This window comes from Porites lutea, chromosome 14 (assembly GCF_958299795.1).
Source record: "Porites lutea chromosome 14, jaPorLute2.1, whole genome shotgun sequence".
In the NCBI taxonomy this organism is placed as follows: Eukaryota; Metazoa; Cnidaria; class Anthozoa; order Scleractinia; family Poritidae; genus Porites; species Porites lutea.
The window spans coordinates 3,468,089-3,724,935 of record NC_133214.1 but is presented as its reverse complement, the minus strand read 5'-3'; the positions used below and the strand labels follow the sequence as shown (position 1 = coordinate 3,724,935).

Here is a 256,847-nt window from a genome sequence, read left to right as displayed (position 1 = left end):
ATAAGTTCTATAAAGAGAGCGAAACGAACTTCTATGAGGCGGTGCAGCCAACCACGAATAAAAAATGGACTTTTAGAAAGTCTGACTGTGTAACAATAAATAAATGTGCCTCTGGTGACCGGACGTTTCGCCCACGAGTCGTTTAGCTAACGTCCCGTTCCGTTAAGAAGCAAAACGAGCGCTACGCAACATGTATATGCTTCGTTCGCTCAAGCATGATAGAAAAAGTGCAACACGCATGTATATACCTCGTTTTTTCAGCCACTGATAAGGCGAAAGTAGTTAGGGAACTGACCCAACACGTACGCGAAACGACTTCAGAAGTTAGCGAGCAGGACATTGGCGAATCGACTCTCAGGCGAAAGTTAAAGTTGAGTTGAGGCCTCCTGGTTTACTGGTTTTTACTCAGGGGCACCCAGCGGCTGTTTTCTGTTCGGAGAAGCAAAAATTGCCTAGAAATTTCTATAGCTTGAGGAAGGCTAAAAATTTCTAGATGACCGTTCCATTCATGTACAATTTTCGTAATATATCTAATAAATTCCTTACGATTTTCTATAAAGTTCAATTTTTCGCATTTCAGTACCCAAGTTAGCCTATTTTTCGTAGAAAAAAGAAAACTAAAATGTTCGGATTCAAAAATGCGATGGAGAGAGGAATCTGAAAAATTCTCACTTTCGCAAAACTTAAAATTGCATCTAAAATTTTCGGGAAAATACTACTGAAGCTCTTATAATTTCGAAAAGACTCAAGTTGCCCTAGGACGACCGAACAGATACAAATTTTATAGCGCCGCTTAGAATGCATTTCCAGAGATCTGAAAGTACCCTGGATGGCCTAAAAAGTGTTTTCAATGTATTTAGAAGGAAACCGTCGTTGGGTGCCCCTGTTTACTTGCCCATATACTGGCTCTAAATACCGTTACCGTAACAAAAAGGAAGGCCACAAGCACCACAATTATAATTCGCTAATTTAAGGACTCTCGTACCATTTTCATTACCCTGCGAGCAGAGGCCCTTCGATTCTTAGATAAGTCGGAAAGTCTTTTGTAAGAAGGTCGAAGTGCCTCTGTCGCATGACTCATCTGCGGGCCGACCCTCACTTGAACCACTAGGCAGTCTTAACGCCTTTAATATATCAGAGAGCTATTAATTAAGTACCATTCATGTACACTCGCCTGACACAAGGGGTACTTACCTTATCAACTACAGGTACATGTTTTCAGAAATTAACATAGAGAGGCGCATTTTTCGTGGGGAATGAAATCTACCTTCGAACTGATGGCATCCGGCATGTTCATCGCTGGTAAAACTTGGTAAAACATTAGCAAATCCTCGTTACCAATTAATCATCCAGCTCGGCTCCCCGGTGTGTTGACAAGAAATCTGTGTGCGCATTGGTCAGCTTATTCGTCGCCTGCGAACTCTTGCGAACTCGAACTGGCCTGCAAACATCAACTTGCGTCATGCGCGTAAAAGCTTGTGCCCAGTGACAACCGTTAATGTGATCTGGAATCCAACATGGCGGATGAAATGAGGGACAAAGTGGCTCAACTTTTAAAGGGAATTGACAGGTATGAAAGCTGACGGCTGCTGTTTAACTTATAAAACAACATAAAACTAGTTACTGCAGAGATGAATGTAGGTAGAATGTAGTAAGAAACCTGTTGTGAAGAAAACGTGGTGGTCTTTTGATCACGTGTCGGAAATAAGACAGCTGATATATAGAGATTACGGCAAAATTATTTTGTGAGGTTTTTCTGGTTGTTTCTATCCATGAAGTTATAAATTTGCTTACTTGATTTACGACCAAATTGTTTCTTTTGTTTTAGGTACAATCCTGAAAATCTGACAACACTTGAAAGCTATGTTCATCTTCAGGTAGGAACTAGAAATTTTAGCTTATGCACTTCAATAAGGGCATCTTCCATAAATTATTATTGTCTTTATGAACCCTCGTTCTGAGGTGAAGTTATCTTGTTATGGTTGCTCTCAAGCCATTTTGACCCATGAGACAAATACCATATTGAAACCAAAACCATCGTAAGATAAACATGAGGAATGAATATGTGACATACCTCGTTCTTTAAAGCGATGATGAGATGAAACAAGTGGTATTAATGTGTAATAATTATATTTCGCTCTTAATCCTTGATGAACAATGAAACAAGCACGATAAATGAGTACCATATCTCGTTCTCTAATCTCCATTGAGACGAAACAAGCGCGATAAATGTGTAATAAGAATGCTTGAGGATGTTGTTGAGCAGGATAAAATTTTAAGCAACATATAAGTTTATAACTCTGCATTTCTGGTGACTTGACTGTAAATTTTGGCTGGCATGACTCGGGTTTCAGGCCACTTGACCGTAAACTGAATTCTTCAACTGAGTTGCTCCTCCTCTTTTGTTCTAGGTCTATAATAACGTCTATGACCTGGATGCAAATCTTGCTGTTTTAAAATTGTGAGTACAAGTCTATGTACAATGTACATGTATTTCATTGCAAGTGCCATATAACATGATTTTGGCTAGATTGCAGAATACCTGGCCCACTAAATATCTAACTTAAAAAACTGCTCCTGCAGTCCCAAAACCTGTAACCTTAACTCTCTGACATTTACATAGAAATTGGAACATCTCCCCTGATGCCCATTTGTCCTTAGAGATTGCTTGTAGCTTGCAAGTGGAGGTGAATGCTGTTAGTGAATTTTTTCCTTCTCCAAGATAGCTAATCCAAATGTGTTGTAAGTCCCATGTTCACTCTAAATGCATTCCATGCCCTCGAACAGTTTTGATGTATGAACACCCTACAATTTTAGAGAACCAGTTAATTAGATTACAGTGTTATACAATAAAAAGTCTTTTACATATAGTACAAAAACAAGCAGTCAAAAAACCTCATCTTGCGTTGTATTGACCTGGGGCCAAACCAGTCCCAAACAGGCTATAGGTACCAATTAAAAACTAAACTCCTTCATTATTAGCATCAAAACTTACTAATTACATTTTCATATTAGGTACCAGTTCAATCCTGCATATCACCAAACTACAGTCACCATGCAGATCCTACTGAAAGCTCTTATGACTCTACCAAATGCTGACTTCATTATGTGCAGATGCCTAATTGATGATGCTAATGTATCCTTCCTGGTTGTACCTTTTTAAAATTATTGTTGTAAGAACAGTAGCAGAAGTAGTAGCAACAGCAGGAGCAACAGTGATAGTAGTAGTAGTGGTATCATTTTTATCATTATTATTTATTGTCAATTCAAAACATTAAGAAAAGAAAGAAACTATGTAAATAAGGCAACTTCTTTTTGGGGGATACCCTTGTACCTGAGAGTTGGTATCCTTATAATGTTTGTTGGGGAAAATCCAACACAGGGGTCTAGAATTATACCCACCATTGAATCTTTTTTACCCAGCACATATTATTTTTTGTAGTACATTTCAATTACAATGAAATAATAGACTTTTTTCACGATACCCGCCATCTTTGCATGCACTTAAGGACTGATGGGATAAAAGCAATGTCACGTGGTTTCTCATGGGGCAAACAAGGGATAAAAATTGCCAATGTGTGGTTCCAGAAAATATCCAGACCTCCACCACGGAGGGAATTGGAAATTCCAGGGGGGTGGGGGGGTCAGAGGCCCAGGAAATTCCAGAGGGGAGGGGGGTTGGACAATAAAATCACTTTCCGGGGGTAAATACATTTCATTTTCGACCTGTGTTTGAACATTACTTCTTACCGAACTGTTAGATCATTTTTAGAACATAAATAACTTGAAATTTATCGTTTAAGATTGTTGCTTTTGATCTTAACCAGGTTTCCTTTCTTCCAAAAGCGTTTTGAATGTAATTTCAAAGAAAGTTGACCAACTTCAACGCGGTCGCATGCTCGTATATTCGGCCGCCATTACTCGTTACCAGTCTCTCTTAAGACATTAACGCGTGCAACACATCAAGTTGCGTCAGTCGATCGATGGAGGAACTGTAGAGTGGCAATTTTACTTCACGAAGTACAAACTATACATTGTAACCACTTTAGAATGTAAAGTTCTTATTCTCCTTTTCATTTTCCTGTAATATTGTGGTTGAAGATGTGGCATGTTCATGATTGAATTCTCGCTAGCTGAAATGGTGTTGATTTCAGCAAACATTACGGCCATCGCGCATAACGCACGTCGCATCACTCGATCGGAAAACAGTAAATTGAACTTGGTTTCCCTTCAAGATGCAGGGGGTTTTCATTGTTATGATTTCAGAAGTCAGAGTTTTTATTCTTCTCTTTGTTTTGCCTTCATTTTGGGGTTGAAAGTTTGACTTGTTCACCATGTAGCATTCCCGCACGACTCGTTAATACTACCAACATTACGCCTACCTTTACGCCCATGAAGACAAATAACAAATCGTAACCTTGCCCTGATTAAGGTAAATTCATAAATACAACTGACTTGTAACTTTATCTATTTCATTTAAAGTTAGGGATGAGCAAAAACTGCAGATTAGGTTACTTTGTGGTTTAGTGAGTTTCAATGTTGCGAGATCACTCAAATAAATGGAAACAGAAGCATACAAGCTTCTGATGGAAACCGTTACATACTAACCATAAAACGCCTCATTCTTTTACTTTCATAGTCTTTCTTCATGAAAATGAACTTTTCCAGAGGGGTTGGGGGGTCTTTGTCACACTTGTGGAAATTCCGGAGGGGTGGGGGGGCCATCAGTTCCCTGTAAAAATGGAAAATCCAGGGGGGTGGGGGGGTCCAAAGTAAGATTCCCTCCGTGGTGGGGGTCTGGATATTTTCTGGAACTACACAATGGAAGAAATCGCAGTTGAGTTTGTTTATCCTAGACAACAGGAAATGATAACCTTTTCATCTTAAAGACGATAATGACAAAAATTATATGGGTGGAAGTGATCATTGTTATAATAATAATAATAACCTTTATTTATTACCTTTGGCGATAAGAATTACGGTAATATTACAATAAAAATTCAAAACACTACATATTATGTATACATATCAAATTAAGTTAAGTTTAGCACCTCTAGGAATAAATGATTGTTTGTGCCTAACAGTGCGTGATACAGGTATTCTGAGGTGCGCTGGGTTAGTCTTACAAGATCTTAGATTATGGCCATGATCCACTGGCTTTTCTAAAAAACGTTTACAAGGATGTGCTTCTGATTCTAGGATACATTTAAATTCTTTCCTTGTCAAATTCTGACGCCTAGTTACAAGTGACTCAACAGTATCCCTAGGGAGACCAATGACATTTAGACATCTATTCTGCACTCTCTGTAGATCTTCTTCGAGGTAAATGGGCAGCCCTCCCCAGACAGGCGAGGCATATTCTAAAAGAGGTCTAATCTTAGTAATGCAAGTTGTAAGACCATTGTCCCTGGGGAGATGGGCTGTTCTACAGACCCTAAGCCCTTAGACCCTTTTTTGTATGGTAAACAGTAATGGTGTAAATCTTGCCAAAACTCGATAAGTACATTTTGCATGACTATGAAATCGTCGTCTCGTTTAGATAGAGTAAACAAACATGATCGCAATTGCTCGTCTTGGCAAATTTATCACTTATTTGCCTCCTCTTCCCATTCTATCCCAGAGCGCTTGCAAAGATGGCGAGTATCATTGATAAGGTCTGTTGCACTTCACTGTAAAGGATGGAGCTTCAAATGACTTCTTTTTCTTCTTTGATGAATTCAGCTATTCAGGAAATGGTGTTAAAAACACACATTTTATAACTGTCTGGGAATGTCGGGCAAAGGTGAAGACCCCTAGACTCAGACCCTCATGAATCCACCACTACCACATCAATTTAAAAGCGTGTTACATGCACCTCAGCTGCTATTAACTAAACGAAAAATTGACTCGCTATCCTTGACATTCATCAGCAACAAGATCCAGCTATAGCTAGTGTTATCAAACTCGCAGAACTGTTGGAAACCTGTAACTTTTTGGAGGCTTGGGTAGGCTCTTGTTTGCTGTTTTGCTAAAATAAATGTAGAAAACCTTTCAAATCAAAAATTAAAATTATTTTATGTCTATATTGTTCTTTACATGTATTTTTTGTTCGCTTACTTTTTATTATGATAGTGTAATTTTCTGGCCCCGGTTGGCTTAAAGATGGTTAATGCTATCCAGTGGATAGTGCAATTGGTTTTCCTGATACCTATATGTTTGATGCTGATTTATCTGGTGAATAGCTTGCTATCCAATGGAGCCTGCCTTATTTAATGTGTAGTTTTCCAGCACCTTTCCTACCACATTTTCATTTCAATTATTTTTATTTCAGAAATACCTAGAGGAAGAAAGTTCTCTTGTTGAAGGTGTTGTAGGATTTCATGATGCAATAAGAAAATGTAAGTTTAGCTGACCCTTGACTAACATTCACCCCTACAGTATAATGGCAATGGAACCTTGCTCTTTATCTAGTACCAAATTGTCCTCCTTTCGTCAGAGCCACACGCAACGAGTGATATAAGGAAATTATGCAAATAAATTGTGAAAAGGAGGAGAGATTGGCTTCCACCCTCATTCCTCGCAGCTTTGCCACTCGCCCCTAACATGTGCTCTCGATCTCTGTGACTTGAAAAGAAAAAAAAAGAGACTTCTCAAGTCTTTTACCAAATACTTAAATTTTTTCTCCTTCTTCTTTCAATTTTCTGGACAACGCTTTATTTGTACGCATAGTTTGATTGAGAGTCTTTCATTGCATGTTTACAGCCATGTTTCCTGTATGTGTTTTATTTTGTACAGATGTTAGCTATGTCATAGGAATAACATATCAAACAATAGACAAAAGTCTTATCTCTGAACTTCTTGGAGGGCTCCAAGGTATGTGATTTATAGAGTGATGTTGCTTGACAAGTGGATGGTATTGGAACAGTACAAATAGTTACAGTTTACTCTGTCAAAGACCAGCTCCTATAAGCCCACGTATACAAAACACCCAACTTTTCCCAGTCAAATCACTATAAACCTCCCGTGAATGATCACCTCTCGTAAGTGACCACAACCTCTTTTTGCTCTGACAGTTTTATAATTTTCCATTATTTTTAATCTTTTGTAAACGAACACGTGACACACGGTCTCTTTGTTTCTTTTTGTTTGTTCTTGTGTCTCTTTGGATCTCTTTGTTTTCTTATACGCATATTACAGCAATCAGAGTATACAAAGAACATACAGTGATATGGAACTACACATGTCGCTACTTAGAAATTCCATGCAATAAATTCTGTTCCAAAATGTAGATGTGTCAGGGCCTCTTCTTGGATGAAACCCCTTATGATTTGATTCTTGTAAGCAACCACCTCCTGAAAGCGACCATTAATAATTATTCTTTAGCATTTTGGTACTGAAAGTTTGACTCTAAGATTTTTATTATACAGTTTTTCTTTTCATTGACCATCTGGCCCAGGTTGTTCAAATGTTGGATAGCAATATCCACCGGACAAGTCACTATCCAGCGGATAAGCATTAGGGAAACCAATTGCGCTATACAGTGGATAGAGATTTATCCAGTGGATAGCCTTATCCACCTTTTGAACAACTGGGGCCAGGACAATAGCACAACATACCAGCTTGGACAATGTTCCTTGATTGTCACATAATTATTCTAATGAACAGTAGATGTTGAAGGTTCCTCAACATCCAGGTAGTAAATAATCTTAGTGGTAATAATTTTGGATTATTAAACGTTTCTGGGAAACTACCCACCTACCCCTCCCCACTAACCCTTACTTCTCACTTTGGGCAAAATGTTGTCGTAGGGGAGGGGTAGGTGGACAGTTTCCCAAAAACATTTAATTATCCATAATTTTTTTGAAGGGGATGAACTCGATAACTGGATCAAAACACAGAACTGGACACTCAAAGAGGATGGAAAAGTATTTATTTGTAATCAAGATGCACACATCAAATCCAAAAATATTGCAGAGAAAATCGATTTTGACAGTAAGTGAAGACAGTGCCTAAGTTTTACAAATTTTGCTTTTTGATACATCTTTTATTTTGTTCAGGGGATACTTCCTAACCCTTTAAGTCCCAACAGTGATGAACATCAATTTTCTCTTAACGATATCAATACATTGACAACAGAAAAAGTCATGCGAATTAATTAATTGACCACCAAGGGGAAAGTGCTGTGATCTGTCAACAAATTCTCTCAACTGATTCTTTAAGGAAAAGTATGGCAGACAGTCTGGAGAATTTGTATGTGGATATTGGGACTTAAAGGGTCAATTGTCACTAACATACAGGCTACACTTTGATGATCATCCTCAAATCTGACTTTATCTTAATGTCAGTTTTAACCCAAAATGCTTCAATGCTTATTCATGTGATTTTGATGCATACTTTATTATTGAGCTGCCTGTGGCAAAGCCCAATCAAGTTTTAACAGTGCGCTAGATGTATGACCCACCAGACATTGCGTGTCTCATTTGTATTCAGTGATGAGCACTGGGTGTTTTTTAGGTAATTTGAATCTAATCTAGCGTGGTATTGTTCTCGGGTTCTAATACAGTTTATTTTGTAACATTCCAGGTGTTGCTGGAATAATCGCCTTAGCCAAGTAGAAGACTGCTCCAACGCACTGCCACCTCTGCAGATTTCTTCAGTTTTCAATTTAAGCGTGGTTTCCCTGTGGTTGTTATGAGTTCTGCAATGGCTGTAGCCTGTGAACAAGACCTCTATTGTGAGAGGCGAGCGAAGCAAGCTGTGGGAGAACACACAACCGATCGATGAAGCCCCAGGTGGTGTCTCCTTGGTATCGGGTCGTTTCGCCTGAGGGTCGATTCGCCAGATGGCAGCTCGCCCAGTCTAAGTCGATTCGCCCGATGTGTATTTTGTAGTGTGAGAAAAAGGAATGAGCATGAAAAGACATTGACTGCACATGTGGAATCCAAGGTTAACTAAAATAACATCTCAGAGAAGTAGGTTCACCATGTAGGGTGTTGTATGTCATCGGGCGAATCGACTGATGTCCTGGTGAACGCCTTCGGGCGAAACGACCGCAATTTATCTCCTTCCATGTGCCGCTCGCGTGTTCCTTCTCGTGATAGGCCCCAAATGGAGAGCTTGCACACAGGTTACTGGCTATTGGACTGATTGTATGGAAACACTTGCTTGGAGGAAAAATAATTAATGCTATACCTCTCTGTCAGCTAAACCCCAAAACATGATCTTTAAATATAAAAATTGAAATGTAATCATCTATGGTGCTTTTCAATTATCTGTAATGTTTTTCAAGTTCTAAACTTGATGTAATCTGAAGTGCTTTTACAAAACTCGTGTCATAAATTAAATTCTGCTTGTTAGATACCGAAATATACTGTTTACTTTACATTTATTGAACACAAAATTATAAATCTCAGTTTAAAAACCATTATGCTGGTGCGTAGTTTATGGAGGTGGTTAACACATTTTGTTTGGGCTCATGTATGTCCGCAAACTCCAACATGGATCGCCACCAGAACTGAAATCGGGCAGAAGACGCCTCGATCTGTTTCAGAAAGATTAATGCTGCTAGTAAGGTGGTTAAATGTCATGGCAGATCGACTGGATCCGGCCCTATACAGACGGTCCGTCTTGTAACAGTTGTTCTAACTCACCCAGCATGAGCGACGCAGAGACTTCAAGCATGCGGGGAATGAAAAGCGGTGGGATATTTGCACGCAAAACGGGGACGTTAGTCGCGCAGGGACGTACCATTACAAAACAGGTTGACGCTGATCTCCATACGTTAGCTAGCTCGTTGGGTGGATTATAAAGTGGTGGGCCTGGGTTCGATTTCCAGCAATGAAAACCACAGGCCTGAGGTCAATTTAATGAAACTTTTACAAGTGTATTGTACAAGTGTGCCCATTGTTTTGGAGACTGAAAACAATAGCTACACTTGTAAATTACACTTCAAAAATTTTTATTAAATTGACCCCTGGTCTCACAGCACTTTCACTGATCGAACTCTTGGAATTGTGGGACGTGCAAGAACCCACAATGCTGTTCGAAAACGGACTTGACACTGGGCTGGGTGGACAATTTAAGGGTGGATATCAATTGGGACGGACTGTTTCTTCTTCTGTCATCGTATCGATTTGTTACGGTGAAATCAATAAATCAAATCGTTCTTTATTGAAGGAAAACAATTACGCCACACAAAGACTGAAGGTCATGGGGCGAAACAGTACGCAGCACCATAATATGGATCGTCCTTTAGCTATGAGGCGAAACAAGCGCGCTACTCAATCATACAATTCACGTGCGGCTGTTGGCCGCCTGACCCTTATGTTTAGAATTTTCCACAGTTATGTGGACGTTGGAAATCAGATTCTGGTCCAGAGTGCGCGTGCAGACATTCGACAGGCCAACTTCACAACAGGAACTTCCACTAGACACTAGTACCGTTGTAGTCTGTTAAACCGGAGCTCTCGCGTGCGCGAAGCGCGCACAGCGGGGAACCATGGGTAAGAAAATTTGGTAATGTATGCATCCAATAAATTTTTTCCTCGGACAAAATCGTACGTTCGTACGTCCACCACGTTATGTAAGCCGGGGTGAAAGAAGAAACAGGAACAAAGCCGAGTATGTTTTTTCCGTTAAATTTCAATGTGTTCACCAACGTGGATAACCGAGAAAAAGCTAGAGCGAGAGATCATAAACAAAGGAGAACGAATTTCGCTGGAAGAAAAACATAAAAATTTTATAGCGGCGGTGAGTAAGTGAGGAATGCTAGCGGCCACCAAGGTGAAAATGAGCGGCGGGAAAAAGAAAAAAAAAACAGGGAACAAAACACATGCGACATTTCCTCTATAAAACGTGTAACTAGGAGGTTTCACGTTGTAGTTGTGCAAAACAAGAGCAAATTAATGTATTAAAAAGTGTGCACCTGCAAAGTTGATTTTTCTGCTAATTAGACCTTGTGTTTGTCTGTTTGTTTTTTGCTGTTCTCGTTGCCGTTTCCATTTAGCGCTACACTATTTTATTTTTTGTTTGAGTTAACTACGAGTATATCAACGATTGCTTCGCTTCTAGCTCTATATCTTACGTCTCATATTCTTTCCGCGTGCCGAAACTTTTTCCTCATACGGGACCCAGACAGGAATTAGTTTAGAACAACAAGGCCGCGCTTAAACCAATATGGCAGACGTGCTAAAAATAATTTTCTTGACACAATACCTTATGATTTAACGACGTGCAAAACAAAGGTGATAAGGAAAGGGGGAATTCAGAAAGAGGTTTTGTTCGGCTATTGGGAACCTTAAGCAAGGTCTATGGAAACGTCTTGTACTGTAACCGGAAGTTTAAGGGGATAGCGGTGATAAAAAGTGAATTCGCGTTCTTTCAATTTCTTTTTCGTCTAAATCATTCCAACTCGCAGACTTTGTCAGATGTAGGAGTCGAATTCCTGAGAAACATATCCAAGTTCAGAAAGAGAAAAAAAAATTCCTCGTCAGTTGTTTACGTCTGCTATTAATTAGGCATTTTCACGTCGAAGTCGTGCAGTGACGGCACGTGGTGCACGTGCAAAAGCTGTTGTTGTTTTGCAAAATTAAACCAACAATAGTTCAGTTCTACGCTCAACAATACGTTGGAGACCATGGCGCGCCGTGGTGTTATCAAACTACCGTAAGTATTTAGATGTATATATATTTTTACCAGCTTATTAAGCCAGTGTTAGAAACAGAATGTCTGATACACTCATTTTATCCATTTTGGTCATCCTTGGCAAATTCTAAAGGCGTATTTTTCCAAGAGCCCCAAATTCGGTGTCAGGCACGACACCGAAGTGAAAAATACGGCCAAATTTTATTTACAGAAAATACAGGAAAGGTGATAAGGAAAAGAGGATATGGAAAATCTCACCCATGGTCAGGTAAATAGGGCAGGTAAAACACAAAACTTGGAAAACTTTGCAAATGCATTACACTTTTTATATGAATTATTTTTCGCGGAGCCAGCCATCACACGACTTCAACTTCAGGAGAGTACAGTAAGCAAGTTGGAATGATGGCGATAAAGATTGAAAGAGCCCGAATTCACTTTTTAAGTGACGTTTTTACCCTCGTGGCTAACGTGGGATCTGTCAAACTCCCTACTGAACTTGAAGTATTGACGCCTGTCAGTGAGGTATCGCGAATTCAGTGACGGATCCGGGGGGAGGGTCCGGGGGGCTTCGGATCCTCCCTTCCAGACCTGACGCTTGTTTGAGACTGAAATTCTTACATCGACGGGATCGTATATCACTTTTTAACTGGCTGATTTTTTTAATGAAGGGCACGTTGCATTTTGCCACTAAACAAAATTCCTGGGATATTAAAAATGTGATTGTTTTTGGTTACTCTCCTCTGATCTGTTCGCCTCTGCTCGCAAAGCAGTATTTCCCCCCCCCCCCCCCCCCCCCCCCACGGCGAACGGCGCTCACAGAGGAGGATGTTCCAAGAGTGCATCCTTTATGGGTGCATCCGCATACGGTAAGGGGCCAAAAAATTATAACGTGCAACCGCGGCCGGTGGCAGGGGGGGGGGGGGGGGGGGTCCTTTCTGAACCAAAGTTTTGACCGCCCTCCCCCCACCCCTAATCAAAAATTTCTGGATCCGTCCCTGGAAAAGGTGGTTGATACTTGAAAATACCGCACTCCTCTTTATGTCTTCACGCTGTGTCAGCTCCCAAGAAGATTCGTCGCTGTAAGGCGCCTTCAAAAGGTCGCTGTTGGAGCCAAAGTGATTGAAAAGAACACCCGTAAACTACCTTGACGAGACCTTCAGTGGTGGTGGAGTTGAACCACCTGCAGCAAGCTGTTGATAAGTCACGTGAGCAAAATTCCTTGAAAGAGGGGTCACTGGCATAACCTAATTTCAAAATACCGCGTACTTATTTCTTTGTCATGTCACCAAATACTACCAAATAGAAAATTGAAGCAACACAAAACGTTGTTTAGAGAAAAAGAGCAAAGAAAGTTTGGATAAAACCTGCAGGATTACACAAGGGGCAGTGGGCGACGTTCGTTGCCCGCTGCGCAGAAAACTAAACCGCTGTTCTTGTCATAAACTATTAGTGAGCTCGAAACCTCTTCTTCACTCTCTCTAGCGTCGAAAATGGCTTCTTGATACCTCAAAATTTCGCACACCAAATTTAAGAGCCGGAATACTATACTTCTTAGCTTCTAATTATAAAAGAAAGGGGAGAAAAATTCTAAGAAAAACCGTGAGGAATACTAGCTTCAAAACGGATAAAAAGAGTACGTTTTTCACGATGCTCATCAACTGCGCAGCCGCACTTCCCAGACCACTGTGCGTTTTGTGAATCCCATGTCAGAAGAGTACAGATGATTTCTTTCCAACACCACGTTGGTGAAAACACACAGCCTCACTCGTGGACAAAACTGTTTGGCGGTTAATAGATCTTGGGCACTTGCCCCAGGCTCCTGCGGCCTCGTGAGACACGCACCGCTGCTGCACTTCACCATAAACTGCTTAAGCTATCGGCAGGACTATCGAAAAAGAACAAAGACAAAAATGTACTAGTCATTACTTGCTGTCAGGAAAATCGCCTAAGATCGAAAGTACTTATTCATCAATACCTGTAAATAAATAGTATTTACTAGCATTCACATGAGTACTACATGGCCAAGATGTATTAAAATACGTACAACTCGCGCGAAATGTTCAAGCGTCGAAGGCGGAAAATTCGACAGGCAAGACTATAAGGTTTCCTTTACGATTCTTTTCTGATATTTTTGCCTGGACCTTCTGAAAACAAAACAAAATGTTTTAAACCGTTTGCCAAGCCGGTTGAACGCTCCCTGTTACGAGTCTAAGAAAGCCCATTCATATTTTCGGTGGAGAACGTAACTTTAATCCTACTGGGAAACCGAACAACTGACGAAAGAACTCGTTTGATGCCTATGGGAATACTGGCGTTCCTGTGTACATACTGGCGTCTCTGTGTTAACAAGGGTGCCTCTTTTGCGACAAGGTAAGTTTTATGTACAGTGGAAAGTATCAAGGAAAGATGCCAAAGCTTGTCCACCTCATTTGCGTCCCGAGTGCTTCGAATGGAGGCCGGTATGAAAAACTCACCGAAAAGAAGCGTAAGGTGCCTGAAAAAAGAGCACAAAACACAAAAAGAACACGAGAAAATCCTAAGGAACAAAGCGGACGGTTCCATGAAAGTTTCTCTTAGTCTTTGGTTGCTTAGCCTTCGTAGCGATCGTTTCCGTTTCCTCGTAGCGAAGCGGGAAAAGAGCGGAAAACGCGTGAAGGTACTGATTGTTCAACTGTGCCTTGGGGTGGTACCTTGTTGCGCGGCTCTTGCAATGGCCACTATTTTGTTTGTAATTGTTCAATTGTGCATACGCGCGCTCGACGGTCTCTAAAGAAAAGATAGAGGGTCTGTGAACAGGCCTGTGTTTATGTTATGCTAGAACAGAATGCACCGAAAATCATTTTCTCCTGGCTATGTTATTTTTTAACGAAACCGTCTCGTTCGCGTAATCGCACTACGCTGCCTCGCAAAATTTCGGTTGACATTTATACCATAACTCATCCCCGAGTACTGAAACACTTTAGCCCAAAAGAGGGCGATTGGGGCAATGAGTCCTTGATCACACCCAAATTCCATATTCCTTCAATTTTCTTTTCCCGAGGAATCTCGATAGGACGTTTTAGCAGTTTATAACGTAGGTTCTGAAGAGTTTCACAGGTGCGCTAGATTAGGTCCCTAGCCATTCCCGAAAAACCAATATTGCCCCAGAAGGCACAAACCGCCAAGTCCCGCTCATGTGCCCGGGGTATGTGTATGCAAGGCTGGGGAGAACGGGGAATTTGACAACACTAGTTGGTATTGGGGCAGAAAATTGGTCACCATGTGGACAAGGTGAAGATCTGTAACATTCCAAAAATAAACCGAAAAATTCCACTCGCAAAAGAGCCTTTAGATCTATAATTAGCCTCCCCTCCCCCACCCCGCCGTGGCTTATATCTCATTTTGGGAATTGTTCTGATTCTCAAGCTAAATCAAACTCATTAAAACTAAACAAGAAAAGCCCGGATGTAAGTTGTCTTTTAAGTAATATGAACTGCCGTACGAACTACTGTAGTGACTGCGAAAAAAAAGACCGTAACTACCGAACAAATAGGGTTTCTCCTGATATACTGCGGGCACTATCAGCAGTTATCATGGTTAGTTACTGTGCTGTCTGTGCTTGTACCGACCGAATCCAATTCTCAATGCAAAGATTGGCGTTGCATTTGAAGTATTAAACTGCCTCAACAGGTGTGACTCCGTACAACAGTCCCTATAAAAACGCTTTAGAAAACTAAAAATTCCGGGGTAGAATTTAATTCAAAATCGGTTATGGAACCTCGATGCAGAATGCACATGCAGAGAGGGAAAATCTGGGGGAGATCAAGGGGTAGGAACATTTGACCGATTATTCTGACCATTGATGCTGGGCGTTTGGAACCATTTTGGGCCAGCGAACGGGAATTTGAACAGTTGCGTCTTCAAAAGTTCAAATACTCGCAGGGGTGTGTTGAAGTTTAGAATTAACCAGTGCATTGTGTAGTTATCAGGAACACTGAACTTTCAAGCACTGAAAGAGTTTATAATGATGATTATCTATTATTATATGACTACAATAGTACGCGCGCTCTGATTGGCTGCTAAGCCAAGATTTTCTTGTAATGACCGCGCATTAGTAGTTAGGTGTCCAAGGCATACAACCTATGTTTTTCAACACAAAACTTGACAGTCGACATCCATATTATGGTCAATTGACAGCTGTCATAAAAAGCTATCCACTGACCACTGTCACATGACTGTATCGCGGGTTCAAGTGTTAACTCATTGAGGTGACGTGTTTTTTTTTTTTCCGTTGTTTTTAATTGAATTCATTTTCAGAATAGCGCTTAACAGGCCAGATAATAAATCACTTATTAACCTCGTCCGTTCGAAAATTACAGGGAAATCTCAGACCTCGGCCTTGATGTATTGACCGAGCCATCCCTGTAATGAGCTGTGATTGCTGTTTGGCTAAAAATGTCTTATGCTTTCTTGTGATTGGCTTATTTACCTCCGGGTTAATTAATAAGTCAGTATATAACTCTCAGCATTTGCCAGGGCGGGGGGAATTATGCACCCATATGAAAAGCCGAGAAACATGCACACCCCGTTTGTTCTTCATGCACACAAATATGCCGCAATCACGATACAAGGGCGATCATAATAAAATTGAAGTGACTTAAATTGGACGACGAATCCTGTAAAAGACAGAGTGGGTCCGTTTAAGGAGATTGTCACCATATAAAGCCTTGTTTCATGACCTCGTATTAAATGGTGAACCAGATGTTTTTAAATATCTGGATAAAAGTACAAACTTTCTCTAGCTTTGGTCAAATAATACGCAAATAAATTATTGCAAACAGCTGCAATTCAAGGGGCCGGGGGAGGGGGCTTTATAAAGACGGAGGACACCAACGATTGACAGGGCAGTTTGCATAGACATTATTGACCTTTTTGGCCATTTAAAACCCGGTAAAATCTCAAGAATATCATATCCCTGATAAATATAATCCGATCAGGAGAGTTTTCATCACCTACCTGCCTTTGTGAACTAAACAATATCCATTCAGGAAATAGCAAGATTTATAAACTCTACTGTAAATCCATTGATTCAACCACGCAAGATTTTGGAAGAACAAAAACGTTAGGTGGATACCCTACTACGTTCAACGATGTAATTTGCGCCCTTTCAAAGCATGCGTGTTCTGTTTTTTCCACGCTCCTGTTGAAATTTTGATCCCAGGAAACTAGGACAGAGTTGAACGAGCGGCCGTATCACGTGACTGCAGGGCTTGCCACGAGCTGGCCGGCTAAACTGTCGGATAGAAATTGCTTCCGCACAAAAAGCTATTTTCACAGGTAATTTGGCGCAGCAAAGGCGCTTTGTTAGCGGCCATGTGAGAGAAGAGGACAACGCAAATTCCCTGATGCGGTAACTGAAACGAGGCATACACGGATTGTGCTCTAACTGGGCATTTGGGTACCTCTCTACCTTAAAAAAGAAGCGTTTGACTACGAACGTCTGCAAGGGAGGCTACATCAACTTACATTTCGACGAACAGCAAAGGAAAAAAATCAACGATTTCCAAGCGGTCGTAAGTATCTCTGAAGCAGTCTGTTTTACCTAAAAACAAGGTAAAACCTTTTGTATCCACACGAATCCTTTCCAGTTAGGTCAGCGAAACACCGAGTTTGTTTAACCTTCGAGATACTATCCACAAGCTTCGAACAACGGCAAACCGAACGATCTTTAAGGTTCGTTTACAAGACCGAAAAACAACGAATTCAGTTTCAAGATTTGAAGCAAAACGTTCTTTTTCCTCAATGTTACTTGCGCGATTTTCTTACGCACAATAACTGGTCATTTGGCGAGCTCATCCATAAACATTACACTCAGAAAATTTTACTCTCTAATAGAGCGGTTATTCAAACGAAGTCTAACTTGCAAATAGACGACAGGCTTAGAGGATAATCTGTAGATTATACGAGGGTTATGGTGGCTAGATTATTGTTTTCCTAGACTGCACCAAATACCTTCTCAACATTGTTTATGGTACGCGGTGTTTAGACATTACAGTTGGCCAAATTAAAAGTGGCTTATAAAGCGGATTTGTCACACACTGGCTAATCCCCGTTTACATAAACGGTCCTTTATGTTTTGGAAACAAATACAAATTTCGATTGGTGCATGTAAAGATAAGGCAAGAAACTGAACAGTCAGGATAAAATTCCGAAAGTTCCAAGAATGGACTGGAACGGATTTCAGAACTTTCGGAAAAAGAGGAACACCCCTTGAGCTAAAATTACCGTACTGTTCCGCATCATTCGACTTTGGTCTCGGAATTTTCAGGATTTTCGGTTGGTTGGTTCGCGTTTCAAGAACTTGACAGTTCTCAGACTTTCCGGAAAATTTCCGTAACATTCGTTCGCATGTCGAGATTTCCAGAAATTCTAATCAAACGGATTGCGGTGCGGATTTCGGAAAGGCGGAAGCAACAAGTACCTTCTTATATTTCTTTCACTTAAATTATCCGCCAACGAAATCAGAATATTTCAAGATCCGGAACGTTGAAACTGCATCATCTTTCGCAGTCCTTTACTTAGGATACCCATTCCAAACTTCGTCAACAACGTACTTTGTTGAGTAAAGAATGTTAGAAGACGTGCGAGCCAAGTTTGAATTGTTATGTCTCGAAATAAATAATTTTCTTTATAAGTTATTGTTTTGTATTTCCCCCAAACTCACTGGTAGACATAACAATTATAGTCTTGGCAGTAATCGCTTTAGTCTTTGTATAGTACTTGTGTTTTTCTTTGCAATCATTGTCGCCTATTTTTCCCCAAAGTGTTTGTGATTGAACACATAACAATCAAGCGTCTAGTAGCTTTTTATCTTCTTAATTCTGCCGTTTATAATAAATAGCCTAAACAACTGGAAGTGTTTAAGTCGGCCTTTCCTTTTCATTTTTCTCGCTTGCAATTTCGTTTCCGTTTAACTCGTTTCCACTTATTATAAGTGGTTCAACTTCGCTGTTTATGTTTTTTTTCCGAGTAGTTGTTCGTAGACAAGACGATTCTTCGCTTCACGTCGCGTAGATCGTTGAGTTCACATGACAACGAAGTAAATTTCAAGAGGAAAGTGCACCTGTTAAGTGCCAACATCCCACCCGGGGGGGAAGGGTGGGGCGCGGTGGTAAGATGAGTTTGATAAACTCAGATAAGTCGATGAAACCGTGGTGGAACGAGAGAGAAATTCACAAGGTCGTTCACAAGAGCATGTAAAGAAACGTTAAATTTCTGCGCCTTTTTCGAATAGCAGGCACTAAAATAGAAGGAAAAGTCACCGGTAATAAGCGAGGTGGGAATTACGACAGCATAACCGAAAGCTATTCGCAAGAGCAAGTAAAGCAAAGCATAAAAAAGCCACATTGCTTCATATTGGCCGCATTGCAGGGAACAAAAAAAAGAGAGAAAAATTTCCTGTCGAAAACAAAATGCATCACAAGAAACTGCCCAAAGCGGAGAAACCGCAAGTGACAATATTGACTCAGCTTGTACGGCGTTCAAAAACACATCGATTTACCGACAAATTATATTCCACTCTTTCAGCAAGTAAATCGACTGGCCGAAATAAATATACAAGTAACAGCAAATCACATAATAAATGATTCCTGACCAAACAACGTAGCAGAAGCGCTTTTAGCGAGTTGAGTACTTTAATTTTCACGCCACGAGCAAATCAAACTTATTTGAGGAGGGAAAAAGAAATGTTTGCTTTCGCGGCACGAACTGTAATTGTTTTCACTTGCTTTACGGGAAATAAACTCTTGAGCTACAATTTCAAGTGACTTTCGACTGGCTGAGAGGCAAGAAATTCCTCTGTAAATTTGCATAGGCTTCGTAGATCAGTGTATCATGTTCTGAAAAAATTCTACGAAAGCAAAACGCGTTACGTTTTCGAAACGAATTAACACAAGAGGCTGTATAATAAAGAAAGAAAGTCTTAATCTTTCTCCTTTCTTTTGAAAATCAATAAGTGGAAGAACGAAAGTAATTTGCACCTTCTTTCATAACCAATCATAATATATGCAGCCCTTGGAAACGTGATAGAAAACACAGCATATAATGTAAATTTAGTTAGAGTATAATCGAATCGCAGTGTTGCTAACCTTAGGATGCTCTTAAGAGCAGCACAATCAAAACATTGACGAGTTTGACAAGCAAATCTTGCTCAACATATCAGCGATTTTACGCGTAAGAGACAAGGCCAATGTTTGTTTGCCTGGGCAATTTTTCTTTTTGACGAGTTTGCGAAAACGGATAGAAAAAATCAGTTGATATTATACGCAGGATAATTTCAAGAAGAATCCACTAAGAGGTACGGTATTTTTATAACCCTTAGGGAAACAAATGCGAACGAAATTTAAGCTGCCGTGAGTCATTTCTTATACGTTCACCTGTCTTCGCGTACAGAAAAGACAAAGTAATAATTTGATTTTGCTTGCATTTTAAATAGGCTGCTATCTCGACAATGGCCGAACGCGCTCCGAGTGAAGTTAAAGACACGCTGAAACGAATTGAAGAACACCCCAACGTGGTTGGCGTCATTATAATGGACAGAGATGGACAGCCAGTCCATAGCACATTAGACGCTATGGAGACGGCATACTACATTAGGCAGTGCAGCTCGTTAACGGCGATCGCCAGGGGAACAATACGAGAGACTGATCCAACGGACGATCTTCAGTTCTTCCGGATTCGAACAAAGAAGTTTGAAATCATGCTCGCGCCAGAGCGCGACTATCTACTCATCGTCCTCCAAAACACGACAAAAACGCCAGGGAAATTCGCTTGAGGAAACAAAAAACGCCTTGTTTGGGAAAATGAAACCATTTGCTTTCACGAACCAAATTACTTGACCACAAAATTTAAAAGGTACAAATTTAATTTGAACTTCTGCAATGGTCTTTTGCGCTTGGATCAACGTTTTCCTTTCGCTCAGTGAGAAAGTCTGACTTTTGTTTCGAACCATTCGAGGACTTCTTTGTTGAGCCTTACTTTATTTTTAATTTTATGATGTAGTAAAACGAAAACGATGGCCTTTGTTTCTTCGTGTTGTTGATGGATTATTGCCAACAGGTGCAGACCGTAATTTTATTGTCCTCATCAATATTTAAATGTTTTTTTTTTCTCCTTGTTGATCAAAAACCACAAGGCTGAAAATTGGGTTTGAGTTTTGTAACACACATAAACCTCCTTCAAAACACTCAAAATCTGTGGTTTTTTCAAAACCACAGAATCCAGCGGATACGACATATGTATTTAATTTATTCCTAGAACCTAGGGACGACTTGTTATAATTCCACAGAAACTGTACTTCCATGTTTCGCATTTAACTACTAACGACACAAAAATTTGTACAAAAACGTTGAATAAAATGAAATGTAGTATTGGAATGAATTGTAGAATTAGGCCTTAGAATTCAGCTTCAGGGAGAACGATAGAGTTTTAACCTTTCCTCTAGGGTGAATTATGTTGTCATATAATCTACGGAACTCTAACTTTTGAGTCTGTGGATGAAATCCTTTGGTGCAACGATTCAAGTGAAAGCTACTTCGTAGTACATTCACATGGTTCTATTTATTTTGTTACTATTTAATAACCTGAAATTTTGAATTTCTCTTCAACGTGTTGATTGGGGGTACTCTTTGAGCAAAAGGTTAAATAAAAAAATCCCATCGCAAATTGTCTTGCTTTTTTTCGCTTTGCCGCTGTTCAGAAGGCTGTTGTCTTGCCGGAACTTCTGAGGAACCTAAATGTGGAGTAAACAAAATCAAAGTTAGTTGTAAGGACAGAAAAGAAAGATTTCATTCTAGCTGTAAATTTGTGTGATAAAACTGTCTGCGTTGTTTTTTTTCAGCTTCAAATGTTTTCATATCCCTCCAACGACAGAAAACAAAGACGCGTGACTTAAAGTAGTAACGAATTCGTTCTGTGAGCTAGAATAATCCGATGTCAACGATAAATGTTGCTTACCAGGCTCGAAGGACCATGTTTAGTCCTTCTTTATTTGTAAGTGCAATAAAGTTGTAAAGGATTCCACTGACAGGAAAAAAATACCACACCTATTGTCGGACAAGTTGTATAATTCGCGATCTTTAATCGCTCCTTTAACAACAACTTAACATAAAGGACCACGCAAATTGCAAATGATAATCCAATTCCTTCGTGGCGAGCGCCCAGTGGACTGCCAGGAATAGGTTTAAAACTCACCATACTATTAAATCGCTACATACGCGGGATTTCAGCGTTCGGATCCGTTAACAAGCTCCAGTCGGTACCTATGCAAAAGCCGATTCTTCTTCTGTGTTCGAGTACCTTCTTTTCCTCCAGATCCGCCCACCGAACCTGAACAACACAAACAAGTAATCACAAGTGAATATCAAAGGAGCTGAATATGTCACGGCTGTCTGGTTCATTTTGTTACTAACGCAAATTACGAGAACTTATTCGAAGCATCTTCGGACATTTTCCGCAATGTTCGGAAGTCTTCGGAAAATCGTCGGAAATGTTCGGAAATTCAGGTAACGACAAGACGAAACCCTCACGCATTTGACTTAGAAAACGTTGGCAGGTATGATAATATTATAATGTTACTTTTTACATGATCAAGTTGAGTTGCAAGGGGACCTACAAATTTTTGGTTCGATCACTCTACCGCTTGTAATAAATTATGCGTTGTTGGGGTGAGCTAAAAAGCTTAACAGCTCAAAGTGTTGGTGAGGTCACTGCGTACTAGTCATGCGTGCAATTTTCAGGATATGTGGAAATGAAAGTCAAGCATACAACCAGTCCAAAAGCTGGCTACGCCCCTGTCAACTACAAAATCGCAGTTTCGAGTTGAACAAATACGTCTTTCAAGCATTATATCAAACGTTACAAACAACAAACATAAACTTTGAAAACCTGTTCCGCTAACACGTTTTCGAAAACCACAATTTCCAAACCGCTTCAATCTTTTTTTCGTGCCTCTTTTAATACTTGCTGTGTTCTTTCTACCTTTTTTTCATGTTTTTATCTATCATTTTTATGTTTTGCTCAGTTTGTTGCCGGTTACCACTGTTTGAATTCTGATAAAGTTGGAGATACAGTTCCTATAAACTCCGCATCGTAAAACTGGTACGAGCCCTCCCTCCAGGCCTCGCGAACATTAATATTGAGAGTTTTCTTAGGTGTCAGTCGCGTTCAACTTTGCCTGGCTAACACTGTGCAGATAAATAAATTACTTAATTAACATCTTCAAAAATGTTCTGTACGGAAGTGCTGATTAGGTATCACAATCAGAACTTACCCTCTTCTTGCCAATGCGCATGTCCTCTTCGCGTTCGTCATAAGGGTCATCATCGTCACTAGGGAGGAAGGGAGGCGACTCTTCTCTTCTTCTCTTCATTGGCCGAATGCCATCAAGTTTATCTAGCAAATGAACGATAAAGAGTTGTAAACAAACACCTCACGGTAATGCGGGGATGCCACCAACACGTCAACAAAACGTCAGTCCTATTTTTGGCGTCAAGAGAAGCTGGACAAATTCTCACCACTTTCGGTTAACCTACCTTCAACTTTGTCAGTGTGCTAAAAATCCTTTGATACTAACGTGCTGCTTAAAAACAAGTTCAGTTAGTGTTTTGGTGCAATACTACATGAAGGGTTACTTACTCAGTTTGTCTTCCGCTGGCTCTATGTCTTCCCATTTGCTGCGTGAAGGCACCTGTATCTTAGGCTGAAATGATGGATCAATTTAGGTTTCCGGGAAACTGCCCACCTACCCCTCCCCTAAGCCAACATTTACCCTTACTTCTCACTTAGGGCAAATGTTGGCTTTGGGGAGGGGAAGGTGGTCAGAAACCTAAACTGGTCTGAAATAATTAACAGACCCAGTGAAAAGGAACTATACGAGACCACTAAAAACAAAATCCAGCTAGTGAGGTTTAGGGGAGGATTTTGTTGGGAGTTGTTACAGGAATTGTGTTACAGTTTTCTCTGCATGGGAACTGTTTCCGGGATAGGTTCCTGGAATTAAGTTATTATTTGTTCGGGTATGGCATTGGGGATTACTCGGGAAACTGCGCCAGGGCTTTTAGTGAAATTGGACTGCGGCTTATTCGGGAAATCATTTTGGGAATTGGGGAGAAAGTGTCAGAGTCGGGTTCAGGTGGTCAACCTTTTTAACATGCGTTCTTTATTGGAGAGAAGGAGAGGGGGGAGGGGGGAGGGGGGAGGGGGGTATCTTTCACGTATTTTACGTTTATTTTACGTTTTCTTCTGGTTTAGACACAGGTTTTTATTTCTTATCATAATAATCAACCTTTTACAGCAACTTTCACTGAAATTCAAGGCTTTTGAGCTTTTTTTTTTCTGACGTGATGAACTAAAACAGCCAGGTTAGTTACCCCTTTATAATGGAGTGTGTATTTATATTTCCTAAGCTGTTTTTTCTTTCTTCTTTTTTTGTAATTATTTCAATTTTTTTTTATTTCTTTTTCAACCACCAAGAATGAATGTATCATGCATTGTATACCACCCTTCTACAGAGTCTAACTTCTTTGCCATTTAGAAGATCGTTATCTTTTCGACTTTTACTTTTGCCATGGGTGGCAAAGTTGTTATCTCTGATGTTCTATTTTCAACATGTTGATATTTTTTGTGGCTTAACGAAAGTCAATATCAGTTTTTCATTTTACAGTTTGACTTATTTACTAACAGATATTTACCATCCTACCTTAACCTTGCATGCCTTTATCCTGTGGTATTTTAACGCTGCAATGTAATATTTTTCTTTTAGTTTTACGTTATTTTTCCCTACCTCCCCTTGGTCCTCCTGTGCTGCCTGCTCCTGTGCCTGCGTTCCTGCCCCATCTCCATCAGCGGTTTCATCTGCTGTCTCCATCTCAACCTTAACCAAAAGTGATTGTTCAATGTTATACAGCGCGCGTTCTCATTGGCTACTACTTCGAGGTTACACATCGTCTAACAACAACACTGTTTCCCGCCAAAAGTATTTGAGCGCCTTTAAAAAGGTGTAATCAAAAGGTGGCAAATACCACCTTTATACGTGAATTAACTGAAATTTTTTTTGGTGTTACAAAACAAATCACGCAATGAAGTAATAATGAACGATTATTCCTATTACTGTGCACTTTGCAGTGAACACTTGTTACAGTTTAAACACTTGAAACTTTGGTGCAGGCGTTTTAAGAACGAAAACTATAAAATCAGTTGTCTTTCACAATAGACCGTTGTTTTTATGGGCGGAATTAACTAGTTTCTGCGTCCTGCGCGAAAAAGGCGATGTGACACGGTTTATTATCAGGGAAATTCAAGTTCCATTTCAATTCCAGGCCATTCGCTGTCGACAAATCAATTTCCGAACGAATTGATTGTCTGTATCGTGCGATATGTTTTCATTACAATTACAAACGTCAGGCATTTATGGTGAGCACGAACCTCGGTAATAACAGCATCTTGCAGCAATGATCGTACATCGAGTCTTAGATGATGAACTGGAGTCTCCTCCCAAGCCGATACCATCTGAAATATAACAACTGTTTCCTTAAAAATGATATTATTTTTTGAAGCGTAGCACTGCAGGTATCAACTTGTAAAACACTACTTCTACAAGTTACTTCGGCGCATCAAATGGGGGCACAAAATTTTGCTAAGGATGCCTCTGCTCATCCCTTGAAAGGGATCTTGAACCTTCTCACGACCAGACATTTCTGCCCCTCATAACTTAGCAGTTTTAAAAACATGCTTCTCTAACTCGTACGTAACTCTACCCTGAATACTAGAGTATTTTTACCCACTTTTCGATGTTTCAACATCAGATGAAACACTCTCCTTCTCGTGTTTGATATACCACTTCTCAGTGTTGGGATATCAGATAAAACACTTCTTCTCGTGTTCGATATATTACATGAAACACTCCTTCTCGTGTTTGATATATCACTCGTCAGTGTTTGAATATCAGATGAAACACTTCTTCTCATGTTTGACAAAGATCAAGAACTGACCTTGTTGATTTCCTCAAAGGTTCGATTGTGACTGTTCCGCTTAGCACAATCATGCGCGTCGGCCATTAACTCAGCAACATACACCTGTGCAACAAAACACACAGATTACGGCCTTAATCATAACAACTACGACAAAATTCTTAAATCTGATTGGCTATCAACTGTCCTGATTTCAACACTAATAGGACAGTACGCGTCATGCCTAAGTAATTGGACAGTACTTCCAGCGCCATTTTAATAGCCTACATTAAGTAAACGTCGGGCTTGTGACGGCAACTTTATACCTTTGCGACCCGGAGTAGATCTTGCATTGGGCTTGGGTTTACAGAATGATAAGGGAAGAATGTTGTAGAAAAAAAGTCGACAGTTACACAGCACATTCTCACAAGAACGTACACCCGACTCGTTGAAAGATGACTTCTCTACTCCAGTTGGGACATGATGATATTTTGCCAGACAAAAAATATAATTATTTGAAGCGCCCTAAATATTTATCTCTTGCCGGATAATAGGTGAACATACGGTGTCCTTCCCTTTGTTTGGTCTCACAATTGTCAAAGAACATCTCTGTCTGATTAGTTGAAGAATACTTTTAAAATAATACCTTTCAGAATTCTTACCTCGAAACCCTTTTGTTTTGCATGACTCCAATATTTCTCAAAATGCTCAACCTAAAGACGCAAAAGATCACCCGCAAGACGAATTAAAAAAGTGTTGCATCTGGAACAACAAGAGAACAACAACGAGAACCTAGTCATTCAACCCTTTAATCCCCAAGATCCACATTCAAATTCTCCAGACCGATCTCCAAACATCTTCCTCAAGAATTAGTTGAGAGCATTTCACAAAGTTTAAAGCATTTTCCGTTTAGTGATCAGTTTTATTAAGTCTCAAAACCTTTATCTTTGATTATGTATCTTTGTTAGGAGAAAATCGATGTTGTTCAATCTTGGTACATGTATAACTGCACAATCCTATTCATATATTTGTTATGAAAATACCAACATCCTAACTATTCATACCAGTGACGTTTCACTGTGATCAATTCACCCAATAGCCTCATTTGACACTAAACCATAACATCCCAAACTTGATCACGGAGTCACAATAAAAATTTCTAACTTTTGAGTCTGTGGATGAAATCCTATGGTGTGACCATTCAAATGAAAGCTACTGAGCAGTACTTTCATGTGGTACTGTTAATTGTGCTGAATAAGGAGGTACTACCTGGCGAATTTGAGAAACTATGGTAACCAAACCTTACCTTATCATGAATCGCATCCACGATAACAACAGGGAAGAAGCCATCTTCAAGAGTTTTAGTGAAAGATTTGAACAAACTACTTCTGTAAGCCTCCTCCATTTCTTCTTCATAAACATATTCAGTCACCTAACAAAACAAGATGTAAAATTTCAAATGTTTTTTCCGTTATTTTAGGAAATTTTGATTATTTCCAGCTTGTAGTTCAGTCATGATTGTAATTCTGTGGTCATCATTTGTCTCCCAGGAGATACATCACATGCACTGCCATAAAGATGCAATGAACATCCCAAAATTTAATCATTAAACAGGGGTTTAAATAACATATACTTACAAATTTTATTTCCATTACAACAGAGTAGTAAAAAAGAGGTTTCTACACCTACAATTTATAACTAACAGTTAGTTTTCTTCTAACTGTATCACGCTACAGTTTTTGTCCAGTTTCACATGGCTTATTTGCGCTTACAAGACATGAATCATTGTATTTCTAGTAAAAAATAACCTCAGTCAAACCTCCACTAACAGCCACCCCTCTACAACGGCAACTTTCTTCTGTCCCGAAAGCGGCCGTAGTGGAGAGGTTCAACTGTACAAGGTTTAAACCTTTAAACCTTAAGATTAAAATCTGAATTATCATTTGTTGCCCCTGTTTATCTCCTACAGAAGTAGTGTGGAGAAGTTGATAAAAAATATCAAGCAAATTCATCTTGTGTGATTATGTCCATAATTCTCATGACCACTCTGTTTTACAAAGCATTGATATTACAAGGAGAAATTCCATGCTGATCACTCTTAGGGCTTAAAGGGTTAAGGTTCACACCTTTTTCTTGATTTTCTTCCCAGTGTCTGGGTCTTTTTCAGTTTTCTCAACCTCCATTAAAAAGTAATCATCCAGGGCTAATATTCTGGGTGCATGAGCTCCATAAGACACCTCCTTGTCCTGCAGTGAAAGAAAAATAATATTTAAGACTGATGATGAAGGGGGTGATGATGGTAATGGAGATTGTGGAAAATAACGATAAATGTAAGTATAGTACTAAAACAGTGGATAGTGTTTTTGTGCGCTCTGATTGGCTACTCAAACTCGAGATATCCAGTGCTATTCACTGATTCACCTCCAGCTCCTCTGAGCAAGCCACACCAAACTCGCCTAAATTACAAGCAAAATGGCTTCCTGGTTTGCTGCCGTAACAAACAAAGAAATTTCACAAACAATAGTGACAATAATGCAGTAGCTACAATCAAACCTTAATGGAACAGACAATTATAAAACTCACCTTTATCAGCCTAGCTACATGGGTTTTGCCACTCCCTGGTGGCCCTCTGAGAATAATCACAATCTGCAACAAAGAAATTTAACAATAAAGGTCGGAAATCACTGGCTGACAAGCTGCAGCAACATATTGAGGCGACATGTCACGGCAACAAATCAATGCATGTGTACTGGAGAATTTTTGTGAAAATCTTTGTCTCGGCAACTGGATCATACAAAATCAAGTGCATCTTGTTGTAGTGGCAAAATTTTGTTGCTGAGACACATAAAGCAATTTGTTGCTGTGACATAAAGAGTTGCATCAAGTTATTCCCAACTAGTACACAGGGAGAGATTTGTCACAGCGACCTATTACAACCTTAAAACGATTCACACACAAAAAAAATGCAGAATTTCATGAACACAAATTACAGGAATTCATATTCCATAAAGGCTAACAATGAAACAACAACAACAAAAATATAGAAGTACATGTAAACATATGGAACTGCCAGCTGGTACAATAATTCATAAATGAGAAGGTTGGCATATTTACCCGATCAGGTCTGGATTCTCTTCCTGGAGAATCAAGAATACTCTCAACAGGAACAACCTCGGCCTTCTTCTCAAACCTGGGCGGTTCACTCTGGTGTCCAGCTTCTTCAGGGTGGGGTGGGTAGTTAGCAGGGTCATGCATAGGGCGATCTTCAGGATACGGGGGTCTGTCTCTATAGTAGTCATCATGGGGTGGTCTTCTATCTGTAGGAGCTTGCTCATCATACCATCTGTTCAAAAAACGTAAATACTTTACTATAGGAAATTAATGCTCCATGAAATTAAGGTATTGGAATTTAACTTGACCCTTGAATAAGGGAAATTAATGCAAAAGAGAAGGTAACATTTCAAAAATTGTTGGGACGACTAAGATTTCAAGTTGCCAGGTAAGTACAACAAGGAGGCAGGGAATCAAACAGCTACGGGTTTCTTTTGGTTCTATTTTTCTTTTATTTTCCTATTAAAGTAGCCACGGGCCACGTTTATAGTTGCCGGGGAAATTCCGAGAGTTTTTTTGCTAGCAGTGAAAAAAAGCGGTTTAAGCCCAAGCGTGTGATGCCGCATACTGTCCAATCATAGGCATGATACGTGCCGTCCAATTCAATGTCCTATTAGTACTGAAAACAGGACAGTTGATAACCAAACAGATTTGAGAATTTTGTTATAGTTATGATTAATGCTTTTATGTTGGTTACCATTCCAATGTCTCAAGGATTGGATGAAGACATGATTAACAAACCTCTCATCTGGACCCCTCATTTCGTCTCTTGGCCACTCTCTAGGGCGATCAGGAGGGAAGTGCTCTGGATGATCCCTATAGGGTGGGGGTGATCTTCGCCATCGATCATCTGGATGATGACGTTCTCGGAATCTCTCGTCATCAGGTGGTCTCCTCCCTAATATTAAATTTAAAAGTTCAAAGTAACCTTGCAGTGAGGGAATTTTATGTTAGCAACATCAAATGGTCTTCCTTGGTGAAGGTTTATGAATAATCTTACATGAATGTATCAAACATTGCGTTCCTGATTATGTCAGAATTACACATTTGAAGAGAATCACACTTGCATATGGACACAGAAATCTTCTTTGTCTCAATGAACAGTTTATCTTAAAAGGGACTATATCACAATGATATTGCCGTTTTAGATCACTTCTGTGCTAAAGCCATTATTTAGGCATACACAAAATGCTCCTTTAGAGTTACAAAGAAGACTTAATTTAATTGATTACTGTCAATACTGATACATTATAATATTCAGAAACTCACAGTCTTCTCGATCCCAATCCCGTGGTGGTGGTCTACCTCGGTCATCAAAGAAATCAGCATCACGTGGAGGTGGTGGCCGGCCAAATCGATCAAATTCTTCACGTGTTGGAGATCTTCCCCGATAATCACGTCCGGGAGGAGACCATCCCCTCCGGGGATGATCAAATGGGGGCCATGGAGGTGGTGACAAGGGTCTTCCCCTGTGATCTTCATGGAATGGGGGTCTTCCCCTTCTACTTCTTCCCCTTGGAGATAAAGGTCTGCCAGGGGGACCATGCTCTCGTTCCCAAGCCCATGCATCTACTTCCTCCCTCGGATGTGGTGGCCATCTTTCTCTGTCATCCCTTGGGTGTGGTGGCCAACGATCCCGAGCATCTCTTGGTGGAAATGGAAAATCACCATCGTCTGGAGGGAAAGGCGGCCGATCTCTTCCATCTCGTGGAAAAGGAGGTCGATGCCACTCATCCCTTGGGAATGGTGGGCGATCCCACTCATCTCTTGGAAATGGTGGTCGGTCCCTTTCATCTCTCGGAAATGGTGGCCGATCCCTCTCATCTCTTGGAAATGGTGGACGATCCCTTTCATCTCTTGGAAAAGGCGGCCGTTCCCTTTCATCTCTTGGAACGGGTGGCCGATCTCTTTCATCTATTGGAAAGGGTGGCCTCTCTTTAGCTGGTGATCTCTTTATTTCATGTTGTGGAGCTACATTTTTCTCAGATGACTCTTTCTGTTCATGGGCTTCCTTCCCATCTTTAGAAGCTGATTCACCTTCAATTCTTTCTGCGGGGGGCTCTGTTCCTCTCTCATCTCTGAATGGTGGCCCAAGGTCTCTGTCTCTCATGAAAGGAGGTCTTTCATCCCAACCCTCTCGTGAAAAAGAAGACCTCTCTCTTTCATCTCTTAAATAAGGTGGTCTGCCTCGTTCATCCCTTGGAAATGGTGGTCTTCCATCACGCTCATCCCACCAGGGGGGTCTCATTCCTCGTTCATCAGAAGGGAAAGGCTGCCCTCTGCCACGCTCATCAGGAAATGGTGGCCTTCTGTCTCTTTCATGCCCTCCAAGGGCACTCTCCCTTTCATCTCTTGGGTGAGGAGGCCTTGGACGTCCCCACTCATCTCTCTCAAGGGGTGGTCTCCAATCTCGTCTGTCACCTGAACCTTCACTGTCACCCTCTCTTGGCACAGGCATCCTCCCCTCTCTTCCTGGAGGAGGTTCACCTTCACCCCATCTGGAGAACCTGCCTCTAGCCGATAGCCAATCCGCCTCCTGAGAGGAGCCTGCAAGATAGAAATTAATAACTCACTTAGTGAACAGTTCAGAATGAAATGAGTGAGAGTTGCGGGGTGCAAAGAAAATCATTTTTACAGCTTGCCATTAAGGCATGCTGAAGCTAACAATTACTAGACCAGATGTCATTTCAACTAGCCCCAAAAACTTGCTGACTAGCACAATTGGTTTCACAGTTCTTCTGTTATTTAAATTCCTCACAAAAACATCACTTGCCCATCGGGCAAGTTAAAAACAGAATTCTCAGGTTTAAAAAGGGGATATCTATTACTAACGTTTCTGTAAAAGTTAGATCAAAGACTATCATAAAGATTACTAATAGAAAGAGTATTTCGTGTTCAACTTCATTTAAGTGGCAGAAAGGGCAAATTCAAAGATTTTCTGGAGTTTCAGGTACTGTATGTCTGCCCGTTTCAATTTGTAAGCGACGGTTGCCAAGTCTGAATTTACAATACCTGCATCACCAGCATGCTCCTGATGGTAAGCAGGCCTTCCCCATTCATTTTCAGCCTGCCACTGCCATTGTTCACCATGTGTTTTGTCTTGATCTGCTGCATATTGGGTGGTCTGTTCAGGGACTGATTGTTGTTCATCGACTCCTCCTTCTGTATACTGTTCATTTTCAACCTCCATGTAGTCATCTTGAGGAGCCTTTAAGAGACAGGGTGCAAAGAAAGTTTGTTTTACTGCCTGCCATTCGGGCAAGCTGTATCTAGCATGTACTAGCCCACAAGTCATTTCAACTAGCTCTCAAAACCCTTTTTGATTGGCAGGATTTATTCCAATCTTTCTGTAATCTGAATTTCCCCAAAAAACAGCACTTGCCCGTTGCGCAAGTTAAGAACAGAAATCACTAGCCCGATAACAAATCCACTAGCCCCGGGCTATCAGACACGACTTTATTTACACGTTGGGAGAGTAGAGTACTTAACATAATCTCTGGGTTAGTTGCTCCAAGAATAGCCCTTATACACAAGGCTACGCTCTTACTAAGAAAAATTGAAGGGAGTACAGTGCCCTGAACCTGTGAAATTCAGGGTGCCCAGCATATGATTTCTGTGAAAAAAAACATAGATTTTCTAGTTGCCCCAGAGCAAACCTTAAGCGCCATGGGCCAACCAGGTACTGCTAGAGCACAGCCCTTATACATGTGTGTGTTAGACAAGCAAGTTGAGTCTGTAAACAAAAATTTTTGCATTTATACTCTTTCTATCCGGGTATTCTTTTCAACTCTACTGCCTAAAGTTATTCATTATGTAAAACTTTGCAATTTACATTAATAATATTGAACTTGGCAGCTTAAATTTGCCCTTCTAATGTCAATGTGCAAAATGGCTATTGTGTGGTACACATACACTGTATGTGGAAGTGGCAGATACCCATAGGGCATATCATTTGTGACAGTTACATGCATTGTGGCACATACATTAGGAAGGTTGCAAAAATCTGAATTTGAATTTTAGTTTAGCCTAGAGCAGATATTTAATTTTTGGCCAACTTTTCCTTCAGCTTAAAGTTTTGCATTGGCTCAGACTAAAATCGTTAAACTTTATGTTTACCTCATAATTGTTTTCCTGGTAACTACCATCTCCAAGCTGGTATTTGTCATCACCTAAAATAAGGAATACATGTAATCAAATTTGGCTGAGGCAACTTCAAGGACATGTACCAGGTAATGTAGTTTTAACTTTTGATTCTGTTGACAAAATGCTATGGTGTGACCATTCAAACAAAAAATGCTGAGCAGTACTTTCCTGTGGTACTGTTTAGTATGCTGTACAAGGTGGTTCTAACTTTTGAGTCTGTGGATGAAATGAGTGTTCTAGTGTAGCATAAGTGATCTTTCAATAATATTATTACTCTACATGAAATTTGGGATTTTCGATGACATTTGAGTTTAAGAGTGAAAGAGTTATTTCAACAGACCTTCTACAGACTCCTCTTCTGGTTTGGCAGGTACCACGGGGAATTCACCATCTCCTATACCAGGAATCTGGTCTCCTCTCGACGAAAACTGCGACATGACTCCACTGAATGTCTCAGTTGTCTCAGTAAAGGCCTCTAATTCTAAAAACAAAAGGAAACAGCAAAATTAATAATGGTAATTACCGGTATTAACCATAATTACCCATCAATTAACTCTGGGAGTGATAGATTTAAGGACTCAAAATGCTCCTGTAAAGTTATGAAGCATAATATCAAAGAAATTTCATCAGGGAGCACTAACCATAATGATTTGGGTTTTTTTTTATGATTTTTGCAGGCGTAGCATTAAACCTTGAAAAAGATGGGCCAACTTTGTCAAGTTTAAATCTCTACCAATCCTTGCCATAGATTGCAACAAACAATGGGAAAAAGTTCAATGCCTAAATATAATAATAATTTATAATAGTCTTAGTCCTTTAACAGAGGTGAGTAGTGTACCTGGGTATTCTGGTTCCTCTGGAGTTTCTTCAGTTGTGGGATCAGCACTGTGGTCAAATATACAATCACCACTTGTGCATCTGAAAGAGAAAAAGTACTCCTTCAGTACATTGTTGTAAAAGATGTTCAACACTATGCAAAAACTTGACCTAAAGAAGTTTTATAGATGTGAAATGATGCAGCAAAAAGGGAAAAGGAGCACTTTTTTGATAATATGAATTGTAATATTTACTACACTGTAAATAAAAAATTCAATAGTCAAAATGATTAATTTTGTGAAATGGAAATTCTTCCCATTAATGGTTTTCCAAAAAATAAATGTCATTAATGGTTGGTGTAAAAAATAAGAATTGCATAAAACAGTTGCATTTTTTTCTGTCAAAAAATCAGGTGGCCACAAAAAAGTGAAGAGAAAAAGAGGAAACATGCTTGGCATTTAAACAAAAATGGAAGTAAAGGCTTAGTACACATGTACCTTGACAACCTCTCTCTGGTGTGCACTGGTGAAAAGGCAAGATCTGATCTCAATTAGAGTCATAATTTCCACTGAGTACAAAGGGGTGTGTGTAAAAAAGCCCTAAATGACTTATGACATATTGCTAGATTCTCCTTTCAATATGCTTGTATATCACACTGGATCAACAGGGTTCTCAATAGAAGGCGGCACCCGGCGATTGATCGCCTCTTACTTTGGGATTTATAGCCGCTTACTTTGTGTTTAGGTCGCTTTTCTTTGCTTTGTTTTGACACCTCTGGCTTTGCTGAAGAGCCTCCTACTTTATCAGTGATCACCTCCTACTTAAAAATCTATTGAGAAGCCTGGATCAAGATCCACTTACAGCAAGGCTCTACATATCCTTTCATTAACATTGTTCCTACATTATTTTTAGAGCTAACCTTGAGCCTGAACTGCATGGTGGATGTTGAAAATGGCAGTTGTTTCCAAAGCGACACTTCGGAAAGAACTTGCAAGGTGGTTTTTTTGGCTTCTGTGGCATAGTTTTCTCGGTAGAACCTACAACATAATGACGAGATTTCAACGTTGTTCCAGATAAAGTCTATACCACTGTACCCCGCCCCCTACCCCCCCCCCCCCCGCCCACGCCCAAATCAAACATTAAAATGCTACAGTCTATATGTGTGCTGGTCTGATCTATGGCACATGATCTAAGTGTGCATCAAAACTGTGATGCAACAGAATGTCTTGTGTGCTCATTACACCCATGATCATATTGTGTTCTGTCCCATGTCCTTGTTTCGTAGGTGGTTCAGGAAGGGGATTAAAGAAGAAATCTACATGTGCATTTGAACGGACAGTCCCTCCCTTAATAGGAATGGAGGTTACTGTATGGAACAACCTTCTAAATGTGCAATGCAGGGGGGGAGGGGAGGGGAGCCTCCTCCACCTTTGAACTGAGAGTGCCTCCCTTAATAGCAATGAAGGTTAATTCAAACTCTTACCTGTATGGGCCAACCTTCCAAATGTGCGACTCAAGGGGGTGGGGGGGGGGGCATCTCCAGGGTTAACCTTAATGCCATGTAAACATAGCCTGGTCTTCAGGTCATAAGAAGACCATGACTTAAGAAAACATTTCAAACTTTTCAGTGAAACCCCATGTTGTAGCTTGTAGATCCATTATGTTGTAGCTTGTAGATCCATCATTTTCAGTAAGTGAACATCAAATCTTATAACATCATTGAAGACAATGGAACATTGCAATGGATTATTTTGTTTCCTGTTAAGGTATATTGATACTTACTTTTGTCTTGAAACCCAGCATGTGTTCTCTCTGCACTCATGTAAGTTGTAGACGCTGTTTGGCTGTTGTATGTGGAAGAACTAGCTGATGAAGAAGGTGATGCATACGATGTAGAAGATGTTTGCTTAAAACGTTTCTCAAGCTCCTGAAGTTGTTGAAGTTGTTCTTGTTGTTGCTTCAACAACTGAATTTCCTTCAGAGGGTCTAATTTTTGTGGACTGATGGTTACAGATGTAGAGAGGGGAGTTCTGAAAAAGAAAAAGGAAAAAATTAATAATATTCTTGTTTCATTTAAAGAAATGTTGCACACATCCTTGTGGCATGAGGATGTCATTACAATGTACATGATACCATGTATGTAACACGCATGTACATGACCTTCAGTTGAATAACAGTGATTACATGCACTTACATTATGGCTACTAGAGCTGTATGTTTTACATGATTTTTCCCAATAAGCAGAGGTTAACGCTGTGAAAGACAGGTCGACAGCCAACGACTTGATAAAAAATACAAAGGGCAGAAAGAAAAAACAACTTCCTGATGCTGCTTCTTAATCAGTCCTTAGATACTAGTAGAAACAACAATTCAGGAGTGCATTCGGATGTAAAAGATAACAGGTAAACTTCAAAGCAAGGCACAAAATACGTGTAGATACCAGTTTCGGACCAAAAGGAGGTTCCTGAAAAAATTGTGTGGGATCAACTGCTTATACGTATTGTTGAAACAGGTATTATGGAGAAAAGGTGAATAGGAAACACAATGAAAACTGAACCCTTTGGAAACAAAAAGGCAAATAAAATATTATTGAGTTACCTTTCTTCTCTGTCCCATTTTGAGGGTCTTTTCACAGGTGACGATGAAACTAAAAAACACAAAGGCACCAGAACTCTAGCACAGTGCTCGACTTTCAGAAAAAAATCTTGGGGCCAGCTGGCCCCCAAGTTTTCATTTTTGGTAGCCAAAACAAGTGTTCTGGTCGCCAAAAATATATTTAAGAATTAATGGCATTAAATAAACTTAACATCTTTTACTTAGCCTTAACAGAAAAAGAACGCTTTAGACTTCCTTTTGAACTTTCTTTCGAACAGGTTTCGCTTGAGGCTCAATTACCAGCCGGTGTTCGGGAAAATGAGCCCACACTCAAGCGTACATCTCCTCAAACAGGTAGGCAAGCTTAAGGTCCAGGAAATCATAAGAATAATCCGTTAGAGTGTAGAAATCGTTAATGCGTTGAGACAAATCATCAGAGAGTTTGGACAAACCATTACTTTAGAGCGTTTGGGCAAAACATTAGAGCGTTAGAAAAACCCTGAAAAACTATTAGCTATCTGTTAGTTTTGTGAAGGATAACGGATTATCATTAGTGTACGTTTTCCCAAAGAAGAAAGTCACCTATCTTGGAGGCCAGGTTGGCGACCAGGCATGAAAATTTGGTTGCCACTGAGTAAAAGCTGGTCGCATTGGCGACCCCACAGGTCACAACGTCGAGCCCTGTAGCACCATATCAGGTAATCTTACAGTATAAGGCAGCAATACCATATTATTTATGGTATAAAAGACAAGAGCAAGAATTATACTATCTGTCACCATGGATACTGCTTGCAAAACCTGAACAGCTCAAAGGACAAGTCTAGGCGGGAATGATTTCAACTTTCAAACAACTTTTTTTCAATATTGAGATGATTATTTACCTGTTGATGTTGATACAGTACTTTCTTGAGAGGCAGATGTTTTGGCTTGAAGCCATTTTGGAACTTGACCAACGGTTTTTTGATCTTCTGACTGACTTCCACTTGTTGATGGTTTATCTTGAAGCCATTTTGGTAGCAACTTCTGCGGCACCTGACTTGATTCAGCTGCCTTGCTTCTACCTCCTTGATCTTGCATCCACCTTGGCATCTGCTTCCTTTGGACTTCCACTTCTTGTGCAGCCCTCTCAGCTGCTGCCTGCTTGACATCTTGTTCTGTTTTCTCAAGCTTTTCTTGAAGCCATTTTGGCATGTCCTTCTGTTCTGCCTCTTGCTTCTGTGCTCCTTCCGAAGTCTTCTGCTGTATTGATGACCTCTTCTGCATCCAACTTGGCAACTGTTTGGTATCATTAGTAGACACAGAAGACATATTTTGTTGATTCACTGACTTCAAATTACCAGCCTGCATCCACTTTGATTCCTGTTTGGTTGCTGTTGTTGTAGTTTTCGCAGATTGCATCCATTTCGGAACCTGACCACTGTTAGAAGTATCCTGATTTTGCACCGAACTATTCTGCTGATGTTCTGGATGTGGTTGCCACTGTTGCCTCTGGTCATGTGCATAAGACTGGCTTTGTTGTTGTTGGTTGTATTGATATTGAATTACTTGTTGATTCTGCGATCTGTTTTGAAGCCACTGTGGTTGGGCTTGTTGCTGCTGTTGTTGATGAAGCTGGCCTTGATGAGACTGTTGTTGCTGTTGTTGTTGATAAATTTGGTTTTCACTGCTATAGAAATCTTGTTGGCTTTGTCCTTGCACCTGGTAAAGCTGTTGTTGCTGTTGTTGACCTTGATGCTGAAATGAAAGTTGTTGATTCTGCTGGGATGGAACATTTTGTTGCAGCTGTTGTTGCTGCTGAAATTGATGTTGCTGCTGCAACTGTTGTTGCTGCTGTCCTGGAAGCTGGACAGTCGCTGTAGCTGCCAATACCTGCTGCTGCCCACCAGCCTGCGTCTGCAGTAGACTCTGACTCTGTTGCTGCCAATGCTCCATGTGTTTCTGCCACTCTTGATACTGTTTCTGATCGGGGTGATTCTGATGCTGAGCTTGCCACTGTGCATACTGCTGCTGCCACTGTGCGAACTTCTCCTGATACTGCTTCTGTGCTTCCAAAATCTGCTGCTCAGCATTGCCTTGGTCCCCTGCTACAGAGCCGAATACTCCCGATGATGTCGCGGCATTACTGGCGCTTGAGCTAGGAGCTGGTTCAGGAGGGAGTGGAGGAGGAGCAGAAGGATCAGATTGCTGCTCTGGTGGCAGAGGTGGTGCTTGATTTTCCGTGGCGCTTTGTTGCTGAGACTGAACAGTTTGTTCAAGGCTTTGGTTTGTTACCTGCTGAGCACCGGGGACAGCATAATAGCCTTGTCCTGCCACAGCGTATTGCTGTGTCCCGACAACTTGTCCATATCCTTGCACGGGATACTGTCCCACAGCGGAAACAGCTTGCTGATTTTGATAACCAACAGTTCCATACTGCTGGGCGGCGTATGTATGCGGCGCTTGAAATGCCTGTTGTGTCGACGCTTGCGGTTGAACATAATAATATTGCTGTGGTTGGGCGAACTGTCCTTGAAACTGATATTGAGGCTGTTGCTGATGTAGTTGCGCTTGTTGATACGCGTACGGATTCATTTTCCGCGGCGATCGACGCTAGAAATCGAAAGAATTTTTATGACGCTAATATCATTTTCCTTCAAGATGGCGACCATGCGGGAGACAAAAAAATATTTGCGACCTGGCCTTTGACCAAAGTATCCAGGCCTTCGTTTGGAAAAAATATGGCGGACAGTGTGAGGGAGCGACTTGAACGTCGTAATGAAGAAAGGCTTGCGGCTATAGAAAAGCGGAAAGCTGATAAAGAGAGCAATGAGCAACCAACAGAAACAACAGATTATTTCGAAACCACCTTCGCTAAGGAAAAGGGGGCAATAGAGGATCTCCTAAGCAAAAGGGCTAGCTTGATAGAACCCGGTAACAAAATGCAAGCCACAGAGTTTTTTGAATCTCTGACCGACAAGTGTCAGAAACTTCAAAAATTTGTATCAGATTCCGCGATGTTCTTACCCTCTCGCCAGATAAAAGTCTCACAAGATATACTTAAAGCCTTGCAGCAAGAAATTAACGAAAAGCGAGAGGAGTACATGCCAAAGAAGAAGTTTACTTTCAAGGCCAGAAAAAAGGAGGTGGCACCAACAAAAGAGGTGGGGGAATAGTAAGCATTCTGCCTTACGTGGATAATCTTGTTCTGTGTTTCTCACAATCAACAGAACAGGACTATTAGTCAATATGTCTCAAGGATATAGTAAAAAAAGGCCATCAATGAATAATTATGCATACCCCCGGCTCCACCCCCTGGGTTGATAACAGGTGGATTAATTTATACTTGTATTTAGCGGTAAGTTTTAAGGGCGGTAAAATTCTTCCAGGCTGGTATGAAAATCTGTGGAGGCCTGTGGGTTTCACTACTATATTTTTAAAAGGAATTCTCCGCTGATGAAGTAAAGAACATACATGTAGATTTTATGGATGTTTTTAGAGATGCATTTGTATTCTTCAGAGATTTACAATTAAAAAACTGATGCCAGTTTTTTATGTGTCCCTCCTCTTTGTGATGCTAAAATTTCATCATAACATTGTCATTGTCATTCATGATCAGGGGTCCAGATATCCAGGGACTCTTACATCCTTGGTTTCGTACATCCAGGGGATCTTATGTTCAGGGATTCTTATGTCCAAGGATTCTTATGTCCAGGGGTTGTTATGTCCAGGGGTTATTTCATTCAGGGGTTCTAATCTATTTCCAGGGGTTCTAACGTACATAACATTGTCATTGTCATTCAGGGCTTCAGATATCCTTGGGTTCTTACATCCAGGGGTTTTTACATTCAGGCATTCTTATGTCCAGGGGATCTTTTGTCCAATTATTATTATGTCCAGGGGTTATTACGTACAGGGGTTCTAACATACATAACATTGTTATTGTCATTCAGGGGTTCAAATATCCTTGGGTTCTTACATCCTGGGGTTCTTAAATTCAGGGATTCTTATGTTCACAGGTTCTAATGCATTTCCAGGGGTTCTTACATCCAGGGGTTCTAACATCCAAGTGTTCTTAGGTTCAGAGGTTGTTACGTCCAAGGGTTCTTACCTCTGGGAGTTCTTGCATCCGAACGCTCTTACATCCAGGGTTTCTTACATTCAGAGGTTCTTCCATAGTGGCTTGGTAAGAGATTTTATAGACAGAGGTTTACCCAGCTACTGATACATGATCCAAATGTTGTACCTTGTTATTTCCACTTTCTCAATTTTTTTTTTCTGTCCTAAAGGAGGGTATCACCCATCAAGAAAGCAAAAGCAAGACAGATGCCCTCTCTACAACAGAAAAACAATTCTTAGAGGCAAGCCTTGGTTTCAAAGGACTCACAGCTCAAACTCTCACCATGATGCCAGAACAGGTTAAAAGTCAAGATGTCACTCTAAGAGGTCTCCATAATTGCAACATTATAGTTTATGGTGCCCCGTCGGCCTTGCTTATGAACAAACTAACAGACTGCACCGTTCTTTGTGGTCCAGTATCTGGAGCTGTATTCATTGAAGACTGCTCCACATGTAATTTTGTCTTTCCATGTCATCAGTTGCGTGTTCATAGCACTACAGACAGCAACTTTTATCTCCACGTAACAAGTAGAGCTATTGTAGAGGATTGCTCTAATGTAGGATTTGCCCCGTTTAACTGGAAGTATGAAGCTTTGGAAAGTGATTTTCAAATTGCTGGTCTCAGTCCTTTGGAAAATAACTGGTCACTTGTGAATGATTTTAATTGGCTGAAGACTGATGAACCTTCCCCAAACTGGTTTGTTATTCCAGAGGATCAACGTAAAGATAAATGGATTTTATAAGCTTGCTTTGAAGAGATATCTATACTGTCTTTTATAGTGAGAAACACTTTTAAACATGTACTGTTGCCAGTAAGGGGCTATTCACTCGATACCAGAATGACTTTCATTCTGAAACAAGATCATTCCATCTCTATGTATTTGTTTATGTGATGCAGAAACAACATTTTGTTCCTGTACAAGTCATTCCTGAATGAGTTCATTCCGGTTTTCAATCCAAATGAAATACTCATTCTGGTATCATGTAAACTAAAACTTCGCTCCGGATGGAAAATCACAAATCTTGTAGTCTGGGGCATGTGGCACATGTCTATCTGATCTGGAGTGAAAACCACATAAGTGAGAATGTCTCAGGCTGAGCCGTTCATTTTTATCATGTGAATACAGTAGGAACTTTGCTCTGGACCAAAACACATTCCAGAATGAATGTCCCATAATTGTCATTGCGGTATCAAATAAACAGCCCCTGTATGAGGAACCATTTTTGTTCCCTATAGCTGTATATATTGCAAAAGTTGCCAGGTCAGAAAAACAAGCTGGAATTTACAAGTACATTTACAATTACAATTTACATGCTTGCAGGGTACTCCCCATCAATTTTTCTCCTAAGAATAAGAATACATAAATCAAGAGAAAAGGTTATGAGAATTGACAAAATGATCACTCAAGGGAAAATTCTTTGATTTATACAAATTCTCTTGACGAATTCTTTGGAGAATGTATCGGAGATCAGTCTGGAGAATTTGTATGTTAGATATCGGGGCTTATAAAGTGACCACAACACTCTGTTGCCATGGTGACCATTGTGGAGGGATTCCAATGTTCTTTTCTCAAAGAAAGGTTCGTTATTCATGACTGTTCAGCAATTGCACTCGTGTTTTTAAAAAGCATCTTATTTATTAATAACTTAACAGAACAGACAATAAGTACTTTTTAAAAAAAATGCACTTTATTTGACTGTCAATGTATTTAGCACGAAAGTACTAATTGGGGACACTATTTTTACGTCTCCTAATGGAGATGGGACCACCATTTTATGTGGTGATGCGAGCCACGCAAAGGTCTAGCCGTTTGAAGGAGAAAGGAAGTACCTTCATTTCTCAGTTATTTTAAGACCCTGAGTATTGGTATTGGCAGTAACGCACTTTACCGACCGAGCTTAATCTGACCTAAAACCTTCTTTTACATATAAAACCTTTATATGTATGTAAATAATACATACATATAAATGTATTAATAAAATTACAAATACTTAGTATATGTATGGCTAAAATTGTGTCCAAATTGTATGCCTTATAAAGAGCAATTGACATGGATTGTATTTGCAGTCAAGCCAGGTCAAGCGTACCCCCCCAAAATGTCATTAATGAATTTATTATTCCAAAGTCAAATCTGTTGATAGTTATAGATAAATTTTCAGATTCATCTCTGTACTGTTGCATGCGTAATGAGCAGTGAATTCACATGCAAGATAGTCATGAAAGCTCTACAGGCTAAGTTTCCTTGAATTTGATGTAAATGTCTGAAGAAATTTTATCCATTCAAAGATTTTTCAATCTGACCAACTACAGTGAAATTCTCATAAAATATTCACTGCTCATTATGCATATTAATAAGGAGGGCAGATTTGAATTTGACACAAGTTACAGGAACTACTAACGGATTCATTTTTCAAATAATCAATTCCTTAATAGAATCGTGGGGGGTATGCTTAACCTACCTTGACTGTAAACTGTCATTTAAATGCAAAACTTTCCCTCCCTCCACCCCATTTAGGCAAGTAATTTGTTCGAAAAGTTTGCTTTGCTTGCAAAAAGTACTATAGACTGCAAATAAGTATTTCAGTCCAAGAATGTTTTCGTAAGGGCATGAAAAGCAATGACACAAACTTGCTCAGGAAAGCAGAAAAAGTAGTTCCTTCCCCCACGAGAGAAGAAAATGCCCTTTCGTCCCCTCCCATGGTGAAATATTCTTCTCGGAGTGCCAGGTTACCAAGCACCTCAAAAGAATACAAAGCGAAGCGATTTGAAAACAACATGGGAAAGATACGAAGAGCTCGCCAAAAACTCCATCTTCCAGCCGTGAAACCCAACAACGAAAAGGACAAACAAGATGTAATGAAACCAAATGAGGTATGTCAAACATGTCCACTCTAAGTTCTGTTGCCAGTGTCGATAATCACTCGTGAATCTTCCAACTTTTTTAATCGTTTCTCATTTACGCCCACGTGGATAATTTTTACTGTTTTTACTTAATGTCAGATATAATTGTAACAACTGTTTGTTCTGTAATCAAATTTATCTTAAAGTTGTTTATCTTGAGGGGGTAAATTTTCGCACAAACTATTGCCTGGTCCCACGATTCCCGCGTATGCTGTCTCCGTTAGCTTTTTGCGGGCGACAAGCATTCTCGTCCCCAGAGCCACTCGGCTTAATTTGTAACCGACCTCGTTTCCCTATCACGTGACCAAGAAACGACGGGCTCTTCTCTTCTTATCACGCATGCGTCGCATGTATGTAGCCAGCATTCTTTTCCGCCTCCACTAAGAATGGATGGAATGCATAGAACGCAATTTGATCATGCTCGTCTCGACCTTCTGCCCCTCGTAATCTGATAACGTGTGTTTGGACCATCTGTCAAATGAAATGTGCGCAATGCACAGCGATGGAGCAAAAGCGTTTGGACCTTCGAGCGCGAGCGTTGTCGCCTGCACTCCCTAACCTTTGGTCATTACAAGTGCATTTAATATACTACACAATGTTATCTTAGGGTCCCCATTAGAAATTTTCATGATCTGCAGCATCACAATGGTTGGAAAAGTAGAACCAGTTTCAACTCCTCTGATTAACTAGACCATGTGCTGTACATTACCACACATGCCAAGGCCAAAACTATGTTTCCACATACCTGTGATGTGGCGCTGTGGATTGGTCGAAGATCACGTTCCAGACCGTCACACACCCTTACAGATCATATGGAGAGTAGGCTTTTCTACCTTATCCCGGCTCCTTCTTCCCTTTCTAACTACTGCTGGTAATAATTATTGAAAGTATCTTCTCTTTATGCATGGTTCAATTTGACCTGTTACCATGCCCTCCTGGCAAGGACTGTGGAGACCATTTTAAAGTGGTAGGGATACAAAATCTGGCCAATGCAAAGAAACATTCAAGTCGGTGTTTCGCCATTTATCTTGCATTTGCACGCCATCTTACAGTATGTACCACCTCAAAGTCCACACATGTTATACTATCCAATATAGCCAATATGTTAAATAAACCTTTCTAAGGTTGCTACTTTTTGAAGTTGTTGACAGTGCCGAAGCTTCTCTTGCGATTCTCATTGCGAGAAAGAAAGTCTTGTGATGTCAGCTATAGAGACAGTGTCTGTTCTCCGCTTGTGACTGTTCACCACTGCTAGGTCACCCATCCTGGATGGAAGCTACGTCTTCAGACGCCGTGCAGATGAGAATGCACACTTGCCAACAGCACTAGTTCCAGGATTTACAGTAGGCATGCAGATAGTTTGGGCTCCTGAATTACAGTGTAGCTTCTTTTCTGGTTCTGGAAACTTTGACACAGCCAACTGAATTTCATCAAAACATGATATCTTCTCTTTAACGTAACCTCCAAAATACTTAGTGGCATGCCCAGGTAGCGCCCCTGTATCAACATCTTCACTGAATGATGCTTCAAGAAACTTAAAATCTGCCTCATAGTCGTCACCATTAGCAGCTTTAACCAAGAGGGTCTCCATCTGGATGTAGCATCTGAAGCTTTCCTGATAGATAGCACTGACGATAAGATGAATAGCCTCATAATAGACCCTTCTAAAGTGATCATTGGCAGTTTGGGGGTATATCCTCTGTTAGGGACCCCCGCATTGATACCAATCCAACCTCCTTGCTTTCTTGGAAGCGTTGGTCCACCAAGCAGGCCTTCACTCTTGCAGGAAACGTTAGCATAGAAATGGTCGAAGCTCTGATCGCTGGGCATTTTTGAGAGCATCTCCTTTGTTTTCTTTAACAAAAAATAAATCGATTTGAGTTTGCATCCTATGCACTTTTGAAACATTCCTTCAAATACAGACTTTAATTTTGATGGTTATTCCAACAAATTCCTGCATTTTCCGTTGAAAATACATAGTCTTGAGTTCCGCAGTTTCATGCAAACTGCAAAAGAAATAACACATACTTTGCAAAATCAAAGAGAAATACTCTGGCCCAAACGGTTGGACTTGTCCAAGGGGTTGCTGTGGGGGTGGGGGGGGGGGGGGGCGATGGTAACAGGTCATATTGAACCATGCATTAGATAATTTTTGATTAGAAAATTGAAGGCTAGATCTGTCATTTATTTATAGTCTAGTCTTCCTGCTATTTTTCCCACTGCTGGACTGTTTGATGCAAATGTTGATGAAGCAGACACTTCTCAAGCACAGAAGGGGCAGCATAATAAAAAGGATAGACGGAAAGAGCGCCATGAACAGTTCCTCAAAAGTAAGCTTTAGTTTACTTTGTATTTCATTTATTATTTTTAATTCACTGAGTTTCTCATACAGGTTTCGTATAGCCTATTAGGGATTCTTTACGTAGGCCCGGTTCAAACACGGAACTTGTCATGAACCGAACTTAATACATTGAATTAAGTCCATGAATAGTTTGGTGGCTGAATCAATTAGGAACACCTGTTTCACTCAGCTGTGCTTTGCGACTAGCTCGGCCAAGAATTTTTACTTTGGAATGTCTTTGGAACAGCTTTGATTCAGACACTGAACTTTTCATGTAGCCAACCTACTGCGTAAATTATCATAAATGAGCATTTTCCTCCTTCTGAATTTATTTTGGCTGGAATTAAGATCGGCATCTGAATCAATTCAGCTGGTCTAAATAAATTGGGTTGGCCTTAATTCAAATTACATGTAGGTTCAGCTCATGAAAAGTTCAGTGTCTGAACTGGGCCTTAGCCTGTGGAAAAACCTATATTTGCTGAGTTCTTGACGTAATATATCAAACGTGAGATGCAGTGTTTCATCACCAGATGAAACACCGAGAAGAGAGTTGAAAATACGACGCGCAGCGGAGTATTTTTGACGAACTTCGAGGTGTTTCATCTGGTGATGAAACACTGTGTCGAATGTTTGATATTTCTTCTCAAACAAAATCATTTTTGAAGGAGAAATTAAGGATACAAATACTAAGCAGTGTTTCATCCGATTTCCAAACACTCATTAAACATTAATTTCCTTTGTATTTTCTTAATGAATTATTAATGAGTTTGAGAAAGTCTTTTTCTGTTCATGAACCACAGAGTTGCATGCTGGCCGACGTGTAGAAGAAGACAGCAAGAAAGCAAAACAGCGAGCCCAGACCATTGTCGTTGGTGACATGGAGCCATTGCTGTCAGCTTTGCCGACCATAAACATACCTGAGCTTGTCAAAAGCACAAAATCCACTGACAACAGGTAGAACTGAATAAGATGAACTCAGTGCTGATAGTATTTTACAGAGTGTACATTTTACTTCTATGTGTCATGTATTTTACATGTATTTGGGTCATATGTGGCTCATCCAACTTTTATCTTAACCTTTGATAGTCAGCATTTAAAAAATGTCTAAGTTGGTATGCCTCTGAATTTGTGACTGATACATGGCCATCAACTTAAAATTATTTATTTTCTGCAGTGGAGGAAATGAAAAACCAAAAAAGAAGAATAAGATGAGGAACAAAGCTCGGCAGGCTCTACAGTGAGTGTGTAATCCCTTATTAGTTAGTCAGAGGGAGGGTTGATTAGCTTTGGTAGATATGTTGATGCCAACATCACGACTATCTGTGCCAGTGACTGCAGAGACAGAACCGGTACTTTCCTAAACCACCCACAAGACCTTTGGCATCTATGAGACTTGCTCTTTTTTAGCTTCTTTATCAAAACATTGCATTAGGCCCACTTCAAACATCAAACTTTTCATACGTGATTGTTAGGTAAACCAAGCCTGAGAATATTGTTACATGCGCAATATTGCACACTATTTTAACTCAACGACAACAACAACAACTAAATTGTAAGTATTTCCTACTGATTCTCCATTCCTACTCATCCTACTGTTCCTACTGATCCTACTAAGATCCTACCGATCCTCTGTTCCAACTGTTCCTTCTGTCGCTGTGTTCCTACGGATCCTCTTTTCCTGCTGATCCTACTGATCCTGTGTTCCCACTGATCCTACTGTTCCTGTGACCCTACTGATCCTCTTTTCCTGCTGATCCTACTGACCCTGTGTTCCTGCTGTGTACCCTCATTCAAACTATTTCCCTATGACGTCAGTCAGGTCGTCGTACACCAGCAATGAGCCAATTTGGGTGTACCATAAATTGAGTTCCAGTGTCCCAGGTGGGAATTTCAACTGTGGAGTGACTTTGTTTCAAACATCGAACTTTTCATGTGGCGAATCTAATGCATCAATAACTATAATTTATTTTGACTGGTTAAGCATTGTAGCGCATTGTACTATTGGAACATTGTGAAAATGAATTGAGTCCGACTAATAAGGCTCGATGTTTGAATCAGCCTTCAAATTTGTATCATTTGGGTCGACCCAAATAAGTATTTTAAAGTTCGGTACATGAATGGTTGGACATTTGAACTGGGCCTTAGTTACATCAAACCTTAGACACCTTTAGACCTCATTTACAAAGCCATATCTGATTTAACAATTAATGAATGAGGCTGAGTATCTTATGAAGAATTATGGAGATCGAGGATAATTCTACATATGATACAAAAGCGGAATGTGTGGTTCCAAAAATTATCCATACCTCCCTCATGGAAGGGATTTTTCCTTTGACCCCCACATCTCTGGAAATTCCAGTCAAGCTTCATGCATTTACTAAAGTTTTTGGGCATTTGAGAACCCCCCACCCCCCAGGAATTTCCAATCCCTTCTATGGAGGTAGTATGGATATTTTCTGGAACTACAATTCAATAATTGTTTTATTATTCATTCAAAGTAATTCCCAGTTTAAAAACATAGCTAAAACATGCTTACCTCCATCAATGTTAAGTTCATCTCTGATAGTGCACGTTTAGGGTTGTTCAGCTCGGCAAATATTCTCCCAGATAGCAGATGTCGCCCTTAGAGTTGTCTTCTTGCTGTTCTTGCCATGTTTTTCGCTTTTATTTTGCCTAGTTCTTACTCTTGAAACGAGTGAAATGTCTGCCATTTTTGTTTTCACACCTGAAACAACTCAACCTCATCCCCAGGTTTCTCGGTTAACGGTGCATTAACCTGCAAGGAAGCTGCACTTTTGACGTCATCAGTTGATAAATCGCAAAATTATTCCTAATTTGGTCATCAGTAGCTGGCTATGGTGAATTGTGCATGTGCTTTAGCCAATCAGAATCATGGAAATATTTTGAATGAATAATAATGTAAAGTAAGGTATTCAGAAATGTACGCGTAACACGTTTTTTGCGTGTGTTTGTTTTCAGGGCAAGTGAAATTGCACATTTTCAGCAAGTTCTACAGCATCCCGCTTACAAAGCCAATCCTCTTGCAGCTATTTCTGAGCACATTAAAAATGCTGTGCAAAGAGAGCATGAAAGTCAGACATGACATAAAGAAAAATAGACCAACAGAACGAGGAGTTTTAATGTATCATTTAACTATCAGTCCATGTCTCTGTTTTAAACGTGGAGAAAACAGTCATTATTTCGAGGGGAGGGGGGCAGGTGCAAATATTTAGTGGAGTGAATGATGGTTTGCGTAAATAGAGAGCTTCAGCAACAACCACGTCTACGGCAAAAAAAGCAATAGTTCTAATTACACAAAAACAGCTTTGCACGTGCAGCATGATTTTTGGTACATTTCCTTGCTGTTCCAGCACGACCACCACGTGACACTTGCTAATTTGAAGTTTTATGGAGGGCGTGAACAAGCGGTGGCGAAATTTTCTTTCTCTTTCTGAGCTTGGATATCATTCGTAGGAATTCAACTCCGGGAGAGCTCGCCTACAATTGACCAAGTAAGTGATTTGGAATGATCGCGATGAAGACTAAAAGAACGTGAATTCGCTTTTTAAGCGACGTTGCTAAAGTTCCCCAATGGCAGAAATGTAGTCTTAATCCTTGAAGAAAAGACAGGTCGCTCCTTTGGACATAGGTTAATGCAGTTTGGATTGTTAACATTGACGAAATAAAAATGAACAGATAGACATTTTAAATAATCGATGAGAACGAAAAGCGCGAGGAGTATTTGTTCATAACATTTGTTTCGGTCTCCAATCATGCGGACAATTGGGGGACCTTTTCATGGTGTACAGAACGAATGCGCTGTAGCAACAGGGACAAGGGGCTCTGCAGAAGACATCGTCTCGGCCCCAAAGGGCCCCTGCGGAAGAGATCGTCTCGGTCCCAATTGCTTCGTTACCCTGGAAACGATAAGGCACCCCCTTTCTTGGGGACCCTTTTTTTGTTTGCCATGTTTGAAAAATGTTTTCGTGGAACCCGTGCAAAACTTTGCTTAAAAAAATAGTAACTGTTAACAGGAACTAACAACTGTTATGTAAGACTTCCTTGAAGTGCTGCTTGTTTACTGTTTGTGTGACAACCGTGCAAAGGTGTTCCCTCACAAATTGGTTATCAGGCAGTCGACTCTTGTAGAAATCCTTGTAACCTTGATTTCACTGAAGTGTTTCTCCTAATAAAAGCCATTTATCCTTCTTCTAACAGACTCTGAAACTTGTTTATTTTCGCTGTTTACATAACAAGCTAAGCACGGATGGAATTAGAATAAATTATGTCGTTAGTTTACTTTAATGAACTACTCCGCAAGGAAATATTTAGCTGTTGCGAATTTCATCTTGCTCAGCTTTTGCTTCATTTCTATCACGAATAATCGGTTTTATTCGTTTGAAGGATAAGTTCAGGAATTCTACTCCATGGCTGAGTTAACCAATAGCATGGAAACAACCCCAGCAGACCCAAGTAAGTCTTAAATCTTGTTAATGTAGCAAGGAATGCAACAAGTTTCGCCGATTAATCTCTTTATGCACAGAAGCGACAAAATGTACCAGACAAAAGTTAAAGCTTGGGTGACTGAACTTTGAAAATATTAACAAAGAAAACGATACAGAATAAACGTAATGCCCATGATTTGGCTTCATGAGAATTTAATTCTCCCTAGTAGCTTCATGCACAAATTAAAATGTTACTTGTTAAACGGGATTTATATCACGTATGTATGGAAGCCAGTTGAAGATTGCCAATGAATAAACTTATTACTTCTGTGCTGTTGAGCACAGCGGTACCTGTTCCACCCAATTCCTGTGAATAAAAATTCCGTTCAATGCCTTATTTAGTCAAGAACACAAAAATCGAAGTTGACTGTTAGTGTAGCGGAATACAAGGTGGAATCTCATAGAATAATCCCTCGGTTCACTACAAATACACTTTTAAGTCGTGTCGTATAGGAGTCTTTGGAAAGTGGGGGGGGGGGAGGACATAAAAGCAAACAAAATAAACAATGACTAAAAACAGTATTTTACAGCACAACCGTTCGTTTGTACAGTAAAGTGAAGATTCATTAAGATGAATTGGTTTTTTCGAAGTTGCATTTTAACATCGATCAATGTAAAAAAAAAAGCAGTTAACCAGGGCGTGAAATCAACTTTCTTGTAGGAGCCTCTAGGCTACTTAATTGATATTTCAAAGTGGTGGCCAGTTCAACAAAAAACTAAAACTAAAACAAACGAGGAGATAACGGTTTGCTAAAGAGCTGAGACAGCTTGAGACCGTCCAAAAGTACGAGTTTTGAGACTAACTGATTGGAGTTAACAAAGGGGATCCCTACAACGAATATACTTGAAAACCAAGATGGCGTTCACCGACGGATTATCCCAGTGAAGACCCAGTGAAGTATGTGTCATTCGCGGCAACAGACATTGCATTGCAGTTTTCACGTCCTTTTATCTCGCGATTGTGACCCAGATTCTTGTGAAGCCCGGGCTTAATGGCTTAAAGGCAACTAAGCCATCTGGCCACTGCTAGAAGATTCATACACCTTACTGAAACGTGCGAACTTTATATTTTAATGAAACGATTTGCAAACTTGTTGCTCTCTCTTTTGTGACGACTAACGAACTCTGACGCATCATTCTAGCTTCCGACCATATGTTTTACAGTTGCAGATGTAGTAATTTTCAAGCTTTTTGTTTGTTTATTTGTTCGTTTTTTCGCTTAAGCTTTCCATAGGGTCATAAATTGTATGGAACAGATTCGTCTCAAGCTTGATAGCCAAGAAGATGACGTTCTTTTTCTGTCCAATTATTTCCAAAGTAAAGACTTCAGAAAACTATTCAAGGTAACTGCTTCTTACTTATTCCCCGTTTTATTCTTTTATTAACATTCACCTAAGCGAAATGGTCTGGAGTCTGATAAAATAATTCTACTCGAAATAAAACTGAAAAAATGATAAATTTTCGGCGAAGGAGGACTGTGTGTGATGGCACAGACTGAGCCCAAGTCAACTAAGTAATTATAAACAGTGTATTTGAGCTAGTATTTCAAAATAAGACGAAAAAGACGAAAATGTCTTCCATTTGTCCTCTAAAAATTAAAACTTGCCAATTCCATTGAAAGCGCGCCTTGGTGGGACATTCCAGGTAGGCAACAAGCGTAACACTCCATTATAGGCCCCCTGAGGTGCAAGTACTCCGTTGCGCGTTTTACGTCATTTTCTTTGTCTGTATACCGTAAATGACCCTATAGACAGCAACTTCCAAATAGACGCCTTTAATCTAATAAACGCCCCCACCTCCCTCTACGCTGTTAAAATTGTATTAGGCGCCCCCCTCGAATGAACGTCCCCTGTCTAATAGACGCCCCCTATGAAAATTACTCCAAAAACCTTGGAATAACATCCGAATAAGCAAAAAGGAACAAAATAATTCGATTACTTCAGTTTCTTGCTTGATTAACGGGGCTTTGCGTATTTCTTCTTGTTCAATGTCAAGTTCGAAGTATGGATGGACCATTGATGGCATCACAATAACCCTGAGCCAAGATTCTGACATTGATATTAGGATTTGAAAAGACGATATGGATCTCTAGACGGCCTAGACGTATCTATTGATGGCGTAAATATATTCCGCTGTTTTTCAACTCTCTTGATATTTTCGCCGCAAACATATTAGTTTTGTTCAGCTTGTAACAGTCATGAGAATAAACGACTCCTAAAAACGCCTCCGCTTAGACCCCCAAAATTAAATAGACACCCAAGGGGTTTATTAGTTCATTTACGGTATGTTTTATACATTAATCATAACTATAACAAAATTCCCAAATCTGATTGGCTATCAACTGTGCTGATTTCGGCACTAATTGGACAGTGTGATAGGACAGTACACATCATGCCTATGTAATTGGACAGTACGCGCCATCGCTCGAACGCACTTAAATGGCCTCTTTTATTCACTCCTAGCAAGAAAACTCTTGGCATTTCTGGAGTTTGAATTTTCAAAAAAGGCTAAAACATAACACATGTTGTTATAGTTATCATTCATTGGTAATAGAGCTTCGTGTCACCCAATTTTGTCCGTAATCATTCTCCTGATTAAACAAATCGAACTCCCACTACGCGGTCGTCCAATTTTGTTAATCACTCGTTTGATTACAGACCAAATTAAACTCCACTCAGTCCTATTACCATTATATATATATATATCTGTAAAATCAACAGGTTCGTACCGCTATGGCATATTCACTTGATGGTGGCATATCACAAGATGCAGAAAGAGGAACAGCAATAGAACTTACAAGACAGGTCAGTACTTTTGCTCCCACGCGTTTCAATGTTATCTTTTCAGTTTCACACTTTGGTGACGACCACCGATTCGGAACCAGGAAACCAAAACAACGCATTTTTCACCAATTCCTCTTCATTGCGTTGAATTTCGCCCAGTTTCTCTACCAATAGCTAAGCAAAGTGTTACAACAAAAACAGCATATTTTCCAACAACTCGGGCATAATAATTAAATAGATCGTCATCTTTTTCAAGCATGCGCAAAAGCCAAAATTTGGACTTTTTTTTTTTTTTGGCAAATCCATTTTAATCTTTCTCTTTCCCCTGTAACCCCCTGTAACCCCCTGTAACCCCTTGTAACCCTTTGTAACCCCCTGTAACCCCCTGTAACCCCCTGTAACCCCTTGTAACCCCCTGTAACCCCTGGTAACCCCTTGTAACCCCCTGTAAAGATATATTGTTTTATCATGTGCTAGAGGGAAAAAATGCATTTTAGACTACAACAAGAACGCTCTAAGTAGCGTTGAGTCTCGCTTGTTTGTAGATAAGATAAGAAGTGAGGAGGCGAATAGAGCGCGAGCGTTCGTCACTCGGGGGGGGGGGGGCGCTCCGCATATAAAAGGGCTTGGGATGCTCGTCGTCTTGCTTAGGCCGGGGTGTAAATTTCGGATTTTGGTCTCACTTACGGTGTTCTGGGCAAAACGGTATTATATTTAGCCGTGAAGGTCTTCTTTAGGGTTGCATGTGAAAAAATATAAAAATAAGTGTATTGTCTGAGTTTTCAGTAACATAGTCTCTCAGGGGTCAAAAAAGCTTGGGCTACGCCCGGATCGATCTCTTGTAGGGGTTTAATTCAAAATTTCCGACGAGCATCCCCTTGCCTTTCATATGCAGAGTCGTCCTCCCCAGGGGTTCGTCATAATTCCTCAGAGTCACCGACAGCAAGTGAAAAAGTTGAATTATGATTTCAATCTACTGCACAGGGTCCAGAGGAGTTGCGTGTGAATAAATAAATTAATTATTTAAAGTCTCACCTCGAAAAATGTTTATACCTGTCGCTTAGCACGATTAATTAGCCCAATGGGATCTTAATGAATCTACTGTAAAGGATTTCTTTGCTTTTTACCTGATCCAGATCGACTTTGTTGTTCGCCATTTTGAAAATCAATAACCGCAAGCTATATTCTCGTTGGTGCACAGCAGGTCGTCCGAAGGGTGACGGAAGACCGTCGCCAGAAGGGCGACCGAAGCGCAAAGTGGCGAGTAAAAAAAAGGATAAGGGAGGATACTTGTACCACGTGACTTGGTTCGTTGTGAACCGCATCTCTCGGTGACGGAAGTGAATGAGACCGGAAACGCAAAAGCAACAGACCGCTGCTAATTCGAGAATCAAAACATCAGCTGCGGAGGGAGTTTTAAAGATCTTAGAGATCTATGCGAAGGCAACAGAGTTTTAAGTGAAGTGAAGATCTTTCAAGACTGAAGATTTGTTGTGTACATGCCAACAGTCTTCGATCTCTTTAAGCAGGTTTCGCTTGTGTAAAGGCTTCCCACTTCCCAGTCGCAAAACGAACAGCCAAAGACGCAAGTGATCACATTGTTGGAACCACCGAAGAATGGCTCAGTCGTGATGATATTACAGTTGCCTTGTACCTCCGCTCTACTCAGTATTACGTTTTATTGCAACAGTACACACGACGTGTAAATCACTACCCGTAATAATTTAAGATTTTCCAAACAAAACTAATGAGTTGGGCTTAACGTGATACAGCATTGCACAAAAACATTACATTCATGGACTAAAGAAAATCGCTTAGTTATTCAGATCCAGAAGATACTTTGGAGAAAATTGGAACCCTCATTCAGCCGTAATAAAAAGCTTCGCCATCATGCTTCAAAATAGTCTGCTACACAGCCGTTTTTAATGTCGTCACGCAACGCTCTTCCCCGCTAATAGCCACAGTAAATCGATATGTGTGTCATGATCTCTCAGTGTGAAACATGCGGGTAAAATAACATTTACTCAGTGAAAATGTAGAACCTTCCAGAGCATAATCTACCCAGCAGACGAAAAAAACTTTATTGGAACGAGCAGCATTTTGGCATGAGGTAAAAGTCGTGTAGGTTTACCATCTTCTTTTATTGCTCTGATCTTGAACACTTTTACCTTAGTACGTCATTTCCGTCATCATCTGTTGCGGTGGACAGCAAGTGGACAGCAAACGGAAGTGCTGTCTCGAAGCCGTAAATTTCGGTCGCCGAAAATGAATTTGAATTCTTGTTTATGCCGTTTTCCTACAGTATTTCGCAAATACATAAGAATTCTAGATCAGGTTAGTCAAATCAGGCAATTTCATCGAATTTCATTTGAGTTTCAAAGATTCCCAAATCGGCCCAAGATTTGTTTCCTCGACATTTATCATCACCTGTACAATAATATTAATGATGTACGAAATATCAAGTTGTTCGTTACAATTAAGTATCCAGCATCATGAAAAAAGGAAAAGAATCAGGCTGTTGAACACGAGAGGTAAATTAACGACGATTTGCTTGTTGTTTTTTACCTCATCATCGAAGTTCTGCTCATGAACATTCTTCCTTGTTTCAACATCTGAGTATTCACTTCTTTCAAAGTTATCAAGGCTTTCAAACGACAGAATTCGTAGAACGAACCATTCCGAAAACGCTCGACATCTTTTAGTATGGGTCTAACACGAATGGTGTGTGGATTTGTAAGCGACATCACCGTATAATCCATTAATCTTTCCAAATTTTTCGTCTCAAAACAACATTCGGACAATTGCGCGTTGTTTTTCGAAGCGTTCACTGAGATTGAGAGCATCGTGTCGATTTTCATCCCCAGATTCTGCGCTACCATGACCCGGAACAAGTCTTTACAAAACTATTCTTTCTGTCACGTTTAGCTGTATTTACTTTTTCGCACGTGATCGTGAAGATCAGAACCAAATTACCATAAGATCAGAGAGAGTTTACAGTTTTACTTTTTGTTATGTCTGTTTTGCACTTACGATTTTATCGGCTTACTATGTCATAAGCATGAAACGTAACCTGTTTTAACGCAAAAGACAAAGTCTGATTTCTTGCATGGAAGAAAAGCACTTAAACGTGATAAACATTGCGCGTTATTCGAGTCATCCCCCAAAATAAACCACATGCTCATCACGAGACTCATTTCCATACAATGAAAGTCGTCACGATTCTTATCCCCAGTTTCCACGGTCTTCGCTAGGAACGCGGGACCTACAAACTAGGTCCCACCGAAAAAAAAAACCGAACTGCATTTTAAGATTCTCGCTTTGCTAAAGCAAGCGAGACTAAAAATGCCATTTTAACATAATTGAAAACATTTCCAATTTTTTAAAGGGGTTTACCCATGATTTTGAGCAAGAATTGGCATTTTCTTGAAGGTTTGTTTTTCTTTTCAAAAGCCTAAGATATATTGCTTGATTACCTTGTAGAAGGTGAACAAGGGTTTTTAGACTGTAAAAATGTCCTTTTCACATACTTAAAAAAATTTTCATTTTTCACATAGTCAAAAAATTGCATTTTTGCAAAGGGGTTAACCCATGATTTTAGTCAAAAATTGGCATTTCTGTCAATCTATGTTTTTCTTTTCAAAACGCCAAAATAGATTGTTTGATTATGTGTTAGATAGAAAAGATCTCGTTTTAGACTATAAAAATGTTCTTTTCACATGGTCGAAAATTTTGCATTTTTGCAAAGGGGTTAACCTATGATTTTGATCAAAAATTAGCATTTTTCACAAACTATGGTTTTCTTTTCAAATTGACAACATAGATGGTTTGATTAAGTTTTTTTTTGGCAAATCCATTTCAATCTTTCTGTTTCCCCTCTAACCCCCTGTAACCCCTTGTAACCCTTTTTAACGCCCTGTAACCCCTTGTAACCCACTGTAACCCCTTGTAATCCCCCGTAACCCCCTGTAACCCCTCGTAACCCCTTGTAACCTGTAAAGATATATTGTTTTATTATGTGCTAGAGGGAAAAAATGCATTTTAGACTACAAAAATGCCATTTTAACATAATCGAAAAAATTTCCAATTTTTTATAGGGGGTTTACCCATGATTTTGAGCAAGAATTGGCATTTTCTTGAAGGTTTGTTTTTCTTTTCAAAAGCCTAAGATATATTGCTTGATTACCTTGTAGAAGGTGAACAAGGGTTTTTAGACTGTAAAAATGTCCTTTTCACATACTTAAAAAAATTTTCATTTTTCACATAGTCAAAAAATTGCATTTTTGCAAAGGGGTTAACCCATGATTTTAGTCAAAAATTGGCATTTCTGTCAATCTATGTTTTTCTTTTCAAAACGCCAAAATAGATTGTTTGATTATGTATTAGATAGAAAAGATCTCGTTTTAGACTATAAAAATGTTCTTTTCACATGGTCGAAAATTTTGCATTTTTGCAAAGGGGTTAACCTATGATTTTGATCAAAAATTAGCATTTTTCACAAACTATGGTTTTCTTTTCAAATTGACAACATAGATGGTTTGATTAAGTTTTTTTTTGGCAAATCCATTTCAATCTTTCTGTTTCCCCTCTAACCCCCTGTAACCCCTTGTAACCCTTTTTAACGCCCTGTAACCCCTTGTAACCCACTGTAACCCCTTGTAATCCCCCGTAACCCCCTGTAACCCCTCGTAACCCCTTGTAACCTGTAAAGATATATTGTTTTATTATGTGCTAGAGGGAAAAAATGCATTTTAGACTACAAAAATGCCATTTTAACATAATCGAAAAAATTTCCAATTTTTTATAGGGGGTTTACCCATGATTTTGAGCAAGAATTGGCATTTTCTTGAAGGTTTGTTTTTCTTTTCAAAAGCCTAAGATATATTGCTTGATTACCTTGTAGAAGGTGAACAAGGGTTTTTAGACTGTAAAAATGTCCTTTTCACATACTTAAAAAAAATTTTCATTTTTCACATAGTCAAAAAATTGCATTTTTGCAAAGGGGTTAACCCATGATTTTAGTCAAAAATTGGCATTTCTGTCAATCTATGTTTTTCTTTTCAAAACGCCAAAATAGATTGTTTGATTATGTATTAGATAGAAAAGATCGCTTTTTAGACTATAAAAATGTTCTTTTCACATGGTCGAAAAATTTGCATTTTTGCAAAGGGGTTAACCTATGATTTTGGTCAAAAATTAGCATTTTTGACAAACTATGTTTTTTCTTTTCAAATTGACAAAGTAGTTGGTTTGATTAAGTTGTTTTTTGCCAAATTCATTTCCATATTTCTCGTTCCCCACAAACTCCCTCTAACCCGTTTTAACCCTTTGTAATCTCCTGTAACCCTTTGTAACGCCTTATAGCCCCTTGTATCCCCCTGGATCCCCTTTTAACTCCCCGTAACCGCTTGGTCGAAAAATTTGCATTTTTGCAAAGGGGTTGACTTATGATTTTACTCAAAAATTGCCTTTTTTGACAAACCATGTTTTTCTTTTCGAAACTTTAAAATAGATTGTTTGATTTTGTATAAGAGAGAAAGGATCGCCGTTTAGACTTTAAAATGGTTTTTTTACATACGCGAAAAGTTTGCATTTTTGCAAAGGGGTTAACCTATTATGTTAGTTAGAAATTGCCGTTTTTGACAAACGATGTTTTTCTTTTCAAAACGACAAAGGAGATGGTTTGATTATCTTGTTTTTTGTTGTTTATCCATTTCGATCTTTTTCTTTCTCTTTTAACCCGCTGTAACCCCCTGTCATTCTTTGTATTCCTCTGTAACCCTCTGTAACTCCCTTTAACCCCTTGTAATCCCATATATCCCCCTGTTATCCCTTGTAACCCCCTGTAACCCCTTGTAATCCCTTGAGACCCATCGTAACTGCCTGTAACCCCTTCTAACCCCCTGTAAAGGTATATTGTTTTATTATGTGCTAGAAGGAAGAAAGGCTTTTAAGACTATCAAAATGCCATTTTATCATAATGGAAAAATTTTCCAATTTTTTAAAGGGGTTAACCCATGATTGGAATCTTTCTCTTTCGCTTGTAACCCCTTGTAACCCCTTGTGATCTTTCTTAACTCGTTGTAACCCCGTTTATTCCTCTGTAACTCCTTGTAATTCTTGGCAACCGTGAGATTCAAGGAACCAGATTACTTGAATATATCGTATTTTTATGTCGTCACTCGTTTTTCGGCATTTATCAGGGTTTTGATTTTTTCTGAAAAACGAATAAAAAAACATTTAAAAGGAAGATGCTTGTTTTTAGGGTGTTTCTTCAACAGGAGAAATCACTTTCTTATTTAAGGTGAAAATCTATACGAGAAATCTTTAGTTTCTTACTTATAATGGCGGACCCGGTTTTAAAGTTGGTCGAAGAAGCCTATCTATTTAGAATTCTTTACGTTACGTTACGTTACGTTACGTTCACGTTATTAGGGACTTTAGGGACGCGACGGCGACAAGAACGTCGCTTAAAAAGTGAATTTGCGTTCTTTCAGTCTTTATAGCGATTATTCCTACCCACTTACTTTGTAAATTGTAGGCGAACCCTCCTGAAGCTGAATTTCAAGGGACCATATCCAAGCTCAGAAAGAAAAATAAAATTTCGTCGTTGGTTGTTTACGTCCTCCATAAAACGCGAAATTAGGCATTTTCACGTCGTAGTCGTGCAAAAACGGGAAAGAAATGTACAAAAAAGTGTGATGCACGTGCGAAGTTGTTGTTTTGCTAATTAAACCTATTGTTTTTTTGACGTCCTCGTTGTCGTCCGCGTCGTTGGATCTTAAAGTCCCTATTATGTACGCTATATTTTATAGGTTCTAAAGAGCTTTCGTCCTTATACCCCTGTCAGCAAAGAAGCACAAGAGTTGAAGCACATTATAAAGAAACCACATTTTCAGGTGAAACCCTTGATCATTCATTGTTATTGGTTTCTTAACGTATGTTTTGCCCACAACAAAAGGTTTCTATAACATAGTGGCCTATATCAGAGTTGATCTGTAAACGTGTGGTCGAATCGACCACATGAGTCTGAGCGAGTGAAATTATTGATCATTTACTATCTCTGTTTTGTTGATGTCTGTTTCGCCCCCATACGGGAGTTGTCCATACATTGTCGCCCATATAGAAATTGATATGTAAACGTGTGGGCGACTCGACCACAAGAGTATGAGCGAGTGAAATTATTGATCATTCACTATCATCAGTTTCTTAATGTCTGTTTCGCCCACCAACAAAAGTTGTCCATACATTGTTTCCTGTATAGATATGTAAACGTGTCGGCGAATTGACCATTATAAGAGTAAGAGCGAGTGAAATTCTCTGCGTTTCACTGTTTTGTCTGATGTTTCTTTGTTTTGTTTTCTGTAGGGCCTATTACAAGCTCACGATTTCATCGCTAAGGGTCAATTCCCATCAAACATCACAGATGAAAAAGGGTCAAGAATGTTCATGATGAATTCAAGTGAGAAGCTAGAGGCTGGGGATGATGAGCATACAATTTCAGTGGAAAACGTTAAAACAGAAGAAACTGAAAACAGGAGCAGGAAGGATGATTGTAACGGAAATGACGATACTAGTGTCAACGAAGAATATTATGAAAATGATGACGGTGGTGAGGGTAAGGATGATGACGATGACGTTGATGATGATGATGATGATGATGATTACGACGTCGAAAACGAAAATTACGATGATGAGGGCAGCGGGAAGCAAACAGAAGTAGGAGAGGAAAATGTCTCCGACGAAATGAAAGACGCATCAGATGATAATGCGCTGGATGCTGATTCTTTCTCCAAAGATACTAATCTTGACAACAAACATAACTCGGTTTTAACAGTGCGGGTACAAGGCACTGACTCAGCAAATCCGGAGAATTTCAATTCTGATCCACTGCGGTGGGATATGTCCACTCCTTATACGGAGACCGCGGAAAAATTAGACACATTTTCGGCACACGTGGTAAATCTTAATGATGTTAGCGAAGTTCGTGGTGCGACGACAGAAGATGAAGAAAATGTTATACCAGCTGATATCAAAGAAGAGGAATGTACTGAAGCCAAAGATGAAAACTTGCTAAATGGCGTCAAAAGTAGGGAAAACGAAGTTGAATTCCAGGAAAATGGCGAAGAAAAAGCCGTAAAAGATGGGCACAAAAGTGAAGTTGTTACCAGACAAAAGCTTGGGTTACCTGTGCTTTCACGGTTTGACAGCGCTGCAAAGACCATCAGATTGTTTAGGAATGCTAAAGAAACACTTGTGAGTACAATTTTTGCAATTTGCAATTAGTATAGGTAATAGCATGGTTAGTAGTGATATTTGGCATAAATACCACGAGTGATATTTCAAAATTGTTATACGTAATTTCACGGCCCGTTAGGCGAGTGAAATTTGAGACAATTTTGAAATATCAGGAGTGGTATTTATGCCAAATATCAAGTACAAATCATGCTATTATTTGTTTATACTACTACCCGCAAAAGGTTTGTAATTTTCACATGTAGGTATTTCAAATTAAGCTGAAATACCACTGCACTAAGCCAATCAAATTGCAGAAATTTCTCATGTAGTAGTATAAAAGTTTAAATTATGTCGCTAGATGATAAGATTTTTTTTAGTTAGTAGTATGTTTTTGTCTATTTTATTTAGCAGGCGCACTGAGTGGGTTGCCCGTTGACCATGCTCACTCAATCATTCTGACGGTTCTGCTAATTCTCCCTCACTATTTAAAATAAGTTATAACAGGAGGACATAACACAGACATCTGACGACAAATTTTTAACGTACTTTTCATCTCAGTATTTAATAACCGTGCTTTCCTACCCACCGTACGATAATTAAAATGACGACTCTCGCTTAAACAATTTGGTTAATAGCGCTGGCAATAATCACTCACCAGCTTACCCTATTAACAAATGAATAGCATGCAGAACAGGCATCATTTTTTGGCCTTAGCAAGGAACGCGAGACACACGCGACGGGGGGTAGCCCGTCTCGCGTGTCTCGAGCTCCAAGTCCGCTTCCTGCGCTTCGTGCTCCGCTCGCCCGAAAAGCGCGAAAAAATAGAGCCTGTTCTTCAGGCTATTGACCACCTCCCCCTCCCCTAAGTCAACATAAACACTGTCTTAGTTCTCATTGAGGGCAAAATTGTGACCTAGGAGAGGGGTAGGTGGTCAGTCACCCAGAAACCTCAATTGATCCACATCAATTTTCTCCTAACAACATCAGCAGATCATCAAGAGTGAAGGTTATGAGAATTACTTAATTGATTACCAAAGGGAAAACGTCTTAAGTCAAATTCTCTCAACTATTCTTAAAGGGACTTAAAGGGTTAATGCATGTGTTTGTATGATCATCGCTTTTTTACATTGAAGTCGTCCTTGCCGATAACTCTGTAACCATGGCAACAATACACAAATTCAGTCATTTGTACGTTCTGCAGGGAATTACTGTAAAAGTAGTCAAGGAAACGGAAAACTCTGAGCGCATCATCGTTGCAAGAATTTTAAGCGGAGGGCTAGCTCATACCTTTGGTAGGTAAAAATAAATTTGTTTATATTATTGAATCATGACAGTTTTTGACAGGAGGTATTAAAGGAGATTAACCATTCTTAACACAAGCTTTACTTGGATTTTTAAGGTACACTTCATGTTAATGATGAAATATTGGAAATTAACGGCAGGCGAGTGGAAGGAATGACTGCTAACGAAGTTGCAGACTTGATGGTAAGTAAACGAAAGAATAATTCTTATTTTCACTCTTGGCCTCCCGAAAGTGCCTCAAATCAATATCATGTCGAAGAATTTCATTTCGTAAAAAGTTGAAAAACAAATAATACCAAAGCGAAAGTACAGCCTAAGACGTTTCGTTTGAACGGTTCAATCATTGGATTTCATTCACAAACTCAAAAGTTAGAACAACATTTACGTTTCTTCATGGTTAACTCTGGAAGTGAAAGCTTGAAGTTCAAGGTTTCGATGATGCATCTAATATAAATGCATAAAGATCCTAAATCAATATTCATGGTTTCAGCTTTATATTAAAGGCGTGAGTCGGACCTTTAACCGAAACGAATGTGCGCTTATGTGCAAACTTGATAACGATATCATGAGGAGCTTCTGAGATACTTTTAACTTCTAGGCAAGAAAAACTGGAAGTTACTATAACAAAGCTAAAATGCAATTTTAAGTTTCAAGAAAGTCAAGAAACAACACTAGCCGACATTGTCTTAATATCACTGCTTAAACGTTATTGATTGTGAATGTTATTTATCCTTCACGGACTTATACCTCAAACTATTCATACAATCGATATAAAAAGACGAATATTTTGCCCCTATTTAATTCGTCTTTCCGTAAGCCTGGAAGCAGTGCATCGTAAAATCGAATTTTTTTAATGGCTTTCTGTTAGCGTAGCTTGGAAAATGAGAAAAATCAAACAACGTCACTGAAGCATATTCTTATGAATACCTGAAGTAGATTGTCCCCGATTAGAAAAGAATTACATTGTTCAAGATCCTCTCTGTTCTAATTCCTGTGATTTTATTTTAGAAGGCGAACCGTAGAGCTTGTTAGCCTTAATATACCATGATCGATGTGGGAATTTTCTTAAATGAGTTTTTCGCGTTTGTCAGAACGCACTTTAATCTGATTTTCCTGTGGCATTAAGGCAGAAATGTTCGAGCTATCACAGGCAACTGCAAATTAGCCGCCCCTATTAATTTCATCAGGGGCACCTCGGCCAGGAAACTGGACTCCTTTCGACCCGATTCCGTTTCCGTAATTTTTTCGTAAGTGACGAACGCGGATCCGTTATCAATGATTGCCTCTAGTTCTACTCATCTTTCGTCTTTACTCATGTCTTAGGATGGAATAACAGGGAGTGTTGATATCAAGATTGTTCCCTTGAGAAACGACAGGAAACTTACAAGAGAGACAAAGGTACAGCTAAACAACCCCAGCGGGGTAGTCAACAAAGTTTTATACGGGGAGGCTCCTCTCTGAGGTCCAACTCCTTCCCTTTTATATACCATTTATGACAGAAAAGGTAACCTTTTCATATACCTTCCATTGAAAAATGACACCCCTTTCACATACTGGTATAGAACGTCACATTCCAGACCCGTAGCTAGCGGGGGTAGGGGGGGGAGGGCAAGGGGGCAGGTGTCCCCCTGGACCTGTTGAGCCAGCCAAATCATGTCTGTGGATGGATTTGTTTTCTTTAGACTCAGTTATTTTGATTATAATGACTTTCAATTGTTTGCCATTTTCATATTCGAGGTCGATTTTTGGGAGACATATGTCATGACAAGTGCTGAAAATAACGTTTCCGAGCCTCCAAATTTGACAATTTTCGGGGGGGGGGGGGATACCGCCAGACCCCCCTAAAAGGTCGTGCTTTCGGCACTTGCGATAATAGCCCCCCCGTTACAAAAGACCTAGCTACGGCCCTGCATTCCTTTTGACTTCTGTAAATACATTGCCTTTAAGAATATGAAAAAGTCACAAAACCAGGAAATTTTCTCGAATTTTTCACAACCATAATTTTTTCTTCTAGCCATTTTAGGTCTTTTCAGCAAACTGAATTGACAGATTTCCCTACCCTTTTATATACATTTACGCACTTTCAACATCAATTCCACTAGCCTACCCTGTTCCAGGATCTCAGATACCGTAAAATTCCGACAATAAGACTCGGGGCTTATATTTCTCAAACGCCCCTTTTAAGAGGCTTATTTTTGGAGGGACCTATATTCGGAGGGGCTTATTTATATACGGAGGGAAATTGGCGTTTCAAATTCGATTGGGTTGGCTTGCAGTGGGAAGGAAATTTACCACTTTTGCTTTGTTTTACTTTGTATTCGAGGGCAAATTCCAAGTACAATCCCCCGGGGGGGCTTATATTCGGAGGGGCGATTTAACGGAGGGTTTTTTGCGTTACGATTTTGGGGGCTTATATTTGTAGGGGCTTATACATGGAGGGGCTTATTTTCGGAATTTTACGGTAGCAGGTCCCCCTATGTAAGGGAATCCAAGACTGGATTTCCTTCCAGACATTCTGGATTCCAATCAATGGATTCCGGATTCCAGGTACTGTTTTCCAGTCTTTGTCAGTGGAACTTGGATCCTGGATTCCAATCGTTGGTGGGATTCAGGATTCCTTGAGCTATATTCTGGATTCCAAAGCCGGATTCCACAAGCAAAACTTTCCCGGAATCCGGAATCCCTCACAAGGGGCGATAGTAGGGCATCCCGAAAACACAAAACAGACGAAAATAAGACATGCCCCATCTTTCCCCAATCGCCGTGCATTTTCACATCATAGATCAGTTATCACCATTAGATCGTATTATATTTTAGGTCCGGTTCAGACTCCGTACTTTTCATGAGCCGAACCTACTGCATTGAATTAAGTACATGAAAAGTTCGGCGTCTAAATCAAATAGGAACGCCTATTTCAATTTTGAACGGCTCAGCCGTTCTTTCCACCTAGCCCGGCCGGGAATCTCGCCTTTGAATCGACTTTGGAACGCCTTTGATTCAGACGCCGAACTTTTTTGTACCGAACCTAATGCATAAATTCTTATAACGTATTTTGTAAGCAGTTTGACCGAAAGGAACATTTTTCTCCTTCCTAATTCAGTTCGTCTGGAATTAATATCGGTCTCTGAATCTATTCAGCCAATCTAAATAATTTGGGTCTGCCTTAATTCGAATTTTGTTCGGCTCATGAAAAGTTCGGCGTCTGAACCGGACTTAGAAGCTGGTACAGGCTAAATTTCTACTGATCCATGAAGAAGTGACACAGGTCTCGATAATGTTTGACAGTTAATTCAAAGTTGCAGTTGAGATCTCGCTGCAGTCTCTCGCTTCATTTTCGTCCTTTTATTGTACAATCTTCCTTGTGTGTTATCCAAAGGTGAGCTTAAGAGCCTTCTTTGATTACAACCCTCTGCAAGACCCGCTGATACCTTGTAAGGAAGTGGGGATTGCCTTTTCCACGGGAGACATCCTGCACGTTGTTAACATGGAAGACGCAAAATGGTGGCAGGTGAGTTGAAAAGGGCCCTTAAGATCGGAGGACAGAGACGGCAGCAAAAACGTCGCTCAAAAATTGAATTCGCGTTCCATCAATCTTAATCGTGATTATTCCAACTCTAATGGCTTCGTCAAATGTAGACGAACTTTCCTGGAGTTGAATTCTTTAGAACCATGTCCAAGTTCAGAAAGAGAATTTTGCCGTCCCTTGTATACATCCTCCATAAAACGCCAAATTAGGCATTTTCACGTCGTAGTAGTGCAGTGACGGCAAAGAAATGTACAAAAAAAATTTCTGCACGTGCAAAGTTGTTGTTTTGCTCAAATCTGTTTCTTTTTTGACGTTCTCGTTGCCGTGGCCATCGTCAGATCTTAAGGTCCCTGTTATGCCTCATTCGAAAAGACACATCATATGATGTCTTCCACAGGTTCGAGTGTTTGAACTATATTTGTGTCTCCGTAGACGACTTTGGAAGCAGAAGGGTAGCGAAAAACACGAGATTTGACGACGCAAAACAATGCTTTTACACCAACGTTTTACAGTTTAGGCTTTTTCTCGGTTAATAGCCTACATTAATTTTTTTATGGAAAATGTCGGTGGGACTGGGCTCAAAGCGACGAGAAATTATACGTGGTACTGATTGTGGCTGTTATTCAGATTTACATGTTCTTACGCGGATAGTTGCCTTATCTTGCACATGCTGAAATCTAGAAAGCTTTGCCGGTAAAAAACAGTTCGTACCAGTAAATAAATGCAATACCGTAACTATTATATTTTCCCAACTTAAAATTACTTCTACCATTCTAGGCCAGAAAGGACGGGTGCAGTCACGACAAAGCCGGACTTATTCCAAGCAAGGACTTTCAGGAAAAGTAAGATTGAGCATCCGTCTGATCAGCTACGAATTGCAGTAATTTCGTCATTGCAGTACAAGGCATCGTGATTGGCTGAGACATCTCATGCCACCTTATGAACCAATTATATTAGTCAAGCCATATGGTGAAAAAATTGTGCACTCTGGGGTAAAAGCACCAAATTTGGCATGGTAATAGTACTTGGGCTGCTGAACAATATTAGCTATGGACCCCAGTCAGGGGGGACATTTTGTTCTCAGGGGGGTGGGGTGGTTGCAGTTTCCAATTTAACTGCCGTTATTGAAAAGAAAGCTGCTATATCATTACGGAATGGTGTCCGAGGGAAGTTTAACAAAGTCTATTTAATCCAACTTTCTAGGTGGCGTGGGGGGGGGGGGAAGGTTTCAACACAGCTTAGGGGGAGGGGTAGGAGTATCTCTGTTTGCATGTTTGTATAAGTTTATGTTGTGAGGAAGAAAACAATGACCTTTCCTGATTTCTGGGATAATTTTAAATCATTTAGCAATTAGTTTTTCCTCTGAACTTATTCTTCATCTCCATGGAAGTGGAGATGGTGGTGGTGGTGGTGTCTATGGGGGGAGGGGATGGGTGGGTTTTTCCCGGTGTAGTAAGTGCATGTTTCTTATATTATCAGTTAATCAAACTGCGGAAATAAACTAGATGACTTAAGGCACTTTTTTAGGCTATTTCATCACGAAATCATCGTTACATCATTCATAAGAGAGGAGCAGGAGGGGTGTCTCGGTCCCGTTTCACGTGTAAATTTTGACAAATTTCACGTATCACATGCGTTATGAACCATTTTTCACGATCCACGAATTTAGTCATCAACCGAAACCGGAAACCGCGCATGAAAAACCCCTCGCACCCAGGGTACCCGTTACTCAAAGGGGTAAAGAACCGAAAACCACAGTCATCATGGATCACACTTCGCAGTTCAGTAAACGATGGTATCTTCTTTTCTTATCAGCAAGTCGGCAAGGTGATCTTAAAAGGTGTTAACGAGCACTCGAAACCATCGTCTCATTGACAAATACAACCTATTGGTACGAAACTACTGCTCTATGCGACAAGGAGATAAGTAAAACTCTTCCAGAGCGAGTGCGAATTAATCTTAACAGCAAATTTAAAATCACATTTCTGTCAAGATCAGTAGAAGCTCCTCGGTCTTCTTCTGAGTTCCTTTGGTGTCATTGTATTCCAACTCAACTCTCTCTCCAACGCGTAATTCTTTTGGGACATGTTTAAGGGAAGTCTTCCCGCAGAATCCTTTGTGGTGCATTGCATCGCTTTTCCATGCCCAGTAGCCCATTATCGCATCACGCTTTGGTCACGTTTCGCACCCAGGGTATCATCTTTGCTAGGCAACTCTCTTGGTGTGCTGATATAGTAGAGAAGTTCTCGAGGTTTCTTCCTTTTTGTGCAAATAGCCGGAACTTTTTTGGCATCATTGACTCTTTGACTCCGGTTTCTGTGGTCAGACACTAGGATAACAAATCTCTCAAGTACCGGGGCATATTGTCTTGAACACCCTTCAAAGTTTCCTAAGGGAGGTAAAAAGTTCAGTGGCTTCTCCATAAGGCAGCCTTGTGGCCCAGGCGGTTTTCTCGTCCTAAGAAAGGGGATGTCTGATTGCATTTTGTGATTGCGTAATTAAAGTACATCCTATAACACTTTTCATCACTCGAGAGCCCTTATGATTGCTGTGCCATGTAAAGAACCAGTTGCAGGAGGAAGAACTGGGGTTATGGTGGATTTTATCGGCACCAGGAGACTTACATAAATTTGAAGTGGATTCTCACGATGAATCTTCGCGACGTCGAATCACAAAGTTTAAAAAGCTTGAAAGAGCAGCTCGATTCTGTATGATTTTGCTTGACTGTGTCTCAATACTAGCTCCATCGGTCCAGGATGATCTCAATTATACTTTTTAAACACTGAGAGATGTGAGGCTAGTTCTTTCTGTGGCGTTCTTCTAAACAATTGCATGGTATTCACTTAAGGTAAGAAAAACTTCGAAAATATCTCTACATGGCGTTAAATCCACACATTGCTGTTATCAAATGTGTCACAGATTTGTGTTGTGAACTTTCTGTGAAACATCACAGCAAATATAACACTGCTCCAGTCTCAGCAGATGTCTGCTGTCATATAACTGTTATCAGACGTCTGATTTTGTATGTTATGTTATATAACTGTTATCAGACGTCTGATGTTATATGTTATGTAATATAACTGTCATCAGACGTCTGATAACAGTTATATGATGTTAGACGTCTGCTAACAGTTACAAAAATCAGACGTCTGATAACAGTTATATGACATCAGCCGTCTGATGTCACATAACTGTTATATATACTGTTATATAACTGTTATATGACAGTTATATATCTGTTATATAATAGTTATATGAATATGTTATATAACAGTTATATAAATAGGTTCTATAACAGTTATATATCTGTTATATAACAGTTATACGACTGTTATAAAACAGTTATATAACTGGTATACTGTTATATATAACTGTTATATAACAGTTATATAACAGTTATATGACAGTATATATAACTGTTATAGAACCTATTTATATAACTGTTATATAACAGTTATATGAATATGTTATATAACAGTTATATAAATAGGTTCTATAACAGTTATATATCTGTTATATAACAGTTATACGAATGTTATAAAACAGTTATATAACTGGTATACTGTTATATATAACTGTTATATAACAGTTATATAACAGTTATATAACTGTTATATAACAGTTATATGACAGTATATATAACTGTTATATAACTGTTATATAACAGTTATATGACAGTATATATAACTGTTATATAACATATTTATATAACTGTTATATAACAGTTATATGAATATGTTATATAACAGTTATATGAATATGTTATATAACAGTTATATGACTGTTATATAACTGTTATATAAATGGGTTATATAACAGTTATATATACTGTCATATAACAGTTTTATGACAGTTATATAACTGTTATATAACAGTTATATAAATAGGTTATATAACAGTTATATATCTGTTATAGAACAGTTATACGACTGTTATAAAACAGTTTTATAACTGTTATATAACAGTTATATACTGTTATATAACAGTTATATGACAGTATATAAAACTGTTATATAACAGACATATAACTGTTATATAACATATTTCTCAGTCATATAACAGTTATATATACTGTTATATAACTGTTATATAACAGTCATATAACTGTTATATAACAGATATATAACTGTTATATAACATATTTATATAACTGTTTTTTAACAGTTATATCACAGTTATATATAACAGTATATATAACTGTTATATGACAGTTATATAACTGTTCTATAACAGTTATATATAACTGTATATATCACTGTTATATGACAGTTATATAATTGTTATATAATATATTATATCAACCGTTATATAACACTCATATAACTGTTATATAACAGTTATAATATATTATATAACAGTTATATAAGTGTTATGTAACATATAACAGATATATAACTGTCATATAACTGTTATCAGACGTCTGATTTCATATGTTATGTTATATAACTGTTATCAGACGTTTGATGTTAGATATTCTTTTCTCCTTAACTCGGCACTTTTACTTTTGATAATTGCAAAGATGAAAATAGAGTGTGAGAGAGATCAATATATTATTGAAAACAAGAGAAAACCAAAGGTTACGGAGTGAGGGCGACAACGATGGAAGATGAAAACGCTGTTACTCCAACGCTGTGCTTCGCACAAGTTTCACTTGATAGATGTTCCAAACACGCGTGATCAGATTCTAAGTGACCAGAGAAGATCCAGATGCGAGTGATCAAATTTCTTTCTGTGAATTCCATTCATCCTTATAAGTGGAAGTTCAAATGAATGCCGGCTACATACCTGCGATGCATGCATAATAATAACCTGAAGATGAAAACTGCGGGATACTCTTGTCGCCCGCAATAAAAGTGGTTAATACCTCCCCGTTGCATATCGTTGAAGGTGTCTTTAAGTGTCTCATGTTTTATTTTTGCGGTAGTTTGGCTGAGCAATTAAATTCCCAAAAAGTGCAATTCACTTCAATCAAAGTGTAAAAATGAAACATCTTATCTTTCCAAGGGTGAAAAACGGCATACTGTCTCTCACAAACGAGAGAGCAAAAAGACCAGCCATTCCTGCCCGCCATGCAGAATTTCCTTGAGTAGCCTGACCTTTTGTTTCTTCTGTGTGCAGTCTTGTTTGTTCCATCAGGAGGTGTCTCGAAAATATTAATGAAGTGTTTTGATGTGTCAGGGGATGCATGTATAATATTGTAATGCTTTAACTCAAATTAATTCCGCCCTTCAGAACTCAACTTGCTTCTACGTGGCTTTCCCTTGTGACAAGAATCACTTACACACTCTTTTAAAAAATTTTTAGAAAATCTCTCAGAAAAGTAAGTAACAGGTATTTTAAAGGGTTACCTTGCACTACTTTGAAGAAAATGGGAATGCAAAAGTTTTTTAGGCCGCTTTCTTCCCGTTTTAGAGTCTTTTCCGGACCAAAACAAAAAGGCCATGACCCCTTCCCCCCAAGGGCACAATGTACCTTTCCCCGTGCATATTTGAGTGGGGTCCATAGCTAAAAATAATTATTGCAACTAGTACTATCACTGTGCCGAGTTTGGTGCTTTTACCCCAAAGTGCACAATTCAGCTATTTTTTTACACCATATGGCTGGACTAAAAGACGAGTAAACCTAAAACGGCACTCGGGCGTTTTCGAGTATTGGCTTTCGAGTACTTATAGGTGGTTTTCACGTTACGTCATCGCCGCCATGATGGTGGACGGTAAACAAAAGATCGCTCATTAGCTCGCTTTGTTTGTCCACCAGCATTTGTTCATTTCTCCATTGTTATTTGCGTCTCCCGAGATTGCATGTAAACCACCTATTGTTTGATTAGATTCTCTGCGTCATTTATGACTGGCTACATTGTCGACCAATTACAAGTCAAGGAAAAGAAACCTTGGCATACTAGCTTTTCTTTTCCCGTACCTTACGCCAGGTACGGAAATTGGCTTTGGGTTCTTGTTGGTCGGGAATCGTTTTGTTATGAATTTCGTAACACCAATCGAAAGCCGCTTAATAGGATGACTTAGAATTTGATTCAGAATTTGATTCCTTTTAATAGACGACACCAAGTGTCAAATTAGATTTATGGTAGAACTCATTCAGTTCAACCGTTTTTCTCTTCCATTAACGTTATTATTTGCCTTTTAGACGTCAGCAGTTTAAAACAATTTCGCCTTCAAGTGACATTAACGTTCATCAGGACAAAAATGGTAAATATCGGGGCCATGGTTCCTTAAAAGATGGTTAACTTTAATCCAGGATTAAGCCAACTTTTAATCAAGGTTTTCTTAACTAAGGACACTGCAATTCGAGCAAAAAAAACCACTATTGAGCCTTTACTGTGAAATACAGGGCTGATAACACAAAATGTTACTCTAAGCAATACATAGGACGATAAATTACAAAAACAGAACAAAATTTTAATCCTGGATTAGCACTAATCGGCCTTTCAGGAACCAGACCTAGGGTTCTATCTAGGGTATTTCCGGATTAGAAGCTTCCCCCCCAAAATATTGTTATCATTACTAGTATATAAGTGAATATATCGGTAAAATCATCCAGACGCGACGAGGTCGGTGCACGAGAGTGTTATCCACCAAGGCCTCGGTGGATAACACCCCCGAGATCTGCATAATTCTTTTTATATAAATACTATCAGGTCAGCAAATATACTCCAAAAAGCAGATGTTGTCCGTCGAGTTGTCTTCTTGCTATGTTTAAGCCGATAGTTCGTGGTCAAACAACTAAAATGTTCCCCCAACTATTCGGCCATTTTTCTTTTCACAATCAAAATAAGTCAACCTCATCCCCAAGTCTTCTCAATTAACAGTGTCAAGGGGTAACAGGGGCAAACATGGGTAACAAAGGGTAACCAGGGGTAACAGGGGTAACACGGGGTAACTGGGGTAACAAGGGGTAACACGGGGTAACTGGGGTAACAAGGGTAACAAGGGGTAACAAGGGGTAACAGGGGTAACTACGGTAACAAGGGGTAACAAGGGTAACAGGGGTAACAAAGGGTAACCAGGGGTAACAGGGGTAACACGGGGTAACTGGGGTAACAGGGGTAACAAGGGGTAACAAGGGGTAACAAGGGTAACAAGGGGTAACAGGGGTAACAGGGGTGACATGGGGTAACAAAGGGTAACAGAGGTAACCGAGGGAACAGGGGTAACAAGGGTAATAAGGGGTAACAAGGGGTAACAAGGGGTAACAAGGGGTAACAGGGGTAACAAGGGGTAACAAGGGGTAACAAGGGGTAACAGGGGTAACAGGGGTGACATGGGGTAACAAAGGGTAACAGAGGTAACCGAGGGAACAGGGGTAACAAAGGGTAACAAGGGGTAACAAGGGGTAACAGAGGTAACAGGGGTAACAAGGGTAACAAGAGGTAACAAGGGGTAACAAGGGGTAACAAGGGTAACAAGGGGTAACAAGGGGTAACAAGGGGTAACAAGGAGTAACAAGGTAACAAGGGCTAACAAGGGGTAACAGGGGTAACAAGGGGTAACAGGGGTAACAAGGGGTAACAAGGGGTAACAAGGGGTAACAAGGGGTAACAGGGGTAACAAGGGGTAACAAGGGGTAACAAGGGGTAACAGAGGTAACAAGGGGTAACAGGGGTAACGGGGGTAACAGGGGTAACAAAGGTAACAAGAGGTAACAAGGGGTAACAAGGGGTAACAGGGGTAACAAGGGGTAACAAAGGGTAACAAGGGGTAACAAGGGGTAACAGAGGTAACAAGGGGTAACAGGGGTAACAAGGGGTAACAAGGGGTAACAAGGGGTAACAGAGGTAACAAGGGGTAACAGGGGTAACGGGGGTAACAGGGGTAACAAAGGTAACAAGAGGTAACAAGGGGTAACAAGGGGTAACAGGGGTAACAAGGGGTAACAAAGGGTAACAAGGGGTAACAACGGGGAACATGGGTAACAAGGCGGAACAGGGGAAACAGCAACTTATGCTCTTTTTACTGGTCGCAAATTAAGTCGCAAACAGAAGACAGGGATACAGTCGCAAAGTTAAGCGCAAAAAAAAACACAGAAATTAGTCCGATCTGCATCTAAAGAATGTCAATCCTTCTGCGTCCACTTTGGATCTCGGCCAGCCTTGTAGCCGTGGATGAGCCGTGGTTTGAAATTCGTTCTACACTGGAGAGTTCTAGTGAGCCACACTGCTTGCTAATAATTGCTTTAGTTCCAAAACAGTTACATCTTTACATATTTCTTAAAACATACTCCTGTGAGATGGACGCATTTATATGGGGTGCACCTCTTTCCCCGATTTCGCATTTGTTGTAACTAAGACAGTTTAAAAGATCTTTTATATTTTTTAGGAAAGAGAACACTACCATTTTGGCGAAAAAGAAAGAATGATCTGAACAAGGTCTTGTGCAATTTTGTCGAAGGTTTGTGCCCTTTTAAAAAGCTTTACCCAGCGTTTATTAATTGGGAGCGATAGAAGAAGAGAGTTAGCTAGAAAAAATATCCTGGATTTCAGGGAATTAATTCTGTAGGGCAGCATTTGTAAAGGAGAGCACCCATTGTTGGCAACTAGGGGCGTTAATTTGTTTCTCGAAGGCTTCCTGCCTTAACCTTCTATAGGCCCCTTAACCGCTGAATAAGCCTTAAGCTTATAACTACAACACAGACTCTTAGCTACCATAGTCTTCTTTAAAAACAGTGCGAAGCATTTCTGATTGTTAAGTAAATGCTGCCTTCCTGCCTTAACCTTCTATAGGCCCCTTAACCGCTGAGTAAGCCTTAAGCTTATAACTACAACACAGACTCTTGGCTACCATAGTCTTCTTCAAAAACAGTGCGACGCAATTCTGATTGTTTAAGTAAACGCTTCGCACAAATTGCTCATAACTAACGTAACCACTTATTGACTCTTTTTTTCCTTTTTTTGTTATTTCAATTCCAAAACAGAGGTGAAAATGGACGGATGGCCTGTCTATGAACCTGTAGCTAAATATCTGGAAACTTCAGAGAAAAGAAGGCTTCTTTTGTTGATTGGTATGGTGACAACTATGTATCAGTTATTGACAAGTCGTAGTACACGTACTTATCTACTTCCTTTAATACTTACTCAGTGTCGATACTTACTGACATACTCTACTTAATTGCTGATTCTTGCGTACTTTCCTACCTATAATCACGCGTACATACTTAATTACTTATTTCTTGTTGTCAGGTTCATTTTTAGTTTAATATTCATTTAACAGGGGCGTCTGGTGTAGGAAGAAACGAACTGAAGAAGATGCTTCTCGCTAGCAACCCAGATAAATTTGTTACAACAGTTCCTCGTAAGATACTATCCAAAAATTGCTAACTTTATTTCAGTTCTACGTAGCGTTTGATGATGTTGCAGTTAATTTCACTCCTGAAACTTAGTTACGTCTCACAATTGAAAAAGACGGTTGTGTCCGTTATATTTTAGTTGTCTTTTAAAAGACGACTCGAAGGGGTTTTTTTTGGTCGACAAAAGTATACACTGCTAGGGCTTGTGAATTCTTCCTCCACGAAACCGATACTGTCGACCCTCTTTGAAGACGGACAGCTTTGAGACTGGCACTGTGTGTCCCTCTAAGAGAGATGTCCGTCTTATAGAGAGTCAACTAAAAGGAGTAAAGAAAGGCAGGGACCAACTCTAGGTGTCAGTTTTAGGGAAGTGTCCATCTTATAGAGGTGTCCGTTAAGAGAGAATTGACTGTATGATCAACTCCCTCTAAGACAGAGATCTTTGGGACCGACACTGTGTGTCCGTCTTACGAGAGAGTCAACTAAAAGGAGTAAAGAAAGGCAGGGACCAACTCTAGGTGTCAGTTTTAGGGAAGTGTCCATCTTATAGAGGTGTCCGTTAAGAGAGAATTGACTGTATGATCAACTCCCTCTAAGACAGAGATCTTTGGGACCGACACTGTGTGTCCGTCTTACGAGAGAGTCAACTAAAAGGAGTAAAGAAAGGCAGGGACCAACTCTAGGTGTCAGTTTTAGGGAAGTGTCCATCTTATAGAGGTGTCCGTTAAGAGAGAATTGACTGTATGATCAACTCCCTCTAAGACAGAGATCTTTGGGACCGACACTGTGTGTCCGTCTTACGAGAGAGTCAACTAAAAGGAGTAAAGAAAGGCAGGGGCCAACTCTAGGTGTCCGTTTCAGCGAGGTGTCCATCTTATAGAGGTGTCTGTTAAGAGAGAATTGACCGTATGATCAACTCTCTCTAAGACGGACCCCTTTGGCACCGGCACTGTGTCTCCTTCCAAGAGAGGTGTCCGTCTTATTGAGAGTCAACTGAAAGAAGTAAAGAAAGGCAGGAACCAACTCTAGGTGTCCGTTTTAGCGAGGTGTCCATCTTATATAGAGGTGTCTGTTAATAGATAGTTGACTGTATAATCGACTTCCTTTAAGATGGACACCCGTGGCACCGGCACTATTTGTCGGTCTTATAGAGAGTCAAATAAAGAGAGGAAACAAAGGCAGGTCCAGCTCTTGGTGGCCGTTTTAGCGAGGTGTCCATCTTATAGAGGTGTCTGTTAAGAGAGAATTGATTGTACAATCAACTCTCTCTAAGACGGACACCTTTGGCACCGGCACTGTGTGTCCTTTTAAGACAGGTGTCCGTCTTAAAGAAGTAAAGGAAGGCAGGGACCAACTGTAGGTGTCCGTTTTCGCAAGGTTTCCATCTTATAGAGGTGTTCATTAAGAGATAGTTGACGGTACTCCGTTGTGTTAAATTTTATGCGCTTTCAGATACTTCAAGACATATGAGGAGTTATGAAACGGATGGCAGGGAATATTTCTTTGTATCGCGCCAGACAATGGAGACTTTCATATCAAAGAAAAAATTCATCGAGTTTGGTGAATACAAAGGTTGCTTATATGGCACGTCAAAGGACTCAATAAAACGAGCTCTAAAAACTGGCAAAACTTGCGTTCTTAAAGTTCAGCCCGAGGTAAGTGCATGTGTTAGCGACGTATTCTGGTAAAAAAGGATTAATTTAGGTTTCTGGGAAACTGCCAACCTACCCCTCCCCTAAGCCAACATTAACACTTACTTCCCACTTAGGGCAAAATGTGACGTGGGGTAGGGGTAGGTGGGCAGCCTCTTCAGCAGTACTTTTGCATGTCAATTATTCATCTTTAACATGGTTAGTATTTTACGAAAGATAAGAAAGTGGTCTTCGATATGAATTTTAGGGTTTGAAGTCTAAGGCTTAGTAAGGTAAATTGTCTAAATTTACTTCAAGAAAAAAAGACTCCGCAACGTGTTAGTTCGCCGCATCAGCGAAGAAGCCATTGACTGAGTTTTGTTCGGGCAAAAAGATAGCCTGAGTGAAAATCGAGCCGGGAGAGTAACGAGTAGAGCTGAAGCGATGTTTTATTTTGTGCGTAAAAATCAGTGGTTGAGCTTTTGATACAAGGACGGATAAAGCCGCGGCTTATACAGTATTAAGAAACAAAGTTAGACGCGTCTTGTACATTGCGATTCTTAAATCGGGTCTTGACGTGAATTTGTGGCTCAAGTGTGCTGGCAATAGGGCAAGTTAGTTCATTCGTTCGCGTGGTAGAAATCCTGGCTTCTGATTGGTCCTTAAAAAGACGTGCTTTACAGTGGCGGATCTAGAACTTCAGGTTGGGGGGGGGGGGGGGGGGGGGCAGTCATCCAGACCGTGAGATAAGGGAGGCTCCGGTCTCCAAAAAAAATTTTTCGGTCCTTCGAGCCTCAGTTTGGTCTAAAAATAAGGGGGGACCCCGGGCTCCTCCCTGGATCCGGCACTACTTTCCAACTTACGTTCACGTCTGATGAGGGCGGAAGCTTAACAGGTGTTCCCCTGGTGTAACTGGCGTTAGCATCTCGTTATCTTATCTTGGACGTTTTGTTTGTTCCATGTAGGTGATGCTGTTATTGCGAACAGCAGAATTCAAACCTTACTGCATCTTCATCAAACCTCCGCCACTGAAGGAACTTCGTACATCTAGACTCACGGTACAGCAGGCCGGAAAAGCTGAAAGGCCTTCAAACAGAACAAACATGAGGACATTCAAGGTACTTAGTCGTTGTTTCAAGTTCACGAAAAGAGCTCTCTAAGAATAAAGCTTTAAGCGAGGTACTATGAGAAAAGTGCATTATCTCACACATCCTTACATATCTCTCCCCTCTCTAGTCAAACATAGCCTTTTAAGCAACCACTACGGCCCATGCGACGACAGAGTCAGCTCAGTTAACGTTCATCCTCTATCCCAGTCTTACGCTTCTGACTCCGCGCGTTATGGAAAGAAGATTTCTGGGGTCGAGTGACTGTTTTGAGCTAACTTACGTAATCGCGATTTTTCCAGCCCGTCCAATTGGTGAAGTTGCCTCATAGCCCTTTAGGTCAGAAACAGATTAAGGGTTTGTCTTTTTTTGGGCAAAATCTCATATTTTGGTCTGAAACTCGGTAAAGATTCAGCAAGCTTTACGCACACCTACAACAAAATGTTTAAGCAGCAGCGAGCTATAATGGCCAACAATAAAGATGATGTTTCGTTGAATGTAGCAAGAGCCAACCTACGGAGACAACGTGCCGGGTGCTGTAGGATCCAGTCATCAAAATTTTCGTAAACACACTGAACGATGTCGGAGAAACGCTGTCTGTACAGCTTTCAGAATTAAGGCGATGCTAAGATGATGTATCGTTTTCATATAATACAGGAAGAAGATTTGCAGGAAATGCTCAGAGCGTCAAAAGAGCTGGAAGACAATTATGGGAAGTTCTTTGATTTGGCAGTGGTCAATAAAGACACTGAAGAAGCTTATAACAACATCATTGAAGTAGTTGAGGGGCTTGAACGGGAAGAACAATGGGTACCACGAGACTGGGTTCAGTAGACTTGAGCCGCTATTTAAGCAACGCGAAACCGGGATGAAGTGTAGCCTTAGAAAACGGCCGACATTTCACTACACCCTCTCTGGTTTCCCTGCGAAATGGCGCCTGAGAAAAGAGCGCAGATATTGCTGAATATCAGCCTAGTCCCTAGGCGTTCTCGGCTTGGTCAATCCTGGACTCTACCGTGAGCTGTGACGTCGCTGAGAGATACACGTTCTCTCGCCCGCTCTTTCTCAGACTTCGCGCGGACAACGGGGCAAGAGAGAGCGCCTAAGGACTAGGCTGGCTGAATATATTACATTCTGATGACGCGTCACTACCCAGATCTGGGTGACGCTTTTGATTGGTTGAAGCAACGCGGTACGACTAATTTCTGCGCTCGTCTCGCAGACGTCATTTCGTGGGAAACCAGTGGTAGCGTCTCGAAATATCCGCTGTTTTCTCAGGCCAGATGAAGTGCCGTCGCCATGTAGAAACCCCGAACAGTCTGTTTAGTATACACAAGCAGCCCCGACCTTGAGCTAAGCAGTTGAAACAGTTTTAGTTTTTTTAAATAGTTATTTGTTAACAAGTATGACAGTACGACCATTAACACTAGAGACGGATTATCCGTTGCGTCAGACACATAACACGTCTTAATTTGAAATTGAAACGGTCTTAATTTTTGATGAACAATCCACTTGACTTTATCCATCTGCTGTTCTGTCAATTTTGACGGATTTTGAAGGTGGATTATCCGTCTCTAGAGTGGAAACAGCCAATAGCAATGCGTATGTTCTGAAAAATGCCAGTTTTGAAAAGAATGCTCTAATGCTCTTGCTATTGCTGCGTTTTGCATCCTTCCAAAATAGATTGGGTCAGGGGGAGAAATGTTCAGGAAGAAAAATATCTTTTTATTTTGCTTTTACAAATCACAAATGCAAATATAAAAATATTATGTGCTAAAGGCCATTACATATTGATTACTTTTTAAATACATCTGAAAGATTGTTATGCAAATAATCAAGTTTACCTTTCAGTATGTGGCACTGAAAATATAAAATTAAAAAATAATAATTTTCATCTGCAACAAAGTAAACAGCATGGCAGTTACTAAAAACTAAAAGTAAATTAACGCTTTTTATTTCTGTTAAGAACATCTGACTGTTTCCAAGAACTATGGCCATAGTACTCTCCCATTAATAAAACCTCTTGGGGATTGACGTAGATTAATAGACGGGGGAGAGGTTGATAAAAAATGTTGAAGGTTGTAATGTACAGTTCAGAAAATATCCACTCCCACGCTTTGAGGGGTCTTTGGAAATTCAGAGTCAGATGTAGGTGGGGGATGGTGGGGGAGAGGGGAAGTCGTAAAACCAAAATTTTTGAAGGAAGTCTAAAGCCACGTTGGAAATTGAATATGGGTGGAATTTGGAGTTGGGGGTTCAAGCCAATGAACCCTCTAAGAGGGAGTACTGATATTTTCTAGAACAACAAAATGGAAATTAAAGCAATACATTGGAATTATAAAAGGTGTGTGGATGGTGGGGTAGGGGTGATGGGATGAGTGTTAAATAAGACAAAGCCTTCATGGGGTACATGGTGGGTGGAGAGAATGGATATTTTCCAGAACAAAACAATGATTAATATAGAGTGCACATCTTTATATCAAAACTAATATGTCCTTGTTATATATCATAAAAGTACTGGTGCATGAACTATTCTCCCTTGGGAGGTAACTTTTTAGTGACACTGAAACAGTAACCAACTTGTTTAGTGCAAATTCCACATTAAGACACTATTGCTTTCCAGTACTGTCAAGCCAATTGCAAGTTAGAATACACTCAAAGTGAAGCTCAAAATGCTGAATGATTCACATTCTAATATTAAATTGGATGCCATCTGACTAATGCAGTGGCTTTAATTAACATCAGTAGCAAGACTGTGTGTATGAATGTTATTCAAAACTTCCCCACTTCAACTGCATTCTCTGCACCACCAGTTGTCAGCAAATCACCAGAATAGTACTTGCTTAGCGCGAGGTCTCCAATAAATGGCAGACTGGGCGTGAGCAGCTTGCTTGTTTCTAAGTCCAAGCTTAAGTCACCGCCTATCTCAAAATCAGTTCCATCAAATCCAAGGGCTTTGTCGCCATCAATGGGGTTTTCTTTAGGATTTTGCTCATACTTGTTGACAGCCAGACGATGTCGCAAGATCCTAAGCTCGTTTGCCAGGATCATTTGCTGAAAATGAGAAGATGAGTTTTCTCCCATACCAGTGCTGACATGTACTACTGGCAGCCATCTTAGATAACGTCCAGTCCAGAACTTTAAACCAGGAGCAAGCGTGTTCACCTTAAGGTAAGAATCTGTGCTTGTTCCATTTGCGATTCCTTCATCCAATGACTTTTGATACACGAACAATGGATTTAGATAAGGCTCTGAATTTCTAGCGTCTTCGAGCTGCTCTGAGACAAAATCCCACAGCGATACCATTGAGTTTCCACCAAGTTCTGTCCCACACAACTCATCTCTCTGTTTCTCACAATCAAACAAGAATGTATCAAACATGCATGCATGCACTGTGTCCAACAGAGCATGAAGGTATGTCTCCGAGAATTCAAATGCAGACGGAAACTGTTGTGTCAATTGATACACGCAATCTACGAAGTGAAGAAAAACAGGGGACTCCACAGATTCTTCTCTCTCAGTCTCCTGGCGTGATTCCCTGATGTGGTTACAGCGCTGGAGGAATTGGTGACCCCCAAGCACCCACATTTTCTGAATAAGGGTTTGGAAACCTCTTATTGTTCGGTAAAATGAGTCTAGAATCAACTGAGCAAGGCTTCCAACAACCAGCACAAAATCCCGACCTCCAGTTTCTTGGATAATTACTGGTGAACGGTCAAGAGAAATGGATTCCACCACATCCATGGCAGCAACAAGTGAAAGTCTTAGGCAGTTCAACCACCTACAAAATAACAATAATGAGAGTGTAAGGCCACTTTTACACTGTATCTATACTCTTCAGCTTCATCTACCCCAATGCTAACAACATTCAAGAAAATGATAAAGGAATAAGCCAAGAATAACATAAAACTGGTAATTTTAACATAAGATAACTTAAATAAGTAAAATAATTATGTATATGTAACAAACAAGCTAAAATGTTTTAATCCTGCCCTATCCCCCTCGCACACAGACCCGCAAAGTTCCCTGTTCCTGTCAGGGGACTGCCAGTTTTGTTAAAAATCTCGCTTAGTTCCCTAAAGGGTGGTGAAGTTTTCACCCTAAATAGACAATTGCCAGGTAAGTACAACAAGTAGGTGGGGATAATTAAGGGATTTCTTTTGGTTCTAGCTTTCTTCTATTTTTCTATAAAAGTAGCCAGGGGAAATATTTGGCCCCTGCCACTTAATGACAGCCCTGCATGACCAATTTTTAAAGGAACCAAATGAATTAACCAACTTCAAGAAAAAAACACTGCCATTCCATACTGACTATTCTCTCAACCTCCATAATGTTAATGAAGTACTACTACATACTGCAGTGGCTGTGTTACTACCATAACTACTTGACTCTACACTGATCTTTTTTGCAAAATCCCCATAATTTCAGTTCCTAAGGGTACGATGGAGTGGAAGACTGGAAGACAATATGTTCTCAGGCCCTAAGTAATGGCGGCATGAGGCTAGATGATCCAGCAGTAACTTAATAACAGCAACTTATTCATTACAACATACCTTGATGCATCCAAGCTTGTCAGCCAAGTAGAATCCATGCTCCAAAATTCTTTACTTGTTTCTAACATGCAGAGTTCCTTAACCTTAAGAAAGCTCTGCTGTAGCTCTTTTATTGTTGGACAAGTCTTTGTTAAGTTCACGACCTTCACCTCTTTGTGCTCTGTGTTGCATGGAATCAGGGACAGTGCTCTGAAGAAAGACGTTTCCTCTTTCTCCAAGAATATGCTCTCTGGTCTAAAAAGACAAGTTGGTGAGAAAACCAGGAAGGGCTTAAAATGGCCGCTTATTGAAGGTAGTGGCTTACAAGAATTGAGCCACCAGGGGTCTCTTCTAAGAAGGGGTCCAGTCTGAGTCCAGACTCATCTACTTTATGGAAGATAATTAAGACAGAATCCACCAGGAAATTGAGTAAATTTTCAGTTGACAAAAACCTTGTACCAGAATAATTTAAAGCATATTCCATTTTTTTTTACATTTTTCAAGGGCTAAGGATGCAATGAATGTCAAATTTCCCAAAATTACATCTTACACATGAAATTTTCAGAATTTTACCCATGTTTTCACATTTCTTGTGAAATTTGATATTCATTATTCGGACTCCCACGAGAAATTTTCTTTGGTGTTATTACAGATGACTGATTACATCTTCAGCCCTTGAAAAATGTAAAAAAGAATGCAATATGCTTTAAATTATTCTTGGACAAGGTTTTTGTCCACTGAAAGTAAAAATTACTCAGTTTCCTGGTGGATTTCATCTTAACTGCATGGAATTTCTATGCAAAATAATACAATACATGTAGTTCCACGTGGTCAATAAAGCAGCACAGTACATACAGCAAACATAGCTATAGAGTTCAGACCATACATCAAGTGGTCGCTTGCAAGAGGTTAAAAACAATGGAAAATTATAAAACTTTCATCCCCAAAATGTGGTCCCATAAAGGCCTTGGACCATTACAGGAGCTAATTGTTTACTAAGGGTTCCAACCGTAAGGCCATCGACTAAGAAATGTTTGGTGTTTTGTCTATTAAGTGGTCACTTATGAAAGGTGGGCACTTGAGAGGTGGTAACACATGGAGGTTCAACGGTTACTCTGGTCACTTCGTTCCATGGTCAGATTGTTCCATTTGCTTATATTGTTCCAAAATATAGTCAGAATCAGTCAGAGTCTTAAGGCCATGAGCAAAAACAAGAGCGCTACTCATGTGTAAACTTTGTTCTTTAAGCTATAAGCCAAAAAAGCACACTTCACAGCGAGTTTTACACTAAAACTGTGGAATGATCTGACCATAAAATGCATTTAAATGCAATTAAAAGGAGTTAACAACTAAAAGCGCCTTAAGTGCCTGAGGTCAGCTGTCTTTGGCATGCACATGCCCAGTAGCTGGCAACTTCTATCATGCGATTCATTGGCGCGTTCAGTTTTCCTTTGTGCTGGGTTCTGTCAGCCATTTTCTTCCCCTCCCCCCCTCCCCCTAAGCTTTGTTGGTTTTTTCTCCACTGATGTTTTGAGTGTGACAGGTGCCTGTTCCTTTCCTTGCCTGTGGGGGCTCATAGCTGGGTTGCACTGTTGTGCCAGTCATTGGGCATTATTTCAGTCTAGGGTCTGGCTGCCAATAGTGGAAGCCCCTGGATACTCCAGGCACCCAACCTCCATTTTAGCAATGCAGTTGTTTAATGGAACGATCTAACCGTGGAACGATTAGCGACTGTAAAACGTATTATTTTAACCTACCTCCCAGCCCCACCGCACAGTATAGGTATTCCTGTCTTGGGATGACTCCAGCACCAGATGGGCAGACGTGAATCTACATAATGCAGTGACATCCTGTTAATGTCTGAATCTGATAATGATGAAAGAACAACAAACATCTCAGACAGTGATGGACAAGTTTGGAATTTGCTGTTGACGGTTGCTACTCTCCAAGTGTCATCAACTTGAAGTCTTGACAGCTCGTTTAACCAATCAGGCAGATTTCTAAAAGTTGGTATGGTATCCTGCCTTCCCTTGCCATTTTCATTCTCCGCCATGCTATAAGGGAATGCAAACAGTAGAACAATGGAGCTTGGAGCCTTGTAATGGGCAATAGCATTCACCATTTTCACGTGTTCTTTCTTGGGTGTAAATTTCAAGCCAAACCTGACCACTCGAAAATCCTTGCAACGTATTTCCAGTGAATGGACTTTGGATGCCATTCTGGAACCTGGATGAACCTTTTTGACTTTGGAACCATCAGCAGTAGAGCTTGAGTAGTAAAAGATATCTGTGATACAAGTCTGAGGGATGTGAAGTTCCCTTTGTATGTCCGAGTATATCTCTCCTGCTTGCGACAAGTCGGGGTTGGACTGGAATACTGAATTGAGTTGGGATTCAGCATTTGGGTTCCTTGTCAAGAACGACATGCGGAAGTTAGTTGCATATAACACTCCGGATATTCCCGATTTTCGGTTTGCCATTGTCTGGAAACGCAACACATTGACGGCTCTAGCAACTACTATTTCCCCTGGTAAAAGGGATGGCTGTGGGTACCCATCATCAGATAGTGGAGATAAACTGCTTAAAGCTGCCATTTTCTTTAACACTTCTTTCTGAAAAAAAAGGAAAGATGAGTCAAGTGATAAAGCATGTTTAACGACTGAGAGTCAGAGGACAGCTGTGTTTGGCACATGTTTAATTTGCAATGATATGTTCCAAACTTTACTGCCATATGCATTCTTTGATCTCGCCACACAATCAAGTGCTCAGTTATATTTGAACATTCTGCATCCAGGACCAAGTCAATAAATTCTTCTTTTTGTTCGCTTGTTTGCTAATTGATAAAGCAGAGCACCCGCTTTAGTTTGGTCGACTAAAGGTAAACATCAGCTTCAATTTATTAGAATCTCGATCAATCTGCACATACCTGCAATTATTCATGATCATCACATGCACTTTTTAAATTGCATGTTTTGGTACATACAAAACTGAAATTTATTGTCTTCCATTTTCTGAATTACAACGAGACTGACTGTAGCAGAATTCAGCTGTTTAAACCACACTTTGCAATCTCAATTCAAAATAATAACATAGTTCAAAAAGACGGACTGAAATATTAGCATGCACGATCTAATTTAGAACAGGTGACAAAAAATCAGAACATTTGGACGGCCGTAAAGGGGCCATTACATTTTCAAAGCCTTCTGAAGTCAAAAGGTCGTGAAAGAGGAGTTAACGACTTTTTTCGTCATACACTCACATGCACTTAGCTTTACAGAAGTGTTTAGAGGAATGTGCCTAAACAATTCATTTGACTGATCTCATGCATGCATGCAATGGACACAGTAGTTACTCATGTCGAGCTTGCTGAAGTGTACTCAATACTTAAAAATCCGATCAACGTTATGATTTTGATTGTCAAAAAGTCGTGAGTATACATTACTTCAAAAATATAGTGCCTTCCATTAACCTTTTTAGGAACAGATGGAAGAGCTATATATTGTTATCAATCCAATTTAGGGTGTGGGAAAAGGGGACAACTATGCACAATATCGTTTTCTTCAGCTGAGAGTAAAGCACGGGATATCCATATGTAGAGAACGAAATTCTATTTGAAAGGAATTTGTTTACGTTCTTGTGTTCTTTTTTGCATCCCCAAGGAGATTATTAAGAAAAACAAGAAAATGCCTTCCCATCAAAGAAAGAACTGTAACTCTAGATCAGACGAAAACAATCTTGAGCTCACCTATATTCACCAGATTCGATATTATTCCTTGATAAAGTTGAGCTCATCTGTCCACCCAATTTCTAGAATTCCTCAACACTCCCCGCGCACATCATCGATCTCTTTCGACTGGAAGAGAGGGCGATCCTAGTATGCATTGTTCTATCTTTACAGGAATGTTTTTAGCCTGTTAGATGGATGATCGTGGAGACCTCTTATCATAAACAAGAAATAAAATACCTCTCCATTTGCACTAGCGTGCACGTTGAAGATGAAGATGAAAGCTCGCCCCGAAGGATCTGGAGCCCTGCAATCCTTTGGGGGGTAGTGAGGAATTGTTTACCAAAACAACAGATTGATATATGATGAAAGTTTCTACCAATTGCGCTTTCGCTTGGAAGAATAAAACTTAAAACTTATAGCTTGATTGCTGTAATTCTAAAACTTAATCAAATATACTTTGTTAGGTAATAGAAAGCGCTCTTTATGATCTCTACCCTCCGGGTACCAAACGATTTTGCGTTTTGTTCCTTACCACGTGACCACTCTTTTTCTGTCGTTTGATTGGCATGATTGGAGGCGTCCATCCTTGCATTCGCTTCTCTTGAAAGTTCGAAACTTCTTGCAAAAGTTGAGGCTGTAGTCTTTCAAGGATGGTGGTAGCGACAGAATCCGAACAGGAACAAAACTCTCAAGGTACTAACAGATATCTTTAGGATGAAATGTTCCAAATATTTTAAGCGATATGGAGTGGAACGCGCAGCGTTCAGTGTGAGATCATTTCTCAAGTTTGATTTGCACTTTTGAATTGCATAAATTCACGTCCCATTTAAAAAATCGTCGCTATTTAACGATTTTATTGCGTATAATTGCAGACCTACAAGCACTGAATGTTCTTCTTCAGGCCTAAATTTTAACAGTTTCCCATGTCACGTTCTGGTGTGCAGTTGCTTTTGATTTTTTCCAACCTCGCTTGAAATCTACGAACCGAGATTGTTTTTTCATTCCCGCCTTTTATTTTCTATGCAAACTCATTTATGGCACTGGGATCAGCTATGATGTGGGTCACTTTGTGTTAGAAAATTGCAAATCAGAATGCACGACAAATGCGTTATTTTTACCTTTTCGCGATTTGGCCGTTGTATTGGTAATATATTTGAACATTTCATCATGATTGTATAGCTTTCTCTAGAAATAAGTAAGCTTACAGATTTTCGCGTGCTTCATTAGACGAAGTGGGCGCAATTGGTGAAGGTCAGTTTTGACTGATCGGTGTAGTAGGCTTCTGGCCGACAAAATCTGTTGGAGAGTGTTTTATAAACTAAATATTTTTGACATATTTTCCTAACATGAGATTTCAATAATACTAAACAGAATATTGATGAACTGCTAACTAGTACGATTTCAAGCTCAAATGAACTTGAGCTTCGTATTCTTCTCATTAACTTAAATGAAATAGAATCAGTGTGGGAATTAATTGGCCAATACTTGTTTAACTTTGATAGGAATAAAAACTGTTTCCTGTTTATACTTGCATTTATCTTTTGCTTCCTTTAATTTGCAAGTCAGGCCACACATACAGTATACACAAACCTCACTCCCGGAAATGTGAAGTGTCATTTTATGGTATCTCAAATTTGAGATTAAACCAAACTGTGTTATATTTATGATGGTTCAGTTTAATACCCTTAGCCATCTATATTATTAATATTGGGATCTTCACAAGGGAAGTCCTTTTTAAGCTTTGTCTGTTGTCCTTGAAGAAGGTCGTACAAACCCATTTAACACTTCCTTGTGATATGCATAGGAGGTGGGGCTGCAAACCCTTGGGCTCTAGGGATTTCCTCTGTGTTTGTCGCAGTATTCCTCCCTGACTGGAGAGGCATTGGGGTAACGTTAATTTGTAGAATTTCCATTTTGGACATCTTTTAAACAGTATTTCTTCGGCTTGTTTTGTTAGAATATTGAGCATCAGCCTTTTTCGTACCACCATAGCCCTTGCGCATGATTTACGGGGACATTGGCATAACATAAATCTGTAACTTTTCCATTTTTGACATCTGTTAAGTTTTATACAGTATTTCTCTGGCCTGTTTTGTTAGAATATCAACCCTCATCCGTTTTTTGTACTACTATAGCCACTGCACATGATTAAGTTTTATACATAATACTCAGGCCTGTAGGAGTAGGGGGGCCAAGTAGGCCCGTGCCCCCCCACTTTTTGGGCAAAAATTTTAAAAAAAGAAGACTACCACTTTACCATCAAAAATACTGAGTTAATAACACAAGGCAATTCCCCTTTCGATTTAAAAAAATTTGTTGTCAGGGCTAATTTTTTTTTTGTGTCTCTCACTTTCAAATTTGTTCCTACGGGCCTGATACTGCAACTAAATTTTGTTATTAAAAAATATATGTCATTGTTCTACAGCAGTTGAAACTGTGTTGAAGTCTTTGGATGATCCACGGACTGCTGGGTTGATTCTTGAAGAACAAGCAAATGCTTTAAAGAGTATCCTAGGCGATGCTTCTGTTCTGAAACTTGTCAGGGTAAGACCTCCATATATTTATTTATTTATTTATGAGACTGATTTAGCAACAGAACGGGAACGTCAGTTGAGGACGTCATGTGCAAATTAAACAACTGGCTTGACCAATGGCAGAGCAGCAAATTGGCCACCGGAAGTCATGTTCAGTCCTTTCCGCGTGCTTTCCCATGGTCAACTGACGTTCCCGTCCTGTTGCTAAATCAGCCTACTGCATGCGACAAGAGGAGCCCACTCTTCTAATCTCTAGCTTGCGATTAGGCATACATGGCACTTATGTCGCCAGCTTCATTTGGACTTCCACTATGTGCGTTTGGACCCTCTATCATTCATAATCTGATCACGCATGTTTGTGAAACTCACGCAAAGCACAGCATTTGACCTTCAATCGTTGTCGCCAGCACTCTTTAGAAACCTTTGGTTATTACTAGTTTATGATTTTATTTTTGTCAGGCATTAAAAACTACAGCTATTCTGTTACTGTACACATCGGGGCTTGTAAAAAGCTTGAATTCCAACAGCTCTTACATTTTCCTTGCCCAGGGCCATTGCTTGTTTACCTTAGCTAATGATTTATTGGATGAATTTAGGTTTCTAGAAAACTGCCCACCTAACCCTCCCCTAAGCCAACATTTTGCCCTAATCGAGAAGTAAGAGATAATGTTGGCTTAAGGGAGGGGTAGGTGGGCAGTTTCCCAGAAACCTTAATTGATCTGATTTATTTACCATGGATCTTTGCCCATTGGGCAAGCAAGGTAAAAAGGCTACTTGCCCAAAGAGGAAAACCTACTTGTCCCGTATGACTGACAGTACTTTTTCCAAGCCCTGCACATGTTGATGCATATACAGCTATTTCGAGAAAGGTTGTCGGGAAAAGTGCACGTAACAATACCAAAAGCAATTGTGGGTGGTTTTGAGTTCACTAATTTTCAAAGAAATTTGAAAGAATGGCATGAGAGGCCACGGGCATATGTCTGCTAGTGCTAAAAGAAAGTAACAAAAGTAGCTTCAACAGCTACAGTGTCGGAAACTGTGTAATGATCATATCCTATATAACCTTTCAGGATTGTCGCATGCACATTTTTTTTCTGACAACCTTTCTCAAAATAGCTGTATGCGTGTATACATACTGTTCAGTTTTGTAGGCATAACAGGTACTATCCAATAAACACTGTCCTATTAATGCTGAAAGCCAGGGCTGCTATTTAGCCAAGTCGAATGGAGAATTCATTAACATGAAAAGCTGTTTGTTAACTTATAGTGGACAAGCTGGTATTTAAGGGTTTTTTTAAGCCCTGGAAGTGGTGGGTGAACAAGGGAGGGGAGAGGTGAGGCACATCTTTGTGGTAGGATCTTGTTTAGGTGGATTTGCTTATTTAAGATTTTTGATTATATTTTATTGATTAGGCTCATGACAAGCTGGAAGAAGGTCGCCAACAAGTTGAGACGCAGGATTCAGTGCAGTTGTCAAAAGAGGTGAGATTTCTGGAATGAAGAAACCACTGTATAGCCATGCATGAGGCAAAATTATTTTGTAGAGCCCAAAATATGGCAAATCTTGGTGTTGCAGATTGAATACACACTTGACAATGCCTATACCACATCATGCATTCTTCAGTTTTAAGTCCTGAACAAATAAAAGATTTGATGATGTTTCTTTAATGGCAATTTTCCTTCCCTTGGGATGATCTGTATCAGGGATTACGAACCAACATCACACTGATCATGCTGCATCAAAGGAACACCTCTAAATCCCATTTGGAGAAAGATTCATGGGTATCTTTGATGTCCCTTGATCTTGGAACATTCTAGCCTGCTAGTCTCAATTTATGGCGAGTGAAGCGAGTTGCGAGAGACTGTTCAGTTTGGATCTCAACCCTGCCCCTCGCACTTGCAACTTCCCCAAATGGAGAGCTGGCTTGCAGGCTAGGATCATACATGTACATGTAAATCCAGATCCCGATCATCCCAAAGGAATATGCCCTAGGTCTCTTTGATTTTGATGCATAAAGAGAAAGGGAGGGGCTGTTTAGATTTTGTCCTTTGGGATGTTTCTGCCTCGTTCACCCTTCCTAGTTATCTACAGTGCTTTCAATTAGTACAGGCAGCCAACTAAAAGCATTGGATTCTTTACTCAGCAAGGTTGGCTGCTTTTTTTTCTTGACAGAAGTGATTATACAAAGATTTTCTCGATCTATTTGATACTGTTACAAACTTAAAATTTTGTTGAAAGCCCTGCTGTTACCTTTGAATACCTGTTGGACATAAGCCCTGTCACTCCTGACTGTGACCAAAGACAAAATTCAACAAAATTTCCTTGTGAAATTAGATTTGTATTGCTGAGTAGGTTTCATTTGAATATTTCATCCTTATACTCAAAAGTCAGACCCATCTTTTCAAGACTTCATCATTAACTCTTCAATTGAGAGGGTTTTACAATGTACAGTAGACAGGACATTATCTTCAGACAGTTTGAAAAGTGATCCACAACGTTTTATTCTGAATTACAGGTGACCATTGACCTTGAACCAGAAGTTGCTGGTAATGATAGTGCAGCTGAGCTGTCAGGCCTTCTTCAGGATCCACATTTTTTGGTATTTTTTGTACTTTACACACAATCATATCCTTATTCTATGACTCATGAACATGAAGTCCCTGTCATTGATACATGTAGCTCAACTAGTCATTTCCACATTCTGTAATGTTGTAAATAGAACAACTCCATTCATACTACTAGCCCATCCCCCCTATTCTAAAACATTAAGTAACTCCTTTTAATAGTTTTTGTTGTTGTCAGCAGTCTCTAATAGAGTTTCATGAGCCTGTCTCATTGTCGCATTACATGACTCCCTGTACCACTCCTTCTGGCACAAGCAAAAGTCTGGTCACTTTCTCAATTCATAACCTTGTAAATAATACCACTCCTTGAAACTGTATAGAAGACGAGAAACACTTCTTAATTGATTGTACTGAATATGATAATCTTAGACAGAAACTTTATTTTCATATTTCTGAAAATGATGCAAACTTCATCAATTTAACAGATCATGATAGAACGTGATATTTACTCAGATTATGCAATGACAATACTTCACAAGTTAAAGCCAAATATGCCCATGTAATGTTTCAAAAACAAAAATAGATCCTGAATCAAAAATCAAATTGATTAGTTAATTAAATTATAGTATAATTATTATCGAAATGGTATATGCCATAAAATTTTGTTGTTCCCGTTCATATTTTATATAAATTATTTGTTGTAGTTATGAAAACCTGTATTGTAACAAGACCAATGCCTCCCTTTGGAGAGTAAGGGGGTGTTTACATGACACCGGGGCGACTTTTGCCCCAGAGCGAGTTCACTCCGGTTCCCTCTCATGGCTCTATATTTGTTTACATGATGCTAACACAAAATGTTACGCCAGCACGAGTCACCCCGGTTCTCGTACCGGGGCGAGAATTTCACTTCAGTACAAAATCTTGCAACGGTATCCTGTAAACGCAAAACGACCACCTGTTTCGGTGTGAAATCGGCCTGCCGGTAGACTGGAACCGGTAGCGCATGCATAATGTTTGCGATTTTGAACCACACGTGTATTTTATCAACATGAAATTTACCTTTAAATAACAAGGTGTGAAGTGGCCCAGTCATCATGTAAACGTGATATGAAATAAAAAAGTCATCCCAGTGTGAAACTCGCGCCGGTGCGAGTTTTCTCATGTAAACACCCCCTAAGGCGCAATGAAGATATACTATACTATACTATACTTCTTGAATACTGCCATCTCATTCCCTATTCTAGAACATTAAACAACACTTTTTAATATTTTGTCCTGTTGTCATCAGTCACTGTTAGAGGTTCATGATGCTGTGGCATTCAAGACCTACTCCTCTCCTCCGCCCTCCCCTAGTTTCCCTGAGGATCCTGGACCTCTGAATGGATTCGGCGGACAGCCAATCAGAATGGTTGGCCTCCACAAGCAACCCAACAAACCACTAGTAAGTTGTACAGTTTTAGTTCTGTCACTTTGGTTGATAGCAGAGCTCAATGTGCAGGCTTTGTGTGCACGAGCAGAGCCTCATTGCTAAGAAAATTTGGTAATCTATCCGTTGGAGAAATTTTGGTAATAACATGACCAAATGTCCATCGATCTGTCGGTCCGCACAACAGGGAAGTCAAACTTCTAGCTAGTGTGGGAGCCTGCAACCTGATATTGCACATCCATGTTGTGGCCAAATGACAGCTGTCAAACAGGGTATCCACTGACTAGTATCACATGGCCGTATTGGGGGCTCAGGTTTCGACCCATGCAGGTTACATGTTTTTTTGAAGTTCCCCTCTGACAAGTTACTACATGTAGTTTTCAATTGATTGCAGGCTCAACTTTAAGTTGATTTCTTTGCAATAATTACAAGTTACTGGAACCTCACCTTTAGTCTTAGCTAAATTTATCTAGTATTTTTTGAATAATGCTATAATAATGTTGATCTCTTGTTGTAACAGGGAATGACTTTGGCAGTTGAGAATGGAGAACTAGTTGTTGCGAGGATCATTCATGGTGGAATGATTGACAGACAAGGTACACTTATTTTAATTGAGTTTGTATTTATGTGTAGTATTAGTGTCTTCTATTTAGAATTAAAATGTTTTAAATAATTTTTGTGTCCTTCTTTTCTAGCATGAGCCATTATGAGCTTGCGCTTACTGCTACAGTTGTAAGATGATTTTTTTTTTTTGAAATGGTTGTTTTTATATTGCAATGATGTTTGTTTCAGCAAGCACATAATTTATTGTAAGAGTAGTACAAAAAATCGAGATATGATATAAAACCAAAACTTTGGTTTCCAAAAATTGAAAATGGCTCCATGTATTAAACTACCACTAACTGAAGAGATTTTGTTTGCAAACTCAAAAGTGAGAAAGAAGAAAGTTGCATTCATTTTTTCCACTGACTCTTGGCTTGGTTTCCGCTACTGTCAAGAGTCTGGTGTTTGTAAAGGCTGTCAGTCAATCATAACTTCTTATGAGCAGTTCATTTTTTGCTTTATATAGGTCTTCTTCATGTTGGAGATACGATTAAAGAAGTAAACGGTAGAGACATGAGTGGAAACCCAAAAGAACTTCAAGATTTATTGGTAAGATAAGCAATAGGCACCAGTGAAATACCTATTGATACATGTAGGCTCTGTTTGTTGCTTGTCTCAGGAAATTCACTTTGTTCTTGATTGACACATTTCAACCACTTGCTCAGAAGCGGTCTTTATTAGGCAGTTGATTGATAAGTAATTGCTGAACTAGTTGATAGCAATACCATGATTGTTATTAGTGTTTGGTGCATTTCAGACCTCACTTCTCGTGGGTGGTTTTTGATTTTCAATATTGTGGAAAGACCGAAAAGATTTTGGAAATTTTTGATGCAAGGAAATTTATTGCTGTTAAAATGCACTCTCTTTTTAGCGTAAATCCACTGGCAAAATTTTCCTTAAAGTGGTCCCTACTGTTCTGGAGGCGCCATCTTTAAGCCAGGTAATGTAATACAGAAATCTTTTTGTTGTCATCATTATAATAAGTGTACAGAAACAATTTTAGAAGGAAAGAAGAATGAAATTGAAAAAAACTTCAGTTACACCTTGTCACAATTTAAATGTTTTTCTTTCTCCCCTTGACCATTTTTCCACGAATGACCAATGGCTCCTTTTTTCCAGTAGAGAGAACAATCTTCTCACCCTGCTACAGTTGCCTCCTCCCTTATTTTCACTGAACTTTTCTGCCTCTAAGATGACCCTTGTTTTTCGGAGAGGTTTGTCTGTCTGTAGTTTTCATTGCTGTGTTCCTTCAACCCTATTTAACTGTGGCATAAATGTAGCCTGTGCCACAGACAGAACTAAACTTCTGGCCGCAGTTGTTCAAAAGGAGGATGTAACACAATCCACTGGATAAATCTCTATCCAGTGGATAGTGCAGTTGGTTTCCCTAGTACTTAACCGCTACATAATGATTTATTCAGTGGATAATGCTATCCAACATTTGAACAACCAGGCCTTTAAGGTAAAGTCCGTCTGTGAAGCAGCCTTAAATCCTTGTTCTGATCCCCAGCTGTGTACCAGGATTTGAGTAGGTGCCATTGACAATTTGAAGTGATATTCGAAATGTCTTTCTTGTCATTTTTTGTGTCCACTGGGGACCCAGAATGAGGATATTGGCGCCGCTTTGTCTGGGACGAAGACTTGCATAAATGTGACAATAAAAATGTCAGGTAAAACCTGTTTTGAACCGCAATTGCCACGTTGGGGGTAGAGGCAAGTACTGCCATTGTAAGGAGGTTAAAGCAAGAGTATATGTATATGCTACACTGATTTGCCATTTGACTGATTGGAATATATTTCCTTACAGATATATTTACGAGCTCAATTTGACTATGACCCAGCTAATGATAACATGATCCCCTGTCAAGATGTTGGGCTGCCGTTTAAGAAGGGAGAGGTGTTGCAAATTGTTGAACAAGATGATCCGAACTGGTGGCAGGTGAGAAACAGTCTTGCGCATTCTTGTGGATAAGCAAACTTGCATTTTGATACAAAGATGCAAAGTCAGACTCAGCATTAGACTATGAGGGAGCTTAAGGTCATGTTACACGAGATGATTCGCAAAGACAAGGCGTTGCAACTTTGTTGCGACATTGTAGCCCTTTGTTGTGCTAAAAATCGTCATTGCGAATCATCCCTTGTAATGGTGGCAATGAGAACCACAAAAAAGCAAAAAGGTTTATTTTAGCAAAAAAACAACTTTGCACATCAGGGCTGTCATTTAGAGCCGGGGGCCGGGGATTTCCCCCGGCTACTATGAGTGTGGTCCCCGCCTACTTTTATTGGAAAATAGAAGAAAAATAGAACGAAAAGAAATTCCTTGCTGTTTGATTCCCCGCCTACTTGTTGTATTTACCCCGCAATTTGAAATTTTAGTGACAACCCTGCACATGCATGACACTTTTTTGTACATTTCTTAGCCGTCGTTGCGTGACCACACCGTGACAGTGCCTAATTTCACATTTTGTCAAGGATGGGAACACAGGAGATGGAACAAGCATGATAAAGTTTGAGGCAGCCGAATTCATTTTTAAGTGATGTTTTTGTAGCTGTTGCCGTCATTGCTGCTTAAGCTCCCTACTGATAGTAGAGAGGGTTCAAAGGGTTTATGATCTATCTAGAATAACTTTGTTTACTCGGACACTACTTTCTTAGCACGCTGTCCTCTGTTTTACAAATGAATCAGACTCAACTTGTGACCTTCAATTTCCACAAAAACCTTGTTACATCTTCTACTGGACTAGAGATGGGACCACCATTTCTCCGCGGGCATCCAAGCCACACAGATGCAGTACCTTCATTTCTAAGTTATTTTAAGACCCAGAGTATTGGTCCAGCCCCAGGATCAAACCTGCGACATTCCGTTTTGCTATCCAATGCTACTGTTTAAGTTGCTCTTTGCTAACTTCTGAAGTCATTTCGCGTACGTGTCGGGTCAGTTCCCAAACTGCTTTCGCCTGATGAGTAGCTGAAAGATCGAGGTATATACATGCGTATCGCACTTTTTTGTATCATGGCTGACAGAACTAAGCATACACATGCGCAGGGCGCGTTTCGCTTCTTAACGGAACGACATAAGACGTTAGCGAACGGGACGTTGGCGGAAGGAGTCGTAGGCGAAAGGACCGGTCACCAGTGCTACTGTTTGAGAAAATCCTCCTGTGGTTAGGAAAAGTTACAAAAACTTGAATCGAATGAGTTGTCTTTGTTTCATTTCAGGCCAAGAGGACAGATGGTTCTAATGAAGCAGGGATCATACCAAGTCAAATCTGTGAGGAAAGGTTAGTCAAAGAAGATACACCTGTACAGTGTATCTTTATAAGGTGGCTTGACCCAGGAAGGACTCGTAGGCGAAACGAACGGTCACCAATGATACTGTTTGAGCAAATCCTCCTGTGGTTAGGCATACCGTAAATCCTCTATTAAGCCCCCCCCCCCGGGGGGGGGCTTAATTGTTTTAAGCCCATTGAAGGTGGGGGGAGCTTAAATTTTTCAAAGCTGCAATTGATCAGAGCCAAAATTGTCTTAAATTGTGTGACTAGTTTCCTCATTAACGTTTTCTCTTTGTATTGCATTTTAGGAGAAGGTCATTTGTGAAAAAGGAGCGGCCACGTAGCGGGCTTTGTAAGTAATTTTCAGTTGTTGTTCACATTGGCTCAATTCAATGAGCTTCTGCTAGGTTACGTCTATGTTTGGAATGGTTATCTATATTTACAAGATTTTCTTTCTGTTTTCAGTCTGTGGTGGTAGAAAGAAGCAAAAGATTATGTACAAGTCAGCAAAAAATGCCGGTAAGTGAAGTCATTATTAGCAAGCAATGCAGACTTCACTGAGAGCTTTAGTCCTATTACTTTATACTCACCGATGATAAACTTCCGACTCCAATTTCTTCTTTCCAGCTCGCGCGCTCGTCACAATGTGATTTTTCCTTCTTTTTTTGTTTCTTCACCGAGCGAAGTTTCATCTTTCTTCTTCTATCATCTAATTTATATTTACAGCTGTTCCTTTTTCTCTTTTGATAAGATTTTGACAAACACGAAATGACAGTTTATGAGGAAGTAGCCAGGATGCCGCCTTTTAAACGCAAGACTCTGGTGCTTGTTGGTAAGTCTACACCCCGATAGTGATCAATGTCGTATTTCTCATTACAGTAAAATGTACAAAGTCTAGTAGGCAGGTGTTGAGAGTTGAGAAATTCATTAACTGGGGGGGAAGTCGGCTGGATTTAACATAGCCTGCGCCGATTAGTAGCGTCTGCGAAACAGCGCCAAATTAGGGAGTTTAAGCAGTGACGTTTTCGAGCAATGCACGTCAACCGGAAGTAGAGTTTTGCATTCTTTGGCCGTGATTATGAACAAATTCTTGGACAAATCGTCTCTATAAGAGTAAACACACTTAGCGATACAAATTTGATAGCGTCAAGGCATATTAAAAGAGAAAAAGGCTCACTTCCGGTTGACGTGCATGGCTCAAAAACGTACCTGCTTAAACTCCAGGACCGTGATTGGCGTGTGTACCGTGATTGGCGTGTGAAAAACGCCATTGTGAATTTGCCAATCAGGATAAAAGGAACAACTTTCGAAACGGACTTCCGGTAATTCTTTGAGTTCGTTGGGGGCCAGAACAAGGATCTCGGCGGTGCTTCTCAGACGTTACTAACCGGGGTTAGATTACCTCTGCGACGCAGGCTAAATGTAACCCTTTCAGTGCCAAATGTGGCCAAAGGTAAGTTTCGACCAAATTTCCAAATTTCATTTTCCAAAATTGTGAGAAACAAATAGCACCATGTGAAAGTACAGGTAGAGAGCTTCCATTTGAATGGTCACATCATAGAGTTTCATCCACAGACACCAAAGTTAGAGTTACCTTACAAAACTCCATCAAGCACTCTGGCAGTGAAAGGGTTAACACTAAATATGGATAAGTTTATCACCGAACTAGCGGAGATCTTGGACACAGCCATAACATACATAATGGCAGCGGTGCTTTTAACGACTCTTGTGTAAACCCTGATTCTGGATTAGGAATCTGGATTTTCAGCCTCATCTGAAGGTTTCACTCAGATTGGTATGTGCATGGATAATAGAAAGAAGCCGATCACGTCAGGCAGTTTCCTATCCATTCTCTCTATTATCCATGATGTGTGATTCCGGTTTCAGATTGCGTGTTCCTTGTGTGAACGTTTCCGTCAGTAGCATGGTTATTCAGAGACGGCTTATAAGCAAATGGGCAAAACCCCCCTACTTAGAAAGATTAACAAGACAAGTTAATTTTGCTGTTGCTTGGATAAAATTTCGGGCGGCGCTTTGTGCGCAGTCTAGTTGACCTGAATCCAAAACTGATTGACCGAAAAGAAACGCTACCGATGTCAATATGACGGCTATTTTCGTTTATACCTAACAGGTGCACAGGGAGTTGGTAGAAGAACCTTGAAGAACAGGTTAATCCTGTCTGACCGGTCCAGATTCGGTACCACCATTCCACGTAAGTACCAATTTTGTCAACCTACGAAACGCCTAGGAGTAAACGCTCACGTCTTGTTGGCGTCGATGACCACCTTTTGAGGTGACAGTTTAGCATTATCCATTGTTTTAAAGCGCTCGTAAGCGACGGACTGACCTCCTACCGGTGCTAATTGGACAATCCGATTCCGCAAAACTGCTGATAGGGCAATACGTGTTAACTCGTTAAGATGTTTTATTCTGATATCCAACTTGAGTTTCTGTCCCACGCAACTCAGAGACAACATTGACAACATAGCATTACTCATATTCAAACTTAGTCTCCTTCCAGTCGCTCGGGCCGTGGTCACGCAATGCTCACGCGTGGGGGCGGGGAGCATTGTGTGACTCCGGGATGAGCGGTTTCGATGAAACTGACTCAAACTTGGAGGGAAAGGGAATTCGGACGCGCACGCGTGCCCTATGGGAAAAGAGCCCCCGCTTCAAATCCCATTCCCTTTCAAACGCCTGCCGTAAGTTACCAGCAGATCTTGTCATTTTGTCTGCTATAAGTTCTATTTACCTACCCCTCCCTAACCCAACAATTTGCCTTATAAGTGAGGAGTCAGTGCTAACGTTGGCTTTGGGGAGGGGTAAGTGGCAATTTCCCGGAATAGATCCTTCTACGACTTTATCAACTATTGACTGGGACCGTTAAGCGAAAAACCGTCAACATGGCTGGAAAAAAACGCCTTAAAATCAGTTAAGTTACCAAGTTTGAAAGTATTTTGTTGAAAACTAACGGAGATATAGCGCCTGTAAAATTCGCGACTTTATGAAGCGATATCTTCGCTTTCTTTTCACGTACCACCCTTAAACCTGGCAAATTGCGTTATTTTATGGCCCTCTTTCCAGCAGTATTGATGGAGATATTCGCTTAGTGCTCTGTATCAAAAGTTGAAAAAAAAAAAAATAGACAGAAATGGTCCATTGTATACTGATTTAAGTACGCTTCTGTTTTACGCACGCAGACACAAGCCGCCCACCGCGCGAAGGTGAAGAGGATGGTAAAGGTTACCACTTTGCATCCCGTGAACAGATGGAGGTGGACATTAAAGCCGGTCAATATCTGGAAAACGGTGACTTCGAGGGAAATTTGTATGGAACAAAGGTGGACAGTATCCGCGACATCATGCGCTCAGGAAAGATGTGTATACTAGATGTAAATCCTACAGTAAGTGAATTTCTTGTGGGTTACGACATTAGTGTCTTTCTCTAATTAATACTTTGAAGTCTCGTGTGTTTCAACCCTGCTAGTATAGAAAGAAAGTGATATTTGTGACGTTTTGATAGCAGTTAGTTCTCTTGTTTTCATTTGTTAACCCAAACGCCCCTGAACCGCCAGTAACCGCGTCCTTTCCACCGCATGCGACGTCATCAGTTTTAACGGCCAAGGACAACCTTATCAGCTAACTTGTTTAGGGTGAAGAGATGTTTCAAACCAAACCAGAATGAGCATCATTCAGTCAAGGAGGCCGGAGAAGAAGACAAAAAACAACCATGTAGCGTTGAGCTGAAGATTCCCATGATATTCTTGTTTCACTACCCACCTATCTTTCCTGTCATCTAGTTCTAAGATCCTAAAACCTTTCCCAAAAACGCTTCCCGTGGAAATGAAGCCTAGTAAATGCCCAGCAAAAGAAAAAAACGAGGCAAGAAAAGCGAAAGAACAGAAGAAGAGAGAAAGCGAAAAGAAAAAGTCAAGACTGCTTTCTGCGCATACCCGAATAACTTCGCTACCTAAGATTTTGCATTTGGATCGGAAGGGCGTAAACGGCTTTGTGGTAAAGTTTTAGCTCTTTATACCAAACAGTGACCAGAAAACGGATCGACTAGCGTTTTTCGGAAAAATGGGTTGGGGTGGTCGCCTCTAAAAGTATGCTCTTAGGTGGTCATCTTATCTGTATGATCTATCATACTATGAATGTGCTCACTTACAGATTGGAGTCAATCTGATCTGATCTGATTCGGATCCTTTTGTTTGTCTACAGGCCTTGAAAATCCTTAAGACGCCAGAATTTATGCCGTATGTAATATTTATTGCCTCGCCTCCGCTAGATGACCTGAGGGAGATACACAAACGCGCTACTTCTGATGGCACCATTACCAAGAAACAAACCGTAAGTGCAAGAGATGTGTGAAAATAACGTAAGAAAATGAATTAACCTTAAAGGCTTTTTCTGAACACTCAGCTCCGGCAAAACATTTCACACGTTTCGCGAGGAAGAAATATTCGAACTGCTGCCTAAAAACTTAGAAAGAACAGCAAGAATACAACTTGGCGGAAGACAACTGCTTTTTGAACAATATCTGTTAGACTTAACATCTGTTTTTACCCTCAATTTGCCGAGGAATAGGCAACTTAAAATCGATCGAGGTAAGCATCTTCATTCCTTAAGTAAGAATTATTCTGAAAGAATAGCTAGAAAATTATTGGAGTAGGCTTTCGTCTGATATGAAGAATTATGCAGATCTCTGAAGGTGTCATCCCCCTGGGCCTTCGGTTCTTCGGTTCTTCGGGCCTTCGGTCTCGAAGGATAACACCTTCCTCCATTCGCCACTTCAGAAACGAGTAAGGAAACTGGGCCGAGTTTAACTTTCGCAAAGACTTCTGGGACTTGGGACAGGGCAAAAAATTGGCCAATAGGGTGCTTAAGCAACCACGACGGCGACGGCAACGAGAACGGCAAAGAAGTAATAGGTTTAGATTAGCAAAACAACGACTTTGCACGTCACGACTACGACGTGGAAGTGCCTTATTTCACGTTTCGTCAGAGACGGGAACTCAAGACAACTTTGATAGTCCTTAGGATTCAACTGTAAAAAAAATTTGCCAACATTTGACGAATTAAACGAGACGGAACAACGCGATAAAGTTTGAGGCAGCGCGATTTCACTTTTTAATTGACGTTTTTGTAGCCGTCGCCGTGGTTGTTGCTTAAGCTCCCTAACAGCTCTTTAAGTCCCAATAGTGACTAACGTCAATTTTCTCCTAACGATATCCATACAATGTCAAGAGATTAGGTTATGAGAATTAATAAAATGATCACCTAAGGGAAAATGCCTTGATCTTTTATCAAATTCTTTCAACTCATTCATGAAGGAAATGTATAGAGATCAGTTTGGAGAATTTGTATGTGGATATTGGAGCTTAAAGGGATAGCTGACCGGCGCATCCCCAGTAACGATCCCTGAATCAATTGGGGGAAGCATTTCGGGTTCAGTTCTCTTATTGTTTCTGAGTGGCGAATGTGCATAATTCTTCGGATCGTTCGATCGTACCCAGCCTCATTCAAAAATTACTAAACATTTTAATTGCTTATGTTGCGCTATCTTCTAGGACAAAGATCTTCAAAGGACAGTTGAAGAGTCCGAGAAGCTTTACACTACGTACTCGCATTATTTCGACTGTACAGTCACAAACAATAACATTGATGAAGCCCTCAGAGAACTCAAGCGCCGCATCGAGGCACTCAGCTCTGAGCCGCAGTGGGTACCGGTCAGCTGGGTCTACTAGACTTCATGTTATCTTTGGAGTTTTGTACCAGATGTAAAAGAATTTGGTCGTTATTGACTGAAAACCGACAAAGTTACACTCGTACGTACAAGAATAATGTATTTTTAATTGGACTGATGTTATGAAATATATTACGCTGATGTAAGAGATTCGTCTGTGTTTAACCTAAGATATTGGATAATTTTTGAAATAATAATATCGAAACGATGGTATCAAAGCCGTTAGTCATTATGGGCGACCAGAGAAGTTCGCAAACCTAATCTCCAGGTTGCTATTACGCATGCTTGGTGGCGTGTCTGCTCTTCCACTTAACTCTAATAATTTATAAAGACAAAACAAAGGGATCTTGGCGAACTTTATTTTTGAACACTCCCTAGTCTCTCACGCAGCCGTTTGAGCATTGCGTGACGAGACAAAAACGGCTGCGTGACAGGGAGACTAGACACCCCCATCTTCAGGAGTACCCCCCCCCCCCCCCATACCCGTCTACATTTAGGATAGAACACTGACACTCTTGTTGAATGTATTACTTATCACTTTAAGATTGAAACCATAGACTCTGTTTTACTGTAGCCTGCGGCGGGACTTTATAATATAAAGAAACGTTATGGCAAATAATAGGCTATTGTAGCCTTGGTTAATATAACAATAAGTCACCAACAGTTATGAGCTGGTGCCAACATATATAGGTAACAAAGGTTACTAAGGTCCTGTAAATTTTTGAGGAAAGTGTTAATTGATCGTCTCCGGTCGTTGTCATAGCGACTGCTCATACGTTTGGAACAAGTTTCATATTTGAAACTTGTAACTCCATTTGTTTTGCTCTCTTATTAAAGTATTTAAGCACTTCTCGTAGGTAGCCTGTGTGAAATCGTCTCGTCGTGTTTTATCTTTGGATATTATTTGGCTCAGTTATACTTTGGGAAGAAGAGCACAGAACGCGTCATCTAGAAAGGAATAGGGACTTTACGTTCTGACCAAAACGGCGACGCCAATGAAAACGTCGCTAATAAATAGATTTCGCGTCCTTTGAAACTTATTCGCCTTTATACCAAGTCACCTGTTTGCATGAAAGTAGGGAACCTAGGTTGGAACTGAAGAGAGGCGACCGCTTTTAAGTTCAGGTAAAATTTATCGCCTTGCCGTTCCCGTTCTCAAGCCAACTCAAAATTTGGTCATTCGTGTCGTAGTTGCGAAGGGAAGGCAAAGAAATGTACAAAAAAGCATGATGCACGTGCAGAAATGTTGTGTTGCTCTTAATAACAACTGTTTTTTTAGACGTTCCCGTTCAACGAAATTTCCACATTTCTCACTTCACACTACTACACCACTAACCTTGCAGACACTCTATCAGTCTGGGTACATAATTATGCAAATATACGTAAGGGCTATGAGTAAACTCTTCGATCTCGCATTCCTCTCTGATGACGCTTTCCTCACTAATGTAGCCGAAGTAAAAGCCAATTTATGCTCTCAAGTCCCGGTATGACGCTGGTGTAAGACCTCCTCTTATTTTCCACCCGGGTCCACCCCCTTTATAAAAGATCGTACTTACGCCCCAACGATAATCCACTGTATTACCTCAGTTTGACATTGCTATCAAACTAATTAACGGAGGATGTTTTTACTTGTTATCAGTGCAATACAATACTGTAGTTAAGCGCTGTAGAGTTTTATATTAAAATATAAAGCGGAGTGAGGTTTGGACTGCAACAACGGTGTCGTGTGATTGCGTTTTATGCTTCCCTATATAATATAGGGCTATGGACATTCAAAACGCTTGATTAAAGGTGGACGGAATAAAACTTTAATTTTTTTTGTAGTGCGCTGAGTTCTAAACTGACCTACACTGGCTGATATGATTTTCGCCCCACGAGGTTGTGTATCTGTGATCGATACAAAGACTTCCGGATCACTTGAAGTGACATTCATTTCTTTCCGAATTACCCCAACTTGTTCTCTGTCTATAAACAAGCTCATTTCCGAGTTGTTTGCTTTGAAAGCTGTTAAGTATTACGACCATCGTAAAGAACAAGAACTTAAGAGAAAGTTAATTGTGTTAACGATGTCTTGAGAGTGCAGCAAACTGCAAAATGCCGCGTCCCTGGCGGGGATGAAGCATACATAACCTCCCAGGTAGAAACCGGTCAAAAGACGAGCCAGGCCATTTACGTCAGAATTTACCAGCCCTGTGAACTTGAATCAACACAGTGTAGGGTCAATTCATTTAAAGCCCGGTTTATTAGTTCAAATGCCATTATAGATTTATCACTCCGAACGATTTTCAATAATCGAGTGGGTGATTTGTTGACCAACCTACGACCATGTTTGCATATCAGGACAGTTAATTAACTATATTGTCAATTTGAAGACTTCGAACAGCATTTCCTATCAAAATGCTGCATATTTGAGATGACTCATTATCGCAGGCGTATGCTGATTGTGCGATCTCTCGATGCAAACGAACTCTCAGCTTTATGAAATAGCTCATTTTCTTCCAAGAGTTATCTCGTTTTTCATCGCCTTTTTGGTCTGGGTTTTTTCTCAAGTGGCGGCGCGCCAAAAAAGAAAACAATTGAGATCTTAATGATTTTTCCATCAGAAAGGATGATATAGGTAAACGTCGACTTAACTTGCATTGAAGCTACAGCCTGAGGTACAGAGAGGCATTAACTACAAGCAAAAGAGGAAGAAACGAAAGTGACAAAACGATTAAGGCTTGTTGTAATTGTCCTGTTAGTAAGTTGGCTGCGTGTGGCTCAATTTGTAGGAAAATATCAAACGGGCTCGCTCTTTTGTCTGCTACCAGTGTTCTGATGTTTGCGCCAAAAGGGTTAATCATGGTCCGGAAGGGACACAAGACGCATAGACTTCAAGAACGAAATATCGATGAACGAAATGAGACATCGTCTTCAATGATAAGTGGATCAATTTCCACAGAGCAGCCGACAACAGTGTCAACAGGAATGCACCAAGCGGGACGAAGCACAAAGGACACAAAGAACAACTGGGAACCTTCAAAAGCCAAAGAACATTCATTGGAATTTGGAAAAAAGGTTACAGGTGCTACAAGGATCACTTCCTCTTCGACATTACATCAATCGACTACGGGATTGTCTACCTCGGACCGTGAAGGTATGATTTATATGTGGGAGTGGAAGGCGGCAAGGGGACGGAATTAATTACAGTTCAGGGCCGGGTTGTTCAAAACAGGGTTAAAAGTGAACCCAGGGTTAGTGCAAAATTCAATGCTTAAAAAGCAAAATCAGTTTTATTCTCTTTGTCTACAGTTTGATGACTGGATGGCCTAAAAAGAATAGAGAAGATAATCTGGGAAAATTCTTTTGAACAAAAGAAAAAGAAACCCGGGTTAAAATTTAACCCTGGGTTAGCGCTAATCGGCCTTCAAAGTAACTGGGCCCAGGTGTCTGGCCCGGGAGGGAGGGGGGGGGGGGGGTACTCTCTTACAAGAGGCTAATAGGGATGTGCCGCTGGACGGGGTCGCATTTTCACGACTGGAGTGACTATAATGGGGTCGCATTTTCAATAGATTTACTAGAATGGGGTCGAAAATTTTCGGATTTTGGGGGTAAGTAGGGATTCAAAATGGGGAGATTCTCGGTTAAAAAAATCAGAAAGTTGTTCTTTATCAAATTTAACAATAAGCTCGCATTGACCGCATTACATTCCGCCGCTTGAAACCACGTTGATAAGGTCAGGATGCATAAACAGAAAGGGACTAAGTTGGGATCGCGAAAATTACATTTTCCAAAAAGTGACTAAGATGGGGTCTATAACTGGCCAAAAAATAGACTATAATGGGGAAGGGTCTCTGGGAGGCCAGCGGCACATACCCAGCAAACGTTAACCCAAGTACCCCCCCCCCCCCCCCCCCCCCCCCGAGGTGTCTGGTGGAGTTGTATTTCAGCTTCAAACTTAGCCCTAAATTGCCCTAAAGATTTATACCTTGTCCCTGGTTAGATTCCTGTCCCAGGTTCCTTGAATGATGGTCAACTTAGCTTAAAGCCAGGGACCGGTCATTCCAAGGCCGAGTAGCGCTAACCCGGGTAAATTTTAATCCAGGTTTCGACCTTTTTTTTAGTATTCATTTTAGAGCATCTAATCATCAACTTGTACACAATAAGAATGAAAATGAATGGGCTTTTTACGCTTTCTATTCATATCTAAATTCAAATTTTTGAACTAGCCCCGGTTTATCTCAACCTAGGTTTATTAATAGGCCTTCCAGGAATTAGGCCCAGGTCAATATCTATTTTCAGGTTGGTTTTTAAAAATGATGTGGGGCAATTTCCCCAGTGGTGGGGGGTGGGGGCTGGTGGAAGCGGGGCTACTGAACAAAGTTTAATACGGAGAGTTTCCGCCCCGAGGTCCAACTCCTTTACCTCTTTCGTATACCTCCTGTTGGCAAATGGTACCCCTTTCACATACCAAGTTAAGAACGCTAGTCCTTTTAACTGATGTAAATACACCATCCATTAACTTTTAATTAATTGCTAACCTACCCTGGCTCCAGAGGTCCGTTCTCAAAATACCTAAAATGAAATAAACCGTGAATAGAGCAATGAAGGTCTCGGAATTTTTTTACGCTGTTCATAGATAATTTCCTTGCATTCGATTTAAACATATGCGTTTGTTTCTGACTGAATCTTTCCCTCTTTGCAGGAATACCAGTGGGATTGCTTGCTGGAGGAATTGGCGGCGGATTGTCAGTTTTGATTTTGATCGCTACTCTGTTCTTCTTAGTCCGAATCAAACGGTAAGCGTTTAGTTCTCTCTTCATGCAAGGAGCGCAGAATGCTTGCAATTATTCTGTTGTCTGTAAAGTGGGTAGCTGCTGACTAGTCCCCAGTCTTCTTCGTAAGCTGCACGGCAGCGGGAGCAGGGGGTGATAGGAAAATAGAAAAGAGGAAAGCTCTTCCTCGCTTTCCTCCTTCCCATCTAAACCCGCGCTAATACGGAGAGGTGAGTTACGACTGATGTCGAATCAGGGGTAGTAGCGTGCACGCGCAGCTAGACTGGGACGATTAAACGAGCCAAGGGAAAACTGGGAAAAAATTCATTTGTATTTAACAAAGCCCATTTAATATAACCACAGATAATTCTAGGCTCCACGAGCTCCCAGGAAAAGCCTTCATTGCACGTTATGGCACTGGCTTGGTTTAAACATTCATGTCTTATCAGTTGTGCATTTGATGATGCTAGAAATGTAGCTAGCTGCTGGGAAAACAAAATTCCATATAAATTTGTATATTACAATCAGCCTCCTTTTAAACTTATCAACGTACGAGAAGCAATGTAACGGAGAGTGAGGAAAACCACGTGCAACACTTCATAGTGTTCTCTACTCCTCCAAAGAGTACTGTTTGTTCCTTTTGATATGCTTTAAACTAGTTAAACTTGTCATTATTCCAACCTGGGATCCTGGCGGCACATACTTTACTAAAGAGTACCCCGGTGTCACAGTGATACGGGCATCCCGCGTTTTGGGCATCCCTATTCCCAAAACGCGAGGATGCCCATATCACTGCGACATCGGGCTCCAAACTCGTTCCCAGGGCTTTTGCCGTCGAGATAAAAGCCCTGCAAACGAGGCTGGTTGTCCAAAAAAACAGTACAAGAAAAACAACAACAACTTTTTAGTCAATTCCATGTTGAACCCCTCCTTGGGCTTAAGTTCTCATCGTATTTTCTTTCAGACGCAAAACAGGCGGTTTGATAGTCGCCCAAAGTAACACAGATACTTCCTTTGACAACTTGGGTTTCACCGGAGGGCGCAAAATCTCTGAGTACATGGATCTAACAGACTTGGAACTGGTGAGAGTTAAAGTCAGCAACTCAGTTAAGCGAAAAATATCGGCATTCACCAAAGAGGACCAGAAAACACGGGAGGTGTCGTGTGGACGGTTAGACCTGGTGGAGGTCCCTGCTAACACTGATATCGACAGTGATGTACTGTTAACAACTTGGGTTTGATCGTCTCTGCGCATGCTCAAATAGCAAGAAAAATGTTGTTATTCACTACTTTCACATAGACCATAATGAACCTTGTTCACCCCCCTCCCCCCCCCCCTCAAAAAAAAATTTTTCACAACCATTGTTTTCAATTTCTCCTGAGCATTACAGTCGCCCTAAGAGAAATCCAAGACAATGGTTATGCAAAAATTTTTCTTTCAAGGGGTGGGGGTGGGGGAGTAAACAAGGTGCTTTATGGTCTATGCGAAAATGGTGAATATAGCTGGACTTTTTCACCTAAAACGCGCGCTCTTATTGGCTACTTCGAAGTCACATGACGTTTAACACTGAAACTTTTTCCCGCCAAAAGTTTCTGAGCAGGCGACATTGCAAACTCTGTGACGGCACAGGGTGACAGTGCACTGCAGCCTCGTTCAGGATTGATCTCTTTTCTCTGCCTTCCATTTAGTGGTGAGTGGAAAAGAAACCCTAGCCTGGGAACGAGGCTGAGTGCACTGTCGCCGCCACGTCGTTTTTGTATTGGGTGTACTATGTACTTACGTCTCGTTTTCCATGAATCTCGATCACGGTTCGGCTCGGGAATGAAATTATTGGGAGGGCGGAAGAAGAATCGGAATCGAAAGGGACTTGCATTTGGGAGGTGGTTAATCCAAAATCGGGGACATATACGGCTGTAACGTAAACTCAACAAACTTAACCAGTCAAGGCTATTCCCTGGTTCCCTATTTAGTTTGTGAAGGGCTCACATTTCAACTTTCTATCCTGGATCTTTGTAGAGTTGACTGATCTGACCTACCCAGCCAAAACGAAGCAGAAAACGACATCCCCATTTTCAGGATCCTCACAGAATAGGCACACTTCGATGATGATTCAAAAGGATAAAACATACGAAATACATACGTATACATACGTATATACGTATGTGATTGACGAATCCTCCTTGATTGAGCCCCGTTCTAAAAACAATCTGTCAGCAGCAACTGCCCATTAAAATAACACGTTGAATTCTTGACTTACGTGATATTTATTATTCCTTTCAAATCCACAAGCGTTACAATCATTCTTAGCTCAGTACATACTTGCCTGCAGAACAAGCCCAATTTTTTCGCGTTTTTCAGGCAAGCGCAGGGAAACGCAAGGTGGGCGTAGAGGGCGCGAGACACGTGTGGTTTGGAGAGACGCGTTTTTTGTTCGCGCTCATTCCTCCGCGCATCTTTTGCTCCATGTCCGCCTTGGCTTCGCTCGCCTAAAACCCACAAAATAAACGCCTGCTCTGAAGGCTAAGCATTTTTTCGAAAGAAAAAAAATACGTACTCTGTAGAAGTTGTTTCCCGTATTCTTACTTGAAAAAAAAAGCAAAGCAAAGTACTCTGAGACAACTTAAAGAAACATATCAATTCCCTTGAATATTCCTACTAGAAATCTTCATCTATAGATCTCACTTTCTTCGGCTTGGTAAGTTTCTGCAGCATTTCATCTCCCACACTGGAAGTGAATCTCTGAGCTACACTGTCCAGACCTGATGACATCGCCAGGTCATACGCCGTCTGTCCAGCGTCATTTGCCACACTGGTACGCGCTCCCAGCCCTAACAAGGCATCAACACACTTCAGTCCATCTGCACCAAGGAGCACTGCTTCATGCAAAGCAGTATTTCCTTTAGACATGTTCTTAGCATTCAGTTTAGCGCCTGCGTTTACCAATAATGGAAAACAGTCTGAGTGCTTGTTGACAGTTGCAACAATGATAGCCGGAGTCCCATCGGCTGTCACACACTCAGGATTAGCTCCTTCGTCAAGCAATCTCTGCACTTCGTCTTCTCTTCCTTCCCCTAAAAGAAAAATTAGACAAGAAATAATCACTTAGATCGTTTATTTCGCGTATTTGTACATCTTTTGGCCGAAATTGAATAGCTTACAAGGGCCTGCATTTTGTGGAATGCTTTCATAAGAAATGGTGTTTTCTGGTGGTCCTGGTAAACGACCTTGGGATGTACAAACTAAGCTGGGCATAACCGGCATTTTTAGAATCTTATATGTTGATGACTTCGATCTCAACGACCTATTTGCAGAATTTACGTTCATATAAACATTCCTACGTTGTAAACACAGTAGAACATCCCGTGAGCGACTACCCAAAATACGAAGAGTTGGTGGTCGCTTACGGGGGAGGGGGGGGGGGGGGGTGGTCGTGTACGATAATAGGTTAGCTTGAGTAGCAAGCGTTTCCATGTGGTTTCGGAGCAAAGAACGAGGAACGAGAGTCAAAGACCGCGCAAAAAATGACGCGAGTAAATGAGCGGGGAGGGGGTGGGGAAGAAAGGTAAGATTATTCGAGGACGGCGCTTAATTGAGTAAATACAGTAGACTAAACTAAGTACCTTTCGGTCCAATCTCTTTTAACAGTAACTTATCCTCTTCACTTAGTTTGTCCTTATTACTGTCTTTTCCCTTCCGTTTCTGCTTCTTTCCCTTTGCTGTGGTTTTCAAACCATTTTGAGTCTGTCTCCTGCTCCCTTGCAAGTCATCCCTGCTTCCAGAGAGGTTCAATGCCCTCAGACTGGAAGAGAGGGCTTTAGATTTCTCTTTCCACATTTCCTTTCCATCTCTCCGCGCGAAGGTCACGGTCAATGTGACCTCTTCTCCATTCAAGTCTTCGTGAACTGTAGCGGTTATTATCTTCCCCAGCCTTGGCTCACCTATGGTAGATCTGAAATCTGGATTGTTTTGAGCATGGGCACGAATATGAGAGCAGACATGGTCCATCTGTTGCCTCCAGAACCCCTTACCGGGACTTACAGCAGCTAGTGCTGGCCTCCTGTCTCTTGAAGCCTCGAGCCGACTCCGTTCCTGGGCTTCAAGTTCAAACTGTGATTGGATGCTGGTTGCAGAGGGGTAGAACAATCCGACTGTAGAAGTAGCTGGGGAAAGACGAAACAAAGACAGAGACCTTAGGGAGCTTAAGAAAAGGTGTTTTTGAGCGTTGCCGTCAATTGGAAGTGAGACATTTTTTCTTTTAAATTATCTTGATGCTTACAAATTAATTTGAACTTTGTTGAAGTCTCTTTAGTCTCACAGAAACGATTTGTCTAAAATTTTGGGCAAAGTCAATGTCCAAGAAAGCAAAAAATCCACTTCCAGTTGATGTGACTTTGCTTAAGCAAAATTAAAATCATTCTTCACTGCTTTACAAACTTTGAATATCAAAATTCATTTCTGTACATCAATTGACGAGGCAAAAAGCATCAAACTGGGCTGCCAAAACAAGTATCCGCATTTTATAGGGAACATATTTGACAAAGCATGTCATCACGTGAATTCACAAAAACAGCAAAAATACAAATGGTCATGAAAAAATACAGAAAATAATAAGAACACTATTTATAGTCCCAAATTGTCGTTTTCAATTTCCAGACATTTTGGCTTAGCCATTTTTCAGTGAAATACTGTTGATAGTAGTGTCACCTCACTTTTTAACTTGGGACCTCAGGGTGCAAAGAAATTCAGTTTACAGCTTGCTTGGCGGTCACTCACGGGAGGTGGTCGCTTACGAGAGGTGGTCGCACATGGAGGTTCGACTGTAATATACCTTTATCTGCTGTCTCAGCTGGGGTTGAAGGAATGGAGACAGGCAACCAAGTTGCACTTTCTGATCTTCCTCGCATATCATGAATGCTGCTTCTCTCAACTATAGTTCCAATCACACTTCCAGAACTTTGCCTTGAAATTCTTGGTGGGGGTTCGATGCCACATCCACAGGTATTACAGAACTTTGCAAATGCGCTGTTTGAAGCCTGGCATTGAGAGCATATCAGGGGGCTTTGGTAGGGCTGTGGTTTCGATCCACACCAGTCGCAAAAGCGTGCATCGCTGCTGTTTACCCGAGAGCACTTGGAACATGTCATGATGCTACTAATCGAGTCCTTTGGCCTTGGGGGCGCACTAGTGCCAGTAAATATTTGTTTGGCATTATAAGGAAGCCTTGATTCACAGGTGACACAAACTTTCAAGTCAGGTGGGTTTCCTGTGCCACATACTGAACACATTAACTTATGCGCTAATTTCTTGCTTGCCTGTGGTTGACGCTGGGGTGAGATGGGTGCCTCACAGATGATACAAGTGGGTGTGTTTAATGGCACTAATGAGTGACAGGAGACACACATTCCAAGCTGTCCACCCTCTGGTGGAGGGAGTCGGGATGATGGCAACGGAGGAATAGGAGAGCCACACTCAGAACAAAACTTCGCATAAGGGTCAGATGGTCTGGGTGCTAGACAGTAGACGCATTTTAAAAAATCTGTCTGCTGCTGAATCTTACTAACTTGAACTCTGTTCTCAGGACCACGTCTCTCCCTCAATTCCCCGTCAACTTCAGAAGGTGACCGATCCATTGTCCCTATCATTGCCTGATTTGAAGCAAACCGTGACATTGTAAATCTAGGCTCACTCCTTGGCTTTCGGAAGCTTGAGCCTTTTACTTCTTCCCAGTTGTCAGGCGTTGACGTGAGAAATCGCTTAGAACCCCCCTCAGTTCCCCATGCCTCCGAAGTTTTTAGCTTTGACCCTTTGGTATTCTCAAGGATCTGTCCAAGCAAAGTGCCAGATGACTCCCTTAAATTCCCAGTAGATGAAGACATGCTTTGTTGAAGTTCAGAAACATCATCTGCCAGCTCATCTTTCCCCTCAGGCTCTTCAACCAGAAATGTTTTCGTGACGATGGAGCTTTCTCTTGTGCCATCACTCGATGTTGCCATTGCCTTTACCGTTCGCTTTCCCGGACCCAAAACAAACGGTCGGTTGTACTTGTAAGTGCACTTGATCCCTAGTTGCTTGAAAGGTTCGGGCTTCATTCCATTAATCGTGTAATAGATCAAAGTGTCTGGTGTTTCTGATCGAAGTTCTATTGGTGTATGAGTGTCGATCATGTTTTTTCTGCCGGTTCCTCCGAGCGGAACTCGCAAGGGCATTATACTCGGTACTTTGATCATTCCAGCTGTCATCTTGGAAATCTGTCGCCGGGGACTTTTGACGATTTTCCGTGCCCGTTAAAAAACAGTTGATTAAAACTGGCGTTATCTTTGCGACGTCTTTTTAAGTACTTTCACGGAAATTGAACAAAAGCATTACCAGTTGTAACTAATACGATCGACATTAACCTGTTTGAAATCGTTTGTCTTTTTCGCCGCCATCTTCGAGTCCAAGCTATCCCAGGGTACTTTTCTCTCCAAGGTAAAGTAACAAGGCTTGGTTGCCATAACAATAAATCTGAGTCTATCGGCCATGTTGAAAAGTTGAATGTGCGCTTCCTTAGAAAGAGTTTATAAAGAACTTTCAAAGACTTCGTGAACGGTCAAATGTGAAATGAAAATCTGTTTGATGCAGCTGAGTCTTAAGGGGCTTCTTTTATAGTTTTCAACTGAACTAAAAAGAAGCTGATTTCGGCATAGTCTTCAAGCTTTGTAGCTGTGTGTGGTCATTGAAATATGTCTTCAAGCAACAGCCCTTCGATCGAGAAGCCGTGGTTTCAGGACACAAAAACTGGATGTGAGAAACAAGCGCATTATTTTTTACAGATCCGCAAACTTCAAGACGAACTTATTCATCGTGAGCAACACAATCTTATCAATGCCATGGAACGCCTGAAGCAAATCACATACCCGCGGAAGCGACCAATTATTCGAAACATTGACACCTCAGATCAACTATCACCTCAAAGCTTCCCTGCCAGAAATGCTAATTTGAGAAAAGTTTTGAAACACAAAGCTTTACAGAGTAAGGAAAAGCCCGAATTAAGTGCTGTGTCGGGAAAGCCTTTGATTAGAAAACCAGTGCACAAAAGACAGGAAAATTATCATCGTTTCTTTGTAATGCCGCCTCTTTTGAGTGATAAAGACATTGCCAAGATAGTGCATCATGCAAATTCTACTTTCCCTTCTGAGCCTTCCACATATCTTCTTCAGCCGCATCTGCCGTCCATTCCAAATGTTGGACGAAAGACAAATTTTATGAAGGACAACAGGCTAAAACTTCTGACGCTGGCCGAGCCTGAGTTCTGTGACGCAGAGGGGGGTAGTGTAAGTGGAACAAGTAAATATTTGCATACGGGAAAATCCAGGCAACGAAAGAGAAGTCCGACAAAGTCCAGTTTGCGGTTAGAAGGTAACATGTCCAAGGAGAATTTAAGGAAGAGAAGTGGGAATGTGTTGACTTTTGATGTTGATCCAAATGATCCAAGCCTATTTTCTCACTGTGTGTCAGATGAGAAGAAAGGAGATGAACAGTATGAAACCACACCCTTGCCGCCACCAAACTCGAGACCAAGTTCTACAAAATCAAAGTCCAGTCAAGTGCAGCTTGTGGTATCTACAAAAGATGGCAGCACTCGGGAAGATAATAGTAATATGAAATCTGAGGTAATGAATTCTGGTACAGGATATAACACTGCAAATAAATTTAATGAAGATGATCAGGTTGCAGAGAAGACTGAAAAGACTGATTCAACCTTAAAAGGTGGTTCAAGTGCACATATCAGTGTACAAGGTGATCAGATATCTGTTCAAAAAGATCAAATATCAAACTCACTTCCTGCTAATAGTAGACAAGATGGTTCTGAGAATCTCATTGAAAATCAAGAACAAGTTGAAGTGGCTCAGCCAGTGGTTACAATAACAAGTAAACCACCAGATAATGCAGTTCAGGCAACTTGATACATGTACAGATGAACAAATTCTCTGATCCTTAAAGTGAACTTCAGTCAACTCTCTTTTAACAGTCCTCTCTAAAAAATTGGACACCTAGAGTTGGTTTGTGCCTTTCGTTACTCCTTTTATTTGACTCTATAAGATGGTCACCTCTCTAAGACAGACTCCCAGTGCTGGTACAGAAGGTGTCCATCTCAAAGAGAGTTGATTGCAGGGTCCGAAATTAACTTTTTTACTGCAGGTGCCAAGTGATTTTCAGTTGCCAGGCGGAAAATTCTGGTCACCAGCAAGTGCTCGTAAAATGTTTGCTTAACAGCAAAACACATAAAAAACAAAGTTTTAAAAGACTTTTTCGTTTAAAACATCTTATACTCATGAACGAATGCAAAAGTCAGACTGCCATGTACAAAAAGGCACTATATGATTGTGTATCTCAGAAGTCTTAGTTGAAAAGGACCTTTTGTTAAAAAGATAGCTCTCTTAGCTTGAAGACTGAGGATTATAATGCGACTGCCTTTCCAAGTAATTATGCGCCATGAAGCTAACCGCCATGTTGCTCTTACTTTGGAACAAAATTTTTGAACCAGCCTCCCACCTTTGGTGATGCTTTTTAGATTTTCTTATCTTGAATTACTTTCTTGCCCTGAAGTATTTTCTATGGAGATCAAAAACTTTGACAAAACAAGGGGTAAGTTTCTTCTGGAAATGAAACAATATTTTTCCATTTAAAATGAAATTAATTCCTTGAATGCTGGTTCAAAACATTGACAAGGCACTGAAAGTCAGTCAGCTGCTGGCAACTAGCCTTGAAATGCTGGTCACCAACACTGAATTTTTGGTCATATCAGCAGCCAGCTGGTCCCAATTCTGGACCCTGGACTGTAGTCTCTGACTGAAGTCCTTTTTAAGGATCACTGACGTTAACAAGAATGTACCTTATTTGATAAAAGTAGAATTTAGAACTCAGTTAAAGCTGGGCTTGATTCTTCCCAGCAACTGTTCAGTAAGTAAGGAAACCAACCCCCTGAGCAGCTGGTGATCAAGCTTAGAATTTTAATTTTTCAATAAATATTATTAAAACACAAATAAAGCAAAAATTAAGTAGGGTCATGTATTAATAACTTTTATTTTTCTTCTTTGAAAGGCAGTGTGGTATTCAGGGTTGTTAATAACTTTTCAGCTGATTGCGATGGTAGAGTCAGTGGCTTATATTAGAAGGGGTCTAGAAATCTAGAAATTCAAAAATTTTGTAGTTTACATTATGATATTTATTCTGGGCATCATAGACAGTGCTGTTCATGATCTTTATAAAGGGTGGAGGAGTATGTCTCTCCTTCATAAATAATAAAAATAAACTCTCAGGAGGCATCCATAGACAATAATAATGGAGGCTGTGTACGAGGTGTTAGACTTTAGATAACTGGCTATTATTGAAACTCCTAGCTAGTAAATAGTAAAGAAATCTGTATATACATACATTATTTATTTTGTAACAGTTTTTCTTTGTTTGTACCAGAATTTATCTTTATAAACAGTAATAAGGATAATAAATGACCATCAATAAAAAATAATTTGCTGAAGTGAGCATTGAAAGTTGTTCAATTTTTAAATGGTATTTGTTATTATTTTGTGATCCTCTCCAGTTCTTTTTCTGGTATTTCTCAGCCATGTCTCAGCAGCAATACCACAGAGACATAGCACTTTCTGCAAGACTGGCTGACAACTGTCCACTTCCAAAAACATCTGGCACACTCAACCTTTCATACCATGCCTTTATGTTCTTTGAGGTAGTTCCAAGTACACCAATCACTGTGGGTATTACTGTCACTCTTGTGGCTCTGTGGATTCTTTTAAGGCCATGAGGCCATGAGGCCATGAGGGCGAGAGGAATAATATTGTTTTAGTAAAATCCAACTAGTTAGTTGGTCAAAAATATCGAGAATAAAAACTTTTAGCTAGTTAAAGCTAGACTTTAATCCAGTTTTGCCGCCAAAAAGCCCGCACTTTTTGCTACTAGTAGGCCATAACATATAGCCTAGTAGTAGCTCAACCAATCAGAATGCAGCATTGACGATAGACCACTAGCTGGATTTTACTAATTATTATTATTATCATTATTTTCAAAACTCAAAACTTTTTTTCACTATTTGCCCAGAAACTCCAGGACCCCTAAGAATATTATTACTCAACGTAGTGGGCAAGTGGGTATACCAGGGGATCTGTTGATTTGGAGCCCTTTTAGCACTACGGTAAGAAGGAAGTCAGTCGTGCAAAAATATTCCCCGTGCGTACCCCTGCTAGAGCTCATTTCCGCACCACACCTCCGCTTTCCCCCATAATGCACTTGGATGCTCAGTGGGCAGGTCGCCATCTTGGTTGATTTGGAAGTGGCAGCTCTTCCGCTCGGAATTTTTCTAAAATCAAGTCCGTCTTTGTCGTGATACTGACCCACTTTGCACAAGAATCAAGATTCAGTGTACGAGGGAATAATTTTACTGCACGATGACGGGAAGGCAGCCGGCAGCCGTCATTGACAATGGAACGGGGTAAGTTTAATAGCAGTCGATCGAGACAAGGATGTCAGGATGCAAATTTGCTAAGGATTGACTTCAACTTGTATTTTCGATATATCTGTCTCAATAATAATTCAGCTAGAGTCTCAGATTTGCCCTTAAGTGTTATTGTCTCAGTTCATGCTATGATTAAAGTGTTGCAAACTTTGATTGGTAGATCAAAACGTGAGGTTGTGAGGTTAAGCTAATTTTTGCTACATTGTGGAAAGCACAAGCTTTTCCTTCGTTATTAATGATGTTAATTATTATTTCTTGTAAAAGAAGGTTTTGCTTGAAAATTACTCTTTTCTTTTAACTCAAATACATTTATTGATGTCCATCCTGACAACTTGCCATCACAAACTGAGAACACCATTCGTCAAAGTTGTGTTGTTTCTCATAAAATTCCAGGCTATTACTTGTCATAAAGGCATGAATGGCAAGTGCATGGGTTCTGCATTGCATTGCACACAATGATGTTATGCACCCATAAGGCAAACCCTGCTTCAGCCTTTCATCTGATAAGGCAGGTGGTCAGAAATGACAAATTGCAAATGTACTGCTGTTTTACAGTCTGCATTCTTGAGGATCATTAATGGTGTGTGAGGGCAAATGTAGGATTTGTAATAAGATCATCTTTATGCAGGGCTGTCAACCCCCATGTCTATAAATATTGAGAATTGATAAGGATGGGATAATAGATGACATCATAATGCCAGCACATGACGTCATTTCTGCCAAAAAAAAAAAGCGCAAAAAAGATGTTGTTAGAATGTTGTAGCATTTGACCTGATTGATTTACTTCCCACCAATCATGTTATTCCTTATATTACAATGGCATAGCAGAGTTTATGAGGAAACGCTCAATGTTAACAGTAAAATAGCTCAAACAATGTAAAATATTTGAAATTTCATTGTTAGATAGTTGAGTCTACAAGAAATGGGCAAACTTCGGCAATTATTTAGGTGATTTCAGACTCTAATCTGGAGGCCAGGAGATACGGTTCAAAATCTGGAGTCTCATGGATTATCCAGGAGAGTTGACAGCACTGTTTATGATTCTGACCCTATTGAATGCACTGAGAAGGGACTGTCGGGCAAGGTTCCCAGATTCCATTCTCTAGAGGATGAGATATTTTCTGTAAAGCAATGAAAAGAAAATTCTCTTAGCCTGAGAAATCAGCTGACAGTTGGAACACCACCTCTGCTTTCCCTATGAAATGACATCTGAGGAATGAGTGCTGCAGAAATCCCAAGTGATGAATTGTCACCACAAAGATCCAGAGTTCTCAATAAGAGCCAGCAGCCGGCAAAATTCGCCGGGTATTTCACATTAACTGGCCGCCTACTTTTCTTTAGAAATTTCCGTCAAAAAAGTCAAAATTTAGTGATGTCTGTGCTCTGTTCACACTACTTTAATTTTTGCTCCAGAATGCTGGAAATGTACTCTAAGAGCCCCCGCCCCAGGCACCCCTAGTAACTTTTTCCTTCTTGCTTTTGCCTCCTACTTAAAACCGTATTGAAAACTGTAAAGATCTGGGTAGTGCTTCTGATTAGTTGAAGCAAATTTCCCTCACAATATGACCAATCAGAAGCAATACCTAGATCTGGGTAAGGAAACCTCTTCAGTGCATAATTTTTGTGCTTTTTCCTCAGAAGTCATTTTGTGGGAAAAGGAAAATAAGTGGTGGCACCCTGAAATGTTAGCTGTTTTCTCATGCTTAAATTCCCACAACAGTGATGCTATTTGAACTCTCTATATAAAATCCATAGCATGACAAAAAAAACTCACTGTTGACACTGAGGAGGAGGAAATTAAAAAGTAACCAATTTTTGAATTTCCTTTTCTTTATTGTAGGTATACAAAAATGGGCTTTGCAGGAAACACTGAGCCGCAGTATATTGTGCCAACAGGTTTGAAGTTTATTGAAGTTTGAAGTTTGTTGATGTTCATTGATCTCCATAGAAGTTACAAATGAAATGAAATTAAATTAAACTGGACATGTACACGCAAATATCCCCTGCGCACAAATAACTTGGCTCATCTACAGAATGTAGGTGGGCAGAGGAAAACAGTAAGTAATTTGCTAGGAAGAAATGGTAATGGTTCATTGACAGTGGAAGAACAAACAGCTTAGAAAGTCTTTTGAGGCTTCAAAAGTTTGAACAAAAGTGCAACATTAAATTTGCATCACACACATAATAAATCAAGGCTAGATCTGTATTCTGAAACAATAATCTTGCAGCACTTTGTTAGTAGTAAGTTACACAACAGGACGGCAGAAAAAGGAGGACGGCAAAACGCTTGAGTGTGACAACATGAACGTGACAGGGCCATTAGTTGTGTGTTTTGTTGGGAATTCACTCTACATCGATGTTTTTTGCTCCTCTACAAAAAGTTATTTTTAAAGGAATGTGAAGTTTGGCAGAAGGATTTTTCAAACATAATTATTGTCTCGCTTGTCACCCAAGGTTTGCTGTCATCTTTCCTTTCCTGTCCTGTTGTGTGAGTTCACTAACAATAAAACAAAGGTGCAATCTCCATATCAACATTTATTAGCATTAGTGGGCTGTGGACTGTAAATCTTTTTTTATACATGGCTAGGCTACAGTCCTTTGCCAAAGCCATTTACAATAATATAGACCATAAACCCTTCACATCCTTGAAAAAGGTTTGGTAACCAGGGCTGTCACTGAGGGCCGATAGCCAGGGATTTCCACTGGCTATTATGAACATGACTCCTGGAAGGAGAATAGAAGCTAAAGAACTTCTTAGATGTTCAATTTCCCACCTACGTATTCATTGTCCTCCTAAATTATACCTCAGCATGTCAGGGACCATTCATGGCCAGTAGAACAAAAAATTTGCGCCAGAGGCTGGGAAATTTAGGAGCTAAGTTCTCTGAAAAATCATTCCCTCACTTTAAGACCTATTTTATGCAAATCAGCCGTTGTTATCGTTTGAGACAACAATTTAAAACGTTTGATTCTACTTTATTTACTCTGTCTTCAATGATCTCTTTCCAAAATGCGTGGCCCATAAAAAGAAAAGCTGTGTATACTTTACTGTGTTTAATTTAGTACTTATTCATTTTCCTTGTGAGAATCGGATTGGATCACAACTTCCTTTTTCTAAAATCTACCTTTTTTTTTAGTAAACCTTCAAGCAGTTGCGGGTGGTAGGAAGTTTTGCTTCAGTTCAGGGGGTAAATTTTACCAGTTACCGCCTGATAAGGAGAACACTTCTTATTGAGAATACCCGGAAACCTTAGTGACAGCTCTGGGTAACAATTTTATTAGTCTAGATTGTTTACGTGTGGTCAAGTTTGTTTGTTTTGTTGTTTATAGCTATTGCAATAAAGGAATCAGCTAAAATTGGTGACAAAACACAAAGAAGAGCTGCCAAAGGCATAGATGATTTAGGTAAATATACCCTGTGTAGCAGTTGTCTCCTGACATTGTATCAGGCTTCTCTAGAAGCTTATATTGTATTTATAGTTGTTGCTGTTTCTCAGACAGAATTTGCTTACACCTTTTCATCATTCTTTTTGATTTTTTGTCTAAAAGTTTATTAAAGGGTTTAGTTTATCGTTTGTCTCATGATTGTCAATTTTATATTGATCACGACATTTCCATCGCACACTGCAGGTCTTCATTATTGTTCAAAAACATTTTCATTTAAGTGATTACTAGTAACTCAAAACTTCACTTTCGTTTATGTTGGTAGATTTCTATATTGGTGATGAGGGAATAGACAAACCTGGTTATGCAACAAAGGTAATGTTAACCTGGTTGGTCAGTTCTGGCCAGTTCTGTAAAGGTAATAGGGAGCTTTAGCAATGACGGCGGCGACGGCAACGAGAATGAGAAAAGAGCAATGGGTTTGTCAAGCAAAACAACAACTTTGCACATGCATCACACTTTTTTATGCATTTCTTTGCTGTCACTGCATGACTACCATGTGAAACTGCCTAATTTCGCGCTTTGTGAAGGACGTAAACAAGCGACGACGATTTTTTCTTTCTTTTTCTCAACGTGAGTGCGGTCCCTAAGAAAGCAACTCTGGTGAAATTCCATTACAGTTGACATTTTCAGCGGAACAATGACAATGTTTGAAATAACTCGAATGCCTTTTCAAAGTGACGTTTTCGCTGCTGTCACCTTCTTCGATGCAAAAGCTCCCTAATTATACGGTCAAGCCTCCATGTATGATTACATGTACCTCTCGTTAGCGACCACCTCTGGTAAGCAACCACCTCTCTTAGACACCAAAATTTTCCAGGACAAAGCCCTATGATTAGAACTTCTCATAAATGACTGCCTGTGATAAGCAACCGCAAAAATCTTTCAGCCTGACAGTTAATATCTTTTCCATTGTGTTTAACCTCTTGTAAGCAACCAATTTAGTATGGTATAGTCTTTTTGTTCAATGTATATACTATGGCACTCAGTATACAGAGAACGTTCAGTGATGAAATGTGGAGCTACACATATATTTAACTTACGAGGTGTTTACATGACACCGGGGCGACTTTCGCCCAGGAGCGAGTTCACTCTGGTTCCCTCTCATGGCTCTATATTTGTTTACATGATACTACCAAAAAATGTTATGCTGGCACAATTCACCCTGGCGTGAGTTCACCCTGGTCCTTATTCTGGGGCGAGAATTTCACTCCGGTATGAAATCTCACAACAGTATCATGTAAACGCCAAACGTCCACCCGTTTCGGTGTGAAATCAGTCTGCTGGTAGATGTTTACAATTTTGAATTACACCTGTATTTTATCAACATGAAGTGCACCTCCAAATAACAAGGCATGAAATGACCCAGTCATTATGTAAACGCAATACGAAATAAAAAATTCATCCCAGTATGAACCTCGCGTCGTCGTGAGTTTTCTCATGTAAACCCCCTTAGAAATTGCATACTATAAATTCTTGGCTAAAAAGTAGATGTGTCAGAACCTATTCTCATAAGAGACGCCCTGTGGTTTGATTCTGGTAAGCAACCACATCCCGTATGAGGTCACTAAATCTTTGCATTTTGGGTGGTCTCTTACAGGAGGTTCAACAGCACTTATTAACTTTCTCTGTCTAATATTTATTTTTCAGTGGCCAATAAGGCATGCTATTGTAGAAGACTGGGATTTAATGGTACGCTGGTTTTGCTTCTCTAAACATTGTGTCATGAGTATTTATGTGATATGGCATTTTTGCTTAACTATAGATTTCAGTTGTCATTAAACCTGGGGTCTAAAATCTAATTGGTACAAAAAACCGTCAAGAAATATTTTATTTGTATGAAAGTCACAGCTCAAAGCAACTACAGTTGACTCCCGATAACTCGAACCTCTTGTTAACTCGAAGTAGTTCTTGTTTCTCCTCAGATCATTTCTATATAATTTTACCCTCAATAACTTGAACCGATTTCCCTGGAAGGTTCGAGTTATCGGGAGTTGACTGTGATAGATAGTTTGTAACAAGTTCTGTTGATTGTGCTTAATTCTTATGAGTTTTGGGAAAGCACTACACTTTGCAATTTTTGATCTGCAGGAGCGATTCTGGGAGCAGTGTATTTTCAAATACTTGCGGGCTGAGCCAGAAGACCACTATTTTCTTTTAGTAAGTAAAATACATTACAGTTCTATTTCGTGCTGTTTTTTCGTGCTGTTTTTGTCTTGTTGGGAGGATTGTGTGGTTTACGAATGCAACACATCATACTGATTTATATGTATGCAAAAATAATTATATTTTATTAGTGACCTTTCTTGTCAGCTATGTCCTGATAACTCTTTCACATGAACTTGGCTTCAATGTAAATTCCCTTGTGAACTAAACAAAGATCTAAATTATTATTTTATTATGTTATTACTAATAAATCATTTTTTGTTGTTTGTAGACTGAACCTCCTTTAAACACTCCTGAAAACAGAGAATACACAGCAGGTAACTTGAGTATTCTTTAGTCAGTGCATGTGGATTGAATATTTACCACCAGGGATTGAACATAAGACATCATACATCAGACATAAGAAATCATACATTAGACATCAGACATACATATATCACAAATCAGACATCTGACAACAAACGTCAGTCATCATTCAGACATACAGACATCTGTCATCAGACATCTGACCTCTAGCGTCTGACATCAGACATCAAACATCATCCATATATCACACATCAGACTTATAACATCTGACATAAGACATCAGACGTCCGACTTCTGACTTCAGACATCTGACATGAGACATCTGACATCTGACATCAGACATCACACACCAGACATCAAACATCAGACATCATACATAAGAAATAATCAATCAGACATCAGACATTAGACATCAGATATCATACATATCTCATATAATTATAACTGTCATCAGACATCTGATGTCTAATTTCAGACGTCTGATAACAGTTATATGATGTCAGACGTCTGCTAACAGTTATATGACATCAGACATCTGATGTCAGATGTCTGCTGTCATATAACTGTTATCAGACATCTGATGTTATATTTAGTTATATAACTGTTATCAGACATGTGATGTCTCATATCAGACATCTGATAACACTTATGATGTCAGACGTCTGATAACAGTTATATGATGTCAGTTGTCTAAAGTCAGACATCTGATATAAGACATATGCTGTCATATAACTGTTATCGGACGTCTGATCTCATATTTTGTTATATAACTGTTATCAGACATCTGATGTCTCATATCAGACGTCTGATAACACTTATGATGTAAGTCAACTGACATCATATGACTGTTATCAGCCTTCTGATGACAGTTATATAACATAACATATAAAATCAGACATCAGACGTCTGATAACAGTTATATAACAGAACATATAACATCAGACGTCTGATAACAGTTATATGAGAGCAGACGTCTGACATCAGATGTCTGATAATAACTGTAATATAGCTGTAATATAACTGTTAGTAGACGTCTGACATCATATAACTGTTATCAGACCTCTGATGACAGTTATACAACATAACATGTAAAATCAGACATCAGATGTCTGATAACAGTTATATAACAGAACATATAACATCATCACACGGCAAATATGTAAAACAGTTTTTGAGAATTTTTAATTAATTTTCTCTGTTAGACTGATGTTTTTAACCGTGTATAAATAAAGTTATCATTCATTCATTTATTCAACTTGCCAGACAACATAGTATTAAATTATAGGCAAACTCTTTTTAAGCCCTGTACCTTTTTTAACAGTTCATCAGTTTTGAGAGATCATCTTGTGAAAAGTTAGCAGACAAAGAAGTTTAACTTGGTTTAATAAGTGTACCTTTTTCAAACATGTTTACTTCACAGGTTTGTCTGTGTTGAGAAGGGCAACAGTGATGCTTATCATGTTTCATTTGTTTTCAGAAATTATGTTTGAGTCATTCAATATCCCAGGCTTGTATATTGCTGTGCAGGTGAGATTCATAATATTATTTTGCAGTAAGTTGGTTTTAATCTTTCTATTTCAATCTTTTGTTTTCAGTATTGAAAAGGTGATCACAATAATGATGATGACGATACTATTATTATTATTATTATTATTATTATTATTATTATTATATTTTTTTTTTCGAGGTTGAAAGACCATTTTTAACTACACAAAGAAAGGAAGTTGAGGCTTGAAGTACCATATTGCCATAAATATTTCATACAAATCACTGTATTTTGTCACTCTTAAGCTAGTTCCACACAAATCCTGATATTTTTAAAACTGCACACTTTTTCACATAAATCAGCCTTCCATCCACACAAAACGAGTGAATCCGCTCACTGAAACTGCATCGATTTGAAACGGCTCTCAAGAGCAGTTTACGGCCCTGTTCATAATAATTGGGGTAAAAAATATGCAGAGTCAAAGATCTCGGGATTCGTATGGATATAGCCCCAGCCTCAAGCTGGCATCTCTGTCTAAAGAAATGTGAGAGAGGTCTATTAATAAAAAGGTCCCTTTCTTTTTTCTCTAGGCTGTGCTAGCTTTGGCTGCATCCTGGACATCTCGTCAAGTAGGAGAAAGAACCCTGACTGGAACAGTTATTGATTCAGGGGATGGTGTTACTCACGTCATTCCTGTGGTAAGTGGGTTTAACCCCCGGGGTGCGGGGTTGGGGAGATTCCCATATGAAGGTGACGCAAGTGGGATGCTTGTCGGAAAATTCAAATTAAACCCCTAAGGGAGACCAGTGTGGGTGTGGCTCAAGCTTAAACTGACCCCTAAGGGAGGTTTCTGTGTGGTCAGTGTCAGGACATTTTTTGTAAATTTCTCCATTTACAGTATTAAGCGATACCTAAATGGGCAAATAAAGTGACTTTCCATCCCAAACACCCTAATTGAAACCAAAATCTGCAATTTACACCCCAAAGGGAGACGACGGGTATCCCCATCACTGTTATATGGGAGCTGCCCCCCCCCCCCCCCCCCCCGCTGGGGCCCAACCCTTGGAACACCATTTTAGGATTTGATGTCTGCATTTAGCCTTTGTTGTAACTATTTTAGTTTCTGTCCTTATTATAGGCTGAGGGATATGTCATTGGTAGTTGTATAAAGCACATTCCAATTGCTGGTCGCGACATCACTTTCTTTGTGCAGCAGCTGCTTCGTGAACGTGAAACTGGCATCCCTCCAGAGCAGTCTATGGAAACTGCTAAAACCATCAAGGTAATGTAAGGTCATTATTAACACTTCACCTATTGGAATCAAGAATTAGAATTGAGACAGTGCTGGTCAGTGGCAGTCTTGGGGCAGTATTGTGGCAGTCATGCATTCGGGGTTCTGATAGCAGGGCTCAAAAAAAATGTCCTGTCCAGTAATCCAGGACAAGTAGATTTTCTTACTGGGCAAGTAACATTTAAAGCCCACTTGCCCATTGGACAAGGGTCCAGGTGAGTCATTCTCCAACTAAATTCTTAGCTTAGACAAGCAAGTAGTGGCCCCAGGCAAGCAAAACACGACAGCTACCTGCCCAAAGGATGGCTGGAGTTGAAGATTTTTTCCAGCAATGTGATAAAAATGTGATGGCAAATTTTAAAGCCTGGGCCAGGTTGTTCAAAGCTGAGTTAAGAAAACCCAGGGTTAGTGTGAATTTGAATTCAGAGATATGAAAACTAAAAAAACAAATTCAGGTAAATTCTTTCCGTCTACAATTTGGTGATTGGATGGTCTGTAAAGAGTAGAAAAAAATTATCCAAGAAAATGTTTTTGGATAAAAGAAGAAGAAACCCAGATTAAAGTTAAACCCCAGGTTAGGACTGATCGGCCTTCAAAAAAATGGGGCCTGTTCGATACATGAGAGAGACGTTTTTTTTTTTACCAGTCAGTGACACAGGAATCTCTTGTAGTCATAGGTTCAATCTCCAGTGGGGAATACTTGGATGTTCTCTTCTGAGCCGCCTGTGTCACTGACTGAATAAAACATCCTTCTCATATGGGTTTTTTTTTTGGGGGGGGGGGCGTTTGTGTGGGGCTATATTGCCTGCAGTGTTTATTTGGTTTTAGTGTTGCAATAAAATGTTTTTTTATAGTTCCCACTCTAGCCCTGTACTTCGGATTTGGCCAAGTGTTAAGAATGTGTGGTCCTAATAGGATAATTACATCATTTATTAACAGAGACTTTCTAGACAAGAATTATCAGTTTTATTGTTGGGTATAACCATGCAACTTTTTTCTGCCTTTATTTGTCCAAGTTTGGAAAGTTTTCATTTTTTGGTGTATTATGTACATGTAAGTTCCTGACCGTAAGGTTGAAAGGACAGTTTCAAACTCAAGTTGTTCTCTTCTCAGGAACGCTGGGGCTACATCTGTCCTGACATTGCTAAAGAGTTTGCTAAGTATGAAGCAGAGCCAGGCAAATGGATGAAAAAATATGAGAGTGTAAATGCCATCACCAGAAAGGTAGCTCGGAATCCAAAAAGATAACTTGTATTGTTATTCATTTTCCTGGTCTTGCTTAGATACAGTCTAAGGAAATTACTTAAATTTTAGTCAGCTGTTACTGGCACTGTACAAACGACTTATTGACCAACTCAAGCAAAACTGACGACAATAGAATGACTGAACAACTGACCATTTGACAAACCAATAAATGACCGTTTAACCCTTTAAGCCCCAATATCCACATGCAAATTCCCCAAACTGACCTTCGTACATTTTTTAAAGAATTAGTTGAGAGAATTTGATAAAGGATCAAGGCATTTTCTCTTTGGTGATCATTTTATTAGTTCTCGTAACTTTATCTCTTGACAATTTATGGACATCGTTTGGCGAAAATTGTTGTTGGTCACTATTGGGATTTAAAGGGTTGATTGTGACAAAAGACGGATCGAAATGCATCAATGACATTAGGAGTCTTCATAGCCAATAACGTCAAGGCTTAACTGACACATGACCAATAACATCACGACTTTATTGACCATCAGGCCCCAGTTGTTCAAAAGTTGGATAGCGCTATCCACCAGATAAATCACTCTCCAACGGATAAGTGTTAGGGAAAGCGATATGCTGTCCACTGGATAGAGCCAGGTCAATAACCAGAGTATTACGATCAACTGACGTGATGCAATTCACTTTGACTCTGAAGATGACAACCGCACAGGTCTAGAAACGTCAGTCACCGTCAACAGGACTACGCTCGCCCAAACGATTATATTTTACCCATTTATGAAATTACCTGTAAAATGAAACTGAAACGAAAGATAAGCAGTAAGAATTAAATGATTACATGTAAATGAAACCTTCTTTAAATTTGGTCAGCTTTAGATGGCCATAAACCTCTCCTATTCCAAGGCCCTTCCACTTAGATAAGATGAATGATTTTTGAAACTTCACAGTCAGTTCCAGGTCATTCAGTGATTTTGTTACAAATAGTCATGGTCAGTCCTCTGACTCATTTTGAAAAAAAAAAAGATGAGTCCCGGTTCAAAAAACAGTGAGTCCCTGGGTCTTTTCTAACCACACAGTTAATCTGAAGAGAGACTCCAAAACTCTGTATTGCAGTTTACTGAAATAAAGATATACTCCCTCTATTGTAAAGCAAACAAAGACTAAAAGAAGTAAGCGTTTTTTAACAACAGCCACAAGAACAGCCACAGAAATCACACAAACACGATATTTTTACAAAAACCTCTTCAGATCGATCAATCGATCTTTGGGGATTTTTATGCGTCAGGGACGCGGGGCGCAGAGGTAACAAAATCACTGCGGTCATTTTTTATGAGCACCTAAGTGCCAGTGAATGTTCTGTATTGATGCTCTTCAATTTTTCATTCTACAGCCTTTCTCAGTTGACGTGGGTTATGAGCGATTTTTGGGCCCAGAAATTTTTTTCCACCCTGAGGTAAGGGAATCCTCTGCAGGCTTGTACATACCGTATTTACTCCAATAAGCAACACAGTCCGCAGTTGAGGCGTGAAAAATTTAATAAACGCCGCGGTGCTTATTCGAGTAAATACAGTAGTTGTAAAGTATGTGTACAAACAACGTCCTTCTGTGGACTTTTGAATTTTTAAACTCAGTAGGCTTGTCTCTGATGTTTTACATGTAAACTGAATGCTTTTTATTTTAGTTCTGTAACCCAGATTTTACCACTCCACTGTCAGAAGTTGTGGACGACGTCATCCAAAACTGCCCTATTGATGTGCGTAGGCCTCTTTACAAGGTAAGAAGGATCGCCTTCTCGTGCATATCTAGATGTTTGTTTTTTAGGTGTCTACCGTTTCAGCCACCTTGAGCATTTGACATTTGCTTATTTTGTGTTTACTTGCCTGCCAGAACATAGTGCTCTCTGGAGGCTCCACCATGTTCCGTGACTTTGGTCGCCGTTTGCAGCGTGACATAAAGCGCGCAGTGGACGCTCGCTTGAAACTCAGTGAGCAGCTTAGTGGAGGACGCATCAAGGTAAACAACCTTGTTATCAACTGAAGCTTTTCTTAATTTGCCCTGAAATTACTCCGTTACATCAAAATATACAGTGTCTTGTGCAGTAGCCGGACAAAACAGCCGACCTTTTGCGAGGTCATCAACGGTTTCCCCGCGAAATGCCGTCTAAAGAACAAGCACAGAAATTCCATACTGATTAAGTGTCATTATCCAGATCTGGGTAGATCTGGGTGCGTCTGATTGGTTAAAGTAAATTTCTCTCACGGCACAATCAATTAGAAGCACTACCCAGATCTGGGTAGTTACAGGTCATCAGAATGAAATTTTGGCGGGAAACAGTTGTTGCCGTCGCGAAATGTCGGCTGTTTTCTCAGGCTACCTAAGGTGGTCACGCGACATCAGTGGGGAATGCGTTGTGTGACAACCCCAACAGTCATGCAGACCGTGGATAGGTTGAAGTGCAGTGGTAAACGCTAGAATGTAGAGACCTCTAGAATCTAGGATGAGGACGACTAGGAGTACGAGATTTTCTGAATATTATTTAGTGCGCGCGCGTGAACCAACGTCATTTTGGCGGGAAACTTGTCTTCTACGAGTTTTAGCGAAAATGTCTTAATGGTGGAAACAAGTTATCGGATGTTAGAAGTTTTGTCATTTTGTGATATAGAGAGTTCTTAATCTTCACCAATAAAATAACCGTGCTAACTTCAGGTAAGGAAAATCAAGGTTTCCGGGATGCTTATTTATTAGAATACGCGAAAAAACTGCATGTCAAATCTCAAATCTCTTCAAATGCGTTGTGGGTAAAGTATCTTTGGGAGAGTGATTTGTTTATTTACTTATTTATTTAATTTCAGCCAAAACCAATTGAAACTCAAGTTATTACACATCACATGCAGCGCTATGCTGTTTGGTTTGGAGGAAGTATGTTGGCTTCAACGGTAAGCTTTATATACATGAGCCTTGTAGCAGCTCTAGAAAGAGTGGTTAGTCACGATCTGTTATTTGCTTCAAATGGCAATATTTTAAAGATTTCCTTGAAGTTCTGTTTAAAAAAGGAGCAGGATTGTATTATCAGGTTTAAAAACTCGGGCCGAAGCCGAGAGTTTTTACACCTGATAATACACGACTGCGAGTTTTTTGAACGGCTTCAAAATCTCTGATAAAGATCAACTCATTCTTGCACTAATACTCAGATTTTGGTCTAAAAGATTGGACCTAAAGCTTAGCCATGTTTTTATCAGATTTAAGGACATTCATTAATATTAATTTCTATTTTTTCTTTATGAATTTTTTATGAGTCTTTGAAGCGCACAAAAGCAAGAACAGTGACTCAGTGAAAACGAAGAAAAGTGCGACAATAAATATCAAGGCTACTGATACTTTCCCGTGGTTCTAAATTTTGAGCCATTCAAATGACAGCTTATGCTGTACAAGGTGGTTCTAACTTCTGATTCTGTGGATGAAATCCTATAATGTGACCATTCAAATGAAAGCTACTGAGCAGTACTTTCCTGTGGTACTGTTTATTATGCTGTACAAGGTGGTTCTAACTTTTGAGTCTGTGAATGAAATCCTTAACTCTTGTCGTTTAAGTAAAAGCAACTAGTAGACCCGCAGTAACTTTAGTTGTTTAAATACTACCCAGGACATTGTTTCAAAATTGGCCTTACATTGTTCCGTTCCTATTTTTTAGCCCGAGTTCTACACAGTGTGCCACACCAAAGCAGATTATGACGAACATGGCCCCAGCATTTGCCGTCACAATCCGGTGTTTGGAACTATGTCTTGAGGAGAAAACAGTTCTTTAGGATTTTAGACTTGAAAATTTTCTGCTTTTGATCTGTGACATCAATTCCTTTTTTTCTCTTAATCTAAGCCTTCAGTCTTTCAAACTGCGGTTGGTTGTCCCGGAAGACCAGTTGCTCGCAAAGTTACCGGAAAGGTTTAGAAAGAGAACGGTAATTCATGGTTTGCAGTGCTGTAAATTAAAGTTTATCGTGAGAAATAGGTAAAGTTATTGCACGAAAAAAGGTAGCTTTGTGTTTGAGAATTTTTTGTCGACTATTCCAACCAGAAATTCGTAAGTACCAATGTAGACGTAAAACTGGGTTAAATCATGGCCTATGACGTTTTATATTTTTGTTTTTTAGTTCACACCAACTTCTTTTCCTTTTTATTCAAAAGAAACTCAAATATGCTCCAATTTTGTTTTCGTTCATGGAATTTGTGAAAGAACTAAACATAGGCTTCCTTTTAGCATGGAAAATTTGTGTAAAAATTGACTTCAAACGAAAAACAATTCATTTAGTATGAATACGTCTTTTGAATTTTGTGTAAAAAGATGTCTAAAAACCTACAAGTCTGTTTTTGCAAGGTTACGAATGCTAAATGTTCATGTAATGTGAACGGTCGAGACTCCCTTCCCAGTTAAACATTCGTGTCATATTTGTAGTAACGTAGTTAAGTTCATTTTCGAAAGCAATGTTTTCTTTATGACAATGTACGTTAGCATTATTAAACTTTGCAAATATTGGAGATTTTCTTAGATTATGTAACGAAACCGATATATTTTGACAATAAATTCTTTGTAAAAGAGTGAAAGTGTTGTCATGAAAGTTTGTGTTCTTGGTTACTGAAAAGATTTTGTACCTCATCTGCCATGTCTTCTTTCTCTCCAAGGAAATTCAAGTTTGTTATAAATGTCTATCAGCGATGTACTTGTTTATTTACCAGTCTAGTGTCCAAAAAATCGAGGAAACTCATGAAACGTTTTGCTGAACACATTTTTGTGCGTTCTTTTCCGTCCAAAGCAGAACGCAATTACACTTTAAGACAAAAAGTTTATTCGCCAGTGCAAAACTCAGTTTACAGTAGATCGCAGTGTGGGTTAAATTTTCTGTGATTTCTACAACGTTGGCGTTTCTCCGAACTTACAGAATCTAAAGTTACTACTTTATCAAGATGGCAGCGTGCGTACAACAGAGAAAACTAAAGCTGATTATAAGAGGAGAAGAAGGAGCTGACTTTTTGCGTAGTCTGTCACTCACGTATCTTAACTGTGAAGTATTTGTATCTTCGAATATCGGACATCAGACGTCGGATATTAGATATCAGACATCGGTCATGGGACATTTTACATGGGACGTTGGACCTTGGACGTCGGACATCTGACATCAGACATCAGACATCGTAAATCCGATATTCGACATCAGTGATCGGACGTCGGACATTAGTCATCGGACATCAGACCTCGGATATCGGACACCAGACATCGGACGTCGGATATCAAACACCGGGCATCAGACATCTGTCATCGGACTTCAGACATGGGACATTAAACATCGGACATCAGACATTGGACATCGGAGATCAGACATCAGACACTAGACATCGGACAACGGACATCAGATATCAGACATCGGACAACGGACATCAGATATCAGACATCGGACATTAAACGTCGGACATCGGTCATGGGACATCAGAGAGCGGACATCGGACGTCGTACATCGGAAGGCAAGGTTTTTTGAGGAATTATCTCTTAATCAGCAAGGTTAGAAATGGTCAACTGAACAACTGGGCTTCTGAACTAGGTTTAATAAATCACAGTCATTTTTAAAATCAGATGACGCGTGCGAGTAGTGAATACATTTTGTAAAGTCTTTGCGCCTTGATGTACCTAAAATCGTCATTTTTTCTTTTGTGTTGACTATACATGCCTCTGTTGATATAGATATCTTTCGCCCACGGCGAAAACAATGCAATTCTTGTACATGGACACTAAATACGTCAAACTGTGAGCTAATTGCTTTTGTTTCTAGTTCCAAGTTGACTGCTCAACAAGAACGTGCGTTAGGTCGCTGAAGAAACACACAAGAAAGAAACTACTACATAGGCCTCGTGAAGAAACGATCTGGTGCCAACTGAAATGTCTTCAACATGCGCGCTGTCTCTCAGATTAACCAAAATTTGTTTAGTTGCAAGTAATTAGCTTTTTGCCATTAATAATTTTATCGGATTAACAAAAACAGAGGAAAAGGTCAAAATTGGCAGTGCATTTTCTACTCAGTACAAACAATTTTTTTTTAAATCATTCCAGAGTTGGAATTTCAGCCTTTTTTGGGCGCCATTTAAAGATACTTTAAGTACCTATATCTTTTATCACTTTCTGTGTACACTTATTAGCTTTTGTTAAGTTTCAGTTATTTATGCACATCAAAGTAGAAAACCTTTGTGATGCAAAATTCGCTGACATAAACTTAACCCCGTTTTCCATAAATGCCGCTTAGATGATATTTATCTAGGAAAATCCGCTTGTTTCGTTTAATTCAACGTTGTTTGAGCGGGAGTAGCGGTCAATTTTACTTCTGTTAAAAATAAATTTGTTAGAGGATTCATACAGCTAATTTGAACTCAATAATTGTTGAGGTTTAATGAGTTGGACCTCATTAACAAAGGTAAATTTCTTATCGCTGATTGGTTTACGGTACCATGACGCATTCGTAAGCGTGTGTTATCATTCACAAGTCAAAATTCTGCCGTCTGCACAAAAGTTGTTCTAATCCACACGAATTTGTTTAAACGTTTGCGAATATTCACCTGTTCGAGATGTAGTTTTTTCCCGCAAATCGCGGCGATTGGCAACTAAGCGCTTTGCGGTAGCGTAACGATCCCCACACTCGCTGACCACGGCTGCTTGATATATCGGTATGAGGCGAAATTCACGCTTTCGAGAAGAGCACGAACTACACTGGACAACATATGATTTGTGTACTTAGCTTCACGGAGGGATTTTAACAAGATCTTGGACATGACTGATGGAAAAGTCCACGGAACAGACTGTTTCGAGGTCGATTCGGTAAGTTAAGAAAACTTTCAAAAACTTTATCGAAGTTTACAAAGTTTTCGGGACGGTATCTAACCGGCGCCTGCGATTTGTCCCAATCGAGAATTATTCTGGTTTAAGTTATTTCTCTTTTGTATATTTGCTTTTAACACTTCATAATAACGCTTCTGAGTTCTGTTTAAAATATTTGCAGTTTCTTCAGAAGAATGAATTGTCTAAGCTTTACCATGTCAGGCACAAGGAAACCGGTATGTTTTACACCATGGAAGTTTCTCCGCGGGATAGCAGCTCTAAAGCGCCGATTAGCCCTTATGTACAACAACCCACGACGCGTCTCTCTCCATTCTTGGTTAATTTACGGTTCACGTTTCAGACACGGTCGAAATTCTACTACATTTTGGATTTCCCGGGCAAGGAAACTCTCTCGCAGCGCGCTAAATCATTTGGCGGAACATTCCCGGAACCGCAAGCGCGGTTTTACGCCGCAGAGGCGTTGATAGCTTTGGAGGAATTGCATAATTTTGGTCTTACTTACAATGAACTATCCCTGGACACAGTGTATGTTGAACCTAGTGGACATGTAATGTTGTGGCGAAATTTTTGCGGCAAGCTTTATTGGAGTAAACGAGAATGCGCTTCATGGATTTACCCATGGTGACCCGTGTAATAACAACCACGAACCCAAAAGTGATTTTGATTTTCAAGAGGACTGGAGAACTTTTGGAAGTGTGCTCTATACCATGCTGACTGGGAAAAACTCTCCAAGTTCTGTGACAAATGACCGGTATGTACAACACCTAGAAGTCTAGTTTTATCGAAAACCTCAGGTAAAGCTAATGGCCTTATGGTTTATACTTTTAAGAAGTAATTAGCACCTCATTCCTTGCTCATTAGGTGGTACTTGATAAAACTCTCTGGTGCTTCAGTGACCTAGAAGTCTGTTCTAAGCTTTTCTTGTCTTATCTCTGTGTGCGCTGGTGCCATTGCAGTGTATGGTTTGTTTGGACAGTTTCCGACAAAAACTTGACCATGTAGTTTCGCCACGTAAGAGAAATTGAGTTAATTGCCGTTCAGTGACAGACAAAGGTTGTTAATTAGGATTCCACAATACTCAAGAACCACTTTGCAGAACGAACCCTATCGTTTTAAGTCAAGATTTTAGAAATTAGAAAACTTCACAAATTCCTATTGGTTAAACTTAAGAGCTACAGGCTCAACGTTTTCCCTAAATTCCTAATTAGATAGGATTTTTTGGCCTACGAAAGTTTCTTTTAGTGGTTTGGTCAGTGTATTATGCTATTCATATTGCCCAATCAGGTAATAACCAAGTATTTCCTGCCCTCTTACTTGCTCAAGTCAATGCCTTTGAAATAAAACGCCATGTAACCCTAAAATAGATGAACAATTTTATTTGTTATTATTTTCGACGGTCGAGTTTTATCTCTGATGCTAATTAATGAAGAATAGCTGAGAAACAAAAAACACGGTAATCATTAAAATTGAGTCTTGCATGTCTTTTTTTGTTCGACTGGAAACCCAGTGGCCATAAGAAAGAAAGGAAAAGAATCTATAAAATCGTCAAAAAAAATGGGCGCGCGTACCCGGTGCTTTTGCTCCGAAGATTACACTTTCACGCCTTAGTCTACGAAGACAATAGAATCGGACTTAGGGACTTTTCACACAGACTTTGACATACAGTGCGTACAGGCTAAGCCAGTAAGCATAAAAACGAAGCACGTTTCGATCGAAAAGCTTCCGTGACTCTGCCCTGGTGATGTTTTTTTTTTCCGCCACGAAATCTAGAAAAACAGAGCCCTGCCCTAGTCTCCGTCAGTTATGACTATAAAGTGCTTAACGCTATCAAAATAAATAAAACCTTTTTGTTGATTTATTTAGGCACAATTGTGTAAAATTGACGTAATTAGATCCGTTTACGTGACGTTTCTGTTCAAACACTCGAAAAGTAGCGAAGAATTTTCTATGACGGAGGACTGGAGTTCCGATTGGCTTAGCTAGGTTGAGGTCTGACATATACAGTCGACTCCCGATAACTCGAACCTTCAAGGGAAATCGAAAAAAGTTCGAGTTATCGGGGGTGCGAGTTATCGGAAGCTCGAAGAAAATAGCCGAGAGTAAGGTAAAAAACAGTTTTTACTGCACGGTGAACATTTTAATCACATTTAATTGTAGAAATGTCAAGTGAAAATTAAAAGATACTTCTACATTATAAATCAGAACGTAACGTAACAAAACATAGCCTAAATAGAGCATGCGTTTACTGTTTTGAGAAGTGAAGCTGCTTTACGTTAGCCTGTGACAATCAACATCAGCCTCCATTAGTAAACTATACTCGTACAACACGTTAATAGGAAATCCAAAATTCAATGTTTCGGACGCCAATAGACGGCTTTTTTCCCGACTTTTTAAGGGCTCCAAACATGGTTCGAGTTATCGAGGGTAAAATTATATAGAAAATGACCTGGGGGAAAACGAAAATTGGTTCGAGTTAGCGGGAGTTCGAGTTACCGAGGGTAAAATTACAATGAAAGTAGGACGGAAATCCAGGGGAAATCGATTTTGGTTCGAGTTAGCGCGAGGTTCGAGTTAGCGAGGGTTCGAGTTATCGGGAGTCGACTGTACAGCTATTTCGAAAAAAGTTTCCATCTGCAAAACGCAATAGGTAATACCAGAACGGAAGGAAATTTGTGTGCAATAATCATGAATTCTTAAAAAGCAGTACGTGCTCGTTGTAAAAAGTTTTGAGCAAATAGGCTGCTGAGGAAAATTAACAAGAGCCGGAGCCTTCTACGTATCAAGATCAACTGAAAAAAAAAAATGTGTCGCGTTTTTTTCAGCGTAGAGGAGCTCAAACGGCATCCTCTGAACAAATGGCGCGCCGGCGAAGATCGTTACTGTAAGGTTTGTCATCATGAACAGTTTACGTGCATTTGTTTTCTGCCAAAGTAAAATGCAAATATTTCGTTCCTGTAATAATACCGTAAATGTATTGGGTCACGGTATTGCCTACTGCGCTTTGCTGATGTCAACGTTTTTTGAATTAGCTGCATGTATAAGCTATTTAGGTAGGTCTTGGTTGATAGGGTAAAATGGTTATTTTAAATAGGGTCTTCTTTTCTTATTTGCAGTCCTGTGATAAGTTACCTTAAAGGACAGGACCTAAGCAATTGTATAAAACCTGAGCCATTTGTGCGAGTTACCGTACTTCAAAACCATATAACTAGGTTCACTCCAGAATTATCTGCTTTATGAATATCCATATAAAAACGACTTCCTTAAAGGCGTCGTGCTACGGTTTCTGCATCTTGAAAATTTTAGGCTAAATTTTCAGTACACGTTTGACGTTTATAATCCACGTTAATCTCATCCATTCGTAACCCTTAACCCTCTTTCCTGTTTTTTGTTTTACTAAATCAATATTTTGAAGTTTCTTCACTTCCAGATAACTTATTTTCAAAATAGCAAAAACTGAATGACACGTATATTTTTGTGAAATTCAGATCATACTTAAGTAAAACAAACGTACACTTGTTATCCATGCGACATACAACGATGACAATGAGAACCTTGACTGTCAGTGTGAGCTGCTTTTAGGGATTTTCAGACTTTCACTTTATTTGACTAGCAATTTATTTTGCTCTTTTTTTTCCATTTTCAGTTGCCTCTCTGTTTCCGCCAGTGATTTGATCAGTAGACTGGTGCGAGGCGAAGTCTGTCGTAGTGAGCAGATTCGTTCTCACCCTTTTTTCAAGGGCGTTAACTGGAACGAGGTAAGCTGTACTCAATTTTCGTACTCAGAGTCCTCGGACTCTTTGGTCAGCGGAAAACGCCAAAAATGATCACCCGCCTACCAAAAAGCCCGAGGACTCTGGACACGAGATTGCATGAGTACTCCCGATTTACACCGATACTTCAAACCGATGACACAACCCGAAGTGCTCGTTTTGGTTTCAAAGGGATTTTTTGTCAACGGGTGTACTTTTAGTTGCGGGTTTAAAGGCCAACCTTCAAGCGTAGGCTTTGTTATTGTTTTGAAAAGCTGGCAATTTCAAGCTGATTGATTGCTTCTCAGAAATGGCGGGTTTTCACACATGAAAACTACCTCGATGCGCAATGGATCTAGCACATAAAAGCCTTGAAACCATTTTTAAGTTGTGTTAGTAGGCTTTTTCCCTCCAACTATGCACGTTTTCGGCTTAAGTGTCTTTTACTTTTAACTAGCAATCGTTAGCCACGAACGTTCGGTTTTTGCATTTCTATTGATTTGCATTTATTTTCATTTACATTTACATTTAAATATATTAGGTCGGTAAAAACAGTTAGGTTATCACACCGTTAGGTTATCGTTTTTGCTGTGTTAGTCCATTAATGAAATAGTTCTTGAACACGTTTTGTGAGGCCGGTTGTAAATTATTTTCGAGTTGAATTTGACAGACGACTGACCCATTCGGTTTTCGTCCCTTTTTATTGTGGTTTTACGGTTTTCGTCCTTTTTTTGTGGTATTTTTTGCGGTTTTAAAATGACGCCAATGTACCCTTCGTCAGCTTCGATAAATTCACCGCAGGGAGCCCAGACCCCCTTGAGAACTTTGAGAGTCAATGCATACCGTCACAATAAAAAGTGCTGAGCAAAAATCCATCAAGTTTACACACAACACCCTTAACAATCACTGACCATGCCGCTGTGAGCTACAAAACAAGCCTTAGGGCTTCTACGTGAACGAAGCAGCGGAAGGTTTATTTATTAGTTTGCGGCGTTACTTTTTGGGAGTTTATTCTTGAAGTAGGACAAGAAGGAAAGCGCTGGAACCTGGGAACACATACGTCCATTTTCTCTGATCCCCTTAAGGATGCCTAGAAGGTGGTAGAGTTGTTGTGATTGATCGTGGTAGGTAAACCAAGTATACAAAAATCTCGGGTACTGAACTTTAAGCCTTGGAGCTGACCAGACATCTATCACCAAATGGGCAACGTGGTATGTGACTAAAATTGTTGCTTTCTATCAATATTTTGTCTAAAGCATGCAGCATAAGGGTGGGTAAAGGGTAAAGAGCTCGTTGAATTATCATGAGCGTCTTATGCTTAAAGTAGATGGATTTTGCGTCAGTATTGACTTCTCTTAGTTCTAAACTGCGAAACGGCCATAGCTTGTAACTGCTCAAATTCGGTTGGTTATTCAAGAATTTATTTCTCTATAGTAGCCGAGGATGTCTCTATTGAAAAAGTCATGCATATTTACTTTAAGCCTTTAAAGTTATGACACAAGCTGAACACATATCCGTAAAAATTTTAACAGTTGAAACCGGAAGTAACGCAGCGGTAGACGAATATCTCTTACACTTTTCTCTTTTCCTCTTTTTGGCGTCTTTGTAGCTAGATTGTTCAGAGTTGAAAATCAAACATTCGTCCATACATTTATTCGCCTTTGGGGAAAACTACAATATATATTCGACTCAACAAACATACAATTTTCTAAACTGAAAAATTCCACTGTAGCTGTTAAGGCTTTGCATCTTGAGCTTAGAGAGTGATTGGAAAGGGGGCTAAACTTCCAGGTGTCACTTGTTCTTGCTCAACGTATTCGACAAGTCTCTTCTTTTTAATGCAGTTTAAGATTATTTTGTAAACCGTTCGTCTAATTTGGCGCTCATACATTGGGAGTTCTAGGTTCACTTACTTAACTTGCATTTCAATTTCAATGTCGCTCATATAGCAGACATGTGTGGGGATTAAATTGCTAACTGGAAAAAGGAAAGTTTATAGGAGTAGGCTTTTCAGTTCAAAGTCTGCGGCCATCTTGTTTCTAGTTTGCTGTGTACAGTTCGCAGTTTGCAGTTGCATTTTGCACCAACTAATACATTATTACGATCTGAATCTTCCCGTCACTGCCAGTACGTCTCATTATCCTGTCCCAGCAAGAACTAATTTTGAAGATTAAATTCTTCGTTAAAAAAGCGGTTTCAAATAAAGCAAAATAAAAGGGTAAAACATCTATACATTCAGTAAAACAGCTTAAAAACATCACTAAGCCACCTGGCGCTTAATGCTCCTGTTAACATTATTTCGCGTTCGCAATTGAAAAGAAAAAGCTGTAAAATTTTATCAACAACATCTGGCAATATGCTGCATATATATAGCTGCTGTCCGTTATTTCAGTGTTGTTTCGAGGCGTTTCGATTCTTGTATAGGATATTATGCACGCCGAGTCAAACTTAACTGAAACAATGATTAAAACATATCGTACAAATATAATATAAATTTAAGTAGCCAAGCCTTGTAAAACACAGCTTCTTTCTTTCGCAATGTGTCTGTACGAACGCCTTTTGATATCGATGACAACTTTTCAGGCTTGGAAAGTTATGCGATGAGCGGCAACATTTTTACTAAAAGAGTTCGTTTCGTCTTTTAAAGAAGGAAGTAAAATAAAACTAAAATAGTTTTAACATTTACCAGACAAATTACGCTGATTTGCGAGCCCAAACGTATACTTTTATTTTTGTGTGTTGTTAGTCAATGGGGCCATTACAATTGAAATGCCTTCGACAGGCCGAAAAAAATGCACGCCTGTTCACCGGCTATAATGTGGCTAGTAGACTGTTTTACCGTGAGAACATGGCAGGGTGCATGGATTCTTTTGTCCAAACATCGACCGAGCGTAACATTCGTTCCGTTTTGTTGACGAATATAAAGAATGCAATCAAGTAGTCATTTTAGTGAATGCGAAAAAGTATCATTGTAATGTCGCGTTAAACGTGGAAAGAACAGCAAGAGTGTAAAAGCCAAAACTTTAACGCAACTAAAATTAACCAGTGAAGAGTTTCTTGAATCTGAGCAAATAGTTTTAAAATTAGTAGTAGTCATGGATTGGGAAAATGCGTTCGCACCGAGAAAGTTGGTTCAGCGATCCAGCAATAACGCATTGAAGTCGTGTGACTTATCATCACTGATGCATGACAGCGAGTCTAGTGATTTCATCAAAACGAGGCCCAGTGACGTCAAGACATACGGAGCTGAACAACCTTGTTCCCAGGGTACTATCTCTTCCTTGAGACAAGAGAGAAAACCCTGGGAACGAAGTTGAAAGCTGAATTCACTCTTGGTGCTGAAGACACAGGATCCCCAGGACAAGATTACGGTTGCTTGAGCGTCGGCCTTCTATTGTCTTAGGGAAGCTTTTTGTTTTGAATTACTTAATTCATGTTTTTATACATCTCTATTTCATTTTTAAATTTATTTTAGGTGAAAAAGAAAGAAACCCAGCCTCCTATGGGTAGTGATAGCGAGCCGATAAGAAGTCAAACAAGCGCTTCCCCTTCTTATTCGTCAGGAAGAGCTGATGTGCCCACTGGCCCTTCATCTTACAGACCACAGAGCACGCTGCACCAGAGGGACTCACCACTAGGGGCCAACTTAGACAATGCCCTTGAGTCTTACAGACCACGCACCTTGTCACGCCACAGTGATCCATCAATGAGCACGTATGGAGAAAGTGTTCCTTTTTCACCTCTAAGACCCCATAGCCTTACACACAACAGTGATCCAGGTGATTCCGGGTATGTTAAAAGCGCCCCTAACTTTATGGCCCCTGGTCCTGGTCTTCATCATGCGGCATCGACTCCTGATCTTCGCACATCAGGGCACGAATTTTCAGTGATGAATTATCACCATTCATATCTGGCGAATGACGTCAATTATCGCCATGGATACCCTGATCAGTACGGTGCAAGAGCAAGTGCCTACCCAGCAACACCCCATAGGGAGGTGGAAGGAAGGCACCTACTTACATCACGATCATTGAGTGATCTCAGTAACCTTGGTTACGATGCTGGTTATGGATCCCAGTCTCCAACCGCTATTCAGAGAAGTTTTGCTTATCCGAGTTACGAAGGTGATCCACGCTATCGAGAAATGTTTTATCTGCAGTCTGATTCGACCTCTCCAAGAATTTACAATGGTGAATACAGACTTTATTCTGCAGGAAGTGTTCCAGATTTAACTGCAAGTTCTCCTCCGTTTAGTCCACCTTACTTCAACCCTCGCGATGGTAGAGCCTCACCAACCCCCTCTCAGTATAGCGATTATAGTTCGTTTTCGGCATATACCGCCTCCCCTTCACCCTCCCCTCGCGATGCCTGTTTGTCGCCTCGTTCGCGTCTAAGCGAGAACGGTTTTTCGCCGAATGAGAGCGGTTATGGCACGAGAGGAAACGAGAGTACGCTTGGCTTCACGAGATACGATCAGAAGTCATCGGGAGCATTCGAGTATCTTCGATATAACTCGGAAATTCGGAGTGGTTATCGAAGAGGTGAGTCACCATCTCCCTCGACCCCTCAACGTTTCTTCGGTTACTCTTCACCTCAGAACATTGTTCCACCGAACAAAGCAAAGACTCAGAATAATTCCTTACAAGGATTAGACCCCACGACGAAAACCGACTCTAGCCGATCTTCTACCGTTGGCGGTCGAGAGAGACCGTCGTTGAGTCGAGCTATGTCGCTTTCTAATCTCGGAAAACAAGCGAAACAGTTAATTGCCGAGGAAGTTTCGGAAAAGAGGAGAGATAGTCTACCGCTGTCTGTTGGAAGTCCCAGAGAGAAATATCCACTGGCAAGAGTTCCAATTCCATCGTTTAGGGAATTCAAACAGAAAAATTTAGAGAGATATTCGAAAAATGTTCGCGTAGATGAAAATACCCACACTAAGGAGGTGGGGTTAGGGAAATTTCCAAAGACAGTTAAGCACGAATCCAAGAGCGACACGGACGGGCGAACTAGTCTAAAGGAGAGGCTCTCTTCTCTCTATGAAAGCGCTAAAGACATATCGGCACAGAACACTACAAAAAGGCTTAGTATAGCAAACAAGATGGATTCGTCAGGTGGTGAAGGATACAAGTTTAATTCGTCGGGAAATGGGAGGATTGATAAAAATATTGCAAAGTCAGGGGAATCGATTGAACCAAAACATGATAGCTCAAAGGAGACTAAAATCTCTCGAAAGATTTCGAGGGGACGGCAGGAGAGCCCTTTCTCCAAGAATGAAGTGATCCACCAATTAATGTTGAAGTACGGTTTGTACGAGAAAGGGAGTCGGAAGAAATCTCGCAGTCCCAAGGATGAAAGAAAGGCCATTTCGTATGGCAATATCAGTTTAGATGGCAAAGAAAGAGGAAATGAAGAGAAGGAACCTCAGAGGTTATCTTCGGATGGAATAGGAAAGTTGATGGAAGAGAGAGAAACAAATTGGCAGGGCGCAACAGATCAATCGACCGGTTCTACTCTTGTAGACAGCCCACTTTCTCCTCGCAAAACTACTCAAGGTATCACAGGTGAGGCTAGAAAGACTGCCGCTGAAAGGTTCAGAGAATTGAGAAGGAAAAACGGAATTTGTAAAGGCGTTTTTGAGTCTTCTTTAGATGGAGCTGGCGTTACTAGCAGAGTCAAATCAAAGGAGAGCAACTCAACTGACAGGACGGTAGTGGAGAATTATAGTACTGCCAAGGCCTCTCAAAAAAATGATTTGGAGTCTTCAGTTGCGGATAGAGTTAGAGCTCAATCGCTCGCCTTGAAAATCAAGGCGGCGAAAGATGAAATTTGTGCTAGTAACAGTGAACCAATAAACGCCAAACTAGACTCGTCGAATGTGACAAAGAACTCGTTTAGTTTACGCGGGACTTCGCGAGCCATTTTATGTGCCTCAAAGTTCAAAAGAGCCGCAAACAAAGAATTGAGTACAACGAAAGATTCGCCATTACCCGACAGAAAACAACTGTCAGAAATAATCGGCAAAACGGAGGAAACTACGAAACATAAGAACCAAGAAACTGAAAAGAACCCTGCAAATTCCCCTACGAATTTAATGGATGTCAAACGTAACCGATCATTCGACAGGGCGTCACCGAGAGCTCGACGCCGGCGATTCCAGGAAGACAGAGGTCTTCGGAAAGGGGGAATCCACACGAGCATGCTCAGTGTGGCCAGCAGTGCTTGTTCGGACACCGAAGTGGACGATACTGTTAGTATCTGTAGTGAAATGGATGATGAACGTGGTTCACGAAGCCGGCGATGGGAAAGTTTCCATAGCAACATGAGTGCTGACAGTGGTTCGGCTCACATGTTTGAGTTTGAAACAGATTCTAACATAACTGAGTACGATGAAGTGTTCGATTATCAGGATTCTGAAGGTAATCTTTCAATCATTTGCTCGGCCACACTAGCCTTTGTGTTACAAAGACTGCCAAGAGTTAAAAAGGATTTTATTATTATTAATTATAATAATAATAATAATTATTATTATCTTTATTTTTATCGTTATCATTATCATCTATGTTGTGTTAGATTCACGAAAATTCAATTTGGTACTATCACAATCTAATGTATATTCAGGGGATAAGTAATCGCAAAATGCTGTGGAAACGGATTTGTTCAGTGGAATTCGTTATCCACCGTTTGAACAAGTACGGCCTGGCGAGCTGTGCCGAAATATTGAAAATTCGGCTATCTTTTTTCGTTTCAAATGCGGGGGTTCTTTAGGCTTGCGTTTGTGTATCATTTGTATTGAAAAAAGATCTTATGCCCAGGAGAGACTCCTAATGGTAACCAGTAGTTTCGCTACAAAGATGTTTTACTGCACTCTGCTGTTAAAAGTCAATTCACTGTAAAAATTTGATTTTTGCGCACTTCTCCATTTGAGATATCCAAGAGAAGCAACTTAAACCAAATCCACTTAAACAATGAGAAATTGTCACAGTTTACATAGGCAAGCTCGTAGCGAAACGGTCACAATCTTTAGGGAAACAACCGGCTACCTTCTGAATCATCCAATCGCCTTTTATCATCAGATGACCAACCTAAATTCGAAGTAGATGTGGAGCGCACCGACAGCGGTGTCGGAGGAGATATGGGACAGAGTCCCTTGAGGCGGTCCTGGGAAGAGATTATGATGAAGAGCTCTGAGCACTGGTCCATTGTAGCTGCCTCAGCTCGACACTGGCAAGAACTGGCGCGAAGGAAAAAGGCCAATGAAAACGAACCGAGTACCACACCAAGAAAGAAGAGTTCTACGCATTCTATTACAGAAGATATGGTGAGTGTACGATTTCTTTGATTTTATTCATTCATCCATCTCTGGGTTCGTCCATCAATCAATTCATCCATCCCTTCATTTTGTTTGTTTCCCTTCATTTCGTTCGATCGTTCGATCATTCATCCATTCATTTTGTCCCATTCGTTTGATCGGTCGTTGGATAATTCTTTCATATTCACTCATTCATTGATTCATTGATTCGTTGACTCGTTTACTCGTTCATTTGTTCATTCATTCTTTCATTCATTCATTCATTTGTTCGTTCTTTCATTCATTCATTTGCTGGTTTCTTTTGTTCGTTCGTTCGTTCGTTTGTTCATTTATTATTTACTCAAGCATTTCAAAAAGTGACGAGGACTTGCTTTCTATCTGAACGAATTCCAATATGCGTTGAATCCAAGTCATGTCAGTAAGCTTAGTTTGTTCTGTTATCGCAAGGTTTTGTTCATCTCTATAACCAAAATACATGGAAGAATACGTACTCCCACACATTCCCACAACAGAGTAGCCAACGACCAATAGTGTTGTTTTCATTCGAAAACACATTGTTCTCGCCATCCTCAGGTTGAATGTCCAGATTGTCTAAAGCACTATGTTCCACCCGAGGAAGAAAGCAACGCTAGCGAGCCCCAGATTTGCGCCAAATGTAAAGATCGCAAAGTGGAAAGAAAGGAGGCTATTATCGAGCTTGTACAAACGGAAATCAACTATGGAAATGATCTGCAAATTCTTAAAGAGGTCAGTTTTACTGTACTTTACTTAAACCCTTCTTGACTCCATAGTATTACTCCATAAAATCCTATGGTGTGACCATTCAAATGAAAGCTATTGAACAGTACTTTCCTGTGGTACTGTTTATTATACTATACAAGGTGGTTCTAACATCTGAGTCAGTTGATGAAATGCTATGATGTGACTATTCCAATGAAAGCTACTGAGCAGTATTTTCCTGTTGTACTGTTTATTATGCTGTACAAGGTGGTTCTAATTTTTGTGGATAAAAGACCTGTGGATAAAATCCTATTGTGCGAACGCTACTGAACAGTACTCTCCTTTGGTACAGTTTATTATACTGTACACTGGTTCTAATGTAAGAGTGTAGGGTCGGAATCCATAAGTGTGACCATTCATTTGAAACTTCTTTGGCAGTACTATCACATGGTCCTACTTGTGTTTTCATTTTTGTTATTTTTATTTATTTATTTCTTTATTTAATTCGACATTTTTCTTGAAGTTTCGGTTCGCCAATGAATAATAAAGCAAGATCCTGCCTAGTGATATCAGGTGTAGGAGGGGGGATGGTTGTTTAAGGGTAATAATGTTGCCATGGATGCGCTAGAAACAGCTGATGTAGTCATGTTAAATCTAACCTGCAATCCTCTTTATTGTTGAAAGCAGCTCCTTTAAAAACTGGAAAAACATAGCTACCAAGAACAATCAAATATACTCAATTGATTAATAATTTCCGACTTTCCCTTTCTATTAATCCGCGTGAGTCAGGTCAATGGCTTGTATATTTAGTTCTTTGGAAAATAGCCATCATCCTTTGAATTACAAACAGACTTAGTGCATTTTAAGTGAGCAAATACTACAATAGCTAAGGCAAATCTGTTTACCGGAAATTATCACTACAAGAGTTCATTTTCATCTTTTCGTGCTGTGGAGTCCCTTGCTGCAAAGTACAAAAAGAAAGAAATGCTGCTACTCGCCAATCTCGTAACCAGATCTCTCTCTGTCTCCTTTGGGCGTGGGAGATCTGAGTACGAGATTTACTACGCGCTTCAGGAAATACTGGGCCCGGTTTCCTCTTTTCAGGCTGTGGGTTCCACAGTTTCAGACTCAGAGTTGAGGATGTAGATCAGTTCCTGTTTGATAGCTTCTGCCAATCGATCCATGTGATCGATAGTGTTGTAGATATGAGGTGAGATTCGCATTCTGTTCTCCTTCTTGGTCGAGAGGCAAATCTTGTGATTGTCGTAGATACGATTGTAAAGCCTCACACTCAGATCAGCCTTTTCGGTGGACTTTGCTTTCTTGGAACCACGGGGCTTTTTTGACTTTTTTCTACATTTGATGGAGGCTGATGGGTACGGCGGTTCGTTGAACTTAAGCACCAAAATTGCATGGTACATTTGCGTCTCGAATTGGTCATCCGGCGTCTCGATGGCGAAGATGACGTCTGTGCCGACCCCAAAATATTCCGAAACCTCATGCTGGACAGTAAGCAGTCTCTTTCGCAAGTGTTTTGTGAGATCGTGGATCCGAACGCCGATGTTTTCAAAGCCAATAAGCTCCAACAGGTCTCCAGTGTACAGAAGCCCAATGAGATTAGTGTCGTTCCGTTGTCCAACCATCTCAAATCTGGAGGCGTCGTTCTGTAGGGTTTCCGGTTCCTCTCCTTCGGGACGCGGGGTTAGGTCTGGGGGAGGTTCCATCTCTCCATCGTAGCCGATGTCCTTGGGTGCAAAATTGGGAACGCGCTCCTTTTTCATGTACAGAATACCGCACTCCTTGGGCCCCACATACCACTTGTGGCTCCCTCCGCTGTAACTGTCACAGCCCATGTCTTGGAGGTCGTGCTTCATTGCTCCCCAGGATTGCGCCCCATCAACGTGCACATGGACGTTGGGGTAATCCTTATGGATCCCTGCACAAATCTCTTTGGCTGGTAGCAATGTGCCAGTCAGGTGGGATACCTGTGGATGAAATAAAAGCCATCACCAAAGGATACTCCTTCCATCTAATTTAGGTCCCTCTATGATACTTTGGAAATTGTTGGTAAGACTGTGCGCTAGACATGTCTGACATAGCAACCTGGTTCCCAGGAGCGTAAGAGAGGCTGGGAACAACGTTGTCCGACATAAAGTAGTTCTAGGTTGTTTCGTTCTGACCTCCCTGGGGTTAGAAGATACTGAAAGAAGTGAGTAACAAGTTGAATGTGCATTCTGGTGCTCCCGAAATCTACTTATGATGTCTTAACCCTTTAAACCCTAATTTCCAAAATTTAACTCTCATTTGATGCCCCTATACATCTCCTGTAGGCATAATAGGAAGAGGATATCAATAAACCACTTTCAATTTATGAAAATTTACACTTGGCTCTGACGCTTGAGGGAACAGGGAAAAACAAGATATGAATGCATTCAAAGTATAAAATATTGAAAAGGAAAACTAAACCATTTAAAGGTCAAAAATATCATTTTCAGGTCTGTAGGTTTTTGTCACTGGGTTTAGGGGCTTAAAAGATATTCTAGATTCGCGCCAAAATCGTTCTAAAAATAAACCTCTGGGTGAAAACGCCACGACATGAGTACATGGATTCTGAATTGGTCTTTAAGGTTAGGTTTGTCATGTTTTATCGGCTCAAAAGCACTTTATTAAGCAAAAGTAAACTAAAGAGGATTAGGAGTTTAAGAGGTCATGTTTTCAATCATTCAAACAATAAAGGCTTGCACCCAGCATGCGCTTTGTTTGGCTATCAATGCGAAGTAAGCCCCCCCTTATTGTTTGTACGTGCTGTTTTATAATCATGTCATTATTCTTGCTTTATATAGAGTATTGGACCTCACGAAACGTTAAAAAATTCGTTGTGTGGGTATTGAAACGAATTATAAAATGTGAAACCGCTTCTGAAGAGGTTTCAAATGAATCGTTTTAAATTCACATTGCAATGCATAATAAACAGTACCACAGGAAGGTACTGCTCAGTAGCTTTCATTTAAATGGTCACATCATAGGATTTCATCCACAGACTTAAAAGTTAGAACCACCTTGTACAACACAATAAACAGTACCACAGGAAGTTCGACAGTGTCGATCAGTAGATTTCATTTAAAGAGGACACAGGATATCATTCACAAACTGAAGTTCGAACTTAACTTTAGAAGTTGAAATGTGGTTGGGCGGAGGCTCTCAGAGTTACCCACAAGAACAAGGGCTCTCTCCCAGCGATGTACAGCGCTAAAAATTATAAATAAATTACTGATAAAAATTCACTTACCTCACTGAAGGCAACTATTTTGGTGTTGTCATTAACAGCATCAGTAAACGCTTTGACAATATTGGGAATATTAGCTGTCGCTAGGTCTTCTTTAGGAATTGTGACTCCTTTAGGATTACCGATATTGGGGAAGCGATTCTGCCTGATGTACCAAGCTACATTGTTTAGAGTCGGGTGATTTTCCACCCAATACACGACTTCTTCTCCTTCTTTGAAATCTAAGCCGTTTGTGATCACTGCATTGGGGTCAGAGCCGTTCCTCTGTAAAGCAATCAACTCCGGTGCCACGTTCAGCTGTTTGGCGATCATCTCTCGGGCGACCTGGATGGTGTGCACAAACGGCTGCGTTCTCTTCTGGAGGGAAATATCCCTGTTCCAATCTATCGCTTGTGCGTTCATGAACCGCTGTACTGGGTTGAAGACGATGGACAAATTCGCGGCGTTGATCGGCACGCAATCGGCGTAGTCATCGAAGTCGAAAAGCCCGCGCACGTATACCCACAAGTCATCGCCTGTTTTGCTCGTAAGGGAGTTAACGATCTCGACGAACGTTTTCTGGAAGGCAAGAAAGTTGTCGCGACTAACAAGACCCTGACATCGGAACCAGTGAGCCACTCGGAAGGTAGGGCGGTTTTGGGGTTTCAATTCGTCTACCATTGCGACGTCTCAAAGTTACCTCAGTGAAGCTTCAGCTGCGACTGACGTTCTGCAATTAAGATCTGGGTTATCCATGGGCATAAGTTGGGCGGTACGGAAGGAGTGTTGTTGGATTGATGTCAATCAATGCAGAGTCAACAGACTATTTATTGTGCCTTGGTATAAACTATGACCAGAGTATGTGCAGTTATAACAACGTAACGCTTTGAAAATTGAAGGACAACACAAGTGAAAGGAATTGCGTCCATAAAAACTTGACAGGTTTTTAGTTTCTTACGCTCTCGGGTGTGCTCTTAGAGGACAGCACCGGGTGTGTGATTGAGACGTGTTGTGATTGCCTTGTTTGACTTGTTTGACTTGTGTTATTTGACCTTGTTTCAGCTCTAATCAAATAAAAATGATATAGTGTAGAGTTAATTTACGTATGGCATTTTGCGGTAAGGTTGCTATCATTGATCGTGATTTATTGACACATTCCGCATTTGTTAGCATTTGTTTGCACATTGTTTTGCCTCTGTACGTGACTTGAATTTGCATTTTTGTTGTTATTCGCAATTTAAAAGAAGCTAAGCTATATATCTTGAACTATCCAGTTGAGTCATTTTAAAAGTAATTTCATTCGGATAATTCTAGGGATCAAAACTATCTGGATACGTGTGGAAGTCCTAAGACGTATAATACCGTAAAATTCCGAAAATAAGCTCGTCCATGTATAAGCCCCTTCGAATATAAGCCCCCCAAACCGGTGACGCAAAAAACCCTCCGTTAAATCGTCCCTCCAAATATAAGCCCCCCGGGGGCTTGTACTTGCAAAATTGCCCCCAAATACAAAGTAAAATAACACAATTAAATTTACTTCCAACTATGCGATCACCGTGAGAAAGGGAAGGGAAAAAGGAAAATTTTTAGGTACTTCATATTTTTGGATGGAAGTTTTAGGTCTCTTACCTTACAAAGGAACCACCTTCATTCCCAACCTGTCAAGTTAAGGCGAGACTGTATGTAAATTTTATTGCCGCACGGAAATACAATTTTCTCGATTACTCTTTGTTTTGTTTTGTTTTATGTACAAAATCTTTGCTGTAACGATTCGAAATATCACTCCTTAAACTGAAAGGACGTTTCAGTCACGAATGTTGACATCTTTGAGAAAAGTAGTTCAGTGTTCAGTTTTTCTATAGCCTGCTTCAGGTTTACATAGCCTTGCACGGAGTTTCTTTTATTTTTCACCTAAATTTTAGTGTCCGTTTGTGCTAGAGGGTTCGGTTATTTGCTTTGCTGGCCGCGGGGAAGGGGAATAGGACTGGTATGTACGCGGAGATTTTCGTTTCATGAATTTTACAACTTTTTGATTTTTTAATTTTAACTTTTTTTTAAGACTTTTTTTTTTACCCACGACAATTACCCACATCCACACCTTTACCCACGACCCACGACATTTAGCTACACTCTGTACTGACGTAGGCAGGTAATAAAAAAAAGTGAATTCACGATTGTGTAAAACTGTCGGCAATTGTGCTGAATCATTGCATGGGCAATGCTTTTGGTGCGCCCAAAAAGTCATTAAGAGTAAACGCTATCTTTGTAAAATCGTTTCAGCAATGAGCTTGTGTCACCTTCTGTTTCTGACGGACTTACACGGCGAGTTTTAATTAATCCTTCAAATCATTTGTTTACATTTTTAAGCCCCAGTTTGTTTGAATTTTGAACTGTGATGACATGACTAACAAAGGGGAGCTACTTAGGGACAGAACATTAGAAAAGTTATGGGGGGAGGGGAATTTTCGAGCCGCGGGAATTTTTTTCTCGTTATCAAATTCCTTGTATGAATTTTTTTTTAGGCTATAGCATGAATATTTTTTAGGATTAATTGGCGTGCATGAATTTTTTTTCATTTAATTTCCCCTTGCGCGAATATTTGTTTTGTACTTCGCCCGCCCCCCCCCCCCCCTCCCAAGTTTTCTAATGGTCCGTCCCTTATTGATTTAATGTTTTTTTTCCATACGTATATGCATTTAAAGTTTGTTTTCTGTAATCGTCGACTTTGATCATTGAGGTGTTTTGACGTGCGTTTTTAATTAAAAATAGCATTGGTCAGTGATCTTTTGGATTCAGATGTCTTGTTTTCTAATGCCAATTAGATCTTTTGCTATAGTAATCAGGTATAAAATCAACTCCTCGCAAGTAAAGTTTACTATGTTTCTATAGTTACTTGTCCCAGAATGCAAACAGTCGTGAGTGGGCGAGTAGTCTCGGGGCAACTTTAGGAGAAGCCCTGGAAACGACGCTTGATCTGAGCCAAGTGCACTTCTAACCTTGCGTTCACTGATTAGACACAGATATGCTATTGGTTGGGGTGGTGGGGTAACAATGGTATGTGCTGTGATCGTGAGAAACTAGTTCTAAACCATGGAAGCTTTTTCGTAGGAATTCTACTTACCGATGCAGTCTGGCGGAATTTTAAGTCCGGAAAACCTGGCTGCCATCTTCCTTAATTTGCAGGTAACTAAGCGTACTCGATTATATAAACTCGACGACGAGGGATACGTTTGATCAGTTTCATGGAGGGAAAATGTTATTCGGTTAATATGTAATAAGTTTGAACAACAGACTGGGCTATTTGTCCGTAAATCAGCATAAAAAACCCAAGCTAGATGTTGGGAAAACGATGTTTTTGGTAGGTTTTAACACACACGGAGACTCGCTGAAGAGCCCAGAAGGAATACTGTCCAGAGAGGGAAACGCCCAATTTAGCCCTTGGGATTTGTATATTTCACCAAGGTTTTTTTTACCAATGAAACGCTTGAAATTTACAGGAAGTTGGATTCCTGTGAGATCCGCAAACCGTAATTTCAGTGTTTTCAATGGGAAGTCCTTCAGACCAGGTTTTATGAGCCTGCGAGACTAAGCACCCCACCCAAGCCCTTGTTTTGACTTAAACCGCTGGACGCCCAACCTGGTTGAGGTGATTGTTATCAAGGGTCTTCCTTTTCAATGGGACATAATTTATTGTTTGCTTTGAGGCAGTCCTGCATGGACTTATGACCTTGCAAACGATAAAAGTGTGTGGACAGCTCATGAATTAGACTTCTGTTCAATTACAACCTCTAAATATAGCTTTAATGAAATTCACATGTCCTGCCCAGCGTCCGAAGATTTCCTCTTTGTCCATTAATTCTCTTTTGAAGAACACATTTCTCAGAACAAAGGGGTTGCTTATCTCACCATACTGGTAAAGTAAAATCACCCACGAGAATACGATTTGGGAGATGGGTTAGGGGTGGATTTGAAACCCCTTGCGTACACCTCCGGAAAATTCCTTGCTACACTCTTGGTGTCTGATATTAAATGATGATTGGTGATTTTGCGTAGTATTATTATCCCAATTCTTGGTTGCACTAGGTCACGAGTCTGCATAGCAGTTGTTCCCTTACCTTAATGTAGGCAAATACTCCAGTTCAAACTTTGTGAGCACAGATAGAAGAAGAGCTAAAATGTATGTTTGCATTTGCCTTCAAGGAATTACTTGAGGTAAACTCCAAGTTTTGCGCCAAACTACAGAAAAGTTTAGAAGATTCGGTTGCAAATGGAGATGAGGTACATGCTTCTAATTATTCTAATTCACCACTTTAGAAAGCAAAAGGGACCTAGAGCTTAAATTTCTCACGCAATTGTTCTTAGTATCATCTTCCGTCCCCGGTAACAGTCCTAGAAGTCTTTGCCAAAGTTAATTCGACCCAGTTTTCTTTTGGTTTCTAAAATGGTGCACAAAAATAAAGACCAAGTCACTTTAAAAAGCACATTTTTTCTTTTACGCTTTGTCGCTGTTATCTCAATTGTCACTGTTGCCAATGTTGTCACTGTTGTCACCATTTTCACCGTTGTCGCTGTTGTCACCATTCTCACTGTTGTCACTATTATCACTGTTCTCACCATTGTCACTATTATCACTGTGGTCGCTGTTGTCACTGCTGTCACCATTGTTACCGTTATCGCTGTTGTCACCATTGTCACTGTTGTCACCCTTGTCATTGTTGTCACCATTTTCAATGTTGTCACTGTTATCATTGTTGTCACTGTGGTTTCTCTTGTCGCTGTTGTCACTATGGTCACTGTTGTCACTGCTGTCCCTGTTGTCATGTTGTCACTGTTGTCACCGTTGTCACCGTTGTCACCCTTGTCAGTGTTGTCACTGTTGTCACCCTTGTCACCCTTGTCAGCGTTCTCACTGTTGTCACCGTTGTCACTGTTGGCACCGTTGTCGCTGTTGTCACCGTTGGCACTCTTGTCACTGTTCTCACTGTTGTTACCGTTACCGCCATTGTCATTGTTGTCACTGTTGTCACCATTGTCTCCCTTGTCACTGCTAAAATTGTTGTCACTCATATCACCTTTGTCGCTGTTGTCACCGTTGTCACCGTTCTCACCGTTGTCACTTTTGTCACCCTTGTCACTGTTGTCACTGTTGTCACCGTTGTCACCCTCGTCACCGTTGTCACTGTTGTCACTGTTGTCACCGTTGTCACTGTTGTCACCGTTGTCACTGTTGTCACCGTTGTCACCGTTGTCACCGTTGTCACCATTGTCACTGTTGTCACCGTTGTCACCGTTGTCACTGTTGTCATCGTTGTCACCGTTGTTACCGTTGTCCTTGTTGTCACTGTTGTCAGATTTGTCACCGTTGTCACGGTTGTCACCGTTGTCATCGTTTTTACTGTTGTCACCGTTGTCACCGTTGTCACTGTTGTCAATGTTGTCACTGTTGTCACTGTTGTCATCGTTGTCAATGTTGTCAATGCTGTCACCGTTGTCACTGTTGTCACCGTTATCACTGTTGTCACCATTGTCACCGTTGTCACCGTTGTCAGTGTTGTCACTGTTGTCACCGTTTTCACTTTTGTCACGATTGTCACGGTTGTCACCGTTGTCATCGTTGTCACCGTTGTCACCGTTTTTCACCGGTGTCATTGTTATCACTGTTGCCACCTTTGTCACCCTTGTAACTGTTGTCACTGTTGTCGTCACTGTTGTCACTATTGTCACCGTTTTCAGCTTTGTCACTTTTGTCACCGTTGTCACTGCTGACACCGTTGTCACCATTGTCAACGTTGTCACCTTTCTCTCTTTTGTCACCATTGTCACCGTTGTCACTGTTGTCACTGTTGTCACCAATGTCACCGTTGTCACTTTTATCACTTTTGTCACCGTTGTCACTGTGTCGCCGTTGTCACAGATGTCACCGTTGTCACCGTTGTCACCGTTGTCACTGTTGTCACTGTTGTCACCGTTGTCACTGTTGTCACCGTTTCCACCGTTGTCACGGTTGTCACTGTTGTCACCGTTTTCACCGTTGTCACTTTTGTCACCGTTGTCACCGTTGTCACCGTTGTCATCGTTGTCACGGTATTCACCGTTCTCACTGTTCTCACTGTTGTCACCGTTGTCACTGTTGCCACTGTTGTCACGGTTGTCATTGTTGTCACTAATATCACTCCTGTCCTTCTTGTCACTATTGTCACCTTGGCACCGTTGTCATCGTTGTCACTGTTGTCACCGTTGTCACCATTGTCACCGTTGACACTGTTATCAATGTTCTCACCGTTAACACTGTTGTTAACCTTGTCACTGTTGTCACTGTTGTCAATGTTGTCACCGTTGTTACTTTTGTAACGGTTGTCACTGTTGTCACCGTTGTCACCGTTGTCACTGTTTTCATGGTTGTCACCGTTGTCATCGTTGTGACTGTTGTCCTTGTGGTCACTGTTTTCACCGTTGTCACCGTTGTCACCGTTGTCATCGTTCTCACCGTTGTCACCGTTATCACCGTTGTCACCGTTGTCACCGTTGTCACTGTTATCACTGTTGTCACCGTTGTCACTGTTGTCACCGTTTTCACCGTTGTCACCGTTGTCACTGTTGTCACCATTGTCACCGTTGTCACTGTTTTCATGGTTGTCACCGTTGTCATCGTTCTGACTGTTGTCCTTGTGGTCACTGTTTTCACCGTTGTCACCGTTGTCACCGTTGTCATCGTTCTCACCGTTATCACCGTTGTCACCGTTGTCACTGTTGTCACTGTTGTCACCGTTGTCACTGTTGTCACTGTTCTCACCGTTGTCACTGTTGTCACCGTTTTAACCGTTGTCACCGTTGTCACTGTTGTCACCGTTGTCACTGTTGCCACTGTTGTCACGGTTGTCATTGTTGTCACCGTTGTCACTCTTGTCCTTGTTGTCACTGTTGTCACCTTTGTCACCGTTGTCATGGTTGTCATTGTTGTCACCGTTGTCACCGTTGTTACTGTTGTCACTGTTGTCACCGTTGTCAGTGTTCTCACCCTTGTCACCGTTGTCACTGTTGTCAATGTTGTCACCGTTGTTACTTTTGTCACGGTTGTCACTGTTGTCACGGATGTCACTGTTGTCACCGTTTTCATGGTTGTGTCCGTTGTCATCATTGTCACTGTTGTCCTTGTTGTCACTGTTGTCACCGTTTTAACCGTTGTCACCCTTCTCACTATTGTCACTGTTGTCACCGTTGGCCCCGTTGTTACCGTTGTCACCGTTTTCATGGTTGTCATCGTTGTTATTGTTGTGACTGTTGTCCTTGTGGTCACCGTTTTCACCGTTGTCACCGTTGTCATCGTTGTCACCGTTGTCACCGTTATCACCGTTGTCACCGTTGTCACTGTTGTCACTGTTGTCACGGTTGTCACTGTTGTCACCGTTGTCACTGTTGTCACCGTTGTCACTGTTGCCACGGTTGTCACGGTTGTCATTGTTGTCACTGTTGTCACTTTTGTCACCGTTGTCATGGTTGTCACTGTTGTCACCGTTGTCACCGTTGTTACTGTTGTCACTGTTGTCACCGTTGTCAGTGTTCTTACCCTTGTCACCGTTGTCACTGTTGTCAATGTTGTCACCGTTGTTACTTTTGTCACGCTCAAGCAGATTAAGGCCTGGTTCTTTACAAATTCCTCAGAATTTTTAAGGGGGGTGGTCTAATGTAAAGTTTTTTAAAGATATCCCAGGTCTTATAAATTAAGGCTAATGATAACTACGAAATCTTCAACTTTCATTTTAAAAATTGTTTATAACTGTATCACGTGACCAGCCACGCCCTCTTTTATTGGGAAATCCTTTGGGTCGAAATGCCCACTCTGTAGAAAGCAAACCGTTTTCCTTTTGTAGGTCCAAACAGTGGCTACTGATAGTCTTCTTGTAAAAACGGGTGGAATGAAACGAAGTCATTTAACGTCTTTCTCGTAACGAAAATTTTATCAAGAGGAGGACTGGCACTAGTCAATGAACACCAATTGCACCTACAAATTGTAAAGATTCCTACCATTCCAGGCTGATTTCGTAGACACTTTGTAGGGTCAAAGTTTTGATACAGAGAAACTAGAGTTATACGTTTAGGAAGTGGTGGGCATCGTTAATTGAAATTTATGAACAGAAGAGGGCGTGGTCGATCACGTGTCGAGGTAATTTGGATTTTTTTTTCAAGTTTTTGTTAAGGTTAGTTTAATTTACCACCTGTTTTTCAAGGAGGATGTCTTTAACAATAGTTTTTGGAAAATTTGCATAAAAATCGCAAATCACGTAGAACCAGGCCTTAATCTACTTGAGCGGTTGTCACTGTTGTCACCGTTTTCACTGTTGTCACCGTTTTCACCGTTTTCATGGTTGTCTCCGTTGTCATCGTTGTCACTGTTGTCCTTGTTGTCACTGTTGACACCGTTGTCACTGTTGTCACCGTTGTCACTGTTGTCACCGTTGTCACTGTTGTCACTGTGTCACCGTTGTTAGTGTTGTCACGGTTGTCACTGTTGTCACCGTTGTCACTGTTGTCACCGTTGTCACTGTTGTCACTGTGTCACCGTTGTTAGTGTTGTCACGGTTGTCACTGTTGTCACCGTTGTCACCGTTGTCAACATTGTCACTGTTGTCACCGTTGTCACTGTTGTCACTGTGTCACCGTTGTTAGTGTTGTCACGGTTGTCACTGTTGTCACCGTTGTCACCGTTGTCAACATTGTCACTGTTGTCACCGTTGTCACTGTTGTCACCATTGTCACTGTTGTCACCGTTGTCACCGTTGTCACGGTTTTCACGGTTGTCACCGTTCTCACCATTGTCATTGTTGTCACTGTTGTCACTGTTGTCACCGTTTTCACTTTTGTCACTGTTCTCAGCGTTGTCACCGTTGTCACCGTTGCCACGGTTGTCACCGTTGTCACCATTGTCACCGTTTTCACCGTTGTCACCGTTGTCACTGTTGTCACTGTTATCACCGTTGTCACCGTTGTCACTGTTGTCACTGTTGTCACTGTTGTCGTCACTGTTGTCACTGTTGTCACCGTTGTCACCGTTGTTACTGTTGTCACCGTTATCACCGTTGTCACTGTTGTCACCGTTGTCACCATTGTCACCGTTGTCACCGATGTCACTGTTGTCACCGTTGTCACCGTTGTCATCGTTGTCACCGTTGTCACTGTTGTCACTGTTGTCACCATTATCACCGTTTTTACCGTTGTCACTTTTGTCACTGTTGTCGCCGTTGTCACTGTTGTCACCGTTGTCACTGTTGCCACTGTTGTCACGGTTGTCATTGTTGTCACCGCTGTCACTCTTGTCCTTGTTGTCACTGTTGTCACCTTTGTCACCGTTGTCATGGTTGTCACTGTTGTCACCGTTGTCACCGTTGTTACTGTTGTCACTGTTGTCACCGTTGTCACTGTTGTCAATGTTGTCACCGTTGTTACTTTTGTCACGGTTGTCACTGTTGTCACCGTTGTCACTGTTGTCACCGTTGTCTCCGTTGTCATCGTTGTCACTGTTGTCCTTGTTGTCATTGTTGTCACCGTTGTCACCTTGTCACCGTTGTCACCGTTTTCACCGTTGTCACTATTGTCACTGTTGTCACCGCTGGCCCCGTTGTCACCGTTTTCACCGTTGTCACCGTTTGTCACTGTTGTCACGGTTGTCACTGTTGTCACCGTTGTCGCCGTTGTCACTGTTGTCACCGTTGTCACTGGTGTCACCGGTTTCACTTTTGTCACTGTTGTCACGCCGTTGTCACCGTTGTCACCGTTGTAACTATTGTCATCGTTGTCACTGTTGTCACCGTTGTCACCGTTGTCACCCTTGTCACCCTTTTCACTGTTGTCACCGTTCTCACTATTGTCATCGTTGTCACCGTTGTCACCGTTCTCACTGTTGTCACTGTTGCGACCGTTGTCACCGTTGTCACTGTTGTCACCGTTGTCATCGTTGTCAGTGTTGTCCTTGTTGTCACCGTTGTTACCGTTGTCACCGTTATCGCTGTTGTCGCCGTTGTTGCGTTGTCTCGGTTGTCGGGGTTGTCGCTGTTGTCGCCGTTGTCGCCGTTGTGACCGTTGTCACTGTTGTCACCGTTGTGACCGTTGTCACTGTTTTCACCGTTGTCACCGTTGTCACCGTTGTCACCGTTGTCACTGTTGTCACTTTTGTCACTGTTGTTACCGTTGTCACCGTTGTCACCCTTGTCACTTTTTTCACCGTTGTCACCTTTGTCACTTTTGTCACTGTTGTCACTGTTGTCACCGTTGTCACCGTTTTCACCGTTGTCACTGTTGTCACCGTTGTCACCTTTTTCACTTTTGTCACTGTTGTTACCGTTTTCACTGTTGTCATTGTTATCATTGTTTTCACTTGTGTCACTGTTGACACCATGGTCACTGTTGTCACCGTTGTCACGGTTGTCACGGTTGTCATCGTTGTCACTGTTGTCCTGGTTATGACCATTGTCACTGTTGTCACTGTTGTCACTGTTGTCATCGTTGTCACTGTTGTCACCGTTTTCACCGTTTTTACTTTTATTCACGGTTGTTACTGTTGTCACTGTTGTCACCGTTGTCACCGTTGTCACTGTTGTCACAGTTGTCATCGTTGTTACTGTTGTCACCCTTGTCACTGTTGTCACGGTTGTCACTGTTGTCACCGTTGTCATTGTTGTCACCGGTGTCACCGTTGTCACCATTGACACCGTTGTCACTTTTGTTACTGTTGTCTTCGTTGTCGCTGTTGTCGCTGCTGTCACTGTTGGCACTGTTGTCACCGTTGTCACCATTGTTACCGTTGTCACCGTTGTCATTGTTGTCACCGTTGTCACTGTTGTCATTGTTGTCATTGTTTTCACTGGTGTTACTGTTGTACCATTGTCACCGTTGTCACCGTTGTCACGGTTGTCACCGTTGTCATCGTTGTCACTGTTGTCCTTGTTATCACCATTGTTACCGTTGTCACTGTTGTCACCGTTTTCACCGTTGTCACTGTTGTCCTTGTTGTCACCGTTTTTACCGTTGTCTCCGTTTTCACCATGGACACTATGTTTACTATTGTCACTGTTGTCACTGTTGTCACCGTTGTCACTGTTGTCACTGTCGTTACCGTTGTCACTGTTGTCACCGTTGTCACTGTTGTCACGGTTTTCAGTGTTGTCACCGTTGTCACCGTTTTTACTGTTGTCACGGTTGTTACTATTGTCACTGTTGTCACCGTTGTCACCGTTGTCACCTTTGTCACTGTTGTCACTGTTGTGACCGTTGTCACCGTTGTTACCGTTGTCACTCTTGTCACTGTTGTCACGGTTGTCACTGTTGTCACCGTTATCATTGTTGTCATTGTTGTCACCGTTGTCATCGTTGTCACCGTTGTCACTGTTTTTACCGTTCTTAGCCTTGGTAACTTTTGTCTCTATTTTCACTGTTATTATTGTTGTCCCTGTTGTCACCATTTTCACTGTTGTCACTGTTGTCACCGTTGTCACTGTTGTCGCTGTTTTTATCATTGTCACTGTTGTGACCGTTGCCACCTTTGTGACTCTTGTCACCGTTGTCACCGTTGTGACTGTTTTTACCGTTGTCACTGTGTCACTGTTGTCGCCGTTTTCAGGGTTTTTACTTTTTGTCACTCTTGTCACTCTTGTCGCTGTTGTCAGTGTTGTCACCGTTGTCACTGTTGTCACTTTTGTCACTGTGTTCATTGTTGTCAGCGTTGTCACTGTTGTCACTATTGTCATTGTTGTTACTGTTGTCACTGTTGTCACTTTTCTCGTGGTTGTAACCGTTGTCGCTGTTGTCACTGTTGTCATTGTTGTCGCTGTTGTGACTGTTATCACTGTTGTCACCGTTGTCTTTGTTGTCACTGTTGTCACTGTTGTCACTGTTGTCACTTTTGTCACTGTTGTCACTGTTGGCACCGTTGTCACTTTTGTCGCTGTTGTCGCTTTTGTTACTGTTTTCACTGTTGTCATTTTCGTCGCTCTTGCCGTTGTGGTTACTGTTTTCAATGTTGTGTCTGTTTTTGCTGTTGCTACCGTTGTTGCTGTTTTCACTGTTGTCACTGTTTTCTCTGAAGTGCAAGATTTTTTTAGGATTTGTAAATTGTTAGCATCGTGTCCCGCTGTGTTAGGTCATTTTGAGCGCTGTGGTTGTCCCACAATTGGTGTTAGAGGGAGTTCGAACCAATACACCCATCTTGCAAAGTACTTCTTTAACTCTGCAAACTAGCACTTTGCTTGGGATGGCGTTTCCATGACGCTTTCGTTTAACAGGACAACACCTCTCTTTTTTCTGGTAGTGTTTAGACTTCTAGGGTTGTGACCCGCGCAGGTAAGACAGTGTCGTTCCTGCGTAAGGTTATTTTTGTTTTGTAATTAATTTTTGATTTCTTGTTCTATTTAGGAGTTTTCTGACGTTAACGTTGGAAGCATTTTCCTTGAGAGCGTCGATTTTTTTCAGGCTTATGAAATATATTGTTCAAAACAGGTAAGGTAATTGCTTACTCTGATTACAGGACGTAATTACATCTGGACACGTAATGTGTAATGTAGTTATAATTTTTTATTCTAAAGTTTGACCATATAAGGGAAAGTTACTTGAATATTAGTAGTATTTTTCTGTGGTATTGTTTATTATGCTACCCAAGGTGGTTCTAAGTTTTGGTTCTGTGATGAAATCTATGGTGACCAGTGACCAACTCAAAAGCCTAATTCCACATTTGATGTTTTATGTAATTTAATGTTGTTTTATTTTACTTTTGTGATGTATTGTATTTCTTGTTTTTGTAGTAAACTATTGAAATAGTGCAATAAATAAAAATGTGAAATCTGAATCTGTTGTAACCATTCAAATGAAAGCTACTGAGCAGTACTTTCCTGTGGTACTGTTTATTATGCTGTACAAGGTGGTCCTAACTTTTGAGTCTGTGGATGAAATCCTAGAGTGTGACCATTCAAATGAAAGCTACTTAGCAGTACTTTCCTGTGGTACTGTTTGTTATGCTGTACAAGGTGGTTCTACCTTTTGAGTCTGTGGATGAAATACTTAAGTGTTACCATTGAACAACATTTTCACAAGAAATTTTTCCTGAAGTTTGATTTGGACTAGAATTATGTAAATGGGGCGTCATTTCTTACCTTATTTGATTCATCCATCATCCGACAAAACCTGCGAAAGCAACCCTCTCTCCTTGCTCCTTGGCTCTAGGGACGTTTCTTGCCCGTGAAACGTCCTTAGTGATGAGGATTAAGGAAAGACAGCTGTATTCGCAGACGATAAATTTGTTTGTTTGCTGTTTTTGTTTTCTTTAAGACTGCCGCTTCTGCCTTGTTGGAATCCCTTCAGAAGAAAACGGAACTGCTGAGGATATTTCTGAACGTAAGTACGGTTTGATGTAGCCTGGATGCCAGAGTCTTTTCATTCGTGGTTTGATCAGAAGAAATAACGTTGGCCTCAATAAATGACAGATTGGTATACATTTTGCAGTTGGCATCATTAAATTTGACGTACATGTTTTTTTGGGTTTCAGGTGACTTGTAGGGAAAATCCAAAATGTCGAAAAATGGACTTGAATTCTTTCATTCTTGCACCCGTTCAAAGGATCATGAAGTAAGTGGCGTCAAGACATCAAAGTCCATCCACTGAGGCTGCCGTTTTATTTCATTTATTGATTACGCCTCGCTATGACACACTGAATCTTAAAAACGAGACTTGCAGAAGTCAACCAGTTTACCGGAAACTGTTTCCGCAAGGTCCGCGTAGTTTCTAAAAATAACTTTTTTGAAGTTAATATATCCCGTTTAACATCCCTAGACTCCCTCTCTATCCTACTATGATCTCCTGGTGACGCAGACTTGTGTTTTATCATCGCGAAACGCAAAATTCGAGGTTTACTGAAAGCCAGTGAGCCGAAAATATTGGGAGATATTTTCATTGATTACGGGTAGTTTCTCTGGTTTCAGCCTTTCCGTCCTACAGAGAGCCAGCCGGTTTCCCTCAGTTATTTTCGTCCATTTTGCCAGACAGTTAGACAGTCAGCCAGCTAACATTTAAATCGGTCTGTTAGATAATTTCGCGTTCAGTCAATCAGTCAGTCCATAGTTGTCCTTTCATCTGTCGGTCAGAACCTTGAGTCAACTAATGTCTTCTTTTTGAAGTTTTCATAAAGACCATTTAGCGAATATCCGATGACACTGCTGTAAAGATCGCCTTAAAGTTAGGAAACTTTTTAAGTCTAAAGGTGATACGTTAAAAGCGAAGATATTGCTGCACACTCGTGGGTCGCTAAATTTTACAGAGGTTTGTATGGTGGGGGGCGGGGAGGGGGGGGGGGAGGCAAATTCACAAACGTACTAAACGTCTGTAAATTTCAGCGACTTTGCGGAGCTATGCGTTGTTAGTTTTCAACAAATCACGTTCAAAGTTGCCATTTTTACAAATTTTAAGTCATTTTTTTAGTCATATTGAAGGAGTTTCGCTAGGTGGTCTCAGTCAAAAATTGCAAAAACCGTGGAAGGGTAAATCAGTCTTTTGGCCTGTAAGCCATTCCATCAATCGAGTGCCTTTCCGTTCGATGTTTTGTCTGACTATTCGCCATATTCTTCTGCGTCCTTTTTATCGCTCAGATATCCACTGTTGCTAAGCAGAATATGCAAAGCAACTCCTCGGAGAAACACAGACCGCGAGAAACTCAAAGTGGCTCAAAGAAAGATTGAAGAACAGCTCAATAAAATTAATGCAGTAAGTAATTTACAGTAATTTCAGTTTTCGAAGTTAGTCAATCGTCTTTATGCTTAACTCAAACCGTAGTTGTATTGTTTTAACTGATTCGCACCAAGTGGTGCCTATCTCTAACCCCTTCAGTTATGGATATGGAACTTGGTTACACATTGTCGATGCTGAATATACGTACACCCCAGTTATTCAAAAAGCAGATGGTGACTTTGGCATTGATATTGGTCTTCATGGCTTGACGAACGAAGACCAGCAGTAAACGTCGCGATCATTATCAAAGCGGGTGTCTCCAAACACACGGTTATGTTAACACGATTAGTCAGTTCTGTATTGATATTCATTACACGATGAAAAGGCTATTTCGAAGTTGCCTCAAGCCTCTGCTCTCCTCTCCTCCTCTGTTTTGACAGCTGTCATTTATCAAGTTAAACACAGGCTAAAGGCTCCGACATTAATTAGAAAGTTTGATATTTCACTTTGGTTTCCCTGTGGTGCTTACGGACTGGCGTACGGTCACATGATTACCAAAATTTCTCGGATTCGCCTCTTGCACATCTCCCATAAAGCACCTTTTTTGCCCCCCCTCCCCCCCCCCCCAAAAAAAAAAATTTTGAATAACCCTTGTTTTTCATTTCTCCTGGGTATTGCAACCGTTCCAAGAGAAATTGAAAACAATGCTTATGCAAAATTTGGGGGTGGATGGGGCAGATAACGTGCATTATGGGAGATGTGCAAGTGGCGAATGGACAGATTATCAAATTTTCTTAGGTATGGGGTTCCGCGAAGCGCACGCGTGGAGCTCCGCTATAGCCTCCGAAACTAACGTCAATTTCATTTCGTTTCAGTTGAACACCACCGTTGAGTCGCGCCAAAAGCGATATCGTGCTAGTCAGCAGCTAGGACGATCAGACTCGCTTGATAAACTGCAAATGAAGAAAATGGCGTCGGATATTCTTAATTGGACCATGGAAGAGATGCAGTTACTGATGCACGGAGTCTTTCAGGTCTGTTCAGCCTTTTCTTCATGCATTATTTCCCGTTCTTCTTGTTCAGGGGCACTGCATGATTTGACGACTGTTTTCTGTGAACTATCTGTTCCGAGAAGCAAACAATCCCTAGAATTTTCTATTGCTTGAGGACGGCTAAAAACTCTGAAAGACCGTTCCACTCGGGTACAATTTTCAGAGGTTGTCTAATAAATTCCCTACGATTCTCTGAATATAATTTTTCACATTTTACTCCCATTATTAGCTTAATTTTCTTAGAAAAAGGAAACCTTATATTTTCGCTTTAAAAACTGTGATGGAGAGAGGGATAAGAAAAACTCTCACATTCTTGAAACGATAAATTGCATCTAAAATTTTCGGGAAAATAATATTGAAGCCTTTTTATATCCGAGAAGACTCAAGTTCCCCTAAGGTGACCGAACAGTTACAAATTTAATAGCGCCGCTTAGAATGCATTTCTACAGATCTAAAAGTACTCTGGATAACCAAAAATGATTTTTTAATGTACGTAGGAGGAAACCGTCGTGGGGTGCCCCTGTTTCCCAAAATTCTGCCCAAAAAACGCAGTTACAAGCGCAGAATATGGTGTGTTCGAACCCCCGCTGAACCGCCAACAAGGGTTGGTTTTTATTTTACTGTTCTTACTTTTCAGGTCACTATCCATGAGTTTGGCGCTGCCTGGAACCGACGCAACAGCAAGAAGGCGCTCTCCGTGTGCGCACTTTTCTGTGTCAGAGGTCACTCAGAGGTGTGTATCCTGAATTAAGTAACATAAGCGAATAATACATGGTAATGTAGTTTACTCTGCTATGATTAAAATGCAGCTGTCTGTAACCATGCGAAGGAGGCTATCCGCGTAACAAACGATTTCAACGTTTTATGTCTTGTAAACTTATTATCTTACCAACCATTAAGCGAAGTAATATTTACTTTTGCGCTTTTATTTTAAATCACGATTAAAATAGCAAATTGTAGTAATTTTAACTGGCATATTTCGTTCGCTGTGAAATTTTTGGCTCAATTTTGTCGTTGTCATTTATTCCGAAAACGTTCTTGGCTACTCCTTTCATCCAAGCTATAGTTTAGTTTTCCTTTTACTAGTGTAGTCAACGAGTTCGAGGTTTGTTTCTGTAAGTTACAAACCGAATATTTTTCTCCTCGATTTTGTGACCAATTTACGGTAAAACTTGCCTTGTTCTCTCTGGTCAAAGGCGTGGGCCTTAATACCGAAGGAAGAAAAGAAGTTCGTTTCTTAACAATCAGACCGAGAAAACCATGTTTAAAAAAGTTATTATAATATCTCAGGGTGTTTTAAATATAACATAAAAGAAAAACAGTGGCACTTACCTTGGACAATAGATCTCTTTAGCTTGTACGTTTTGTTTCCCCAATAGAGGTCACGTGATAATACTCTATGGAAACGTTTCTTTCAAATTTCGTTTTATTCACGTGCATATCTACTCATGATTTATGAGAAGACAATGGGTTAAGTTCCCCTTGGACCTCTATTGGGAAAACAAAACATACAAGCTAAAGACGTTTATTTACCAATCGCTTAGCAACTGCTAAATGAAATTTATGTAACTACGGTTTTTAATCCCTCTTTTCCCGTTAATTTTTTTTCCTTTACTTTAGTCATTAAGAATTGATTCTGACGACGAGGGGCAGTGTGACGAGTTGCTGTTTCCTGGGGAAGGAGAAGTGACAGATGCCGCAGTTGTGTTACTCAGAAAAAAGATAAGTGGAAAGTACACTCTTTTTAAGGTAAGTCATCCCGGTCATCCCAGTCATCCCAGTCATCCCGAACATACCGGTCATTCACAGGGCTGAATTCACACATTGTTAAATGTTATCTATAACTTCAAAGGACTCAAATGTTCTTTTAAGGAAGTTTTACAAGGCTTAAACAGTATAAGAGAACTCGTCCCGCCTCGTTCGGTCGTCCCGGCCCTCCCCAGTCGCTCCGGTCGTCCCGGTCGCCCCACTAGTCTCGCTCATCCCGGTCAGCTCGGTCATACCGGTCGTCCCTGTTGTCCAAATCGTCCCGGTCGTCCCGGTAATCCCAGTCATTCCCGTCATCTCGGTAATCCCGGTCATCCCAGTCATCCCGGTCATCCGAGTCCTCCAGGTCAACCCAGTCATCCCAGTCGACTTAGTCATCCCGGTTATCATATTCATCCTTTTCATCCCACTTATCCCAGTCATCCACTTATTATAGTATCTCAGCTAGTTATCTGCACGCTGTTTAAGATAATGATATTTCAAAGCAACAGGCCTAGTTAAGTGAGTTGAGGCAAGCTGTGCTTGTCAAATAATTTATTTATTTGCTTTTCCTTATAATTTTCTTTCTTCTTTTTCATTGTTTTGCATTTCATTATTTTTATGTTCGATTTTTTTTATGAATGGTTGTGCATACTTGGGTGCTGTTGGCTACGCCCCTGTAATCAGCTGAGTTCTTACCTTTGACATTTTATTTGTTTTTCCTCGTAGGATCCGTTGTTTCTGGACATGTGCGTTATCTATAGAGACTCTGGTAAGTAGAAAAATAAACTTCTCTGTAGGGTATTCATTTACAGTGATTTGTGTTGCTAACCAGTCGTTCCGTAGTCTCCTTCGCAGCCGTTATTGGGGTCGTCACGCAACGCTCCTCCCCACTAAAGGCCAGGCTAGTCGTTCCAAAGCAACATATTTCGTTTTTTTTTTTGTTCCAGAGCTGAAAGACGCATTTGAAGTGCTGTCCGTTGGTAAAGAGTCGTACGTTTTCCGAGCCTCAACCAGCCGTGAATACAGAAGATGGCTCAAGTACCTCAGGCTTGAATCCAAGGAGCTTGGAGCTTGGAAAAGAAGGAGAAATGGCCTGCCAAATATCATGATTAAAAACTTGTAGGAAGAAGCTTTCTGTGAGTCTTTACACATCATCGAATCCTTAAAAAATCCTCTTACATGCACTATTGTTAGTTCGCTCTATGTAAATCCGGAATCCGGAATCCGGAATCCACGTTCCACTAACAATGAATCCAGAACCCAGTACCTGGAATCCGGAATCCTAAGGGTACGATCCAGAATCCACGAGTACTTACCATTTACCTGGGAAAACCGGACATTCTGGTCGGAAAATCAAATGTTTCGCGCCATTCCGTTCGGAAAGCTTCAGAAATTATGGGCTGTGTTTTGCGATGATGTAGTTTTTCTACTCTTTTTAGTCTGCTCAGCTGATTTGGATATAGTTTGTAGCGAGTCGTCCTCGCACCACGTCAAATTCTATAGTTTTAATGTTTATGCACAGAAGTTCCTAGAATACGAGTAGTCCCCATTTTTCCTCAGGGATAGTAGAGCGAGCGAAACACGAGCGCGCGTGAAAATCACCCCACGCGAGAAAAGGCGACACGCGGCGAGGAGAGAGAAAAACTCATTATTTTCCCTCTCCCCGCCGCGTGTCGCCTATTCTCGCGTGGGGTGATTTTCACGCGCGCTCGCGTTTCGTTCGCTCTACTATCCCTGAGGAAAAATGGGGACTACTAGTAGTCTAAGAAGTTCCACCCGGGTGGTTTGTGTAAATAGTAAGCACCCCTGGATTCTGGATGCTTGGGATTCCATATTCCAGGTACTGCCTTCTGGATTCATTATTAGTGGAACGTGGATTCCGGATTCCAATCGTAAGCGGGATTCCGTTATCCTTGAGCTGAATTTCGGATTCCAAAGCCCTGGATTTCGTATTCCACAAGCCAGAATTTCCAGGATTCCGGATTCGAACGACCAGACATTTTAGAACTTCCTGATTCGGGAAGAAAACACTCAAGGAAGCTTTGTAGCTAAAACAAAATTTGGATCGAGCGAAAGACGAGCTCTTCTCGAAAGTTTTGTATTAACAAGGTATGCCTTTTGAGCGATGAATATTGTATAAAACATGACGTCTTCAATTCCAAAATTGCAGCAAACTTGGAAACAGTCAATTTGTAAATAGATCAGTGTAATATACAAAGAACGAGGTTAATGTTTTTCCACACGTGTTTGTAATGTACAGTATCTATTGACTACCACTAACTTATTGGAAAAACACCCATTCATCATTGTCACGTGATGTCAACTTCTTTCAGACAGAAAAAAAAATCGTTCTCATGTAAGTGAACCAAATATGTTATACATAAGGAAAAAGTAATATATTAATAAAACTCGCAGAAAATCGTGTCAAAATTAAGTTGTCCAATGCAGCCTTTCTTCTTTTTTCTTGCAAGAGGTTTGCTTGTGTTGTGTGACGTAATTTGTCACGTAAGGAATGGAGATTTTGAGCTACCGAGGACTCACGTTATGAAAAGTGTCAAAATAAGCAAATTGGTAAAAAATAAAGTATCATCTAATTTTTGGATTTCTCGGTTTTGCTAAGATGCTTTTTTTTAATTTGAAGATTGGACAGAACATCCAATTGAGTGCCAAGTGCTCGTTCCGGCTTTAGCATCTAAACAGTCTGGACCGTGTCGTTTAATCGTGTAGCCGCCATTTTGGCTTATGTAGCGAGTAGAACTTTTAAAGGAAAACATAACTTCGCTAAAAACCTCCTCGTCCCCCGCAGACGTACACAACTTTCATTTTCCTGGTCATGCAACCCTGGTAAGCGTTGCGTGGCGAGGCAAGTAACGTTTCCTTCACCCGTGCCCGTGCATTGAAAAAGTAAGTTAAGGTATCATTGAATCTGCTCAGCATTCCTTTTTTTTATTTTAGAAAGTAACAGATACTTCACAAAAATAGGCGTCACCACGCTATGAAAAATGGACGATGATTAAGTTAATGCTTAACAACAGCAATTTTTCGAAAGTTATTCTTAGGTTAAAATGTTTTTTGACAATGTCTCAAATGTTTCACTGACTAACTAACCTGAAAAAAAAATTCATGATATAAAATCAAAAGAGACTGAAACAGATTAAACTCTGCCGAGAATATAAGTTGTAGAGGACTGGCGGGGAAATACTGAGTCCGTTTTCCTATTTTCATTTGGTCGCGTCCGGTTCAGTTCGTGAAAGTTCATTTGCATCTTCGTTTAAGAGTCGAGGATGTTGTTTATCTCCACCAACATGGCAGCAGTCACTCGATCCATGTGCTCGAATGTATTGTAGATATGAGGCGAGAATCGCATCCTATTTCCCTTCTTTGTAGATACGCCGATCTTATGATTTTCATAAAGCAGGTTATATACCTGCTCGCTTAAAGGCGTGGCAGAAGCAGCTTCAGACTTCTTAGTTTTACGTCGCTTTTTCTGTTGTCTTGATCCAGGCTGCGCTTGGTCTTTGAACTTAATCACCAAGATTGCATGGTGCAGATCATCTGCTTTCGGCGTCTCGATTTCGAAGATTTCTTCCCCGTGCTGCCGTTTCAGTTCCCGCCGGAGCCTCTCCAAATTTCCTCGCAAGTGGTCAGTAAGCTTTTTCATCCGAGTTCCAATCTTGTCGTAGCCAATAAGACCCATGAGGTCCGCAGTGTACAGGAGTCCGATGAGGTTGGTGTCGTTGCGTTGGCCAACCATCTCAAATCTGGACGCATCCCACGGAAGGGGGTCATCTGGCAAAGTTGGAGGGGGCTGCATTTCTCCATTGTACCCGATGTCTTTGGGTGCGAAATTTGGGATGCACTCTTTTCTCATGTACAGAATACCGGTCTCCTTGGGCCCTAAAAACCATTTGTGGCTCCCTCCGCTGTAGCTGTCACAGCCCATGTCTTTGAGGTCATGTTTGAAAGCGCCCCAACTCTGGGCTCCGTCAACGTGAACATGGACTCGGGGGTTTTTCTGGTGGATAGCTGAACACAAAGCTTTGGCAGGCAAACGTGTACCGCTCAAGTGAGATACCTAGAAATAAAAAAGTCAAAATCTTGATCGAAGGACTACTTTCTCGATATACGGTAAACCATCGCCTTGCAGACAGCCTAATAGTTTGGTCACCCCGACAGTCACGCGGACACCCGTTTATTACCCCCCCCCCCCCCCCCCCACGATACCGACACCCCACTATGTAGTGTTTTCACTCACGTGGCGGCCAGCCTCTATGCAAATTTATTGGAACAAAAGAAAGTGTTTGCATAAGAAAGGAGTTCAACTCCCAGAGGACTGGTTTGGGACACAAACATGGCCGCCGTTTCATTGTTTTGGGACATTAATATGGCCGCCGTGACTTCATGGACTTCATGTGAAAACGCTCTATTACGGACACCGCAAGCCGACCCGCTATTTCAAGCACACCGATAATACGGACACACCGCTGTTGCAATCACCCCGATAGCACGGAAACCCCACTATTATGATCGGTCATTCCGATAATACGGACACCCCGCTATTACGGTCACCCCGATGTTACAGAAAGCCCTTTATTACGGGTCATTTTGATAGTACGGACACCTTGTTGTTACGGTCACCCCCTATATTACGGCACCCCGTCATTACGTTCACCCTAATAATACAGACACCCCGCTATTACGGTCAGCTGTTAATACTGACATCCCACTATTATGGTCACCCCAATAACACGGATACCATGTGTTCATCCCGATAGTACGGATACCCCGTTGTTATGGTCACCCCGATGATACAGACACGCAGCTGTTAACCTACGGTCTTTTCTCTTATTTAGCCGGCCGTGTGCGCCTAGCAGGGCATGAATTTTGAGTTCTTATGATGGAATACAATTCCTGACTACCTGCTTTTTGAACAGGGTGTATTTTTAGACTGGAAGATCGAGAGCTCTTAATTATAATGCAACTGAGTTTTCAGATGGGCCCTTTGCAGCTAGCCGTTCACAAGGTACAAAACTGCCATTCTGGAGAGCAAAAGTGGCACTGGGACAAGACAAATAAAAGGCATACATAATTTTAAATGGTAATATTCTTTGTCTGTTTTGTTCCAGTGCGACTTTCTGCTCTTCAGCATGGCGGTTTTGTCCCAAGTAAATGGCTAGCTGCAAAGAGCCTAAGGGCCTGTTTCCATGGAGGTGGGGGGTAACATATGGCGGGTCACCCTACCTATCAAGTAAACGTGATCAAATTAAAATGAGAGATTATATGGGCAGGCGGGTTACCCCACTTAAGCGGGTTACCTCACCCACCTGGGGTCCCCCACCTCCATGTAAGCAGGCCCTGGTAGGCTTAGCTTAAATGAAATATCAGCTACAACAAGCATTTAAAAGAATATGAAGGTTGGCGATGAGCGATGTGTGGTACTAACAATTATTTTCAAAAAAGTCTGATTCCTTGATGTCGATTTTAAAATTGTTTAATTCTGTATGCGAAACGAAATGAATCAGGCTCATAAAATATGGTTTCTCTTGTTTTAAACAGGGTAGTAAAATGAACGATTTTTGTCTTAGGGCCTGTTAACATAGAGGTGGGGGACCCCAAGGTAGGTGGGGTAACCCTGGGGCAACCCGCCTGTCCATATAATCTGTCATTCTAATTTGATCAGGTTTACATTATAGGTGGGGTGACCCTCCGCGGGTTATCTCACCTATCTGGGGCCCCCCACCTCCAGGTAAACTAGACCTTAATCCCGGGGGGTACTCCTGGGAATTCTTGGTAGGTGTGCCGCCCGGTTCTCCATATTCTGACTTTATTTGAGACCAAAAAAATGTCATTATTCACACCCGTTTTCAGACCTGACCTCTAAAATCCATACTCGTTTTCAGACCTGGCTTCGAAGAAATAATGTCATCATTACTTGGATTAGAACAGCAACAAAAAAAGATTTCTAAAAATCCATTTCGAATTTGCATATTTTTCTTTCTTTCTCAGTCATTTGGAACTGAATTGATACAATCCGGTTAGTTCCCCCGAAAACCATACCCGATTCCAGACCAAAATAGGGAAAGTCTATAACCGTTTTCAGACCAAAACGCCGCAAAACCCGGCCTTACCTTTTGGGGTGGTACATACCTATATGGCGTATATAGGGGAGTACCCCCCGGGGCCCTTAATCAGGGTCGGAGTTTGAAGGCTTCGGTGACACACCTCTACCTAAACTGACCTCTGGTGCCCCTACCTCCTCCCCCCGGGTCATGGAAAGAAAATTCGTTGGAGCAAAGTTTTTACTGAAGGAAAAACTATTGAAAACCAAACCAACGAAAAAATTTCACTCACCTCACTGAATGCAACAAGCCTGGTGTGTCCATTTACAGCGTCAAGGAACTTTTTCATAATCTTCACTGGATCCTGTTCACCTTGGAGGTCGAGGACTACAATGTTGATATTTGGAAAGCGATCCTTTCTGATCCTCCAAGCAACTTCTCCTTGAGTCGGGTGGTTTTCATTCCACACTACGACTTGATCACCGTGGTTGAAAGTCAAACCATTGTTGATGACTGCGTTTGGGTCAGAACCGTTTCGCTGGAATGCGACCAGTTCGGGCTCCACGTTAAGCTGCGCGGCGATTAGTTCTCTGGCGACCTGGATGGTGCGCACAAACGGTTGAATTCTCTTCTGAATGGAAATATCTCGATTCCAGTCGAACGCAAGGGCATTCATTAACCTCAACACTGGGTCAAAGAGGATGGACAAGTTGGCGGCGTTGATCGGCACGCAATCGGCGTAGTCATCGAAATCGAACAGGCTGCGAACGAACTTCCAAAACTTTTCCTCGTCTTTGGTGTTCGCAATGGTGGTGACGACCTCCTCGAATCTTTTCTGAAACGCTAGGAAGTTTTCGCGACCAACAAGGCCCTGACATCTGTACCAGTGTGCTACTCGGAAGGTGGGGCGGTCTTGGGGAATGATATGGCTCATTTTGATGCCTCGGAGTTATGTCACTGAAACATCAACTGCAACTGAAATCTTTCAACGAAATTTTTTTTTCTTATGGGAAAAGTGACGTGAGGTGGGCGGTGGTTGTTTTAAGATCAGATTCTTTTGTTCAAATGCAGTCAGTCATAGTCGTCTCGGTGAACAACCAATGTATATGCCTCTATTTTAATTTGCGTGTCAGGTCGTTGAACTTTGCATGCAATGAGCGTTTGCTTTATACATGGGCGTGTGGGGGGCGATGTCCCATTATTCAAGTGTCAATTAAATAACTGACCATGTCGCTTTTGTAAAGAACCGAATGGCTGTATTTTGTATACTACTTCTGCAATCAGAGGTTTTTTTATAAGCCGTAATAGAGGGAGGTGGGGTGGGGGCATAATCACAGGCTAATATGTACGGGGCATTACACTTCAGTTGAAGGTGAAGGAAAACGAAAGCTTGAAATGTTACAAAAACTCATAGATTACGATAAAATTTTATGCAGAAATGCTTTTTTTAGCCTTCATGGTGTAGCTTTGAATGCAGTGACTATTTGTTTATCTTTTTCTGTTAGTGGTGAAGCGGTTGAAATCAATTATCATTCTCTTTGCCGTAGACGAAGGCCACAAGACAAATTAGAATTCATGAGACAGTTAAGTACGAAGACAATATGCTTCTTAGTGGCTGTCTTAAATAAGCCGCGCTTCTTATTAAGTTTGACAACCGTTGTTTATGAGTCAGTTTATTTTGAACAGATTTTTTTAAATGTCTTTTTTTTAACCATTTATAGCAATCGCGACTTATTTCAGATGTTCCCTTAACCCTATTCGGCCTATCCCGCATAGCGTGTAAAGCGGCCAAAATGCCTTCTAGGCGTGACAAGCCACTGGGTAAACTGAAAAAAATATATCCAATAATTGTAAAAGAATTCAACCTTACATACTTTCTCTAGACGCAATTTAATATTTAGGAAGTTTTAGGTTGTGTGTCAAAAATTAATTTCAAGTTGTTCTTGCTGGTGGTTCAAAGTCCGAAAAGAAATTCGAACATTTTTAAAACCATAAAAAGACGAGATTACTGTGCTTGGCTTCTGTATTTGATTAGTTTTTCACAAGTGTGTAAACAAAGACCACGCCCACTCGTAATTCTTTTACAGAAAAGAAAAAAAGACATTTCTTGCATGAAATATGGTCCAAGGTAGTTTTTTGGGTCGATCCCGTTTTTTGGTAACTGAGGGTCTTTAGTTATAAGGTCAGCCTGTAAGGTCGTAGTGAGGTTTTAAGGTCTAGGTCAAATCCACTAATGAACACCTTTTTATCAGTTCAAAGAATAATCGGTATGTGACTCAAATTTTGACAACCATCTGACAACCAACTTGTTGGTCCTTTTAAAAGCATACCTTTGAGCGCACGAAACACTGCATTGCACAACTAACAGAAAGATCCTCAACCAACAATTCATGAAGACTAGCTAGTTTAAATCCTTGACTACTTGCAGTTCCCCCGTTAAACAAAATTAAAGTCCTGGGAATATATATCCCACCATTATATTAAAATGCTCTATAATGACTAATCAGAGAAACGAGTGCACGGATAAATTCAACTCAGCTTTTTTAAAATACTTTGTACGGCTCTAGCTTGTGTCAATGTTTTTCAATCTTATTTTAGTTGATTCCACTAGCTCCTTCAAGTTTATTTTAACTTTTATTTTAAATTAATTAGGTTTTGAAGTATTTACAATGGAGATTAAAAGTTTGTCGAAATGTCAAACAGTGGTACCAGACTCTTTAGAAATGTATTGTCTTTTGATGTCTGGAATTAATGCAAAACTATGACGGTTTCAGCTTTCGGCAGATTATTAAACTCTGAATTAACCACGATGAGCAGAATTATTTATGATTTTCGAGCTTGCTCAACTTTGACTTAAATGAGGCGTTTCATTGGCTTTAAGTTTATTAGCTAATATTAAGGGGGTATAAATTGTTTTTAAGGTTGCATGATAAAGCCGAAATGATTGGTCCACGAGCCAGACAATACTTGCACCTTTAATTAAATCCTTCTTTCTTAATCCAGGCCATATTTTGCAAAAGTAGCCTGTCCAAAATTTGAATTGTCGTTTCAAAATCTTTGCGCCGCTTTAAACAGATGCAAAGTCAATCGGCCAATTGGGCAAAAATGTAATTTTCGCAATCCCAACTTAGTCACTTTCTATTTTTATGAATTGACCCATTTTCTAAATTGAATGAAGAACGCTTTAGTTTTCATCTGCAGTACAAACATTCTGGCACGTTTGCTAGCCGTAAATATGAAGAACTGTCTTACCCCCAAAAATCCGAAAAATGTGCGACCCCATTCTAGTAACTTTATTGAAAATGCGACCCCATTGTAGCCAATCCAGTCATGAAAATGCGACCCCTTCCAGCGGCACATCCCCATTAGCCTTTAAGAAAATACCACCCCGGGTAAGCCATACAGGAATGTGCCGCCCCAAAAATTATGATAAACTTCCCGGGTATCCAAAACGAAAAGACGATAAGCCCATACTGTGCTCCCGGGGTGTGTGTGTTGGTGGGGGGGGGGGGGGGGGGCGGGAGGGGGGAAGGCACTCAAGGGAAGTTTGGTTAGAGGTGTGCCACCAATGCCCGCAATCCCCGACCCTGTTTAAGACAAAAACTTCTCATTTCGCTACCCTCTTTAAGACAGGAGACACTACTTTCCGACCCTGATTTACTTTGTTTTGCATACAGAATTAAGTAATTTTCACACTAAAATCATGGAAATAAATATTTAGGAAAAATATTATCGGTATTGCCATCGGCTCCTGGTATTGCAAATGTCAGGGCTCCTGCAAATGTAGACCACTCATGCGATCATCGCAAGTCTTCATACTCTTTGAAAGGCTTCCAGTCTAAAAAGAAATCTTTTTCAGCCATACCCTGTTCAGCGGCAAAGCGTTTCTTATGGTTTCAAGAGCTGCTCCTAATGCAATTTGGAACGACCCGGTTGATTTCCTGAAACCGGGTCGATAACAGGCAAATGTGACCATGTGGCAGCAATTCTACAAGGAGGTAAGATTGTTAAAGTACTACCAAGAGGAAAATGGTTATGTTTTTCCTGTTTCTTCGTTAGAAAACTAGTAATTGGTTTCCACTAAATAATTAGAACAATATAAACATGTCCCGGAGAAGCCCGCGAGATATCAGTACAGCGGACTTACATGAACTTTGATCACGTGATTTTCGCGTTTGGCGTTGTCTGTTCGAACAGTTCGCGGGAGATTGAAAGAAGCCTTTTGAATCCTTGGAAAATGTCTTATTTGTTAGATTTTTTCCCCACTACATCTGAATGTGAGAGTGAAATAAGTTTAGTTAACGAATTGGTGGAATTTGAGCCGTGCAGCAACAGTGTGGAACCTCTAGCAACTGGAGAAGAGACCTCGAGGACCTCGAGCCGCATGCAACGAGAGTTCGTCTTGAAGAGGTCGAATAAGAGCGCTGTTTCCGCACCGATATTCTCAAGAGCTCCAAGTTAATGAATGGTATGGTCATTGAAATGGAATTTATACTTAAATTTCTCAATGTTTAGGATGACTTGCTGTATAAAGGTTAAGGATAATGTTTACGTGCTGTTATTGAGATGGTTTCGCAAATGTTTTATTGTTAGCTTGAAACATACAATGTAAGTTCACAAACGTTCAACAGCGGTCGATTTTGATCGAATTTTGTAATAAGCTATCGCTTTTATCGATTTGCTTGACAATTATTGAAAACAAAATGGACGAAGCTCGTGTCGATCCCCTCGAAAAAATCTGGTGTAGCGTACATGTACTTCCCTGCAAGCGCGACAATTTTGTGAGATTTTGGTTTTGCAGCTTTCCTTCACTTTAATTTAGGGATGGACCATTAGAAAAGTGATGGGGGGGGGGGGAAGATTTTAAGAGATGCAATATATTTTTTTGTACAACGTAAGGTAGAAATTTTTTTTTTCTTGATGGCTGGATTGTTTTTTTTCACTAGGTGAAACTTTCATTATTATGTTCAATAGGTCACATTAATTTTATACTGAATAATAACAAGAATTTAATATGTCAATTAAGTTCATAAATAGACGAGAAAGTAGGTTAGGTTCCTCTGATGCGAACTCATATTAAATGTTAGTCTATAATAAACTGTAAGTGTAAAGGGCAAGTGTTTTAAGCTGTGAACAGCTACTACGCTAATATTTGTTGCAACAGAAGATTAATAGCGTTTATATAAGAAAAGAGTTCATCTCCTACAGCACTGGAAAACAAACATGGCAGACCTGATGTCATGTGAAAGCATCTTTAGGGATGTTGACAAATGATATATTTTATCATCTGAGTTTGGTCATTTCACTAGCCAAAGGGGAGCCCAAGTCAACCACAGGCCATACGCCAAGCATAAGGCACCAATGATGTTACCTGGTAACCATCAGGTATGTTCTACCCACGAGGTTACAGAGAGCTGAAATGCAGTGATTATTAAATTTTAGTGTAACCATATGGTATGTTCTACCCACTAGGTTACAGAAAGCCGAAATGCAGTGATTATTAGATTTTAGTGTAACCATCAGGTATGTTCTACCCACAAGGTTACAGACAGCGGAAATGCAGTGATTATTAGATTTTGGTGTAACCAGCTGAAATGCAGTGATTATTAGATTTTGGTGTAACCATCAGGTAGGTTCTACCCACGAAGTTACAGACAGCGGAAATGCAGTGATTATTAGATTTTAGTGTAACCAGCCGAAACGCAGTGATTATTAGATTTTAGTGTAACCATCAGGTATGTTCTACCCACAAGGTTACAGAAAGCTGAAATGCAGTGATTATTAGATTTTAGTGTAACCATCAGGTCTGTTCTACCCACGAGGTTACGGAGAGCCGAAATGCAGTGATTATTAGATTTTAGAGTAACCATCAGGTTATTTTCACGAGGTTGCAGAGAGCAAATGCAGTGTAGTAGATTTAGTGCAACCATCAGGAAAAGTTTCTCCATAAATAATAGGAGAGTTGTTTGCTAGGGTTAAACAAGTATGGCTTTCATGTGTTTCAGTACAAAGGTGCAAGAAATTATCAGCCTAATTATAGCACACAAACATTGTCATCTAACTCCTCACACGTGGCCGAAATAAGCTGCCAAGTAATGAAGCATATAAAGAACTGGAAAATCGTTCTCAAATTGTCTTGATAAGTAAATTATGTACTTAAATTTGCGAAAGAAATTGTTGTTTGTCTCCGTGTTGCCCATCGAAAAAGTGATGAGTCATCACATTAGGTGTATTAGACAGAGGTAATACTCATGGATTTCACGAAATCTGTGCACTATTTTCGCCGGGCAACAAATTTAAAACTTCAATTCTTATCTTACAAAAGTCCGTTCTTTTACCTTGCATTTGACAACAAATTAAAGGCGAACAAGGCGAATTCGGCACTCTTCTTTCATAAGTAGCAAGCCGCATGAACTGAAGCCGCATGAAGTAAAATCCACTGAAATGCAGTGCATTCTCACTACAAATAAAAACAAAAGTCGTGGGAAAAAAACGGTGAGGGGGAAAAAGATGCTAGATCTTCGCCTCAGTAATGTATTCCAGCTACCAAGCCGGCATATCTTCAGAGGGTGGACTAGAAGTGGGAAAAACCTTGTGTTTTTTTTAGAAGCCTTTTGCGCGCAAACTAATTTATTCTGGCACGAAATGAAGATTAACAATATGTATACTGAAATCTAATACACGACAAGAAAATTTTAGCACCTCAGCGCGACATATGCTCATTTTTACAAGTACGCAAAGAAAGTGGTTTACTAGTTAGACTTTTTAAAAATAAATTTACTCCACAAAAGCACAATGAAATGTTTTAAATCTCGATCTTGTTTATGTACGTGTAGTAAATTCATCATACAGGCCCCATCAAAATAAACGTACGCAAATGAAACAGAATACTTTGGGACAGTTTAGTTTCTACCTAGGGGCCTCTTTGCTTTTATAACAAATTTTATGTTCCACTCTGGTTTAAACATTAGCATATCAACACGCACAGCCACTGAATGAAAACAAAGGTCGTGATCAAGTTCTTTGAAACCAACCAGACGCGTGCGATATACCACTATTTTTGTAAGCAATTATGCTGAAGGTGTTAAGGTGGCTTGACTGGATTTTTTGGGGTTGATACCTCCCAACTTTGAGCATTAACTACGTCGGCATGAGTAAAGATATGGAAAAAATGTTACCATTACTGTATTATATAAAGATGAAAATTTCTTATGATCTGGGTTTTATTGCAATCGGAGTCGCCATGGCAACGTAATGACGCCATTACAAAAAACTTGCAGGGAATATTCCTTGACAATTGATCTCGGGATTGTCGAATTTATAAAAAAATTTATCGAGCGGTTTTTGGAAAAATGCGAAATGTTTAGGCATGGACCAAATTACGTCCAAAAACTGTATCAAAAGCAGCTGAATGCAAGTTAATAAAATTCTTCTTACTCGCGATCGCCCAGAGAATTTCCCCTCTTTTTTTGTATGCAGTTTTCAATGGAATCAAACCACTACGAGATGAAGCCTCGTTCCCAAAGCTTATCATTTTCTTAAAATATTAGCGAATTGTGTAGGTAGCATGCTATTTCACTGTTTTTATTATTCTTAAAACTACATTTCAAAATATTTCGAAAACGCTCTCATAGAATTTGTTCAAACTACGCCATAATGGAGGCAATTATAGCAGGTACATACTCCCTAAAGCGATTTCTTCAAAAAACTCCTGGAACAGAGAAACACAAAGATAAATGAAAAACGTAATGGCGTCATTACGTTGCCATGGCGACTCCGATTGCAATAAAACCCAGATCATAAGAAATTTTCATCTTTATATAATACAGTTGTGGTAACATTTTTTCCATATCTTTACTCATGCCGATGTAGTTAATGCTCAAAGTTGGGAGGTGTCAACCCCAAAAAATCCAGTCGAGCCACCTTAATGTTTTTGTGACAGTCTTCACACTGAAGGTGTAGATGGTTAACTGAGCGGTCACTTTGATTATCAGAAAGACCTGTCAACTTTGATGATTTAATTGACTAGATTAAGGGACAGAAATTTTACTGCTTGCGGCTCCTCGTGACAGCAAAGCAATTCTACAGATGCCATTCCCCATGGAGAGTTTTGTGACAAATATTAAATGCTTGGCTTCATACACATGAAGTGCTGGAATGTATTTGTAAAATGCTACACTAGTGTTTTTCCACTTCACTTCAATTTTTGAGGTGTGTCTTTGAAATGGAACCCATGCCTTTGTTGCGTTTACTTAATAGAGGTGAGAATCCATGAGGAAGGTTCATGGGCATCGAGGTATGTATAGAGCAGCTGCGATCAGACATGAGCGTGGAAAGTGGTGTGTGACGCTGGCCTGAGCAGATGTGAAGGAGACTACAGAGAGACTGAATATGAAAATATCCACCTGATCAACCCAGTTGTTACCTTGGGCTGCCTGTAGTTCATTCTAATAATAATAATGTTATGGTGGCTTGATCAAGCGAAGATGGACAACAGGTGTGTGCAGTTATTTATCTTTATTTTCACTAAAACAGTTTTGTCACTTCATGATCTGTTGTTAACGTGAGAGCATGTGTGACAATATAGCTTGTGGTGCAATTGATTTCTAGCTCTTTGTCTAGCCTTAATTTCAGTGATTAGAAGGGAAGATGTGTTTCTTGAAAATAATACATTTCCTTAATTTGTTTTAACTGTACTTGGTTATCAACATCGTAGATGGATGACAACTGAATAACAGCCATGCTAGTTCTCTTGAAGGAAAACATCTTAAATGACCACTATTTGTTTATTTTTGTTCACACCACAACATAATAAATTATTTGCAAGTGCATGAAAGCTGGACAACGTGGCTTCAGAAAAATGCACCGCACAGTTGATAGCATCTTCACATTTAAAACGCTTATTGACGAGTATGTGAAATCTAAACCACAGCAGCACTGAAATTTACTCTTTTCATGCTTTGTCGACTTTAGAAAAGCCTTTGACTGTATACCCCAACAGAAACTAGTCAACAAACTAAGAAAAGAAGGTGTCAGTGGACGCTTCTTGGACGTTTTAATATCCATGTACTCAAATGATCAATCAGCAGTTAAAAGTGATGACAAATTAACCCAATCATTTACTTGTAAAGGAAAGGTTCCATGTTGTCACCTACTATTTTAAATTCCAATGGGAAGGACAACTCATGTCACTATGGATATGTGTTTCCTAGGTAGGGAACACATATCGCTAGGGATATGTGTTTCCCAGATAGGGAACACATATCAATAGGGATATGTGTTTCCCAGGTGGGGGAATGCATATCACTAGGGATATGTGTTTCCCAGGTAGGGAACACATATCACTAAGGATATGTGTTTCCCAGGTAGAGGAACACATATCGCTACGGATATGTGTTTCCAAGGTGGGGGAACACATATCACTAGGGATATGTGTTTCCCAGGTAGGGGAACACATATCACTAGGGATATTTGTTTCCTAGGAAGGGAACACATATCACTAGGGATATGTGTTTCCCAGGTAGGGAACACATATCACTAGGGATATGTGTTTCCCAGGTGGGGGAACACATATCACTAGGGATATGTGTTTTGCAGGTGGGGAAACACATATTACTAGGGATATGTGTTTCTCAGGTAGGGAACACATATTACTAGGGGTATGTGTTTCCCAGGTGAGGGAACACATATTACTAGGGATATGTGTTTCCCAGGTGGGGGAACACATATCACTAGGGATATGTGTTTCCCTCACTTAGGGGAACACATATCACTAAGGATGTGTGTTTCGCAGGGAGAGGAATGCATATCACCAGAGAAACGGGTTTCACGACTAGGGGAACACAAATCACTAGGGATACGTGTTTGCCAGGTGGGGGAACACATGTCACTAGGGATATGTGTTTCCCAGGTAGGGGAACACATGTCACTAGGGATATGGGTTTCCCAGGTAGGGGAACACATATCACTAGGGATATGTGTTTCCCAGGTAGGGGAACACATATGGCTGGGGATATGTGTTTGCCAGGTGGGGGAACACATGTCACTAGGGATATGTGTTTCCCAGGTAGGGGAACACATGTCACTAGGGATATGGGTTTCCCAGGTAGGGGAACACATATCACTAGGGATATGTGTTTCCCAGGTAGGGGAACACATATGGCTGGGGATATGTGTTTGCCAGGTGGGGGAACTCATGTCACTAGGGATATGGGTTTCCCAGGTAGGGGAACACATATCACTAGGGATATGTGTTTCCCAGGTAGGGGAACACATATGGCTGGGGATATGTGTTTGCCAGGTGGGGGAACACATGTCACTAGGGATATGTGTTTCCCAGGTAGGGGAACACATGTCACTAGGGATATGGGTTTCCCAGGTAGGGGAACACATATCACTAGGGATATGTGTTTCCCAGGTAGGGGAACACATATGGCTGGGGATATGTGTTTGCCAGGTGGGGGAACACATGTCACTAGGGAAATGGGTTTCCCAGGTAGGGAAACACATATCACTAGGGATATGTGTTTCCCAGGTAGGGGAACACATATGGCTGGGGATATGTGTTTGCCAGGTGGGGGAACACATGTCACTAGGGATATGTGTTTCCCAGGTAGGGGAAGCAACGTACGAGTTATCTACTCTTACTCTGTGAGTAAAGCATTGAGTTAACTGCATCTGAAATTGTGACCCGCTTTTCTCCCTTATGACCTCCTTTCAGCTCCTCTATGGATCCTGTGGACCCCAGTGTGGAAAATCCTTGTAAGAACACTACAGAGATGATGGGATAGTGTATGTTGAAGTACTTCATCTTAAAAACATTAGTCTCAGATAGATTCTCTAATATTTAATCCAAAGGCAGACTGGAAGTGCTGTAAAGCATTTAAGAAGGATTAATAGGTCTTACCTCCCCTGGTGCTGTGCCTTGACGTGGCGGGGAGGCTTGCGTGCCCTTGGGACCACTAGAGCTATGATGGCGGGAGCTGATGCTCCTGGCAGGTTGAATTATGCCGGATTGCTCCAAGGGAGAAGGGCCAGACTAAACAGCACCCTGGTCCTCCAGGTTGGGGGTTTAGTGCACGGTTAACAACTCTGCTTTGTAAAACACAACCTTTTAAAACTTCATTAGAAAAAAACATGATGAAAGCACCTACAGCTGTAGTAGAGGCCACTCAGTGGGAAAAGGACAAGTGAGCGAAATGGAGATCTTCTGAAGAATGAGCTACAGATGCAGCAAAAAAGTGCATGTGCCACCCAACACCAGGGAATCCAGGTTCCACAACTGCATCCCTGATGCCTGCCCCATACATTCCAGATATCTGCTGGAAACTTGAGGGAGATACTACTTGTATGAGACTGGATTCCTTACAGTCACTGGTTGCTTGTGTATGACTAGATTCCAATGAAAGCTGAACTTGTGGATATGGTGTAGTGGTGTTTGGCCGATGAACTGTTTCGGCAGAAACCGGTGTCACTTGGGGTGGGTTGACCTTTGGGATGATAAGGATTTACTAGGATCGGAGATCCCAGACCACTTGGATCATGGTAGATCAATTCATTTGATCTATCATGATCGGAGTGATCTCAGACCACTTATCCTCATTCAGATCGTCTCAAAGAGCTCACTCTTAATAATCTGCATGCCACGAGAGATCAGCAAACATAGAACTGGTCAACCTATAAACCAGTAAGTATGGAAACCAGAAACTCATACTAACTGTTATTCCCTATTTGTAGTGTTCAGCTACAAAGGCATCCCTTGTGCTTAGCCTAATTGCTCTGGTTTGGACCTGGTAAACCCAGGATACCCAAATAAGTTGGTACTCAAACTGACTGTTTCTCTACTCCTGTTGTGATTGTGGTCACTGCATGACCATTCACCTGTCTTCATTTGATTATGGCTGTCATTATCACTCTTGCTCACATCCTTGAAGTAACACAGTTTACAGCTGTCAACACACAGCAGATTTATAAGTGGGATTAAGAGACGCTTGATCTATGGCGTGTTTTTTTTTTCCATTTCAGTACACTTTTTGACATGAAACATTGATTTGAATTTAAATGTTTACTTTTGTACTTGTTATCTTATTTCATATACATGTATCATTAATGTATTAGAAGAAGTGTGCTGGTAAGATTTCTTGCTTGTCATGTGGAAGAAAGCAGAGCTGGCATGGAGGCCGAGCCACTGTTGTTTTTTCCCTCCACCATGTACCCTGGATTTGTCAATCAGGTATGTGACTTAATTCAGTTTTTTGGATTAATAACTGTCTAATACGTTTCCTTGAGAATTAACATTATGTAGTTTTAAAGTTGGAAAAAGCTAGTTATCATAACAAGAGTGACTTGTTAAACAAGTATTTGTTGATACATTGTAATGCTGATATTTTGCTCTCTAGACCTCCTAAACACCTGATTTAATAACACACCCACTCAGTCAGTTTTCATACTGACTGTTCCTATTCACTTGTTGTGATCATGAATCCACAACTGCATCTCTGATGCCTGCCCCATACATTCCATATAACCAACTGAAAACTTGTGGAAGATACTACTTGTATGAAGTTGGATTCCTTATGGTGGCTGGATGCTTGAGTATGGCCAGATTCCAATGAAAGCTGAACTTGTGGAAGGTGTAGTGGTGTTATGTGGCCGATGAACTGTTTCGGCAGAAGCCGGTGTCACTTAATCTACATAACACAAGAGATCAGAAATCATAGAACTGGCCAACCTATAAACCAGTAAGTATGGAAACCAGCGAGTCATACTAACTGTTCTTCCCTATATGTAGTGCTTAACTACAAAAGCATCCCTTGTATGAAGTTGGATTCCTTATGGTGGCTGAATGCTTGAATATGGCCGGATTCCAATGAAAGCTGAACTTGTGGAAGGTGTAGTGGTGTTATGTGGCCGATGAACTGTTTCGGGGGAAGCCGGTGTCACTTAATCTACATAACACAAGAGATCAGAAATCATAGAACTGGCCAACCAATAAACCAGTAGGTATGGAAACCAGCAAGTCATACTAACTGTTCTTCCCTATATGTAGTGCTTAACTACAAAAGCATCCCTTGTATGAAGTTGGATTCCTTATGGTGGCTGGATGCTTGAATATGGCCAGATTCCAATGAAAGTTGAACTTGTGGAACATGTAGTGGTGTTATGTGGCCGATGAACTGTTTCAGCAGAAGCCGGTGTCACTTAATCTACATAACACAAGAGATCAGAAATCATAGAACTGGCCAACCAATAAACCAGCAAGTATGGAAACCAGCAAGTCATACTAACTGTTCTTCCCTATATGTAGTGCTTAACTACAAAAGCATCCCTTGTATGAAGTTGGATTCCTTATGGTGGCTGGATGCTTGAATATGGCCAGATTCCAATGAAAGCTGAACTTGTGGAACATGTAGTGGTGTTATGTGGCCGATGAACTGTTTCAGCAGAAGCCGGTGTCACTTAATCTACATAACACAAGAGATCAGAAATCATAGAACTGGCCAACCAATAAACCAGTAAGTATGGAAACCAGCAAGTCATACTAACTGTTCTTCCCTATAAATTATGTAGTGCTTAACTACAAAAGCATCCCTTGTATGAAGTTGGATTCCTTATGGTGGCTGGATGCTTGAATATGGCCAGATTCCAATGAAAGCTGAACTTGTGGAACATGTAGTGGTGTTATGTGGCCGATGAACTGTTTCGGCAGAAGCCGGTGTCACTTAATCTACATAACATAAGAGATCAGAAATCATAGAACTGACCAACCAATAAACCAGTAAGTATGGAAACCAGCAAGTCATACTAACTGTTCTTCCCTATATGTAGTGCTTAACTACAAAAGCATCCCTTGTATGAAGTTGGATTCCTTATGGTGGCTGGATGCTTGAATATGGCCAGATTCCAATGAAAGCTGAACTTGTGGAACATGTAGTGGTGTTATGTGGCCGATGAACTGTTTCGGCAGAAGCCGGTGTCACTTAATCTACATAACATAAGAGATCAGAAATCATAGAACTGGCCAACCAATAAACCAGTAAGTATGGAAACCAGCAAGTCATACTAACTGTTCTTCCCTATATGTAGTGCTTAACTACAAAAGCATCCCTGATGCCTGCCCTTTTTGCTGTGGTATCAACCTGGCTATTAGAAGAACCTGCCACCCAATGCCATGAAATCCAGGATACCCAACATGCCTCCTCAGTCAGTCAGTACTTATGCTGACTTTCCTCTACTCTTGTTGTGATTGTGGTCAGTGCAAGTCCCTTCTGCTATCTGCATTGATTATAGCTATCATTCCTGCTCTTGCAGAAGCTTTTGGAGGACTATACTTTATAGAGCAGTGAACAAACAGCAGATTTATCAGTAGGAACAGCAGACTCCTAATCAAATGCAGTTTGGTGGAGGCACACTTCCATTTGACTATGGAGATAATTAACAATTACATTGTAATGCCATAAATCATTGACATTGAATCTTTGTACTTGTTATCATCTTTTATTTTATATTTTCGAATTTGAAGGAATGTGGGGGCAAGATTGCTTGTCTGCTATGGCGAAAAAAGCAGAGATGACAAAGAGAAGCCATTGCCATTGTTTTCCTGATTTTGAAGATGCTTTGGATTGATGGTAAGTGACTTGGCTCCTATTAAGCAGACACTCACCATTAGTGAACAAATAGCTCTGTATGACTCAGATGTTTCTTGTCTTATTCTAAGGAAATAAACATTACTAGGTGAACACCTCTATTAAGAGGACACTAGAGAAGGTCATGTAGGTGTGTGTAGCTTAACATCCATTTCATTGTTTTACTAGTTGAGAAGGGCATATCATAACTGTTTGGTAACATTTATCTCCTGTATCTTGTCTTGAAACTACTGAACTTCATTGAGGAAAAGAGCAGAGCTAAAAAATAGAGAAACCATTGTTGTTATGTCATCCACCCTGTACAAAGCATGGATTAGTGGCATGACGTGACTTTAGTTTAGTTTTTGACCTGATTATTCTCTCATATAGCTTTCTCTCTGTAGTTTTCACTCCATTATTTTCATGGAAAAAAGGACAAATCATACTAAGGGTGACCAGAAGCACAACTCTTGTGATACATTGTTTCACTGTTTTTTAACCGATTGTTGTTTTTTTTTTCTCCTTCTTTTTAGCGCGGCCTTTGTCAATGCGGGTCATGAACTGCACAATGTGTCTGGTCACCTTTCTGTGACTTGGAGTTACCTGATAACTGAGATGAAGAGAGAGAATCCAGCCAAGTATCTATTTTACGGAATTCTTTTGTGGAAGCTACCTTCTGTAGAGCAGCTGTCAGAAGAGGAGGTTTTCGTTGGTGTACAGAGTATATTTCCTGGTCATAAAGCCTGAAGTCTTCACATAGGAGCACTTAAATTGCGAACAAAGGTTTAATAATGTTGTAGATAGAAAAGAAACTTTTTTTGACTATAAAAATTTTTTTTCGAAGTCCCAAAAATCGCATTTTTCCAAAGGGGTTAACTCATCCTTTAGGTCAAAAAATGCCAAATTTTTCTTTATTTAGATTTGGTCAAAATAAGACTAGAAAACATGCTTAACGACTTGTTTGAGAAAAAAAACTTTTTTTCACTATAATAACAAAAATGTTTGCAAGTCCCATAAATCGCATTTTTCCAAAGGGGTTAACCCATGCTTCCGAACAAAAAAATTCCATGTTTTCCATTTTTTGTTCTTGATCAAAATAAGAGTTAAAATAATATAATAAACAAACTTTTTTGACTAGAAAAACAAATTTTTTCAAAGTTCCAAAAATCGCATTTTTTCAAAGAGGTTAACCCATGCTTTTGCTCAAAAATGCCAATTTTTTCATTATTTTTTTTTTCGGTTAAAATTAGACTAGAAACAAGGTTTAATAATGTTCTAGATAGAAAAGAAACTTTTTTTGACTATAAAAACAACATTTTCAAGTCCCAAAAATGGCATTTTTCCAAAGGGGTTAACCCATGCTTTTGGTCAAAAAATACCAAATTTTTTCTTATTTAGATTTGGTTAAAATAAGAGTAGAGAAAATGCTTAATAACGTTTTGGAGAAAAAAGAAACCGTTTCTTAATGTATAAAAAAAAATTTTCAAAGTCTTGAAACTCACATTTTTCCGAAGGGGTTAACCCATGCTTTAGGTCAAAAATGCCAAATTTTTCTTTATTTAGATTTTGTCAAAACAAGACTAGAAATTATGCTTAATAACTTTGGAGAGAAAAAAGAAACCTTTTTTTACAATAAGAACAAAAATTTTTGACGGTCCCAAAAATTGCATTTTTCCAAAGGGGTTAACCCATGCTTTTGGTAAAAAAACGCCATTTTTTCATTATTTGTTCTCGCTTAAAATAAGTCTAGAACCAAGGTTTAATAATGTTTTAGATAGAAAAGAAACTTTTTTTGACTATATAAAAAAAAATTTTGAAAGTTTTAAAAAAACGCATTTTTCCAAGGGGGTTAACCCATGCTTTTGGTCAAGAAATGGAATGTGTTTTATTATTTGTTTTCGTCCTCAATAAGTGTAGAAATAAGGTTTAATAATGTTTTACAAAGTCCCAAAAAATCACTTTTTTCTAAATGGGTAACCCATGCTTTAAGTCAAAAAATGCCAAATTTTTTCTTTATTTTGATTTGGTCAAAATAATGCTTAATAACTTTGTTGAGAAAAAAGAAACCTTTTTCTAGTATAAAAACAAAATTTTTAAAAGTCTTAAAAAATGACACTTTTCCAAAGGGGTTAACCCATGCTTTAGGTCCAAAAATGCCACATTTTTCTGCTATTTAGATTTGGTCAAAATAAGACGAGAAATAATGCGTAATAACTTTGTAGAGAAAAAAGAAACCTCTTTTGGTATAAAAACAAAAATGTTTTAAACTTCTAAAAATGGCATTTTTCCAAAGGGGTTAACCCATGCTTTTGGTCAAAAAATTCATTTCTTTTTCTTTATTTGTTTTTGGTCAAAATAAGACTAGAAAAAAGGTTTAATAGTATTCTAGATAGAAAAGAAACTTTTCTTGACTATAAAAAATTTTTTCCAAGCCCCCAAAATCGCATTTTTTCAAAAGGGTTAACCCATGCTTTTGATCAAAAAATGCCATTTTTTTCATTATTTGCTTTCGCTTAAAATACGAGTACAAACGAGGTTTAATAATGTTCTAGATAGAAAAGAAAGTTTTTTTCACTATAAAATTTTGTTTTAAACTCTCAAAAATCGTATTTTTTCAAGGGCTCCTGGTTTTGCAATATTCTAGAACGAAAAAACGCCTTTCTAGGCTATAAAAACAGCAAGTTCAAAAAGTCGAAGAATTGGGATTTTTCCAAAGGGGTTGACCCATGGTTTTAGTCCAAAATTGGCCATTTTTCCATCTTTTTTTTATGCAATATAGGCAAATAAACAGTGTTTTACGATATTCTAGAACGAGAAAACACCTCTCTAGGCTATAAAAACAAGAAGTTCAAAAAGTCGAAAAATTGAGATCTTTGCAAAGGGGTTAACCCATGGTTTTGGTCCAAAATTGGCCAAATTGCCATTAGTTGTTTTTAGCCAATATAGGCCAGGAAAATGTGTTTTACTATATTCTAGAACGAAAAAATGCCTTTCTAGGTTATAAAAACAACAAGTTTAAAAAGTCGGAAAATTGAGATTTTTGCAAAGGGTTAACCCATGGTTTTGGTCCAAAATGTGTTTTACGTGTTTTACGGTTTCAAAATGTGTTTTACGAAATTCTAGAACGAAAAAACGCCTTTTTAGGCTATAAAAAATGCGAGTTGAAAAAGTGGAAAAATTGCGATTTTTGCGAAGGGGTTAACCCATGGTTTTGGTCCAAAATTGGCCATTTTTCCACCTTTCTTTTAGGCAATATAGGCCAGGAAACTGTGTTTTACGATATTCTAGAACGAGAAAACACCTCTCTAGGCTATAAAAACAAGAAGTTCAAAAGTCGAAAAATTGCGGTTTTTGCGAAGGGGTCAACCCATGGTTTTGGTCCAAAATTGGCCATTTTTTCATCTTTTGTTTTTAGGCAATGTAAGCCAGGAAAAAGTGTTTTACGATATTCTAGAACGAAAAAATGCCTTTCTAGGTTATAAAAACAACAAGTTTAAAAAGTCGAAAAATCGAGATTTTTGCTAAGGGGCTAACCCATGGTTTTGGTCCAAAATTGGCCATTTTTCCATCTTTTTTTTTTAGGCAATATAGGCAAGTAAACAGTGTTTTACGATATTCTAGAACGAGAAAACACCTCCCTAGGCTATAAAAACAAGAAGTTCAAAAAATCGAAAAATTGAGATCTTTGCAAAGGGGTTAACCCATGGTTTTGGTCCAAAATTGGCCATTTTTCCATCTTTTGTTTTTAGGTAATATAGGCAAGAAAAAAGTGTTTTACGATATTCTAGAACGAAAAAATGCTTTTATAGGTTATAAAAACAACAAGTTTGAAAAGTGGAAAAATTGCGATTTTTTCTTTTTGGGCAATATAGGCCAGGAAAAAGTGTTTTACGATATTCTAGAACGAAAAAATGCTTTTATAGGTTATAAAAACAACAAGTTTAAAAAGTCGAAAAATTGAGATTTTGCAAAGGGGTTAACCCATGGTTTTGGTCCAAAATTGGCCATTTTTCCATCTTTCTTTTTTTAAGCATTATATGCCAGGAAAATGTGTTTTACGATATTCTAGAACGAAAAAACGCCTTTCTAGGCTATAAAAACAGCAAGTTCAGACAGTGGAAAAATTGCGTTTTTTGCAAAGGGGTTAACCCATGGTTTTTGTCCAAAATTGGCCATTTTTCCATGTTTTGTTTTTAGGCAATATAGGCAAGAAAAAAGTGTTTTACGATATTCTAGAACGAAAAAATGCCTTTCTAGGTTATAAAACCAACAAGTTTAAAAAGTGGAAAAATTGAGATTTTTGCAAAGGGGTTAACCCATGGTTTTGGTTCAAAATTGGCCATCTTTCCATCTTTTTTCTTTTAGGCATTATAGGGCAGGAAAATGTTTTTTACGATATTCTAGAACGAGAAAACACCTCTCTAGGCTATAAAAACAAGAAGTTCAAAAAGTGGAAAAATTGAGATCTTTGCAAAGGGGTTAACCCATGGTTTTGGTCCAAAATTGGCCATTTTTCCATCAGTTGTTTTTAGACAATATAGGCCAGGAAAAAGTGTTTTACGATATTCTAGAACGAAAAAACGCCTTTTTAGGCTATAAAAACAGCGAGTTGAAAAAGTGGAAAAATTGCGAATTTTGCAAAGGGTTAACCCATGGTTTTGGTCCAAAATTGGCCAGTTTTCCACCTTTTTTTAGGCAATATAGGCCAGGAAACTGTGTTTTACGATATTCTAGAACGAGAAAACACCTCTCTAGGCTATAAAAACAAGAACTTCAAAAGTCGAAATATTGCGGTTTTTGCGAAGGGGTTAACTCATTGTTTTGGTCCAAAATTTGCCATTTTTCCATCTTTTGTTTTTAGGCAATATAAGCCAGGAAAAAGTGTTTTATGAAATTCTAGAACCAAAAAAATGCCTTTCTAGGTTATAAAAACAACAAGTTTAAAAAGTCGAAAAATTGAGATTTTTGCAAAGGGGTTAACCCACGGTTTTGGTCTAAAATTGGCCATTTTTCCATCTTTCTTTTTTAAGCACCATAGGCCAGGGAAATGTGTTTTACGATATTCTAGAACGAAAAAACGCCTTTCTAGGCTATCAAAACTACAAGTTCAAAAAGTGGAAATATTGCGATTTTTGCAAAGGGGTTAACCCATGGTTTTGGTCCAAAATTGGCCATTTTTCCATCTTTTGTTTTTGGGCAATATAGGCAAAAAAAAGTGTTTTACCATATTCTAGAACGAAAAAATGCATTTCTAGGTTATAAAAACAACAAGTTTAAACAGTCGAAAAATTGAGATTTTTGCAAAGGGGCTAAGCCATGGTTTTGGTCCAAAATTGGCCATTTTTCCATTTTTTTTTTTAGGCATTATAGGGCAGGAAAAAGTGTTTTACAATATTCTAGAACGAAAAATGCCTTTCTAGGTTATATAAACGCAAGTTCAAAAAGTGGAAAAATTGAGATTTTTTCAAAGGGGTTAACCCATGGTTTTGGTTTAAAATTGGCCATTTTTCCATCTTTTGTTTTTGGGCAATATAGGCCAGGAAAAAGTGTTTTACGATATTCTAGAGCGAAAAAATGCCTTTCTAGGTTATAAAAACAACAAGGCTAAAAAGTCGAAAAATTGAGATTTTTGCAAAGGGGTTAACCCATGGTTTCGGTCTAAATTTGGCCATTTTTGCATCTTTCTTTTTTCAAGCATTATAGGCCAGGAAAATGTGTTTTACGATATTCTAGAACGAAAAAATGCCTTTCTAGGCTATAAAAACAGCATGTTTAAAAAGTGGAAAATTGAGATTTTTGCAAAGGGGTTAACCCATGGTTTTGGTCCAAAATGGCCATTTTTGCATCTTTCTTTTTTCAAGCATTATAGGCCAGGAAAATGTGTTTTAGGATATTCTAGAACGAAAAAACACCTCTCTAGGCTATAAAAACAAGAAGTTCAAAAAGTGGAAAAATTGAGATCTTTGCAAAGGGGTTAACCCATGGTTTTGGTTAATTGGCCATTTTTCCATCTTTTTTTTAAGGCAATATAGGCCAGGAAAATGTGTTTTGCGCGTATTTTTTTAATTTTTTGTTTTTGCTTAAAATTAGACCAGAAAGGAGGTTTAGTAATGTTCTAGATAGAAAAGAATCTTTTTTTGAGTGTATATAAAAATGAACTGCACACTGTGTGAGGTCACCTTTCTGTGAATTGGAGTTACGTGGTAATTGAGACGAAGACAGAGAAACTAGGCAAGTGTCTTTTTTACGGATTTCTTTTGTGGAAACTACCTTCTGTAGAGGAGCTATCAGAGGAGGAGGTTTTCTTTTGAGTACAGAGTATATTTCCTGGTCATAGGGCCTGAATTCCTCAGATACGAGCACTTAAATAGCGAATATAGCTGATACTACATGTAGTATGAACAATGAACTCTTGAAGAAATTGGAAATCCATGATGGGTTGAAGTACGTTTATTCATAAAAATAGACAATTAAACTGATTTAGCATGCATGAAAACCATGATATCTCAAGGGACAGATACCTATTAAAATTGTTTTATTTTGACTCAAGATATCTTACTATTCTGTAACCAGTTTTAGAATACTCGGTACAGCCTATATAAGGAGACCATGGAAATGGGGTACAGATAGCCTGGGATTTTTTCTTCCTGGAGCAAGTGAACGTATGGGCAGGTTTTTCACCCAGCTGTTGTTCCGCAACTCTGTTTCATTTAATGCATTAACTTAAAATTATAAAGACTGCTGTAAACCAGAGTGGCAAGCAATAATACTATTTAACAAATCGACCACAATTTTCGATGGTCTACACTCTTACAGATCATAGAAATGACGTCATAAAATGTTCAAAACTCAAGTGGAGCCGCAGGCGAGTGGTTTCTCTGCAAAGTTTTAAACATTTTATGGCGTCATTTCTAAGGTCTATAAGAGTGTAGGCCATGGAAAATTATGGTCGATTTGTTTTTTACAATAACATTTATTTTCTTACGAAAAAACAAACAAAACAACAGGCACTGCGTTGACATGTTACATCATCATTTCCATGGTCTTTACTCTTATATACCATAGCTCTTGACCAATCAGCGCCCGAGGATTCGCTCAGTTATTGTAAAATATGTCAATAAAATAATCTTAAAGTACATGTACGTCTCTCTGATTTCTGTTGTAATAAACTACAAAGTTAACACGCTTTGGTTGATTGATTTTTTGTTTTAGCCGTGAGAAACATTTCCATTGTTTGCACATCATGTGAGGGGCCTAAGAGTTACAATTTTACCAGAAGTTTTGAGAATTCTCTTAATCCCTGCAATGTTTGTGTTAGGCTATGCAAACCTCTAAATTTGGGTCAAGGTATGAAGTTTGCTCACTGCATACATGTAGGGTCTTTCCAACACTGGCACTATATAAAGCTCAAAAATAAAGACAAATAGTATAATATAGGTAGTTATTCAAAAGTGTTTCTTCACAGGGACAACCCATGGTTTTGGTCAAAACTTTGAAGTTTTTTCTTTCTTCGGTTTAGGGCAAGTAAACCCACAAATTCTGAATATCTTAGAAGATTACCAAACATTATATCAAGATCTATTTTGACCAACAAAACAGAAAAAGAAAATTCCAATTTTTTGACCAAAATCATCGGTTGCCCTTTTGTAATACCCGATGTGGCGCCTTGTAAAAAAGATGTTTAGAAAAGGAAAAGGCTTGTTTTATATCTATTATGATTTTTTGTGGTAATTTTGATATATAACAAGCCTTTCCAGGCTATAAAGATATTGTTTTGACAAAGTCGCAAAATTTAACTTTTGCAAAGGGGTTAACCCATGATTTTAGTATCAAATCAGCTGTTTAGGAGGTTCAAAAACCTCAAAATCGGCTATTTTAGATGGTAAACAGCTGTTTTTATCAAATCAGGTGTTAAGGAGTTTCAGAGACCTCAAAATCGGTTATTTTAGATGGTAAACAGCCGTTTTTATCAAATCAGGTGTTTGGGAGGTGTAGAGACCCCCCAAATCGGCTATTTTAGATGGTAAACAGCTGTTTAGGAGTTTCAGAGACCTCAAAATCGGCTATTTTAGATGGTAAACAGCTGTTTATATCAAATAAGCTGTTTAGGAGTTTCAAAGACCTCAAAATCAGCTATTTTAGATGGTAAACAGCTGTTTATATCAAATAAGCTGTTTAGGAGTTTCAGAGACCTCAAATTCGGCTAATTTAGATGGTAAACAGCTGTTATATCAAATCAGCTGTTTAGGAGGTCCAGAGACCTCAAAATCGGTTATTTTAGATGGTAAACAGCTGTTTGTATCAAATCCGGTGTTTAAGAGTTTCAGAGACCTCAAATTCGGCTATTTTAGATGGTAAACAGCCGTTGGTATCAAATCAGGTGTTTAGGAGTTTCAGAGACCTCAAAATCGGCTATTTTAGATGGTAAACAGCCGTTTGTATCAAATCAGGTGTTTAGGAGTTTCAGAGACCTCAAAATCGGCTATTTTAGATGGTAAACAGCCCTTTATATCAAATCAAGAGTTTAGGAAGTAGAGAGTTGGACTACAAAGTAAAGAGCTCGAGAAACAGAAGATAACAGAAGTTTATTGAATAAAGTAAACTTGTTTCTGTTGTCTGTCTTAAAAAAACATTACTTATTACTTATTATTAAATAACACTAATTACACTGGGTCATTCACTCAAGTAAAATTTTTTTATATTTGTTTTCGGTCAAAAAACAAAAAATAATACTTAATGAGTTTGTAGAGAAAAAATGAACCTTTTATTACTATAAAAACAACATTTTGCAGTCTCAAAAACCGCATTTTTCCAAAGGGGTTAACTCGTCCTCTTAGTTAAAACATGCCAAATTTTTCTTTATTTACATTTGCTCTAAATAAGACTAGAAATAATACCTAATAACTTTGTAGAGAAAAAAAATCTGTTTTTTTTTATCATAAATCAAAAATTTTTCAAACTCCTAAAAATCCTATTTTTCCTAAGGGGTTTACCCATGGTTTAGGTAAAAAAAATTCAATTTTTTTCTTTATTTTTTTTGGTCAAAATAAGATTAGAAAGACGATTTAATAATGTTCTTCACAGAAAAAACTTGTTTTGAGCGTAAAAACAAACTTTTTGAAAGTCCCAAAAATCGCAGTTTTCCAAAAGGGTTAACCTATGGTTTTGGTCAAAAAATGCCAAATTTTTCTTTTTTAGTTTGATCATGGTCAAAACTAGACTAGAAATAAGGTTTAATAATTTTCTAGATAGAAAAGAAACTATTTTTGACTATAAAAGAAAATTTTCTAAAGCCCTAAAAATCGAATGTTTCCAAAGGGGTTAACCCATGCTTTCGGTTAAAAAATGCCAATTTTTTCATTATTTTGTTTGGACTAAAATAAGACTAGAAATAAGGTTAAATAATCTTCCAGATACAAAAGAACCTTTTTTGGACTATAGAAGGAAAATTTCTGAAAGTCCTTAAAATCGCATTTTTCCAAAGGGGTTAACCCATGCTTTTGGTCAAAAAATGCCAATTCTTTCCTTATTTGGTTTTGGTCACAACAAGACTAGAATTAAGGTTTAATAATGCTTTAGAAAGAAAACAAACGTTTTTAAGTACAAAAAAAAAAAAATTTCGAAGTCCTAAAAGTCGCATTTTTTTAAAGGGGTTAACCCATGCTATAGGTCAAAAAATGCCAATTCTTTGTTTATTTGGTTTTGATCAAAACAAGACTAGAAAAAAGGTTTAATAATGTTGTAGATAGAAAAGAAACTTTTTTTATGTACGAAAGCAAAATTTTTCAAATTCCCAAAAATCGCAGTTTTCCAAAGAGGTTAACCCATGCTTTTGGTCAAAAAACGCCAAATTTTTGTTTATTTGGATTTGGTCAAAATAAGACTAAAAAAAATGCTTAATAACTTTGTAGAGAAACAAGAGACATTTTTTTCACAATAAAAACAAAAATTTTTGTAAGTCCCAAAAATCATATTTTTCCAAAGGGGTTAACCCATGCTTTTGGTTAAAAAATGCCAATTTTTTCATTATTTTGTTTGGCTTAAAATACTCCGACTAGAAATAAGGTTAAATAATGTTCTAGATACAAAAGAACCTTTTTTTGACTATAAAAGGAAAATTTCAGAAAGTCCTAAAAATCTCCTTTTTGCTTAAGGGGTTAACCCATGCTTTTGGTCAAAAAATGCCCATTCTTTCTTTATTTGGTTTTGGTCAAAACAAGACTAGAAAAAAGGTTTAATAATGTTATAGATAGAAAAGAAACTTTTTTTAAGTACAAAAACAAAATTTTTCAAAGTCCCAAAAATCGCAGTTTTCCAAAGGGGTTAACCCATGCTTTTGGTCAAAAAATGACAATTTTTTCTCTATTTGGATGTGGTCAAAATAAGACTAGAAAAAATGCTTAATAACTTTGTAGAGAAACAAGAGACGTTTTTTTCACAATACAAACAAAAATGTTTTAAAGTCCCCAAAATCGCATTTTTCCAAAGGGGTTAACCCATGCTTTTGGTTAAAAAATGCCAATTTTTTCATTATTTTGTTTGGCTTAAAATAAGACTAGAAATAAGGTTTAACAATGTTCTAGATAGAAAAGAAACTTTTTTTGACTATAAAAGGAAAATTTCTGAAAGTCCTAAAAATTGCATTTTCCCAAAGGGAAAAAAATGGTCAAAAAATGCCAATTCTTTCTTTATTTGGTTTTGGTCAAAACAAGACTAGAAATAAGGTTTAATAATGTTCTAGATAGAAAAGAAACATTTTGAGTATAAAAAGGAAATTTTTCAAAGTCCCAAAAATCGCATTTTTCCAAAGGGGTTAACCCATGCTTTTGCTCAACAAATGGCAAACTGTTCTTCATTTGGATTTGGTCAAAATAAGACTAAAAAAATGCTTAATAACTTTGTAGAGAAACAAGAAACGTTTTTTTGACAATAAAACCAAAATTTTTTAACTGTCCCAAAAATCGCACTTTTCCAAAGGGGGTAACCCATGCTTTTGGTTAAAAAATGCCATTTTTTTCATTATTTTGTTTGGCTTAAAATACTCAGACTAGAAATAAGGTTAAATAATGTTCTGGATACAAAAGAACCTTTTTTTGACTATAAAATGAAAATTTCAGAAAGTCCTAAAAATCGCCTTTTTGCTAAAGGGGTTAACCCATGCTTTTGGTCAAAAAATGCCAATTCTTTCTTTATTTGGTTTTGGTCACAACAAGACTAGAATTAAGGTTTAATAATGTTTTAGAAAGAAAACAAACTTTTTTAAGTACAAAAAAAAAATTTTCAAAGTCCTAAAAGTCGCATTTTTCCAAAGGGGTTAACCCATGCTATAGGTCAAAAAATGCCAATTCTTTGTTTATTTGGGCTTGGTCAAAACAAGACTAGAAAAAAGGTTTAATAATGTTGTAGATAGAAAAGAAACTTTTTTTAAGTACAAAAACAAAATTTTTCAAAGTCCCAAAAATCGCAGTTTTCCAAAGGGGTTAGCCCATGCTTTTGGTCAAAAAATGACAATTTTTTCTCTATTTGGATGTGGTCAAAATAAGACTAGAAAAAATGCTTAATAACTTTGTAGAGAAACAAGAGACGTTTTTTGGACAATAAAAACAAAACTTTTTTAAAGTCCACAAAATCGCATTTTTCCAAAGGGGTTAACCCATGCTTTTGGTCAAAAAATGCCAAATTGTTCTTTATTTGGATTTGGTCAAAATAAGACTAAAAAACATGCTTAATAACTTTGTAGAGAAACAAGAAACGTTTTTTTGACAATAAAAACAAAAATTTTTGAGCGTCCCAAAAATCGCACTTTTCCAAAGGGGGTAACCCATGCTTTTGGTTAAAAAATGCCAATTTTTTCATTATTTTGTTTGGCTTAAAATACTCAGACTAGAAATAAGGTTAAATAATGTTCTAGATACAAAAGAACCTTTTTTTGACTATAAAAGGATAATTTCAGAAAGTCCTAAAAATCCCTTTTTTGCTAAAGGGGTTAACCCATGCTTTTGGTCAAAAAATGCCAATTCTTTCTTTATTTGGTTTTGGTCACAACAAGACTAGAATTAAGGTTTAATAATGTTTTGGGAAGAAAACAAACTTTTTTAAGTACAAAAAAAAATTTCAAAGTATTAAAAATCGCATTTTTCCAAAGGGGTTAACCCATGCTATAGGTCAAAAAATGCCAATTCTTTGTTTATTTGGTTTTGGTCAAAACAAGACTAGAAAAAAGGTTTAATAATGTTGTAGATAGAAAAGAATTTTTTTTTAAGTACAAAAACAAAATTTTTCAAAGTCCCCAAAATCGCAGTTTTCCAAAGGGGTTAACCCATGCTTTTGGTAAAAAAATACCAATTTTTTCATTGTTTTGTTTGGCTTAAAATAAGACTAGAAATAAGGTTACATAATGTTCTAGATAGAAAAAAAACTTTTTTTGACTGTAAAAGGAAAATTTCTGAAAGTCCTAAAAATTGCATTTTCCCAAAGGGGTTAACCCATGCTAGTTCTCTCTTTTTTTGGTTTTGGTCAAAACAAGACTAGAAATAGGGTTTAATAATGTTGTAGATAGAAAAGAAACTTTCTTTGAGAATAAAAACAAAATTTTTGAAAGTCCCAAAAATGGCAGTTTTCAAAGGGGTTAACCCATGCTTTTTTTAAAGTAAAAAAACAAAATTGTTTTAAGTCTCAAAAATCACATTTTTCCCAAGGGGTTAACCCATGCTTTAGGTCATAAAATGCCAAATGTTTCTTTATTTAGATTTGGTGAAATTCCAGTTTTTTCTTAATTTTTTGGCATTCAAAACAATATTAGAAATAATATTTATTGATGTTCTAGATAGAAAAGAATCCTGTTTTTGTGTAAAGAAATTCAATCGCTTCTTTGCAAACAGGTTAACGCATGCTTTTTTTTTGTTGGGTTAACCCCTTTGGAAAAATGTGATAGTTGGGACTTCGAAAAGTTCTGTTTTTTTATAGTCAAAATAGGTTTCTTCTCTCTCTTGAAAGTCATTAACGATTATTTCTAGTCTTAAAAAATATTAATTTGGTGAAGTGTTAATTGGTCTCTGGTATTGTTTTGTGCGGAGTGCTGAAAATACGACAAGAAATAGTGTTTGGTGATTTTCTAGATAGCAAAAAATTTATTAAGTACTCCTCTCCAATGACCTTCCTTCTCCGAGGTCTTTCTCCTTCAATAGTGAAGGTAAAAAAGCCTCTTCTTATGATGGACATGTTACTGAGTAAGCTTTTCCCATTCTTTTTCTTGGCTAAAGACTTGTAAATGTACTTTGCTTCAGTGTTGCCGATGTTTTATCCATGATGTTCTTGTCCATTTTTCCCAATCTTCCTCTTCCACTTTCTTACTCTTGTTCTTTTGCTTTGGTAGATAGCTGAAAGAATTATAAATTAGCAGTTATAGCTCTTTCTCAAACCTAAGAGAGCAACACTAACCAATACAAATCATTTGATTAGCTGTAATGTCAATAATATAAGCATCTGTACCATACAGTCAGCTTATCTGAAAAAAGGAGAATTCTAAAGTAAGAATGACAGTTTAATGGTCCTGGCTGATATCACATGATTCTTCCAAAATGTACAGTGCAGGGGATAATTGTTTTCTTTAAGAGAAAAAATGTTCTACCGTGGCAGGTTTTTGCTCCAAATCTAATGTTATTTGATACATTTCACCACCTTCAGAGTAGAAGCTTCTTGCAGTAACTGTTATTTGGTACAGTTATAGAAGAGTAAATTTGTAAGAAAAGCAAAGTAACTTAACATTCATTGCAAACAGGGTCAGGAAAACAAGTGTAAACATACTTTCTCATAGCTGCAGCAGTAACTGAAGAGCATAAATTGGGGTCTGTGGGCTTAGGGCTATCGGCCTGTTTCCACTGTAAACACTGTTTGGAAATAAATTGAAAGAAAAAATTGATCAAGAAATCGATTAACTATCTCTGCTTAAACCGAAAACAGGATTGTAACCACAAGCTTGGCTTACTGTGTAACTAACGTTTGCTGACGTATATAAAATATCCACCAAGCCATTTAATCATAAAAAAGTTACTTTTGCTTATAAACAAGTTTACAGCATTAACTCAAGGCTTTTCAATAAAACAAGAACACGACTAAAGCCCCAGCAAACAAGAATGTTTCAATGATTTTTTCTGAAAATAAGAATATTCATAATGGGCCAGAAAAACAATTTTCTTAGAAAAAAGAAAAGTGTGCACAAGACTCAATATGAGAGGTTATTCTGATAAAATGATAGAAAACAATCTGTTGGAAGTTAAAAACAATCATGAAAGAACGTTGGCTTTGTTTTCCCTCAACTCTAAAAATATTTAAATGGAATATGGGTTCTTACAGAAAGCCAGCCATTGCTAAGGGAAATCGTGACAGTATACATTAAATAAGACCTTTCTACATGTGTAATATATTAAACAGAAATTCATAACATGATATACTCGTACCAGCCAAACTATAAAACTCGAAGATACAACAGTTCAACCAAAAGCAGCCGTGTCGTCAGTCAGGATTCCAAATCTCCACCTTATAATTTTAATCTCGAATTATGCACATCTTCGCTTTGACCTGTAAAGACTGAATAAAAACAAAGCCTACAAAGCCCAGTGTTGTGGCAAATCTAAAACTATGTAACCACACTAGAGACAATGAAGGAAATAAAAAGAAAGAAAAGGGAAGAAAATACCCTCAACCATCACCTGCAGAGATAAAAAGCAACTAAAAAGTTAGAATAAGTTTTCACTTTGGAAAGAACCTCAGTGAGAGGAATATCTTATGGTTATTATATCTCCAGTATGAGTTTCCAATTTGTGAAGTACCCGATGAATTAGATGGGCATTCCTACGTTTCTTTGTTCACTGATTTATTGTGTTATCGGCTTGAGTGTCAGCGGTTTACACAAAATACGTTTCAACACCTATACACCTCGTCGAATTTCCACAAAAAAACCAGTTCCCAAAGAAGCCAGTATTCCCGTTGTACACGTTAATAATTTTGGATTGGTATCCCTACGTTTCTCTGTTCCCTGATTTATTGTGTAAATTCGGTTCGAGTGTCAGCAGTTTACGCAAAATACGTTTCAATGCCTATACACCACTTCGAATTTCCACAAAAAAATCAGTTCTCAAACAAACCAGGATTCCCATTGTCCACATTAATAATTTTAGATTGGTATCCCTACGTTTCTCTGTTCCCTGATTTATTGTGTAAATTCGGTTCGAGTGTCAGCAGTTTACGCAATATACGTTTCAATGCCTATACACCACTTCGAATTTCCACAAAATAATCAGTTCCCAAACAAACCAGGATTCCCATTGTCCACGTTAATAATTTCAGATTGGTATCCCTACGTTTCTCTGTTCCCTGATTTATTGTGTAAATTCAGTTCGAGTGTCAGCAGTTTACGCAAAATACGTTTCAATGCCTATACACCACTTCGAATTTCCACAAAAAAATCAGTTCCCAAACAAACCAGGATTCCCATTGTCCACATTAATAATTTTAGATTGGTATCCCTACGTTTCTCTGTTCCCTGATTTATTGTGTAAATTCAGTTCGAGTGTCAGCAGTTTACGCAAAATACGTTTCAATGCCTATACACCACTTCGAATTTCCACAAAAAAATCAGTTCCCAAACAAACCAGGATTCCCATTGTCCACGTTAATAATTTCAGATTGGTATCCCTACGTTTCTCTGTTCCCTGATTTATTGTGTAAATTCAGTTCGAGTGTCAGCAGTTTACGCAAAATACGTTTCAATGCCTATACACCACTTCGAATTTCCACAAAAAAATCAGTTCCCAAACAAACCAGGATTCCCATTGTCCACGTTAATAATTTCAGATTGGTATCCCTACGTTTCTCTGTTCCCTGATTTATTGTGTAAATTCAGTTCGAGTGTCAGCAGTTTACGCAAAATACGTTTCAATGCCTATACACCACTTCGAATTTCCACAAAAAAATCAGTTCCCAAACAAACCAGGATTCCCATTGTCCACATTAATAATTTCAGATTGGTATCCCTACGTTTCTCTGTTCCCTGATTTATTGTGTAAATTCAGTTCGAGTGTCAGCAGTTTACGCAAAATACGTTTCAATGCCTATACACCACTTCGAATTTCCACAAAAAAATCAGTTCCCAAACAAACCAGGATTCCCATTGTCCACGTTAATAATTTCAGATTGGTATCCCTACGTTTCTCTGTTCCCTGATTTATTGTGTAAATTCAGTTCGAGTGTCAGCAGTTTACGCAAAATACGTTTCAATGCCTATACACCACTTCGAATTTCCACAAAATAATCAGTTCCCAAACAAACCAGGATTCCCATTGTCCACGTTAATAATTTTAGATTGGTATCCCTTCGTTTCTCTGTTCCCTGATTTATTGTGTAAATTCGGTTCGAGTGTCAGCAGTTTACGCAAAATACGTTTCAATGCCTATACACCCCGTCGAATTTCCACAAAAAATCAGTTCCCAAACAAACCAGGAGTCCCGTTGTCCATGTTAATAATTTTAGATTGGAGTAATGTGGGTCCGCCTTCTCTTTAAAAGAGAAAGCAGAAAAATATGAATCATGATCAATAAAGTTTACTTGCAGTTGGCAATCTCAAAGAGTGCTTCCATCACCTGTAGAGATAGGAAGAAACTAAGAAGTTAGCACAAGTTTCCAATTTAGAAACTTGTCAGTTCAGAAAGAAACTAGGATTCCCAAAAACTCAAAGCACTCACTTGTTGATACTGAGAGTAAAATCCCTGCTAAGAATGCCCACACACAGCAACTTTTGTATAATTTCCACAGTGAGGTGGCGACACAAATCCTAAAACGATAATGAAAAGTTAAATACACGTTGTAGTAGTCTTTTTATTAGATTAGGGTACATACATAAAGTAGCAGTAACGCTAACTGGGGTTTAATGGCGTTTTGTGGCACTCGACGAATTTTTACTCTGGACAGAGATAATTGTCTGCCGATCATTTGCTACACAGTGCTAACCATGTACATGGCAGATAATAGATTATTAGATATGTACGGTTACACATTCTACCCTCTATGTGATCAGCCACACAAATTACCCACGACTTGCTCCATGCAGGGTTCACAGCATAATCAGTACAGCAACAACAGATCCAACTTGGAGATCGTGCGTGGGTGCGAGGCCAAGGTCAAAAAATGTTCTCTTTGCCTCGTGTGGTCCCCAAATTCCTTTAACTTGAGCTAAAGCTCTTAGGGGTTTATGGGTTGAACATACCAGATAGTACTGTTCTTTCTATTCCTGTCAAGCTTTCCCATATGGATATGTTGAAATCTGATTTTTGTACAACTTTCAACTGGACATGTATCATTTCCCATTTGCCAGCATTTTATTCCTACAAGAAGACAAAGATGTATAACATTAATGTTATTCTAGAGAAATAATGTTAATAAACAATGAATTGAGTTTAATGTACAGTTACTGCATCAGTAGCCAATGAGCACCCTGAAGGGGGACACTCTGAGATTTGCATTTGTATTTTGTATAATTTCTGTCCTGTGAAGAAGGTTGCTTTGCCTACAGAATTTTAAAACTCTATTTTTTCCCTTTACGGTCTAAATTATATTGATAAGTGCAATGTGTAGTTCCAGAAAATATCCATACCCCTTCCTCTGCCCAGGAAGGGGAATGGAAATTCTAAGGGGATTGGGGGGTCCAAAAAGAGACCATTTCCGAGGGAGTGGAGGCTTGCTACAGAGGTCTTTTTCAAGGGGTTCTGAGTGAGATTGGTGAGTTATCAATAATTAGTATAATTACATTGATGATTATCGAAAATAGAGCGCTATGATTGGCTAGGAGCTTTGCTTCATCCCGCTATAATCACTGCGCGGTGATTATAACATTGAAGGCTACCAGTTTTCAAAATAGCAGCCAGATTTGTTGATGTTTCGGTGTCGGAAATTGACCAATAATTGTATTTTCTCGAATAATCATCAATGTAATTATACTAAAACAATATTAGTTGCCTCAGGCAACATAAATATCGGCGAATAGTCACGTTGACCTTGTCTCAGTGACTATTTGCCAATATTCATGTCGCCTTGGGCGACTAATTGTTAAATAACGGCTCTGTTGAGAAAGTTATCAGTTATTTCACTGTTACTGGTGTTTCAAAATGAGTATTATAATTTGTTTACATTGATCAACTTTTATCTACGTTTGGCTAAATGCTTTTTTCGATAGTATCTGAATCGATTTAGGTTCTTGGGAAACTGCCCGTGTACCCCTCCCCTGAGCCAACATTTTGGCTTAAGTGAGAAGTGACATGTTCTAACTGAAATGAAGCATTGAACATTCACCAGGTAAGTTTGAATGTAACTGGTTCTTTTGTAAATGGCAATATTCGTGTAGTCAGTAGTGTAGGTATCGCCCCTATATATGGTTAATTATTAGCTAAGAAAGTCCTTCAAATTATTAGACACCTTATTGATGCAGAAAAATTATCTTTTGTGTACAATAATAAAGTGCAACAATATTTTTGACACAAATATACTTTCCAGAGGGTACCCAACAAAAATGAAAAAAGACCAAAAGAAAGCCAAAAACTACCTGAGATAAAAAATTAACTACAACTTATACATAAATACAAAAATTGGTCTATTTCACTGTTTATCATACAGTGAATGGTTTTTTGTTTGCATCATGCATTCTGCTTGGTATCAGGCATCAACAACAAATTTGTTCTCAAGATAACATTATCTAGTAGTTGGATCTTGCAATGTCACCTACCAGTTCTGCTGATTAAGGCAAGCTTTTGGTTCAGGTTTGCATGCTGGTGCAGTGGCCTCTGAGGATTACCGGTACAATGCGTGCTTCATGTTCAATTTGCCACGCACAAACATTTTTCTGGAAAATTAAATGTGTTTCATTATAATCAGAGTATAACTTTTACTTACTATCAAGCCCTAGGATTTCACAGTAAAAATCGTTTCTGGTACCGTGTTGTTACCGTGATCTTAAAATTACGATGGAACCGACATTTCCAGACTAAGAAATCAAAATACACAAATATCGCATTTTCCCACTCGCACTCTTAACTAGTAGAGCAATTCTTAAGACGCAGCTTATATAAGAAATTTTTAAAAAATGCCTCAGGAAACCCCATAATATTCCACAAAAAAAAATAAACAATATTTCTGCATAATTATAATTTACAAAAATATAGAATGTAATTTTGCTAAGAAAGATGTCTATTTTGTGTGATATATGATATCTAAGCAAAAAAGCCCGAAAATCATTCGAAAATATAGAGCGACTAGGAATTTTCTACAAAATTCATTTTCTCACACCGCAACATTATGCTAATGAGGTTAAAGCTAATTAGCATAATGAAACTCAACACCTCGTGGTTTGCTGTTCACCGTCAAAAGACAATTTATTTTTTAGTTTTTCATCGAAATATCGGATTAAAAACAAGCAAACATGAATTTACTGATAAAATTCATCCAAATAAGCAAGGTTTTGAAGGCAAAAAGCTAAGCGGGAAGGAATTTCTCGCGTTTTATTATTAGTACTGTATGTGTGGAAGACATGGCCGGCTCGGCGAGTTGCACGAAGGGCAAAGATTCTCTATACTGTTTTCTTACCTCGATTTTTTCTTCTTATCCTCCAAAATTACTTGTATTTGGTCAAAATTCGTTTATACAAGCTTTCAATCTTCGCAAAACCCGCAACAAAATCCTTGCCGCATTTCTCAGTTCAAAAGATAGTGGCGTGAAGCTGATAACCCACCGGGGGCTGGCACTAGCCAAACATTTGTGCGCCAAATTTGGAGCTAATAGGAAGTAACGCAAAGTTTTGAGAATTTATTTCATAATCATAACTATAACAAAATTGTCAAATCTGATTGGCTTTCAACTGCTCTGATTTCAGCCTTATATTAATTGGACAGTTTAATAGGACAGTACGCGTCATGCCTGAGTAATTGGACAGTACGCGCCATCACGCGCGCGCTTAAATGGCTTTTTTTTTCACTGCTAAATCGTATGATTACAGACCGAATTGGACTCCACTCAGTCCTGTTACCATTACTTATAGGTCCTGAAGATACGGAAGCCCTGAAGGGACATCGATGTTAATGCTTAATGGGAGTTTGGTTTTTGAAAATCGGAGTTTGTTTTTTGAAAATCGGAGTTTGTATTTTGAAAATCTGAGTTTGTATCTTGTAAATCGGAGTTTGTTTTTTTTGAAAATTTGAAATTTCTTTCGAGTCTGCGTTTCTTTGAACAATGCCGAGATATGTATTTTTATGATGTTGTTTATAGAAAAAGAAGGGTTTTTAGATTAGTCACAAAACATAGTCGAAAAATTTGCATTTTTCCACAATCGATAACAATCGATAGGAATCGATAAAAAATCGTTATCGATTTCTATCGGAAAATCATCGATACTAATCGAAGTCACAACTTTTTTTTGTATCGATTTCCATCGATTGATATCGATTAATATCGATTACTATCGATACGTTGGGCATGCTGTCCTCCCCACTTGGGAACAGAAGGCCAAATCGTCTAAGTGCCCAACTACCCCTAGCAGAAATTACACGATCGGATGATGAGGTTTTCCAGGATTTCACAGGTGGAATATTTCAGAGGACACCTGAATTCACATCAACTCAGAGGCAGGTCTTCCGCAACTCAGCGGTGACGTGATTGGTCCCATGCTTGTGAGTTTTCCACCTGAGATCTGAAACTAGAGGGGCTATGTCCCGCTGTTTGCGACTTTTTTAAAAAGCTTAAACGTGTCTTCGCATCACTTGATTTCCAAAAACAAGGGTACTCATTTGTTATTTAAGGCTGCATTTAGGTATTGAAACTGCGAGCAAGCTCTCCTATTTGGGCGAGCGAAGCGAGTCTTGCGAGAACGCGCGAGCAAGCGGCGAAGCCGCGAGGGGCAGAGGCAGAGGCCCCTCGCTCGCACGTTCTCGCGAGGCCCGCCCAAATAGGAGAGCTTGCTCGCAGGCTAAGATGGACATGGATTGAAACTTGGCAAAGTTGAGCCAACATTTCATTGGTATGCCTCTAAAAATCACCAAACAAAATGTTGTAGTTAGTGCCCGCGAGAAAAGCCTCTGGTACCCAGGGTAAGGAATCATTATATGTTTCCGGGAAACTACCCACCTACCCCTCCCCTAACATTTTGCCCTAAGTGAGAAGTAAGTGTTAATGCTGGCTTAGGGGAGGGGTAGGTGGGCAATTTCCCAGAAACGTCTAATGAAAAGGAACATGACAACCTAAAAACTCAAGTACACAAGACTAGCCGAAAAGCTAGTAAAACAACAAAAGGATAGTGTTACAGTTTTTATTTGCATTGTTGCCTTATTTTTATAAAATATATTTTTCCGTTACTTTGTCCTATTTCATATAAAAGGCAATACTAATTCGTTTATATTACAGAATGATGTGTTCACATTAAGCTCAAAATTCACTTCGTTCAAATGAGAACAAAAACAAAAAGAAATCTAATCCAATTCTATTGCTACCTTTGATTTAATTATGTGCTAATTTTCAAACACTCTAAAAGAAAATGAGCTACAAAACGCGCTTCGATGAAAAGAAACTAGATCGACGCCTTTTTGAGAAGTAGAATTTATGGTAGAACTGGTCGGGGAACAACTCGCAAGTACTGTCAAAATACCGCCTTCTGTTAAGCCGAAACCGTCCTAAACGATTATTGTCGGCAAATTCCGTAAAGCTGTAAGAGTTTCCGAATCTTCCGCATCTCATAAACTGATCAGAAGAGGAATTATGCAAGTTGCTAGACAAGGAGATATCAGAAGAGTTTGTTCCCCCCCAGGATCAAACTCCCCAAAAACAAAACATAGCAGCCACAAGATAATGGTTAAAGGTCGACTGAGAAACAAGGACCTGGCCACAAGGCACATTAGGAAGCTTAAGCAAACACGACGACGACAACAACGTCAAAAAACAATTGGTTTTATGTGCAAAACAACAGCTCTGCACGGGCATCACGTTTTTTAGTACATTTCTTTGACATCCACTGCACGACGTAGTCGTGCAGTGGATGTGCTAATGCGACGTTTTATACAGGACGTGAACATACGACGACTAATTTTTTTTTCTTTTTTTGAACCTGGATAAGGTCCTTAAGAATTCAACTCCACAAAAAAATCGCCAACATTTGACAAATTAAGCGAGTTCAAATAGGCGCAATAAAGTTTGACATGACGCAAATTCATTTTTTAAGCCACGTTTTCACTGCCGTCGTCGTCATTGCTTGAGCGCCCTACTTCTTGTAACACCACGTGAAGCAAAATTTGTCGAGCGATTACCTCGTAGCGGGCGACAGGCGATGTTTCAGGCCAGCAAGTTGGAAGTAGTGTCTCGCAATTTCACGTAGAAGGCATAATTAGCTAACACAACAAGACAACAGTAACTACGGTTCGTAAAAATCTAAAAATCGACCCGTCCAATAGCAGACAAGCAAATCAAGAACCAGAAGTTTCGTGCAGTCCTTTACGCGCACTCTTGCCTTCTCATCTGACGTTGCGCTGTCTTAGCTATATCAGCCTAATATTGAAAAGATGGATGACACGTACTGAGGGCAATGTTGTAGAGAGAGAAGAATCTACTGCTGCAATATTGCCTGAAACAATTTCAGGGAAGACGCATTACGCAATTTAACCACTAAACGCAATGTTGCGTTGTGTGTGCGGGTCTTGGCGCCGGATTAAAGACAGTTTTCATTCTTAACTAAATGAAGCCACCCTGATTTCCCCTATAAACGATGCTAATTAAAAAAAGATGATAAAATTACAAATGTAAATGAGAGGACAAAATGACGCCTGGCTTCAGAGACCAACAACTTGGTCATTAAATTCATCCGCGATATTCACGGCTAAAATTATTAAGGAATCACAGATATTCATTGACCCTTAACAAAAAATTCTTCGTGATATTCCATTGCAAGGCAGTGTTAAAATAAGCATGACAGCAAGATCAACCAAAATCTTAAGCAAATGAATGTTTCGCTGTGCTTTTCTGAAGAAAACTTCAGAGCTAATGCCCGCTTTTCGTTTACGGATATACAGCCCGATTCTCCTCGGTAAAGCCTTGCAGTAACACTGAAGTCCGGCTTTTTCTCGGCAAATCTTCGTACTAACACGAGGTCATCTGCATTATTTCGATACATCCTAGTTCACGCTTGTCTTAACACCACCTTAACGCAGACGTTAGGTCAGCATTATTCAGGTACCATATATTAACTGTTATTTTCCACAGGCTGTTCTGTGTCTACAGGAGGGGGTACACTGGACATACTGCTCGGGTTACCAGAGCCCATTGTCAGGTATCCAGCCACTCCTGCGGTCCCTGTTAGGTACCCAGCCACGGCGGGCTTGTCTGATATGAATAGATCATGTCTCTGGTCTCTGTACGAGGCCCACACCGAAGAGGACTCCAGGATTTTATTGACCTGAGAAAATAGAGAAGTGAGGGTTACTTACCGGTTACATACTATTTTTCTTCCTACGTCCTTTGCCCTGTATACGACTAGGCTCAAGCCTGGTTCTCATATGCTGCCGGTGCTCCCTGCAACACCATTCCCATATGAGAACGGAAGTCGCCTGCAACAGAGGCCATGTCAGTCTTTACCTCCAGCACGCCTGCGAAGTTGACTCGAGTTCAACTTCGCAGGCATGCCGGCGGTAAAGACCAGCGATGTTTCTTGTTGCCGGCGGCGTTAAGTCCTCATACGTCGGAGAAGTATTGCAGGCAGTACCGGCGGCTATGTCGCAGGCACTGCGGTGGCATATGAGAACCAGGCTTTACAGTGAAACCTCGTTAATACGGACACTCACAGGGACCATAGAAAGTGTCCGTTAAGCGGGTTGAATTTAGGGAAACTAAGGTGTCTGTATCAAGTGGGTGTCCGTAGCGCGGGATGACCAAAAAGGAATGGCGGCGAGTCCCGCCCTTATTTTGCGTCAAAGCACAAGTTACAGCGCAACTTGGTAAAATATTTCTACAGTATAAAGGTGTTGACCTTTAATTACCTTTTGCTGTTCACCTCCCCTTCGGGCGATAGTTATATATGATTGCGCTTTTGGGTATGAATAGAATAGTGTAGACACCTTACACCCAACATTGAACTTTTTCTAGTCCCTAAACAATAGCGGGGAAAGTTGACAGACAAATAAGTACATTATGGCTGATCTCGTCTGGGACTCTCCTGAATTCCCTGACCGACATAGCACAAACATTGACGCTTATTAGCGCTTATTAGCAGCCTTTACCTCATCTCCGTGTGTCAGGTCTCTCAGCATCGCCTTCAGAGCCTTAACAATCTGTGCTTTAGTTGCCGCTTGGTTTTCCACTGCTTTCAATGATCCACTCAGCAGGTTAAGAAGGTACTGGACTAACTCGAACGAGAGAGCCTACAAAGAGGAGAAAGATCTACGGTTAACTTCCCGAAAACTAATACACTGTAAGGCTGGTTTTGGCTTGGTTTTATATGTTTATCTATAACCAAACTCCCCATAAGATGAAAACCTCACCCTGGTGGACATTCAGTCAGCGGTTGGCTGGTCTCAGCTAAGTTTCATTGGCTTATCTTAAACTCAACTCTCTGTAAGATAGACACCTCGCGGAAGGCTGCTCTCCGCAGCCCCAATATCTACATACAAATTCTCCCGATAGATCTACGTACATTTCCTTAAAGAAGAAGCTGAGAGAATTTGATGAAAGATCAAAGCATTGTTTTCTCTCTATAATGTATGGATATTGTTAGGAGAAAATTGATGTTGGTCACTCTTGGGACTCAGTGGCTTGTTAGTAATGACCTACACGTTTATTCGCTGTCACAGTGATATGGGCACCCCCACGTTTTGGGCAGGGATTTGGGAATGGGGATGCCCAAAACGCGGGGATGCCTGGGAAGACCTTAGATAACAATAATCTCAACCAGGTTGGGTGTCCAGCGGTTTTAGTGAAAACAAGGGTTTAGGTGTGGTGCTCAGTCTCGCGGGCTCATAAAACCTGGTCTCGGTCATTCTTATTTAAGGATTTTCATATCACTGTGACACCACCGAGAAGAAAACTGGGTTGAATTAACTGTCGCAAAGACTTCTGGGACTGTTATTAGGGACGTGGAAAAAAATAGCCAATGGCTGACCGGCGCGTCCTAAGTAAGGATCCTAGAAGCAATTGCGGGACGCATTTCGGCTAAAGTTCCCCACTCGTTTTAAAACGGCGAACGGGCCATGGCGATAGGTTACCAATACTCGCTCGTAAGTCGTTATTTACCTGCACACAAGTGACTATTTACCTGTGCTACAAGCTCTGTATGATTCCTGTCAAACATTTTGTGGAGCGCCTCGCAAGCCGCACCCACCACATCTGGCCTCGCATCCATGCCTTTGATCATGTGACTGATACAGTCACTGACCTGCGCCATGCTTCGAACACAGATCTGGAATGAAGTTGAATGAACAAAACGTTCTTCTTTTTGTTAAAGTTCACAGAAAAGTGTTGCATCATTGACAATCCACTAATTGTGAACTACAGTTAAATTTCTCTTAACGGACACCTATATAAGACGAACACCTGGTGTTGGCCCCTGCCGTTTTTCAGTCATTCTGTTGTTCAGAAATCCTTTTATGCATAAGCGAGTCTACCTTCATCGCGTTGTTTACAAAAAAATTGAGAGGATTTTACTGATACTGCCTAGTCTCCGACGAAGCTAAGTGTTGCGTGACGACAATGACGACTACTAATTTGGAGACAGAGAAATTTTGGGGAAGCTGCCCTCTTCGTGTCAGATCACAAATTCCAGTAGGGTTTGTATAGGTAATAGCATGATTAGTAGTGATATTTAGCATAAATACTACGAGTGATATTTCAAAATTGTTATACGAAATTTGTGACAATTTTGAAATATCACTCGTGGTATTTATGCCTAATTTCACGTACAAATCATGCTATTATTTGTTTATACTACTACCCACAAAAGGTTTGTAATTTTCACATGTAGGTATTTCAAATTAAGCTGAAATACCACTGCTCTAAGCCAATCAAATTGCAGAAATTTCCCATGTAGTAGTATAAATTACTGAATAGACACAAACAGTACCTCATTAGAAGACAGGGTGTAGACAACCTGAACTGCAGATTTGATTACGGCATCATTAGAGGAGCTCATACTCTTTACTAAGTTAGGGATATGACCAAGGCCAGGCACCTGAAAAATAACAAGAAACTGTTTGATACATTCAAATGAAAGCTACTGAGCAGTACTTTCCTGTGGCACTGTTTATTATGCTATGATAAGGAGGTTCTACCTTTAGAGTCTTTGGATGAAAGCCTAGGGTGTGACCATTCAAATGAAAGCTACTGAGCAGTACTTTCGTGTGGTACTGTTTATTATGCTGTACAAGGTGGTTCTAACTTTTGAGTCTGTGGCTGAAATCCTATGGTGTGACCATTCAAATGAAAGCTACTCAGCAGTACTTTCGTGTGGTACTGTTTATTATGCTTTACAAGGTGGTTCTAACTTTTGAGTCTGTGGATGAAATCCTATGGTGTGACCATTCAGATGAAAGCTATTGAGCAGCACTTTCCTGTGGTTCTGTTTACTATGTTGTACAACGTTGTTCTAAATTTGAGTCTGTAAATGAAATCCTTTGGTATGACCATTCAAATGAAAGCTACTGATCATTATCTTCCTGTGGTACTGAGTAAGCAGGGTGCGTTTTAAAACGTACCTGGTCTGCTAGCGAGGGCTGCGCCGTGAACAGGCACAGAGTTGCCTGGGTAACAGTCTCGAGCACTTCTCCCTAGAGTAGAAAAAAGAAACAGGTGTGATTCCAAGAACACAGGACCTTGTCAAAAATACATACTTACAGAAGTATACTGGCAGCCCTTTATTGAAACCCCGAATAAACAAGTAAGACTCCTATATTGATGTGGATACGATCATCGTGAAAATGAAAAAGTAATTCTCTTGTCCTTTATTTTCATTTTATTTTATTTTTAAAATTCCACTTTAATATTGTCCTTGCATTTAAGTAGAATACTATCTATTTAATGTAAAATATATATGCTGATATAACGTCAAATTTCTTTGTATTTGTCTAGTTTGTAGTAAATTATGTAGCCTGGCCTGCCTCGAATAGCCTCGCTAACTGCAGGCCAGTCCCAATGTATCTTTTGTTATATTTCCAAATTTAAATAAAGTTGAAGTTGAAGTTAAAAAAGTACTAAATAGGAAACCATATATTCTTGTGATTTTCACAAGGAAGGACTGAAATTCAGCAGCATATTTATGGGAGATATTGTTGAGAAGTTCAAGTTAATTCTCCACTTACATCTGAGCGCGGTTTTGCAAGCAAATCGACAAACTTCTGAAGTAAAGCTATCAGGAATTCCTTCGGCTTCCGAAGAACCTGTCAAAAAAAGAAACGTTAAGAGTTGTTGAGATCTGCACGTCGAAGGTTTTGAGGGCATGTCGAAGAGGTGGGATGCTCATTGTTTCGTGAAAGGCTGTAAATTACAAAAAAGTAACTGTAAGCCTCAAGACACTCAAGACAGCTGGTCTAGCCAGCCGAAATGTCGTTTGAACAGTACTTAAAAATACACGTTGTTTCAGCTTTGCGGTAGTCTTTGGACTTCTTGTTTCTTTATCAACAGGCGCACGGAAAAATGGAATCTTTTTGTTAAATACCTTGGACAACGTGCCACGCCTCAAACCTTCAAAGGGAGCGCACGTAATGGTTATTTGTAGGTCGAAAGGGAGACTGGGTCGGCGTTGTGTCGAATTACCTTATGGGACTGCTTTGGGAAAGTTCTTTTATTGGTGAATACGAGGTTGCGTAGGAAACTTGGTCAAAATTCGCCCCCCAAAACAGTCCCATAATGCAGATCGACACGACACCGATCCAGTCTAAAACGCGACCTCAAAAGAGCCAATCAGCTGTGCATTCGCCACTTCAGAAACGAGAAGGGAACTGGGCCGATTTAACTTACGCAAAGACATCTGGGATTGTTAATAAAATATTGTCCAATAGCTGACCGGCGCGTCCCCAGTAGCGATCCCAGAAGCAATTGCGGGAAACATTTCGGCTCCAGTTCCCTTTTCGTATTGGGGGCAAATGGAAACGTTCATGACACTTACCCACGCAGGTTGCTGGATAAACAGTCTGAGATAAATTCCACCGATAATTAATTCACCAGCAGCATCGTCAAATAAAACTTGGAAGTCTTCGGGAAGCTGAAACAAACAAACCAAAAAAATTATCTAATACGTCTGGCAGTTTGTTAAGAGACTAGCCTGAGAAAACAGCCCGACATTTGGCGACGCCACTACCGGTTTCCCCCCGAAATGACGTCTGAGAAACGAATGCAGAAATTCCATACTGATGACGCGTCACTACCCATATCCGTGAAGTTTGTCCGAAAGTTTGTCACGAAGTTTGTCCGGAAGTATGTCGGGAGGTTTGTCTGGAAGTTTGTCTGGAAGTTTGTCTACACGTTTGTCCGGATGTCTGTCCAGAAGTCTGTCTGCTCCTACCCAGATCTGGGTAGTGACGGGTCATCAGTATGGAATTTCTGCGTTCGTTTCTCAGACATCATTTGGCGGGAAAACCAGTGGTCGCGTCGCGAAATGTCGGCTATTTTCTCAGGATTTGAAGAGACAAGTTAACAAAAACACAATATAAAGGATGCAGTTCACCTTCCACTGAACATCAGGACTGTCCTTCTGCGCCTGGTAATGACTAAATAAAAGAAGAATACATGTAATTCAATGAACATTGTGTCCTAAATAGTGTCAAGATATAAATGAATAACCTTTTCTTCAAGTTATACATAATCTTTTGACTGACAAACTTGTAGCCCTAAAATTATGAATCGAATTATTGGTTCTGGGTAAGCAGAAAGATTGAAGAACCCGGAGAAAAGCCCTCAGAGCAAGGCTTACTATCCAACACAACTGACAAATGTCGGCACTGATAATGGTACCCCCACCAAAGCCAAAAAGGGTGTGAGGCGAGGGCATGCGTGCTGTCAAGTCACCAACAGACTGCACCATTCCTTGTTGAACAGCCAACTAACACAAGGATAAATTGAATACAGTCTACTCTCTCTTAACAGACACCTAGAGTTGGTCCCTGCCTTTCTTTACTCCTTTTAGTTGACTCTCTATAAGAGGGACATCACTCTTAGAAGGACACATAGTGCTGTCCCAACGGTGTCCGTCTTAACCTTTTAAGCCCTAAGAGTGATCAGTATCAAATTTCTCCTTGTAATATCAATGCTTTGTCGATTTTTGCTTACTACCAACGTGCGCGACTAATATGCGTCATGACTTCAGATCTTGTCGTGTAAATAGGCCACTTCCGAGTTCCAAAAACCCTCACTTTCAAAATGAGGTCAAGTGCACAACCTTTCTTGTGAAAATGAGTTTTGTTTGCATGAGAATGAAAAATCATTTCCATATCAAAGGCTGAGCACTTAACCTCGTTTTGATACAGAGGCCCGAGGGAACTCGTAAATGGCCTATTAGACCCACGACATTCGTGCGACAAATTGTGGATGTCCTAAGTGAAAATTGTGTGCGTGTGGATGGTCGAAAGTCATGACGTATGCTAGTCGCACACGATAGTCGTAAGCAAAAATCATACCGTTTAAATCTGCCTTTAAAGAGAGTTGACATAACACACGAAAAGCACTGAAAGACTTACCTGTCTTTTAGCTTTTTGATTACCGAACAGACTTTCTCTCTGGCTTCTGTATTCCATATCAACTCAGGGTTCTCCTGGTTGGCTGCACAAAGAACAAATTACTTTCTCAGAATCAAAAAAAAAAAAAAAAAAATCGTAGAGAGAACATTAAGGAAAGAAATGCCACAATTTTTTTTCGAATGTTTGCTTTTGATAAGAAGTTAATTAAGAAGCTGTAACAAACTTTTACGTCCGATTACCAGACATAGTGGATTCCTGATAAAACGAAATGCAAGGAAACTGGGAAAACGCGTTCCTTATAACAGGGGTATGTTATAAGAGGGTGCTGTCTCATACATTTAACTGTCACTGGGGTGACGAATACCACTCGTTACAACTGTCGGTCGATATAAAGGGGCTCGACACCCCCAGGAAAACTCCCAAATGAAAGAGACGGGTATTATTATCATCTCGATTACTATATCGTGTATGTTATATTACTTATTCCTTTTTGTTGATATATTACTTCTCAGTGTTTGGATATCAGATGAAACACTCCCTCTCGTGTTTGATATATTACTTCTCGGTGATTGGATATCAGATGAATCACTCCGTCTTTTGTTTGATATATTAATTATAGTGTTTGGATATCAGATGAAACACTCCTTCTCGTGTTTGATATATTGCTTCTCAGCGTTTGCATATCAGATGATTCACTTCTTCTCGTGTTTGATATATAACTTATCGGTGTTTGGAAATCGAATGAAAGACCCCTTCTCGTGTTTGATATATTGCTTCTCAGTGTTTGCATATCAGATGAAACACTCCTTCTCGTGTTTGATATATAACTTATCGGTGTTTGGAAATCAAATGAAACACTCCTTCTCGTGTTTGATATATTACATGAAACACTGCATCTCATGTTTGATATATTACTTCTTAGTGTTTGATAATCAGATATATCGTGTTTGATATATCACACCACGGTATCTGAATATAGAATGAAACAATCCTTGTCGTGTTTGACGTATAACTTGCCAGATTGAAAGATTTTACCATGAAGGGGCCAGTTTCTAATGGATAATTAGACTGGGGAAGTACAATTCCGCCTTCCGGCAGAAAACTTGGCCTTATATAACTCACCTTCAAACATGTGCACACTGGCCTCAGCGTTATCACGCATGGCATCCATAAAGATGGCGGGCAGGAATTTGGCCAACACGATCTTGACTTTAGGTCCTATGAGCTTGTCGGACATCATTTTTGAAAACAGCTCTGCAGATCGTTCGCGGACAGTTGGGTTTGTACCATTGCAATATAAGTCGAGAAGGTAAATAAGACCGCCTGATAAAGAGGAACTCAACTTTAGGTGACAGTAGTTACAATGTAATGAAGTTAAATACAAGAGTTAAGAATGACAATACACAGCATTAGCCTACATTTCTTCGGTCACGTTGTGTCTGTACTAAGTAGCTTACCCTTATGCATTGTCTCCTTAACAAGCTTCGTATTTGAACACAGCGCATGCATTGTATCAACAGTCAACAGACGATCTGAGAAGAGGACACAAGAAACGTCACTAACATATCAGTTGAAGCCCAAAATAATCGATAGAAAAAGTAAAAATCCAGTAGCGGTACCTGAGGGAAGTGTGTGCAGTGTGAGGAAAAGGAATCCAAGAATATCAGAATCAGCAATATTTGAAACACAGTTCTTGTTTCCTGTGGTGCTTGAGATTACCTGCCATAGAACAGAAACACTCATGAACTCCTTACCCTGTCACCAGCAAAACCAGTTGGTCGCCATCTTTACTATGGACAAGGTTCGTACAGATTTTTGGACCAAAATTCAAGACTTTTTCGAGACTTTTTTTCCAAAACAATAATTTCTTTTCCCAGACTCCAGGTTATCAAATAGGTGATTAATACAGACCTTAAAAAACGCAGGAACAAAGATTTTTCACGATGCAGTGAAAACGTATGGACGAGATTGAATAAGATTTGACCAAAACGAAAAAAAAATCACTTATAAAGCTCTTGCTGTAGCTTTGAAAAAGAAAAAAAAACTCGAGACTTTTTACCATTTTTCCAGACTTTTTCCAGGTCTGGAAAATTGCTGGGCAAACTTCAAGACTTTTTCAAAAATTCAAGACTCCGTACGAACCCTTTCTGGATGTTTGTATTTTGGATGTGATACTGCAATATGAGCATCCACAAGAATGCCATGGATCGTAATCGCCTCTAAAGCAACCTTTCAACTTACCTCGAGTGCAAACTTCTGAAGTTTCGTTGCATGGGTCATTCTCAGCAGTGAGAATATCAGTCTGTAATGACCGATACACTGCGCTTCCGTGCCTGCGAGGTGAACAAACAACAGAGTCCAGGTGGTTACTAAATTGATGGTAGCGTTCCAGCGGTGAGCGGTGAGGTGGTTTGGAAGGTATAGCCCCCAAGCTTTACAAACGCTGGATAGCGCTATCTATCGGAGAAATCGTTACCAATAGCAAAAGTATTTGGGACACCTATCCGTTAGAGATTGATCTGGTGGATAGCTTTATTCACCTTTTGAACAATTGGGGCCGGGTCAAAGGAAGGATCCCTGAACTCAGTTTGAAGACTGATTGGCGCTAACCCGGGGTTAAATTTTCATTCGGGTTTCTTTTTCTTTTGTTCACAAGCATTTTCTCGGATACTTTTCTCTTTTTTTAGAGCATCTAATCACCAAATTGCAGAACAAAAGAATTCAAATTTCGCACTAACCCTCATCTAAAGTTATGTTAAGCAACAGGACCCTGAATTGACCAGTAATTTACCTGAGTTATTCTTGATGACGTTTCTGAGTGCCTCCAGGGCCATTGTACTTGCGTCCAGCCTTTTTTGATTTTTCTGACAATCCAGCTCAGTTGACGTAAGCGCCATCAAAGAGTGAAGGTACTGGAAACGGAAATTATAAAATAATAATAAAAAAATCATACATAATAATACCACCTTTTTAACTCCAAGGCAACTTTCCTCGGGCCTACACTCGAAGTCTCCAGAGTTGACTCGAGATATCGAGCTCGGCGGGATGCAAGCCTAGTTTTAGCACATTATTTTCCAACAAACACTTCAAAAAGCACTGCTATGTTGTTCACTTTACCAACCTGTGCCTCTGAACCGAGGAAGTTAATTAAATCTGCTGCAAATTTCAGAGGAGCCTACAATTAGAACAAAAACACAGGGTACGTTAGTTATTTACAAATCTTCCCCGTTCAAACGTTCATGACCTGTAACTTGAAGAGGCAGATTCTCTTCGAAAAAGTTTCAGTGGAGACTGTATAATGCTTTACTTAAGACTACGCAGTGTCTCAATAGGTGCTTTAAATGTAATTTGTATACCCAGGAAAGACCCTTAAGCTCTTAAGAACTTGTTTTTATGCGTTCGAGCGCCCTGATGGAAATTGGGAATGATGGTTTTTAAAGAGTAAAGAAAACCAGAGCACCCGAAAAATAGCTCTTGGAAAGAACCAACTACAAACTCAAGTACTCAACCTATATATGTGGCCGCTTCCGGATATCAAACTCAGGTCACATTGCAGGGAGGCTGCACCACTCCTTTCTCCCAAATCCAAATATACTTCTCTTCTCTGGGCGAACAAAACGTGACGCCTTATCATAAAACCCAGTGAACCAATCACAGTACGTTTGCAACGCGAGGGAAACACGCTTAGACAACAACGCCTGGCTTACCTTATTTGCGATGCTTAACAATTCTCAATTCTCACCTCGAGCGGAAATAGAGGCTGATCATTGTAGATGCGCACAAAAATCTCGCCCACAATTAGCTCTTCGTTAAAAATGGAGAAAGTAAACCTAGCACCAAACGAGGTGTCACAATCGCCCTGCAAAACGAAAACAACGATGATCAGAAAGGAAAGGTCTATGCTGGTTCACGGCGTGTAAACATAGGCAGATTGTAAATCTTATTTACCGTTTCAATTTTCCTGCTTTGCTCTCTCTCAAGAAACTCAGTGAGCTCAGCACGAGTCGCGTTGTCCCAGATTAGGTAGGGATTCTCTGTATTACTGTTCAGCATCTTGAGGATCTAAGGAGAACAGTTTAAAAGACACGAAGTCAAAGGTTTTAAAATAAAAAAACACGACGATTTTCTGTCGTCAAGCGCCGGAAGGACCGAGTCTCTGCCGGTAAATTTCAAGGACACGGAGGCTATGACATTCTCAAACTCATTAACAATACAAAAAGGAGACAAAGAAAAACGCACTGTGACACTGTGTTTGGTCACTAGAAGAAAAAGCTCTTCGCTTTTCGCAGCCGTTATTTTCTCGTGAAAACGTTTTCCTCGAGAATTTATCTCAAACACTCTATACACTGTTACATCACACAATCACCTCAAAGTTCGTTAAAACTACTCCGCTACTCGCTGTTCTACAGTCCCCTCTTCTTTCTTTGATATGCTGTTTCAGTGTTTCGGTGTGCGATGAAGAGCTGTATCTTCTGATTAACATGATACGATTACAGCAGGTCACCGTATGTCTTATATACCATAAGGTAACGTGACTATAACGTATATGAAGGGAACATAACATAATCATAAACGGTCGCTATCTTGGATTTCCACTATCGTAGATATTTGGCAAGATTGGTTTAAAACAGTCAGTGAGAAGTTGGACAAACTTGAGAAATCGTGCGTCTGTGGAAACCACACTTGTTGCAGGTCATTGAACGATGTTTTTTTAAGAGTCCTCCTATTGATCTTTATTACCCCTTAAGCTAATTTTCGCACACACCTCTTTTGGTGAGTCATTGCTGAATTGCTTGGCAATGTATGGCGTTAACATGCTGGACAGAGATTTCCTTATGGCTGGGTTCTCAGGTGTTGCATTTTCGTCCGCTGAAAGACGAAAAAAAGCCCGTTCAAAACAGTATGAAACCATGACTAGGATGTTAAGGAGCTAAAATTGTTTATTTGGATTTGTCACTCGCTCGAGAATTAACGATTAACACATCTTTCTTGATTCAACATTTGCGCATCTCATACAATACAACTTGTTTGCCCCCACTCCGCTCCTCTCTCAAAAAAAATATCCCGCATAACCTTTGCTTTTAGTTTCTCCTAGGTATTACAGTCGGTCCAAGAGAAATTGAAGACAATGCTAGAGCAAAATTTTGGGAACAAAATTGTGGGAAATGTGCAAACAGTGATTCCTTTTTTTTCTCGAGCGTCCACAATTATTTAGTGTTTGCTGGGGTCTGTCTTACAAAGCCTTGTGATTGGTTAAAAAATATCGCGCCACTTTCTCAACCAATCAGGTTCAGCCAATTGTGACCTGGTTACATGCATTTTCCCGCGCTTCGCGCCTGCTTCGTAAACTTACTTCCAAAGCTGATTGTCTCATTTGTAATATTGTTTGCGAGTGTTACATTTGGCAAGAGTGATTCCTTTCGGTGCTGGGGTGTCGACGCTAAAAGGTGCTCTAAAAATCTATATTCACTTACACAGATATCCGCCGAGTCTTGCCAGAGCATCAACACTCAGCCGCGCAAGGTTGTTTGCAATTTCCTGTAAAACAAAATATATGCAGATGTGAGTGGTATAATATAATATAAGCATTACTAGACAAAGCATTCAGTACATTCAAACAGTCACACCTGTTGGTTGGTCTCTGCGCTTTTCTCTACACCACTCTCATCCAATGTATAGTCATAGTTGAAAAGGAACAATAGTAAATGCCACAACACGCCAGCCTACAAGAAAATCATTCATCCCATAAATACTCTACTGAACGACGGCAGATAAGATAAGAAACAACATCGATGGAGGAACGAAATCCAATGAAAACTTGCTACTCGTTACTACTTTTTTCTCCCAAGAACTGAAATATTTCAGGTTTTTGATCACGTTACCTGCAAGAGCTGTGTTTGAAGCCAGAACTCCACGGAGAAAGCGCTGACACATTCAGCTGCCACCGAGCACAGAGCTGGAAGATTCTTTTTTAGAGATGAAAACAACGTATCAGTACCTAACAACAAAAGTAGAGGGTGGTGTGGGGTGGGGTGGGGGGGAGCGGGCTTCGGGAGTGTAGGAAACATATAGTAAATGCAAATTCGCCACTTCACAACTGAGACGGAAACTGGGTCGAGAAAACTTTCGCCAAGACTTCTGGGAATGTTTGTAGCTAAGGACACTAACCGCCACTTCAGGGCGGAAAAACGTTCTGCGCAAGCTTCTGCGCATCCCTTATCGCAGGCTCAAGGCGGGAATTTTCTGTGTGTTGACTGTGTTTGTTTGTTGCTGGAGATCTGAGTGAAATGCACGAGGTGCGAACGTTTGCTCCTTGTAAACCATTTTTATTTGACCTGTTTGCTTTTTTTTCGTCGCTTTAAAATTACTTTGGATTCAGAACAACCAATGTTAAAGGAAAAACGGATCATTCCGTCAGTCAGAGGTGGAATAAAAGGTTTTGAACATTTCTAAAGAGGCGAGTATTTTTTCTGATTGTGCATCCGATTAATTTATGAGTTGATTTCGCCGGATTGAATTAACACCCGCTTGTATTCTGTCATTAGTAGTTACGGTTACTTTTTTTACATGCCCAGATTTATTACCTTGGCAGAACCAGCTTTATCTTTGTCTTCAGTCAAAGAACCATATTGCTGTTTAATATAACGCATCAGAGTGAACAAACTTGTGCGCTTATTAATTTTCTCGGAAAAAGAAGGCCAGCAAGCTTAGTCAAGATCATTTTTCTATTGCTCATTAGTCAGAGTTTTTTTCATTTTTTATTACATAGTTTGTTTTCCAGTGCACTGTGAAAGTTTTTGTTCTTTATAAGAATAACTTTCTGTACGCAAATTGTCCTTTTCGCTCGCTGTAGAGAACGACAACTGCCGGCAGTGACTTCAAAACAATTGACTGTTTTCCCGTAAACAATTGCTGCAGCTGGATTTGACTGAGGCGAGCAAAACAAACCCTTATGTGCAATTTTCTGTATTTTCTAATGATCGGCTGAGTTTAATTTGCTTAAATGAAGACCCTCGCATGGACCAGTTAAGCTTACAGAAAATAGCTAAATGGTGAATCATGGCTTGGCTGCCAAGTTGCAACTGATCTTTTGCTTTTAAGATCTTTAGGTAGGTTGTTTTCGCACAGAAAATTAGTTTCTTATATGAATAAAAAAATAATGTAACTTTAACTTTGTTTGAAGGAAATCCTACTTACGCGTAGGTTTTTGACAGATGTTATGCGTGTTCAACTTGAAAACACAAAGCAAAATTTATATATCTGCGCGAAACGAGCAAGTTTAAAAAAACTATCGTTTTTTTGAAACCGATTTTTGGGAAGATTTTACTAGATAAAGATTGACCTTTTTTCTGCCCACATATCAACGCAATAACTGCTACATTGAGGATTTTTCTTATATTTTAGTGATCCGCGAAACTACGAGTGTCTGATCGAGCGAGGGTTTTAAAATATCAGCTCGAGTGCGACAAAGTTCAGTGACTTCAAACACATTGTGGGCAAGCATTAATTTTTTTGGGCAAATCACTGTCCAAAGATATGTTGTTTTTGTATCCACAGTGGAGCTCTGGACCTTATATATCCAGGAACTTCCTTATATGAACACATTTTGTGAATGCATCTTGAAAAAAATCGGACCTACGCATGCAGATTTCCAGTACAACGCAAGGAAATTAATGTCGTTAAATTCCGTTTTACTTTGAGGTATTCTTCGAGAAAATTAAGTAACGTCAAGGTTATAACCACAGCTTGCAACTTTTGAAGACAAATTGCCTGTCCTCTCCAGGTTATGAGTGGAAACATTTTATTTTTAGGCAATAAAATATTTGAAATCCCGCCATTTTTTCAAACCCGGCCAGGGGATCTGGGCAAAACAGTTCACGCATGCTCATTACGTTTTTCCGCCCTGAAAACCGCCACGACCCCAGTAACGATCCCAGAAACACTTGCGGGACACATTTCGGCTCCAGTTCCCCGCTCGTTTCTAAAGTGGCGATTAAGACACTGCAGTGAGGATAAAATTGAACCACAACCTATATACATACATATGCAATAGTTTTAATGACTAGATTCTAGTTACATGAAGATGATGTAAACTGCGGAAATACAATTTTTTTAAATGAAGATATGATGGTCGCAGTAGTAATTGCAATAAAAGCAATTGCCAATAAACGCGAAAAAAATTTTGGGACTTCAACGGGATTCGAACTCATGGCTTGTAGTTAGTTAAGTAGTTAACCCTGTAAGTCCCAATGGTGACCAACATCAATTTTCTCCTAACCATATCCATCGATTGTCAAGAGACTAGGTTATGAGAATTAATAAATTGATCACCTAAGAGAAAATGCCTTGCTCTTTTACCAAATTCTCTCTACACATTCTTTAAGGAAATATATAGAGATCAGTTCGGAGAATTTGTATGTGGATATTGGGGCTTAAAGGGTTAATAGAGGTTAGCGATCAGGAGTGTTCATCAGAAGGAAAAGAAGAGAGTCGATTGACATTGAACTGACGTTCAAGATCTCAAAGAAATGCCGAAGTAAATTTGGCCCTTTACAAGGGAGATAGGGCCAGCATTACACAAACTGTAACAACGTCATTTACAAACCTTGTGATATAGAACACGGCAAAGATCTTTAATAATTTCTGGCATCTCTGTGATCTTCTCACGACAATCTTCAAACTGGGACGCCACAGTGTAGCATTTTGTGATATGGGTGCACACCTGAAAGGGGACCAACAAGCAGAAGTCAACTTCAATTCTCCCTGAAACTCAAAACCGTCTCACTTACGCGACTTACAGTAGAAATCTTTGTCCAAGGCAGGAAAGGCAGTAGGCTAGACCGATTTTTCGAGAACTTGTAGAAAAGGTTTCTTATAGGCAAGCGAAAGTTAGCTCCCACAATTGAAACTCGGGGCAAAAGCCTATTACTAGAATATTAAAATAACACGTTTTTCTTTCACAAGGTACTCTTATTAAATTTTTACGGAAGAAAACAAAACCAGAGATTTGTTTACATTTCAAGCTGCAACATTCGTTTGACTAGGTGCTCATTATTTTTTCCTCTTACCTGGACAGCTATTTCATGAGGCTCAGTAAGCCTACTAATGGCTGACAAGCACCGGCTATAAGCCTCTTGCAAAGCCTGAAAATAAAATAAACTCATTGTTTATGTAAACGAGCAATGAAAACAAACAAAATTGTACAACTTTTGGCTGCTAATCAAGCAAACAGGTAGTCTGGTCTGCTACACAGCCGTTCTTAGTGTCGTCACTCATCGCTCCTCCCTCATGGAGAGGACCGTTGCGTGACGACACTAAAAACGGCTGTGTAGCAGATTAGCAAACAAGCTATCTGATTCGAACAGCTACGGAAAATAAAGAAAGAAAAAAAAAACAAGTCATTGGACTGAATTCAGTAACAGCCCACTGACATTGATCAACAGCCACCCGATAAAAATTACACCAACAATAAAAGCATTGAAATGCATAAATGGAACCTTTGATGACAGAAGCTACTGAAAGTAAGGGCTATTCACAAACACTTGAAGACTATCTTAGTAATAGACATAGACCTGATGCACATTTAGCATTAATTTTTTTTTTGGTTTTACCTCGATGCCGTTTTCTCTGCGGAGTTCCTCTGCGTTAAGCGCAGAACAGTTCATTGTATGATAAGCGAGTTCACTGGCGGCTGTCAACAGTGGGGCATCTTTAGAGAACACAGATCCATCTTCTGTTTCTAGTCTGATAGTTTTTATCAACATGGGATAACCCGCGTATTTGTAAGGCTGAAGCTCTGAAAATGTACAAATAGTTTGTTGAGTCAGAAAAACGTTTTCAATTTGTTTGATGAATTAGTTTGGGTTGATGTAACTTTTACAAAAAAAAAAAGAAAAAAAAACGCCCAAGTTAATAAACACCATCCCCAACTTATAGATCTATGACACGCAAACAAACGAAGCTTCCTACGTTTTTACAATTCAGAATTCCATGCGACAAAGCTAAGCTCGTAGATTTGTTGTCTATCTGACGAGGTTGCAGTTTTCTGTCCACACAACGAAACATCGTCTTGACAGACCAAAACGTGACTCTAGCTGTTCTAACTTTACCTTCCTTGTAACGTTTGAAGAGAATGGACTGCGCCTTAAGGATAAGCACGATATTGTGGGGATCAGGTCCTTGAACTTTTTTGGAATCCTTCGAGCACAGGAACTCGTACGCCTTGCTAACTTTCTCGAAAATGTCCTAAAACGAAATGTGGAAGAAAAGTTAATAAAAGTTGCATGTGGCGGTCAGTTAAACTCAAGACATTGCTGGAAAGACAAGACAAGACAATTTTTTTTATTTGGGGTCTTACAACACCTGGTATATTGACTGTTTTCCGAATAATTTAAAATTACAATCTTCTCTGTTAAGCTATGAGATATGCGGGGGCGTCCAAACCGCGTCGCAGGGGCTCTGAGTCTATTTACAGCCATTCTCTTGAGGTCAGGTTATTACCTTTCGGGTGTCGTTGCCTGTCATCGCTCGTGTTTCCATGTGTTTTTTTCTGCTCCCTACCCCCCACCCCCCCCGGCCTATGGTGGGTATGTTAGGTTCCACTGGTTAGCAGTGTGACGGTGCATGGGTGGTTACCACTCTCCGGTTGTCAAGGTTACGCATTGCACTCGGCTGCAGTTCGGGGCTCCCACAGCCTCACAGGCACCTCCGCCCATGTTTTAGATTTCTGGGGAAACTACCCACCTACCCGTCCCCTAACCCAACATTTTGCCCTAAGTAAGGAGTAAGTGTTAATGTTGAGTTAGGGGAGGGGAAGGTTGGCAGTTTCTCAGAAACCTACATTGATCCAAGTTTAACTACACTATGTGAGAGAGTATTTTTGCACAAAACCGTTTCTCACCCGTCCTTCGGGGTTCTTATCTGGATGATATTTCTGCGCCAATCTGAAGTAAGCTTTTCTTATCTTGGATTCATCGACTTTTCTGCATTGAAAGAATAAGAAATCAATTATTCTAAAAGAATAACAAAATCCTTTTACAGTATGCACAGAGAAACAGAACAGTTGGACAAAAATAATCAAATGTTTGTTTTCGAATAAGTTTGTGGTTTCTTGCTATTGAGGACGAGCGCAATGACCAAAGTGATGTAATACAAGACATTGAAAAGACAACGAACAATATCCACACCATAAAACAAAAGCGAACCAACGATTTTTAGTAGGGAGGAGCGTTGCATGACGACACTAAAAACGGCTGTGTAGCAGACTATAGACAGCAAGAAACACCCGACATGTCCGGCATTTTGTGAAGAGAACCCGAAGGCTCTAGGTTTTCGAAAAGGGCATCGATATGTTTTACTACAAAAACAACGGGGCCTCTTCAAGTGTGTGATGCTGTTTATAAGGCTGTATAACGTAGTTTCAAATTTTCAGCCTTCGAGTGAAATCACGTGCAATTGTGGACACGTTTAAGCCGCATCCTACCCTGAGGGGTCTTTTTTAACTTTAAGAGTTTCATAGGCTTCGTCTAAAGTCAGATCCGAGGGTTTCTTTTCCACTTCCTTCTTCCAAGCTTCTAGGATGTCCTTCAGTAAGCGAACCTGGCAAATAAACAAAAGAATACGAGTTAACCGTTTTTCTCACTGCATGTCGGTAAGCTCGAAAGGCACAAAGTACCACGTGATCAAGAATGGCAATGTGGGGCGGTGGTAGGGGCCGGAAGTGAATGTAAACACACCCAAAAAGGAGGTAGTCATGGCAACCGCATCACAGTCACCTGTTCCATTGGCATCTGAACTCAGTGGAGTAACGATGACTTACTTGAAGAGAATTTTTCCATGCTCATAATGATGAGGGAGGAGGGGTGGGGAGCAAATACCTGTCACAGGCAAAGGAAACACATCCTTGTCCCCCGTGCTGCCCTGGGGTCGAAATTGAAGGTAAAAACACTGCACGGCGAAATGCAAAGAGCAACTAGCGATACTCATGCTGGGAATGGAAATCTAATATCCTAATTGACTAATCTCGTTTTCCACGTTATTTTCATGTTTGACGTCCGCTATTCAACGCTTCAAAAAGTAGGTCTACTATTTTCTGTCGCATTTAGTACCACAGCATTGAATTAGTGAAGACGGAACCTGGGAATGTCAGCGGCCATGGCTCTTTGATCACGCTTGTAAACAAGGAAAAACGTCAAACTTACTGGTTCTCTAATTGGCCAATCGGGAAACTTGTCCGTATCACATAGATGACGTAAATAGAAGATGTTGCAGAACAACTCGTTTTCCAGTTGTGGATATGAAATCGCTGGGATTGGACAGTACTGTGAGCAAAATGTGAGAACTTTGTTAGATGACGACAACGACGATGATTTTTTTCACATTTGTCAACGCTGTCAGTTCAAATTTGAAGGAGTCAACTACTGAAATATTCCTAACCTGATAAAGTGCTCTAGTGTTACTTTGAAGCCTGGGTGAGAAGTCTCCTAAATGAGAAGCGATCTTCTCTATCATCATACGCCTAAAACAAAAGCAGGAAACAACAGACTGAATTGTTTAAAAAAGCAATTCTATGCGCAGAGAAAAACTTTATCTCTTTACCTCATTTCGCTGTTCCAGATGGCTTCAGGCGTGTCAAACTCTCCCAAGAAAATTTCCGCAAATTTTTCGTGACCTGGTTGAATAAAAAGTTGCTACATTATTCCTGTGCACATGACAGTGATAAAATCGTAATCTTAGAAGAATCGTAAAAATGTCATCCTACCGTGATTTTCGAGGTAACAGACCATGGCCTCTGGAAGGAGAGGACCAAGAATGCTCCTCTGGATCAAGTCTGAAGGTTTATTCTGAAAAGAAAGTTTGTTATTATTTTACTGTTATATTTTGTCTCTTCTTAAGTCAACCCTTCAGACACCTATGGACGTCCGCATTATTGAGAGTCAAAGAATATGACTGACTAGCGTCAAGGACTAAAGTTAGACAACGATACTGCGAGCAGTCTATCCTTCTTTGTGCGTCGAGCGAAAATGACCAAGCGCGAGACGGGTGAGGCCCTCGTTTCTCGCGTCTTGCGGCTTCGCCAGTCGACGCCGGCGCGCGCGTGCACTCCATTCACTAAATCTAAAGAGAAAAACAGACTGCTCGCAGTCTAGACCAAGGTTAGTAGTTTTAGAAAGGTGACCCTCTAATATAGGGATATAGTTGACTGGACATTCTATTTCATTTTCTATTTTCACCTTTCTGTTGGTCGCTAACTAGAATGCCACATCTACTTCAATATTAAAAGCAACGAGGCGAACGAAAATGTTAATTTCTTAAAGCTAAATCTTCCACGGCGCTTCTCCAACAGTGTGATATTTAGAACGATATAATAACAACATCAACAACAATATGTACCACTAATACAACTCTCATGCATTAAAGAGACTTCTTTCATCACAAACCTCTTCCGTCCTGAAGGCCTGTTTTGTGTGCACTTCCTGAAGAAATCTGAAAACATACACGAAGCGCATCTAAAGCTCCATCTAGGATTATTTTGGTATGAACAGTTGGTTCTAACTCTTGAGTCCGTAGTCGAAATCCTATGGTGCTTTAGCATCACTTTTGCCGAGAAAATCTTGCTTTAAGGTGGATTTCCAGTGTCGCGTAATTTTTACGTGCGCTCGCGCGCAAATTTAATGCGCGTAAATAGCATAAAGGCAATGTATGGGAGGTCGCGCGTACACGTTAAAGTTGAACCCTGCTCAATTTTACGTTTACACGCGGCCTTTTCATACATCTCCTCTACTTTAAATACGCACGTAAATTTAACGCGTGTAAGGACGTAAAAATAACGCGTCAGAGGAAATCTACCCTTAAGGAACTGTACGAAATGAAATCTTTCATTTTCCATTGTGGTTCACTTGGGATGCAAATAAAGATGTGGCTATTGCAAGACAAAGTTTCGTTACCTTCCAATTGGTAAAACATTTGAGCCCGTGTACATCATGATAAAGAAGAATACTCCAGTAAGATAAAGTCGAGGTAGGATTGGATTGTCCTGGAAACAAAGATAAAAAAAATACTGAGTGGTTTCACTCGACTGATGAATCTAATTTTCCTAGAATTATTAAGCTCTCTATTCACTTCCGCTACTGTCCGAATAACTGTTCACGCTGCGATGAAGAGTGGCAGAAACCTATGCGATATGTGACGATCCACTTGCAAGATCGGTGTGGCGCATCTTAGCTCCGTTACAGAAATGGCGCGGAGATCATCGTTCTTGTGTGTGAACAAAAGTCCTATCCCGTAAGATTTTCGTCTCGGCGCACGAGCTATCCAGTTTAATGTAAACGTAGTCTTAATCTAACAAAGTTATCATAAGGATAAGCTCACATTAAATTTTTCACTTACCACCATCACATCTAGAAGTAGAATGGCAACCTTCTCCACAATTATAGGATCGAATGTTAATAACAGCTGTAATGATGGAGACAGTGCATGAAATTAATGGAAAAATTATAAAGTGTGTATACGTGCTTGTGTCTAAAAATCCTCAACAATGTGCGTCTACACAAGACATTACATAAACTGTTCAGTGTCATAAAAAAGGTCCATTTCTGACAAAAAAAGACTTAAACAGATTCTTAGAATTGTACAAATCACTACAAGAGTTTCAGTTTAGAAGTTCGTTAAACAGTGGCATCTGTAAGTTACTACAAGGTAAAAATAATGGCGATCGGTGAAGCACGCGATGCAAAGAAGGACGTTTGTGACCCCTAAACTAAAAGTCATGAAAAGGGGCGCTGAAATACAAAGCGCGGGGTAATGAAATCTCAAGGGTGTGGCAATGGAATACCAAGAGGGAGGTAGTGGAATCCTAAAGGTAAGTTACTGGAATCCCAAGTGTGGGGTTGTTCAAGAGTTCTCAAGGATGGGGTAGTGGAATCCCAAGGATGGTAGTGGAATCCCAAGGGTAGGGGGTGGAAGAGTCTCTAAGATGAAATAGTGCCATCCCAATATTAAAGCTGAGCCTCTGAACGGCTGTTGTGATGGGTATTAAGGAAATTTCAGCATCATTCAGACCTCGGAGTTCAAGCTATTCAGTGAGCTCTATTTAAGCCATTCCCTGAAGCCAAATGAAAAGGGGTGGAAAAAGACTGTTAAGAAGGATTCAGCAAGAACAAGCACAAAATCAAGTGCATACCTGAACTATATGCGGCAGACAGGTGGCTTCGGATAACATTCTCTTTGCTCTTGGTAGCGGCCTGACAATGGCACCATCAACATCTCTGAAAAACAAACAAACAAAAATACAAATTATTTTGTTGCTTTAATGTGAAGTCCATGATAAGCGTAGGATACAACATATTAGTTCTTTATGGAGACTGTTAAAAGAGGGGAACTTCGAATACGCACCAAAATTACGTACAACCACGCATAGACGCCAGCCGGACGTTTGCTTCCACAGTGATTAATCAGTGACTAAAAAACTGCGCGCGTTACAGCATTCAAGATGGTGTTACGAAAACGTTTGAAGAAACTGGCTGTGTAACGCAAATAGTCGAGTTAATGACAATGTTTATCAAAATATGCGTTGAAAAAGGAGGAATACCAGACGTTTCGAGGATACATTCAACGTAGCCTGGGAGCAGGCTCTCTATTTAACTCGCGTCTACGCGGCAAAGCAGCGGGGGGCGTCTCGTCTCGCACGCCGCTCGCGCGAGACTTCTCACGGTGCTCGCAGGCTGCATTCATGGGAGAAAACAAAGCAACAATTAAAAATGAAATTGATTTTGTAACCTGTTGGGGTAGAATTCACATATTTTGATCAGCATATTCAGAATTAACACTGCCAGATCTGTTTCATTCATAACAGCACTTCCCGTGGCCAGCAGGTACCATTTGAGCTGCGGAATGTTCTGCAGTGGTCTCCATCCATCCATACCTTGTGCCCAACACTTAGTTTCAGGGCGGAGAGTACCCTCTGCTGACATGTCCTTCATCTGAAAAATTTACAACGTGCACTGAAATAGCGGTCAAGCATTGATATCTCCTTTTGAGTTCTCTTAAGCCTGGTCCTCACTATCGATCCAAACAAACCGTAAATGACCTAATAAACGCCCACTTCCAAATAAACGCCTCTTATCTAATCAACGCTCCCTCTATGTTGTTAAAATTGTATTAGACGTCCCCTAAGAGAATTACTCCAAAATACTAGGAATTACTATTAGGAAAAGGGAGCAAAATCATTCATTCATTTATTCATTCAGTTTCTTACTTGATTAACAAGGCTTTGCGTACCTCATCTTGTTCAATCTCAAGTTCAAAGAAAGGATAGACTAACGATGGCAACACAATAAACCTGAGCGAGGATTGTGACATCGATGTTGGGATTTGAAAGAGCGATACGGATCTCCAGACGGCCAAGGCGTATCAATTAATGGAGTCGATATTCCGCTATTTTAAAACCCTCTTGATATTTTTGCCGAAGGCATATTAGTTTTATTGAGCTTGTTACAGTTATGAAAATAAACGCCTCTCTATTTTAAAAGCCCCCGCGTGGATCCCTAAAATTAAATAGACGTCCCGGGCGCTTATTAGGTCATTTACGGTAAGCCTATGCATGAACATAAAGAGCTTATGCGCTAACGAGGACGGCCTTGACATAAAAACCTTGCGTTCTTATACTTATGCTCATGATTATATCACGGCCGTCCTCACTAGTACATAAGCTTTTTACGCTTATGCTTGGAAGTAATGGGCACAGGAAAGAACGTGGCGCGCGAGAGAGACACAAGAGGAGAGCGCGAACGCCCGCCCGAGAGCCCCGTAAAAATCGTTTACTCCCTCTCCCCTCGCGTGTCTTTCTCTCGCGCGCCGCTCTTTCCTGTGCCCCTTACCTCCAAGCGCCTTCTACGCAGGCTGCTTAGGTTTATGCTTGCGTTCTCTTCTGGTAATGCTTATGCTTGTGCTTGTGTCACTAGTGAGGACTGGGCTTTACAAGGCAAAGCTGCAAATAAATTTTTCATTATCTTACAGATGCTAGTACTGACCTCTTTGAAGCTAAAAGGACCTAATCTTTCCCTCTCCTTGTTTCCGTAGTACCACTCTTTTTCAGTCCCTTTTTGCATGGACTCTGGAGATGCTTCCAGCAGGTTACTCTATAAAAAATATAGAAACAGACAAATGAATCTTGAGCCCGGCTACTTGTACTTTTTACCGGCTGGTCGAAAATACCCGAGAATCTGCAGAAAGTATCTTAACTCAAGCGTAAACAGCGCCCCGTCACGCGTCCTAACCCTACGAGGAGACTTTTTCGGAAAATCAAAAAAATAATTTGACAATGTAACGCAAACGCCTAAGCGACAAACACACTACAGCTACTTTATTTTAATACGGCGAAAAAAGCTTGATTACCCTGGTGACCCGCACGAAAAGTTTTTCTCGCAGCTTCGCCGCACGCGAGAAAAACCTCTGGTACCCAGGGTAAAGCTTGATCAGTTTAGCTACAACCTGTGACACTTAACATGACAAAAAGAAATAGGACTTCTTGTTGGATGAAAAAAAAACTTTTTCAAACCTACACATTACCTGGAATGGTACAACAGCTCTGGTGGTGTGAAGGTGGGCTAGTGTTAGAAGATCCACAAGAACTTTAATACCATTTACATCCATCATCTCTTTGACATTTTTCTGAAGAAGCCAACACACATTATAATTTATAAGCATATCGACTTTACTCGAAAACTGTTCACTGATAATTCTCTCAGGTATTGTATGGTACTGACTGAAGGTTCTAAAAACACTACAATTTTCGATATGCTACACCTCCAAAAAGGGATGGTGACCCCATTTTTGCCTTTCTGATTATGAGGTAACTACGAAAACGTTTTAAAAGCATTACATACACTAGAAGACTTTGGGTATGAACAAACACCCTTAATATGAAACAAATCTTAATGTACAAAAATACAATTCTTTTATGTTGAGTTGACCAGTCAACTTGAATAAAACCTTACTCTTACCATTTTGAGTTTAGAACGAACCCACCAATATTCTTTTTTCTCCCATTCTCGACTTAACCTACGGTCGCAGAACGGTCGCAGCACGATAGTGTACACAACGCAAATATCAGAAAGAAAAAAAGGACACCACCAAACACGGAAAAGCGAAAAAAGGAAAGTACACAGCTACCTTGTGCTTGATGAGTGAATTCAGGAAGAGAAGAAGGCGATCTCTTTCCAGTTTATCTATCGTCTGCACGGTGAAAAAACAGAACAAAAAATTAACTTAAATTGCTGCTTCATGTAAAATGAAACGCAACTTGGGCAATTCTTTATAACCTACAAATCACTATCTGCCCTAACCCTTTCAATCCGGATAATGACAAAAAAAATTCACAAAATAAATAAAATTCATTTTGGTAAAACCCAAAGAAATAAAGAGTACCATGCTTAAGCTCTGTCAAAGAGGTTCATTTGAATGGTCACACCGTACAGCATAATAAACAGTACCACAGGAAAGTAGTGCTCAGTAGCTTTCATTTGAATGGTCACACTATAGGATTTCATCCACAGATTTAAAAGTTAGAACCACCTTGTACAGCATAATAAACAGTATCACAGGAAAGTACTGCTCAGTAGCTTTCATTTGAATGGTCACACGATAGGATTTCATCCACAGACTCAAAAGTTAGAACCAACTTGTACAGCATAATAAACAGTACCACAGGAAAGTACTGCTCAGTAGCTTTTAATTGAATGGTCACACCATAGGATTTCGCCCACAGACTCAAAAGTTAGAGTGACCTTTAATCTCGACATAAAGTATTCTGTGAGTGAAGAGGCTAAAGAAGAATTGTGGAGAGGATAGAGTTAAATAAAGTAGATTAGCATAAATAGCCTTAATCAGAGAGACATGCAGTTAAATTACAACATAGCAAGGTTATGCTTACTTTTTCAAGCATCCCAACAATGTATCTTGTGTCATTAAATGCACCAATTTCATCGTAGCATTTGCTATACACCTTGGTCATTGCCTAGTAAGAATAGAAAATATTCGACAAAGTCTTATCTAATGTAGAATAAACCCTGGATGAGTGTGTTCAAAACAATTACAGAGCCTGGAAACAAACTTAACGAGAATTCAAATACTTAACAAAATGTTATCCGACGAAGTGCAACAGTAAATGATTAGTTTATAAAGTTAGTTTATGGTTACCTGTAAGCACATTGCTTTCATGACAGACTTGGTTGTCAGAAGAAATCTGTGGTAAAGGTCATTGAAAAATTCTAACCTAAAAAGAGACAACATCACATACCTTAGCTCTAAAATTCCCAAGAATTGGCCCCCAAATACTAAATTAAAAAAAAACATTCAAGAAAACTCCTCAATTTCAATTCACCAATTTTGAAACTTTCAGGGAGAATGGGTACAAGCTTGCTGTGCAGTGATTTCTGGGATCATTTGGGTAATAAGTATTAGTGATGATTGGTGGTTAGTATCCACGGCAACCCACATTCTCGTTTCAAACTGAGGAGGACTTGGTATGAGTCTGTACATTAGTTTGCATTAATACCTTTTAGTTCCCGTTAATACAAAACTTACGCATTATGAATCAGTGTTTTCTCCTCTTCTTCTTCAAGAAGTAGCCTGAGGTAGTAGTCCCCGATTTTGATCTCTTCACTGAGGCACTCGTATCGTACTTCAAACTCTTGATGATTCCACGAGATAACATGAATTTGACCAAGATCCTGTTTATTAAAACGAGTAAAACATAAAGCATGAGTTCTTGGAAAATCATGGCTTTAATAGAGAACTTAAGCAATCACGACGAGGGCAGTGAAAATGTCACTAAAAATATAAATATGCGTCCCTTCAAACTTTTCCGTGTCAATTTGGACTCACTTAATTTTTCAAATGTAGATGACTTCTTCTGGAGTTGAATTCTAAAGGAATTTATCCAGGTCAGAAAAGAAAGGACAATTCACCATCGTACGTTCGCGCGCCCTCCATAAAACGTCGCATTAGGAGGTTCACGTCGTATCCACGCCATTTGCAAAAGATAGACAGGCTTCTCAGAAGCCTCTGTCTTTGACAAATGGTGTGTGTTTTAAATGACTTTTTAACCTGGTTTATGCTCCAGATAATAAATTGCACAAAGAGCAGACTTAATTTGTGACCAACCTTGTCTACTGCAAAAGCTCTCATTTCAGCTTCTAAGGCTTCTCTTAGTTCTTCTCTTGTCTGCAAAGAAATTTCAAATAAAAGGATTGCATGGTAAAAAAAAAAGAAAAAAAAAAAAGAAAAAAGAAAAAGGACAGTTGCATAGTATGGCTACTCACTTTGTAGTTCCAGATGAGATTCGGTTGAGAATGATCTTGATTGAACCTAAAGGACAACAACAACAACAAAGACGACAGCTTCAACTTCAGTTTCTGACATGGACTAGGTCCTTAGATCGTGATGTAAACATGAGAAAGAAAATAGTGATTAGGACTGAATGAAGACTCCAGAAGCACACGCCGAGCTCATTTTTACAGAATATGGCAGGAAGTTTTCTTGTCCTGCCTGTAACTGTACGTACATGTACATAGTTCCATATCTGTACAGACTCTGGGTGGGGGGGGGGGGGGGGGAGGGTAGTTTCTTTAAATAGGGAGGGGAGGTCAAGGGCAACTTGGGTTACCTTAGTGGAAAATTCTATGGACAACATCAGCATAAATATTTATAGCATGGAGAACAGATGACTTTAAAGGGTTGAACTACCTTGAAATCAATTGTCCTGTGGCAAGCAATCTCTGAACAAAAGAATACTCAGGGGGAATCAATAGGATTCTATAATTCTTAGCCCATACCGAGATATCTTCAATAACAATTCGTAACCCCATTCATTCAAGAGTAATTATTAAAAACCACTCCACCACACCCTTCCTTGAAGCGATATTTGAATGGAAGGATTCACTGGAAAGTGTGCGCTTGGCTTAAAAAAGCATTTCATGCAATCTTACACATAACTTACTTGTAATAGAAAAGCTCCCAGTTCGCATCGCTTTTTATTCTTTGTCTTCTCTTTCTTAAAATCACAGGCTTCTGATTTGTCTGTACCAACACATAAAACTCAGTAATGAAACCCCAAAAAGTTAATGTAAAGTTCACTTTGAATTTGTAAAGGGGAGAATTTCATTTTCCTGTGGTACATTGATTTTATTGACCATTCTTGAGTACATGGTGTGTGTAGGGTGTGAAATGACTTGTTTTTCTTGAGCATAAATATATTTATAAAGTGCTGTATTGGCACATTCAGACTTTGAGTAAGTCTGGTCCTGCTCATCCTGACTTTGTGAAGGGGGGACACACTTAACCCTATGTGCCAAGTTTTGGTTGAAAGAGAAGAGACAGACAAAAGACACATTTTTATTTTATCAAGAGGATGGACATTCCCTGCTGGAAGAGGCCTCTCTCTTCTAAATTAGATCACTAGAAAATGATGTTGAATTTAAATTGCCCTTACTCTAGGGAGTTTATTTCATAAAGTGTAAGCTGAAAAAAGGAAAGTAGAGATTCTTACTTCTTTTGATTTGAAGCCCATCTTTGTTCTCCAATGGGTCAGCACCACATCTAGCTGTACAAGATACTGGTGTTTCTTAGGCTTAGAGGAATCCTACACCATAAAATAAATGAAAAGAATGGATCCTTACATTTACATATACGTACATGTAATTAATTTGATGATGGAAACTGCAGAAGACTCTAAACACACTTTCAATATCATGAGACAAACATCAAAGAATAAATTAATGTGAACCTCACAATAACTGAAAAGTTCAGTTGTTATTTTTAGTTTAATTTAATACCAGTCATTGAATAAACTGTTGAAAGCGTACTTCATGCTACAAATGGAATAAGGACCTAACTTACGATTACCATAACAAAAAGCTGCCAACAAAATCAATAATGGTGACTGCTTACTTCAGCAAGTTTTACATTGTCTCGCACATGAAGTTTGTCTTCCTCAGTCTCTGGCACCTGTGAGTGACAATGCAAAGAGAACAAAATTATATAACCTGATCATACCCCGCACACAAAGCTAAACAAGAGACATGTACAGCTGTAACATAAGTGGTTACACCATATTTTTAATCATTCCAGTGAAAGCTGCTGCACAACAGAATTTTCAACAGTTAATGCTAGTACAGTGCAGGTCCTTCATTTCAAGGTTTTATCACATCTCACCAATTCTGTGTATGCTTCATTGGCTTCCAGCAGAATTTAGGATTCATTTTAAGATTATTATAATTACTTTTAAAGTGATCCATGGACAAGCTCCGGTATATCTACAAGAACTCATTAGCAAAAGGAAGGAAGAGAGATACCATTTAAGATCGTGTGCAATGGGAATCATGCTTCAAACGCCAAAAACTTTAACTAAAAAGACCTTGGGTGACCGTGCTTTTTTAGCTGAGGCACCAAAACTGTGGAATGGGTTACCATCACAAATACGAAATGAGCCCAATTTTAATAGGTTTAAAGGTTTACTTAAGACCCATTTTTTTCAGATTAGCTTTTTATTAGGATTTTTTTAGGATTATGTATATATTATATTTTTATAGATCCAATTTTTTTTTATATAATGTTTTTTTTAGTTATTTTGGATAACTTATCAATGTTGATAATTTACTTTTATGTAATGCGCATTTGATCATATTTACATGTATTTTGCACAATATAAATATTAAATTATTATTATTATTATTATTATGGTGCTTGTGTGACGAGCTTTACCCCTTGTGTGGCAATGTTTATTAGACTGGGCAAGCTGCAGGTGGTTCTAACTTTTGAGTCTGTGGATGAAGTACCAGCAATGAAAACATGAGCATTCCAATAGAACCAATTCACCAGCACCATTTAAAGGCTTTTTTTCTATTTTTCATTAGTTTAGTAAGGTTAAAGTAAATCTTTACCTTATCATCAGAAGTGAGAAAGTTCATCATCCCTGCAGGCTAAAATGAGAACAAGAAATACAGTGAACTTAGAGTGTCAACAATTTAAGATACCACAGGACCACCAAACATGAAACAAAAACTTACCATTATTCTCTTCAGCAGACCCATTGCTGTTGGGTGTCCTGTGACCCACAGGGTTACCAGATGTCTGCTGAGTTGTCTATAGACAGACAAAAGGATTTTGTAAACATTTTGTTCCAGAACGTTGGGATCAATTAAGGTTTCTGGGAAACTGCCCACCTACCCCTCCCCTAAGTAATATTATTAACACTTACTTCTCACTTGGGGCAAAATGCTGGGTTAGGGGAGGGGTAGGTGGGCAGTTAAGTCCTAATAGTGACCAACATCAATTTTCTCCTAACAATATCCATATTTTGCCAAAAGAAATGGTTATGAGAGTTAATAAAATGATCACTTAAGAGAAAATGCTTTGATCTGTTATCAAACTCTCCCAACTAATTCTTTAAGGAAATGTATGAAGATTAGTAAGGAGAATTTATAAATATTGTGGATATTGGGGCTTAAAGGGTTAATAATGGCACGTTGTACCTGTTTGTGAGCAGTCTGTTATCAGTACTCTGTGTAAACATTGCTGTGTGAAGATGTCGAGGTAGAGCTCCCTCAGCCAAAGCTAAATCTTGCATCTTGGCGGCAATCTCTGAGTCCCCCTCCTGTAGAACATAAACAAAAAAAAAGACCTTCGTTACCCTTGCTAAAAGGTAAAGGTATAGGCGCAAACACGCCAAAGGCCCAAATGGCCCGAGCTTATCCTGGTTTTATTAGCATGAAGCACCTAGAAGTATTGCTACTCCCCCCTGGACAGGATGCTAGTCCATCGCAGGGTTACCCCACACCAGTATGTCGCCGGTATCCATTTATACACCTGGCCCCGGTTGTTCAAACACCAGATAGCGCTATCCTGCGGATAAATCACTATCCAGCAGATAGCGTAATTGATTTCCGTAATACTTATCCGCTGGATAGTGATTTATCCGGTGGATAGCACTATCGAACGTTTGAACAACCAGGGCCTGGGGGGAGAGAGCGAAGTGGAGTAAAGTTCCTTGTCTAAGGAAACAACATGATGGGCAAGGCTTGAACCCGGGACCTCCACACACGCCTCCACACTCTTGCTGACCCAACATTACAAAAATTAATACTAGCAATAAAAGAAATCTTCCAAAAGCACTGGTCTAATTTTCTTAAGTCACCAATCATAATCATATCATATAACTTAAAGCAAAGAGAATCTAACTGGTATTGCAATACATTGTATTGCTCTGGGTTAAAAAAAAAAACTACAAATATAAATCCTGAGCATGGAAACCATGTTATTGGTTCTAGCAACCGAAACCCACCTCGATGACAGCTTTCATCACCATTCCAGCTCCCTTGACAATTGCCATGGATGGATGCTACAACAGGAAGCACGACATGAACATCGATGCATGAAAGAATTACAGAAAACTCAGTAACGAAACCCCCCAAAAGTTAATGTAAAGTTCACTCTGCATTTGTGAAGGATTTTATTTTCCTGTAGTACATTGATTTTATTCACCATACTGGAGAATGGCTTGGAGTACATGGTGTGTATACATTTACAACTGTAGCATGTGAAATGACTTGCTTTTATTGAGCATAAATTTATTTACAGCGCGTTGTATTGGCTTATTCAGAACTCTGAGTATGTCGGGCCCTGATCATCCTGACTTTGCAAAGGGGAGCGCGGGGCACACACAACTCTACGGGCCTAGTTTTGGTTGTAAAATAAGGGTGGTACAACCCTCAGGTCCCCTAGATCTGCCACAGAGCTGTGATATGCATTTGATGTACCTGAAATAGTTTGAAAATGTTCCGACCAAGATCTGCAACCATTTCCAACAAAGTGTCGAACTGAAGTCCATCTGTTGTTTCACTGTATGATTAAAATCAAATTTATTAAAAACTATGTTTCAATTTATTTTTTTATTAAATTAAGAACTAAAACAGACCTGTATGGTGGACATAGTGCAAATGTGAGGAAATCAAGAAGTGAACTGACTACAAGGGCTCCAGTGCTTCTATTCTGTAAGATACAATGGATCAAGACATAAAAATGTTAACAGTGTAAAAATAATTTTATTATAGGCAATTAATAAACAATACTACCTACTTTAATGTGAAGATATTGTTTTGGCTCATAAAAGTATCCCTCCCTGAGCAGAGGTTACTCTCTTGTATGGCTTTTAGCATTTACGGAGTCGTTCGCATCGCTTGTCAGTCACGTTATTGGTTTGTTTACGCCCTGGGAGAAACTATGTGACTGATAAGCAATGCGAACCACTTTGTAAAATAATACTAACAGCCATGCAAGAAAGAAACCTTTGCTCTCAGGGTAAACCCTACCAATTTCTTTGTAGCAAAGGAATGCTGCACAGAAACCAAAAAGAGATAGAAGGACCCAATATAAAAATATTAAGCATGAAGAAAAGAAGTATAGTTGACGCCCAATTACTCGAACCCTTGCTAACTCGAACCAAAGTTGATTTCCCCTTGATTTCCCCATACATTTACTGTAATTTTTCCCTTGGTAACTCAAACCCTCAATAACTCTGACCTCCCACTAACTCGAAGTAATTTTTGTTTCCCATCAGATCATTTCTATATGATTTTACCCTCGAAAACTCGAACCATGTTCTAAGTGCGTGACAAGTTGAAAACAAAAAACAGTGTATTGAAGTCTGAAATATTGAATATTAATTTCAAAAAAACTGTATCAGTTCTTTGCCTTTACTGTTTTGGTCACTCCAGTTCAAATTCAGTGTCCATCCCTGCATATTAAACAAGCTTTGTTGCTTGATTCCTTTTTTAAAATATTAATCCATATCCCTTGCTGTCCTTGAAGTGAAGTGTGCACATGATACTTCCATTTCCTCCCATCCATTTGCTTATTTCCTTAATTCCTGAGATTTGCTTCGAACTCCTGATAACTCAAACTTTTTTCGATTTCCCTAAAAGGTTCAAGTTATCTGGAGTCGACTGTATGAAAATGATAATTATGCTGATACTCAGTCTGTTTACGGGCTGTTATTAAAGCTCCCGTAACAGGATCAAGAGGTTACCCAGGGCTACATTGAGATAACTTTCACACTACTAACCACATGGGTGGTGAAGATTTCCAAAAGGGTAGCAAGGAATTTTTTGGATGAAAGAAGTGAAGACTTGTTCATCTGCTCTTGCCTAAGGTCGTAGTTATCATGCATTGGCTGAAAATAAAACATGATAAAATGTTAGAGAAAGGAACTTTGGCCCTGCATGTATGTATGCCTAACCTCTCATAAGTGAGAACTCTGAATGCCAAGTTGTGGCGATTGCTTATAAGAGGTGGTTACTAAATAATATGTGGTTCCATTTATATTTGTACCTCAGGTGGCTTATTCCTGAGGAATCTTGTATTCTTTCTGACCTCATATTCAGGACTGTCATTAAGAGGTGGGGGCCAGGGATTTCCTCCAGCTACTATTAACGTTGCCCCCGGCTACTTTCATAGGAAAATAGAAGAAAAATAGAACTAAAAGAAATCCCTAGCTGTTTGATTCCCCACCTAATTGTTGTATTTACCTGGCAAATTGAAATCTTGGTGACAGCCTTGCATATTCATAGGTTGTCTTGTGCAATGTAATTAAATTTTAGATTAATTTCAATAAATAAAATAGAATTTATAGTGCTTTGCTATGATCGGATTTACTTTTTTTGTTACTTTACAGGTAAATGCAAATATATCTTGGGGGCCATATAAGTGGAGAGGGGGACTTACAGTGTATAAGCGGCAGTTTACAGTATGAAGGTTTGATAAGATTGCAACGGTAAATTATCTCCCACCTGCATCAGAGCACATAGCGTGTCAATAGCAGCATGTGTTACACCATCATCATTTCTTTTTAAAGCTTTCACAACCTTGACGCCAAGCTTGTCTCTGAATCTGTGACAAATAGAAAAGTGGGTACACAATGATTCATAGCGAAGCTGGAGAAGCTTTTACCTCCATGAAAATAATTTCCAGAACTTCCTTTTCATGTCAATTTTGACATTTGATGCAAAATGTAACATACTGTAAGTTGACAGTTCATGATACGAGTACTTTTGATAGGGTCCCTTTCAGATGGAATCAGATGTGACTCATATTATTTTTATGATACCCTTCATTAAAAAGGCAGTGTGGCTAAGCGGTTAGGGCGCTGGACTTGTAATTCAGAGGCCCCAAGTTCAAGTCCCACCCTGATCGCTAGCTAATAATAATAATAATAATAATAATAATAATAATAATAACTCTACCACTCTGCTGAATCCCCTAAATCCAGACAATGTGGAAAGAAGGATGAGACCATAGCCCACATCGTAAACGCATGTGAAATGCTAACAAACAGTGACTACTTCAACTGCCATAATTAAATTGCTAGTCCGATCCATTGGGCTCTTTGTGGAAAATACGGATTTGAAAGATCAGAACAATGGTGGCAACACAAGGTGGAAACAGTTTTGGAAAATGAAACTTTCAAAATTCAATGGAACTTCAGCAAATACACTGACCAAGCCATTCACCACTGCCGCCCCAACATTGTACTGATCGACAAAGTGGATAGCAGGGTAAAAATCATAGATAAGCTGTGCTGTGGGACGCCAATATTGAGAGCAAGTACGGGGAGAAGGTTGGCCATTATAAAGACCTGGCCATAGAGCTCTCCAGGTTATGGCGGAAGCAGGTAACCTGGGATGTGTAAAGAGAAACCTGTTTCATTATCCCTGAAAAGCCCCATAAGGGGAGAGGATAATTAAATTGTGGTGGTCCATAAACCAAAAAAGCTGTGTGAGAGATTTCCTTGAAAAATGCAATAAAAATCTTTTAATTACTTGGGCAGGGTGGTGAATGCTTGAAATCCTGCTTTGGAAGCAACAAGTCTTCTAATGGCCTGAAACTGTCCTTCAAGATCTTCAGCGGTGATGGTACTCTGATCTCCTGCAAAGAAACATGGGTTGTCATTAGTGCAGTAACCTTTACAGCAAGTAGGTTTGGAGTCTAAGGGTGTGACCAATAAAGTACACAAACTGTAAAAGCTATGTGTACAGCTGTACTGAGCAGTACCCTAGCTGCTGTTTCTCTTTAGGGATAACAGTTACTTTGAAAATCGTTGCTTTTTAGCTTGAGGCTTCATGTTTGTGTTGTTGTCTTCAATCCCGAAAGTGAAAAATGGCAGTGTTTTTCCTGCCTTCTGTCACGCTCATTCCACCATGCTTTGATCACGTGTGGTAATGTATCCCAAGCGGGGTACAATTGCTCAAATGTATCATGATCGGAACACAGTACATTTGATTTTATGTCAAGACCATGTAACCAAGAATCAACCAATGGCAGTCCCTGTTTAGTTTAAGTCCGGGAAGGTAACAATCTTATTTACCTTCCATTGCTAGTAGTGCAGTGATTGCTCCTGTTATCAGCTTCTCCTTATTTTCAGCAAACAGACCCTGGAGAGAGAACATCATGATGAAGTCAGAATAAAACACAGTGGTGCAAGAAAACCTTAGGCACAGAAACTAAAACAGGAAGGAACATACACTGTACATGTAAGTTAGGGAGAGGCAAGCTTAACTGAAGGGCCAGAAGGGATGGCCAAGGGGGTAGGGGCATTGACATCAGCAGTTATTTAACAATTAATTTTTATGGATCTTGTTTTCCAGTACACAAATGTGCATGTGTACTAAAAATTACAACTTTATGAAAATAATAATAATGTTGTTTAGTGCATTGAACATCTTTGGGTGTGTTCGATCAATCGTATTCCGAAATAAGAATACATGTACCCAAAAGTTTTGTAACAAATCTCTTCTACCTTGAGTTTTGGGACATTATTTAAAACTCTACACACATGTATATGTACACTGGAATATTTTATTTCAGGCAAATGTCTAGATATTGCAATGAAATGAATGCCAAAACAAGTGATTTCTACAGTTATTCCACTTATTCTTATTCTCGAAATGGCAAATCCAACACGCCCTTTACGTGCCCACTGCTGTACTCACATCTTGCGTGACAGCATGCAGTAGTCCGTTGTAAGGAATATTGCTGTTGAACCTTTCTACTGCTTCTGCAAAAGTAGCTGAAGCAAAAAACAAGTTAAATTAGAGTAAGCCAATATTCAAAGAGCATAATGAATAAATATCAATACCTTCCACAAATAAAACATTATACTCTGTTTGCAAGTCTTTCCACTTTGAAGAATGTCCAGATGGCTTAATCAATATTATAACACTGTGTGCCCATGACATTGCTCACATTCACCAGAAAACTTCTTAACCTACAAATATATTGCCTGTTGCAACCTTAAATGTCACTGCAGATTTTGGTGACCCTTACTTGGTGGAACAGCAAGAAATCTGAGGTGCTGACTCTCAACTTCTTCGTCAACATTGGAAATTACAGGCCCAAATCTAAACCCTGTGAAACGTAAAAAAAAGTATTACCAATTTTATACTACTACAAGAGAAATTTCTGCAATTTGATTCGCTTAGAGCAGAGGTATTTCAACTTAATTTGACATACCTACATGTGAAAATTACAAACCTTTTGTGGGTAGTAGTAAAAAAAAAAAAATAGCATGATTTGTATGTGATATTTGGCATAAATAACACTCGTGATATTTTGAAATTGTCTCAAATTTCACTCGCCTAATGGCTCATGAAATATCGTATAAAAAATTTAGAAATATCACTCATGGTATTTATGCCAAATATCACGACAAATCATTCTATTACCTATACAAATATTATTAAGTTCTGTTGGAGACATGAACTACAAAACTGTATCTATGTGTTGGATAAGAAGAATGTAAACATACGGAAGCTAATTATAAAGGACAAAATATTCAAATGCAATTTAACATGTACATGTAATAACAATATTATTAAATCTTATTATCTGATATGGCACTGCACCTCTCTTGGTTGGTTTAATTTTAACACAGACATCTCTGTTGCCACTTGCACGCACTCCATCAAGTAGACTGGCCACTAGTGAGTCTCTGAACATAACAACAACAAAATACAGCTACTGTTAAATATCAGCCACCATGCAATAATGCTGATTAAATCTTAAGAATTTCTTTTCCAGTGTTTATTTGAAAGGGGGGCATTTGTTCAAGGGCAGCATTCATTTCAAAATCACTTTCTTAGATCACTAACAACAGTTAATATGAAGCAATCAAAATGGTACAACTTACAGTGATGCTAACATTGGCAACAAGGAGAAAGACATTTCTATGCTGTGGGAAGTACTAAATATTGAAAAAAGAATACATAACTTAAAACTTAACTGTCATTCCCCTTAACGTACCTGTCAGTTGACATAAATTTCTTTGTAGTCCCTCTGACAAACTCTAAGGTGAACAACTGAGGATTATCAACTTCACGAATAATAGCAAACACCTATGAGAAAACAAAGAGTGTTTGCACCGAGCCACTGATGTTAAAACAACAGTGTACAACATTGAGGTTGTTTCTAGTGAGGGAGCAAAGGAAGCGCACTGGTGAGAGCACTAGCCTCCCTCCAATGTAGCCTGGGTTCAAGTCCCAGCTTTGTGCCACATGCGAGTCGCGTTTGTTGTTGGTTCTCTACCTTGCTCTGAAAGGTTTTTCTCTAAACAGATCAAGATTGCACTGTGCACACTGTCTATAAACTGGCAATCATTGAAATGATTAATACCATTAATGGAGTAGAAAAATACAAGACGCTGATCGGATGAATATTGCTAGGATTGACACTGACTGAAACACACACACAAATATATTGCAACTTACATCACTCAGTGGAAGACAGCTGACGATGATGTATGTTGCAGGATCTCTTTCTATAATACAGGTCTCTGATAAACACAGAGTACGAACTACAGGATCCTAAAAAAGCGGCATCAATACAGAACTTAGTACCTTAAACAGTCACTAACAGCATTTGAAATGACAAAAACAAACCTTTCATCCACTGAAGCTAATGATTCAAACAGGGCTTACCGGTTGTCTAGTTGATATTTTCTGGACTTTGAATTCTGCCAATGATGTGATGTGTTCATCTTCACTGTAGGTGTTTAATACAGGTACAATGTAGTTAAACTATTAAAAAGGTAGCATGCAAGTTGCGCTTCATAAATGTGTGGTTTTGTTTCTTGTTCATGAAGGGAATTTTCACTGTAGGTGTTTACATGTAATAAATGTAAAGATAAGTAGTTAAACAATTATGAAGGTAGCATGCAAGTTATGCTTCATAAATATGTTGTTTTGTTTCTTGTACCTGTACTTTCCAAATTTGTGTTTGAGAAACTGGTCATGTGTAATTGGTTTATTTCTTTGCCTGTAATAAAAGAAAAAAACAGTACTCATAAATAAAGATGTAGCATGGTATAAACTTAGTATAGATGATAGTTAATAATAATAAATTGTAAATCAATAGTTTAAATGACTGTGCAACACGTATGTTGTGTGACATTATCGTTACTCACCTAATTGAGATACCAACATTTGCCATGGAATATTCTGACATCTTTTTTATAAGCTCATCTCTCTGCTCGAGTGCAAAAAGGTGCTGAAAAAAAAAACAGTAGTCTATTTAACGACAAGTTCTTACAGTACACTGTATAAATTTTGGAAATTCTAGACTACCGACATGTACATGTCACTACTTAGCATTGACAGATCGATGGCTTAGCTTTATTTTTTTAATGCAACTTACAAGTCTGCTAAAACCTCCGTAAACAATAGCAATTCCTCCTGGGTAGTCAGACACCTAAAGTGAAACAGACAAAGCTATTATTTTGGCAAAATGTACAAGACTTTCATTTAATATTACTTTTTATGGTTTGTAGGAAAATATTCTCTACTGCATGCTTTGAAGAAAAAGCAACTTTTACAGTTTCAAGTGAACTACTGTACAATAATAATAATAATAATAATGTGTTCAAGCTATAATAATATTAATATTAATGCTCCACTTACCTGAACAACTCCTTCCATTTCCTTATAATCATATGAGCACAGTTTTTGTCTTGTTGTAGGGTCAATTTGATCCAAAGAGCACGGAGTAACCTATAGTATAATAAGAAACACAAAAATTGGTTTGGAAAATCCAGAGTTTTAAAAACTGGAGGGTAAAGTCCACTACCAATTTCACTTTTTACCAACTACTCGTTTTCCGGATAAAACTGTATAATTTCCTGAAAGTCACTTTAAATTATGCAAGGGCTAAAGAAAATTATGGAGTGTTGAGAAATAGAATTCTTGTCACCTCTAGTACTACGGGAAGTCTTGTGTCGCTCCAGTGATACTTGTAAGCATTAAAGCGCTGAAAGAACAACATATGATGTCAAGTCAATATTATTTTGTGCAGTGCTGAAGAAACGTTGTCTGCCCTCGATCGACGGATTGTGCCAACCATAGCTACATGATACATTATGTACATGTACAAACCTCAAAACATGTATTGATATTATTATAAACTTACCACTTCATTTTTAGCTTTGAAGTCAGAAAATTGTTTATGAAACCGCTGAAAAGCAATCAAGACAATGAAAATTATTATGCAACATGAATCATCTAGAATATAAATCAAAGCAGATTTTAGCCTGTTCCAGGCATTCAGATGGTGGGGACTGAATTAAATCATATGTGTTGAGCGCAAAAGGAACACAAGGGAAAGAAAAAACAAGGGGAATTTTTTGCCTGTGCCCAACTAATTTTTCACCTGCTCCCCACCATCTGAACACCTGGATTTTTTCCCTTGTCAATTTTTCACCCACATCCAACTAATTTTTCACCCACTCCCTACCATCTGAACTTCTGGAAAATGCTAAGCAGATTTTTGCCACCAAAAAAAAATACCCCAGGGGAGAGAGGAAACTTCCTACTAATAGACTACTGGGGATGTGCTGCTGTGCAGGGTAGCATGAAACATTGGTTGCATTTTCAAGAAAGTTACTAGATATGGGTTACATATTTTTAACATGGCTGCTTCTGAAAACTTCAAAGACTCATGCAAATTAGTTTAAATACACCAGATGGCAAAGTTGACAATGCACAATTATATTTGCAAAGCAGTGACTAAGATGGGGTGTCAACAATTGATGAAACAATACAATAGTATAACAGCAATGTCACTTGGTTTGGGCCAGCAACACAAACACTAACCATAATTATGTCAAGCAAAAAATGACTAAAGGATCGCAACCACCACCAGTTGTAAAGTGTACAATTAGCAATTAAAAGCTTCTGAATGACTTACAAGTGCTTGAGTTAACAGATCTGCTCTGTGTTCTGTGGAAAACGTCATACTTTGAATTTTCTTGCTAGCACCAGCTAGAAGAAACAAAACAATAATTGGTTTGGTACATGTACATGTACTTGACAACTTGCAACTTTAAGCCAATATACAGTCATTGTACACTGGTTAAGAAGTGTAATAAATCTGTCATTACAAATTCAGTGATGTGGGAGAATTGTAGTTTGTTCTTTTAGCAAATCACAATATAAATTCTAAAAGGACGTGAAGGAAAGAAAACCTTAAAGGATTCTTGTACAAGAATCAACTTTGAAAAGAAGACATTTTAGAAGAATGTCACATTTGATCAGTTTTTCTAGAAACCCCTTCAACTGATTCATTTCATTCCTAAGACACTACAGTAGTGTCAACTGTACTTGTTTTATGTTGTTCTATTTTATTTTAATTAAATTAATTAAATTATTTATTATTTATAATTACTATTATTTATGTTTTCTCCTATATTTTCCTGTTTATCTTTCCTGTGTCAGAACCCTATAAAATGTAATATAATTATTGTAACTACTCAGCTCGTTGAGTTTTTTGCTATTCTGAGTAGTTTTTTGCCTGATCTATTTTAATTTATTCTGTTCTTTGTAAACGTTTTTTAAGTTGGCAAATAAAATGGTTGATTGTTGTTATTGTTGTATAGGCTTAGCCATGAAGTGATCAAAATTTACATGTGGCAAAATCCAGGTCTCATATATACAATTTGTACTTAGAACTAAACCAGCAAAAAATTATTACAAATTTTGACCTACTTTTCTTCATAGTTATGATAAGCTCATTGGCAGCCTTGACACTTGGTGAAATTCTGCAGAAGTCATTGTAGGCCCACTAAATAAAGAGGAAAGAGCCAGAAACAACAAAAAAAGGCTGCATCAGAAATGTAACTGAATGATGACTACATGCACTCTACAATTAACCCTTTAAGCCCCAATATCCACGTACAAATTCTCCAAACTGATCTCTATACATTTCCTTAAAGAGGCAGTTGAGAGAATTTGATAAAAGATCAAAGCACATTCTCTTAAGTGATCATTTCATTACTTCTCATAACCTTATCTCTTGACAAGGTATGGACATCGTTGGGAGAAAATTGATATTGGTCACCATTGGAGCTTAAAGGGTTAACTTATCTTTCTCTGAACACTTCGCAATGAATTTTCTGAACACTTTGCAAACAGCACACTTGAAAGGACAGCATTGAAACCCTCAGAAGGAAAAAGAAGTATGTACAGGGTAATTTCCACGAGTACAGGCTGTGATATCACCTCCAAGGGGGTTTAGTAAAATTCTAAATTCTGTATTAGCAAGGTTTGAAAAAAACGTCCTACAATTACTTCAATTATTTGTGATGGTACTGGGTTGCTCTTTATATCTTTCTTTAATTGCTGGTGATAAAAGGGCATTTTCATGGGATTATGCTGTTGCTATGGTAACCTAGTTCTCTGCAGACTGAATGTTGGGTAAATAACAATAATTTGTTCCTCAAAAACTGAACAACTATTTGATAACATCAGTGTAGCACCATCTCATAAAGAGTCCTTGTGATGTATAGATCTGTCATATTTCACTTGATTGAAGGTACTAGTTATCACCATCAGCCATAAAATGACTGTCCAAAACAACTAATAGATGATTTATCAAGCTTATGACAGCCTATTCTTTGAGAAGCCTGCTAGCTCAAAGTTCAGAGAAATCCCTACACCTGATAATAAGTCCTTGACATGAAAAAATGCAATCTTAAACACAAAACAAAAAGTTTGTTGAACTTAAAATGGCAAACCCCACGGGGGAAATTGCTATGCACGGTATAATTTGAGAAAACAGCTGAAATTACAAACAGAGTATTTTCTGTTGATTTTTTTACAAACTTTGAACCACTTTTAGTAAAAGCGTAGTGTCAGATTTCAGTTTATCAACAACTTTATCGGTGTTCATTTAACTTAAAGTGAAAGAAAAGTCATTTCATTTTCTACAAACAGATCGGTAAAATGGAAAAAAAGGGAAAACTGTGAGAACTAAACGTGAAAAGAGAAATAAGATAGTATAGTAGCTCTTCCTGTATATAAAAAGTATATAACTTCAATTTCATTAAAGTTATGCATGCACGTTTCAAAATGTAGCAAAGTCGTACTATTAAGTGATCACGTGAGGTTGTTCGCCTGTCACTACCTACCTGATTTGTGACCTCCAGATTCGATGGGTTGTAAGTTGTTATTCCCTTCGTCCCGATGGAAAATATCCTCTTGTATCTGTAAGCAACAGTGCAATAACCATTCACAAAAGAGCAATCAAGCACAATTTGACATCTTAACCACTAAGAAAGCGAGGTGATCGGACGTGATCACAGGTTCCAAGACTAATTGAACTCACTTCCCACGCCATGAATGCTTCGTGGTGAAGTAACAGGCGACATCCTCGTTCCCCCAGACTGTAGCCATCGCGGGGTGCAACTACACTTTAATCCAAACAAATCGTAGCAGGAAAGGAACGTGTTAACGTCCGCCTCCCATCTTCAGGAAGGGGCGGCCATTTTGGACAAGAAAGCTTAGTGCGCAGGCGCAGTGTGACTCAAACCCAGTCCACTTCCAGTCCTTGACTTTTAGGAAAAGTGAAAGGATCATGCCGTAAAATAACCCGGTATTTTACGGAACGCTGTTTCAACAGCTGTTTCAACTTTTTTTTACAGGATAGTTTACAGATTTTTCTCGTAAAGTAAAGAAGGACTCACAGGAACTTGACCAGTTAGCGCACAATCTGTCCAGTCGCTGCCTAAGCAGGGGCACCCAACGAGAATATAGTTCAAAAGTACTTAAACATAGCATTGTTAAACGTATTTTAGTATTTAAACGTAGATAAAGGCCTTTTTTTTTTCCCCTTAAAATTTTTCATCTGTTCGGATTTCCTAGCTGAAAGTCTAGTGATCCGAAAATTATAGGGATCAAAACTTACCTTTACGAAAACGTCAGCCTGAAAAAAGGCTCCCGAAAATTCTAGGTGACCTTTTTAGGGTAAAACTCCGTTAAAAATATGCAATTATACCATTTTTAAGATGTTCGAAAATCCTAGGAGAGGCAGGCAAGCAAGAAATTTTACAACAAATGTTCCGAAAATTCTAGATCTCAAATCGTCTTCCGAACAGATATTTTTCCGAAAATTGTCGTTGGCTGCCCCTGCCTAAGCACTATCATGACTTTAAATATTTTTAGCTATTCATTAAATGCTGTAAAAAATTACTGTTATGTGATTGTTAGCCTGTTGTAAATTCATTTGAAATCTTATCCATGTTGTCTTGTTTTTAGAATCTTACTGTGTCTTTTTAGAGTTTTTATTCATAGCTTTATATTGTGTGTAGGTGACCAGGTTATATCGTCACGCTTCTTTTTTTCTTTCCACAAGAGGAAAAAATTCTTTTTGTCGCTCCTGATTTCATGACAAATCTGCTTCCTAGAAACTGGCTCTATTGAGCTGTTTCAAACGAGTTCTTGCAGGGGATCCCCGTATGTCAAAGAACCAACTTCCAAGAAAATTACGTTTACACCCTAAAACCAAACGATGAGAAAGGGGATTGAGATTGCTTTCAAAAGGGTAGAGTATAGAAGTAGTTTACGATATAATTAAAAAAAAATCTGAGTCGTCAGAGTAATAACCTCATTGGATTGGGAGTCGCAAAAGTCAGAACGTTGCCATTAATGTCTTTCTGATGTCACGTATGACTCCGTCGCTAACGATCAAGCGTAACCTCGTTGCTTGTCGTACACGGTAAGCCGCCCCCGGTCAGTCACTCACTCACTCGGACAGCGGGAATTCTCTAGTCTTGAATACTCCATTATCCACTTTGATACCAGGGGCCCGTTTCTCGAAAGTCCCGATAATTAAGGGGCCCAGTAAGCTGTCTCCGTTTACATTGAAGACCGAGTTTCAATAGTTTTGCATCTAACACGATAAAACTGTCAGTTAATGAAACAAAATGGAGTAGTTTGCTAGCCAGGATGCGCTCTTATTCTTTATATTTCGATTTGAATATTTGATTTCGGGTCCGTAAAGTTACCGGGACTTTCGAGAAACGGGCCCCAGCCCCGAAATTTTGCGTAAACTATTCACGGTTTTCACATCAAGAGCGCGACGCGTCTCAATGACTATATGATGGACTCATAGAAGGCTCGAATTCGTAGTCTTGTACAGTACTTTACTAGCCATGGAAATAACGTACTGTTTTTCCCTTTCTACCACACGCCACTTTCTGAGCACCTTCGCCAGAACTGGAGTGAATGGACGTTTGAAAAATTTCGCTAACATGGTTCTAAAAATAAACAAAAAAACAACCTTTCATTTTCTATACCCTTGTATACCATAGACGTGACATCAAGAGGTTAAGAATTTGAAGTGAAACTTGTTCCACATTTTGACATCATTTTCTACGGTCTATAAGAGTAGAGACGATGGAAAATTGCTGTTTATTTTCAGTATTGCCTCTCTGAAGCGATAACGAAGAACTTAAGATCACACACTAGATAGAGCCATGCACTTTACGTGTTTTCCTTCCATATTGTTTTTAACCAATAAATCCTAGTTTACAAACAAAATATTTGCAACTTCAATTGAAATGTCGTTACAACGTCACGACTAATTAATAAATTATGTGACAATAAATTACCTAAATGCTTGGAAAAATACTAGGTTAGGCAATACAATGTGCTCCAGACAATAATGCTCAATATGCAATATTGATGCAAGATGAATTCTCACACAAATTTTATAACTTTTCAAAAATTAATCTCACCTCCCAAAGAACACATTAGAGGCGTCCAAGGAAACTATGAAGGAGCTTAACCAACGACGAAGGCGAAGGCAACGAGAACGGCGAAAAAGCAATAGATTTAGATTAGCAAAACAACAAATCTGCACGTGCATCTAGGCTCGATTACCAGCCGCTGTTCGGGAAAATGAGCCCGCACTCATCAAAGATCGGACCCGGGAGACGGCGGGAATCGAGCCTACACGTGCATCACGCTTTTTTGTACATTTCTATGCCGTCGTTTGACGACTACAGTGAAAATGCCTAATTTCAAGTTTTGTGGAGGGCGTGAACACATGATAACGACTTTCTTTGGGTTTTCCTGGACTTCTATAAATCCTTTAGAATTCAACTCCAAAAACACATTCCTAAAATTTGACCAATTGAACGAGATGGAATAAGCGCGATAAAATCTTTAGCAGTGCAAGTTCACTTTTTAAGTGACGTTTTCGTAACCGTCGCTGTCGAGCTACTAGGGACCTTAAGATCCGACGACGGCGCCGGCAAAGGGAACGCCACAAAAGCAATAGGTTTAATTAGCAAAACAACAATTTTGCACGTGCATCACGCTTTTTTGTACATTTCTTTGCCGTCATTGCACGACTACGACGTGAAAGTGCCTAATTTCACGATGTACAGAGGAAGTACACAAGCGACGACGAAATTTCCTCTTTCTTTCTGAACTTGGATATGGTTCCTAGGAATTCAACTTTAGGAGGGTTCGCCTACATTTGACAAAGTTAGTGACTTGTACTAATCGTGATGAAGATTGAAAGAACGAGAATTCACTTTTTCAGCGACGTTTTCCCTGCCGTCGCCGTCCTCGGATCTTAAGGTCCCTACTTAAACTCCCTATTAACAACACCATGTGGAAGTGGTATAGCTAATATAACTTACTGTATTAAGATTTTCAAAAAATAACGAAAGACGATGGACCGTCTATTTGAAGTTTGCTTACAAGAGTAACCCATGTTGATATTCACCTTCGCGCTCTGTTTGAAATTCTGGAAGTTGATTGGCTGATTGGGGTGCGTTGATGCCTTTTAACGACGATTTGCGTGCTTTAATAACTTTTTTACCCCTCAGCGACCCTCAACCCCTAAGCGTTTTAGAAACTGGTTCCATTACAGATCGTCGCTTTTGCGATACAGAGCACTCAGTTCAAATATTAAGACACTTAGCGACTTCTTGTTCATATTAATGAATTGATGATAAGCTAGCTGTGGAATGGGCGATGTGAGTGTAAAGCACTCACATCAGTCTCCAACTCTTAAAACTCTGATCAACGAAAATTTTCTTC

General features: G+C 39.7%; 15 protein-coding genes and 1 pseudogene across 17 annotated transcripts; 9 read left to right on the top strand and 7 right to left on the bottom strand.

The window, feature by feature from the left end:
* The first annotated feature begins 1,466 nt into the window (after positions 1-1,466).
* On the top strand, positions 1,467-8,990 carry LOC140924423 (eukaryotic translation initiation factor 3 subunit K-like). Its single transcript, XM_073374455.1, has 9 exons — positions 1,467-1,570; positions 1,829-1,877; positions 2,412-2,461; positions 3,016-3,136; positions 5,910-5,984; positions 6,311-6,377; positions 6,775-6,852; positions 7,846-7,971; positions 8,563-8,990. Exons 1-9 carry the CDS (start codon positions 1,518-1,520, stop codon positions 8,592-8,594), a joined length of 651 nt encoding a protein of 216 aa, XP_073230556.1. The 5' UTR covers positions 1,467-1,517; the 3' UTR covers positions 8,595-8,990.
* An 11,516-nt stretch (positions 8,991-20,506) lies between these two features.
* LOC140925302 (uncharacterized) lies at positions 20,507-33,775 on the bottom strand. 2 transcript variants are annotated; one of them, XM_073375299.1, is made up of 18 exons: positions 33,700-33,775; positions 33,202-33,342; positions 32,835-32,887; positions 31,731-31,926; positions 29,988-31,265; positions 29,460-29,616; positions 28,722-28,950; positions 28,191-28,253; positions 27,734-27,853; positions 26,914-27,039; positions 26,270-26,320; positions 25,650-25,733; positions 25,084-25,167; positions 24,443-24,532; positions 23,296-23,359; positions 22,931-23,052; positions 21,853-21,987; positions 20,507-21,391 (listed from the first exon to the last, which is right to left on the bottom strand). In XM_073375299.1, exons 2-17 carry the CDS (start codon positions 33,296-33,298, stop codon positions 21,868-21,870), a joined length of 2,934 nt encoding a protein of 977 aa, XP_073231400.1. In that variant the 5' UTR covers positions 33,299-33,342; positions 33,700-33,775; the 3' UTR covers positions 20,507-21,391; positions 21,853-21,867. The 2 variants fall into 2 exon arrangements, with proteins under 2 accessions (XP_073231400.1, XP_073231399.1); XM_073375298.1 differs by having other exon boundaries at positions 21,876-21,987.
* On the bottom strand, positions 33,659-38,944 carry LOC140925024 (uncharacterized). Its single transcript, XM_073374984.1, has 5 exons — positions 37,154-38,944; positions 36,276-36,324; positions 35,460-35,707; positions 34,597-34,714; positions 33,659-33,779 (listed from the first exon to the last, which is right to left on the bottom strand). The coding sequence occupies exons 1-5, from the start codon at positions 38,841-38,843 to the stop codon at positions 33,659-33,661; spliced, it is 2,226 nt and encodes a 741-aa protein (XP_073231085.1). The 5' UTR covers positions 38,844-38,944.
* A 13-nt stretch (positions 38,945-38,957) lies between these two features.
* LOC140925303 (tubulin-specific chaperone C-like) lies at positions 38,958-41,244 on the top strand. The gene is made up of 2 exons (XM_073375300.1): positions 38,958-39,412; positions 40,538-41,244. Exons 1-2 carry the CDS (start codon positions 38,990-38,992, stop codon positions 41,108-41,110), a joined length of 996 nt encoding a protein of 331 aa, XP_073231401.1. The 5' UTR covers positions 38,958-38,989; the 3' UTR covers positions 41,111-41,244.
* A 1,885-nt stretch (positions 41,245-43,129) lies between these two features.
* On the top strand, positions 43,130-48,833 carry LOC140924598 (ribosome biogenesis protein SLX9 homolog). Its single transcript, XM_073374619.1, has 5 exons — positions 43,130-43,239; positions 45,464-45,599; positions 46,411-46,564; positions 46,785-46,847; positions 48,590-48,833. The coding sequence occupies exons 1-5, from the start codon at positions 43,144-43,146 to the stop codon at positions 48,711-48,713; spliced, it is 573 nt and encodes a 190-aa protein (XP_073230720.1). The 5' UTR covers positions 43,130-43,143; the 3' UTR covers positions 48,714-48,833.
* A 1,076-nt stretch (positions 48,834-49,909) lies between these two features.
* Positions 49,910-78,860, top strand: LOC140925023 (MAGUK p55 subfamily member 4-like). The gene is made up of 17 exons (XM_073374983.1): positions 49,910-50,083; positions 51,340-51,458; positions 52,836-52,919; positions 59,711-59,794; positions 60,264-61,151; positions 62,335-62,425; positions 62,533-62,618; positions 63,759-63,833; positions 65,812-65,943; positions 66,739-66,803; positions 72,106-72,167; positions 74,295-74,366; positions 74,890-74,976; positions 75,186-75,266; positions 76,714-76,916; positions 77,858-78,010; positions 78,656-78,860. Exons 1-17 carry the CDS (start codon positions 50,038-50,040, stop codon positions 78,830-78,832), a joined length of 2,505 nt encoding a protein of 834 aa, XP_073231084.1. The 5' UTR covers positions 49,910-50,037; the 3' UTR covers positions 78,833-78,860.
* Positions 78,861-80,704: 1,844 nt separating this feature from the next.
* On the bottom strand, positions 80,705-86,487 carry LOC140924555 (myotubularin-related protein 10-like). Of its 2 annotated transcripts, none has more exons than XM_073374578.1 (4): positions 86,275-86,487; positions 84,288-85,141; positions 82,552-82,785; positions 80,705-81,779 (listed from the first exon to the last, which is right to left on the bottom strand). In XM_073374578.1, exons 2-4 carry the CDS (start codon positions 85,121-85,123, stop codon positions 80,771-80,773), a joined length of 2,079 nt encoding a protein of 692 aa, XP_073230679.1. In that variant the 5' UTR covers positions 85,124-85,141; positions 86,275-86,487; the 3' UTR covers positions 80,705-80,770. The 2 variants fall into 2 exon arrangements, with proteins under 2 accessions (XP_073230679.1, XP_073230680.1); XM_073374579.1 differs by having other exon boundaries at positions 84,288-85,137.
* Positions 86,488-86,823: 336 nt separating this feature from the next.
* LOC140924355 (protein PALS2-like) lies at positions 86,824-104,224 on the top strand. Its single transcript, XM_073374392.1, has 17 exons — positions 86,824-86,949; positions 88,682-88,800; positions 90,204-90,272; positions 91,307-91,390; positions 92,644-92,796; positions 93,302-93,377; positions 93,851-93,933; positions 94,256-94,324; positions 95,192-95,323; positions 96,604-96,665; positions 96,965-97,008; positions 97,122-97,175; positions 97,408-97,488; positions 98,788-98,868; positions 99,857-100,059; positions 100,877-101,005; positions 102,226-104,224. The coding sequence occupies exons 1-17, from the start codon at positions 86,907-86,909 to the stop codon at positions 102,400-102,402; spliced, it is 1,659 nt and encodes a 552-aa protein (XP_073230493.1). The 5' UTR covers positions 86,824-86,906; the 3' UTR covers positions 102,403-104,224.
* A 510-nt stretch (positions 104,225-104,734) lies between these two features.
* LOC140925022 (uncharacterized) lies at positions 104,735-108,482 on the top strand. The gene is made up of 3 exons (XM_073374982.1): positions 104,735-105,537; positions 107,086-107,179; positions 108,120-108,482. The coding sequence occupies exons 1-3, from the start codon at positions 105,219-105,221 to the stop codon at positions 108,394-108,396; spliced, it is 690 nt and encodes a 229-aa protein (XP_073231083.1). The 5' UTR covers positions 104,735-105,218; the 3' UTR covers positions 108,397-108,482.
* A 937-nt stretch (positions 108,483-109,419) lies between these two features.
* On the bottom strand, positions 109,420-113,590 carry LOC140924947 (double zinc ribbon and ankyrin repeat-containing protein 1-like). Its single transcript, XM_073374923.1, has 3 exons — positions 111,985-113,590; positions 110,777-111,316; positions 109,420-110,227 (listed from the first exon to the last, which is right to left on the bottom strand). The coding sequence occupies exons 1-3, from the start codon at positions 113,393-113,395 to the stop codon at positions 109,812-109,814; spliced, it is 2,367 nt and encodes a 788-aa protein (XP_073231024.1). The 5' UTR covers positions 113,396-113,590; the 3' UTR covers positions 109,420-109,811.
* A 209-nt stretch (positions 113,591-113,799) lies between these two features.
* LOC140924511 (uncharacterized) lies at positions 113,800-115,294 on the top strand. Its single transcript, XM_073374532.1, has one exon. It carries the CDS (start codon positions 113,879-113,881, stop codon positions 115,100-115,102), a length of 1,224 nt encoding a protein of 407 aa, XP_073230633.1. The 5' UTR covers positions 113,800-113,878; the 3' UTR covers positions 115,103-115,294.
* A 2,155-nt stretch (positions 115,295-117,449) lies between these two features.
* On the top strand, positions 117,450-132,170 carry LOC140924509 (actin-related protein 3). Its single transcript, XM_073374531.1, has 16 exons — positions 117,450-117,642; positions 119,507-119,562; positions 120,997-121,071; positions 121,376-121,425; positions 122,761-122,802; positions 123,202-123,270; positions 123,548-123,593; positions 125,060-125,109; positions 125,659-125,766; positions 126,207-126,350; positions 127,473-127,583; positions 128,962-129,024; positions 129,253-129,345; positions 129,459-129,584; positions 130,424-130,507; positions 131,263-132,170. The coding sequence occupies exons 1-16, from the start codon at positions 117,599-117,601 to the stop codon at positions 131,356-131,358; spliced, it is 1,257 nt and encodes a 418-aa protein (XP_073230632.1). The 5' UTR covers positions 117,450-117,598; the 3' UTR covers positions 131,359-132,170.
* A 1,818-nt stretch (positions 132,171-133,988) lies between these two features.
* On the top strand, positions 133,989-168,205 carry LOC140925021 (uncharacterized; annotated as a pseudogene).
* On the bottom strand, positions 146,883-150,294 carry LOC140925146 (isopenicillin N epimerase-like). Its single transcript, XM_073375105.1, has 2 exons — positions 149,516-150,294; positions 146,883-148,211 (listed from the first exon to the last, which is right to left on the bottom strand). Exons 1-2 carry the CDS (start codon positions 150,170-150,172, stop codon positions 147,327-147,329), a joined length of 1,542 nt encoding a protein of 513 aa, XP_073231206.1. The 5' UTR covers positions 150,173-150,294; the 3' UTR covers positions 146,883-147,326.
* A 1,780-nt stretch (positions 168,206-169,985) lies between the features above and the next one.
* On the bottom strand, positions 169,986-174,004 carry LOC140925123 (cysteine desulfurase-like). The gene is made up of 2 exons (XM_073375080.1): positions 173,350-174,004; positions 169,986-171,073 (listed from the first exon to the last, which is right to left on the bottom strand). The coding sequence occupies exons 1-2, from the start codon at positions 173,989-173,991 to the stop codon at positions 170,270-170,272; spliced, it is 1,446 nt and encodes a 481-aa protein (XP_073231181.1). The 5' UTR covers positions 173,992-174,004; the 3' UTR covers positions 169,986-170,269.
* Positions 174,005-209,013: 35,009 nt separating this feature from the next.
* Positions 209,014-253,297, bottom strand: LOC140924512 (dnaJ homolog subfamily C member 13-like). The gene is made up of 73 exons (XM_073374533.1): positions 253,123-253,297; positions 252,926-253,001; positions 251,505-251,580; positions 250,708-250,781; positions 249,931-249,975; positions 249,715-249,771; positions 249,426-249,515; positions 249,163-249,216; positions 248,933-249,015; positions 248,725-248,784; positions 248,448-248,511; positions 248,238-248,333; positions 247,774-247,865; positions 247,377-247,462; positions 246,799-246,879; positions 246,465-246,541; positions 245,840-245,906; positions 245,295-245,400; positions 244,266-244,365; positions 243,542-243,649; positions 242,396-242,469; positions 242,238-242,319; positions 241,763-241,819; positions 240,954-241,075; positions 240,489-240,564; positions 240,363-240,401; positions 239,371-239,427; positions 238,970-239,062; positions 238,421-238,500; positions 237,744-237,789; positions 237,586-237,645; positions 237,007-237,152; positions 236,620-236,695; positions 236,354-236,437; positions 235,594-235,656; positions 234,991-235,092; positions 234,453-234,560; positions 233,200-233,402; positions 232,604-232,688; positions 231,811-231,876; positions 231,369-231,457; positions 230,862-230,907; positions 230,183-230,264; positions 230,020-230,092; positions 229,858-229,939; positions 229,623-229,742; positions 228,905-229,020; positions 228,323-228,404; positions 227,532-227,667; positions 227,034-227,218; positions 226,491-226,565; positions 226,028-226,144; positions 223,305-223,388; positions 223,050-223,145; positions 222,897-222,960; positions 222,188-222,291; positions 221,371-221,484; positions 221,165-221,281; positions 220,544-220,597; positions 220,214-220,334; positions 219,664-219,755; positions 219,042-219,141; positions 218,880-218,954; positions 218,545-218,745; positions 217,423-217,504; positions 216,414-216,456; positions 215,856-215,951; positions 215,050-215,127; positions 214,447-214,518; positions 213,816-213,923; positions 213,012-213,155; positions 211,981-212,121; positions 209,014-211,160 (listed from the first exon to the last, which is right to left on the bottom strand). The coding sequence occupies exons 1-73, from the start codon at positions 253,188-253,190 to the stop codon at positions 210,948-210,950; spliced, it is 6,681 nt and encodes a 2,226-aa protein (XP_073230634.1). The 5' UTR covers positions 253,191-253,297; the 3' UTR covers positions 209,014-210,947.
* Positions 253,298-256,847: the final 3,550 nt, after the last annotated feature.

Excerpts from the sequence above, each read along its gene's own strand:
- LOC140925024 (XM_073374984.1), bottom strand. The coding sequence starts at position 38,843 with ATGAATCCGTACGCGTATCAACAAGCGCAACTACATCAGCAACAGCCT. Across the intron at positions 36,325-37,153 it reads TACTGTATCAACATCAACAG|TTTCATCGTCACCTGTGAAA; the intron begins GTAAATAATCAT and ends TGTGTTTTTTAG. Across the intron at positions 33,780-34,596 it reads CCATGCAGTTCAGGCTCAAG|ATGCACAAGTGGTGATTGTA; the intron begins GTTAGCTCTAAA and ends TTTCTCTTTCAG.
- LOC140924512 (XM_073374533.1), bottom strand. The coding sequence starts at position 253,190 with ATGGCTACAGTCTGGGGGAACGAGGATGTCGCCTGTTACTTCACCACG. Across the intron at positions 245,401-245,839 it reads TGCACTACTAGCAATGGAAG|GAGATCAGAGTACCATCACC; the intron begins GTAAATAAGATT and ends GTTTCTTTGCAG. Across the intron at positions 242,320-242,395 it reads GCACTATGTCCACCATACAG|TGAAACAACAGATGGACTTC; the intron begins GTCTGTTTTAGT and ends TTAATCATACAG.
- LOC140924511 (XM_073374532.1), top strand. The coding sequence starts at position 113,879 with ATGTCTTCAAGCAACAGCCCTTCGATCGAGAAGCCGTGGTTTCAGGAC.
- LOC140924355 (XM_073374392.1), top strand. The coding sequence starts at position 86,907 with ATGGTGGTAGCGACAGAATCCGAACAGGAACAAAACTCTCAAG. Across the intron at positions 95,324-96,603 it reads ATGATCCGAACTGGTGGCAG|GCCAAGAGGACAGATGGTTC; the intron begins GTGAGAAACAGT and ends GTTTCATTTCAG. Across the intron at positions 100,060-100,876 it reads TACTAGATGTAAATCCTACA|GCCTTGAAAATCCTTAAGAC; the intron begins GTAAGTGAATTT and ends GTTTGTCTACAG.
- LOC140924423 (XM_073374455.1), top strand. The coding sequence starts at position 1,518 with ATGGCGGATGAAATGAGGGACAAAGTGGCTCAACTTTTAAAGGGAATT. Across the intron at positions 5,985-6,310 it reads GTAACTTTTTGGAGGCTTGG|AAATACCTAGAGGAAGAAAG; the intron begins GTAGGCTCTTGT and ends TTTTTATTTCAG. Across the intron at positions 7,972-8,562 it reads AGAGAAAATCGATTTTGACA|GTGTTGCTGGAATAATCGCC; the intron begins GTAAGTGAAGAC and ends GTAACATTCCAG.
- LOC140924509 (XM_073374531.1), top strand. The coding sequence starts at position 117,599 with ATGACGGGAAGGCAGCCGGCAGCCGTCATTGACAATGGAACGGG. Across the intron at positions 126,351-127,472 it reads AAACTGCTAAAACCATCAAG|GAACGCTGGGGCTACATCTG; the intron begins GTAATGTAAGGT and ends TTCTCTTCTCAG. Across the intron at positions 129,025-129,252 it reads AAATTTTTTTCCACCCTGAG|TTCTGTAACCCAGATTTTAC; the intron begins GTAAGGGAATCC and ends TTTTTATTTTAG.
- LOC140925303 (XM_073375300.1), top strand. The coding sequence starts at position 38,990 with ATGGCGGACAGTGTGAGGGAGCGACTTGAACGTCGTAATGAAGAAAGG. Across the intron at positions 39,413-40,537 it reads AGGTGGCACCAACAAAAGAG|GAGGGTATCACCCATCAAGA; the intron begins GTGGGGGAATAG and ends TCTGTCCTAAAG.
- LOC140925146 (XM_073375105.1), bottom strand. The coding sequence starts at position 150,172 with ATGGTAGACGAATTGAAACCCCAAAACCGCCCTACCTTCCGAGTGGCT. Across the intron at positions 148,212-149,515 it reads AAATAGTTGCCTTCAGTGAG|GTATCCCACCTGACTGGCAC; the intron begins GTAAGTGAATTT and ends TTTCATCCACAG.
- LOC140924947 (XM_073374923.1), bottom strand. The coding sequence starts at position 113,395 with ATGACAGCTGGAATGATCAAAGTACCGAGTATAATGCCCTTGCGAGTT. Across the intron at positions 111,317-111,984 it reads AGCTGAGACAGCAGATAAAG|CTACTTCTACAGTCGGATTG; the intron begins GTATATTACAGT and ends GTCTTTCCCCAG. Across the intron at positions 110,228-110,776 it reads AAAAGAGATTGGACCGAAAG|GGGAAGGAAGAGAAGACGAA; the intron begins GTACTTAGTTTA and ends TTTTTCTTTTAG.
- LOC140925022 (XM_073374982.1), top strand. The coding sequence starts at position 105,219 with ATGTTTGCGCCAAAAGGGTTAATCATGGTCCGGAAGGGACACAAGACG. Across the intron at positions 105,538-107,085 it reads GTCTACCTCGGACCGTGAAG|GAATACCAGTGGGATTGCTT; the intron begins GTATGATTTATA and ends CCCTCTTTGCAG. Across the intron at positions 107,180-108,119 it reads TTCTTAGTCCGAATCAAACG|ACGCAAAACAGGCGGTTTGA; the intron begins GTAAGCGTTTAG and ends ATTTTCTTTCAG.
- LOC140925023 (XM_073374983.1), top strand. The coding sequence starts at position 50,038 with ATGGCTGAGTTAACCAATAGCATGGAAACAACCCCAGCAGACCCAA. Across the intron at positions 61,152-62,334 it reads GGAATGCTAAAGAAACACTT|GGAATTACTGTAAAAGTAGT; the intron begins GTGAGTACAATT and ends TACGTTCTGCAG. Across the intron at positions 62,426-62,532 it reads AGGGCTAGCTCATACCTTTG|GTACACTTCATGTTAATGAT; the intron begins GTAGGTAAAAAT and ends TGGATTTTTAAG.
- LOC140925302 (XM_073375298.1), bottom strand. The coding sequence starts at position 33,298 with ATGTCGCAGTTTTCGTCGAGAGGAGACCAGATTCCTGGTATAGGAGAT. Across the intron at positions 28,254-28,721 it reads GAGAATCCAGACCTGATCGG|ATTGTGATTATTCTCAGAGG; the intron begins GTAAATATGCCA and ends TCTTTGTTGCAG. Across the intron at positions 25,734-26,269 it reads CAAAACAAAAGGGTTTCGAG|GTGTATGTTGCTGAGTTAAT; the intron begins GTAAGAATTCTG and ends TTTGTTGCACAG.
- LOC140924598 (XM_073374619.1), top strand. The coding sequence starts at position 43,144 with ATGGGAAAGATACGAAGAGCTCGCCAAAAACTCCATCTTCCAGCCGTG. Across the intron at positions 43,240-45,463 it reads ATGTAATGAAACCAAATGAG|TCTAGTCTTCCTGCTATTTT; the intron begins GTATGTCAAACA and ends ATTTATTTATAG. Across the intron at positions 46,565-46,784 it reads ACAAAATCCACTGACAACAG|TGGAGGAAATGAAAAACCAA; the intron begins GTAGAACTGAAT and ends TATTTTCTGCAG.
- LOC140924555 (XM_073374578.1), bottom strand. The coding sequence starts at position 85,123 with ATGGCAGCTTTAAGCAGTTTATCTCCACTATCTGATGATGGGTACCCA. Across the intron at positions 82,786-84,287 it reads CTGTGCGGTGGGGCTGGGAG|ACCAGAGAGCATATTCTTGG; the intron begins GTAGGTTAAAAT and ends TTGTCTTTTTAG. Across the intron at positions 81,780-82,551 it reads ACAAGCTTGGATGCATCAAG|GTGGTTGAACTGCCTAAGAC; the intron begins GTATGTTGTAAT and ends GTTATTTTGTAG.
- LOC140925123 (XM_073375080.1), bottom strand. The coding sequence starts at position 173,991 with ATGAGCCATATCATTCCCCAAGACCGCCCCACCTTCCGAGTAGCACAC. Across the intron at positions 171,074-173,349 it reads GGCTTGTTGCATTCAGTGAG|GTATCTCACTTGAGCGGTAC; the intron begins GTGAGTGAAATT and ends TTTTATTTCTAG.